Source organism: Salmo salar, chromosome 01, assembly GCF_965601325.2.
Source record: "Salmo salar chromosome 01, fSalSal1, whole genome shotgun sequence".
Lineage (NCBI taxonomy): Eukaryota > Metazoa > Chordata > Actinopteri > Salmoniformes > Salmonidae > Salmo > Salmo salar.
Genome location: NC_138291.1, coordinates 30303143 through 30544462, shown reverse-complemented (window position 1 = coordinate 30544462; position 241320 = coordinate 30303143). Strand labels below are relative to the sequence as shown.

Here is a 241320-nt window from a genome sequence, read left to right as displayed (position 1 = left end):
AGTCCAGGTTGCAGGCAATGTTCCTTCTAAACTGTGCAGTGTGTGGGCACGCAGCTCCCCCGGGACTGCTGTGCAGAAGAAATATCAGCCCACGCAGGGAAGCACGAGGTTGAACTTCACTCAACTTTCTAGTTTTCCCCTTTAGTTAACACTATCAACGTTTCCCTTTACTGTGTGAATTGTGGTTGAATTAACGCAATAGCCATTTTCAATGCAACATACCGAAACAAAAAGAACTATGCAATAGATTTTCTTGTAGGCAGAGCGCATTGGAGTAGGATTCTATTGCATTGACAGGCACGAGTCAGGCCCGTACTCTACACAGACCGGTGCACCTTAACCAATCAGAGCTGCAGTATCCCTATATGCAAATAGACCATCGCCATATTTGGATCTGTGCCATTCAATCTGAACTGGACTGTGTTTACAGCATGAGTGGTGGCGAGTAGATGCACTTGTTTTGAGATCAAAGCAAGAGCTGCATGTAGCCAGGTGTGTACATTTGTTCATATTCTTTGCTAGTGAGTTATTGGCCCAGTTATAGCTCATTTCTAGTCAGCAATGGGGGAGTGGTTGCTTCCTACAAGAGCAAAAAACGTATGCATTTCAAACCATCTTTGAAAAACAATCGCTTTTTTTTCCTGTCTTAAAGGGGCAGTGTTATATTTTATAAATTGTGTTTTGGAAAGTGGTTTCTTGCAACAAAAAAACTTTTTCAGTCACCTCCTTGTCTGAAGGACAAGTGGATAAACAGGTTAATGTCAAGCCCTGCATGTTTTTTTCTAAAGTCTCATGGAATGTAGGCCTAGCTTGAACACCACACATTGGCTGCTACTGTAGGCTGAACGATAGAACAGCTATTTCCATGTTAAAATGTTATAGGATGCATTTTCTCCATAGTTTTGGGGTTCTTTTACCCCTTTTTCGTGATATCCAATTGGTAGTTACAGTCTTGTCCCATCGTAGCAACTCCCCTACGGACTCGGGAGAGGCTAAGGTCGCCTCATGGGTCTCCCAGTCACGGCCGGCTGTGATGCAGCCTGGGATCGAACTTGGGTCTGTCATAATGCCTCTGGCACTGCAATGGAGTGCCTTAGACCGCTGCGCCACTCGGGAGGCTTTTCCCCATTGTTTTTGATGGTAGGCCTACATCATGATCAAATAGCCACAGTAGCCTACTTGGTACAGGTACAGCCTCAGTGTTACTGAGTAAATGCGCGTCAGACGTTGCACAGAAGTTTCACAATATTCAAGTTTGCGCTCAGTAGACCTGAAATTTTGTCAGTGCCGAAAAAATTTGATGGAATATTGGAACCAGGATCTCACTACCAAGGAAGTGTTGGAGTCCTCCACCCAGACTGGTGCCACACCGAGGGGCAGCCTAGGACATGAGGGGCAGCAGAGCCATGGGAATGGGAATTTGTGGAGAGGGAGGGAGGGATGGTGAATACCACAAGAGAGGAGATACTGTATACACAAATTTACAGGTGATATTATTGGGTTTCCATATTAAGTGCACATGCGAACACTTCAGCAACACTGTTTCAAGTCTCTCTGACCTCACTAATGAGTCCTGCACTGCCTCCTACCTATGCTTCCTGCCTCACTGCACCCGCTAGTCTCTGCTATACCCACACTCATGTTACAGTATGGATGACTGCATTTCTGCTGTCTTTCATCATGTTTAAGCATCTAATACGAGAATGATAATGATCATTCAATAATAATTACAACGGTTGAATGAAAACAAAAGCAAGAGCCGGGTGAGAGCAGGCATAAGCCTGAAACGAGAGGGCTGGGGGTCAAGAGAGAGGAGAGGGTTTTGTTTATGTTTAATGAGAAAGCCCAGGATCCCCCTCTCTCTCTCGTTCCTACATCCTCTGGTAACGAGTACAGGGGGCTGGGTTGACCCAGCTAATAAGAGGCAAATCCATTGGTGCATTATCGGCCGTGGCATCATCTAATCAGCAGGATGAACTGAGATGGCTTAGGCTGCTTTTAATTCGGCGCTGGAGGAGCATTACTGCCCCAATCTCTCATTATGTGCAGATCAAATCAGGGAGACTGACTGGGAGTTTGATCCTTGTTTTTGGTAGTTGCTGTTTGGTTGTTGTTTTTCTGTCCGCTGTTTGATTTCAAGTTGCATTGCAGTTGACATGATATGGCCTGTTATTTGTGCTTTTAGAGGAATGAGGCCTTTGTGGCTTTTTAGGTCAATCTCATAAAGGACATGGAGATAACTGTATCTTCTACTGCAGACCACTGCAGATAAGACAAAGCTCTTGCCAAGCAAGTGATACACAAAGGCAGTACCATAATATACAGTACCATCTGTATATTTCTGGGTCAATACGCTCTCACCTGGGACCCTGTGCAAAAGTAGCTCAGCCCTGGTCCTCTCCTCCAGGGTGACCATCACTTCATCCAGAACTTTCAGCCTGGAGAGGTGTTATACCACCGCCGGCCTATCGAGGGTTTGCCTTGCCCCCTGGGACAACAGAAAACATTTGCTCATGTAGGAACTCCAAGTGAAGGCTGCAAGGCTGTCCTGAGAGGGCTAAACTGGCATGGGGCTGTTTGTGAGTCCAACACAGTTCTCTGAATTCACCACCCTCAGAGACCACACTTCTATCATCTCCAATGTTCCAGCTGATAGCCCCCCTGCCCTCCCCTTCTCCCTGGTCCAGCTGATGGTACCCTCTGCTCCCCCTTGGCTAGGGGACAAAGCCATCCTCTCCGGTCAGAGCCTTGTCTGTCCCAGCAGGAGGGAAGGCTGAGGGAAGGACAAGGAGAGGAGAGGAGAGATGGTCTTGCCAGGGCACATGGGTGCAGCAGTGATCTCATGCTGCTGACAGCAGGAGGTATTGTTTCTGGAGCGGCTGTTGGCTCTCCACCCTAGCAGGATTAAGCTCCCTGGGGGAAGGGACAGGACAGGGGGATGGGTGCTGTGGGGTAAACAGGCTGGCACAGCTGAGCAGGCCTCCATAGATGGCAAGCCCTCTGCACTGATCCATGGGCTTCAGATGGGTGCTGAACCGAGGCCAATAGTGTCTGATAACGGCCCTACCATTTGGTCAGCGGATTTGTCTCTGATGCTGGCCAGTTTGAGGCACAGCAGACGGCCCATCATGTAATCGCTTAATTTAGAACTACAGAGTTGCATTGAGTGTGTGTTTTGGTGAAAGTGAATCTGTGAGCTTGCGTGTGAGAATTTGTGTGTGGATGTAAGTGAGGTGGAGTGTGTGTGTGTGTCTGTCTCAGTACACATATTTGTAGGTTAGGTTTGGTCTCTTGGATTTCCAATGCCCACAGAACTCAGGGGCTTTCCAGTGAAAATGAACACATACTGAAATACAGGTGAAGGAGACCCATAAGGGGAATCCTTTTACCATTTTCATTATGTTAAGGGGGTAAAACAATTCACTGAGTCATTGCTTGATTGTAGTAATTGTAGCTTACAGTAGACATACAAGGTTGTAACCATTGGTAACAAAATGTAACTCAAAGGATTCCCTACAACTGACAGCTCAATCAGGGAGGGTAGGCGTCTTGCTTTATACTGTATGTCCACTACCATTTCATGCTTTTCCATTTTTCCTTCCCTACTCACTTCATACCAGAAGAATCTACCCATCAGAAGCATACATTTCCCCCCACATTTCTGTTAGCATGTTGTGCAATAACCATGGAGATATATCCATTAGGGCCAAACCTCGTCATTTTGGAGCCATGAGGGAGGCAGCTGATGGGAGAGATTATACATATGATCTCTCATTAATCTCATGAGAGTTTGGGCACGCAAAAGGGGAGCGGGGGCGTCTCGCTCCCCCACGGTTCGTGACTGAGCCCTGATGTGACTCACACAGACCCCCATTGTGAAGGGTGGTGTGTTGGGTTTGATTGCTGCATTTTCATGTCTTAATTGAAGACATGAAAAGATTAAGAAAGAAAAAGAAGGGAAGTGGAAAAAAACGAGCGACAAAGTGCAAATCACCCGCCTGGGGTGAGAATGAGATGTAGGCTGAGACCCTGATTACACGTTGGCTTGATTGTTCCTCATAACCCTGACCTTCAATCAATGTCGATTCTCCTTAATACTAGCTACCCCACACACGCCACAGTAGGGTGGTAACGATCTATCATTATGGCACTATATTTTCACCCCTTAGTTTGCAAACACTGCAGATCAAAATAAAACAGTTTAGATGCCAAATGTACTTTGCACATGATGAGTGCGTCACCATAATTCAATAACTGCAGTACAGACTGAACTTAGTGGACATTCACACACTGAATTAATTCCTCATTACAGTATTCACTAAGTATACAAAACATTAAGAACACCTGCTCTTTCCATGACATAGACTGACCAGGTGAGTCCAGGTGAAAGCTATGAACCCTTGATATCACTTGTTTTTTTCCCCACTTGTTTTTAAGCCTTGAGACATGGATTGTGCATGCGTGCCATTCAGAGGGTAAATGGGCAAGACAAAATATTTAAGTGCCTTTAAACAAGGTATGGTAGTAGGTACCAGGCACATGGGTTTGTGTCAACAGCAACAGCAACGCTGCTGGTTTTTTCACGCTAAACCGTTTCCTGCGTGTATCAAGAATGGTCCACCATCCAAAGGACATCCAGGCAACTTGACACAACTTGTGGGGAGCATCGGAGTCAACATGGGCCAGCATCCCTGTGCAACTCAATATTAGAAAGGTATATGAGTGCAACGGAATGGCTCAGTACTGCCAGAAAGGGCTGCTGATGGAGAGGTACCTGTAGTTTGTTCATACCCAGGAACAGTCTCCTCATTTTTGGTAACGGGTTGGAGGTGGTTCTCTGCCAGGTGCAGCTCCAGCAGGAAAGCCTGACCAAAGAAGTAGTTCTCCCCCAGGGTCTTGATCCGGTTCGGGTCCAAGACCAGCTCCCGCAACCAGTGCAGCCCCTCCCAGCCCTCCACCTGTCTGATCTCATTACCTGAGAGGAGAAGGTGGGATATGAAATCAGTAGGTAATTACATGTCTACAGCTACCCCTCTTACCCATATGATTTGACCGGCATCATTGCAAATTACAACACAGAATTTCATAAACTCTGCGATTGTATTTTTTATTTAACTAGGCAAGTCAGTTAAGAACAAATTCTTATTTTCAATGACGGCTTAGGAACAGTGGGTTAACTGCCTTGTTCAGGGGCAGAACGACAGATTTTTACCTTGTCAGCTCAGGGTTTTGATCTTGCAACCTTTCGGTTACTAGTCCAACGCTCTAACCACTAGGCTACCTGCCGCCCCATTCAGTTACTGTGTCTGTGGAACTGGAAGGTGAGTGTGGTCTGTATAAAGATGTCTCAACAGGTTAAAAAAAAAACATATCAAATGCAAACAATGGCAGACAGAAAAAGGTACTGTGTTCCTGTGACCCATCGGCATGCCCATTTAGTTTCTATTCTTGTTGCCTCATCTCCCACCTGGACAGGTCTGAGAAAGCCTCTCCGTTGACTGAGCAATACGTTTCATGGGCTTTAAAACCTGAAGGAAGTTGTTACTGTACCTTGGAGGAAGAGTGCTTTGAGTTTGGTGAGCCTGCTGAGCTGCAGATTGGCAATAATTGGATATGCCATTGTTGCTCAAATGCAGCACCTCCAGGCTGCCCATCAGTGGCTCCAGGCTGCCCATCAGTGGCTCCAGGCTGTCCGCAGGGTCCACTTCCCTGAAAGAGAGGGACAGAGTGGGCACTCAGAGTTAGCTGCCTCTAACTGAATGCACTGCACTTTCTCTCCCCACTGCCCCATTTAGAAGGCCAGACCTCACAGGTGCACAGCAACTCAAGGCAATCACAGCACAGGCAGACCACACAAAAGCCTGACCCCCCAACCCCCTTCCCAATTGAAACCTCTTTTATGTGCTGTTTACTTTATGTGTAAACTCTCCTCTTGTCTTTTTCAATAGTACCAGTGAAAAGGGAGATTGTGCTTTTCTGAAAACAGCTAGCAGAAGCCTGAGCTTTGTCAGTGCAACAGGTTAGTGCTCCCCCCAAGTGGCTGAAAGTAGAAAATACTATATTACAACAGAGAAAATAAATAAGTGCTATACCAACCATGAGACAGTGGTGGTTTTACCATGTAAATCTTGGTCTGCCAAACTCATCCAAAAATGTTTTAGATGCATGCCAGCAAAGCCACTACACAACACTAAATAATACATTAATTGCACTATAACGGTGACAAACGGGGTACACAAATGGTTAGGGCCTACATAAAGCTGTCCCTACAGCAGAGTCCCAACAGCAGTCCCATCACCTTACCACTGCTACACCTGGCTATCAGTGGAGCCTTGTCTGACAGCGAAACAGTTCATTCAGCCTCATTTACTTCCTTTAAAAAGAAAACATATTTGATATGGCTGACTTGCTTAAACATATGTGTTTTTTACTGACAATTGAGATTATGGTGTAAGGGGACGACGAGTTTATAAGAGGCAATCCGTAATTTAGATTAAGACATTAATGAGCAAGTTAGGACGGACGTAGTCAATATAACTATTTGTTCAGCACTTTTGAAATGTACAGTGACAGAATTCAGAACATGGGCCGTTCTTACAGTATTCTCCCTGTACACCAAGTCAGAACTATAGGATAAATAAAGGGGGCGTACAAGCAGACAATGAAAGCTCTTACAATATTTAATGATTACATTTCTCTAAAAGAGGCTATAGGCTACATGTGCACCAACAAGTCAGAACAGTAGGCTAAATTATGAGGTGAAAAGGGACCAAATTATTAGGGTGAGGAACATGGGCTACTAACAGCTTACCACACAACATACACTTAGTATTACTTTCTTAGCTACAGTATACATATCTCCCTGGCACATTACATAATTTGTGCAGCAGCATACAATACATTTTTGGACTCACCTTGTTGTGCTGTGCTCAGTTGAACAGAAAGGTGGCGTGGCGGTCCTTCGTGGGCAAATTTTGTCATCAAAGTCGGGCATTCTCTGGATTTATGGTTCTTTCAGACAACTGGGAACACAGAAAAAAACAAGGTCGAATCATGATGACATCAGTGATCTTCAGGTCAGAGCTCTAGAAAGAGGTACGAGTTCCCAACTTGCAATTCCAAGTTGGATAAGTGTTCAAAATGTATTTTCCCAGTCGGAGCTTGTTTTATTCTGAGTTCCCAGTTGTCTTGAACTCACTGAAGCAGATTCCCCAGTTCTGAGTTTCCAGTTGTTTTGAGTGTGGCAGAAGGCATGCTGGATTGACAGCATGGCCAATGTTGAATGTTTATCCTTTTAATCTTGGAAAAAAAATACCCTTAAATCCAGACTTGGACCACACACCCACTCCACTGAATAGCAGGCTAGTGATTGCTTTGTGATGCTTGCAGTTAGCCACTGATTCCTTCCAAACCACTCATTGTTAAATTTGCGATTTCCAACTGGTTGTGTAATGTTTATGTCCAATGGCCGATGAGCACCAATACGTTCATCTATAATTTATCTTCATATGACAAGGATTGAAAAGCATTTGCCAGTAGATTGTTGACTTGATAAATAATGATGACTGCTAGCTTGCTAGCTAAGATTTTGAAAGTATGATGTTGATATGATCAGTCCAATCAAAGCTACGGTAGAAATAACTTGATGTAATTTTATCTGTGGCCAATGACCTTGAACCTTCTTGGATGGACACTTTTAAAGTAACCATGGCAGCACCCAAGGGGCTTGAATTCTTGAGCTCTACCCATAGATTTTGCAGCTACGAAGTGTCCCCATGAGTGACAGAACACCGAGCCAATCACGGCACATCTAGAGAACATTACCAACCCCTACGCTCTGTATTTTCTGCTGGCTGCCCCACCACCACAGAAAGCACTGAGCTTGGCTGAAACACCTGCATTTTGGAGCTGCCTTACTCAAGAAAGCAAAAAGGAGACCAAGTTTGTATGCGGCTTTATTAATGTTTATTTAAAAAAAAATGTACATTGTTTGCAAACTGATATGTGACATTTATTAATGTCAAAATAACATGCAAAACAGGCTAAATCTTTTTCGTTTTTGTAGCAAATCCCTGAATGATGGGTCGCCACTGAACTGAGAAAACATAAATGGTTAAAGCTTTTCATGAATTGTTCATTTCCAGATCACAAACTGTGTTTAAAAAGTAATACATTTACGGGGGACCAGTATGGGAAAAAAAATGTATGAAATGTATGCATTCACTACTGTAAGTCGCTCTGGATAAGAGCGTCTGCTAAATGACTAAAATGTAAATGTACATGTAAATGTTATGTTCAAATAATAGACTTTCATCTGTAGTGCTGGTACCTACTGCCTTTGAGGAGCCCTGCTAGCCGTAACCAATGGAATTCACCTTGTGGGAGAGAATCTGTCTGTTAGTCAGGTGGGCCTGTACCTTCTGCCTTGGCAGATGGACTCTACGTGGTTATTGTCTAAACACAGTGCCTACATGGAAGAAAAACTTTTTTTTGTTAATTGTTTAATCCAACTGTGCAACTGACAAAGTGAGAATCAAAATATTTGACAAATATCATAGATAGAAGAGTCAGACAAGCTTGTGGGAGTAAGCAAAACATCACATTGGTTAGTCTGGCCCGGTTGGCTACACCTTGATGTTGGTCAGGTAGACAAGGCCACTGAAGGAGGTGAGGTTGTTGTGCTCCAGGTTGACACTGTGCAGGTTGTAGAACAGGTCTGCTGGGGCCAGATCCACCATCCTGGGGAGAGAGGGAACACTTTATACACGCTCACTCTGTTTTACTCTCTCTTCTACTCATCTAAAGGTGACAAATACTGTGATGTAGTACTACACAGTACAGTATGCTCAGTAACCTGATTGCACAGGATTGCAGGTTGAGATCAGCGATGTCAGAATAGTTACAGGGTCCCAGTTTCTCTGCCACCATTTCAGGGGTCAGGCGTCCACCAAACACATCCTTGGCATTCTCACACGCCGTCATTTCTATAGATCTCAATGACATCATCACTTCTGTTTCTCTCAATTCAACAAACAGATTGAAAGCTGTTTAGATTATGATGTAAACATATCACTGCAGTTCAGTCCAGCGCCTTTAGAGGGTAAGTGAAACACCACATATTTCCCATAGTTTTCCAGTTTCTCCACTGAAGGATTCCTATACAGATCCAGAATGATTACGTTTCCCAAAGCCTAGAAAAAACAAAGAATAAAAAAAATAAGTTGTGGTCTCGAAATACGAAAGAACCAGAATATACAAACATGATATCATGCTTGGCTGTGTGAGGCTCTGCTCATTTTCAGGTGGTAGATGTCTCGTGTTATGATGATGATGTTGCCGATGTACAGCTTGAAGAGGGAGCGGGCCCTCTGCACCCCGTACAGGGGGCCAATGCAGTTGTTCTCCACACACAGCAAGTGCGGGTTGGACAGCCAGTCCAGGATGGTGCCGTCCAGTGCCGCCCAGACAGGACAGCTTATTCCCATTCACACTGAACTTAGAGAGCTGGTGCAGTTTGGACACACCTGACAGGACAAAGATAGGGTGGGGAAACCACATTCATCTGTGATGGATATGATTCCTTTGTCATTAACACATTTTCTCTTTTGTGAATTATTTCTCTCTTTTTTGTGGGGACCAATGAGATTATGACTGACCGTCTAGCCTAGAGATGAAGCTGTCTTTTAGAGACAGCTCCTCTAGATGCTGGCAGTTGTCCAGACCCTCCACTTTAGAGATGTCATTGAAGGAGTCCCAGCGCAGTTTGACCAGTTTGCCCAGGTTGATGAGCCTGGAGAGCCTCTGGCTGTCAAGGTTAAGGGCTGTGATCTTCTCAGGGTTCAGAGGTCACTGTTAAATAAAAAGGCTGCACTTGTACTGCAGATGAAGAACCTGGAAAGAACCCTCTGTCACAAGCACGTCATCCAGGTGTGTGAGGGTCATCAGACGTCCCAGAAGAGTCATCCTCACTGCCTCGGGCTGGAACAAACACATCACTTTCATACCCACAGTGTCTGGTTGGTCTTAATGTGCGGATCATGGGCACTCTAAACCTCACGTTAGAGCGGGTGTTAGTGTGTGCTGTAGTATTACCCTGTGCCAGGGATAGTAACGGGTGCTCAGTCGAGTCGCAGCTGTGCGGGGGCGTGTTTCCGGAGCACAGCCGTCTCCTCCCTGGCTCGGGTCAGCTGGTTCCAGCTGCTTGAGCCGCCCCAGTCCCTTCAGCCCCTCTCGGGACAGCAGGTGGTTGTAACTGGTGTCCACAAAGTCTAGGTTGGGCTGAAGGAACACAGGGAACATAATGTATGTAGGACTCTCAATGGAGAATTGTTTGATGTAGGTTGGTTGACCAGTAAACGCCCCAAACATCAGACACACCGTGTGGGAGATGTCGTCTAGTTGTGCGAACTAATTGATGCTGATGGTCAGACGAGAGATCTCCTTCAGCTTACTCAAGACTGTTGCCATGGAGATTCAACACCTTTGCCCAGGGAAGAAAGAGCAAAGTGCGGCTCCGTCACAGTACAGACGGGATATCAGTGCTAAACCTAGTGGGTCTATGGTACTGTACTGTAGTTCCTCAACCCTTACTGTAATCTGACTGAGGACATTGTTGGCCCTGGCTACATTGATTAAAGTCTTCTCATCCAGGTTCAGCATCTTGGGCCACGGTTTGACCATGGGCTCCATGTTCAGTATTTCCTCATCCAGGTTGATATCATTGGGAGGGGGGTCTTCTGTGCCTCTGCTGCTGGAACATCAAAAGACAAACATGGTATACTTTTTCCAACCTGGGAGTTATACTCAAAGTCGATGAGGTACTCCAGTAGGACAAGCTCATGGTCAAATAGACTGCAGTCCCAGCCGCGGTGGATCTTGGAGCAGTAAGGCCTCCCTATATGGATAACAGTCTCAGGTTGGTCAACAGGAGGATGGAACTGTAGGATGTTGACTTTTGCTGGTTGTTTTCATTAAGAGACTAGTGTCACCAGTAAAAATAATTGTTGTTCTGAAAAGTAACAGCTGTGATATTTCAAATGACATTACCTCCATTTGTCTTATGGCCCTGCTCTGGGCTCACATTGTGGTAAACAGAATGAGCTTTAGGGTAGTTGAGGGGGTCCACTGAATCCCCCACTCTGATAGGTATGCTGCGGCCCAGGAACACATTGGACACAATGATCTGACCTGGAAACAGGAGGACAGTTAGAGCCATTTCATTTATGTTTCTCTGATGCATCAAATTCTAAATCAAAATAAATATCATTAACACATTTACAGTTTATTCTGATTTATATCCTCTAGATTTCATTAGCAATACAAAGTCATTGAATTGTGTGAAAAATGAACTAGGAGCATACAGATCGTGTCTGAAAAGGAGAGGATCTATGCTCTGCTTGGCGGTACCTTCGTTGGCCTGTCACTGTGTGTTCTCCTAGGCCTGTCACTGTGTGTTCTCCTAGGCCTGTCACTGTGTGTACTCCTAGGCCTGTCACTGTGTGTACTCCTAGGCCTGTCACTGTGTGTACTCCTAGGCCTGTCACTGTGTGTACTCCTAGGCCTGTCACTGTGTGTACTCCTAGGCCTGTCACTGTGTGTTCTCCTAGGCCTGTCACTGTGTGTACTCCTAGGCCTGTCACTGTGTGTACTCCTAGGCCTGTCACTGTGTGTACTCCTAGGCCTGTCACTGTGTGTTCTCCTAGGCCTGTCACTGTGTGCTCTCCTAGGCCTGTCACTGTGTGTACTCCTAGGCCTGTCACTGTGTGTACTCCTAGGCCTGTCACTGTGTGTACTCCTAGGCCTGTCACTGTGTGTACTCCTAGGCCTGTCACTGTGTGTTCTCCTAGGCCTGTCACTGTGTGTTCTCCTAGGCCTGTCACTGTGTGTACTCCTAGGCCTGTCACTGTGTGTACTCCTAGGCCTGTCACTGTGTGTTCTCCTAGGCCTGTCACTGTGTGTTCTCCTAGGCCTGTCACTGTGTGCTCTCCTAGGCCTGTCACTGTGTGCTCTCCTAGGCCTGTCACTGTGTGTACTCCTAGGCCTGTCACTGTGTGTACTCCTAGGCCTGTCACTGTGTGTACTCCTAGGCCTGTCACTGTGTGTTCTCCTAGGCCTGTCACTGTGTGCTCTCCTAGGCCTGTCACTGTGTGTACTCCTAGGCCTGTCACTGTGTGTACTCCTAGGCCTGTCACTGTGTGTTCTCCTAGGCCTGTCACTGTGTGTTCTCCTAGGCCTGTCACTGTGTGTTCTCCTAGGCCTGTCACTGTGTGTACTCCTAGGCCTGTCACTGTGTGTACTCCTAGGCCTGTCACTGTGTGTACTCCTAGGCCTGTCACTGTGTGTTCTCCTAGGCCTGTCACTGTGTGCTCTCCTAGGCCTGTCACTGTGTGCTCTCCTAGGCCTGTCACTGTGTGTACTCCTAGGCCTGTCACTGTGTGTACTCCTAGGCCTGTCCGTCACACTCCGGCTGTTAGAAAAAAGTACAACCCTCTCTCTGCCCAGGGCCTAACACAGACACAAGATACAATCTCAGGAACTAAAACAAAGGCACAATCACAGGAACTAAAACAAAGGCCCAATCTCAGGAACTAAAACAAAGGCACAATCTCAGGAACTAAAACAAAGGCCCAATCTCAGGAACTAAAACAAAGGCACAATCTCAGGAACTAAAACAAAGGCCCAATCTCAGGAACTAAAACAAAGGCCCAACCTCAGGAACTAAAACAAAGGCCCAATCTCAGGAACTAAAACAAAAGCCCAATCACAGGCACTAAAACAAAAGCCCAATCACAGGCACTAAAACAAAAGCCCAATCACAGGCACTAAAACAAAAGCCCAATCACAGGCACTAAAACAAAAGCCCAATCACAGGCATAGCGTACAATCTAAATAATACCTTATAAATATCTGCTGTTTTAAAGCCGTCCTCTGGAATGTGCAACATCTCATTTTTCTTACTGGTTCTTTCAGGATCAGACACATAGAACAGATACTCCAGCCAGCGTTTGTAATTACTGCACAAACATTAGGAGTAAAGAAAGCATAAGGATCCGTCTCAAACAGAGCTACTGACAGGTGTAATATTGCAGTTTATGTAGTCTGTTCTTCAACTATTTCTGTATAATTGTAGACATAGATAGCCAATATGACGAACTGCGCTCCGGCTAGATTGATGGGTAGCTGGTGCGTAAGAAAAAGTACTGGACTCCAACCTTTAATGGAAAAAAAACAAGGAGGCTGAGATGCAAAATTATACTTAATTTTGCTAGAAAGAATACAAAAGGTGAAAGTGCAAAGTGTATAAAAAAGTGCTTAAAACCCCTTTCGTATTCTTTTGACTTTGAGTAATTAAGTATATTTTTGCGTCTGGGCCTACTTGTTTTTTTCCATGTTCTAATTTTAAACAGACACAGAACACTGAGGACCTGAGGTGAATATCACAGAGTAAAGGAGAAAGGTGCCATTTTAAGATTTCCCAGTCTCATCATGGGCACTCACTGTGAGAACATTGTCGACTCCTCGCTGGCCAACAAGGGTATAAAGCTTGTCCTCGAAGCAAAGCCTCAGGGAGCGGTTATGGATGTGGATGATACTGTTGATCTTGATGCCAGTAATGCCAAAAGCCTTGTAGTCCTACACACAGAACCGGAAGGAAGTAAACCTGTTGGGAGCGAGAAAACAGTGGACTCAGTAGCTAAATGCTGCACGCAAATCACATAGACATATAACCTACAAAACAAGGTAAACTCATAATGCCACAATTATGTAAAAGGAGTTCATTTGTACCAGGGGTCTGTAGAGTAGCCTTCTTCAAACCAAATATTCCCCTGTCTCAAGCTCCATCAGCAGAAAGTGGATCATCAGCTCGTTCCTGTTGGTGGCTTGGGTCAAGTCCCGCAGGTACCAGGACTCATACCTGCAAAACAAGGCAAAATAACTCTACTTTTTACACTTGATTATCTACGTGCCAATAGAAAGCTTACATGTAAACAACAATGCAAAATCAGACTGTGTTCAGACCCTCTTACTCAAAGATCTCTCTTGGAGGTCTAATCCATTATTCATGTACGCTGAGTGTACAAACATTAGGAATACTTCCTAATATTGAGTTGCACCCCCTTTTGCCCTCAGAAAAGCCTCAATTCATCAGGTCATGGACTACAGGGAGTCTAGCTTGGAGAGGATCTTGTGTTCCAGGCCGGGGTCGTGGGTAATATTAGCAGGTGTGTCACTGCGGTCCAGAGCCCTCACTCAGCAAGGACAGTCCATTCTCCCAGGTACGGGCTGACTTCCGGCACAGGGCCTGCACCTCAGACAGCTCACACTCCAGCTGCTCAAGACACCAACACAACAATCATATTAAGCACCACTGTAAATGAATGACAAACGTATCAAAAGTCTATTTTTGAAGGCATAGTGTTGTATTGACATTTCTGAGGGCATAATTGAGATTCCTCTTGTTCTACAGCAGAATTGCCTGGTTCTTGCCAGGTTCCTCTGGGCTGTCCTCTGGCAGCTGTAAGAGATTCCTCTTGTTCTACAGCAGATTGGCCTGGTTCTCTGCCAGGTTCCTCTGGGCTGTCCTCTGGTAGCTGTAAGAGATTCCTCTTGTTCTACAGCAGATTGGCCTGGTTTTCACCAGGTTCCTCTGGGCTGTCCTCTGGCAGCTGTAAGAGATTCCTCTTGTTCTATAGCATATTGGCCTGGTTCTCTGCCAGGTTCCTCTGGGCTGTCCGCACATGCATGTTGTAGTACATCATTTCTTCTTCATCATCATGGACTGAAAGGAACAGATGTTACTACAGTTGAAGTCAGAAGTTTACATACACTTAGTTTGGAGTCATTAAAACTCATTTTTCAACCACTCCACCAATTTCTTGTAAACAAACTATAGTTTTGGCAAGTTGGTTAGGACATCTACTTTGTGCATGACACAATAAATCTTTCCAACAATTGTTTACAGACAGATTATTTCACTTATAATTCACTGTATCACAATTCCAGTGGGTCAGAAATGTACGTACACTAAGTTGACTGTGCCTTTAAACAGCTTGGAAAATTCCAGAAAATGATGTCATGGCTTTAGAAGGTTCTGATAGGCTAATTGACATCATTTGAGTTAATTGGAGTTGCACTTGTGGATGTATTTCAAGGCCTACCTTCAAACTCAGTGCCTCTTTGCATGTCATGGGAAAATCAAAAGATATCAGCCAAGACTTCAGGAAAAAAGAATTGTAGACCTCCACGAGTCTGGTTCATCCTTGGGAGCAATTTCCAAATGCCTGAAGGTACCACGTTCATCTGTACAAACAATAGTACGCAAGTATAAACACCATGGGACCACGCAGCCATCATACCGCTCAGGAAGGAAACGCGTTCTGTCTCCTAGAGATGAACGTACTTTGGCGCGAAAAGTGCAAATCAATCCCAGAACAACAGCAAAGGACCTTGTGAAGATGCTGGAGGAAACGGGTACAAAAGTATCTATATCCACAGTAAAACGAGTCCTATATCGACATATCCTGAAAGGTCGCTCAGCAAGGAAGAAGCCACTGCTCCAAAACCGCTATAAAAATAGCCAGACTACGGTTTACAACTGCACATGGGGACAAAGATCGTACTTTTTTCAGAAATGTCCTCTGGTCTGATGAAACTAAAATAGAACTGTTTGGCCATAATGACCATCATTATGTTTGGAGGAAAAAGGGGGAGGCTTGCAAGCTGAAGAACACCATCCCAAACGTGAATGCCCGGGGTGGTAGCATCATGTTGTGGGGGTGCTTTGCTGCAGGAGGGACTGGTGCACTTCACAAAATAGATGGCATCATGAGGAAGGGAAATTATGTGGCTATATTGAAGCAACATCTCAAGACATCAGTCAGGAATTTAAAGCTTGGTTGCAAATGGGTCTTCCAAATGGACAATGACCCCAAGCATACTTCCAAAGTTGTGGCAAAATGGCTTAAGGACAACAAAGTCAAGGTATTGGAGTGGCCATCACAAAGCCCTGACCTCAATCCCATAGAAAATATGTGGGCAGAACTGAAAAAGTGTGTGTGAGCAAGGAGGCCTTCAAACCTGACTCGGTTACACCAGCTCTGTCAGGAGGAATGGGCCAAAATTCACCCAACTTATTGTGGTAAGCTTGTGGAAGGCTACTCTAAACATTTGACCCAAGTTAAACAATTTAAAGGCAATGCTACCAAATACTAATTGAGTGTATGTAAACTTCTGACCCACTGGGAATGTGATGAAAGAAATAAAAGCTGAAATAAATCATTCTCTCTACTATTATTCTGGCATTTCACATTCTTAAAATAAAGTGGTGATCCTAATTGACCTAAAACAGGGATTTTTTACTAGGATTAAATGTCAGGAATTGTGAAAAACTGAGTTTAAATGTATTTGGCTAAGGTGTATGTGAACTTCCGACTTCAACTGTATGTACTGTGTGCAATGGAACACCTTTATTCATAGCATACATGTTTAGTTCATTGGACTGTAATTACACTAAAAGATGAGAAGAAATGCAACTCCTGAAAAATACACCAATCATTAGAGTTCAGGGACAACTCATGAAACAAATGCTGTAATCTCTCAGGAGTAGAGAGTATCAGAGCCCTGGAGACCACAGTCACAGAAGTTGTGAAAGGTTTTTTGCACATTTATTAAAAATAAAAAATGGAAATATCACATTTACATAAGTATTGTTAGCAGTTGATGTCATTCTTTAATAACACAGACCCCAAAGCAAATCAGGGGGAGGAAAATAGGTTAATTCGAAGAGGACAAATCATATGGGGTGGTAGATGGTCATTCTCCCCTGTCCTCAGAGATTCTCTCTCAGTGATTCTCTCTCCAGAATAAAAGGGACAGGATGTAGTTTATAACCCAGCCCTAGCCTGTGGTTGACCAATTAGAATTCCTTGCAATAAAACTGGGCCAATGGCCAAATAACAAGTACCCTATTTCAGGCTCAATATATAGACAAATTCCATGTCTCTAACCCATTGCTAATTAATTCCCTATTACAGAAAAAATATATATATTTCCATTGATCGTTAATTATAGTCCTCTCGTCCTCTGTCTCTCTGTTGTGTATTTATCTTCCATATATTCTTATTGCATTCAGACCCTTTACTCAGTACTTTGTTCAAGCACCTTTGGCAGTGATTACAGCCTTGAGTCTTCTTGAGTATGACACTACAAGTGTGGTGCACCTTTATTTTGGGAGTTTTTCCCATTCTTCTCTGTAGATCCTCTCAAGCTCTGTCAGGTTGCATGGGGAGCGTCGCTGCACAGCCATTTTCAAGTCTCTCCAGAGATGTTCAATCAGGTTAAAGTCTGAATTCTGGCTGGGCCACTCAAGGACATTCAGAAACTTGTCCCAAAGTTACTCCTGCATTGTCTTGGCTGTGTGCTTAGGGTCGTTGTCCTGTTGGAAGGTGAACCTTCACCCCAGTCTGAGGTCCTGAGCGCTCTGGAGCAGATTTTCATCAAGGATCTCCCTGTACTTTACACCATTCATATTTGCCTCGATCCTGACTAGTCTCCCAGTCCCTTCAGCTGAAAAACATCCCCACAGCATGATGCTGCCACCAGTACGGGATGGTGCCAGGTTTCCTCCAGGTGTGACGCTTGGCTTTCAGGCCAAAGAGTTCAATCTTGGTTTCATCAGACCGGAGAATCTTGAGTCCTTTAGGTGCCTTTTGGCAATCTCCATGTGGGCTGTCATGTGCCTTTTACTGAGGAGTGACTTCCATCTGGCCACTCTACCATGAAAGCCTGATTGGTGGAGCGCTGCAGAGATGGTTGTCCTTCTAGAAGGTTCTCCCATCTCCACAGAAAAACTCTGGAGCTCAGTCAGAGTGACCATTGGGTTCTTGGTCACCTCCCTGACCAAGGCCCTTCTCCCCCAATTGCGCAGTTTGGCCGGGAGGTGGTTTTGGTGGTCCCAGACTTCTTCCATTTAAGAATGATGGAAGCTACTGTGTTATTGGGGACCTTCAATGCTGCAGAAATGTGTTTGTACCCATCCCTAGATCTGAGCCTCGACACCATCCTGTCTCGGAGCTCTACAGTCAATTCTTTCGACCTCATGGCTTGGTTTCTGCTCTGACATGCACTGTCAACTGTGGGATCTTATATAGACAGGTTTTGTGCCTTTCCAAATCATGTCCAATCAATTGAATTTACCACAGGTGGACTCCAATCAAGTTGTAGAAACATCTCAAAGATGATCAATGGAAACAGGATGAACCTGAGCTCAATTTCAAGTCTCATAGTAAAGGATCAGAATACTTATGTAAATAAGGCCTTTTTGTTTTTAAAACCCAGTTTTCGCTTTGTCATTATGGGGTATTGTGTGTAGATTGATGAAACATTTGAATCAATTTTAGAATAAGGTTGTAACGTAACAAAATGTGGAAAAAGTGAAGGGGTTTGAATACGTTCCGAATGCACTGTAAATCTGAGAGGAAGGCATCTCCTTAATGGATGCAATGGACATTAACATAATTAATGAGATGATATGATTCCCACTTGTTTGTTAGTAGGGGGTTTATCTGAGGTTTCATGAGAGAGGACCAACTGTTCCTTCACCTAAAAGCCATACTTGACTTGAAATACGTTGTAAGAAAATAGTAAAAAATGATGGATGAGACAAACAATTTCATGCACCATTTCGTGGAACCCCTCCTTCAACCCTACCTTGTTGATTACACAGTAAAAAAAGAAAACATGCAAATTTGACATAGACAATTCATGCAGCTCAATGAAATGAGTGTCTGAGTGAATGAAATAAGTGTTTCTATTATTTGAAAGGGCAAGACTTATTTTACTTTCTTATTTTTCTTTCTTTTTTAAACCATACTTACAACTCAGGCTACTAAAGGATAAATGCCACATTAAAATGACAAAGATGGAAAGCTTCAGATGAATTGTCCAACAGGTAAAATCAGCAGATCTTTTCTGAACTGCCTTAATAATACGGCTTCAATAGACAAAATGCATGGCCACTCTACCGTACAGATCTTTTAAAATCAATCCGAGACTGGGAAAATAGGAAACTATCCAGACTGACGGCCAATCAAACATAATAACCAATCCTTTGTTGGGTGACTGATTTCTACATTGTCGACTAGGATAAAGGTTTCAAGGAAAATTCATTATATGGACAAACTGACAGCACAGTTGCAGTCACCAACGCTCTGAATATCATAACAGCCCAACCAGCTCTGCTAGGGCGAGTAATGTTCAGTGAGCTGTTATCTCATTTGTGTCTGGAATTAGCTAGCAAGTTAGCTTGGGTGCATGACTGCTGTTAGTACAGAACGCTCGGATCATCCATACATTTGATTGATTGATTGATTGATTGATTGATTGATGGGTGGGGATAAAGCTTTAGAGGGTGTGAACGAAGACGCTGAATGGGTGTAGACAAAGAAGGGCTCTCCAGTAGTAGTACCAAAACATTCAGAGGACATTTTCTCAAAAGGGAGTTTACAAGTTTATCAACTTTCATAACAGAATTATCTTCCCATTGTTCATCAACTGTAGTGTGTGATATACCATTTTGTAGCTCTGAGCCTCTACTTTTATCCAATGTAAAAAACACTATTTCAAATTTTACTACATAAGACTGATTTGAGCCGGTCGGTCACATATATATAAATGTACTATAGATTTGGCAATCAATATATTTGACTGAGGAGCAAGCCTGTAATTGACCATATGCAAAGGCCGTAGTCAAATATTAGATTGAGAAAGTGCAAAATTACTACTTTGCATTATTGAAAATAAGTGAATGTTTTTCTTCTTAACTTAAAGGAGCTAATCTTGTTCCCAGATAAATTCAGATTTTCAATGGCTGATATTAGGATCAGGATTTTCATGGCTGATATTAGGATCCTGTGAAAAAGTTAACAGATAATTGAACAATTATTATTATAAAGTATATCAAAAATGGAATCTGTAAAGTTTACATTGGCGAGGACCCTTCAACCTACCCATCTTTTCAATGTTATTGTCAGCTAGGTTCAGCTCTCATCTTTTGAAGCGTGTTCAATCCCTTTAAACAGTTATGAAGAAAGGATGAGACATCAACAAAATGGGTGATTTCAACAAAACCAATCTATACAGATTATTAGGTACTTTACAAACACCACATGACACAGAAAAGCATCCATGCCTCTCAGTAAGTTATTCTTAAACCACAGCACCTATAGATTGACAAGTGACTCCAAATTCTCAATATCACTGATCTGATTGTGGTAGAGGTACAGCTTCTGTAGCTGATGGCAATTCTTAAATCCAGAAATGCCTTGCAATAATGAAAATAAATACCCCCAAAAATTGTTGGTATTAAAGATAATAATGCAAATCATAGCTAGATTAGTTATTTTGCAGACATTTTGAAGTCTTTTCTGAATCGAGAAATCAAAGAGGGACAATATAATTCTGTTCTATATAGATAGTCTTTAGATTAAACTCTACACACACATCTCCAAGATGTCATCATGAAGGAATGAAGAGAAACCTGGATCTTATTGTCAGCTGCCATTCCACCAACCAGAGCTCCTGAAACAGGGGACAAGACTCAAGGCCCTGGATGTGGCTGATATTCTGGCCTACCACTGTCAGCTGGCACAGCCTGGGGAAAAGGGAGAGTCCAACCATACCATACCAACCATACCTGAGAAGAACATCTCCAGGGATGTGATACTGTTACCATCCATTAGTGAATTCTCATAAGATGCCCTGTTTGCAATGAGTTACAAAAAAGGGTGTCTTCGATAGCCAAACTCTGAAAATTATACACAATACATTTTGTGACAAAATTACACTCACCAGTTCTTAGATTTTTAGTTAATTTTTTAACCCCTTTTTCGTGATATCCAATTGGTAGTTAAAGTCTTGTCCCATCGCTGCAACTGTATGGACTTGGGAGAGGCGAAGGTTGCGTCCTGCAACACAGCCTGGGATCGAACCCGGGTCTGTAGTGACGCCTCTAGCACGGCAATGCAGTGCAGTGTCTTAGACCGCTGCGCCACTCGGGAGGCCCCATACCTGTTCTTTGATAACCTCTTCCTCACCATTATGTCTTTGCTTTTCACTCTTCATCATGTTTTTCTGTGATGAAATATAAGCAACTGTTGACCAAGTCAAGTAGCTCAAGTAAGGAACATTGCTAAACTTAGCTTGTATTGGGGACTGGGGGGGTTGTCTGAGGGTTTCAATTCAACAACTAGCGTCATACTAGTGTCAGACATCTGTTATTGCTGCTATTATATTTATGAAAACAAATTATAATTTGTGTGTTTATATTATAAACAGTATGCACATGTAGCTACTGTAGTATGCTCAAGCATGGTTTTGTCATCAACCCGAATCCAGGCAAGTGCGTCCCCTTTGCTCAGGTGCCATCTTAACTTTTTTGTTGTACTTTTGATAAACCCCACAAGAGGGCGCTACACGGCTAGTAATTTGAGAACAAACTTGCATGAAGAACAAATGAAATGGTCCCCCTGGGTATTTGCATAAGACTGAAATGATTTGCATCCATAGGCTACTAACGTGTAAGCGTTAAACTAAAATAAAAATACAACAGTGTTGTATGTTCAAAAATTTTACAATTTGCGTTAATAATTTAATGATCTCAGAGCAAACCTGACAAATATGCTTCAATAAGCTTCAAGGTCTAAAGTGTATTTTATGTATGCGTTACTCATGTAAATATACTGTGTTGGCTTCCATGGTATATTCACACACTTTTATAATAGTCACGCTTACTGCCCCAAATAAGTGCCAACCATAAGCTACACAGACATGACGTCAGCATGGAAGCGCTGAACTAAAACAAACCAACCTCACTCACTTGTGCTCTCGGACTGGACCGCGCAGTCATAAGAATTTTGCAATATCAATTTAAGCATACATTTGTAAATCCAGTCAGCTTTCAAAGCATAATTTCCTGTTTATTACTTAGATCAACCCAATATCCATTGTGTAGCCCGCGTTACAGCTTGTGCCTCAGTGCCTGTTATCTCTCGCGCAACCTGAACCTCTCCCTAAAAGCATGTCTTCGAAGCCCGGTGACGAACTAGGTTCGGAAGGGAAATGGTTTGGGGACGATTGTGAAAGAAATGGCCTATTTGGAAGTACACCACCTCTGTTTGATGAGCTACGTGAAGATTTAAAACCGAAAAGCAGGGAAGAGACGAGCGACCTGGATCAACAATTCCACAAATTTGAGGACGATGGGAAAAGGCCTCCCGTTGCTATGGAAACTGCATCTACAGGTAAGACGGTTTAGCAATAACATTTATCAATAACATTAATATTATCATGCATAGCCTATACTTACATTTCTATAGATATACGTAGTGTGTAATTTGCATTTGGCTGTTTACACATCTCATAGCGGAACATGCTCACCCAGGCAGCCTTTTGGGGTGTAGTATGAGGCAGTCTGAGATGGAACCTTCGTCATCGCAGAGTACCAGGCGTTCTGTACCTTCTCACGAAGTCTGAAGTTTAGGAGGTCGAATCATGGTTTGGCTGGGAAATGTGCTTGAAAGTGCAAATCTGGTAATGGAGTCGGATTCCTATTAGTGGGTACAAAATAGAAGAGATTTGTATAAAATGCAATTCATAACTGTGTTTATTTTCGACTATGAAATCTAGGTCTACATAAAATTGAAATGAGTCTCTCAGAGAAACAGATCAACAGAACATTGGCCTATTTATTAGGCTACAAACATTGGTAGGGTACAGTCCTTTTAGTTTAAGTTTTACATTATCAAAGCTTGGAACAACATACTGGGAAAAATAGTTGCATAGCTATATCACAAATGTTAAACTGAACGTTTCTGGATATTCTAACAGTAATACCTTTCAGGTGACTCCATAACAGTCTTTTAACTGAAAATGTTAGCTCTCCCCTGAAGATAAACAGGTCCTGGTATAGGCCTAAATTTCAAAAATAGCCCTAATTGTTTGTTTATAAAGGCAGCCTGGCTGGGATACAATGTGTCACTCACAGCCTAATCTTATCACTGCCTAAGCTTGTTTAGTTTATTAGGATCCCCCATTTGCTACTACACCTGCAGCAGCTACTCTTCCTGGGGTCCACATTTTTTTTTTTACAAATACATGAAAAAGTACAGAACAGTTATAGACAAGAACATCATAAGATTCAATTTACACGCTATTCATATGAATATTGTTATACAGTACAGTTACATTAGATGATCTTTAGAAAGAGGAGAGGCGCTCTGATACAATATGTTTTTGAAATCTATTTTTTAAAGCTAAACTTGCTTTTTGCCAGAGTAACCTCTGGTGGCAGAGCATTCCACAATGACATAACTGAGCAATGTATTACATCTGGTTTTGGTTTGGGTACCGTGAAGATAGCCATAGTGGCGTGTCTGGTGGGTTATGTATGCATTTCTGTTTGACGTTTATGCCAATAGATTATACAAGTGGTTAGACATTTTCAACATACACATGTTTCTTAAAAAGACTAAAAGAGAAGAAGTCAATTTCTCCTCAACCGAGAGACTTTCATGCATGTTGTTAGTTCCATGTGTGCAGTTAAGGACAAGGCATGCTGCTTTGTTTTGAGCCAGCTGCAGCTTTGCTGGGTCTTTCTTTGATGCACCTGACTATTTTACAGGACAGTAATCAAGGTGCAACAAGATCAGAGCCTGAACAACTAGTACAGTTGATCTTTCTGTAAAAAACACTCAAGAAAAAGCTTAAAACTGTAACCAGGGTAGTTACAGGCAGCACAGTAATGAAATCATCAACATTTATTGATCACATCTTTACTAATGCTGCAGACATTTTCTTTAAAGCAGTATCCAGACCCATCGAATGTAGTGATCCCAATATAGTAGCCATATCTAGGAAAACCAAAGTTCCGAAGGCTGTGCCTAATATAGTGAATAAGAGGTCATACAATAAGTTTTATAGTGATTCCTATGTTGTTGATTTAAAGAATATTCGTTGGTCCATGATGTGTAATGAGGAGCAACCAGATGCTGCACTTGACACATTCATGAAATGGCTTATTCCAGTTACTAATAAGCATGCACCCATTTAAGAAAATGACGGTAAAAACTATTAAATCCCCGTGGATTGATGAGGAATTGAAAAACTGTATGGTTGGGAGGGATGAGGCAAACGGAATGGCAAATAAGTCTGTCTGCACATCCGATTGGCAAACGAATTGCAAATTGAGAAATCATGTGACTAAACTAAATAAAAAGAAGAAACTACACCATGAAACAAAGATAAATAACCTTAAGAATGATAGTAAAAAGCTTTGGAGCACCTTAAAGGAAACCTTTAGAAAAAAAAGGCAAACTCAGCTCTATCATTCATTGAAGCAGATGGCTCGTTCATCACAAAACCAACTGATATTGCCAACTACTTTAATAAAATTTTCATTGGCAAGATTAGCAAATTTAGGCATGACATGCCAGCAAAAAACGCTGACACTACACATCCAAGTATATCTGACCAAATTATTAAAGACAAGCATTGTAATTTTGAATTCTGTAAAAAGTGAGTGTGGAAGAGGTGAGAACAATTGTTGTCTATCAAAAATGACAAGCCAATGGGGTCTGACAACTTGGATGGAAAATTACTGAGGATAATGGCGGATGATATTGCCACTCCTATTTGCCATATTTTCAATTTAAGCCTACTAGAAAGTGTGTGCCCCTAGGCCTAGAGGGAAGCAAAAGTAATTCCGCTACCTAAGAATATAGTACAGCCCCCTTTACTGGCTCAAATAACTGACCAATCAACCTGTTACCAACCCTTAGTAAACTTTAGGAAAAAAATTGTGTTTGACCAGATACAATGCTATTTTACAGTAAACAAATTGACAGACTTTCAGCACGCTTATAGGAAGGACAAGCACAGCACTTACACAAATGACTGATTGGCTGAGCGAAATTGATGATAAAAAGATTGTGGGGGCTGTTTTGTTAGACTTCAGTGCAGCTTTTGACATTATCGATCATAGTCTGAAGCTGGAAAAACGTATGTGTAATGGCTTTACACATCCTGCTATATTGTAAATAAAAAGTTACCTGTCTAACAGAACACAGAGGGTGTACTTTAATGGAAGCCTCTCCAACATAATCCAGGTAGAATCAGGAATTCCCCAGGGCAGCTGTCTATGCCCCTTACTTCTTTCAATCTTTACTAACAACATGCCACTGGCTTTAAGTAAAGCAAGGAATAAGTTAGTCCTAAATATTTCTAAAACTAAAAGCATTGTATTTGGGACAAATCATTCACTAAATCCTAAACCTCAACTAAATCTTGTAATAAATAATGTGGAAATTCAGTGACTAAACTGCTTGGAGAACCCCTGGATTGTAAACTGTCATGGTCAAAACATATTGATACAACAGTAGCTAAGATGGGGAGAGGTCTGTCCATAATAAAGCACTGCTCTACCTTCTTAACAGCACTATTAACAAGGAAGGTCCCACAGGCCCTAGTTTTGTCGCACCTGGACTATTGTTCAGTCAGTCGTGTGGTCAGGTGCCACAAAATTGCAATTGACTCAGAACAGGGCAGCACGGCTGGCCCTTGGATGTACACAGAGCGTTAACATTAATAATATGCATGTCAATCTCTCCTGGCTCAAAGTGGAGGAGCGATTGACTTCATCACTACTTGTATTTATGAGAGGTATTGACATGATGAATGCACCGAGCTGTCTGTTTGAACTACTGGTGCACAGCTTGGACACCCATGCATACCCCACAAGACATCTCTTCACAATCCCGAAGTCCAGATCAGACTATGGGAGGCGTACAGTACTACATAGAGCCATGACTACATGGAATTCTATTCCACATCAAGTAACTGATGCAAGCAGTAAAATTGTATTTACAAAACAGGTCCTGCCTTGGCAGCAGCAAATGGGGATCGATAATTAATACAAATGCAAAGAGCATATACAGTTGACCGGTGCAGCTCAACAGTGCAGAAATTTGACGAAATGTGGCTGTGACTGTGCCACGTTGAAAGTCGCTGAGATTTTCAGTAAGGCCATTCTCCTACCAGTGTTTGTCTATGGAGATTGCAAGGCTTTGAGCTCAGTTTTATACACCTGTCAGCAACGGGTGTGACTGAAATAGCCGATTCCACTAATTTGATTCCGATTCCACATACTTTTCTATATATATAAAGTTGAAGTTGGAAGTTTACATACACCTTAGCCAAATACATTTAAACTCAGTTTTTCACAATTCCTGACATTTAATCCTTGTAAAAATTCCCTGTTTTAGGCCAGTTAGGATCACCACTTTATTTTAAGAATGTGAATTGTCAGAATAATAGTAGAGAGAATTATTTATTTCAGCTTTTATTTCTTTCATCACATTCCCAGTGGGTCAGAAGTTTACATACACTCAATTAGTATTTTGAAGCATTGCCTTTAAAATTGTTTAACTTGGGTCAAACGTTTTGGGTAGATTTCCACAAGCTTCCCACAATAAGTTGGGTGAATTTTAGCCCATTCCTCCTAACAGAGCTGGTGTAACGGATTCAGGTTTGTAGGCCTCCTTGCTCGCACACGCTTTTTCAGTTCTGCTCACAAATGTTCTATAGGATTGAGGTCAGGGCTTTGTGATGGCCACTCCAATACCTTGACTTTGTTGTCCTTAAGCCATTTTGCCACAACTTTGGAAGTATGCTTGGGGTCATTGTCCATTTGGAAGACCCATTTGCGACCAAGCTTTAACTTCCTGACTGATGTCTTGAGATGTTGCTTCAATATATCCACATAATTTTCCTTCCTCATGATGCCATCTATTTTGTGAAGTGCACCAGTCCCTCCTGCAACAAAGCACCCCCACAACATGATGCTGCCACCCCGTGCTTCACGGTTGGGATGGTGTTCTTCGGCTTGCAAGCCTCCCCCTTTTTCCTCCAAACATAATGATAGGCATTATGGCCAAACAGTTCTATTTTTGTTTCATCAGACCAGAGGACATTTCTCCAAAAAGTACAATCTTTGACCCCATATGCAGTTGCAAACCGTAGTCTTGGCTTTTTTAATGGCGGTTTTGGAGAAGTGGCTTCTTCCTTGCTGAGCGACCTTTCAGGTTATGTCGATTATAAGACTCGTTTTACTATGGATATAGATACTTTTGTCCCTGTTTCCTCCGGCATCTTCACAAGGTCCTTTGCTGTTGTTCTGCGATCGATTTGCACTTTTCGCACCAAAGTACGTTCATCTCTAGGAGACAGAATGCATCTCCTTCCTGAGAGGTATGAGGGCTGCGTGGTCCAATGGTGTTTATACTTGCATACTATTGTTTGTACAGATGAACATGGTACCTTCAGGCGTTAGTAAATTTCTCCCAAGGATGAACTAGACTTGTGGAGGTCTACAATTCTTTTTTCCTGAGGTCTTGGCTGATTTCTTTTGATTTTCCCATGATATCATGCAAAGAGGCACTGAGTTTGAAGGTAGGCCTTGAAATACATCCACAAGTGCAACTCCAATTAACTCAAATTATGTCAATTAGCCTATCAGATGCTTCTAAAGCCATGGCATCATTTTCTGGAATGTTCCAAGCTGTTTAAAGGCACAGTCAACGTAGTGTATATAAACATCTGACCCACTGGAATTGTGATGCAGTGAATTATAAGTTTAATAATCTGTCTGAAAACAATTGTTGGAAAAATGACTTGTCATGCACAAAGTAGATGTCCTAAACGTCTTGCCCCAAAAAATGTTGTTAACAAGAAATTTGTGGAGTGGTTGAAAAACGAGTTTTAATGACTCCAACCTAAGTGTATGTAAACTTCCGACTTCAACTGTAGTGTACCTCTCCCCATCTTCACAACAACTTGACTATGATAACTGACCATCCAATGTTTCTCCTAGGGGTTCAGCTTCTTCAACTTGTTCAATGTTCACACACTTTATGCACAACTCCAGTTGAGGTTTAGGTCTAAGATAATGCTTTGTGCCAAATACAATGCTTTTGGTTTTAGATGTAATTAAGACCAGTTTGTTAATTATCACTTAATCTTTACATATCTGGAATTACTCATCTCATATGTATATACTGTTTTCTGTACTATTCTACGGTATCTCATTCACTTAATGTTTACATATCTTGCATTACTCATCTCATATGTTTATACTGTATTCTATACTATTCTACTGTATCTTAGTCCGTTCCGCTCTGACATCGCTCGTCCATATGTATATAGTCTTAATTCATTCCTACTTAGATTTGTGTGTATATGTTGGGTAATTTGTTAGATATTACTTGTTAGATATTACTGCACTGTCGGCGCTAGAAGCACAGGAATTTCGCTACACCCGCAATAACATCTGCTAATCACGTGTATGTGACCAATAAAATTTGATTTGACTGTAACTCCTGGCTAAGAGTCTCAGTGAGCTCACTGGCTTTAGGTGCTGATGTGTAGAGTGTGCATAGTCATTTTAGCTTATTGTAAGACAAGTGGCAAATCATTTGTAAAAATAGAGAAGAGTAACTGCCCGAGGCAACTGCCCTGAGGGATATCGCACTGTACATATCTGTTAGAGAAGCTTCCATTGAAGAATACTCTGAATTCTATTGGATAAGTAACTCTCCAACCATGTTATGTTAGATGGTGTAAAGCCATAGCAAGTGAGTTTTTTTTCAATAACAAATTATGATCAATAACATCAAAGGCTGCACTGAAATCTAACAATACAGCTTTAACTATCATCTTATTATCCCTTTATTTGAGTCAATCATCAGTCATCTGAGTGCAGAGTGCAGTACAAGTTGAGTGCTCTTCCCTATATGCATGCTGAAAGTCAGTTGTGAACTTGTTCTTCGAAAAATAGTATTGTATTTGTTCAACCACAATTTTCTCTGTCATTTTACTAAGAAGAGGCAGCAAACTGATTGGGCAGCTGTTAGAGCCAGCAAAGGGTGCTTGACTATTTTTAGGTAGAGGAATTTCTTTAGCTTCCTTCCATGCCTGTCGACACACGCTCATTTAGGCTTTGATTCAAGACATAGCAAATAGGGGTGGCAATACAGTCTGCTACCTTTCTCAATAGTTTCTCATCTAGGTCACTGGCATAACGCAGTTTCTCTGGACCCCCGCAAGGTCAGAGTGATACTGGGCAGGATAGATTGCCAGAGCTGATTTCTATGAGAAAAGAGATTTCCTCTTTCTCATCCGGGTTGTGGATCAATCTAACATTTGCATAACATAGGCCTAGTCCCTAAACATAAACTTAATTGTGAGTTTATTTAAAGTTGAGGCTATTTGTAGCCATGGAATCTCACATGTAAGCCAATGAATTTAGTAAGGTTTGCTAGCGCTGATTAAGCAGGGTGCTGTAGAACCTCAAAGCAGTGTTTTTGTGGGAGCATCATTCACGCTTCATCTCTAAGTCCGTCACCCTCTTCAGCAGAGCTCAGCTCATACTGCTATTTTTAATCCTGGAAAAACAGGGCTCACCATCCTCTTGTAGAGGAGGGAACTGGAGTCCTGCACTTGCATTTTCATTCACGGTCCCTCTGAAATATTCATAAGATGGTGTTTAAAATCCATGACTAGCTTGCTCTCTTCTTAACCCAGGCCTTTTCTTTAGCTCTTTCAGCCCTGTCAGTCTTTTAAGATGAATGTTTTTTGCTACATTAACAGAGGCATCTAGGCTATTTTAATCCTGTAATCTGATTTTAATGCAGTCTTTTAGTACATGTGGTATTGAATATCAGTGTTTACAAAAACATTGGTGTTTTTATTGTTCAGAAGCTGAAGTTGTCTTCTAAACATGGCTACAGTTCAGACAGCCTGCCAGATTATTTTCCCTTGTGGCAAGATAAAAGGTGTGTGTTAATAGTTTACTGACTGTGGCTTCACAGCTCGAGACAGAGGATTGACCTGTTCCCAAACACACACGCACACACGGACACACGCAAACACACAGCAGCCATTTCAGAAAATCATCAAAAGGCAAACATAACGGCCTTTTAGCTCTGCTTGCTGGGCCCTGTCTACAGTATAGAAGTAATCTGTTGTGACACTTGTGGTCTTGGTGGGCACAATGTGGATCTTGACAGAGGTAGACTGCTTTCAACTAACCAGACACTGACCAGCCAGATCTAGGATAGTTTTTGGAGAAGAAAAGCCCTAGCCGGTTCTGACCTGTCTAGGACCTTGCCGGTTCAAACCTGTCTAGGACCGTGCAACAATGTACTCACACAATCTCACGCTCGCCTGTGGATATCATGCTCCAGGAAATTAAACTACATACTTATTGGACAACATCATTTCCTGTAACTCACAGAACCTCAGAGTAATGTGTGTACTAATGTGTGTACATTGTGTGTGTACATTAGTCCTCTCCCATTCAGGCCATAGATAGTGCTGTTCTTCTCTAGGCTAAGTGATGCCCAATCATCCCCATCCTCCGCACATAAAGATGTTGCACCCAACGATGTCTTAGAAAGATGACAAAACAATGTGTTAATGATGAGCAGGACATGCAGAATTCTGACCAGATCGGACCACGCTGTGAAATGCACGAGGACATCGCTTCACTTGTTCATTATATTCACAGCAGATTGTGCATCTAATGGGTTCCCCATGCCGAAAGTTAGAGAATTTGGGCATTTCTTCTGTCTGTTTTTGTGAATATTTTATGTTTTGAAGTCAGTGTTTGATATTCCGAGAGCCAATGGATTTAAGGCAATAGGACTGTTTCACGGTATGCACATTTCACATCAATAGTCCCTGTTGTAGAGCTTCTGTAGCGTTCCCACCTTCCTATGTAATGCTCCTGATTTGTCCGTGAAATACAAATTTTACTCGCTGAAGATATTATAAAATACTTAGCCTACTCCAGATATTACATATGTCAGAAAAACATAAAACAAACTGATTTAAGATGGTACATAACCAGTCTACCCTATACTCCAAAATTAAACAAATTCAAGTAATTTACTTTGAGTGTGGACTGTATTATTATGCATACTGGATGGACTGGTTACCTTATGGTATGCTCCAAAATGTATATCCACTAGTCTGGGAGATAACGTACTGTATAGCCCTAGCCGATGCACTTGGTTAATTGGTTGTGCAGGGCGATTTTGAATAGCCTAGTAATAATTGGGTGACACATTACCTTTCTTCCTTACTTGTGCGCGCAGAGGGGCTGTCAACAGTTAAATGACATGTTTTGTTGTGAAAACATGTTACTATCGATGTTGGTTTCCCAGATTAAGCACTGGGTAGATGCAGGAACAAGGTTGGAGAGCCCATGGCATACAGAGTTTGGGAAGAATATCACCTGTCGCGGAGCAAGAGCATGCTCCTCAAACAGTGGTTAATGGGTGGAGTGAAATAAGTGTTGTTATATTTATTTCTCAGTTGCTCATATTAAGCGCATGCTCCGATATACAACCGAAGTGGCCTCCCTGTCGTCATTGAAAAACTGACCGGCAGGAAAGCGCGCGGCCTCCATTTGCCATTCAAGTGCTTTAATTAAGATTACGTATTTTTTATTACCCAGCCCATTTGATAATGTGCCATTCTAATTTGACATATTAGTAATGACAATAATAAATTGAGAATTGTCTGATGGGTGAAAATATGATGACTTGATGAGAGAACAGCTGTGCAGCCTGAGGCAAGGAACAGATTCAATCTTTTTTGCTACTTTCTCAAATCATCAATGGCCTTGCAGGCACGTCATACATTTTTTACAAATCTTTTTTACCGTTATTTTACCAGGTAAGTTGACTGAGAACACATTCTCATTTACAGCAACAACCTGGGGAATAGTTACAGGGGAGAGGAGGGGGATGAATGAGCCAATTGTAAGCTGGGGATGATTAGGTGGCCATGATGGTATGAGAGCCAGATTGGGAATTTAGCCAGGACACTGAAGTTAACACCCCTACGATAAGTGCAATGGGATCTTCAATGACCTCAGAGAGTCAAGACACCCATTTAAAGTCCCATCTGAAAGACAGCACCCTCCACAGGACAGTGTCCCCAATCACTGCCCTGGGGTATTGGGATGTATTTTAGACCAGAGGAAAGAGTGCCTCCTACTGGCCCTCCAACACCACTTCCAGCAGCATCTGGTCTCCCATCCAGGGACTGACCAGGACCAACCCTGCTTAGCTTCAGAAGCAAGCCAGCAGTGGGCTGCAGGGTGGTATGCTGCTGGCAACTAACACTGCCAAATGACTCTAAATCTAGCATATGAAACCTGTTTCAAATGATCACTTTTATGCTCAACATAGCCACTTCATATGCACACTCGCTCCGGAATGGGAAAGATATCCTTTATATTTTATTCAGTTAAGTTATATTCTTCTTACTATAAAATCATATAATATAAAATAATGCCGTTGGACGATAAGCCGATCTGGTCAGCTAAACAAACAAGCCTCCAGCCTCTGCCATGGAGCATAGCCAGATAACATACAGACCGGCGGTCTTTTGCATGACAAAATGTCATGACCGCCAAAGCCTTACTTAGGTCTACAGTAACAGTACAGTACATGTTCATCAACCTGGGAGATCTCTGCTCTGCTGTTATTCCCAGAGCCCCAGCAGTCCTGGGCTGTTGCTGGGAGGAAGGATGATGAAGATGGAGACTGTGCTGCTAGTGTCTCTGTCTGTGCTGCTCACAGAATTACTTGGGCCCCTCTGCTTGTCCTGTTTCTTGCCAGCCTGCCTTCAAATCTCGTTCGTCTTCTTCAGCTTCCAGAGCCAATTAGCTAATGCTGTGGGAAGGACACAGATAAAGCAATGAAGGACAGGGTCAGGAAAGCTCCACCCCAGGGGACAACACAGTATGTCAGCTGTCGTGAACTGTGGGCCTAAATAGATTATTCTCCAAATCTTTTTCAATCCCCCGACAGACAACTCTGCACCATCTTTGAATCTAGCCTAATACTTCTCAAACCTTCCACCTGTTGGTCTGTTTGAATGGCTTTATAAAAAAAAGCTATGCAGATAGGCTAGGATTTTACTTGCTGAATTGCTAAATAGTGCTAGGTAGGCTTCTCTAAAGACTCAACTCTGTCCACATCTCTTGGTAGTTTGATGCAGAGGGCTGTTGGCAGTCAGTTGCCACTGTCCTCAGCATTTGGTCCAAATACTGTAGACAAAAGAAAGGCATTCTATCCTGTGTGTGTGTGCTCGTGTGTGTCCTTGAGTGAGTGTGTGTGTCTTGGCTATAGCTAACAATGGAAGTGAAGTAAGACAATAGAAACAGTTAATTGACAGCTGGGCTCCGAAGCTGACAGCTTGTAGACACTCAGTCTGGATCTTCAGATAATCTATCCTCACCATTCCACTCAGGTAAATACTTTGCTTGGATGGATGAATGACAGGCAACCAAAGCTTCCACTGACTTCACAACTTCAGTGCATTAAGACTTCTTGTGTGTAGGCTGACTGTTTTTATAGCATTTTCTCATCCCAGTTGACAATAACAATGTCCGGCCATCATGGGAGTTTAAGAAGATGGTGGATACTAATAGCTCATGAGCAACTGTATCCTCTGACCTCTCAGCTGCCTACCTACCTATCGACCTCCTTCGGTATTCATATCCCCGTTGTCATTTTTGAGCCACTTATATTTGTGTGTTTGTGATAGCCGCTTGCTTACTTCCCTCAATTCAACACCTTTTTGTTTTCTTTCTTCCCCCTTCTCATTGTCACCCCTAGTTTGCTGCCTAAAGCCTACCCTCTTCTCTTAAGTTTCAATTTGAAGAGGTAACAACACAGTAGCCTATATGTTCTTGTAAGGCCCCTCTCGCCCTCTGTTTGGCTGGTTTGCTGTAGCATGCAGCAGAAATGGGAGAGGACTCTTGAAAAGAGACATCACACAGGTCGAACATAGATAAACATTGTACACTATATACACTACAGTGTAGGCGAATCATTCTCACAAAACTGTAAAAACAAATTCTCACGAGTCATTTTTCACAAAGTTTCTTCTTGAATTCCTTATATTAGGATCTGTACTTATCTATTTCATAATTTAAAAAAATTATAATATAATATGCATTTCACCAACAGTCTCACAATGTTCATTACAGTAATAGTTTTTGAAGTCCAAAAAAGTAATAATCAAATCAATATTTGTAATATTTTTGGCATGCTCCCCTAATGAAAAAGCCTGAGTTAAAACAACACTGAAAATAAAAATATTTCAAATGAAAATATACAACTGTTATAAAATTAAATCAGACTTTTCCCCAATTTGAGCTCTTTAGCCATTTCGGTAATGAGATGGCCAAGTGGGGTAAAGGGGGTGTTTGAGAATAAGAACCTCATTCTGAAGGCATATAATGTAATAATATATGCCATTTAGCAGGCGCTTTTATCCAAAGCAACTTAAGGTCATGCATGCATAAATTTTACATATGGATAGTCCCGGCAATCGAACACACTACCCTGGGTCTACCAACCTGAGCTATAAATTAACTTAACTTGTGCCCATCTAAGGACTACTCCTCAAGATCAGTCGTCACCAACCTTATCTGAGTCAAGATCACTTTCGCAGTCAAAAACCAAGCCGAGATCTACCGCTCAGAATTTTTTTTAAACATGATTTTTTTTTTTTACATTAACCTAGTAAAAACGATTCTGTAGGAATGAGGTTTGGGCCATAGGCTTAATAAATTATCATAGCATATTGGCTATATGCCTGGCCTGCCAATATTTTGATTCTCAGATCATATTATATATAAAAACTCGAGCTTTGATAACAAAATAGATCAGTTGGTGTAGAGCAAATTGAAATAATGAGATTTTTTAAATTTTACTGGACTGATGTTACCTGCATCTGATGGTCATGGTGCTTTCAAGACAACTGGGAACGCGGGGGTCAAATCATCACGTCGGGAAGTCGGAGCTCTTGGAATTCCGAGATGGATGACCGTTCCAAACAGCACTGAAATGCAGACCGCTGCACCACTCGGGAGCCCATTGCAGCTGCAGTGCGAGTGGAAGTACGGGGAAGCATATTTTATGTTTTGTAATAGTGTTTAATAAAGACAGTGATGAATAAAAACTTAAATGAACTCACTCATAAAAACAGCAGCTCTTTGCTGTGTTCTATGACAGTCTCTCTGTGGTCATGGTTTTAAAAGTTATTCAATCTTAAGTAGACTAGTATCAAACGTTTGCTGTGGCCGGGGTTGTGGAATCTCTGTAGGCACGGTGATTTGAGCTATCCAATTAGCGAGTTTAGTAGGCGCACTTCATTTAGCCACATCTCTCCCAGTCCACTTTGCTTACCCGGGCGCAGGGCTTCTGAATCAAGTGCACCTACCGGCAACAGCGCAACACAAATAAAAAAAAATAAAAAAAGGAGCGCAAGCCTTTATTTTTCTACAGAAATGTTTGGTGATTGACTAGGAATGCCTGGAAGATCGACCGGTTGGCGACCAATGCTCTAGACCCCTCAAACTCAACTCTGAACCTTGAAGTGAGTTCCACTGCATTTTTTCATACTCAGGGACTGATTTAGAGCTGGGACAACAGGTGTGTGCAATTCATTATCAGGTAGAACAGAAAACCAGCAGGCTCTGGACCTCATAGGGTAAAAGTTGAGTACCCCTGCTCTAGATGATCCATCATGGGTGAATAAAACATGTTTTTAAAACTGCTTGGATTTTTTACAGGAACTTGAAAAAGTGTTACAGACACTGTGTTTGTGTGTAATAAATATTATAGTTTACTTTAAACTTCAACTAGTATACAATTTTAATGATTTATGGACAAATTACAGCAACAGATTTTGTTATTCAAATAAGTTTTTTTCTAAAGAAAATTGTATAAAATGACCTGAGAATTTCACCTGGCTCAACAAAATTCAGGCGAACATGTAAAATCTATTTAAAATAAGACACTTTCCCAAAAACTAGACATCTTAGTCCTCAGAATGATAGTTGATTTTTGCAGATGCATCATGGTTTTGCTACAGACATTTTAAAACTGGTTCCATTAGAATCACCCAGGCATACATTCACTTTTCAGTTGCTTTCATTTAAAGAGACATGTCAATCTAGTAATTATAGCATTGTACAGTAAAGATGAACTACAGTGTCTGGAAAACACAAGTTGTTTTGAACGTCAATACAATAAAATGTATTTGTCAGGTCCTTCGTAAACAACAGGTGTAGACTAACAGTGAAACACTTACATGCCCTTCCCAACAATGCAGGGAGAATTTTTTTATTATAACAAGAGGAATAAATACACAATGAGTAAAGATTACTTGGCTATATTCAGTGGTAAGAAAAAGTATGTGAACCCTTTAGAAATACTTGGATTTCTTCATACATTTTTCATAAAATTTGATCATCTAGGTCACAACAATAGACAAACACAGTCTGCTTAAACTAATAACACACAAGCAATTATATGTTTTCATGTCTTTATTGAACACACCGTGTAAACATTCACCGTGCAGGGTGGAAAAAGTACGTGAACCCTTGGATTTAATAACTGGTTGACCCTCCTTTGGCAGCAAAAACCTCAACCAAACATGTTCTGTAGTTGTGGATCATACCTGCACAACGGTCAGGAGGAATTTTGGACCATTCCTCTTCACAAAACTGTCTCAGTTCAGCAATATTCTTGGGATGTCTGGTGTGAACTGCTCTCTTGAGGTCATGCCACAACATCTCAATCGGGTTGTGGTCAGGACTCTGGCTGGGCCACTCCTGAAGGCGTATTTTCTGCTGTTGAAGCCATTCGGTTGTTGATTTACTTCTGTGTTTTGGGTCGTTGTCCTGTTGCATCACCCAACTTCTGTTGAGCTTCAATTGGCGGACAGATAGCCTAACATTCTCCTGCACAATGTCTTGATAAACTTGGGAATTCATTTTTCCGTCGATGATAGCAAGCTATCCAGGCCCTGAGGCAGCAATGCAGCCCCAAACCATGAGGCTTTGATATTGGTGTACTGTGCCTTTTTTTCTCCACATAAAATGTGTGTTTCTTCCAAACAACTCAACTGTAGTTTCATCTGTCCACAGAATATTTTGCCAGTAGCGCCGTGGAACATCCAGGTGCACTTTTGCAAACTTCAGACGTGCAGCAATGTTTTTTTTGGACAGCAGTGGCTTCTTCCGTGGTGTCCTCCCATGATCACCATTCTTGTTTTACGTATCGTGGACTTGTCAACAGAGATGTTGGCATGTTCTTGAGATTTCTGTAAGTCCTTAGCTGACACTCTAGGATTCTTCTTAACCTCATTGAGCATTCTGCGCTGTGCTCTTGCAGTCATCTTTGCAGGACGGCCACTCCTAGGGAGAGTAGCAACAGCGCTGAACTTTCTCCATTTATAGACAATTTGTCTTACTATGGACTGATGAGCTTCAAGGCTTTTAGAGATACTTTTGTAACCCTTTCCAGCTTTATGCAAGTCAACAAATTCTTAATCTTAGGTCTTCTGAGATCTCTTTTGTTCGAGGCATGGTTCACATCAGGCAATGCTTCTTGTGAATAGAGAACTCACATTTTGTGAGTGTTTTTTATAGGGCAAGGCAGCTCTAACCAACATCTCCAATCTCGTCTCATTGATTGGACTCCAGGTTAGCTGACTCCTGACTCCTATTCGCTTTTGGAGAAGTCATTAGTCTAGGGGTTCGCATACTTTTTCCAACCTACACTGTGAATGTTTAAATGATCTATTCAATATAGACAAGGAAAATACAATAATTTGTGTGTTATTAGTTTAAGCACACAATGTTTGTCTATTGTTGTGACTTAGATGAAGATCAGATCAAATTTGATGACCAATTTATGCAGAAATCCAGGTAATTCCAAAGGGTTCGCATACTTTTTCTTGCCATTGTACATAGGGTACCAGTACCGAGTCGATGTGCAGAGGTACGAGGTAATGGAGGTAGATGCATTATGTACATATAGGTAGAGGTAAAGTGACTAGGCAACAGGATAGATCATCAACAGTAGCAGCAGCGTATGTGATGGGTTAGTGCAAAAAGGGTCAATGCAGATTAGGGCTGACCCCAATTAGTCGATTGTTTGGTTGTTAGGCTGTTGGTCGACCCAGACTGTTTTAGTCGAGCTGTAACAAATATCTCTGTACCGCATCGCCAGGCGTCTCCCAAATTCTGTAACAATGCGGAAGGCTATGTATAGCTCCGAATTGACATGATTAGTTGACAGTAGGTGGGGTGGTACATCCTGTATAAACACAAACTCACTTCCTTGACAACAGTGCTGCACTGCTCCATAAAGCGCAAGAAGTATGAATGCCCTGACTGAATGCAGACATCTGATTGACCATGCGCCCAGATGCACAATGCACTTCTTTCTCCAGAATGCGCTCTTTCCCGACAATTAGTGCACATTCATTGTTTCATAACTTCATTGTGTGAATTGTTTGCATTTGATTGTTAGTGTCTATTAATTCCCCATTACATATATCACCAGTAGTACATTTAACGTTAATTCCTATAATTTCTAATCTACAATGTTTGTTACTTTGGTTATGGTCATTTCTTTTAATGCATTCAATATTATTATTCCAGTCTTTCTGTAATTCTGGCAGGGGGGAGACCTAAGTTAATACTTGATACAATGTTTCAAGTTCCTTGCAGACAGGCCATGCGTAGCCAATGTGATTTTTATAGGATATTTATTTTTATCAGGATATTTTCTTCCTGCAGGCTGCAATGTTTTCATTTGTTGGCTTTATGTAGGCTATTTTTACATAGTTGGCAATGGCAATAGAAGTTACTTTTTAGGTTTGTGTCATTTTTCATTGAGATTTGGATAGAATGTTGATTAACCACATGACAATGATTTTGAAAAATGAAGACGTTATTATAAGTTAAATGAAACTGTTTCACGAAGATGTGCATATGAAAACCATAACAGGCACGCAGATCGGTAGAAAAGGTAAGATAAAAATGGTCATTCCACATGAGAAAGGTTGCCGACTCCTCGTGTAGGTATTACCGGCAACTTCAGGAGAGTGATGGCAGAATCTGCAAAAGCCAGCAGGAGCGGGAGGAGAATAGTTGGGTCAGGTTACATTTCTTTTTCTCCTTCTGGTTATCTAGATCTGGCCCATCTTCATGCATCAAACCGTAAGCTTAAAGCATCAGACAAGCTCAATGGATATAGTTGATTTTATTAAAACACATGGCATGGCACATGGTTTATGAACTGGTACAAAAAACAACACTTGATTCAACGCTTCGAGTTTTTCAATTCAATTTAAATTATTATACAAAATTCTTGCCACCAACAAAATGCTATATATATGGGGCATATGATAATCTCGACAATCTCAGCTGCGAAGAGACAGAATCACTAGGTCCCTTATTCTGGTAGCTTGTTTCTGGTCACAGGTTCAGGAATGTATAAAAATCACAACATTCACTTAAAGTTAAATAAACAAATAGCAGTGTTGGGCGATTTGGAAAACCATAGTCAGTCAATAAATAATATAATAATACTCGTAGGAAAGGTTTTCAACTTTAGCTCACAATCTGTGGATAGTATACGATTAGAAAGGTTCAACCTATGGGCCTCCCGGGTGGCGCAGTGGTCTAAGGCACTGCCACCAGAGATTCTGGGTTCGAGCCCAGGCTCTGCCGCAGCCGGCTGTGACCGGGAGGCCCATGGGGCGGCGCAGAACTGGCCCAGCGTCGTCCGGGTTAGGGAGGGTTTGACCGGCAGGGATATCCTTGTCTCATCGCGCACTAGCGACTCCTGTGGCGGGCCGGGCGCAGTGCACGCTGACCAGGTCGCTTGGTGTCCGGTGTTTCCTCCGACATATTGGTGAGGCTGGCTTCCGGGTTGGATATGCGTTGTGTCAAGAAGCAGTGCGGCTTGGTTGGGTTGTGTTTCGGAGGACGCATGGCTCTCGACCTTCGCCTCTCCCAAGTCCATACGGGAGTTGCAGCGATGAGACAAGCCAGTAGACACTACTGGATACTGGATACCATGAAATTGGGGAGAAAAAGGGGTAAAAGATTTTTTTAAAAAGGTTCAACATTAATGTAAAACATCACAGCGCAATTAAAATATATTGCACATGGAAACCAAACAAGGGTTGCAGCGATGTTGTTGGGATGGGCTGAGAGTGGCTGAGGGGTGGGATTAAAGAGCTTATGTTTGGTAATGTATTATTGTTATGTCATTGCTTTATATAAAAGTACCATGAATGCAACATGTGTATGTAAAATGTATGTACAGTACCAGTCAAAAGTGAAGCTGATTGAGACAATGCCAAGAGTGTGCAAAGCTGTCATCAAGGCAAAGGGTGGCTATTTGAAGAATCAAATATAAAATATATTTTGATTTGTTTAACACTTTTTTGGTTACTACATGATTCCATATATGTTATTTCATACTTTTGATGTCTTCATTATTCTACAAAGTAGAAAATAGTAGAAATAAAGAAAAACCCTTGAATGAGTAGGTGTGTCCAAACTTTTGACTGGTATTGTGTATGTAGCAGAAAATATGTAAAAAAAAAAATATATATATATATTTGTCCTCCGGAGAGGACAAAATGGATGTGTTTAATAAAAAATAAAAACCATGTCTATATATGGAAAAATACACGTTTAAAATGTTCTAGCAATCAATTGATCGAAAGAACAGACAACTTTCGGTCAACCGGAAAAAAATGTTTTTAGTTGGGGACAGCCCTAATGCATATAGTCCAGGCAGCTATTTGATTAACTATTTAGCAGTCTTAGTTGGTCCCCAACTTGGTCCATCGGTAGTGCTTGCTGTGCGGTAGCAGAGAGAACAGTCCATGAGTTGGGTGGCTGGAGTCTCTGACAATCTTTAGGGCCTTCCCCTGACACTGCCAGGTATAGAGGTCCTGGATGGCAGGGAGCTTGGCCCCAGTGATGTACTGGGCCATACGCACTACCCTCTGTAGCGCCTTGCGGTCTGATTCCAAGCAATTGCCATACTGGTGATGCATCCAGTCAAGATGCTATCAGTGGTGCAGCTGTAGCACTTTTTGAGGATCTAAGGGCCCATGTTGAATCTTTTCAGCCTCCCGAGGGAGAATAATTGTTATCGTGCCTTCTTCACGACTGTGGTGGTGTGTGTGTGGACCATATTAATTTCTTAGTGATGTGGACACCGAGAAACTTGAATCTCTCAACCCGCTCCACTACAGCCCCATCGATGTGGGTGTGCTCGGCCCTCAGCTTCCTGTAGTCCACGATCTGCTCCTTTGTCTTGCTGACGTTGAGGGAGAGGTTGTTGTCCTGGCAACACACTGCCAGGTCACAGACCTCCCTATAGGCTGTCTCTCTTCTCATCGGAAGAGGCTAGATGGAAGTAGTGGAGGTTTATTAAAGGCCTTCGTGCTCCAGAGCTCTGCTGATACAGCACGGCATCTCCTATGTCCCCCTCAGGGCCAGAGGCTGTATGGAGGTGGGAGTGGAGAGGTTGTGGGAGTGGAGAGGTTGAGGGAGTGGAGAGGTTGAGGGAGTGGAGAGGTTGAGTGAGTGGAGAGGTTGAGGAAGTGGAGAGGTTGAGGGAGTGGAGAGGTTGAGGGAGTGGAGCTCTCGAAAGCTAGAGGAGAACTGACAGTTTTGTATGCAACTGCAAGGCATTAGGAAAACAAACCAAGACTACATGACCCTCTTGGATTTAAAATCAACTTGATTGTTGTTCAGGTTTGCCTTTCATTTTATAAATATCAAATTAGCGAGCAGCCAAACACAATAGAGAAAAAGATTGTTGACATTGAAGATCACTGTCATTATCATGAGTTCAATGGCTTAGTCTTATGGAGTGAATGCATCAGGCTGCAGCCGCCTACATGCAGTTCATTGAACCTCTGCTTCCAGGCCTATACATAATAGCCAATACTTTTGATGTCATCTGTTATCACGTTTTTGTCTCCAGCCATATAATTAGAGATGCCTGGGCCTAGCGTAGCAACAATTGTCAGGGTGCATTAGGTTAATGACTGTGTTGCTTGAGTGTAGGATTAACAATGTGACTGCCCCTTCACAACACATCCACCAGAAATGATTTATTTAACTGTGTTATCCACTCAGAAGCATGATTATGTTGTAGCAAATTCTGAAACGAGAGTTTCTGTGCTGTCACGTCTGATCCTGTCTGAATGAGTTGAAGCGCTTGCTTGGCCTTGTGGGGTTTTTCCTGTGTCTGACTGTCTGGGTACTGCTGCTGCGCCACAATGGCCGCTGCTGTATGTTGATGTGGATCAGTAGACAGCTCTCCTGTCTGTCTGAGCAGCCTCTTACAGCCGCTGCTGCCCTGATGTCTGTCTGCTGAACACTTAACCCGTCTATTCCCATCGTTCTGCTGCTTCGATGCCTCCAGGAGTGGTTAGCAAGCAACCGCTCAGCGCTACGTCACTGTCATTCTCTAAAGCAGCCAGCGGTGTGGAGAGAGAATATGGGGGGTGCGTGTGACCCACTGCCAGGAATCAACTGCAACCAGTACCAGAGGTCACCTCTCTTCACAGTATGTTATATTTATGAGTCCAGAGTCCTGCCGTCTTCTGTGTAGTTAAGGTGACTCAGTCAATGGTAGATTATGCTGCTGGTATTGTCAGGGGGATGGCAGAATGGGGCGAAAGGAGAGCCATAAGAGGATTATAGAGTAGTAGGCTGGCTGTCAGTAGATCTATGGCTTCATGAACCCCACTGAACTCCAGACACCACATCCACAGCTGTTCCCATCTGCTTTAGGAACAGCCTGATGATGCTCAGACATGTCATATGCTGCCCTGACTACATTCTACCTAACAGAGAATAGCCTGCTGCCATGTTGCTCTCCTTAGGATCATTTAGAGTGTTTGTGTTTTCTCTGGATCGTGGTTGTAGCCTAGTGTTTAGGACATTGTGTTTTGTATGATTTATTGACAAGGACATTGTAGACGTTGCACAATAGCATGAGGAAAGGGAGCAGGACCTGCAGGGAGAACAGAACGGAGGATGGGAAGGGACGTCCTGAACGGTAGGGTACTCAGCCTACATTCTCTGTGAGAGCCTGAAAGTTCCTATTTAAATCCTTTATCCTTATCCCACCCCCTCGCCCTCATCCTCACCCACCCCAGCAGCTGGACCCGGCCTATTTATAGAGACACCGCTGCCCAGTGAGAGTTGAAGACTGTAGAGCAGCTCTGGAGAGGGAGGCGCTCCCAGCACGGTTAGTGGGGGAGTAAACTAGGCTTTGCACTCAGCTGTGCAACACAGAACACATTCCAGCCATGGGTCTCACTGTCTGTGCAACTTGTGTCTAATCACTTTGCACAAAAATGTTGGCTGGCTGCACTGTAAATCTGATCTATCAAGTTCACGGAAACCAAATATTTATTTTCAAGTTAAGCTTTGGATTTTTGGCAGTAGACGTCACATGGATGTAAACAAAAGATTACAGTAATTTCCAATGAAAAAGACCCATGAGCACCAACATATGAAGTCATAGGAGCATATCTAATTGGGTGTCAAATTAAATCTGAAATGAAGGTATAGATAAAACATATATTTTTTTCCCATTTTCCATCTGATTTCTTGATAGGTATCAGAAATACATTAAAACATAATAATGTTGACGTTAAGACCCCTGCCAACAAATATCAACACGTATATTTAGTTTTGGAGAAATTGTTTACCTTCTGTAAGTTTAGGAAATATTGCCTTGTGCCTTGTAATTCCGTTACCAAAAACCCAGATATCTTTAAGATATTTTCTAATTTCTCTCCCTCATGAGGAGGGAGTATACTGAAAGTTCACAGAAGTATAAAGTAATGGTAAATCTACCAATTTAGTTATAGTGATTTAACTGATATCAATTTTGTTTATCAATTATGAAGTGATTAGTAACAGAATTACCCAAAAATCAGTAACGTTATTACTGCAAATGAATTGGCTATAATGCGAAATCATAATAGTACCAAACCAGTTGGGTCACCTGCTACTGTCCTCCCTTCCACCTGCATACAGTTATGTTCTGCTCATAACTGTTTTCTTTGTCTTTCTGTTGTCTAGGGGTCAAACCAAGAGTGTTAAAATAGTCTGTCTGGACACTCACTCACTCACTCACTCACTCACTCACTCACTCACTCACTCACTCACTCACTCACTCACTCACTCACTCACTCACTCACTCACTCACTCACTCACTCACTCACTCACTCACTCACTCACTCACTCACTCACTCACTCACTCACTCACTCTCCAGTTAATGTCACCTCTCCCAGTTCTTACTGTCACCTCTCCCAGTTCTTACTGACACCTCTCCCATGAGCCCCCTCTCTTTCCATTTACTGTATCCAGCATCCTCACCCACTGAGAACCGACCAACAGCGGATGTCCATGGATGTTGAAAAGTTTACATTTGGTCAGTCCACCAATGCCTGTTAACATCCACAGATTGACCAGACTGGACCAAATCTGAACCTATCATATACAGTGCATTCAGAATTTAAAAAAAAATGTTAGCAAATTTATTACAAATAAAACACAGAAATACCTTATTTACATAAGTATTCAGCCCCTTTGCTATGACTCGAAAATTGAGTTCAGGTGCATCCTGTTTCCATTGATCATCCTTGAGATGTTTCTACAATTTGATTGGAGTCCACCTGTGTTAAATTCAATTGGTTGGACATGATTTGAAAAGGCACACACCTGTCTATATATGGTCCCACAGTTGACAGTGCATGTCAGAGGAAAAACTTAGCCATAAGGGCGAAGAAATTCTCCGAGACAGAATTGTGTTGAGGCACAGATCTGGGGAAGGGTACCAAAAAATGTCTGTAGCATTGAAGGTCCCCAAGAACACAGCTGCCTCCATCATTCTTAAATGGAAGAAGTTTAGAACCACCAAGACTCTTCCTAGAGCAGGCCGCCCGGCCAAACAGCAATCGGCGGAGAAGGGCCCTTGGTCAGGGAGGTGACCAAGAACCCGATGGTCACTCTGACAGAGCTCCAGAGTTCCTTTGTGGAGATGGGAGAACCTTCCAGAAGGACAACCATCTCTGCAGTCCTCCACCAATCAGGCTTTTATGGTAGAGTGGCTAGACGGAAGCGGAGATTCTCTGGTCTGATGAAACCAAGATTGAACTCTTTGGTCTGAAAGCCAAGCGTCACGTCTGGAGGAAACCTGGCACCATCCCTACAGTGAAGCATGGTGGTGGCAGCATTATGCTTTTGGGATGTTTTTCAGTGGCAGGGACTGGGAAACTAGTCAGGATTGAGGGAAAGATGAACGGAGTAAAGTATAGAGAGATCCTTGAAGAAAACCAGCTCCAGAGCGCTCAGAACCTCAGACTGGGTGAAGGTTCACCTTCCAACAGAACAACGACCCTAAGCACACGGCCAAGACAACGCAAGAGTGGCTTCGGGACAAGTCTCTGAATGTTCTTGAGTGGCCCAGCCAGAGCCCGGACTTGAACCTGATCGAACATCTCTGGAGAAACCTGAAAATAGCTGTGCAGCGACGCTCTCCTCCAACCTGACAGCGATTGAGAGGATCTTTTTAATTGAATTTGAACCTTTATTTAAATAGGCAAGTTAGTTAAGAACAAATGAGAGCCTACCCCAGCCAAACCCTAACAGCGCTGGGCCATACTATGGGACTCCCAATTACGGCCAGTTGTGATACAGCCTGGAATCGAACCAGGGTCTGTAGTGACACCTCTAGCACTGAGATGCAGTGCCTTAGACTGCTGCACCACTCGGGAGACCCTGCAGAAAATAATGGGAGAAACTCCCCAAATACATGTGTGCCAAGCTTGTAGCGTCATGCCCAAGACTCAAGGCTGTAATCGCTGACAAAGTACTGAGTAAAGGGTCTGAATACTTGTGTAAATGTAATATTTCATTATTTCATATTTTTTTTATACATTTGCAATAATGTATTAAAGTCTGTTTTTGCTTTGTCATTATGGAGTTTGTGTGTAGATTGATGAGGCTGTAATGTAACAAAATTTGGAAAAAGTGAAGGGGTCTTAATACTTTCCTAATGCACTGTATGTATGTTTCACAAGTTTGGATAGCACAGTACAGTACAGTGAGTAGAGGACAGTACAGTACAGTGAGTAGAGCACAGTACAATACAGTACAGTACTGAGCAGGTGTTGGAAACAAAATCAGTGTCCAATTGCTTCATTCTGAACACAAGCACTATTTTTTTCGTTCCGTTCCACAATTCCGACCAGCTAAATAAAGTTCTGAACCAGTTCGAAACTCCCAAAAAGTACTGATTTATATCGTTCCTTTCTGTTCCTTTTTTTACCTGTGAAATCAATATTTTTTACATTTAGCTCATTCAATTACTTCACCAATCAGTGCAGCTATAGCAGGCAAGCTAGTTGTTTACATGCCAGAATGACAGACAAAGGTGTAGCCTATGGCGCAAGATGTGACAGACATTTTACAGGTGGGGAGAGAGCGAGAGGATGTATTATCTGAATTAGGTCCACAGAATTATACCTAGGAGAAGTGGCTTCTATGAAGGAACTTTTAATGTTCTTTGAGCTAGCTAGCGAGTTACCACAAGCTAGAGCTAGCGAGCTAACAAGCTTGTGAGTGCAGAGAGGCACCAGAATGAAAAACACATCTTACCTTTTTGTAGTTAATAAATCTAATGTGGAACTTGATAACTAGGCCTATAGTATCCTTAACTAGCATTGAAAAAGTTAATCCATTATTCTCTAGCTTATTAAAAATCTCCTCATGCTTCTAACGTCAGTACAGTAGTCTATGCTTTGCTTCAGAGGGGGAAGGGGCAGGTAGCCTACACACACACACACACACACACACACACACAGTGGTAAAGATTTTCAGCTTCCTGGCAGATGCTGGAATAAGTTTCTGAATGAAAGAGAGGGCTTTCTTGCATGTTTTTGTGAGACTAGAGAAAATGCCTGGAACATAAAATAACTTTATTAACCGGTTTCCATGCTTTTAAAATAATGATTCTGTTCCGGAACAGTATGGATCACTTTTGTTCCCGGTTCCGTTTCTGTTCCTTGAAAAATGTCATTCTTTTACAGTTTTTGGTTCTGTTCCCTGAACCGGTTCCAATCCCTGGTACTGAGTACAGCACAGTACTGTACAGTGAATAGAGTACAGTGAGTAGAGCACAGAAGAGTACAGTCCAATAAGTAGTACTGTAAAGAAAAGTAGAGTATAATATAGTACAGACTAGAGTGCAGTATATACAGTTTAAGTACACTTTGGTTGGAGTCATTAAAACTCGTTTTTCAACCACTCCACCAATTTCTTGTTAACAAACTATAGTTTTGGCAAGTCGGTTAGGACATCTACTTTATGCATGACACAATACATTTTTCCAACAATTGTTTACAGAGATCATTTCACTTATAACCCACTGTATTACAATTCCAGTGGGTCAGAAGTTTACATACACTAAGTTGACTGTGCCTTTAAACAGCTTGTAAAATTCCAGAAAATGATGTCATGGCTTTAGAAGCTTCTGATAGGCTAGTTGACATCATTTGAGTCAATTGGAGGTGTATCTGTCGATGTATTTCAAGGCCTACCTTCAAACTCAGTGCCTCGTTGCTTGACATCATGGGAAAATCAAAAGAAATCAGCCAAGACCTCAGCCAAAAAAAGTCTGGTTCATCCCTGGGAGCAAGTATAAACATCATGGGACCACGCAGCTGTCATACCGCTCAGGAAGGAGACGCGTTCTGTCTCCTAGAGATGAACGTACTTTGGTGTGAAAAGTGCAAATCAATCCCAGAACAACAGCAAAGAACCTTGTGAAGATGCTGGAGGAAACAGGTACAAAAGTATCTATATCTACAGTACAGTAAAACGAGTCCTATATCGACGTAACCTGAAAGGCCGCTCAGCAAGGAAGATGCCACTGCTCCAAAACCGCCATAAAAAAGCCAGACTACGGTTTGCAGCTGCACATGGAGACAAATATCGTACTTTTTTGAGAAATGTCCTCTGGTCTGATGAAACAAAAATAGAACTGTTTGGCCATAATTGTGCGGCAGGTAGCCTAGTGGTTAGAGTGTTGGACTAGTAACCGAAAGGTTGCAAGTTTGAATCCCCGAGCTGACAAGGTTAAAATCTGTCGTTCTGCCCCTGAACAAGGCAGTTAACCCAACGTTCCTAGGACGTCATTGAAAATAAGAATTTGTTCTTAACTTACTTGCCTAGTTAAATAAAGATAAAATAAAAACACCATCCCAACTGTGAAGTATGGGGGTGGCAGCATTGTGTTGTGGGGGTGCTTTGCTGCAGGAGGGACTGGTGCACTTCACAAACTAGATGGCATCATGAGGGAGGAAAATGATGTGGATCTATTGAAGCAACATCTCAAGACATCAGTCAGGAAGTTAAAGCTTGGTCACAAATAGGTCTTTCAAATGGACAATGACCCCAAGCATACTTCCAAAGTTGTGGCAAAATGGCTTAAGCCCTGACCTCAATCCTATAGAAAATTTGTGAGCAGAACTGAAAAAGCGTGTGTGAGCAAGGAGGCCTACAAACCTGACTCAGTTACACCAGCTCTGTCAGGAGGAATGGGCCAAAATTCACCCAACTTATTGTGGGAAGCTTGTGGAAGGCTACCTGAAACGTTTGACCCAAGTTAAACAATTTAAAGCCAATGCTACCAAATACTAATTGAGTGTATGTAAACTTCTGATCCACTGGGAATGTGATGAAAGAAATAAAAGCTGAAATAAATCATTATCTTTACTATTATTCTGACATTTCACATTCTTAAAATAAAGTGGTGATCCTAACTGACCTAAGACAGGGAATTTTTACTTGGATACATTTTCAGGAATTGTGAAAAACTGAGTTTAAATGTATTTTGCTAAGGTGTATGTAAACGTCCGACTTCAACTTTATATTGTACTGTTCTGAACTCTACTCTGCTCAGCTGTGCTGCGGTGTATTGTACTGTTCTGAACTCTACTCTGCTCAGCTGTGCTGCGGTGTATTGTACTGTTCTGAACTCTACTCTGCTCACCTGTGCTGCATTGTATTGTACTGCACTGTGCTCTGCTATACTGTGATGTCCAAACTTGTGAAACATGAGGAGAATGACATTCATATCCAGAACTATGCATTTCTGTGTAGTTCAGATCAGGGACCCATGATGTAATTCCGTTACCACTATTCCGTTACCAGGTGTAAATCCACCTCGCTTACTGTAGTTCAATAACCAATATATATCTTTTTACAAACTCAAGGTGCCATGTCATAGCTTAGACCCCATTCTTTCTGCGCACATCTTTGAATCTTAAAACGGAGCGAATATTTAAGCGTTTTTGGAAAACGTGGTCGCATAAAAACCTGAGGGAGATTTTACCTTAATTCCGTTACCAAAGTTTGCATCTGTACAGTTCTTCCACTAAATTAGTTTTTGTACATTTTTCAGTAGAAATAGTTAAGTCGTCATTGTGCATAATTGTATGGTTTGTTAAACTTGAAATCAATGTTTTTTGTTTGGCATACATTTTCAAGTGAAAAAACTGAGTCAAAGTGTAATTCAATTGCTGTGGAATTGCACCGTATTGTTGGGATGCCTTTGCAATGCTCTCATGCTGTGGTAGCCTACATTACATGCCGTACTGGACATGCTTTACTCTAGGTGGCAAGTCACACAGAAAAGGACAGGGTACAGTTGTGTGTGTGTGTGTGTGTGCCTCAGTGACACAATCGGCCATCTTGTCAGAGGAGATTTACGAATACAAACGAGAGATGTGAATGAATACAGAGCCCTTCCCCCGCACCTCACTGTCTGAGGATTAAGAGCTGGCAGGATGAGTTTTGGGGTTTGAACAATCCGCCTTTGTTCCGCTCAGGGCACAAGTGCCCTCTGTTAGTGCTGCATCACTGATCTGCACCACCATCTCCCAACTGATTCCCTTACTCTCCCCACAATCCCACACGTCTCCACTATCAGGCCTGGCGTGCACAAATGTAACAATCTTGTTATTGCCAATTTAACAGTTTATTGTAACTGTTCCACAGTTGATTGTAGAACTTGTTTTTAGTAATTTCAGCTCTGACGCAGCAGTTTCCTTATTTGCACCAGTTCACTATTGACAGAATTATCAATGACAGGTTATGTTGCCTGTGACACTATCTTCTGCCTATTTCATCTATCCATTTTTCTATACTTTTAAGTTTGCCTAATCAAATTGTCTCTGAGGTCTGTGAGTTAAATCCAATGTCCATCTTCTCTTTTTTTCTGCTTCTAGGTGATGCCATGTCTGACCTTTTCAGGAAGCCCATGAGTGATGATGGTGAACTGTACACCTCACTCCTGTCCAATCAGAGCTACCCCTCAGGCCAGGATGCCTCTTACCTGTCTGATGATCTGAAGCGTTCCTCTGACCACTCCTCCCAGGACACCTTCGACTCCTACGGCATCTTTGGTTCCCCCCACACCAAGATGACTACTGACCTGGTTGATGAGATGCCTAAGTCCCTGCTGGGTAGCTCTGAGTTGAAGACGGAGGCCTACAACTACATGGATATCAGCCATGGTGATGACGTCCACAACCTGAGCTGTCCACAACCAGCACCCCTGCATAGTCTGGTGGACACCGGGCTGTCTGGCCTGGACTCCCTGGGAGGCTACATGGATAAGAGCCCTGCAGGACACGAGGAGGAAGAGGAGGAGAACCTGGGTCCGGCGCTGGACTCCCACTCCTTCCCTTACGTTGAGGAGCCTTCTGAGGATGAGGAGCTGTCTGACTACCGCTCCTACCGCAACCTGGGCACCCCTCAGACCGCTAGCCCTGTGAAGATCATCCTGACCGAGTCCCACCCACCTGCTGCCCCCAAACCCATCCTCCCACAGGCCAACGTGTCTGACAACATCCTCAGCCTGGGCTTGCAGGGCGTCCCCACGGTTACGCTCTCTGAGCCAGAGGACGACAGCCCCAACTCATCCCCCAATGCATCCCCAACAGGTAGCTATCGCCCACACCCTCCCACTGTGTCCTTGTAAGTTAGAGTTCACCATAACCATGGTCTATGGTCTTGGACTATGGTTTAATTTCAATTTATGTACAGTATTTCAAGTTGGTAAAAAACAAATCTAGATTTAAGTATTTTTTTTGTATCTTATTCAGATCCCCATTAGCTCTTGCTGAAGCAGCAGCTACTTTTCCTGGTGTCCACATAAAACATGACATAATACAGAACATCAATAGACAAGAACAGCTCAAGGACTGAACTACATACATTTAAAATAAGAACCAAAAAAAGTTATATTGACAGCTGCACACATTGCTGACAGCTACCAACACATCAGTACATATACATATGCCAAACATGCTGACAACACCGTTTGCGTTGCATAGTAAATGTACACATACATGTAATTCAATCATTTAATCTAAACAGCTCGTGCAGGTCAATGAGTGTCTGCGTTGCCAGGGGCTAAAATAGAACTTTGTTTTATTTTATATGCTTGACGGGCTGCAAGTCCAGCCTCTCCCATCTCCTCGTTGGTCTTTTAAGAGCATATACAGTTGAAGTCGGAAGTTTACATACACTTAGGTTGGAGTCATTAAAACTCGTTTTTCAAACACTCCACACATTTCTTGTTAACAAACTATAGTTTTGGCAAGAGGGTTAGGACATCTACTTTGTGCATGACACAAGTCATTTTTCCAACAATTGTTTACAGACAGATTATTTCACTTATAATTCACTGTATCACAATTCCAGTGGGTCAGAGTTTACATACACTAAGTTGACTGTGCCTTTAAATAGCCTGGAAAATTCCAGAAAATGATGTCATGGCTTTAGAAGCTTCTGATAGGCTAATTGACATCATTTGAGTCAATTGGAGGTGTACCTGTGGATGTATTTGAAGGCCTACCTTCAAACTCAGTGCCTCTTTGCTTGACATCATGGGAAAATCAAAAGAAATCAGCCAAGACCTCAGACAAAGAATTGTAGACCTCCACAAGTCTGGTTCATCCTTTGGAGCAATTTCCAAACGCCTGAAGGTACCACGTTCATCTGTACAAACAATAGTACACAAGCATAAACATGATGGGACCACAAAGCTGTCATACCGCTCAGGAAGGAGACGCGTTCTGTCTCCTAAAGATGAACGTACTTTGGTGCGAAAAGTGCAAATCAATCCCAGAACAACAGCAAAGGACCTTGTGAAGATGCTGGAGGAAACAGGTACAAAAGTATCTATATCCACAGTAAAACAAGTCCTATATCGACATAACCTGAAAGGCCTCTCAGCAAGGAAGAAGCCACTGCTGCAAAACCACCATAAAAAAAGCCAGACTACGGTTTGAAACTGCACATGGGGACAAAGATTGTACTTTTTGGAGAAATGTCCTCTGGTCTGATGAAACAAAAATAGAACTGTTTGGTCATAATGACCATTGTTATGTTTGGAGGAAAAAGGGGGATGCTTGCTAGCCGAAGAACACCATCCCAACCGTGAAGCACGAGGTTGGCAGCATCATGTTGTGGGTGTGCTTTACTGCAGGAGGGACTAGTGCACTTCACAAAATAGATGGCATCATGAGGGAGGAAAATGATGTGGATATATTGAAGCAACATCTCAAGACATCAGTCAGGAAGTTAAAGCTTGGTCTCAAATGGGTCTTCCAAATGGACAATGACCCCAAGCATACTTCCAAAGTTGTGGCAAAATGGCTTAAGGACAACAAAGTCAAGGTATTGGAGTGGCCATCACAAAGCCCTGACCTCAATCCTATAGAACATGAAAAAGCGTGTGTGAGCAAGGAGGCCTACAAACCTGACTCGGTTACACCAGCTCTGTCAGGATGAATGGGCCAAAATTCACTCAACTTATTGTGGGAAGCTTGTGGAAGGCTACCCTAAACGTTTGACCCAAGTTACACAATTTAAAGGCAATGCTACCAAATACTAATTGAGTGTATGTACATTTCTGACCCACTGGGAATGTGATGAAAGAAATAAAAGCTGAAATAAATCATTCTCTCTACTATTATTCTGACATTTCACATTCTTAAAATAAAGTGGTGATCCTAACTGACCTAAGACAGGGAATTTTTACTTGGATAAAATGTCAGGAATTGTGGAAAAACTGAGTTTAAATGTATTTGCCTAAGGTGTATGTAAACTTCTGACTTCAACTGTACCCACGTGGGTTATCGACCCAATGTTTATTTTCCTGGACAAATTAGCTAGCAACAGTAAGCTAGCTCAATGTCCATGCATGTTTCATGTGTGTTTCAACCTGTCCACAAATTAATATAGTTGGTTCATAGTTGGTTTTGATATTTTAACCTGCGTATCATGAGCGTGTCTGGTGGGGACAGACAAAAGCAGCACTTTGACGATGGCACACGGAGACGCATACGCAGTGCCGGTTGGTCAACATGTTCGAATTATTTAGGTGAGATAGGGGAGAGACGTTATGTTTTTATTTATGTTTTTAAGCAACTTTTGCTGTTTGCTTGAGTAATTTGAGATCATGGCTCTATTAATACTCTTGCCTTGTATTCATTCTGGATTTGGGGACTGTGAAGAGACGTCTGGTGGGGTAAGTATGTCGGTCAGAGTTATATGTTAGTTGATCATACAGACAATTTAGAATTTTGAACACTAATATTTCTCACAACAACAAGAATTGATGCAGTCAGTATCTCCTCTACTTTGAGCCAAGAGAGACTGACATGCATACTCGTGAGACTAAACCCCTGTGTAAATTGAAGGGCAAAATGTGCTGCTGTGTTCTGGGCCAGTTGCAGCTTTTCTAGGTCCTTCTTTGCAGCCCTTGACCATATCACCTTGCAATAGTCAAGATTAGATCAAGCTAAAGCCCGCAGGACTTGTTCGGTCAACGGTAGTGTTAAAAATGCTGAGAATCTCTTTATCACAGACAGCCCTCTCATCTTTACAACAATTTAATCAATATGCCTTGACAATTTACAGTCTAAGGTGACACCAAGAAGTTTAGTCTCCTCAACTTGCTCAAGAGCCACATCATTCATTACCAGATTCAGCTGAGGTCTTGAACTTAGGGAATGGTTTGTACCAAATTCAATGCTTTTATGTTTTGACTATCCACACATTCCAAAACGGAATGCAAGCTTTGTTTAGGGTTGCAGTGATTTCACTAGCTGTGGTTGCTGACATGAATAAGGTTGAATCATCAGCGTACATAAACACACAGGCTTTGTTTAATGCTAGTGGTAGATCATTTGTAAAAATAGAGAACAGTAAAGTGCTTTATGTTTTACATTAGAGAAGTTTCCATTAAAGAAAACCCTCTCTATTGGATAGATATCAATTAGTATATTTGAGTTTAATCACAATATTTGTTGTATTATTTGTGCTGTCTTTTCTGGTGGATTAAACTGAAATTGCAACCAACTTTCTATGGCTTGTTTAAAAATAAACTCGATTTTGGAGATTTTGTTTTTCAAATAACCGAAAGTGAGCGGTTATATCCTTTGCGTCAGACTCATTAAAGAAAAAATCTTAGTCCAGTTCGAGGTGAATAATCGCTGTTCTGATATCCAGAAGCTATTTTCGGTCATAAGAGACGGTATCATCAACATTATGTACAAAATAAGTAACAAACAATGTGAAAAAACACACAAAATAGGTAACGTTGGTAGCAATACAACGGAGTTAAAGCTAGGTCAGGTGGCAGGAAAACGGCAGCAGGGAAAACAGTCACAAGACTGGGAAACGAAGCTGGTAGCTAGCTACACCAAACAACTTCAGACTTGTTGGTTTGGTAGGATCCCGGGACAGATAGCAGCGCTCACAGAAAGTGAGGCTAACCGCATCGCGGGATCCAAAATCATTAAGTATATAAACCAAACTTTCTGAGGAAACACTGTCACAACTTTACAAAAACAACAAACCGAGCTCTCTCGTTTAGTGTTCAGCAAGCATCGCTCTCTAATTTATAGGTTTACAACAAATCATAAAAGGACATAAAAACATGTTAAAGATGCATTCAATGTCTCATATTAGTACTCTAATTCGGCTCTGTTTTGTTTTTTTCTCTATCTCTGCAGAAAAAGAATCCCCTTCCAGAGACCTGTTCACGGCTGTCCCCAGCAGCAAGCCGACCCCGGGCTCCACCAAGGCCAGTGAGCAGGACGGCAGCAGTGCAGAGTCTGGGGACTCTGAGATAGAGCTGGTCTCTGAGGAGCCCCCCCTGCGGAGCCCCCCCAGCACCAAGTCCAGTAACAACCCCTTCGAGCAGTCTCCCAGCAGCAAGGGAGGTTTCAGCCAGGCTGGCAACCCCTTCGACACCCCTCCCAGCGCCAAGGGACCCACATCCTACAGCATCCTGAGGGAGGAGAGGGAGGCTGAGCTGGACAGTGAGCTCTTCATTGAGTCTGCCAATGAGGAGAGCCCCAAGAGAGAGGGGTCCGGCCCCAAACAGGGGGTCAACACCCCTTCACCTCTGATCCTCACCGCCGCGTCCCCTGCCAGCCCTGCCCCAGAACTGGTCCCAGCAGAGCCTGTGACAAGCTCCATGATTAAATCATCCAATGAAAAGAGCAAGAGCCCCATGAAGATGGAGGAGGATCGCCCAACTAAGCCCAAGCCCCCCATGGCCACCGTGCCCCCAGAGGTGAGGTCCGAGAAGCCCCTCCTGGACGACAAGCACATCACTGAGGGGAAAGGAGACCTGGCTAAACCTGCTGCGCCTGTCTTTATGGAGGGCTTTGACAAACAGAAAAGTAAGTCCTGTAATTAATTAACTCATCTGCTGATTCAGAATTTGTATGTTATTTCTGGAATCGTGCTGCCCATGATGAACCCTGCATTCCAACATACAATCTGTAGTGATAAACCTACCTACTGTAGTTACACTATTATCCCTCCTTGAAGCCATGCTATCTTCATAACTTATCTTTCCTTGTTGCAGTTGTGTTGCATCTGCATTATATCATCACAACACTACAGAAATTGCTCAACCAGCTTATGGAACAGGTAGTATGGTATCTGTTGGTGCATTTGTTTGTCAGTGGAGGATCCAGTGGCTGTTCGGTTGCCGTGTTTTAACACTAGTAACTGCACGTTTTTTTACCAGGCTGTTGGTATGGCAATGGAATCCCTCTAATACAGCAGGTTGTTCACATACTGTTTTTACTGCCCTGAGTGTGTGATGCACCAGGAGAGATAACATGGAGGGTCATGGTGTGTTGTTATAGTCCTTTTGTTGACAAGGTCAGGAAATGAAAGTGTTGCTGTGAGACGGCTGATTCCGTTGAGAACTGTGATGGGTGTGAGCATCTTGGATTATGAGCTGCTGCATGATTTCAAGATCTGCTTCCCTCTGGTGGTAGACTACAGTTACAAAACATGTCTGAGAACAGCATTTTTACCATGATAAATCAACAAAGGATGAGCCTCTATCCATTCTACGTCATTGAAGGTATCATAACTAATCCCTCACTCTCATATAGGATTTTTAGACACAGCCTTGACTTTCTCTTCTAAATCCCCAACAGACCATCTGTTTCCTAACACCCAGTACCATCATCATGTCAGGAAGTAACTCAGACAGACATATCATCCCAGATCATGCCAGAGATCACGCCAGCCAATTTGCACCACATCGAGTCAGAGTTCTTTGTGTGTGTTAAGCCGGACATTTTGTGTTGGCACTTTATTATTTGTGTTTCTTCTATTTGCTTCTTTTTCATCCTTCTTGTAAACAGTGGGTTTATGTAACCCTGTGATGTACAATCTGGAACACAAGCATCGACTTAGGCTTAGGAGGTTTCACTTTATGTATGGCTAGATGCAGTGATAGAAATATCACATTTCAGTTATTCTATGGTTCTTCAGCTGTCACGGCACAATATCCACCTGTGGTATATAAGTGCCGCTCTTTTATTCCGTTGGGGAGAGTAAAGAGGAATGAAAGCATTAAGGATGTGCTTGAGTAAAAGCCGAAGCTCCCCTCCTCTCCTGGTGTTTACAAACAGACACACACAGAAGGTTCTCGAATTCCTAAAAGCAGGTCAACCCATTTGCTGAAGTTTATATTCCTCCACCACTAGGTGGTGCAGTGCACCATAGACTATAACAGAGGTCCGTATGTATGCTGAGAGAAGACAAGCAGAGCAGACATAATGTACCACAGCCTGTGCAGCTCCACAGCAGTTGCCATGGCAACACCTTCCTAGAGGGGAGCACCCAGCACAGGATCATATATTTTTTAAGGTTGCAGTGAGCAGAAGGTGTGACGGGGACGTCGACAGGGCTGTCTGTGCACAGACTGACTGTACCAATGTCACTGAAATAGAGGGGGTCAATGTTTATAACATTATAAATCATGAGGATATGGTTATTCTCTATCCAAGCCCACAGACAATGTTTAGACATGATACTGTCCATTGCACACAGCTCGTTACATGCCTCCATGCATCACTGTGAGTCCATGAATTATTGAAAAGACCAGCACTTAGGCTGTTCAATATTTAGTGAGACTATTGAAAATAGCTACAGTGTTTGCGTGATATTGACTGCAAACTTAAACATTCTTTTGTACCAAGCATACAAAGGGTTTGAGGAGTTGACTATTTGCCAGATTATTCCTTGGCAACGCTAGGTCCATACCCCAGCAGTAGCCTATAGAATCCTCAGTCCTAACACAAAACTCTGTTTATAATGATGAATGTACACACATGCTGTGAGCCGTCTGTTGTGAGTCTGTGTTCTGTGTGTGTTTCATAGGTGTGTTAATGTGAAAGGGTAGGTTGGACCAGGGTGTGCCATTGTTATCCCTCTCCCAGTCTGAGGGCTCTGCGGGAGAGCTGTTTTCATTCAGTCTTTAGTCTCAGTGCTGTGAAAGATGACGTCAGATTTTTTTTACATTGTAATTTCAACATGGCGCTTTATCTGTAAATGATCTTATATACAATATGGATCATGATAAACCTAGCCTGGGGGCGGGCTAGGATATATGCCTATTTCCGACTGAGCTTCATCAAAGGGCATGTTGGTTAACTCTTTCACTGCCAATCCCCCCCTGCCCACCGCCCTAGTCTGCTTTGAGAATCAGGATCAGCACGGGAACTTTTATTGTGAAATAGTGCTTACCTCCCCTTTCAAGAAAAGACTACCCCCTCTCCCCTCCCCAGGCACTAAATCATTGCATGGATGATTTGCTGCAGTAGCAACTGTGGTGTTGTATTTACAATTTGATCACTCCCCACACTCCCTCTCCTCCTTCTGTTCTCGCCAACACTGCTCCACAGCATCAGTCTGTGTGCTCTGCGAGCCAACCAGTACCTTGAAAACCTTGCCTCCCTCCCTCTCGTCTCCGCATCTCTCCCTCATCTCATCCTTCCAACCATTCATGCCATTGTGGGATGACTGAGTGAGTCAGTGGCACAAGAAGAGGAAGAGCTAGAAGAAAACAGAGAACTGAAAGAAAGGGAAATCAGGGAGATAACTGATCATCAGCATGCAGTCCACTGCAGACGGTACCAAGAAGGAGTGCTCCTGGAGCAGCTGGAAAGGCCAGGGTACTGATGCGTTTGCTGTGTTTATTGTGTGTGTCTAGGCTGTGAGTGGTGAAATGATGTATGTATGAGGAGCATGTGTATTTATGCTGCTAGTGCAGCTGTAGTTTGTGTGTGTGTATGAAAGGGGGATGTTGCATGTATGGTTGTGTGGGGTATCCATGGTGTGTATTAGTCGGGGCCTGGGTGATCAGGCTGAGCTGTTTACCTTCACCAGGGGGGTGACAGCAGACACGCCCTGATCACGCTCTCTCTCTGCCGTGTGAGACAAAGGGCAAAGGTAGGTGTGAGGCGTAATGGTGAATGTACACACACATGCTGTGAGCCGTCTGTGTTGTGTGTCTGTGTTCTGTGTGTGTTTTTATATGTGTGTTAATGTGAAACCAGGGTGTGTCATTGTTATCACTCTCCCGGTCTGAGGGCTCTGCGGGGAAGCTGTTTTCGGAGTCTTTCAGTTTTTTATTGTGTGCGAGGCTGTCGGAGCATCCGGACAGCACTGACAGACTGTCTCCATGGCAACCAGGGCGCACCCATCCTGATTACATCAGTCTCATCCATCGGCTGCCAGGGCACTTTGCAGCTACTGGGAGAGAAAGGCACAGCCTCCGTCTGTCTCTTTCTCCATCATGGTGTGCATTAGTATCACCTCTGGGTTAGGAAGAGGGACGGGGAGTGAAAATGGTTTCCCTTCCTCCTCCCTGCCTTTCCAACTGGCTGTAATTTTCTATGGCAGCCATGTTTATTATACTGTATTGTGTGTAAGATGGAGATGCAGTTGGTTGGTCTGCCTTTTTTTCCCTTCCCTGTGAATGACATCAAAACTATGAAATAACCCATATGGAATCATGTAGTAACCAAAAAAGTGTTAAACAAATCAAAATATATTTGATATTTGAGATTATTCAAAGTAGCCACCCTTTGCCTTGATGACAGCTTTGCACACTCTTGGCATTCTCTCAACCACCTTCATGAGGAATGCTTTTCCAACAGACTTTAAGGAGTTCCCACATATGCTGAGCAGTTGTTGGCTGCTTTTCTTTCACTCTGCGGTCCAACTCATCCCAAACCATCTCAATTTGGTTGTGGTCGGGTGACTGTGGAAGCCAGGTCATCTGATGCAGCACTCCATTACTCTCCTTGGTCAAATATCCCTTACACAGCCTGGAGGTGTGTTTTGGTCATTGTTCTGTAGAAAAACAAATTATAGTCCCACTAAACCCAAACCAGATGGAATGGTTTATCGCTGCAGAATGCTGTGGTAGTCATTCTGGTTAAGTGTGCCTTGAATTCTAAATAAATCACTGACAGTATCACCAGAAAAGCATCCCCACACCATCACACCTCCTCTTCCATGCTTCACGTTGGGAACCACACATGCAGAGATAATTCGTTCACCTTCTCTGCGTCTCACAAAGACACGGCTGTTGGAACCAAAAATTGCAAATTTGGACTCATCAGACCAAAGGACAGATGTCGATTGCTCGTGTTTCTTGGCCCAAGTAAGTCTCTTCTTAGTGGTTTCTTTGGAGCAATTCGACCATGAAGACCTGATTCACGCAGTTTCCTCTGAACAGTTGATGTTGAGATGTGTCTGTTACTTCATCTGAGGTGCAGTTAACTCTAATGAACTTATCCACTGCAGCAGAGGTAACTTTGGGTCTTCCTTTCCTGTTGCAGTCCTCATGAGAGCCAGTTTCATCATAGCGCTTGATAGTTTTTGCGACTGCAATTGAAGAAACTTTCAAAGTTCTTGAAATGTTCCGTATTGACTGGCCTTCATGTCTTAAAGTAATGATGGACTGTCGTTTCTCTTTGCTTATTTGAGCTGTTCTTGCCATAATATGGACTTGGTCTTTTACCAAATAGGACTAGCTTCTGCATACCACCCCTACCTTGTCACAACACAACTGATTGGCTCAAACGCAAGAAGGAAAAGAAAGAAGGAATGAAATTCCACAAATGAACTTTTAACAAAAGTTGGGGCTCCTGAATGGCGCAGCGGTCTAACGCACTCCATCTCAGGGCAAGAGCCATCACTACAGACCCTGGTTCGATCCTGGGCTGTATCACAACCGGCCGTGATTGGGAGTCCCATAGGGCGGCGCACAATTGGCCCAGCGTCGTCCGGGTTAGGGGAGGGTTTGGCCAGGATAGGCCGTCATTGTCAAATAAGAATTTGTTCTTAACTGACTTGTCTAGTTAAATAAAGGTTAAATAAAAAAACAAGGCACACCTGTTAATTGAAATGCATTCCAGGTGACTACCTCACGAAGCTGGTTCAGTGAATGCCAAGAGTGTGCAAAGTTGTCGTCAACTTTTGGCTACTTTGAAGAATCTCAAATATAAAATATTTTTAGATTAGTTTAACTCTTTTGGTTACTATATGATTCCATATGTTATTTCATAGTTTTGATGTCTTCACTATTACTCCACATTGTAGAAAATAGTACAAATAAAGAAAAACCCACAAATGAGAAGGTTTGTCCAAACTTTTGACTGGTACGGTATATGAAAACAATATTGAAAGAAATCCACACTCTCTCTCTCAAACATACACCCCTAAAGTACATGCAGTATTTGCATTTTACGTTTTCTCTCTCTAAACATGTTCAGATCTTAATTATGTTTGGTATATAGATTGTCTGGACCAATATATAAAATCCACACACTCCCTCCTCTCTCACACACACACACCTAGACTATATGCAGTATCAGCACATTTACGGAGTCATTTTATCAGCGTTTTTTTCTCTGTCAGATCTTAAACATCTGGACCGCTGAGTGTACAAAACATTAGGAACACCTTCCTAATATTAAGTTGCACCCCCTTTTGCTCTAAGAACAGCCTCACTTCATCGGGGCATGGACTCTACAAGGTGTCGAAAACATTCAACAGGGATGCTGGCCCATGTTGACTCCAATGCTTCCCACAGTTGTGCCAAGTTGGCTGGATGTGCTTTGGGTGGTGGACCATTCTTGATACGCACATGGGAAACTGTTGAGTGTGAAAAACCCAGCAGCGTTGCAGTTCTTGACACATCCGGTGCGCCTGGCACCTACTACCATACCCCGTTCAAAGGCACTTAAATATTTTGTCTTGCCCATTCACCCTCTGAATGACACACATACACAATCCATGTTTCAAGGCTTAAAAATCATTTTTTAACCTGTCTCCTCCCCTTCATCTACCCTGATTTGAAGTGGATTTAACAAGTGACATCAATAAGGGATCATAGCTGTCACCTGGATTCGTATGGTCAGTCTGTCACGGAAAGAGCACGTATTCATAATGTTTTGTACACTCAGTGTATATAAAAACAATATCTAAAGCAATCCACACGCACTCACACGGCGGGTGTGCATTGATGTCTGTGGTATGTGTGTACACAGGTGTGCTTGTGAGAGAGGGAGAGAAAGAGGGAGAATGCTGTAGCAGGCCTCACTCGCCATTGACTTGCATTCAATTTGCTTATGCTGTATAATATACTCTAGGAGTGAGTGTGTGTGTGTGGATTTATTTATATATTGGTCCTGACTATCTATATACCAAACATTAAGATCTGAACATGTTTAAAGATCTGAGAAATAGGGAACATACTGTAAAATGACTCACTCTTCAGTCTCCATTGACTTGCGTTGGATTTGCTTACACTGCATGTACTCTAGCGGTGTGTGTGGATTTCTTTAGATATTGTTTTCATATATATATATATTATTCTGATCTGATCACTTTAACATGTATTCACTGGACTTGGTTCATGAAATGCATAAAAACAGTCACCCCATGTGTCCAAAGACTAAATGTAGTACAATATCAAAAACCCACATTGTAGACAAACGCTTTGGCCGATTTCTATTATTATTATTTTTCTTCAGATTTGTCCATTAGTAAGCTCAGAGAACGCATTTACTAAAGGAAATGATCCGTTATGGACATGAATGGGTTAATAAAAGGGCATTTAACAAATGATTTGAAGCGGTCTCGTTCACCAGTAGCTTAGGTTTTGTTTAAAAATAAATGTTGATAAGTAGATCATTTCTCAGATGGAGGTATTTTGTCAGTGAATAAAAAAAACACATTGTCGCTAGTTCCAGACTTTTGCATGATTCCTAATGTGAGTCATGATCTGCCATTTTTAAACCTAATTCAGCCATCAGACTCCATTTACCCTTTTTATAGTGGGATTTAAACCTAATTCAGCCATCAGACTCCATTTACCCTTTTTATAGTAGGATTTAAACCTAATTCAGCCATCAGACTCCATTTACCCTTTTTATGGTGGGATTTAAACCTAATTCAGCCATCAGACTCCATTTACCCTTTTTATAGTGGGATTTAAACCTAATTCAGCCATCAGACTCCATTTACCCTTTTTATGGTGGGATTTAAACCTAATTCAGCCATCAGACTCCATTTACCCTTTTTATGGTGGGATTTAAACCTAATTCAGCCATCAGACTCCATTTACCCTTTTTATGGTGGGATTTAAACCTAATTCAGCCATCAGACTCCATTTACCCTTTTTATAGTGGGATTTAAACCTAATTCAGCCATCAGACTCCATTTACCCTTTTTATAGTAGGATTTAAACCTAATTCAGCCATCAGACTCCATTTACCCTTTTTATGGTGGGATTTAAACCTAATTCAGCCATCAGACTCCATTTACCCTTTTTATAGTGGGATTTAAACCTAATTCAGCCATCAGACTCCATTTACCCTTTTTATGGTGGGATTTAAACCTAATTCAGCCATCAGACTCCATTTACCCTTTTTATAGTGGGATTTAAACCTAATTCAGCCATCAGACTCCATTTACCCTTTTTATGGTGGGATTTAAACCTAATTCAGCCATCAGACTCCATTTACCCTTTTTATAGTGGGATTTAAACCTAATTCAGCCATCAGACTCCCTTTACCCTTTTTATAGTGGGATTTAAACCTAATTCAGCCATCAGACTCCATTTACCCTTTTTATGGTGGGATTTAAACCTAATTCAGCCATCAGACTCCATTTACCCTTTTTATGGTGGGATTTAAACCTAATTCAGCCATCAGACTCCCTTTACCCTTTTTATAGTGGGATTTAAACCTAATTCAGCCATCAGACTCCATTTACCCTTTTTATAGTGGGATTTAAACCTAATTCAGCCATCAGACTCCCTTTACCCTTTTTATAGTGGGATTTAAACCTTGTCAGTATTCTATCAGCTACGTTTAGAAACCCATTCACACCATGACCATGACGTACAGTCTGTTGTTTTGACTAATGCCTGCCTCCATGTTTAAACGGCCCTTTGTCCTTTTGTGCTGAACTATAAAGGGAGTGGCTGGGTGTGTGTTGGTGAAGAGTTCGTGTCCCTCATTCCCCAGATTCAGACAAAGCAAGTGAATCTGATTCTGTTTTCCAGGAAGTGCTTTCGCTCCCGCCCGCCCGCCCTCCCTCCATCTCTCTCTTTCCTTGCTTCCCCCTTCCTCTCTCTCTCTCTCTCTCTCTCTGTGAGTGGAGGGGGAGAAAATGGAGCACCGTAGCTATGGTAACTGCATCAGGCAGGCGCTCACCAGATCCTCACAGAGCTGAAGCATTTTAATAGAGCAGTATATTTCAGGCAGCATCTTTCATCCTCAGTATACAGTCCTATAACACCTTCACAGACCTTGCAGATCTGCTGCGATGCCCACTCACAAGATGCTATACTGCCAATGAAGTCACATGCTGCGGGCTATTGATAAGATAATAAGTAAATGATCGGAAAGAACTCCATCTTCTTGTCTGGTGGAGAGAGATACCCATCCACCATTTTGATTCAGATACAGTCTCCTTATTTTGGTCCTTGCTTGGCAGTCTTTGTCATTTGTCAGTGGGGCTGTGCTTTATAACCAGGGTATGAAAGAGCTCACTGAGAGAGAGAGGTGTGGTGTGTGTGTGTGGGTGTGTGGTGTGTGTGTGTGTGTGTGTGTGTGTGTGTGTGTGTGTGTGTGTGTGTGTGTGTGTGTGTTGGATCGCAGCTCGGCTCTCTGGCAACCGCTCCCCTTAACGCCCACCCTCCGGTCCTCCTGCCTAGACCAAGGATGATTAGCCTGCGTGCTTGTGGCCCCTCCCCTCCCCGGCTGAGAGGAGGAGGGGGGGGTAGTCCCCCTTCAGTGCTCTCCTTTTGTCTGTGGATAAAGCAGCTGCCTCTTTCCCTGTTCAGCCATGGGAGCCGCAGGTCAGTACACACACTTCTACCGCACTAGCTAAAGCTTTTCTCTCTTTGTGCAATCTGTAGATCAGATCACAAGGCACATGAGGCACATTTGCTGCTGTTTGTCAAGTCTCTCCGGCGTTGCTGTCCTGCCTGTCTGTCTTACAGCTGCTTTGCTTGGTGCGTGTGTGAATGTGTGTGTGTTTTTCTTGTTGAGCATCTCCATTACAAGCAATACTGTAGATAAATGGAAAATCATAGAGAGTGGGTTAGTGACTAGTGATATTGGTACTTGGTTTAAAGGGAGTGGCACTCAGTCAGATATATAGAGGTAATCCAGCCTGATTGATTAGAGTTATTGATTACAGGGACAGAGGTCAGTCAGTATTGGTTATTGAGGGCAGCTCAGTCTTGCTGACTTGGGCAGATGATTATGGGGAAATGGCAGAATGTGCCTAGCATTGCACCTGTCACCCACAGAGAGGCGGTAAAACGAGTGTCTTTCAGCACCCTGTTTTAGAACGCCTTTTTTTCATCCATAGATGCCTATGGTAGAAAATAAAGATGGCCGTCATTTCTGTGCTGTTCACAGCTCCACGGCTAAAATTAGTGCATGCGGGCAAGCAGGCAGGAGGGCTTAGGGAGGAAGACACCCAGGGGACCCAGCAGTGTTTTACTCCTCTCTAGAACAGGAGCACAAACACTCTGGAACGGACTTTTTCTCCTGGTAAAACAGAGGGCTTGCAGGTGTCACATCAACAGCTGGCTGCTGGATTTACACTGAGCCACAGTCACTGGATGTGGAGGAGACAGCTCACTAATGTGGGTGAACCAGCCACTGTTCTCATGGAAACAAGCCTGTGTTAACAGCCAACATAGGTGACCCATACAGCCCTCTCCTGAGTTGAGCTGGAATGGTGCACTGACTCGGCCTAATCCAGGGGTGATAAACCTGTGTCGTCTTTGTTGGGGGCTGAAAACGGATGCCCTGAAAAACAGAGATAGCAGCACATGGCACCAGTCTTTTAAGACATAATTCAATTGGATGTATGAAATAGTATAGATTTAAAGAAAGCTTATTTAGGTTGCCAACTAGGCTGTATCCCCTTATTTAACTAGGCTGTATCTCCTTATTTAACTAGGCTGTATCTCCTTATTTAACTAGGCTGTATCCCCTTATTTAACTAGGCTGTATCCCCTCATTTAACTAGGCTGTATCTCCTTATTTAACTAGGCTGTATCTCCTTATTTAACTAGGCTGTATCCCCTTATTTAACTAGGCTGTATCCCCTCATTTAACTAGGCTGTATCCCCTTATTTAACTAGGCTGTATCCCCTCATTTAACTAGGCTGTATCCCCTCATTTAACTAGGCTGTATCCCCTCATTTAACTAGGCTGTATCTCCTTATTTAACTAGGCTGTATCCCCTCATTTAACTAGGCTGTATCCCCTCATTTAAGTAGACTGTATCTCCTTATTTAACTAGGCTGTATCCCCTCATTTAACTAGGCTGTATCCCCTCATTTAACTAGGCTGTATCTCCTTATTTTACTAGGCTGTATCCCCTTATTTAAGTAGACTGTATCTCCTCATTTAACTAGGCTGTATCCCCTCATTTAAGTAGACTGTATCTCCTTATTTAACTAGGCTGTATCCCCTCATTTAACTAGGCTGTATCCCCTTATTTAAGTAGACTGTATCTCCTCATTTAACTAGGCTGTATCCCCTCATTTAACTAGGCTGTATCCCCTCATTTAAGTAGACTGTATCTCCTTATTTAACTAGGCTGTATCCCCTTATTTAAGTAGACTGTATCTCCTCATTTAACTAGGCTGTATCCCCTTATTTAAGTAGACTGTATCTCCTTATTTAACTAGGCTGTATCCCCTCATTTAAGTAGACTGTATCTCCTTTGGGTGTTTACTAGTGTGGCTTATGATGTAGCCTAGTTTGTTCATTCTTATGGTCCCAAATGGGCCTCTCATCTGTTACTGTGCTCTAATTCCTCTGGCCGTAGAGCTGTAGAATGACCAGGTCACTTTAAGCTCTTATCTCTGGACACTATCTGGATCTATTTATGCCACTGGCTCCACAGGCCCCCAGGTCAATGATTAACCCAGCTCTGTGAATGGCTAATACAGTTGTACAACTGGGGAACCAGGTTGTGTTTGGGTACTGCAGGGTCGCTTGTGTGTGTGACCAGGCCGAGTGCTGACCACTACTACTGATAAAATCACACGTCACTGGCAGATAGAGTGCCACCACCGGTGTGGCAACATAAATTGAGTGACATTTGTTCAACAAGTAATAGTCAGCTCGCTATTATCGTTGGCAAAGGTCACTCTATATATAGGAGAAAAGAAGCCGGATAGAAAAGTTTTCACTTAGACGCATTCACACCTACGTTTATGAATCCACAGCCGAATCAAACGCAATAAAAAATATAGGTTAGAGCAAAATCCCACACGTCAGGGGTCTCTGAGGACTTCTGGCTGCTATGGGCTTCCAGTTATTTGACCTAAATGCCTGGGACACACGGGATTACGGCACTGTAAGTGATATCACAACGTAGACAGGAACACTGTAAATTGAGCACTGTGAAGTCATTCTATCACTGTAATGCTGAGGTGACCGATGGTTGGGTTATACCGTGTCATGCTGGGGTGACCTTACGGTTAGGTCATCATACTGTCACTGTGTAATACTGGGCCTAACTCTGAATCCTAACCTTGCTCTCCTGTCTCTCTCCTCCCCCCAGCCATTGACCTGCTCTACTGGAGGAACGTGAAGCAGTCTGGAGCTGTGTTCGGTAGCGTGCTCCTGCTGCTCTTCTCTCTGACCCAGTTCAGTGTGGTCAGTGTGGGAGCCTACTTAGCCCTGGCCGCCCTCTCTGCCAGCATCAGCTTCAGGATCTACAAGTCTGTGCTTCAGGCTGTGCAGAAGACCGATGAAGGACACCCGTTCAAGTGAGTGAGAGATGATAGAAGATGATAGAGGTTTTCTCGGCACATTAAAAAATCTGCCATTTACATTCACAAATCAGTTTTACAAAGTCACTTTAGCCTAGACACCAACAGTCTCCTGTACTTTTTCCCCAACAGATCCTATCTGGAAGTGGAGATCTCTCTGTCCCAGGATCAGATTGGTAATTATGCTGACAAGGCTCTGCTCTACGCCAACACCTGTATGAAGGAGCTCCGTAGGCTTTTCCTGGTCCAGGACCTCATCGACTCACTGAAGGTCAGCCTCTCTCTCATCTCTAGGCTTTTACAAGAATGATATGGACACCAACACTCCACTTTTTAGTGTCTGTAATCTCACTACTATTTCTACTGTCAAACATCATCAATGGACACGTTAAAACCTCAAATATTTCATTATTTTAGTATTTTATACCTTCTGTCAAACATCAAATACACATACCATAAATTGTGGGGGTGGGCTTGTTTGGTGAAGCAGTGCCAAGAGTTAAGTGTTTTTACACTGTGTTGCAGTTTGCTGTGCTGATGTGGCTGCTGACCTATGTGGGCGCTCTCTTCAATGGCCTGACTCTGCTTATTCTAGGTGAGGATCCTCCAGTGCCTAGCTACTGTTCTACTCAGCTCTGCACCCCATGTTGAGCCTGACATACAGCTCATATTTTATCTCTTCTGTCTAACATCATTTTATAACAAAACGGAATATAAAGCATCCTATTGGAACCTCTCCATCTACAAGATCACAAAGCCAGTCGGTATGAGTTGTTACTATAATCAGGGGAGTGGGCTGTAATAAGCACGCATCACAGTACCCCATTGTCAGTAAATGATTAACCCAACACAGAGAGAACACACGCTGTGGAGCACATGACCTCCTGACAAGATCACAACATATGGTTCTTCATGGAACCAGGTTTACTGCAATCTGTATCAATTAAGTTCTGTATCAAAGTGGATTATTCCCTTCTGCCCTTTTTAGCAAAAACAATAGATTTTAATCTTAGATTAAAGTTCAGTCGGCTTCACTTCCCAAAAAGATCCATGTGATGAAAATCCAAAATGTTATTTATGAAGGGCTTTGTTCAAAGGTTTCATTCACAACTGAAGACAAAGTATCTCATATTTGTGTTATTTTTCTATTAACCTAGTGTAGATAAGTCTCTGAGCTGGAGTGGGGCTCTGTGGACACAATGTGTGCATATGAGTATATTCCCAGGGGGTGACGAGGTCAAACTGCTTTAACATGCCGTCTCTCCCTCTCTCTTCCCCTACAGCCGTGGTGTCCATGTTTAGCATGCCCATTGTCTATGAGAAACACCAGGTAAGAATTTACCCTCACTCTCTAGAATACATTTTTGTTTACTCACAAAATCATTTTCTATTTAATCTAAATTGTTTTCTGTCTCAGGCACAGATTGACCAATATGTTGGACTAATACGGACCCAAGTGAACTCTGTAGTGGGGAAGTAAGTGGTTATGACCTTTTCTACTCAAGAATGAACATGGTAGTTTCTGGAACATCCACCGAAGAAATAGATTGTAATGATCATCTTGATACAAACTAGAAAAGGTTCATGACTACACTGAAATAAATCAGTACTGTATCCGAGTTGACCTCATGTTTTGTCGCAACAGGATCCAGGCGAAGATCCCCGGGGCCAAGCGAAAGGAAGAGTAGACGCGAGTCTAGCTAACAGCGAGGTCCAGCTCAGACAGCTTGATCATTGTTGGAGAGCCTTGTCATTATCTGTGGGGTAGTACCATTTCATCTAGGTGTTCTCTAAAACCAACCACTGAAGAAGCCCTTACCCCAAAACTGTCTAGTACGGTTAACACAAAGTAAATCACTCATGTTCAAGATCTTATGTCTAGGTAGACAAGTACACAATTCTGAACAAAAAGAACCAGCCTTTTTTTCTTTTGTGTTGCTTGTTAAAAGTGCATGACGTCAAGCCTTGAGTAAATATTTGATATATTTTGTGCAGTTTTTCATGCTACGTTTTTTTGCTGCGCTTACAACAAACTAAGATTTGGCACAAAAAAGAGAGATGCCTACAGAAATGCTCTGCTGCCAATGTTAAATACCGCTTCATGTTCGAGTTTGCTGGTGGGGCTTCTCTCAGTATATGACAATATATATAAAATGATTTCCTTTTGGTGTTTTCAAGCACAAAATAATTTGACAATATGTGTTTTAGATGTGGTAATTGTAGGGTTTTTGCTTTTGTATAACTATAAGGAACTATACACAAGCTGGTGTTTTAGGTACCGTTGTTTGACTACTATGAAGACAAGGAATATCTGATGATATTTAATTTGTTTGAATTAACTGTCCAACTATACTCAATGTAGTTCTTAGACCCTGGACTAACTCTTTGCACTTACAGTATGTATTTCATTACAGAATAAGAAAAATAAATGTTCCTTGATGTATTATGTTATAGTTTTTCAGACGCTTTACTGAAAATGGGGTCCAAGACAAAACTGTTTCATTTGACTAGGACAGTCTAGTCTTGTGTTAGAAATAAGAGGACATATGAGGGGTTCATGTTTCATAGGGTACACAGTGCATACAACACTTGGAAAATCTCCAAAGGGATTTGAAATGACATTCTATAAATACACGTTGATTCCTTCTGGCACAGAAGACCCTTTCATGTCAGTATGCTGAGGTGACAAATTTCACTTGGCTGTTAGGTTACTCTGACGGACTATTCCTGAGTTTGAATGGACAGTGACAGACAAGTCTCATCTGTTGTAAGCACTCAAATGTGTATTTTTGTAAGTACAGTACCAAACTGAAACCAGCACCATACCTTCAGACTAATTTATAAAAATAAAAAAAGGTAATGCCATTTATTGTTTTAAACATCACTAATTATCAAAATAGAAAAGGATAAGTGTTTGGAAAGTATAATTACACTAGCTGAACAACATAACACAGGACAGAGAAGCATGGCAGGACCTTAAGTAAAATGAGTCATAACAATTGCAACAACAACAAAATATTTAAATAAGAATTATCAAAAGAGATTGTCCCTCCTGAGGGTTACCATAAGCAAGAATCTTGTAAAACATAAGAGTGGAGGTGAAAACAGGACAGCATGCTGCTTTAGAATGGTCTCATATGTTGAGCAGTGTGACGGGGTGTAGCTGAAACAGGACCCCTTTGCTCTTTCCATCTTCCTTTTGGACAATCTCCATCTTCTGACTGGGATCCACCTGTACACAACATGGTCACACCATACAAGCTCAACATCAATTGTTTTAACACTAGAAATGATTAAGTATGGACCTTACGCTCTGTAAAAGTGGGGAAAACTAACATTACACCATGAATTCAAGCCATACCTGGTTCCATTGCTTTGGTTCCTCATGGTACACAGGAACAAGGTCTTCTCGAGGGGGTGACTTTATAAACAGACTGACGAGGCGTTCGCGGCAGTCCTCCTGCAGGGTGTTGATCCTGTCAGGCCCCAGGTGCAGAGGACCGTTGGGCCCCTCACAAACCAGACGGTTAATGGCACCACGCAACGCATTGATCTGATCCAACACAAAACACACTGATTATATCTGGAAAGTTGAAGAAAGTTTTAAAACACGATACATATGGATATGAAGGGTCTATGTGGAACTATATGGGTGTTAGCTACCTCGGTGATGTCCTCTACATCGAATTTGACATCAAAGGCGAGCTCCATGTCATGTTCAGGCAGGGCAGCTGCCTGAGACTGGACGTTCCACCCCAGACCACAGAGGGCACCAGTGTAGCTGGTCCTCTCCTCGTTGGTGCTGCAGAGAACAGGCAAAGTTACATTAACAGACCTTTATGACTAAATGCATGATTTGAGGTGAATATGACAAATGATTTATGTTAACATTTAATAAGAACCGCCCATCATTTTACATTCCCTATAAGATCTCACATTCCCTTTGACATTCCCTAAAATACATTCCCTATAAAAGGTACGGTAGGTAATTTGATTAAATGTGATGAGTGTACCATCACCAAGCAGACTGACCGTAGCTCTATGGCAGGGGTGAAGAGCATGGTGATGAGTGCAGGCAGGCCGTGGATGTGAGGCATCAATGTGGTCTCCTTCAGTAGAATCTGTGCACCTAGATCAGCACACACATATATGCATCTTACTGTTATGACAAAGACAAATGTACATTTCTGGTAGGGTCTAAACTAACAGCGAGCCCGTGGGTGGTTCAAAAAATTGGATGGGAAAACTATCGCAATCGACATGGAAATGACTAAAATCAAATCGGTGTAGAAATTATGGACAAAACATTAAGAACACCTGCTCTTGCCATGATCCCTTTAGGCCTGACCCCAATTAGTCGACCGGTCGATTGTTTGGTCGTTAGGCTGTTGGTTGATCGAGATTGTGTTATTGCTCGACTAAAACACACACACACACACACACACACACACACACACACACACACACACACACACCTAGTCAAAGGTTTGGACACACCTACTCATTCAAGGGGTTTTCTTTATTTTTTACAAATTTTCTACATTGTAGAATAATAGTGAAGACATCAAAAATATGAAATAACACATATGGAATCATGTAGTAACCAAAAAAAGTGTTAAACAAATCAAAATATATTTTATATTTGAGATTCTTTAAAGTAGCCACCCTTTGCCTTGATGACAGCTTTGCACACTCTTGGCATGAGTCAACTTCTCACCACATTTTATGCACTGCAATGCTAGCTAGGTGTAGCTTATGCTTTCAGTACTAGATTCATTCTCGGATCCTTCGATTGGGTGAACAACATGTCAGTTCATGCTGCAAGAGCTCTGATATGATAACTTCAGAGGATGTCCTCCATCCTAATTACTGTGTAAGTCTACGGAATGATGGGTGAGAACAAAGAGCCTCCTAGGTTTTGCATTGAAGTCAATGTACCAAGAGGAAGACGGAAGCCAGCTGTCCTTCGGCTATGCTATGGTGCTACCCTACAGAGTGCTGTTGAGGATACTATAGACCATTGCAAAACAGTGTTTTAATCAATTATTTGGTGACATGTGAATATGTTTATTTTAGCTTTATCTAAAAAGGACAACTTTATCATATTTTTCTTTAATGAAATTCACTGAGGTTGGTCCTCCCCTTTCTCCCCTGAGGAGCCTCCACTGATATATACATATACAGTGCCTTCAGAGAGTATTTAGACGCCTTGACTTTATCCTCATTTTGTTACATTACAGCCTTACTGTAAAATGGATTAAATAAAGCAAAATTCTCAGCAATCTACACATAATACATAATAATGACAGGTTTTGCAAATGTATTAAAAATAAAAAAACGGAAATATCTTATTTACATAAGTATTCAGACCCTTTACTATGAGACTTGAAATTGAGCTCGGGTGCATCCTGTTTCCATTGATCATCCTTGAGATGTTTCTACAACTTGATTGGAATCCACCTGTGGTAAATTCAATTGATTGGACATGATTTGGAAAGGCACAAACCTGTCTATATAAAAAGGTCCCACAGTTGACAGTGCATGTCAGAGCAAACACCAAGCCATGAGGTCGAAGGAATTGTCCGTAGAGCTCCGAGACAGGATTGTGTGGAGGCACAGATCTGGGGAAGGGTACCAAAACATTTCTGCAGCATTGAATGTCCAAGAACACAGTGGCCTCCATCATTCTTAAATGGAAGAAGTTTGGAACCAACAAGACTCTTACTAGAGCTGGCCGCCTGGCCAAACTGAGCAATCGGGGGAGAAGGGCCCTTGGTCAGGGAGGTGACCAAGAACCCAATGGTCACTCTGACAAAGCTCCTCTTTGGAGATGGGAGAACCTTCCAGAAGGACAACCAACTCTGCAGCCCTCCACCAATCAGGCCTTTATGGTAGAGTGGCCAGATGGAAGCCACTCTGTAAAAGGCACATGACAGCCCGCTTGGAGTTTGCCAAAAGGCACCTAAAGACTCCCAGACCATGAGAAACAAGATTATCTGGTCTGATGAAACCAAGATTGAACTCTTTGGACTGAATGCCAAGCGTCACATCTGGAGGAAACCTCGCACCATCCCTTCGGTGAAGCAGCATGGTGGCAGCATCATGCTGTGGGGATGTTTTTCAGCGGCAGAGACTGGGTGACTAGTCAGGATCGAGGCAAAGATGAACGGAGCAAAGTACAGAGAGATCCTCAATGAAAACCTTTTCCAGAGCGCTCAGGACCTCAGACTGGGGCGAAGGTTCACCTTCCAACAGGACAACGCAGGAGTGGCTTCGGGACCTTGAGTGGCCCAGCCAGAACCCGGACTTGAATCAGATCGAACATCTCTGGAGAGACCTGAACATTTCTGTGCAGCAACGCTACCCATCCAACCCGACAGAGCTTGAGAGGATCTGCAGGAAAGAATGGGAGAAGCGCCCCAAATACAGGTGTGCCAAGCTTGAAGACTCAAGGCTATAATCGCTGCCTAAGGTGCTTCAACAAAGTACTGAGTAAAGGGTTTTTTGTAATTGTATTTTTCTTTGTAATTTTTACCCCCCTTTTCTCCCCAATGTTGTGATTACGATCTTGTCTCATCGCTGCAACTCCCCAATGGGCTTGGGAGAGGCGAAGGTTGAGTCATGCGTCCTCCGAAGCTAGACCCGCCAAACAGAGCTTCTTAACACCCGCTTGCTTAACCCGGAAGCCAGCTGCACCAATGTGTCTGAGGAAACTGATGACCAATGTCAGCCTGCAGTCGCCCGGCCCGCCACAATGAGTTGCTAGAGCGCGATGAGCCAAATAAAGCCGCCGTGGCCAAACTCTTCCCTAACACGGACTATGCTGGGCCAATTGTGCGCCGCCCTACGGGACTCCCAGTCACGGCCGGTAATGAGGATATATATATATTTTTTAAATCAGGATATACCTGCAGGCTGCAATGTTTTTATTTGTTGCCAATAAAGTAACTTTTTAGGTTAGTATCATTTTCATTTGGATAGACATTTGATTTATCAAATTACAATGATTTTGAGATAAAGACGTTATTATAAAATGAAACTGTTTCACGAAGATGTGCATATGAAAACCATAACTGGAACGCAGATCGGTAGAAAAGGTTAGATAAATTGGCATTGCACATGAGTAAGGTTGCCGACTCCTCGTGTAGCCTATTACCAGAAATTTCAGGAGCATGATGGTAGAATCAGCTGGGTCAGGTTACATTTTTTCCCCTTCTGGTTATCTAGAACTCTGGCGACATCTTGAGGCATCAAACCGTAAGCTTAAAGCATCAGACAAGCTCATTGCATATAGTTGATTTTATTAAAAACACAGTGTGTCTATATATGGAAAAATACACATTTAAAAATGTCGAGCAATTGATTGGTCAAAAGAACAGATGACTTTGTCGACTAAGATTTTTTATCCGTTGGGGACAGCCCTAGATCCCTTATTGATGTCACTTTTTAAATCCACTTCAAATCAGTGTAGATCAGTGGTTCCCAAACTTTTTATAGTCCCGTACCCCTTCAAACATTCAACCTCCAGCTGCGTACCCCATTTAGCACCAGGGTCAGCGCACTCTCAAATGTAGTTTTTTGCCATCACTGTAAGCCTGCCACACACACACTATAAGATACATTTATTAAACATAAGAATGAGTGGGAAGTGACAAAGAGCTCTTATTGGACCAGGGCACAAATAATAAATAATTTTCCTCTTTATTTAACCATCTTACATATAAAACCTTATTTGTTTATTAAATTGTGAATAACTCACCACAGGTTAATGAGAAGGGTGTGCTTGAAAGGATGCACACAACTCTGCAGTGTTGGGTTGTATTGGAGAGAGTTTCAGTCTTAAATAATTTTCCACAGTCTGTGCCTGTATTTAGTTTTCATGCTAGTGAGGGCTGAGAATCCACTCTCACATAGGTACGTGGTTGCAAAGGGCATCGTGGTCTTAACAGCGCGATTTGCCAAGGCAGGATACTCTGAGCGCAGCACAATCCAGAAATCTGGCAGTGGCTTCTGATTAAATTACATTTTCACAGAACTGTTTGTTGCAATTTCGATGGGGCTCTCTTGTTCAGATATCGGTAAGTGGACTGGAGGCAGGGCATGAAAGGGATAACGAATCCAGTTGTTTGTGTCGTCCGTTTCAGGAAAGTAATTGCGCACCCAGCTCACTCAGGTGCTTCGCTATATCACATTTGACATTGTCCGTAAGCTTGAGTTCATTTGCACACAAAAAAAACATACAATGACGGAAAGACCTGTGTGTTGTCCTTGTTAATGCAGACAGAGAAGAGCTCCAACTTCTTAATCATAGCGTCAATTTTGTCCAGCACATTGAATATAGTTGTGGAGAGTCCCTGTAATCCTAGATTCAGATCATTCAGGCCAGAAAAAACATCACCCAGATAGGCCAGTCGTGTGAGAAACGTGTCATCATGCAAGTGGTCAGACAAGTGAAAATGATGGTCAGTAAAGAAAACTTTACGCTCGTCTCTCAAAAAAAAATAAAAAAGTGTCAATACTTTGCACCTTGATAACCAGCACACTTCTTTCTGTATGTTGTAAAAGCGTTACATGGTCGCTGCCCATATCATTGCATAGTGCAGAAAATACACGAGAGTTCAGGATCCTTGCTTTAACAAAGTTAACCATTTTCACTGTAGTGTCAAATCATCTTTCAAGCTGTCAGGCATTCCCTTGGCAGAAAGAGCCTCCCGGTGGATGCTGCAGTGTACCAAGTGGTGTTGGGAGCAACTGCTTGCATGCATGTTACCACTCCACTATGTCTCCCTGTCATGGCTTTTGCGCCATCAGTACAGATACCAACATGAGCAGCAGCTACGTTTGGCTACATACGGACCGTTAGGGGAATTCCCGCGAGAGAGTAACGGTTAATGTGAGTGGATGTTAATTATTTGACTAGTACCTGTATTTGACATTGTGTTGTTATTTCGCTGAACACTAGATGGTTAAAACAAAAAAATTCTCAAACAGGCTACTCAGGTGAGAAAAAAGCCTAAAATGTATAGCCCTGTTGGAAAATATAAATGGACTGTTTGAAAATGTGAGAAAAAAAAAAAGGTCTAAAAAATAATATTAATAAATAAATATATATTTTTAAATGTGAATCACATGTATTTGGTGTACCCCTGGGGGTATACCTGGTGTAGTTTGGGAATACCTGGTATAGATGAAGGGGAAGAGACAGGTTAAATATTTATTTTTAAGCCTTGAGTCAATTGAGACATGGATTGTGTATGTGTACCATTCAGAGGGTGCCTTTGAATGGAGTAAGGTAGTAGGTGCCAGGTGCACCGGTTTGTGTCAAGAACTGCAACGCTGCTGGGTTTTTCACACTCAACAGTCTCCCTGTGTGGCAAGACTTATCCACCACCAAAAGGACATCCAGCCAACTTGACAACTGTGGGAAGCATTGAAGTCAACATGGGCCAGCATCACTGTGGAACGCTTTCAACACCTTGTAGAGTCCATGCCCTGACGAATTGATCCTGTTCGTAGAGCAAAGGGGGGGATCTGCAACTCAATATTAGGAAGGTGTTCCTAATGTTTGCTATAGTCAAGTGTATTTCACTCTGTCCAGCTTGCCAACAGTTATCGAAACCTAGACAGTCCGGGAGCATTGAAAATTCCAAAAGTGCTGGATAGAGGACTATTTTTTGAAAATGTTGAAGGCGAGTGTGGCCCTCCAGACCTCGGTGAAGACCGAATGCAGTCCGCAGGGCAAAATTAGTTGGACACCCATAGTCTAACCCTTATTCTAATGTCCCAGATCATATCCCATTCCCAGTACTGTACCTGTTGCACTGACAGACACGGAGCCAGCCACCAGCATCCGCTGATGGCCGTCCTGAGGACTGTCATTCAACGCAACAGAGTTGATGCTGTCCTTCTCTATGAACACCGACCTGTAAGGAGTTAACACATTCATTAGCACTGGTATATAGTGTCACCAGCACTGGGCCAAACTCTAACCTGATCTGGGTGACACTGACTAACCTGTAGTCGCTGACGTTGCTAAAGCTGTGGAAGTTGACTTTGTGAGGACTGGATGGGCCATGCACACGAACCTGTGGGAAACAGCATCAGCAACACTTTACTTACAGTGAGCCGTAAGACACAATGGGCATCCTGTAGCCACTAACATTCATACACAATTATTTAATACATGTTGTTAACAGTAAAAACATCCCCGGAAACAAATTGTGTTCCACGAATTCCTGAGAGGAATGTGTGGCCCTGGCCCACAGCCACTAATACACCGTAGAACAAAATGTACACCAGCTCACGTACTACCAAAATGTCTCCACCCTCTGGACAGGAGGCAGGCAAAAGGCAGAAAGACAATGACACCCTCTTGTGGTGAACAACTACCAGCACCTCCTGGTTTAACCAGACAGGCAGTCTATTGAACACAGTAGCAGTCTATGAAATGTGAGTCAGCCACTTGGCTAGTGTTCTCGCCTTGCTCTTCAGAGAGGACTGGCTGGTCTTGGCAAAGGACTGGAGCAGGCTGTCAATTAGCTGCTTCTCCTCCTCCTTGCTAGTCTTCCAGGAGCTGCTGGTAGCGTTGGGAGTGAAGGTGCCGTCCTGCAGGTCTTTGTACAGAGACACCAGCACGTCGTGGATCTGCTGCAAGACACACAACCACACAGCACTGTCAGGGTCACAGCCTTTGTTTCTACTGCTGGACAGCTAGGAAACACTAAATGATTTATGTTTATAGCCAAGCCTGACAGGAATACTATAACTGAACAATTATTCCCCATGAGCACAACATCCTAGAAGCTGCAGTGAAGACAGACAGAAAGCTGGCCTGTGTTTGAGGTACCTTGGACTCAAAGCTCTCCTCGGCCTTGATGGCGTGTCCCTCCTGCATCATGATGTCAGCCACGCTGGAGGTGACCGTGTCGGTGTTGATGAGCAGCTCCACGCGCATGACGCCGTGTAGGATGGAGAACAGGGAGACTATGAGCGGGTGGCCGTTCACCAACGTGATGAAGCGGTTGCGGGCGCGGCTGCTCCACTGGTCCCCAAGGATCATGGACTGGGCCGATGGACGCATCCCAGAGATCTGGAACTCCTGGGCCTGAGGAGACAGGGCAGAGCACAATCCTAACAGAATACAGGACAAAGTCATACCAGAATATAGGGATACTAGATCAACTTTCCTGATTAGGAAGTGGCCCAAAGATGTTTACCATTTTGCCTAAATAAAACGCTGTAGCTGTACCTGGAATGGGTGGGCCATGATATCAGCAGGTAGCTTCCTCAGGCAGCTACACGACACCAGAGTGGTGTTTCCAAAGTCCAGAAAGAAAACCTTGAACGTTCAGAACGCACATATACTTTACATGGTTCATCCACTAAAACTGCAACTGTAATCAACCTGGGAGTGATTGTGTGTACTAGTGAGCTTAGTGAGCATGTGCTTGTACCTCCACAGAGCTGCCGCAGACATGCAGGATCTTGGCACGGTAGTAGAGGCCCTGCTCGTCGCCCTCTGAGAAAGGTGCCAGGCACAGCAGGTTTGGGTAGAGGGAGACAGGAAGTGGACACAGCTCATGAGAATTAATCTCCGCTGTCAGATGGCGCTGCTTCTCCATGCTGGCATCGTCCGCCTGGAAGCCCCAGAAGTGGCCCACCTCCACCACCTAGGGAGCCAAGATGAAGGAGGCATGCTTGGTTACCCCCTCCACTACAGACTGTGCAGTCTATCAGTTCCTCTAGATAGAATCGTCACCAGATTACTTATTAACACAAAAACAAGTCCCAGAAAGTTGACTGAAAGAGGAGTCTCAATCTGACTAACCTCTGTGATGTTGACCATGAAGATGGGGTTAGAGGGCAGCTTGTCTGGGTCGATGGTGCTGCTCAGCAACCCCACTGGGTAGACCGAGTTGTTCTGGAAGTCCACATTCACACTGAAAACCACAGGACAGAATGAATTATGCTTAAAAAGCCTGGAGGATCCCTCAAAGGGGGAACACAGTGCTAGTGTAACAGTCAAAGTCACTGAGCTGCATCATTGTATTAGGGAGTCTATGGGACTGACCTAACTGACTGTAACTCACTCATGATAGCACTGTCTGTAAATGTGTGTGAGGAGGAGGGAGAGGGTCTGACTCGGCCTAAATCTACCCTCTCAGAGGCTGTGTGATGGCTGTAAAGGGTCAGCCAGAGTGCAAGCATGTCAGGTTACATCAAGGCCCAGTGTGGAGGGGTGCAGACCTGCAGGGTTACGGACAAAGCCCACTCCCCCCAAACCCAGATGACCACTAACAGGACCTCCACCTTCCTGAAGAGGCATTTGGCCCTGAGCCAGAGCTGGCATTACCTATACATCAACTGTCTGAATGACTTTCACTCCGCTAAATGCATTCCTCTTGCGAAGTTGAGGTTAGATGATGTTACCCCCATGCAGCAAACTGTATTTTGTAGCAAACGAGGATTAAAAGCCCAGCTGAGTGGATTAGTAGTGTGAGAAGGATGTATAGGCTCCCTACCGAGCGTACCAGCTGAGTGGATTAGTAGTGTGAGAAGGATGTATAGGCTCCCTACCGAGCGTACCAGCTGAGTGGATTAGTAGTGTGAGAAGGATGTATAGGCTCCCTACCGAGCGTACCAGCTGAGTGGATTAGTAGTGTGAGAAGGATGTATAGGCTCCCTACCGAGCGTACCAGCTGAGTGGATTAGTAGTGTGAGAAGGATGTATAGGCTCCCTACCGAGCGTACCAGCTGAGTGGATTAGTAGTGTGAGAAGGATGTATAGGCTCCCTACCGAGCGTATCGCATGTGGCAGATGGTCCTGTTCCCCGCAAAGTTCTCCACCTCGTCACTGGGATGCACAAACAGGTCCAGAGGATGCCTCTGGTGGGCCAGGAGGAGGGCCAGTAACACCTCAGGGAGCACCCCCGACCCCCGGGTTGTCGTCCGGTAGAACTCTACATGCCCTCTGAAGGAACACACAACAAATGTTTATCTGTCTTACCAATGGACTATGGGCATTCTATAAGCTATGGAAGACCATTTAGGTCAAAACATCTATGAAGTATCTATCTATGAAACAGGTAACATGATGAGTTATTCTAAGTCGAGCGGAGGTTTGATCTGTTTGTTACCTGGATCCATCGAAGGCTATGGACTTGACCTGGCCACACTGGCGGAACAGGGACTGCAGCTGCTTGTAGTACAGGAAACTGTAGGGGGGCAGGTTCCTCACCTGAGACGAGACAATCAAAGAGCATGGCAGTGGTCTAGCATTCACGACATACAAACACTGTTCATGAAAGTATAGGAATTTGATAAATCAGGGATAGGGGGTAATGGCATCATACCAGCACAGTTTTTTTGGGATCATGGCCTGACAGGTCTTTGGAGGCCAGCTCTTCATCCATTTCCCCTTGAGAAAAGTAGTTAGGGTAGTAGGCACCAGCGATAACCACCTGAAAGATGGAGTGCCTTCAGAAAGTATCCATACCCCTCGACTTATTCTACATTTTCTTGTGTTACAGCCTGGATTCAAATATATGTTTTCACCAATCTACAAACAATAGCCCATAATGACAAAATGAAAACATGTTTTTTTATTTACATTTTTGCAAATGTATTTAAAATTAAATAACATATTCACATAAGTATTCACACCCGAGTCAATACTTTTTAGAAGCCCCTTTGGTGGCGATTACAGCTTTGAGTGGTCTTGGGTATGTCTATATCAGCTTTGAGTGGTCTTGGGTATGTCTATATCAGCTTTGAGTGGTCTTGGGTATGTCTATATCAGCTTTGAGTGGTCTTGGGTATGTCTATATCAGCTTTGAGTGGTCTTGGGTATGTCTATATCAGCTTTGAGTGGTCTTGGGTATGTCTATATCAGCTTTGAGTGGTCTTGGGTATGTCTATATCAGCTTTGCACATCTGGATTTTGTCATTTCCCCCCATTCTTCCCTGCAGATATGCTTTCAGTCTTTCACATGCCGTTTTTCAAACTCCAGGCGTGCTGTCATGTGCCTTTTCTCAGGAGTGGATTCCGTCTGGCCACTCTCCCATAAAGCCCAGATTGGTGAAGTGCTGTAGAGACCTTCTGTCAGGTTCTCCCATCTCAGCCAAGGAACTCTGTAGTTCTGTCAGAGTGGTCTTTGGATTCTTGGTGACTTCCCTGACCAAGGTCTTTCTTGCTCGATTGCTCAGTTTGGTCAGACGGCCAGCTCTAGGCAGATAATGGAGACCACTGTTGGAAACTTTCAACACTCTAGAAATGTTATACCCTTCCCCAGATATATGCCTCATCACAATTCTATCTCGGCGTTCTAGACAGTTCCTTAGACTTCATGGTATAGTTTCTGCTCTGACATGCACTGTCAACTTTGGGACCTTATATAGACAGATGTGTTTCTTTCTAAATCATGTCCAAACTATTTAATTGGCCACCGGTGGACTCAAATCAAGTAGTGACATCTCAAGGACGATCAAAGGAAATTGGATGCACCGGAGCTCAATTTGGAGTGTCATAGCAAAGGGGTGTGAATACTTACCTAAATGAGACATTTCCGGATTTTATTTTCAATAAATTAGCTAACATTTCTAAAACCATGTTAGCCTTTTATCATTATGGGTATTGTGTGTAGATGGCTGAAAAAAAAAATCTATTTAATCAATTTCCAATTCAGGCTGTAACACAAAATGTGGAATAAGTCAAGGGGTATGAATACTTTCTGAAGGCACTGTATAAAGAGAAGAGGAAATTCAATCAAATAGACAGGGGCTACAGTGTTTGCACTTCCGAATGATATTCTGAATAGCAGGGATAGGTACAACAGATAATATTATAGTGTCATAATAATAACCATATAGCTTTACGTTGGAAGTAAGGTGTAGAGCTCCAGAATACTGGCATGTGCCTCAGTCTCACCTGCAGGATGAACCTCTGCTTGTGAAGGCTGGAGTAGTCCATTGGCGCTGGGTTCTCAATCACATGCATGTTGAACTGGGACACTCTCTCCTTCAGGTCCTCATAGAGCTCGGCCACCTGGGGGTCACAGAGAGGCAGGGTCAGGTCAGAGACTGGGGTCACCTGGTGTGTGTTTCGTGAAATGCTGGTCTCTATACCTCTCTGATCCTCTTGATCTGGATGCAGTTCTCCTTGCCCCACTCCAGCTCGGACTGGCAGGAAGAAAAAAAACACACACACACACACACACACACCTTACTCAGCAAGATATTGGACCTTTGTCTAATGTCTTTAGGAACCTCCTTTATTACATACACGTCTATGTATTATCCATGTTTAAAGTTAATTGATGTAACATAACGATCTACAGTTCAAGTCGTAAGTTTACATACACCTTAGCCAAATACATTTAAACTCAGTTTCACAATTCCTGACATTTAATCCTAGTAACAATTCCCTGTCTTAGGTCAGTTAGGATCACCACTTTATTTTAAGAATGTGAAATGTCAGAATAATAGTAGAGAGAATTATTTATTTCAGCTTTTATTTCTTTCATCACATTCCCAGTGGGTCAGAAGTTCACAAACTCAATTCGTATTTGGTAGCATTGCCTTTGAGTTGTTTAACTTGGGTTAAACATTTCTGGAAGCCTTCCACAAGCTTCCCACAATAAGTTGGGTGAATTTTGACCCATTCCTCCTGACAAAGCTGGTGTAACGGAGTCAGGTTTGTAGGCCTCCTTGCTCGCACACACTTTTTCAGTTCTGCCGACAAATTTTCTATTGGATTGAGGTCAGGGCTTTGAGATGGCCACTCCAATACATTGACTTTTATGTCCTTAAGCCATTTTGCCACAACTTTGGAAGTATGCTTGGAGTCATTGTCCATTTGGAAGACCCATTCGCGACCAATCTTTAACTTCCTGACTGATGTCTTGAGATGTTGCTTCAATATATCCACATCATTTTCCTCCCTCATGATGCCATCTATTTGTGAAGTGCACCAGTCCCTCCTGCAGCAAAGCACCCCTACAACATGATGCTGCCACCCCCGTGCTTCACGGTTGGGATGATGTTCTTCGGCTTGCAAGCCTCCCCCTTTTTCCTCCAAACATAATGATGGTTATTATGGCCAAACAGTTCTATTTTTGTTTCATCAGACCAGAGGACATTTCTCCAAAAAGTACAATCTTTGTCCCCATGTGCAGTTGCAAACTGTAGTCTGTTTTTTTTTTATGGCGGGTTTGAAGCAGTGGCTTCTTCCTTGCTAAGCGGCCTTTCAGGTTATGTTGATATAGGACTCGTTTTACTGTGGCTATATATAATTTTGTACCCGTTTCCTCCAGCATCTTCACAAGGTCCTTTGCTGTTGTTTTGGGATTGATTTGCACTTTTCGCACCAAAGTACATTCATCTCTAAGAGACAGAACGCGTCTCCTTCCTGAGCGGTATGATGGCTGCGCGGTCCCATGGTGTTTATACTTGCATACTATTGTTTGAACAGATGAACGTGGTACCTTCAGGCATTTGGAAATTGCTCCCAAGGATGAACCAGACTTGTGGAGGTCTACAATTGTTTTTCTGAGGTCTTGGTTGATTTATTTTGATTTTCCCATGATGTCAAGCAAAGAGGCACTGAGTTCAAGGTAGGCCTTGAAATACATCCACAGGTAAACCTCCAATTGACTCAAATGATGTCAATTAGCCTATCAGAAGCTTCTAAAGCCATGACATCATTTTCTGGAATTTTCCAAGCTGTTTAAAGGCACAGTCAACTTAGTGTATGTAAACTTCTGACCCACTGGAATTGTGATACAGTGAATTATAAGTGAAATAATCTGTCTGTAAACAATTGTTGGAAAAATTACTTGTGTCATGCACAAAGTAGATGTCCTAACCCTCTTGCCAAAACTACAGTTTGTTAACAAGAAATTTGGGGAATGGTTGAAAAACGAGTTTTAATGACTCCAACCTAAGTGCATGTAAACTTCCGACTTCAACTGTAAATGTTCTCACCTTTGGGTGCCTCAACTCTCCTTTGCTTCTGGACGTGTGCCAAGCCTTGAATGCGTTGACAAAAGCAATGGAATCACTCTGCACACCGTGTGCGAACGACAGCTTGCTCCTGAATATTCAAACATTTAAGAGAGGACAGGGATGACAGTCTTACAGCAGACAATAACTCAAATGGCAGTGACGAGGTAGATATTGTAGAAGTGTAATTATATATTTTTTGCTGTATGAGAGAAAATACATTTTCAAGTGCTGACTCACCTGTACCCTGCCAGCTGCTGCAGGGAGGGCATGGCAAAGAAGCTCTTCAGAGACAGAGAGGCGGCTAAGGGAGAGAGACAGGTTGAGGAGTCGTGGCCTGAACACACACCTACAGACAAAACAGAAACCACAGACCCCACTGACCTATGATGAGGCACTCCTCCAGACAGCCAAAGACGTGGCCGAGCACGATCATCTTCCCTAGGTGCAGGTCCACAGGCAGGTGAGCCAGGATCCGACCCAGAAACGTCAGTTCTCCATCAAAACGCTTCTGGCTTTGACCATCGTTCCCCACAGACAGTGCACCCATCTACACCTCACACACACACACACACACACACACACACACACACACACACACACACGTCATGACAATTATCATTACTTCAATAATAACAACTGACTACAAGAATACTTAACCATCACACACACAGTCAAAAATAGTCATAAAAAATACAAAAATGGCTCTGTCCATCAATCCTTCCAGCTAAAGAGCCCATCCACAGCACATACACAGACTTAATCAAAACACTTTACGCCCCGCTAAATCAAGCTGACAAACACACACACAAACACCCCTGACAGAGCTAATGCTAGCTTTACGCCCCGCTAAGTCACAGCTGACAAACACACACACAAACACCCCTGACAGAGCTAATGCTAGCTTTACGCCCCGCTAAGTCACAGCTGACAAACACACACACAAACACCCCTGACAGAGCTAATGCTAGCTGACGTAGAGGTCCTGACACAGCAGAACCAATGTTAGGAAACCACTGCAACATCACAAACACACAGTGACAGATTTGGGTGTTCAGCAACGTGGTATCTACGATTCTTATTGGAAACCTCTCCACAAATACAGGAATCCAATGACTTCAATGGTTGTTTGTGATAAGGTCCACAGTGAAGTACCTCTTTGAGCTGGAGTATGGTCCTCTCAATGTCATTGAGGTGGGGGGGTGAGAGAGCAGTGGAGAGGAGGGAGCGGGGGTCCCCCATGTCCAGAAGCTTCACCTTCAGCATGATGTTGGCCAGGGGGGCACGCTGGGAATAGTCAGAATAAAATATAAGTTTCATACACTGAGTGTACAAAACTTTAGGAACACCTTCCTAATATTGAGTTGCACCCCATTTTGCCCTCAGAACAGCCTCAATTTGTCAGGGCATGGACTCTACAAGGTGTCGAAAGCATTAAACAGGGATGCTGGCCCATGTTGATTCCAATGCTTCCCACAGTTGTGTCAAGTTGGCTGGATGTGCTTTGGGTGGTGGGACCATTCTTGATACACACGGGAAACTGTTGAGCGTGAAAAATCCAGCAGCGTTGCAGTTCTTGACACAAACCGGTGCGCCTGGCACCTACTACCATAGCCTGTTCAAAGGTACCCTCTGAATGGCACACATACACAATCCATGTCTCAAGTGTCTCCTCCCCTTCATCTACACTGATTGAAGTGGATTTAACAAGTGACATTAATAAGGAATCATAACTTTCACCTGGTCAGTCATGGAAAAAGCAGGTGTTCCTAATGTTTTGTACACTCAATGTAGGTCTAGTAGAGTAGCATGCCTAGTCTTTCAGTAATCACATACAGTGCATCAATACATCAACAAATAAATCCATCAAGTTTGCAGTTGTTAAACATCATACTGTCGATCATAGTTATGAGCTTGGTTCTTTGCCATCATGGCTGACCTAATGTTCGACTCTCTTACCACCATCTCAGGAACCACATAGTCTGGGATCTCATTCCTCCAGAACTCCTTGGTCACCAGCCGGTAACAGTAGCCCTTAGACACTCGCCCAGCCCTGCCTGAGAGGGACAGAAGAGACGTGAGTCACAAATCCTCAGTGGCAATTCTAATTCTACCCTGGGTGCAGGGTTTGGTTTTTGCCCTAGCACTACACAGCAGATTCAAATAACCAATTCATCATCAAGCTTTGATTATTTGAATCAGCTGTGTAGTGCTAGGGCAAAAAACTAAATGTGCACCCAGGGGGGAGGGGCCCCAGAAACCCTGCTGTACTGTACCTCTACGCTGGTTGCAGTTGGTCTTGGAGGCCCAGGTGAGGCGGAGGGACTGGTAACGGGTCTCTTTGTCACAGACCATGTGTCGTGCCAGACAGAAATCAATCACTGTCAACAGGAATACGTCACAAACTCAGACATGTGGAGTGAATACAGTACGGACATATAGCAAGGAAGGTCTGTAAACATTATGAAAACACACACCATATTTGACATCTGGGACCGTAACAGAGCTCTCTGCTATGTTGGTGGAGAGGATGATCTGTTGAGACAGAGACAAAACATCAAAAACACTTTGCGTTCTAGAAGTCCTATTCAGTAGACTGGGTTGTGGTGTGATAGTTACCTTCCTGTATCCTGGGACAGGCACCAGAAACACCCCATTCTGCTCCTCCAGAGTGACAGAGGAGTGGAGAGGGTACACCTGCAGCCTGAAACATACACCATAACAGCCCCATCAAGTTTCTACTATGCACCGGACACTCTACCATAGTCACGCTCCAGAGACGCCACCACTGAAAGTGCACATGTACACACACAGCACCCACCTCTTGCGCACCAGCTTGGACAAAGCCTCCTGCATGTAGTGGATCTCACCCAGACCAGGGAGGAACACCAGCACACTGCCCCGGTCTGGCAGAGACAGGCCTCCCTCCCTCGCAGTCCTACTGCTGAGATACACAAACACACCAGGACAACTAAGTCAACGGTAATTAATAAATAGTGAACGAGTGGTTTATTTATCAAGCGAGCTAAGATGAAGAGTAAAGCGGTTGACCCCTCACCTCTGATCTTTGGCCTCTAGCTCGTCAAAGCTCTGGATAAGGCTGACAGCCACGTTGTACATCTCCACAGTGATGTAAGGGTCATCTGGACGACGGGTATCCACCTGATAGTTAATAGACAGTGTTAGGTTAGTCTAAACCATGAGTACCAGCTACACCCCCAGACTAGGCTTGGCGCTCCCCCTCTCACTCTGTAGGGAATCAGGCTGCAGAGGTCATCCAGGTAGAACTCCTCGATGGCGTAGGGAGCCCCCTCCACCTCAAACACATAGGCTGGGTTCATCTGGCTGCGGATAGGGGTGCCAAAGTACTCTGCAAACTCCCTGCAGTTGATGGTGGCTGACATGAGGATGACCTGCATAAAGGGGGAAGGGAGGCGGTGTGTGTCTGTTCAGTCAGTACGGTTTAGGATCACATGGTGGTGAGTGCTGAGATGAGAAGCGTGGGATGAGAAGCGTGGGCTCACCTTGATGAAACGAGAGTTGGAATGGAGGAGCTTCCTCACAACCAACAGAAGGAAGTCCAGCTCCTCTGTCCGCTCATGGACCTGAAACATACAGAACCACCCTGCTTACTGACTGGCTCATCCTCTGCCATGGTAAAAAGATGTTACTCACCTTCAGCTAGAATGATGTTACTGGGTACTAAGAGACAATGTACGCCAGATAGGACATCATCATTACCAGTCAAGTCATATCTGTAGACTACTTTGAAATAGTGTCTAGAATTGTTGTTACTTTCGGTACTTCTGTCAAATGTGTCTCACAAACTCTGTCTATCAGCGTAGCCGATGTCCACTTACTCATTACTAGTAGCCTGCACTGGGAGTCGGGGTTCACCTCATGTTAGCTCCCCACTCATGCTGCACAGAACACTTTACAATGCAGTAAGATACCGGTAGCTCCTCTTCTCTTTATACAGTGCACTCGGAAAGTATTCACTCCCCTTGACTTTTTCCACATTTTGTTGTGTTACAGCCTGAATTTCAAATGGATTACATTTAGAATGTTTGCCACTGGCCTCCACACAATAACCCATGTGTAAGTAGAAATGTTAGTTTTTTTTGAGAATTTTACATATTAATAAAAGATGAAAAGCTGAAATGTGTTGAGTCAATAAGTATTCAACCCCTTTGTTATGGCAAGTCTAAATAAATGAAGGAGTAAAAATATGCTTAACAAGTCACATAAGTTGCATGGACTCTGTATGCAATAATAGTGTTTAACATGATTTTTAAATTACTACCCCATCTCTGTACCCCACATACAGATAATTGTAAGGTCCCTCAGTCCAGGAGTGAATTTCAAGCACGGATTCAACCACAAAGACCAGGGAGTTTTCCAATGCCTCGCAAAGAAGGGTACCAATTGGTAGATGGGTAAAAACAAAAGAGCAGACATTGAATATCCCTTTGAGGATGGTGAAGGTATTAATTACACTTTGGATGGTGTATCAATACAACCAGTCACTACAAAAGATACAGGTGCCCTTCCTAACTCCGTTGCCCAGCGGAGGAAGGAAACCGATTAGGGTTTCACCATGAGGCCAATGGTGAATTTAAAACAATTAGAGTTTAATGGCTGTGATAGGAGAATACTGAGGATGGATCAACAACATTATACTTACTCCACAATACTAACCTAAATGACAGAGTGAAAAGAAGGAAGCCAGTACAGAATAAAAATATTCCAAAACCTGTATCCTGTTTACAATAAGGCACTGAAGTAATACTGCAAAACATTTGGAGAAGACACATTTTTGTCCTGAATACAAAGCGTTATGTTTGGGGCAAATCCAACAACACATTACTCTTCCTTTTTTCAAGCATGACGGTGGCTGCATCATGTTATGGGTATGCTTGTCATCGTCAAGGACTAGGGAGTTATTTGGGGGATAAAAGGAAATGGAATAGAGCTAAACACAGGCAAATCCCAGAGGAAAACATGGTTCAGCCTGCTTTCCAACAGACACTGGGAGACAAATTCATATTTCAGCAGGACAATTGCCTAAAACAAGGCCAAATATATATTGCTTACCAAGTTTCTTACTAAGACAACATTGAATGTTCCTGAGTGGCCTAGTTACAGTTTTTACTTAAATTGTCTTAAAAATCTATGGTAAGACTTTCATTGCTAGCTTACAGCTGAGGCTAACATCAATTCATTACCCTTGTACTTTGTTAATAATATGCAAACCATAAAGCTAAATATGCTGATTTCAAAGCTGATTGCCACCAAAAACGTTATTAATTCACTTAAATTGGTCTCTCCGTCACATCTCTCCATCAGCCAAAGATGATCTATTGCCTAAGCGTGTGTGAATAGGGCTGACAGTTCTATGCAAATGTTGTTGATCAGTACAATAAAATGAGTCCAAAATGGAAGTGAAACAGATTGTCACCTGTACCCCCATGAAATCAGCCAAACAAGCTCAAAAACTCAATGCATGCACACAGTCCTATTGAATATGCATTCACCTGTATTGTGAATAGGCCTAGGATACATCTTGATTTACCCAGTTTATCATTAGAGATTTACCATTGAAATAACTGATTACCATTAAGTTGTTAAGTAGTTAGATTGTTTTTACCAAAGTCAAATTGATTGTATGATTGTTTAACTAACTAATACATGGCCATCTCTGAAAAATGTTGACATACATTTTTTTGAATGAAATTGAACTCAAAAGATGACCAATGATTGAACAGAGCAGTAGATTAGTTTATCTGTCTGGATCAAGTGCCATTTTGTGACTTTGGCTAATATACCTTTTTTTTGGTATCGTTTTAGTATCGTGATACTAAACCTGGTATCAAATTCAAAATGACTACTTTGAAATGATGACCAGTCTGAGTGTCAGTTACCTCATCTATGAAGATGTGGGAGTACTCAGTCAGACTCTTTGCTCCGACCAGTTTCTGCAGCAGCACCCCAGTGGTCATGTAGATGAGTCTTGTGTGTTCAGTGACCATCTTCTCCAGGCCCACCTGAAACAAACAGAGAAGTACATTTTCACACACAAGCACAGAAATACACAGACCATTAAAGCCTAAAGGCAGACGTGAGGATTCTAAATCTACTGTAGCTGTAGGTATTTATCTATCTATCTAGCTATGTGATGTCAAACATTCTGTTGAACAACTCACCTCCACAACAAATTCAGCACACAAACTCTCAGAGATCAGACAAATTGCCCGTCCTAACATTTCTTCTCCCTGAGGAGTTCGCTCTCATGTCCTGCTACTCAAATCCAAGTACAAACTCAGGCAAGACTTTCACAAAACTCTCAGGAAGAAACGAAAGACAGAGATAGAAAGCACTGTAAACATCCATCACACTACCCTTAGGACAGTCAGACAAAGCCGATGCTCAGAGGAATGTACAAAAACAGCCCTCCCTCATGGCAGGAGTGTCATGGGAAGGTCACTGTGAAAGTGGATAATGCTCTGTTACTCTCCATACATCCTCAAGGCCCGGATTCAAGCACTTAGGTGTTCATCAGGTCAGCCCATCAGTCTCACTCCTCACTCACTGTCTGCCTAACAGTGACATCACCGCTTCTGCAAACCGCAGCAGAGCAGACAGAGGAGGACCAGGGAGTTATAACTAGACTGTGTCTCCTGTTTCAGAGCTGGAAACAGAGCAACTAGGCAGCCTGGAAACAGTCCAGCATGGAAGTGTCCACCCCACTCCTCCCTCTGCAAGAGAAACTTCAAATGGCCTTTTTGTACGGAGCTTCATCAAGGGGTAATAATATCGCTGGAGATGCAAGACTCAATACACTGCCCCTTGTTATGAAACATGAACACTCAATTCTGTTTTCTGCAACCTTTTTCTCCATCTTCTTTCCACGAAGGGATGTGCACGCAAATCAGACTTTGTAACATACTACGCATGGTCATGTGTTTTTTGGGTATATATATATATATATATATATATATATCAAAATGGTATCATCAACAAGGTGTCTGTGTCACTAACCTGGTATCCAACCAGACTACCCAGGGTGCACTTGCGCTCTCTGGCGACCCATCGGGCGATGCTGCTGGCGCCTATTTTGCGAGGCTGGGTGACCACGAGGTTACAAGGGGCATTCTTCTCGCTGTAGTAGTCCAGGATGAACTGGGGCAGCATGGTAGTCTTCCCACTGCCTGTGGCTCCACGGATGATCACCACTGAGTTGTTTTCAATCAGAGAGATGAGCTGGAAATACACAAACACAGAACTGCACATCGAACTCAATAGAGGGAATGAAAGAACATATTGTAGCCATTTAAAGATGAACACAATATATGATTCAACAATCTAAATTATAGTATATAATAAATCTGTTTTTTTATATTCACAAAATCACAATAACATTAAAACATTCAGATTTTGCTCTTGTAGACTTTTACATGAGAATCTGAATATGAAATGAAAGTCTGAAACACACATCTCTTCACTAATGGCCCTACTTGTGTGCACATGAAGACATTCAGTGGGCTATTCCCCCTCTCGTGGCGCTCATGGCTCCATCAGATAGAATCAGAGCTCATCTGAAGCACACTGTAAAACCTTGAGTAGTGTTATGACCTGAGGAACTGTTGCTCATGACCAAGTCTATGACCTGAAAATATCCTGGCATGGCAGGAGGAACAAAAGCATGCATGTGTGTGTCAGTTTGAATGTGTGCGTGAGGCTACTAAACTATTTTACCTCCTGTCTATTTTTTGTGATGGGCAAGCTGGGGTACTCATAAGTGGCCAATGGAGGTGGAGGTACACCTAGAGTTGGAGAGATTGAGGTAACACAGAAAGGTTTGCTCAATGGCTTTCTTCATTGTTGAGGAACAAAAGGCATCCAATTGGAAGCCAAATTAATTAGAAGATTATATAAATGTGTAACTCACTCGCCAAAAAGTCAGGCTTTCCTGTCTTGTTCCTCAGTCCCCCATCTGAGTCATCCCTGTTTGGACTGCCCTGCTGTTGGGGAGCTTTTGCAGGGCTATAAAGAAGAATTTTTTTTAATTAAATTAAATTAAAATTAAAAATATATATATGTCAAATCGAAAGCCTGACATTTCTGTGTAAACACACACACACAAGCAATTAAGCATCAAAGGGAAAAAAGGTAGGTCAAACAAAGCGCCCCCCATTGGTCTACTATTAAACAGCAACAGGCTCTTCACATTCGGCTCATATTCAAATACACAAACCAAAGCCATCTCCAGGGCAACAGACGTGTGAAGAATCCAGTCTGAAAATGGCTTGGAAAAAACACGCATGTTTTGTCTCAGCAAGCACACTAGTAGTGAGTGGTGATAATGTGGCTTTGTCACTGTGAATAAGTAACGCTATGTGAATAATGCTAATTAGTCTTCGTCAAGTCAAATAGTTCTCCCCCTTGCTCTTTCTGAACTACCTTCTCCCCTCACATCACCCTCCCTCTCCACTGAAATCCCCCTTTCACTACTTGCTCGGTTTCTAACATTCCTCTGTCTCTTGCTCGCCCTCCCCTTCATCTCTCCCACTCCTCTCATTCCGTGGCTGGGCCAGTCAGGCCTGGGGCAGTGTGGCAGGGAGAGCAGTCCCAGTCATCTCAGCTTCTCTCTGGGCAAGAGGAGGACTTTATCTACACAGCAGGCAGACACACTGTCAGAGCTGGGAGCAGCTCACACACACATTTATATGCACACGCGTTGACTGACTTACACACGCACTTCAGCATCTAACCACAAAGCAGCTGACCTTACAACAAAGCAGCACAAAGGAGAGTGAGGTGAAAGGAGAGGAGACAGCACTGAGTCAGAGGAGAACAGTGAGTAACTCTGCTGGAAACAGTTCAGAGGGCAGGAGAACAGGGACGAGTGAAGAGGACAAATACGCAGTATAGAGAGGAGAAAGAGGACCATTTCTTTGCTTACAGACGGATAGCAGAGTCCAGTCAGAACCAGAGAATGAAGACCTCACGGGCAGACCCAAGGAGACAGAGTCCTGGAGATGGTACTCTGTGAGACGCCTGCGTTGATCTCTCTAGATCACTCTGTCTACATCTGGCTCATCATTGCAGCATTCAACAGTAAGTATCAACCACGCAATGGCTTTTTTTCCTCTTTTCTCATTACATAGGCTATTTGCAATGATCAGAAAGTTCCAACAATAAAAAAAGCACTCATCTAGACAATAGGCACGAATCAGGAATCTCAATTGCATTATTTGAAGAAATTAGCTAGGACAGGCAGGTTTAATAACAAAACAAACTATTTTTCTTGTGCTTTAAGACATTGCTGCCAAGTATACAGCACTGCGTGCTCTGTTCACGTAGCATGACCTGTGACCCCAGGCTGTCAAATCTGTGTGTAGCTCAGGTGTGAGGTACAGAGAGAACAATCAGTCTGAGGAGATTACTACACACCCACACCTGGGCATCCTCACCTGAGTGAGAATGCCACTGAAGGCAAATCAAACACTGATGATGACAGAGAGTCAGGGACCAGGGATCAGCTTGTGTGGAGGTGATCCATTTCTCACTTTCAAAAAAGGTGAGTCTTCAACGAGTGCAGATCAGTCAATAGTACAATTGCAATCCTTTGAATTGTTCTGTTAAAACAGACTTCGGGAGAACAGGGGGTTATTCCTTGTCACTCGTGGCAGCAGTGTCAATACTTTTGCTTCAGATGTAAAATACTTTTTTTCTCTTCTCATTGCAGTAACCACAGCACTCCTCCGCCATGCCCCTGTTCAGCTGGATGAAATGGTCGCGTGCTGAAAGAGAAAAGGCGCAGGATGAGGGGGCGTCCACAGGGGTGTCACCCAGCTGCACACTGATCAGGGAGCTGCTGTGGCACGTTGAGGAGAGGGAGTGCATGGCGCGGGAGGTGGAGCAGGAACACAAGCTGGCCCACAACACCACGGGATACCCCCACTGGCTCCAGAGCTACCCCAGGTTACGCACACTGATCCCCGCATCGGAGCACCGCCAGCTGGAGCACTTGTGTGCCCAGATCCACCCTATGCACACCGCTACGGTGCTCTCCAGGTACATCGTACACCACTCTTCATTCAGTACCCTTTTCATATTAGCAAAATGTGTCCAAAATAGCCACTGCCCCCACACCAGGATGACAATAGGCAAAAGAGACAAGACTCTCAAAGAGAGGGGGGTAGAGCAAAGCTGCCAGGGAAGCCACTTTGTGTTATTGTCACAGAAGTAGGTTACATGGGGTGTGATCATGCAAAGGTGAAGGGGACCCTATGGGGCTGAGCACAGCAAAAACAACCCACAGGGAAAGAGCTTTCCATTAGCAGTATCATATCCCTATTAAAATAAAAACACAAACCCCAACATTTTACAGTGATGGTGAGATTTGTATGAACAGACTGAATTTGGTATTTCTGAGGGGCTAACTGAGGAATCATACTTTAAATAACCTTTAAATCCACCATGGGTCTAGTAAAAATGAATGTAAATTATACTGAACAAAAATGAAAATGCAACAATTTCAAAGATTTTATTGAGGTACAGTTCATATAAAGAAATCAGTCAATTGAAATATATTAATTAGGCCCTACTCTATGGATTTCACAGATAACCTTGTTTTTAAAGGTACAGGCGTGGGTCAGAAAACCAGTCAGTATCTGTTGTGACCACCATTTGCCTCATGCAGAGTAACATCTCCTTCACATAGAGTTGATCAGGCTGATGATTGTGGCCTGTGGAATGTTGTTCCACTCCTCTTCAGGGGTGGCTGTTTGCATAATCACATCACAACAGTAACAAGATCGCCCGATTATTCCGGAAATATTATTTGGTGTGACTCTTTCACTGCATTTATTTTGTCTTCTTTGCAAAATGTCCTCCTGACAACTAGAGATTGGAGCGGACGCATAAATACGACCTCAGCCTTATCACCTCACACAATACATGATACTTTGATGAAATAGTTTCAGCATCATTTGGTCAGCTAGGCCTAATGGATAATTGAAAGCCCAAACAGTTTCATTATTATGGATAATAGTTAAATAGTTTATTAACCCACTATCTCATTCTCAGGTTCCGTGACGTGCTGGCCAGCAACAAGATCCTGCCCTGGGAACTGGTGTACGTCTTCAAGCAGGTGCTGAGAGACTTCCTCAACAAAGAGGAAGGGGAAGAAGAGGAGGATCACATGCCGCAGCCAGAACTGCTTGGGCCAATGGAGGCCTGGACCAACCGATACCAAATGAAGCAGGGATTTGTCACACCTACTGTGCCCAACTGTGGTGAGCCCCAGAGAGAAGAGATCCCAACCATCTCTGGCTATGTGGACCGTACCATGAGAGGCTCTTATCCTTTCACTGCCCATAGGGTCTGGGACCTTCCCTACTACTACCCAGTGCCACACAACTCCACAGAGGCCTACAGCACCCCACTGTGAGAGCGGGTGGGCTGGTAAAGTAGTACCCAACTCATGACCTTACTAGCTTCTATCCTTGTTAGGTCATGACTGAAAGAGTTGTCATCTTAAAAAAATATGTTACAGATTCATTTTAATTAATGGGACTGCAACAAAATCTAGCCCTGGACCAGCACTTGCATGGGGGCAGATTCATACATACAACAATAGATACTGCTAGCTAACTGGACTAGGGGTGCATCTCAATAGACTACTCAGTTACTCTAGCTACTACTGTAATTTAGAAAGCTACTTAATTTGCACTGATTTAATAAATCAACCCGTTCCTAGGAATTTTGGCACCTGGCTAGTTAGCTACTTTACTGTGTTAGTATTACTGTAGTAGCTAAATAATGCTAATATTTACTGAAAAATATGTAGCTAGCTATGTACCTAACTAAAGCAAAGTTCCTTTCATATGTTAGCTAGCCAGCCAACAAGTGTGAAAGTTTCTAGGTTCCATCCAATTGGCAACAGATTCCCAACAGATTGTTCTACCAAACGGTACTGTTGCCGCTAAAAGCCTGTGCGTAATGACGTAGTGCACATAGAAATACATTGTGTGGTTCAATTCCCAAGTACCGAATAAAAAAATACAAGTGAAATGTGTTTGCATCGCATTTAACTCTACTGATGGTTCTCAAAAGAATGTGGGTTATATAGCTTGTGTGTTCTAGACAACAGCACGTACATAACGCTCTAGAGCGCATGTATAGCCTACATTATGAGATTATGGACAAGCGCGGCAGCCAATCATCGATGATCATGTCACCTGAATAAGACCCTCGATATTTATTAAAATGTGCATTAAACTCATCACCTTGCACTTTCACCACTCTGTAAAATTAAATGTATTTAATATGTAGCCTGAAACTGCATGCTTTTCCCGATACATCTAGTGAGAGGACCACGCGTCCTCACGTGACTCCAAATTTACTTCGATATGGTTATTCTATCAATATTTGCTAAAAAAAATAAAAAATAGAATTTTTTCCCCCACCTACATTTCTATCATAATTCTATTTAGAGACAACAATATCCCACCTTGTCTAGCAAATTTTCTTTTTTCGAGATTTGAAGTTTCCCGAAAATGTTTGTTTCCATCTGGCCTGTCAATGCATTTTTTTATCTGACGTACTTTAATAGCATAAAAACGGTTGGAGGGAAACCTGGTTACTACAGGCAGACTGTACCGTCTATGGTGCAAGGGGACATGTGTAAGCTAGCTAACGTTAGCTAGCAATTCCATCTACATTTTGCTAGCTAACGTTAGCTAGCTAGCCAACTGAACTCACCTCTGTATTGATGACTCCTCTAACTTTACTTCTTTTGGAACTTCATCCGTGATTAGAATGTTAGCAAACTGGGTCCCTAATGTAAACCATTCTGTTATCTGTTCTGCAGTTATTGCTTTCTTCATGTTTCATATGTTGTTCACGCCAGAGACTGCTGATACGTTTTCAAAGGTGGATGTTGCTGTAGAATTCTAAATGAGTTAGTCTTTGGTTCAAAGACACGTGACAGTAGTACACCTGCTGACTCTAGGTCTGAATCAAACATCCCATCTGGAAGCTAGGGGTACTGTCCTTTCATACACCTAATGTAAACAAGAAAGTAAAATATATAAAATATATCGATTATATAATTAACATAAACCATATTACAAAGACATCACTAGGGTAATGAAGAGTAGACAGAACCCATACAAAAGCAGTAGACCCAATAACAGGGAATTATCTCCGCCCGACCTATTCTACGAATTTAGAGGACAAAGGTGAGACTAAATATTAACATTAAAACTAAAATCACATTTTATTGGTCACACAACTATACAAATAGACAAGATACAGATGTTAGCAAAAACAAAATAGATATGTTGCTAGGGCAGAATCAATTAGGAAAACATCCAGAATTTGCCTTTATGAATGATGATCTGATTAAATGTATATGTAACCGATGTGAAATGGCTAGTTAGTTAGCGGTGGTGCGCGCTAATAGCGTTTCAATCGGTGACGTCACTCGCTCTGAGACTTGAAGTAGGGTTTCCCTTTGCGTTGCAAGGGCCGCGGCTTTTGTGGCGCGATGGGTAACGATGCTTCGTGGGGTGTCAGTTGATGATGTTCGAGCCCGGGTTGGGGCGAAGAGAGGGACGGAACCTACACTGTTACATATACACAGTCAATTTACAGTTCTAAAATATATTTCATCCAGCATAACAGTTGTTCAATCATGTCACAATCTACCCTAAATATGGTATCTGTGATTGAAAGCCCCTGTGGTAAATACTAGGGCTGGGCGATATATGGACCACCAAAATTCATATAATACAATATGAAGGATGATGATATAACCATAATTATTAACTGGGTGGTTCGAGCCCTGAATGCTGATTGGCTGAGGTATATCAGACCATAAACCACAGGTATGACAAAACATCTATTTTCACTCAATTATGTTGGCAACCAATTTATAATAGCAATAAGGCACCTCAGGGGTTTAGCCGTGGTATATTGGCCATATACCACACCACCTTGGGCCTTATTGCTGAAATGAACATCTGATATGACGATGCAGCTGAGCCTGTGGCACAGCCTCCCTTTGAATGTGACCCAGGGAGGCCTTCCCTGTTGCTTCCCTGCGGCTTCCCTGTGGCTCAGTTGGTAGAGCATGGTGTGTGCAACGCCAGGGTTGTGGGTTCGATTCCCACGGGGGGCCAGTACAAAAAAAAATGCATGAAATGTAGGTATTCACTACTGTAAGTCGCTCTGGATAAGAGCGTCTGCTAAATGACTTAAATGTAAATGAGGCTACAGTTGCTGCAGAGAGGTAGTGAAATACTAAGATCCAATGATATGAATACCGCAATTATACATATCACAATATAAACAATGAATTGCCCAGCCCTAGTAGAAATATATTCATACAGAAATATGAAAAAACATGAAGACATTTTTCTTAGAGAATTACAGTACTTCAAACAGGTAATGTACTGTACTGACCAGTTTATCCTATTATGTGATGCAATAACACGGTTATTAGTCAACTTAAAAAAGGGTGAAAAGGCTTTCTGTTTGGGGGACATGTTCACAGTCAACAAGAAATGTTGAGCAGCCAATGAGAATCTCTCCAAGCATTTTCTCAGATACTCATTTCAGATCTGAGGTTTTTATTTCCCTTGAAAAATTGTGTTTGTTACTTATTGTCTATAAATGCAGTGAAATGCCCCCTCAGTATTTCACTGCTGAGGCCAAGTCTCTTGATGGTAACTATAACACTTACAAAAAGTAAACATGCAGCCAGGTGATGAAATGTTAAATATGATTATTACAACTTGAGGTTTGGTGTTCTTCTTTGAGCTTGTCCAGGTACTCAATCCTCTGCTTATGGTTCTTATGGTCCACAAGCTTGCAGTTATCCTCAGACCGGTAGGGGGCAGGTTTGCCGACATTCAGACATCTCACTAAAATCACCATACATTAGCTAGATTCACAACAAAGGGACCCTCTTAAAACAAATCATGGACTAAGCATGATATCATTGCCACAACTGGAGCAACATGGAGATTGATGCCTCCCATAAAATTATCCAGCCTGTCAACTAGAGCAAGTTGCCATTTTCTGCATTCCATTTGATAATTTAATTTATGTAAAATGACATACAATTACAATAACCCCAGCAGATCCTGATGCCCTTCTCACCTGAAGCAGTCACTCCTGGTCTCGCTCCTTCCGGCTCACCTCTAGGCAGTGGTTCCTCAGCTCCTGGACACTGGTCTGAGACTGGGCCAACAGGGATTTCTGACTCGTCAGTCTAATCAACACCAAAAAAATAAATACTGAAAAAAAAACATTTGCATACACACTACACAAGTATATTCCACATAGAATCTGTGTGATAAGAGAACAAAGTGTTATTTGCATACCTTTCCTGAGCCTCAGTATGACTATTCTCTACAAATGAAAGGAAATGAATAAATATGAAAAAGCACCTATTACAAACAATGGTATGTTCAAATTATTAAAACTACATTTTCAGGTGAACAGGGGAGTTGAGTGATTGATACACAGACCATTGCACTCCTCTCCTCCTGCAGCTCTCTCAAGACGTTCTGATGAATGGCCTCATTTAAAACATCCCTGTCAATTAAAATATATACATCAGACACTTCACAAAGCAACAGTCTGATAACACTTGGGTTGCAAAAATCCATCGGTAAAAATTTGATTTGAATGGACTAACCCATTTGTGTTCCCATTCTGAGCCAGTTGGTTCTGCTTGGCGTAGAACTCGTTAAGAACAGCTTGAATCTCCATTCGCACCATTTCCTTCTCATTCAGCTGACCCTGTGGGAAATCATCACAGACTAGTTAAACACCATATGTGTTATATCAATGTGTTAATTAAGTGTCTCAAGATTGGAAGTTTAGCATTCATCATGACATGCAGTAAACAAACCACACCTTGAGCTTCTGGATCTCCTCGTTCTTGGCGGCCCTTTCTGTCACGGGATACTAGGAGTGGTGGTAGAGTCAGGCGCAGAGAGCAGAGGTGAAGTATAACGACCTTTATTCTTCCCGGCACAAAACGGTCAACACCAAAACCAACGGGCGCGTAAAACAAATTACCAACCCAGTACAACGGGCAAAACAGTCCGGAGAGAGAATACAAGGCGTAAGCCAGCACATCCAAAAATACACACAACAGTAAACGTAATCCCGCACAAACCTGGGCGGGCTAAGCAGGCTTAAATAAACACAAATCAAGAACACAATAGGGAAAAGGTGCAACCAATAAGACTAAACAAACAGAAAAGGAAAAAGGGATCAGCGGTGGCTAGTAGGCCGGCGACGACGACCGTCGAGCGCCGCTCGAGCAGGCAGGGTAGCCACCTTCGGTGGGATTCGTGACACTTTCATAGTTAAACTCAGTGAGGGGCACCTCCATAGTCATCATGGAGGAGCGTCGGCTCTCCAGCTCCTTCTCCTGGCTCTCCACCACCAGAGTCAGGTCAGGGTTGAAGCTTCAGGGGGTGTGAGGTGTCCGACAGATAAAATCAACCAGATAAGCGATTAAACCCTCTCTTGATCAGACAGAGTTCCCTAGTAAAGCATACAGGAAGGAAAACCATCAGACACAGCATCCATTACCTGAAGCACTTTAGGGATGACGGATGACTGTGGAACATGATTGGCACTCTCACCTCTGACAGTCCTCTGAACCGCCTCTTGCTGTTGTTTTAACTGGTGAAAAGCAGGTAGGGAAATCACATAAGTAGAGATAATTGTACGATCTATTTTGTTTGGTCTAAAATCTGACATTTTCCATGCTACTGTAGCCCTTGATTTGTTTTCAGTGGCTCTTGTATGTGCATAGAAAAAAAATGGCCTGGTACCTTCCCCTGGAGAGTGGTAGCCACCTTCTGGGCAGTCTGATCCTGTGAAGCTTGGAGAAGACCTGCCTGCTCATCTAACACCTTGGTGAGTCGCTCCACCTCCTCAGTGGCATAGACCAACTCCTCCTGTAACACCTCCACCTGAGGACAAAACATCCATCCAGACGTTGTCATAATGGTGGAATTCAGGCATGCAAAAAGTCTGGTTGGCCATTTGATTAATTGTTCAGCAGTCTTATGGCTTGGGGGTAGAAGATTTTTAGGAGCCTCTTGGACCTATACTTGGCACTCCGGTACCGCTTGCCATGCGGTAGCAGAGAGACCAGTCTATGACTTGGGGTTGAGGTTGAAAATGTCAGTGAAGACACTTTTCAGTTGGTCCGCACATGCTCCGAGTACATGTCCTGGTAATCCATCTGGCCCCGCGGCCTTGTGAATGTTGACCTGTTTAAAGGTTTTGCTCACATCGGCTAAGGAGAGCATGGTCACACCGTCGTCCGGAACAGCTGGTACTCTCATGCATGCTTCAGTGTTGCTTGGCTCGAAGCGAGCATAAAAAGACATTTAGCCCGTCTGGTAGGCTCACGTCACTGGGCAACTCGCATCAAAGCTCAAGATGCCGCTAGTTGTTATGCTTAAAATTAACTCCAAATCTCACCTCTCTGATTAGAAGCTACCTTCCTTTCTGCTGCTTCTCTCAGGTCCTGGAGCTCTGCTTGCATCCTGGAGTTGTGTTCCTTGAGCTCCTCTCTCTCGGCGCAAGGAGCATTGTACATATCCTATAAGAACAAACCAGGTAAAACATAAATACATTGGTGAACTACAGTAAAAAAATGTAAGTATAAAAGTTAAAAATGATAATGAATTAAGAGGTAAACAAATGACTTGAGTCAGTACCGTAAGGTCCTTGACACCTGCAAACAGCATAGCAAGGCCCTGATCCTTCTGGCCCAGCTTACTGCAGAGGTCCCTGGCCTGGTTGATCAGCTCCAGGACAAACAACACAAAACAAGAGACTTCTGAGATTAGATGTATCAAATACATGCAAACTGAATTATATCCCCAAATAATAGTAATTAATGGCAGGTAATTTAAGTGAGCAGACTTACTTTTTCTTGTTCAATCTTTTTTTCAAGGCTGGATATGGTCCCATTGGCAGTTGTCAGATTTGGTTCAAGGCTTGCCATATTAGAAGTCTTTCAAAGTAAATATACAAACGAAGACCGGGCCAATTACAGTTGATTGGAGATTAAGATCCAATTATGTCAAATAGTTTAACTGTATTTGACAAAACTAAAAACAATACTAGTGATAACAATTTCTAAGAAATATAAATAAAACACTACATTAACCACCATGTACACAATAACAATGAATGAAGGACAGGTCTGTTTTTTGGTTTTGTGTTGTCCAGTCAGACACTTGCTTCTTTAGCACTACATTCTGCTCCATATTCTGAACAAGCTCTCTGGGGAGAAACAAATCAAACATGTCAACAAAACATTTAAAATACACTTCAAAAAGGTCTCATCATGCACAAACAGAAAATACGCCTTTATACAACTCACTCTAAAGTGCTCTCTCTAGCCTCTCTCAACTGGGAGGTCATATTGGTTTGTGTGTTCTTTCAGACTGAAGAGCTTTTGTCAATCCCTACAATTCAACCAACATATTCATCAATAAAAAACGAATCACACTCAATCCTCCATAGAGGTTAAACTGTAATTTCATACAAATGAGACAGGTAGGCTCTGAATGTCCTTAACAGAGAAGCGGGCTTGGTTGGTTTAAAAAGGAGCTGACTGACAGTGATTTGGGCCTGCTGAGCTATGATGTCCTGCTGGTTGTCCTCTAGCTGCTGCCTGGACTGGTCTGCCTCAAACTTGGCCTCGGCCTGGATCTGGTCAAAGGCATCCTGCAGGGACCACTGCTGCTCCAGGGGCTGCTCCCACTCCCGCCTAAAGGAGAGCGAGAGAGAAAATGTGAGGGGGTGAGACGAGTCTGCAGACTACTATGGTGAAAGTACAATTGTGTCTGGGTAGAGAGAGCCAGAACTAGCTGCTCCTTCAGCTTCTTCACCTCAGCCTGTAGCTGCCTCATGTTCCCATGCATGTCTTCGTTGATCAGGGCCTGATAAAGCACAAGGAATCACATGAGGAGATGCTCACTAAACTACCACAGATACAATATCTATTACAATCAGTATCATAGTATCATGGTGACAGATAGCCTAGCGGTTAAGAACATTGGGACAGTAACCGAAAGGTTGCTGGTTCAAATCCCAGAGACGGCAAGGTGGAAAAATCTGTCGGTCTGCCCTTGAGCAACGCAGTTAACCCCCAACAATGACTGCTCACGGGTGCCAATTAAGTAGATTAAGGCAGCCTCCCGCACCTCTCTGATTCAGAGGGGTTGGGTTAAATGCGGAGGACACATTTCAGTTGAATTCATTCAGTTGTGCAACTGACTAGGTTTCCCCTTTCCCCTCCTGTATGGAGAAAAGTTTTAGTAGCATATTTAATAACTATTGCGATAAACCCAACTTTGCATACTAACCTCGTTTTTGATCAACTTGGTTCTCTGGGCGATTTGAAAGGTGGATACAGTTTCCCCAAAGCACTTGGGTGCACATTGGCTATAATCTAGGACTTAACATTACCTCCGAGAGAGTTCTGCAGGAAAATAGTTGTTATGTTAGGAAAAACAAGGTTCATTAAATCATCAACCTGAGAGAACCGATAAAACAAAATCACTGGCACTTCTCATATTTCAATGTCAGTTACATTCTGCTCACATTTTCTACCTCCTTGCTGATGAGGAACAACAGGTACTCAAAACATAGAGGGATAACCCCCCCGTTGGTCATCAGTGAAGTTGTCGAAATCAGACAGAATTCAGGAAAGAACACACGCAACCTTTAGTACTGAGTCACTTCAAAGAAATGAAGGTGTCTTTAAAAATAAAACAGTTTGCCCACTGTGAAAAAAATCTATTTACAGCACTGAAAAATCTGTGAGATATTACAGCACTTAATAAAACATGAATGAACTCTAAAACAACAAGAACACCACTCACTAGGCAAAAACGGTGCCATTGTATCCATTCATACATGACACAACGATATTCTTGGCCACACAGGAGAATACAGAATCCTGTTGCACACAGAGAGAGGAGACAGAATAAATGAATCAATTAAAATGTAGCTTGGTTTGACTTAAACCTCTATCCACTGATGTGTGAATTACTCCAGGTTACAGCAACTGTAACAGTCTGTCCACCAACACAGACCTGAGTGACGTCGATGTCAGCAACATGGTTATATTGATGTGCAGGCAGATGGTGTTCGGAGAGGTGACAGAGACCTTGGTATCCATCAGTGGTTAGGCTGGTCCCATGGATCAGAGGTCTCACCCGCACAAACACTTTAATCGAGTCAGTGTCACCACTACATTACAGAACACAAACATTAAAGTGTTAATACAATTTACTATCAGCCTGGGTGCCAGTTTCTACTTTCTTGCCAACTTCTTCTAGAATTGTCATGACAAACATGAGCCACTGGCAGTATACGTTTCCAAATGAGGCAGGGCAACTCATGTCAGTATGTGTAGAGTGAGTCAAGTTATTATTAAATTGAAGACAATGGCCAGCTCGTGAGAAATTAGCAATAACATTAAGCCACATTACCTGTTGGTTACTTGGTCATGCTGCATTGAGCAACTGCCAGATTTTGAATCTGATAACAGAATACAGTGAGCTCCAAAAGTACTGGGACAGTGACACTTCTTGTTGTTTTGGCTTTGTACTCCAGCACCTTGGATTTGAAATGATACAATGACTGAGGTTAAAGTGCAGTGGATGCTACCATGATTACAGATAATCCTTAATGAATCGTGAATAATGATGAGTAAGAACTTTACAGGCATAATATCATACCACCCCAAAAATGACAGAACTTTGCAGGCTAACTCCTCCCCCTTTGACAGTTCTATCTTGACGGAAAATGTTGTAGTTGGGGATGGAAATCTCTGAATTTTAGGTGGCCTTACTAAGCCAGGATTCAGACACGGCAAGGACATCAGGGTTGGCGGAGTGTGCTAAAGCAGTGAGTAAAACAAACTTAGGGAGGAGGCTTCTGATGTTAACATGCATGAAACCAAGGCTTTTACGGTTACAGAAGTTAACAAATGAGAGCGCCTGGGGACACACAGGGCCTGGGTTAAACTCCACATCACCCGAGGAACAGAGGATGAGTCGGATGAGGGTACGGCTAAAGGCTATCAAAACTGGTTGTCTAGTGCGTTGGGGACAGAGAATAAAAGGAGCAGATTTCTGGGCGTGGTAGAATAGATTCAGGGTATAATGTACTGACGGGTATGGTAGGGTGCGGGTACAGTGGAGGTAAACCCAGGCATTGAGTGACGATGAGAGAGGTTGCATCTCTGGAGGCACTCGTTATGCTAGGTGAGGTCCGCATGTGTGGGAGGTGGGACAAAAGAGGTATCTGAGGCATGTTGAGTGGGGCTAGGGGCTCCGCAGTAAAATAAAACAATGATAACTACCCTAAACAACAGTATACAAGGCATATTAACATTAGAGAGAGGCATAAAGCAATCACAGGTGTTGATTGGGAGAGCTAGCTAAGACAACAGCAGGTAAGACAACAACAGCTAATCAGCTAAGACAACAACAACAGGTAAAATGGCGATGAATGGGCAGAGAGGGTCAGTTAACTACACACAGGGCCTGAGTTCGAGGCTGGGCCGACAGATAAACAAAATGGAGTACCGTGATCAATGAACAGTCCAGCAGGCATCAGCTATGTAGCCAGGTGACCATAGGGTCCAGTGAACATCAATAGATGAAACAGGGAATCCGTTAGGTAGTTGTTATTACGCTAGCAAGCAGGAGACATGGCGTACATAAAGATAGCAGGCCGGGACTAGCAGAAGCGTCTTCACCAACGTCCGGCAAAGGCCGGTTGAGGGCACAACGGACGGAATTACATCGGCAGACCAGTCGTGATGGATCGGTGAGGCTCCGTGTCGACAAAGGGTCCACGCCAATTGGCAAAAGTAATTTTGTTTGCTAGCCGGGAGATGTGCCTGGCTCAAGGCTAACTGGTGCTAGCTTCGGGACAAGGGCGTTAGCCACTATAGCCACTGTAGCAGATAACTAGCTGCGATGATCCGATGCAAAGGTCCAGAGCTTACGGCAGGAATCCGGAGATGCAGTGACTTCTAGTCGTGTTAGTGAAGAGTCCGGGAGGCAGGCCGGGAGATGGGCCTGGCTCAAGGCTAGCTTCGAGGCTGGGCCACTCGGTAGCAGCTAGCTAGCTGCGATGATATGGAGTAATGGTCCAGAGCTTACGACAGGAATCTGGTGACTGCTATGGTGTGTGGTCATCCACACCCACTCCCAAAATGGCTGCTGTGCCATTTCTTCCCCTTGCATTACTTGACATAGATCCAGAAAAACTAGATGTGTAAATCTAGTAAGTCCAGAACTGGCATAGTCCTTTAATGGGTCCTTTAAGACAACGGGGCAGATATTGTATATTACCAGTGAGCTACAGTGGGCTCCAGGCCAGATTGAACTGGAAATGGACCGAAACACATCTGAGCCCTGTAGAAAAGTCCTGTGTCTGCAAAACTCGGCCTTGTGTGTAGTTAACTGACCCTCTCTTCCCATTCATCGCCATTTTACTTGTTGTTGTTGTCTTAGCTGATTAGCTGTTGTTGTCTTACCCGTTGTTGTCTTAGCTAGCTCTCCCAATCAACACCTGTGATTGCTTTATGCCTCTCTTTATGTCACTCTCTAATGTCAATATGCCTTGTATACGGTTGTTTAGGATAGTTACCATTGTTTTAGTTCACTGCGTAGCCCCTAGTCCCACTCAATATACCTTAGATACCTCGTTTGTCCCACCTCCCACACATGCGGTTGCCTCACCCAGCATAACTAGTGCGTCCAGAGATGCAACCTCTCTTATCATCACTCAATGCCTAGGTTTACCTCCACTGTACCCGCACCCTACCATTCCCGTCAGTAGAGGATGCCTGGTCATTCTTTAAAAGTAATTTCCTCACCATCTTAAATAAGTATGCCCCTTTCAAAAAATGCAGAACTAAGAACAGATATAGCCGTTGGTTCACTCCAGATCTGACTGTCCTCGACCAGCACAAAAACATCCTGTGGCGGACTGCACTAGCATCGAATAGTCCCCGCGATATGCAACTTTTCAGGGAAGTCAGGAACCAATACACACAGTCAGTTAGGAAAGCAAAGGCTAGCTTTTTCAAACAGAAATTTGCATCCTGTAGCTCTAACTCCAAAAAGTTATGGGACACTAGAGTCCATGGAGAATAAGAGCACCTCCTCCCAGCTGCCCACTGCACCGAGGCTAGGAAACACTGTAACCACCGATAAATCCATGATAATTGAGAATTTCAATAAGCATTTCTCTACGGCTGGCCATGCTTTCCTCCTGGCCACCCCAACCCCGGCCAACAACTCTGCACCCCCCGCAGCTACTTGCCCAAGCCTCCCCAGCCTCTCCTTCACCCAAATCCAGATAGCAGATGTTCTGAAAGAGCTGCAAAACCTGGACCCTTACAAATCAGCTGGGCTAGACAATCTGGACCCTATCTTTCTAAAATTATCCGCCGCCATTGTTGCAACACTTATTACCAGGTTGTCCGGACCTCTGGCAGTTTCTATTGGGGTACCACAGGGTTCAATTCTCGGTCCGACTCTTTTCTCTGTATATATCAACGATGTCGCTCTTGCTGCGGGTGATTCACCGATCCACCTCTACGCAGACGACATCATTCTGTATACATCTGGCCCTTCTTTGGGCACTGTTAACTAACCTCCAAATGAGCTTCAATGCCATACAACAATCCTTCCATGGCCTCCAACTGCTCTTAAATGCTAGTAAAACTAAATGCATGCTTTTCAACTGATAGCTGCCCGCACCTGCCCGCCCGACTAGCATCACTACTCTGGACGGTTCTGACTTAGAATGTGTGTACAACTACAAGTACCTAGGTGTCTGGCTAGACTGTAAACTCTCCTTCCAGACTCATATTAAACATCTCCAATCCAAAATTAAATCTAGAATTGGCTTCCTATTTTGCAACAAATCCTATTTCACTCACGCTGCCAAACATACCCTCGTAAAACTGACTATCCTACTGATCCTCGACTTCGCGATGTCATTTACAAAATAGACTCCAACACTCTACCCAGCAAACTGGATGCAGCCTATCACAGTGCCATCCGTTTTGTCACCAAAGCCCCATATACCACCCACCACTGCAACCTGAATGCTCTCGTCGGCTGGCCCTCCCTACATATTCGTCGCCAGACCCACTGGCTCCAAGTCATCTATAAGTCTTTGATAGGTAAAGCTCCGCCTTATCTCAGCTCACTGGTCACCATAACAACAGCCACGGGTAGCATGCGCTCCAGCAGGTATATCTCGCTGGTCATCCCCAAAGCCAACACCACCTTTGGCTGCCTTTCCTTCCAGTTCTCTGCTGCCAATGACTGGAATGAATTGCAAAAATCGCTGAAGTTGGAGACTTATATCTCTCTCACTAACTTTAAGCATCAGCTATCTGAGCAGCTTACCGATCGCTGCAGCTGTACACAGCCCATCTATAAATAGCCCATCCAATCTACCTACCTCATCCCCATATTGTTTTTATTTACTTTTTTGATCTTTTGCACACCAGTATTTCTACTTGCACATCATCATCTGTACATCTATCACTCCAGTGTTAATTTGCTAAATTGTAATTACTTCGCTACTATGGCCTATTTATTTCCTTACCTCCTCACGCCATTTGCACACACTGTATATAGACATTTTCTATTGTGTTATTGACTGTATGTTTGTTTATTCCATGTGTAACTCTGTTGTTGTTTGTGTCCCACTGCTTTGCTTTATCTTGGCCAGGTCGCAGCTGTAAATAAGAACTTGTTCTCAACTAGCCTACCTGGTTAAATAAAGGTGAAATTAAGAAATAAAATAAACGGCCTACCCCGGCCAAATCCTAACCCGGACGATTGTGCGCCACCCTATGGGACTCCCAATCACAGCCGTTTGTGATACAAGCTGGAATCGAACCAGGGTCTGTAGTGATGCCTCTAGCACTAAGATGCAGTGCCTTAAACCGCTGTGCCATGTCAGGAGCCAATGTAACTCCTCCGCTGAGAAATCTTTCAGCTCCAGGAACTGCTTCGCCGCATCCACTATGATTTCTATCTTCCTGGACCGTCTCCCCACCTTGGCAGTGCCATTAATTACCATAGCTCTAAAGGCCACAAAGTCCACCTTCTTAACCTTTAAAATGTCAGGATCCTGCTGGTGAAAGGCAACCCCTGCAGCCTGCAGTGTAGGCCTATCCACCACAATAGACTCTTCTGGTGCACCATTCAAACCCTCAACCCTTTTCACAGCTGCTGCATATGAAATGCTCTGTACAACCCTGACTTTGGCCACCTCATTCTCTTTCACCCATGTGGGGCATTCAAAAGACGTGGCTTCATGGTTCCCACCGCAATTTCTCTGAAGCAGGTTTTCATGAAGGATCTCTTTATACTTTGCTCCATTCATTTTTCCCTCGATCCTGACTAGTCTCCCAGTCCCTGCCGCTGATGCTGCAGCATGATGCTGCCACCACCATGCTTCACCACAGGGATGGTGCCAGGTTTCCTCCAGATGTGACACTTGGCATTCAGGCCAAAGAGTTCAATCTTGGTTTCATCATACCAGAGAACCATACCAGAGTTTTGTTTCTCATGGTCTGAGAGTCCTTTAGGTGCCTTTTGCCAAACTCCAAGTGGGCTGTCATGTGCCTTTTACTGAGGAGTTGCTTCTGTCTGGCCACTCTACCATAAAGGCCTGATTGGTGGGGGGCTGCCAAGATGGTTGTCCTTCTGGAAGTTTCTTCCATCTCCACAGTTGGAACTCTGTCAGAGTGACCATCGGGTTCTTGGTCACCTCCCTGACCAAAGTCCTTCTCCCCCGATTGCTCAGTTTGGCCGTGTCTCAGTGGTTCCAAACTTCTTCCATTTAAGAATGATGAAGGCCACTGTATTCTTGGGGACCTTTAATGTTGCAGAAATGTTTTGGTACCCTTCCCCAGATCTGTGTCTCGACACAACCCTATCTCGGAGCTCTACGGACAATTATTTTGACCTCATGGCTTGGTTTCTGCTCTGACATGCACTGTCAACTGTGGGACCTTATATAGACAGATGTGTGCCTTTCCAAATCATGTCCAATCAATTGAATTTACCACAGGTGGACTCCAATGAAGTTGTAGAAACATCTTAAGGATGATCCAATGGAAACAGGATGCACCCAAGCTCCATTTCGAGTCTCATAGCAAAGGGTCTGAATACTGTAAATCAGGTATTTGTTATTTTATTTTTTTGAAATTTGCTAAAATTTCTAAGACCCTGTTTTTGCTTTGTCATTGTGGGGTATTGTGTGTAGATTGATGAGTCTTTAAAAAAATCAATTTTAGAACAAGGCTGTAATGTAACAAAATGTGGAAAAAGCGAAGGGGTCTGAATACTTTCCGAATGCACTCTCATTTCATTTTCTCCCTCTGCTGGAGCAGAGGCTGCAAAGTATATCCATTTTCATCACTGAACAGACAGCATAAAGACTCTTGCCTCCGTCGTGTTGTAAAATGTACACTCTCTTATCATAAAAATTGGCATCAAACGCGAGCCTAGAAATAGTGTTTTAAATCGTCTTTGTCTCGACTTTGGCGCAAGTTCACTGGTCGGTTCAAAGTCACGCAACGCTATTGGCTAATTCGTATGAAGCTCCGCCCCATGTTTTGGGTTTCTGTCTATTTAATTGGTCCAAATCGAGTCGTTTAAATTCGAAATCTACTGACTACTTGCATTGCAAGGCGATTTCGAAAAGTAAACTGTGGGTTGAGTTATTTGCGTCAAGAGAAGTTATTTTATGATTATCCGACTCCTTGTTTCAGGTATGTAGATACTTGGCTGCTTTTTAATTGTTTATTTGACTTGGTCTATCGCTCAAAATGTCTTCGTTAATTTGACGCATCTCTTGTAGCCCGACGCTAGCGATTTACTTAACGTTGGCTAGCAAACTAAATTACTTAACGTTAGTAACTGACGTTAACCAGCTAACTGACTTTAGTTAACTCGTAGCGCATTCTTAGACGCTAACGTTCCCTCCAATGTCTACTGTTATCTATACAGTATATAAACTGGTCATTTATGTTAGGATAAACTTCTTATTTAAGTAATTGTGTTAACTAAGCAATATGACGTTATCTATGGTTGGTGTCAATCTAACAAGCAGCTAACGTCCGCTAGTTTTCTACTGTTAATTTGTATTGGCCAACGTGCTGAATTAATAGCTAACTAGTGTTACTAGGTAACGTACCTAACGTGAATAAGCTTTTTATTTGGAATTGTTCCTTGTTAGCCTATGCGATTGCAATTATTACTGCGCTGGCCACATTATTTCAGACATTATTGCACTTGAAGTAAGAGTAAAACTCGTGGCATTGCTCCAACCCTTTATATACTAGTCAAATGTCAAGCCGGACCATCCACAAAAAAGCTGCAGTTACGGTAGCTTAGTTTAATTGGCTATGCACCAAGGGAAATTCATTTAGGCAAACTCAGAATGATTCCAAATGGGCTTTGCCGATTTGGTGTGCTCTTTGGCAGGCCTGGCAGATCCAGCCAGTGTAGGGAAAACTGACAAGCCCTGGAACTACAGGCCACATTATGGTGTGAGGACGTCGTGGGTAAATTGCTTATAGACATTGTCACCAACTCAGGACCACACCATTCTTGGCATGCTAACAAGTTATGTCTACAATTCAGAATCTGGTAATATAAATGTAGCCTTGGCTATCAATTGAAATGTCAGTTAACGAACTTGTTTGAATGACAACTCTTTGTGGCCTGATGAATAGTTATTTCTCCCCACTGGTAGCACATGAACCTTTCACCTTTTATTTCCAAATAAATTGCACATTTAGACTTCTACAGGTTGGTGACGTTTACATGTATCCATTGTCAACAAGGATCCAACTACACAAACCGAGTGTACAAAACGTTAGGAACACATGGTCTTTTCATGAGACTGACGAGGTGAAAGCTATTATCCATTATTGATGTCGCCTGTAAAATCAACTTCAATCGGTGTAGATGGGGGGGGGGGGGGGGGACAGGTCAAAGGATTTTTTTAATCCTTGAGACATGGTCTGCGGTACAAACACTTCAGACACCTTATCCCTTCAGTCCTCAAATTAAGTGGACACTTCTGATGACGTATCATGACGTCTGACGAGTATACGCTTGCAGTGCGAGGGAGGAAGGAATTATTTTTAAAATGGACCATCCTTGGCTTGAAATTCGTCACTCATTCATCCCGCAAGGATTGTTTTTTTTTTTCAGCCACCTGTAGCTTGTGGGTGCTTTATATGAGCTACGTTCAATTATGAGTGCATGTCTACTTATATTAAATATATAATTATTAATACACCTACTGTATGATAGCTAGCAAATTAATTAGCTAACTAACATTAGCCTGCCTAGCTGGAACTTATGAAGAAAGAAAAGGTTTTTCTACAATTTCCAAAAGATAACCAAACATTTACTTTTTACGAGACGTGTTTGTGCTGTCATGTGCATTAGTAGCACAATTTCTAACTTATTTGCATTCGTTTTTACTTACACTTGTATGTTGACTTCTCCATTGATGTTTAAGTTTTCGCAGACTTAGCGCACGAATTGTCGCAAATTGAGTTATGGGGAGTTTCAGGCCCCGGAGTGAACGTAATTGTACACTCGCAAAGCTGACTAAAAACGAGGGCTGAGGGGCTTAGGTTGTAAACTTCCCTTGCTTGGCTAATCATTTGAACCGCCCTCCAAGATGGTGACGGGGATTCCCCTAAGGCATAAGGTGAGGGTAAGTGGACGAGGGTGTCTTCAGTGTTTGGACCGAGCCCATGGGTTGTGTGTGTGTGTGTGTGTGTGTGCCATTCAGAGGGTGAATGGGCAAGACAAAATATTGATGTGCCTTTGAACAGGCTATGGTAGTAGGTGCCAGGCACACAGTTTGAGTCAAGAACTGCAACACTGCTGGCTTTTTCACGCTTAACAATTCCCATGTATCAAGAATGTTTCAGCACCCAAAGGACATCAGCCAACTTGAGACAACTGTGGGAAGCATTGCGGTCAACATGGGCCAGCATCCAGCACGCTTTTGACACCTTGTAGAGTTTATGCCTAAATGAATTGAAGCTGTTCTGTGCACAAAAGGGGTGCAACTCAATATTAGGAAGGTGTTCCTAATGTTTCGTACAATTTGTATATAGCTGATACACACCCCCTCAATGTTCAATCTAATCAATTGGATTGAATGGGCTTCTTCAAATAGATTGACGCCTGTGAAGTGCTTTGCTCAGTCTTATCAGTGTGCCCAGCTGTCTACTGGGTGTGGCCTACTTTTGCTTCAGCTCCCTCACGTCTGTGTGCCCCTCTTCATAGGATGAGTTCTACTGCTGTGAACGATGAGAATCGTGGGATCTGCCCTGGAAGAAAGCACAGCAATTCGGAGACAAGTTGTGACATCTTTTCCTTGGATCAGCCGACTGGGAGGCCATCCATCCTTCGCCAGTCTCAGGCAGAGAACCTGTCCAACAAAACTATAGTAAAGGGAGGGAAGGTACGGTGTATATATGTTGTCAAGAAGCCTAGTCTTCTAGTAGTTTAAAATGTTCCAGACTAATTCTCTCTAAAAATAATCTTGTTATTTAGGATTTATGCATGACTGTTTGAATAGTCTAGCAAAAAGCATGAGCTGACGCACACCCAACATTTTTTGAAGAGGTGTTTTCTCAGAGTAAACTATATAAAAATAATTGTTCACACGATGTGCACGTGACAATTTAACCAGGTTAGGTTTACCCATTACATATTTCTTTATTTGACTGTTTGAAAGAACATTTGTTTTCAGATAACCTCTTGGTTTCTGCGTTCAGGTTTGTTTTCAGACTCCAAGAAGAGACCCTCACACTAAGAGAATAGAATCACCAACAAAGTCCCTCAAGATGGCAAGCATAGATCACTGTACAAAAGCCCTAGAGTCTTTGCAGCTTACAACACCTGAAGAGTAAGCATGTACTTTTCTTTTACGCTGTAGCTGTACGTCACATTGGCAGAATGATTATTCATAATCTGGTATCAAGTTGAGAAATTTGAAACTAATTTATCGTCTTGTATTTTTACAGGGTGTTGCTGCAGAAAATCGATGTGCCAAAATCAGGTAAATGCATTTTAATAAAGGTTCGAGATTCATTGTGACACCGCTTTGTCATTCATTATTTCAACCATAAAATGTTCACTTGATTTTTACTTATTTTACTGCGGACTTTTCAGATGTGTCATCCTATCCTGATGATGACATGCCAATTCAGAGTAAAGGAGGTTATCAGCTGGATTTTGATAACCTTGATGTCATCAATCCCTTCCAAGGGTCTGGTAAAATGGTCCTCTCTCCAGCAAGGCCCAGTGAACTAGTTGAAACCTCCAAGGCTATTGATCTGAGCGAACCTAATGTAATTGAGGCAGTTTCTCATGAGAAGATGTTAAAGGATTTTGACAAGATTGAAACAGCACTGGATGAGACCCTCCCGTTCATGCCATCACTGGAAAATTCTCTTGCTGACATCTCAGCTGATGTGCGTTCAACAGATAGCAGTGTGATCACCATGACGAAGGATCCAGCCATCGAGTTATCCAAAGCTGATGAGGACGAGACTGTACAGTCATCAGTTAACCTTAACCCAGATCAAGCTGTCGCCATCTCTAGAGATGAGGAGACTCCTCTGCTGCCCAAAGGTTCTTACAAATTTGATTTTGACGACCTTGATTCAGTCAACCCTTTCCAAACAGGAGCCTCCAAAATTCAGAATTCCCCTGTACTTGGAAGAAAGCTGCCATGCAATGACCCTCCAGAGGTGGAAGTTGAAGAGACTGCCCCTGTTGGTAAGGAAATGGGACCTGCAGCCATGGTTCAGGTGTCTCAGCCAGTTGTGTTGGCACCTGTCCAGCCAGAGATGAGAGCAATTGCACCATTGTCACCTGCTCCCAAGGAGACGAGCCAGCCCGCTGAAGACTCCATGCCTCAGCCGGGTGAAGCTGCTCCCAATGCCGGGCCAGTGAAACTTGAGTTCAATTTCGATGATGGCGGGGAGATCAAACGTAAGCCTCTTCTCAAGCGGTTTGTCAAGAGGCCTCCTGGTCTTAAGCCGACAGAGAAAAAGGCAGTACCTGAAGAAAAGAAACAACCTCTATCTAAGGAATCTCCAGTAATGCCAGCGGTCGGTACTGATTCTGATATTCCTGTTCCAAAAGGCGCGTACAACTTTGACAAGTTTGATGACCCAGACTTCAATCCATTTGGTACAAATGCAAGAATGAGTGACTCTATAGTCTGTAAGGTGAAATCCAGTTTAGAGGCCAAGGGATCAAACTCAGTCAGGGTGGCTGCCTCCCCTGATAAAGTGACAGAGCATGTTCAGAAAGAAACCGCACCATGGCCACTGTAAGTTCATGTTCATTGCAACTTTAATATTCTTAAATTAATGTATTAAAGGTAGTCTTGATTTATATTTGACGCATAATCAGTGCTGTATAAAGAGAAGCTTAATGTAGCTGCACCACTCCATTAACTGGTAGTGATTATGTTTTCAGTCTTCCTAGTGCTGGAGACAAAATCTCAAGGACTGAACCTGATCTTTCTGCCACAAGAGAAGGAATTGTAAGCTTTTTAAAAACTTGATCAGGTTATATATTGGAAAAATATTTTGGCTAGCTAAAGCTGTATATTGATTGTGTGCTTACTTGGGTGCCATTCTTTCTGCAATTGTAGGACAACATTCCACAAGATCAGCAGCTTCAGATGGAATCTTGTGAAGTTCAGGATCCTTTGTCTGGCCAAGAGCAGAAACCTCCAACTGAACCTGACCAACCTTCACTGAGCACCCTAGAAACCTTTGAACTCTGCCAATTTGAGCAGAACCCACAAAATGGCATGTCAGAATTTAATGAGGAGTTTGTTCCTGGAACCACATGTAAGTCAAGTAACTTGAGGAATTCATGTTAGTTGCTGTAATGTTGACTTGACTAGCTTTTTGACTAACACTTGTCCCCCATTCTCTCCAGTCATGGCGAATGACTTTGATGGACAGATGGACTACCTGGAGCAGTTTGGGTCCAGCAATGTAAGTGATTATTTAACAAATATACATGTGTATACACACACTCAGCAAAAAAAGAAACTTCCCTTTTTCAGGACCCTGTTATTCAAAGATAATTCGTAAAAATCCAAGTAACTTCACAGATCTTCATTGTAAAGGGTTTAAACACCATTTCCCATGCTTGTTCAATGAACCATAAACAATTAATGAACATGCACCTGTGGAATGGTCGTTAAGACACTAACAGCTTATAGACGGTAGGCAATTAAAGTCAGTTATGAGAACTTAGGACACTAGAGGCCTTTCTACTTACTCTGAAAAACACCAAAAGAAAGATGCCCAGGGTCCCTGCTCATCTGTGTGAATGTGCTTTGGGCATGCTGCAAGGAGGCCTGAGGACTGCAGATGTGGCCAGGGCAATAAATTGCAATGTTCGTACCGTGAGACGCCTAAGACGGGGAGATGGGACGGGCAGCTGATCGTCCTCGCAGTGGCAAACCACGTGTAACAACACCTGCACAGGATACATCACACCTGCGGGACAGGTACAGGATGGCAACAACAACTGCCCGAGTTACACCAGGAACGCACAATCCCTCCATCAGTGCTCAGACTGTCCGCAATAGCCTGAGAGAGGCTGGACTGAGGGCTTGTAGGCCTGTTGTAAGGCGGGTCCTCACCAGACATCACCAGGGATTTTGTCTCACCAGGGGTGATGGTCGGAATTGCGTTTATCATCGAAGGAATGAGCGTTACACTGAGGCCTGTACTCTGGAGCGGGATCAAGGTAGAGAGTCCGTCATGGTCTGGGGCGGTGTCACAGTATCATCGGACTGAGCTTGTTGTCATTGCAGGCAATCTCAACGCTGTGTGTTACAGGGAAGACATCCTCCTCCCTCATGTGGTACCCTTCCTGCAGGCTCATCCTGACATGACCCTCCAGCATGACAATGCCACCAGCCATACTGCTCGTTCTGTGCGTGATTTCCTGCAAGACAGTAATGTCAGTGTTCTGCCATGGCCAGCGATGAGCCTGGATCTCAATACCATTGAGCACGTCTGGGACCTGTTGGATCAGAGGGTGAGAGCTAGGGCCATTCCCCCCCCCCCCCCCCAGAAATGTCCGGGAACTTGCAGGTGCCTTGGTGGAAGAGTGGGGTAACATCTCACAGCAAGAACTGGCAAATCTGGTGCAGTCCATGAGGAGGAGATGCACTGTAGTACTTAATGCAGCTGGTGGCCACACCAGATACTGTTACTTTGATTTTGACCCCCCCCCCCCTTGTTCAGGGACACATTATCCCATTTCTGTTAGTCACATGTCTGTGGAACTTGTTCAGTTTGTCTCAGTTGTTGAATCTTGTTTATGTTCATACAAATGTTAAATTTGCTGAAAATAAACGCAGTTGACAGTGAGGTCTTTTTTTGCTGAGTTTACATACTTTCATAACTGGTTTATTTACATTTTGGGCTTCCTCTAATTACGTAGCCTTTATATTCAGTTCAAGGAGTCAGCACTGAGGAAACAATCTCTCTACCTCAAATTTGACCCCCTCATGAGAGAGAGCCCCAAGAAGTCTGGAGGCCCCACAGGGCTCAACCTCCCTCAACCTGATGCCTCTGCTTCACGGTGCGTTACTGTTTTGGTCATAATCACATGGTTTTGTTTTACCCATCTAACTGGTTGGGGAAAATGACTTGCGTGTTCATCTTAAAATGTTCTAGTTGCAAATAAGTATTTAATTAGCCTAGAATTGAGAGCATTCTTAATCTAGTTGTGGATCTAAAATGAGTTTGCAATTCAAAGGTGAATATCAAGGTGTTTTCTCCAAATCTGAGCGAGGTTTCTGTCAATGTGGTTTTAGTGTGGATACCCAGAAGACTGGTGCCAAGGAGGAGGTGAATGGACTGAAATCTCTCAACCCCAGACTTCTTGATGTTCCACCACCTGTAAGTTTCCTCAGTCCTCAAAGATCCTATAATATAGTAAAGCTAAGTAATGTGGGTAAACTGTTAAATGGATGTCTTATGTCCCTTGAGGTTCAGGTTGTTGGTCCTATGACTCCTCTCGTGCAAAATTCCCCTATGAATCTGGCCTCAACTTTCCCCCAACCAGCCAACATGGAGGATAACATCGTAGAGGTGCTTAAATACAGTCAGCAAGATATGGATGCTGCCATTGCCAAGATCCAGAAAGAAGTAGGTGTTTGTTTTCCTCATCCCTTTCAATCCAGTAATGATCATTTTAATTTATAATGGTTTCTTTTTATAGGTAAAGGAACAGGAAGATCAATGGAAGGCAAAGCATGACAAGCTATCTTGGGATAATCATGAAATGGGGTAAGCAATAAGCATTGGTGCTAGTATTTGGTCACTTATTCTCATTTCAGACCTCCAACTAACTGTTGGTTTCTCTGCTTTTTGTTTTTGCAGGAAAATCATGTCTGAATTTGAAGCCACAATTGCGCAGATATTGGGTATGTTGTAGTAAAGGCAATTTTGCAATGTTAATATCCTTTTAATGTAAAATGTACAACTTGTTGTGATTGTCATTGTTTCCTGCAGCTGATAAACAAAAGGAGAAGGAGATGGCCCAGGCTGAGTTCACTAAAGTCTTACAGGAGAAGGAGCAGGTATCACAGGACCTGAACACCATGGAGAGGTCCTTCTCTGAGCTTTTCAAGAGACTGGACAAGTACAAAGAGGCCATCGAGGGTTACAAAAAGGTCGGCATTAAAAAGATGCATAGGTCATGACATTAGGGCCCTGTGTTTTGTGCAACCATGTGGCATGCCTAAATTTGAACCTTTTTTAAAGCTTTTTCATCAAACTGTCCTTATGGTCCAGCACCTCTCAGGCAATTGAGTTCCTTTTTTTAATGTAATTATCATTTCTGGAGAAGGCTTAAAATGCATGATAGAATCTTGCTGACACATTATTGCGCAAAACACCATGCTTTGGTGCAGGTAAGTAACATTGCTGTGAAGGATGATACTGAATTGATGTAGGTCCATGACTTTGCTTTGCCAACCTCATGACCTTTGGTTATAAATGTGTGTGCCACTAAGAATGAAGAGATGCTGAAGAAATGTGCTCAAGATTACCTGGCCAGGATCAAGAAGGAGGAGCAGCGCTACCAGACCCTGAAAGTCCATGCAGAGCAGAAAATTGGCCTGTAAGACATTCAAACGACTTTTTTTGTGCAAAATACAGCTGGTTACATAATTGCGTATTGTTGCCGGGCTTTGTATGGTCTCACTTGGCTGACTATTACTTTTTCCAGGGCGAATGAAGAGATTGCAGAGGTTCGCTCCAAATTAAAGTCGGAGGTCTCTGCACTTCAGGCCCAGCTGCGCAGAGAGCAGCTAAAGGCCCAGTCACTGGAGAATAGCCTTGACCAGAAAGTAAGTCTACCTCAGTCTGAAGTCCATGAGGCTGTCTTTATCAGTGTTTTTGGCCTAATTTGTTCATGGAAGTTTTGCTCTTGCTCTTATCAGATTTTTTTTCCCTTGCTTTTTTTTCCTGGTCCCCTCAGGTAAAAGAGACTGAAGAACTCACCAATCTTTGCGATGAGCTAATCGCTAAAGTCCAGAAGGGCTGAGTTCAACTGCATGTTTGTTTATGTCCTTGCCTTTAATGCTGTAGTTTAGATTTTTTACAAATCTAAATATGTGCTCTTTCTGATGAACATGTGTGAATATTGCTTTGTAAATGTTTTGCTGCTCTTGATTGGAGATCAAGAAATGTAATAGTACTTCACTGGCTCCTCTACTGATCCATATTTTGTCAATGTTGGTCTTGTTCATGTCTGTCTTTATTACTGTAATAAAAAAAAACATTTTACTAATCAAGATCTGTTGTAGCTCCTTGCAAGTTTATTTGAAGTTCATTGTAGCCCTCAACTCCATTTTGAGCCACAAGGAGATGCTGTTTACCATAAGTAATATTTTGTAGTGTAGTCTTTGCAAAGGCGATTTAGAGTTTTTGGTTTCATGCGTTCATTGCATGTTCTGATGAGCATAGCAGTGACATTTGTACAAGTTATTCCAAACAGTAGCTAAAAGTGTACTTCATAGGTTTTCTAGTGATGTGCTGTTAAAACATTTCAATAGCTCTTGTCTCCAGAACCAAAGCTCATCCCGTTCCACAATGCTTACAACAAAACGAGCTACCCTGATACAATGCTCCCCTTCTTCCCTGAGCAATCACAGGGTCCTGTCACATCACTCCCGGACCAGGACAATGCACTTCCTAAATGGTGAAAGGAAATCCTACCTAGATTGGAGTTGAATGAGGTGGTAGTGTGGGGCAGAGGGGAGGAGAAGGGCTAGATTCACTCTTAAATGGGAGCGATGCTAGTCAGTTGGTGTACTCTTGCAGGGGCCATCACTCTCCTGTGAGAGCACTTTCTATCTCTGCCTGTATCTATTCCAGCACCACTGGCCCTTTGCTGGCTGCCCTCTGAATCACCCTGTGTAGACTAGGCTCTTCCAGCCATGTCGGGATGAAAGCTGACCTGCCTTTTGTAGGGGCCTCCTGATGGTCCTTACATAGCAGGGCAGGTAACTGTCACTGAACCCATCCCTTCATTCCCAGTGGAAGCCTATGGGGGTTTTAAGCCGATGGGCTGCCCGGAGGCTTTTACAAACATCCTTGCAATTCTCATTTTCAGAGGTCATTCATAGTATAGATTGATTTTGTAATTGAGGCATCAACCAAGTTCCTGTAAAGAATTGAGGCCATGAACCAAAGAATCTCTATTTGCCTGTCCTTTTATCAAAACGTATTTTAATGGGGTATATCATACAAGATTGTCAAACAACCAATTGTGTATAAGTACTTGCATAAACTATGATTATCCTGATTGGCATTGTCTTTCATATTACATTGCAACTACAACCTTATTAAATGTGTTTCTTTTTATCAAAATGCCTGACTTTTAAAAATAAATTGTCTCCATGACTACATCTAAAATGTGGTTGAATTAGACTGCGGTCTATTTGCAAGGATTCTACAAAACACAAGGCTAGTGGTGGTAACGTTTGGATTCTGGCAATGATATTGAGCGAGTCCAGTCAACATTGGAACAATATTCTATTTGTAGTCTTTATGGACATGATTCAAATACCAAATAAATGCTAACAATGTATTTTCATATTGCCTTTGTGATTGAAAAACAGGATTATTGATGGCACATCAATAGTGGTCAGGGTTAAATGGATGTGCATTTGAACAATAAAGAAACATTTACAAAAATCAAAGGGGCTACCTGAGTATGAGCGTAATACCAGCCCTTTTGTATTGTATTCCATACCGCCTTCAACATCACCTAGCAGAGCTTAAGTACTGTATCTTGTACCCAACATGAGAGGTAAAGGTCAAAACGGACCCTAATCCTTGTTGGTTAGTTGATATGGGTTAACACAAGTTAATGATGGATTATTTCTGTATTTACTGATGGATATGTACTCTCAGTAAGTCTGAATAGCTGCCTTTAACGCATTGCAGAATCTTTTGGTGATTTAAGTGCACATCAGGGTTCAGTGGTTTTGATATGAAAAAAAGTAGCACCAAGGACCAGGCAGGTTTGCAGGTACAGTAAAAACCATACATTGTCATTGGAAGATGTTATTTTAGTTGAGAAATCACTAGGGCAGCCATTTATGCACTAAAACTGCTCATGTACCATCACCTTAATTTCACTGTTGTACAGTACCGAATGATGATTATAAAGCTCCAGTAATGTCCAGTTAGATCAAGATCCAGCACTGGCAAGGTGACAGTTCAAAGAGCAGCCCCAGATGTGTTTAACCAGAGAGCTGTTCTCTGAGGTTCAGTCCAAAGCTCAAACCTTCGCTTTACGATGCAATCCTTCAGAGGCGCAGAGAGGGGGACAACATTTGACACATGGCTAACACTGAAAGTGAATGTGCTGGTGCACCTTCCCGTCCACGTGGGAGTGTGTGTGAGTGTGGATGTCATTGGAGATTTTGGGGTAGATTTTGGGGGGGGGGGCAGAGAACCCTTGAGTGAGGAGAAGCTGCTGCTGAGCCAGATACTCCTCATAGTTTATGGAGCCCAGGCAGTCCTTCTCTGGGCTGGAGGAAGGGACCACAAAGCTCCTGTCCCTCTCCCGGTAGGGCAGCCGGTGGGAGGCCTGCAGGACCTGGGCAGACGCAGTGCTGGTTGGGGAACAGTGCTTTTTACTCTGGCAGAACCACAGCAGCACTGTACCAAAGATGAACACCATGCCAGCAGGGATGCCAATGATGACAGGCCAGGGGAGGGGGCTGGAGGCTGGGGTGAACATCGGGGTGATGGGTGGCTTGGTGTCTGCAGGAGGAGAGGGCCCCAAAAAAAGAAGGATCAGTCAACATGGAGTCAATCATTCTAAACAATAAAGTTGAACAAAGAAGTAGCTACACATGCTGAGAGAGTCTTGGTAGAGAAATGAATAGTGCTGAGCGATTAACCAATATTTTGGTCGGTTCAATTATGTGAATTAAATTTTTTATTTTTTTGGTGAGCTCAATGCTCAGTTTCTGTAGAGATAAATCAGATAAGCAGTAAATGGGCAGTCACTACCATCATGGGACTTTTATTAATTGTTTTATTCTGTGTTGTTACAGCATTCAACCCACATAATGCATAGTGCAATTAACGTTAAAAAAAAACATTTGCTAAACCGAAATCAAAAAACATGATTATCTTTTTAATAATCGAACTGAAACTGAACCGACCTCAAAAAGTACTTATCGCTCAGCACTCGAAATCACTGCATACAAAGCTCACAAGAACCTGTGGAAGAAGAAAACTGGAAACAGAGGAGTTTGTGTGTACAATGGGAAATATTTTGAAAGTTGGATTGTTGGGAGGCCAGGTAAGAGTTTATGGGGGGTATGATGTACTAGAGGGCAGGCAGCCTGGCACTGGTGTTACCTGGCAGAACGGTGAGGAAGGCGCTGCGGAAGCTGTAGCCCATGGTGTTGGCGCCCAGGCAGATGTACATGCCAGAGTCCTCCTCCTTGGCACGGGTGATGAGCAGCTTGTTGAGGTAGGAGCCATCAGGGCGTGACCACACCTCTCCCGTGGGCAGCACCACGAAGTGATGGTCGCCCACCTCAATGGTGGAGTTGTACCGACTCTCCTCGTTGGACTCCACACGCTTGAGCCACTGGATGACGGGTTTGACATCGCTCCTCACTTTGCACTGGAATGAGGTAGTCCCACCGTAGTCCACTGTGGTGTTGACCGGGTGAGTGCCTGTCAGGATGGGCTTGGAGTTGGTCCGCTCTGCAGAGAGACATAATGGACAAACTGTCACAGCCATCCCACATTTCCCACATGGCTGACTCTTTGCCTGAACCAGCGCAGATGTCCATACAGTTATTAGAGAGGGAGAGAGAAATAGCACGTGATTAGTTTCCTCTCTCTCTGCTCCTGGTTGTACAGCACACATGTCTGGGGGGGGGCAGGCAGGCAGGCAGGCAGGCAGCTGGACCCTAATCAGCTCCAGATTGGAGGGGCTTGGGGTTTAGCAACCACCTCCTCACCCCACACACCAGAACACAACACTCATTCTCAGACCTGTCTTCAATATGCTTCTCATCTACATGATTAGATGAGCACATTCATCCATGGAGCAGGGATACGAGTAACATTCATCCATGGAACAGGGATACGAGTAACATTCATCCATGGAGCAGGGATACGAGTAACATTCATCCATGGAGCAGGGATACGAGTAACATTCATCCATGGAGCAGGGATACGAGTAACATTCATCCATGGAGCAGGTATACGAGTAACATTCATCCATGGAGCAGGGATACGAGTAACATTCATCCATGGAGCAGGGATACGAGTAACATTCATCCATGGAGCAGGGATACGAGTAACATTCATCCATGGAACATGGATACGAGTAACATTCATCCATGGAACATGGATACGAGTAACATTCATCCATGGAACATGGATACGAGTAACATTCATCCATGGAGCAGGGATACGAGTAACATTCATCCATGGAGCAGGGATACGAATAACATTCATCCATGGAACATGGATACGAGTAACATTCATCCATGGAGCAGGGATACGAGTAACATTCATCCATGGAGCAGGGATACGAGTAACATTCATCCATGGAGCAGGGATACGAGTAACATTCATCCATGGAACATGGATACGAGTAACATTCATCCATGGAACAGGGATACGAGTAACATTCATCCATGGAGCAGGGATACGAGTAACATTCATCCATGGAGCAGGGATACGAGTAACATTCATCCATGGAACATGGATACGAGTAACATTCATCCATGGAACATGGATACGAGTAACATTCATCCATGGAGCAGGGATACGAGTAACATTCATCCATGGAGCAGGGATACGAGTAACATTCATCCATGGAACATGGATACGAGTAACATTCATCCATGGAGCAGGGATACGAGTAACATTCATCCATGGAGCAGGGATACGAGTAACATTCATCCATGGAGCAGGGATACGAGTAACATTCATCCATGGAGCAGGGATACGAGTAACATTCATCCATGGAGCAGGGATACGAGTAACATTCATCCATGGAGCAGGGATACGAGTAACATTCATCCATGGAGCAGGGATACGAGTAACATTCATCCATGGAACATGGATACGAGTAACATTCATCCATGGAGCAGGGATACGAGTAACATTCATCCATGGAGCAGGGATACGAGTAACATTCATCCATGGAGCAGGGATGCGAGTAACATTCATCCATGGAGCAGGGATAAGAGTAACATTCATCCATGGAACATGGATGCGAGTAACATTCATCCATGGAGCAGGGATGTGAGTAACATTCATCCATGGAACATGGATGCGAGTAACATTCATCCATGGAGCAGGGATGTGAGTAACATTCATCCATGGAGCAGGGATACGAGTAACATTCATCCATGGAGCAGGGATACGAGTAACATTCATCCATGGAGCAGGGATACGAGTAACATTCATCCATGGAGCAGGGATACGAGTAACATTCATCCATGGAGCAGGGATACGAGTAACATTCATCCATGGAGCAGGGATAGGAGTAACATTCATCCATGGAACAGGGATGTGAGTTAAGACTTACTGATCAAACTCAGCAGTCTGACTAAGTTAGAGCAGAGAGTAAGGATCTCCAAAAGGTTGTGGTTCCACCTCAAATCCAGACCCAACATTACTACGATTACATGGCAATTGTATCAATGTTGACCAGATTGATTTCCATCCATGATAGCCAAAAATGGTCATTATCACAACATCCATAGAACTCGGTCTGGAGGACTGTGATATATACTACATTATTATCTGGTTCCTTCCCCTGGGGAGTCCACCACATACATTAGTTATGAGATCTTTCCAGGTGAACTGGCTCGTTAAGTGTATTTATGACTCTGACCTCTGTGACTCTCTGATACTTACGTATGACCTCCACTTTGTAGGTGGCATTGATCTCTCCGGCTCGGTTGGAGACCCTGCAGGTGTACCTGCCGCTGTTCTCCGGGGTCAGGTTCCTCAGGCTCAGGGTCCACTTCTTCTGGCGCCCCTCGCCCACCTCACTCTCTGTCAGTGGTCTGTCGTCCTTCAGCCACACAATGTCTGGCCGAGGGTTACCGCTGGCCGTACACTTCAGCCGCACAGAACTCCCGACGGGCCGGGCGATCACACGCTTCCTCATTTTAGCAGGCTGGGTGAAACGGGGACGAACTTTGGGAAAAGGAGGAAGGAGAGTTTGGGGTTTAATACCTTGCAGAGATGGATACAAAAATCATGAAATAAGACTCAATCTAATGCAATTAACTGTAGTAATGTTACTTTTTTATGATCCTACCTAGTTTTCCTGATAGGCCGTCAGGGCCATACTCTGAGTCCACCCCACCAGGGACCCCTGGCCCAGTCTTATCAGCGCCAGAGTAATCTGTAAGGGAAAGGGAACAGAACATATCACTGTGAGAGAAAATAACGTTTTATCATTGCGGGCAAAAGATGCAGACTTTTCAACATAGAATTTAACATGGTATAATCGTTATGCCCAACAGGCACACAGAAAAGGCCTTAGAGGTCTTAACAGAGGGTGATGACAGAGATTATGAGGTAAGCCTATTAGGGTTTCACTAGTGGTGAAGGCTTCTGTGGCCATTTGGGCTAATATCAACTAGAGTTACCGTCTAGTTCTGATCTCAGATGGGTGTTTTTCTTGATTATTTCAAAGTTTGTAAACGATTTATATAATCGATTCACATTCAAAAACAGCATCTGAACACTATCAATGAAGTTGTTATTATGGAGTAGACACTGGTTGTTAGTGAGAGTCTCTGTTTTACTGCTCCTCTAACTCAGGACACAAGTATGAGGCAGAGTGTTCAACAAACAGTGGGGGGAAAAATTCAGTTGAATTCAATGCTATTTGTTTCACACTTTTTACAATGTCATTGACACGGCCCACTTGACAAAGACAAAGCGCCCCCAGCCAAAGAGGCACAGTAAAACACTCTTGACTCCATCTGAGTAAATTTAGCATTTATAGATAGGATACACTGAGGGGGTGCATGCTAAGGTCACATGCTGTAACATTTGGGAGTAATATGATCAGTTTTCATAAGCGCCGCTCTGGGAGACAGCTGTTGAATTGATGTCATTGACTGACTGACTTCATGTGGTGGAGCTGAGACATGGCTTAGTGAAAATATAATCAGTGAAACATAATAGATTGTTTGTAATGCATATCTACTTTGTGAGGTAGACATTGATTCATTTATGGTGCATATTAAGTTCCATGCCAATTGCTACCATTTGGAATACCAAACATTATGACTGATTTTAGAAGATCAACCAAAGCAGAGCGTCAGATAGATTACACATGATACTACTGCACTTCATGGTATCAGTCATTCACAAACATTCAAATCTTTTCCAATATAGCAGCGCTGAGTTTGTCATTCTTTTCGTAGCCTACTTTCTGAGGCTTCAGACTCAAATGTTTCCGCTATTCATTTGTAATATTGACGTCAAACACATTTCATAAGTATAGTGAATGTGTTATACAGTACTTAGAACAAATGTTTCATAAGGCATATTTCATAAATATGAAGGTGCACAGTACATATATGAGCAAAGCCATGCATCTTGTACTGAACTTGAGCTCAGTGTAGCCACCAGTAAAATGTCTCCAAATGCAGTTTGGAACACTTGATTCCCACTCCGCGTTTGAATAGGGCAGGTAGAGACCAGATGTGGCTTCTAACCCCCCACTCTAGCCGCCCTCCGACTCTCCCCAAACCCCCCAAAGCTCTCTAGAGTTCTTCGGGCACAAACCCTCCATTGTCTCTCCCATCCAGCACCAGCCCCAGCCATGATGTCATGGCTATTTAAGGGCTTTAACTGGCCAACTATAATAACCCATTCCTTTTAAAAAAACAGCCTCCACTGGAAGAAATATTTCTCTGTTGCTCACTTGGGCTCTCCACATTCCTCCGGGTTCCTGAACCTCCAAATCTAAATAGAACACAGTCCCGCACTGCCGGGATTTTCTTTTCACATTTTCTTTGTTCCTGAATCTACTTCCTCTCTATTTTTTGGAGGTCTTAGAAACAATGGCGCCCTTTATGAGTCTAGGCCTATACTACTATTCCCGGCTGCTATTGTCTTTACACAATGTTGGCTCACCGGACACAGAGACTGGGGGGAGGCAGGACATCTCAGTGCTACCACATAGTTGTTATTGTTGGAATACTGAAAAATACAATTATCATTAAAAGGACAGGACTTGGATGACTCCCTGTCAGTCCTTTTTGTGTCCCCTCTCGCTTCTTGAGAGGGGCCCCATCCTCCCTGATCACAGAGCAACTAAGAGCAGCAATCCACTAGGCCTTTGCAGGGCACAACATTTAAGGGATAACATTTGTATTCTAATTGTATCCTCAGAATGGAATATAAATTCTTAATACAGTACAATTGTACATTTAGAGATGGGAGAGAAAGGCAAATACCCACGCACCCAGACATATTCAGTTACAGAGATACTGTTGGGAAAGCAGGCAAAGTAAATGGCTAACAACAACTGAAGTGAATTGAATCCATTCAAACTGTCTCTGTAGTCTACTGTATCACTGGGTCTGGTGCGCTCCCCCTTTTGTCTCCTCTTCATTCACAAATCCAGCCAGAGGAAATAGATCACTCTCACTCCCCTGGCCTTGAGCTTCAACTGAATCAAAGGAAAAGGCCCCACCATTCTGTGTGTCACAATGAGTTCCAGATGTTGTTGGGGACATTCTCATGTCCAGAGAAAGTAAGGAGTAAGTGGCCTTACATCATCACACTCTGGAAACCTCCAAACAACCACCATATGTTATCAGCCAGACATAATGCAGTGTATCTGAACAGACAACAAAGTCTGTACTATCACTACTACTACAGCACTACTACTATCGCTACCACTGTACTATAGAGATTTAAAGTGTCCATAGAAATGAAGGCTACCATGATCCCCTCTTTGTTTACATGGTTTGTGCAAACACTGTGTTAGAATATAAACTTTACACTGTGCAACTTGTAAAATGTATCTATCTGGCTGTTTTTCAGTGTGGCAGTCATGTCCAAGTCTAGCAGCAGGAGGGGTGGAGCTGGGGGTGTATGGGATGGATGAGGGGGGGTCAGTTGTCAGGAGACCACCCCAAACAGGGCCCAAACAGCCAGCTGGGGGGATTGGGGAGGCGCCATGTTGCACTGGTTGACCAGATTCTCGGGATACCCAGCTAACAATACTATGGAGAGAAAACGTTTTTGTAATGTTAACCTAATGTTCCCTTAATGTTTGAGTGTCCAATTTTCCGTTAGGGAAACATTCTCTCTTTTAGCAAAAACCTTCTGAGAACCCTTTTAGCATGTTTTGGTGTTAAAGTTAGAACACTCTCTTCATGTCAGGCAGAACGTATCTAGAATGTGGTTACAATGTTCTCTATATTCATGTTCTAAATGCGTTTTATGGGACGTTGCAAGAACATTCATGTGTCCAGTTTTCTGAGGATTAGAAAAATATTCCATCAACGTTCTGCCAAACATACACAGAACATGGTTGTCATGTTCTCAGAATATCAGTGGTGTAAAGTAAAGTAAAACATTTTTGGGGGGGTATCTGTAATTGACTTTATTATTTATATTTTTAACAACTTTCACTTCACAACATTCTTAAAGAAATGCTGTACTTTTTACTCCATACATTTTCCCTGACACTGAAAAGTACTCGTAGCAGGACAGGAAAATTGACTAATTCACACAATTATCACTGCCTCACTAAACACGAGTCGTTTGTAAATTATGTCTGAGTGTTGGAGTGTGCCCCTGGCTATCTGTAAATTTAAAAAACAAGAAAATGGTGCCGTCTGGTTTGAGTAATATAAGTAATTTGAAATGATTTATACTTTTACATTTGATACTTAAGTATATGTTAGCAGTTACATTTACTTTTGATACTTAAGTATATTTAAAACCAAATACTTTGACTTTTACTCAAGCAGGATTTTACTGGGTGACTCACATTAACTTGAGTCATTTTCTATTAAGGTATCTTTACTTTTACTCATGTATGACAATTGGGTACTTTTTCCACCACTGCAGAATATACAATATGAATGTTCTAGACACACTTCATGGGACGTTGCAAGAACATTCATGTGTCCAGTTTTCTGAGAGTTGCAATTTTCTCAGAATGTAAGATATTCATGTTGTAGACACATTTCATGGGTTTCATTTCTGTGTATCAGTTGTCAGGATGTCACCTGATTGTAATTACACATCACACTTTATTACTGTTGCCAAGCCCATCAAGGCCCTGATTTGTAAAATCACTTGATCGATCCATTCACCTCTATTTTTGTATTCAAATAAAATCAAAAATAAAATGTAGTTGTATTAGTCACATGCGCCGAATACAACAGGTGTAGACCTTACAGTGAAATGCTTACTTACGAGTCCCTAACCAACAATGCAGTTAAAAAAAATACAGATAAGAATAAGAGATCAAAGTAACAAGTAATTAAAGAGCAGCAGTGAAATAACAATAGCGAGACTATATACGGGGGGGGGGGGGTACCGATACAGAGTCAATGTGCGGGGGCACCGGTTATATGAGGTAATATGTACATGTAGGTAGAGTTATTAAAGTGACTATGCATAGATGACAACCGAGCGTAGCAGTGGTGTAAAGAGGGGGCGGGCACTGCAAATAGTCTGGGTAGCCATTTGACTAGATGTTCTGGAGTCTTATGGCTTGGGGGTAGAAGCTGTTTAGAAGCCTCTTGGACCTAGACTTGGCGCTCTGGTACCGCTTGTCGTGCGGTAGCAGAGAGAACAGTCTATGACTAGGGTGGCTGGAGTCTGACAATATTTAGGGCCTTCCTCTGACACCACCTGGTATAGAGGTCCTGGATGGCAGGAAGCTTGGCCCCAGTGATGTACTGGGCCGTTCGCACTACCCTCTGTAGTGCCTTGCGGTCAGAGGCCCGTCAGCATGCTCTTTATGGTGCAGCTGTAGAACCTTGAGGATCTGAGGACCCATGCCAAATCTTTTCAGTCTCCTGAGGGGGAATAGGTTTTGTTGTGTCCTCTTCACGGCTGTCTTAGTGTACTTGGACCATGTTAGTTTGTTGGTGATGTGGACAGCAAGGAACTTGAAGCTCTCAACCTGCTCCACTGGAGCCCCTGTCAATGAGAATGGGGGGGGTGCTCGGTCCTCTTTTTCCTGTAGTCCACAATCATCTCCTTTGTCTTGTTGGCAAGGCTAGGAACTCACACAGTGCTTTTAACATAGTGTTTTCAACTTACATATTAGAAATACATGATTACATGTGCATGTTCATTTATACAGTCATTATTATTCTACATGTCCTCACCTGGGATTTGAACTCACAAACTCTTGGTTCACGGTATTCAGATCATCCTGTCTGTTTCAGTTAGACTATTGTCTCATCACTGATTTTATTTACTTATTTATTGTTTTCTGATGTTCGTGGGGCATATTAACCTGTTTTAATGATACTCCTGAATCACTATGATCAATAAAGGTTTTTCTTGAGTGTACTTTTAACAGAGCTGATCCCTATTGCTTACACCTATCAAGTTGTTTCTGGGGTTTATGGTTTTTTCTTTTGGACATGGCCTAACTGTACTGTCCCAGGACAGTGGTTAGGGTATTCGTCATTAGTGCTGTTGGCCTGGGTGTAACCCGACGCTCACATTCTTAGCAATACACAGTATGTTAATGTAATTATTTGGAAACAGTTACAACACACCTATCTGATCTAATTAAAATGTGTTTCTCATTGAAAAATGGGAATCGGTAGAATTCTAGATAGCTGAGCATCTCAAAGCATACTCTATGATCTTTTTGTTCTATTTCGCTTGAGGGACTATGCTAGTCACTCAAATGGTTATCCTTCCGCCTGGCGGAAGGATGAGTTGAGATATTAATTTCAAAGTAATTCTGTACCACGTATGTGATGCGAGTAGCATCACTTTCTCTTATCTTCCCTCCGCTACGCAAGTGAGCGAGAAGTGGATGTAGAAGACTCCGTAGGTGAGTTTTTCATTGAGTGTGTAGAGTATATTCCACTTTGGGTGAAGCTTGCTCCTCTTAGGAGTGCTCTGCAGTGTTTTTTTGTTGGTCTTAACTGTTTCTTACAGGTCGACACCGTGCTACGAAGCAGGGTGAACCGTTTGGGCCAACCTGTTCACGGCGCGAGGCTAAACGTTGGTTGTCTCACTGCGAATTGCGTTGTTTGTTAGCTTCAGCTGGACGTTAGCCTCTTCTCTCTGGAGATTGAGGCTGGGTACCGAGCCTACCCAAACTAGGTGAGATTGGGTGTTCTCTAGCTAAACACCGTTGCTCTTCGCATCCTAGTTAGCCTTCTCTCATACTGGCTAGAGCTGCAGCTGTTTCCGGAGTGAGATTCAAAACTCGCGCCTCACTAATCTCGCGAGAGTTGGCCGCGCAGTTCTCAGGAGCTCTTCTCACACGGTCTATTACTGTGGCAGTTGAGTTTGGCTTCTCACATCCATACCTTTTGGGGATTGTGAGTGGAATTTCCCGAAATATATTCTGATATCCCTAGAATAAATTATTACTTAATTCACATATTGCCCTGAGAACACAACTACTTTATACGGAAGTGATCGGACCTTGCATGCACGACAGTGCGTGTGCTTGGCCGGTGAGCGCGTTCCTGTAAGACGTTGAGTCGCAAGCTAGCGCGAGGACGCGCTCTTTGAAAGGAGGGAGTAGTGTAACGACCCTGGGTTTAAAAGCGCGGAAATCGACTCTGCCGCTCGAGCATGCTTTTGCGGCACAGTCGATAGCGCGCCGGACTTTGGGCTTGAAGGTCGAGGGTTCGAGACCTGCTCCCTGCCTGCTGTTTCATTACAATACACCTGATATAGTATTAAAGGGGTGTTATACAGATGATCTGTTCTATAGACATACACTACATGTCCAAAAGTATGTGGACACCTGCTCGTCAAACATCTCATTCCAAAATCATGGGCATTAATATGGAGTTTGTCCCTCTTTTGCGGTTATAATAGCCTCTACTCTTCTGGGAAGGCTTTCCAATAGATGGTGGAACATTGCTGCAGGGACTTGCTTCCATTCAGCCACGAGCATCAGTGAGGTTGGGCACTGATGTTGGGCGATTAGGCTTGGCTCGCAGTTGGTGTTCCAATTCATCCCAAAGGTGTTTAATGGGGTTGAGGTCAGTGCTCTGTGCAGGAGCTCTAGGATTCTGAAAGATGTAGATATTAAACCAGACCCTAACAGCAGCCTGGGCAGAGTGTACAGTGTATTCGGAAAGTATTCAGACCCCTAACACTTTTTCCACATTCTGTTACGTTACAGCCTTATTAAATTTTTTTTTTTACAGAAATACCTTATTTACATAAGTATTCCGACCCTTTGCTATAAGACTCGAAATTGAGTTTGGGTGCATCCTGTTTCCAAACTGAGCAATCGGGGAGAAGGGCCTTGGTCAGGGATGTGATCAAGAGCCGATGGTCACTCTGACAGAGCTCCAGAGTTCCTCTGTGGAGATGGGAGACCCTGCCAGAAGGACAACCATCTCTGCATCACTCCACTAATCAGGCCTTTATGGTAGAGTGGCCAGACGGAAGCCACACCTCAATTAAAAGAACATGACAGCCCACTTGAAGTTTGCCAAAAGGCACCTAAAGGACTCTCAGACCATGAGAAACAAGACTCTCTGGTCTGATGAAACCAAGATTGAACTCTTTGGCCTGAATGCCAAGTGTCACGTCTGGAGAAAACCTGGCACCATCCCTACGGTGAAGCATGGTGCTGGTAGCATCATGCCGTGGGGATGTTTTTCAGTGGCAGGGACTGGGAGACTAGTCAGGATCAAGGGAAAGATGAACAGAGCAAAGTACAGAGAGATCTTTGATGAAAACCTGCTCCAGAGCACTCAGAACCTAAGACTGGGGTGACAGTTCTCCTTCCAACAGGACAATGACTAAGCACACAGCCAAGTCAATGCAGGAGTGGCCTTGTGACAAGTCTCAATGTCCTTGAGTGGCTCAGCCAGAGCCCAGACTGATCTAACATCTCTGGAGAGACCTGAAAATAGCTCACCAAATACAGGTGTGCCGAGCATGTAGCATCATACCCAATAAGACACGAGGCTGTAATCGCTGCCAAAGGTGCTTCAACAAAGTACTGAGTAAAGGGTCTGAAAACGTATGTAAATGTGATACGTTTTTGTTATAAATTTGCAAACATTTCTTAAAACCCTGTTTTTGCTTTGTCATTATGGGGTATTGTGTGTAGATTGATGAGTTAAAAAGCGATTTAATCAATTTTTGAATAAGGCTGTAATGTAACAATGTGGAAAAAGTGAAGGGGTCTGAATACTTTCCGAATGCACTGTACATTCATCAGTGCTCCAAGTTCTCCAATGAACTGCGTCAACTTGGGCTAAGTTGAACTCAAGGTTCCATGTCTCAAGCCAGTGAAAGCATTGGACCTTCATGTCTTCGGCTGAGGACCCTATCATGGACCCCATTGCTGCGGCCATTATTCTCCCAGACAAGGAGATCATTGGTAGATCTCACCAGTGTCCCCAGGGGGCATGGAGGTGGATAAGGCTGTTAGCATCATTTCCCTGTTCACGTGACCTGGGAGCAGGACCGTTGGTAGGAAGGCAGGATTAGGCAGCAGAGTAGAGCTCACTTTACCCGGGACATCGACGATAACACTCATTACTTACAGGTGAAGCTTGAAGCTCGCCAGCTCTCTTGGTAGAGGTGAGGGCCACCAGAAACGCTCTCCTAAGAGCAAATGTTTAAAGTCTATAGCGTCTAACAGTTCGAAGGGAGGTATGGATAGTACTCCAAGAACCAGATCCAAATCCTATTTGGGAACTGAGGGAGCTCGAGGGGCGTAATCAACGGACTCCTTTAAGAAACCTTGCCATGAGCAGATGGCTGTCAAGCGACCCATCCTGCTCTTCATCCTGACATGCTGAAATGGCTGCTGCGCATACCTTAGGTGTGGCTGCAGCCCTGTCAACATCAAACAAAGACCTCAAGAACTGGAGCGCAGTTCTTATGCCGCAAGATTCTGGAGCAACACCCTGCTCCCCACACCACTGGCAGAACACGCACCACCTCGTGTCATAGGTTGATGGAGGGGGCCCTGGCTGTTAGATGTTAACAACAGAGGGCTCAAGATCTAAACCAGACCATTTTCAAGGGCCAGCAGCCAGGCCTACAGCTGCAGGTGGGAGGGATTAGGATGCCACAATGTGCCCTCCGCCTGTGACAATAGGTCTGGCCTCCGAGGTAGTTCCCATGCTGTCCCCACTAGGAGTGACAGTATTGTGCTAAACCAGTGGCGTCTCGGCCATCTCGGGGCAATCAGAAGGACCTGGTGGCCCGCTTCCCTGATTCTGTCTAGAGTCGCTGGAATCGGCGGGATCAGGGGGAAGGCGTATAGCCTCTCATCTGTCACTCATGGGCCAGGGCATCTAGGCCAAGTGGCCCAGGGGGGTTGGTTATCAGATCGAGTGGTGAAGCGGTCTAAGGCACTGCATCTCAGTGGTAGAGGTGTCTCTATAGACCCTAGTTTGTTTCCAGGCTGTATCACAACCAGCCATGATTGGGAGTCTCATAGGGTGGCACACAATTGGCTCAGCATCGTCCGGGTTAGGCCGTCATTGTAAATAAGAATTTGTTCTTAACTGACTTGCCTAGTCAAATAAAGGTTAAATAAAATATAAAACCTTTGACAACTATACAGAAAGTCTTTCAATTGCTGAAATAAGCATACTGAACAAAAATATAAACGCAACATGCAATAATTTCAACGATTTTACTGAGTTATAGTTCATACAAGAAATCAGTCATTTGAAATAAATTCATTAGGCCATAATCTAAAGATTTCACATGACTGGGCAGGGGTGCAGCCATGGGAGGGCATAGGCCCACCCAATTGGGAGCCAGGCCCAGCCAATCAAAATGAGTGTTACCCCACAAAAGAGCTTTATTACAGAGAAAAATACTCCTCAGTTTCATCAGCTGTCCGGGTGACTGGTCGCAGACGATCTTGGAGGTGAAGAAGACGGATGTGGAGGTCCTGGGCTGGCGTGGTTACACGTGGTCTGCGGTTGAGGCGAGTTAGACATACTGACAAATTCTCAAAAACAACGTTGGATGCGGCTTATGGTAGAGAAATTAACATTAAATGCTCTGGGAGACATTCCTGCAGTCAGCATGCCAATTGCACGCTCCCTCAACTTGAGACATTTGTGGTATTGTGTTGTGTGACAAAACTGCACATTTTAGAGTAGCCTTTTATTGTCCCAAGCAGAAGGTGGACCTGTGTAATGATCATGATATTTAATCAGCTTCTTGATATGCCACACCTTTTTTATATTTTTTACATTTTATTTCACCATTATTTAACCAGGTAGGCCAGTTGAGAACAAGTTCTCATTTACAACTGCGACCTGGCCAAGATAAAGCAAAGCAGTGTGACAAAAACAACAACACAGAGTTACACATGGGATAAACAGACGTACAGTCAATAAGACAATAGAAACATATATGTACAGTGTGTGCAAATGTAGTCAGGTTAGGGAGGTAAGGTAATAAATAGGCCATAGGGGCGAAATAATTACAATTTAGCATTAACATTGGAGTGATTGATGTGCAAGTAGAGATACTGGGGTGCAAAAGAGCAAAAAAATAAATAACAATATGGGGATGAGGTAGTTGGGTGTGCTATTTACAGATGGGCAGTGTAAAGGTACAGTGAGCTGCTCTGACAGCTGATGCTTAAAGTTCAAGAGGGAGATATAAGACTCCAGCTTCAGTGATTTAAAAAAAATTAGTTCCAGTCATTGGCAGCAGAGAACTGGAAGGAAAGGTGGCCAAAGGAAGTGTTTGGCTTTGGGGATGACCTGTGAAATATACCTGCTGGAGCCTGTGCTACGGGTGGGTGTTGCTATGGTGACCAGTGAGCTGAGATAAGGCGGGGCTTTACCTAGCAAAGACTTATAGATGACCTGGAGCCAGTGGGTTTGGCAACAAATATGTAGTGATGGCCAGCCAACGAGAGCATACAGGTCGCGGTGGTGGGTAGTACAGTTGGTGTCGGAAGTTTACATACACCTTACCCAAATACATTTAAACTCAGTTTTTCACAATTCCTGACATTTAATCCTAGTACAAATTCCCTGTCTTAGGTCAGTTAGGATCACCACTTTATTTTAAGAATGTGAAATGTCAGAATAATAGTAAAGAGTGATTTATTTCAGCTTTTATTTATTTCATCACATTCCCAGTGGGTCAGAAGTTTACATACATACCCAACTAAATTGTTTAACTTGGGTCAAACGTTTTGGGTAGCCTTCCACAAGCTTCCCACAATACAGTGAGGGAAAAAAGTATTTGATCCCCTGCTGATTTTGTACGTTTGCCCACTGACAAAGAAATGATCAGTCTATAATTTTAATGGTAGGTTTATTTGAACAGTGAGAGACAGAATAACAACAACAAAAAATCCAGAAAAAAACGCATGTCAAAAATGTTAGAAATTGATTTGCATTTTAATGAGGGAAATAAGTATTTGACCCCCTCTCAATCAGAAAGATTTCTAGCTCCCAGGTGTCTTTTATACAGGTAACGAGCTGAGATTAAGAGCACACTCTTAAAGGGAGTGCTCCTAATCTCAGTTTGTTACCTGTATAAAAGACACCTGTCCACAGAAGCAATCAATCAATCAGATTCCAAACGGCCAAGACCAAAGAGCTCTCCAAGGATGTCAGGGACAAGATTGTAGGCCTACACAAGGCTGGAATGGGCTACAAGACCATCGCCAAGCAGCTTGGTGAGAAGGTGACAACAGTTGGTGCGATTATTCGCAAATGGAAGAAACACAAAAGAACTGTCAATCTCCCTCGGCCTGGAGCTCCATGCAAGATCTCACCTCGTGGAGTTGCAATGATCATGAGAACGGTGAGGGCCTTTGTTACTTCTAGGTTGGACTACTGCAATGCTCTACTTTCCGGCTACCCGGATAAAGCACTAAATAAACTTCAGTTAGTGCTAAATACGGCTGCTAGAATCCTGACTAGAACCCCAAAATTTGATCATATTACTCCAGTGCTAGCCTCCCTACACTGGCTTCCTGTTAAGGCAAGGGCTGATTTCAAGGTTTTACTGCTAACCTACAAAGCATTACATGGGCTTGCTCCTACCTATCTTTCCGATTTGGTCCTGCCGTACATACCTACACGTACGCTACGGTCACAAGACGCGGGCCTCCTAATTGTTCCTAGAATTTCTAAGCAAACAGCTGGAGGCAGGGCTTTCTCCTATAGAGCTCAATTTTTATGGAATAGTCTGCCTACCCATGTGAGAGACGCAGACTCAGTCTCAACCTTTAAGTCTTTACTGAAGACTTATCTCTTCAGTAGGTCCTATGATTAAGTGTAGTTTGGCCCAGGGGTGTGAAGGTGAACGGAAAGGCTGGAGCAACGAACCGCCCTTGCTGTCTCTGCCTGGCCGGTTTCCCTTCTTTCCACTGGGATTCTCTGCCTCTACCCCTATTACGGGGGCTGAGTCACTGGCTTGCTGGTGTTCTTCCATGCCATCCCTGGGAGGGGTGCGTCACTTGAGTGGGTTGAGTCACTGACGTGGTCTTCCTGTCTGGGTTGGCGCCCCCCCTTGGGCTGTGCCGTGGCGGAGATCTTTGTGGGCTATACTCGGCCTTGTCCCGGGATGGTATGTTGGTGGTTGGAGATATCCCTCCAGTGGTGTGGAGGCTGTGCTTTGGCAAAGTGGGTGGGGTTATATACTACCTGTTTGGCCCTGTCCGGGGGTTTCATCGGATGGGGCCACAGTGTCTCCTGACCCCTCCTGTCTCAGCCTCCAGTATTTATGCTGCAGTAGTTTGTGTCGGGGGGCTAGGGTCAGTCTGTCACATCTGGAGTATTTCTCTTGTCTTTTCCGGTGTCCAGTGTGAATTTAAATATTCGCTCTCTCTCTCTCTCTCTCTCTCTCTCTCTCAGGACCTGAGCCCTAGGACCATGCCTCAGGACTACCTGGCTTGATGACTCCTTGCTGTCCCCAGTTCACCTGGCCGTGCTGCTGCTCCAGTTCCAACTGTTCTGCCCGCAGCTATGGAACCCTGACCTGTTCACCGGACGTGCTACCTGTCCCAGACCTGCTGGAACCCTGACCTATTCACCGGACGTGCTACCTGTCCCAGACCTGCTGTTTTCAACTCTCTAGAGACAGCAGGAGCGGTAGAGATACTCTCAAAGATCGGCTATGAAAAAGCCAACTGACACTTGTGTTACTGACTTGTTGCACCCTCGACAACTACTATGATTATTATTATTTGACAATGCTGGTAATTTATGAACATTTGAACATCTAGGCCATGTGCTGTTATAATCTCCACCCGGCACAGCCAGAAAAGGACTGGCCACCCCTCATAGCCTGGTTCCTCTCTAGGTTTCTTCCTAGGTTTTGGCCTTTCTAGGGAGTTTTTCCTAGCCACCGTGCTTCTACACCTGCATTGCTTGCTGTTTGGGGTTTTAGGCTGGGTTTCTGTACAGCACTTTGAGATATCAGCTGATGTAAGAAGGGCTATATAAATAAATTTGATTTGAATCAGCCCAGAACTACACGGGAGGATCTTGTCAATGATCTCAAGGCAGCTGGGACCATAGTCACCAAGAAAACAATTGGTAACACACTACGCCGTGAAGGACTAAAATCTTGCAGCGCCCGCAAGGTCCCCCTGCTCAAGAAAGCACATATACATGCCCGTCTGAAGTTTGCCAATGAACATCTGAATGATTCAGAGGACAACTGGGTGAAAGTGTTGTGGTCAGATGAGACCAAAATGGAGCTCTTTGGCATCAACTCAACTCATCGTGTTTGGAGGAGGAGGAATGCTGCCTATGACCCCAAGAACACCATCCCCACCGTCAAACATGGAGGTGGAAACATGCTTTGGGGGTGGCTCAAGAAGAAGCACATTAAGGTCCTGGAGTGGCCTAGCCAGTCTCCAGACCTTAATCCCATAGAAAATCTGTGGAGGGAGCTGAAGGTTCGAGTTGCCAAGCGTCAGCCTCAAAACCTTAATGACTTGGAGAAGATCTGCAAAGAGGAGTAGGACAAAATCCCTCCTGAGATGTGTGCAAACCTGGTGGCCAACTACAAGAAACGTCTGACCTCTGTGATTGCCAACAACGGTTTTGCCGCCAAGTACTAAGTCATGTTTTGCAGAGGGGTCAAATACTTATTTCCCTAATTAAAATGTAAATCATTTTATAACATTTCTTTGTTGTTATTCTTTCTCTCACTGTTCAAATAAACCTACCATTAAAATTAGACTGATCATTTCTTTGTCAGTGGGAAAACGTACAAAATCAGCAGGGGATCAAATACTTTTTTCTCTCACTGTAAGTTGGGTGAATTTTGTCCCATTCCTCCTGACAGAGCTAGTGTAACTGAGTCAGGTTTGTAGGCCTCCTTGCTCACACACGCGTTTTCAGTTCTGCTCACACATTTTCTATGGGATTGAGGTCAGGGCTTTGTGATGGCCACTCCAATACCTTGACTTTGTTGTCCTTAACCTCTCTTGGGTAGGGGGCAGTATTTTCACGGCCGGATGAAAAACATACCCAAATTAAACGGCCTACTACTCGGGCCCAGGAACTAGAATATGCATATTAGATTTGGATAGAAAACACTCTGAAGTTTCTAAAACTGTTTGAATGATGTCTGTGAGTATAACAGAACTCATATGGCAGGCAAAAACCTGAGAAAAATCCAACCAGGAAGTGGGAAATCTGGTTCTTGTAGTCTTTTCAAGTCATTGCCTATCTAACACACAGTGACTTAGGGTTCATTTTGCACTTCCTAAGGCTTCCACTAGATGTCAACAGTCTTTAGAACCTAGTTTCAGACTTTTGCAGTGAACAGAGAGCGAACAAGAAGGCCAGGAAGTTGGTGACTCAGAAAATGACATGAGTTTTGTGGCGCGCATTCACGTGATGAGGTATCTGTGTTCCAAAACGTTTTTTCAAGACATTGGAATCGTCCGGTTGGAATATTATTGAAGTTTTATGTTAAAAAGGCCCTAAAGATTGATGCTATACAACGTTTGACATGTTTCAACGAACGTAAATATAACTTTTTTTAAACTTTTCGTTGTGAAATTTTGGGCGCGCTTCCTACATTTGGAGTAGCTTACTGAACGCGCAAACAACAAGGAGGTATTTGGACATTAAATTATGGACTTTATCGAACAAAACAACATTTATTGTGGACCTGGGATTCCTGAAAATGCCTTCTGATGAAGATCATCAAAGGTAAGTGAATATTTATAATGCTATTTATGATTTTAGATGACTGCCTGGTGTATGTTTCTGAGCGCCATAGTCAGATTATTGCAAAGTGTGCTTTCCCCGTGAAGCTTTTTTGAAATCTGTCACAGCGGTTGCATAAAGGAGATGGTTATCTATAATTATTTGAATAACAGTTTAATATTTTATCAACGTTTATGATGAGTATTTTTGTAAATTGTTGTGCTGATCCACCGGCAGTATTGGAGGCAAAATATTTTCTGAACATCACGCGCCAATGTAAAATGCTGTTTTTGGATATAAATATTAACTTTATCGAATAAAACATACATGTATTGTCTAACATTGAGTCCTAGGAGTGTCATCTGATGAAGATCGTCAAAGGTTAGTGCTTAATTTTAGCTGAATTTCTGGTATTTGTGACCCCTCTTCTGCTTGGAAAATGGCTATGTAGTTTTTCTTGTGTTGTACCTGTCCTAACATAATCTAACTTTATGCTTTCGCCGTAAAGCCTTTTTGAAATCGGACAATGTGGTTACATTAAGGAGAAGTGTACCTTTAAAATGGTGTAAAATAGTCGTATGTTTGAGAACTTTGAATTATGACATTTTGTTGTTTCGAATTTGGCGCTCTGCGTCCCACCTGCCCAAGAGAGGTTAAGCCATTTTGCCACAACTTTGGAAGTATGCTTGGGGTCATTGTCCATTTGGAAGACCCATTTGCGACCAAGCTTTAACTTCCTGACTGATGTCTTGATGTTGCTTCAATATATCCACATAATTTTCCTCCCTCATGATGCCATCTATTTTGTGAAGTGCACCAGTCCCTCCTGCATCAAAGCACCCCCACAACATGATGCTGCCACCCCCGTGCTCCACGGTTGGTATGGTGTTCTTCGGCTTGCAAGCGTCCCCCTTTTTCCTCCAAACATAACGATGGTTATTATGGCCAAACAGTTCTATTTTTGTTTCATTAAACCAGAGTACATTTCTCCAAAAAGTACGATATTTGTCTCCTTAAGCAGTTGCAAACCGTAGTCTGGCTTTTTTATGGCGGTTTTGGAGCAGTGGCTTCTTCCTTGCTGAGCGGCCTTTCAGGTTATGTCGATATAGGACTCATTTTACTCTGGATATAGATACTTTTGTACCTGTTTCCTCCAGCATCTTTAAAAAAAGAAGTTTTATTTCAACTTTATTTAACCAGGTATGCTAGTTGAGAACAAGTTCTCATTTACAACTGCGACCTGGCCAAGATAAAGCAAAGCAGTTCAACACAAACAGAAACACAGAGTTACACATGGAATAAACAAACATACAGTCAATAATACAGTAGAAAAAAGTATATATACAGTGGGTGCAAGTGAGGTAAGATAAGGGAGGTAAGGCAATAAAATAGGCCATAGTGGCGAGGTAATTACGATATGGCAATTAAACACTGGAGTGATAGATGTGCAGAAGATGAATGTGCAAGTAGAGATACTGGGGTGCAAAGGAGCAAAATAAATAAATAAATACAGTGTGGGGATGAGGTAGTTGGATGGGCAATTTACAGATGGGCTATGTACAGGTGCAATGATCTGCGAGCTGCTCTGACAGCTGGTGCTTGAAGTTAGTGAGGGAGATAAGAGTCTCCAGCTTCAGTGATTTTTGCAGTTCGTTCCAGTCGTTGGCAGCAGAGAACTGGAAGGAAAGGCGGCCAAAGCAAGAATTGGCTTTGGGGGTGACCAGTGAAATATACCTGCTGGAGCGCGTGCTGTGGGTGGGTGCTGCTATGGTTACCAGTGAACTGAGATAAGGTGGGGCTTTACCTAGCAAAGACTTATATATGACCTGGAGCCAGTGGGTTTGGCGACGAGTATGAAGCGAGGGCCAGCGAACGAGAGCGTACAGGTCGCAGTGGTGGGTAGTATATGGGGCTTTGGTGACAAAACGGATGGCACTGTGATAGACTGCATCCAATTTGTTGAGTAGAGTGTTGGAGGCTATTTTGTAAATGACATCGCCGAAGTCGAGGATCGGTAGGATAGTCAGTTTTACGAGGGTATGTTTGGCAGCATGAGTGAAGGATGCTTTGTTGTGAAATAGGAAGCCGATTCTAGATTTAATTTTGGATTGGAGATGCTTTATGTGGATCTGGAAGGAGAGTTTACAGTCTAACCAGACACCTAAGTATTTGTAGTTGTCCACATATTCAAGGTAAGAACCGTCCAGCGTAGTGATGCTGGACGGGCGGGTGCGGGCAGCGATCGGTTGAAGAACATGCATTTAGTTTTACTTGCATTTAAGAGCAGTTGGAGGCAACGGAAGGAGAGTTGTATGGGATTGAAGCTCGTCTGGAGGTTAGCTAGCACAGTGTCCAAAGAAGGGCCAGAAGTATACAGAGTGCTGTCGTCTGCGTAGAGGTGGATTAGAGAATCACCAGCAGCAAGAGCGACATCATTGATGTATACAGAGAAGAGAGTCAGCCCGAGAATTGAGCCCTGTGGCACCCCCACAGAGACTGCCAGAGGTCCGGACAACAGGCCCTCCAATTTGACACACTAAACTCTATCAGAGTAGTTTGTGAACCAGGCGAGTCAGTCATTTGAGAAACCAAGGCTGTTGAGTTTGCCGATAAGAATGTGGTGATTGACAGAGTCGAAAGCCTTGGCCAGGTCGATGAATACGGCTGCACAGTATTGTCTCTTATCGATGGCAGTTATGATATCATTTTGGACCTTGAGCGTGGCTGAGGTGCACCCATGACCAGCTCGGAAGCCAGATTGCATAGCGGAGAAGGTACGGTGGGATTCGAAATGGTTGGTGATCTGTTTGTTAACTTGGCTTTCGAACACCTTAGAAAGGCAGGGTAGGATAGATATAGGTCTGTAGCAGTTTGGGTCTAGAGTGTCTCCCCCTTTGAAGAGGGGGATGACCCCGGCAGCTTTCCAATCTTTTGACCCCGGCAGCTTTCCAATCTTTGGGGATCTCAGACGATATGAAAGAGAGGTTGAACAGGCTAGTAATAGTGGTTGCAACACTTTCGGCAGATAATTTTAGAAAGAGAGGGTCCAGATTGTCTAGCCTGGCTGATTTGTAGGGATCCAGATTTTGCAGCTCTTTCAGAACATCAGCTGTCTGGATTTGGGCGAAGGAGCAATGGGGGAGGCTTAGGCGAGTTGCTTTATGGGGTGCAGGGCAGTTGACCGGGGTAGGGGCAGCCAGGTGGAAAGCATTGCCAGCTGTAGAAAAATGCTTATTGAAATTCTCAATTATCGTGGATTTATCGGTGGTGACAGTGGTTCCTAGCCTCAGTGCAGTGGGCAGCTGGGAGGAGGTGCTTATATTCTCCATGGACTTTACAGTGTCCCAGAACTTTTTTGAGTTAGTGCTACAGGATGCAAATTTCTGTTTGAAAAAGCTAGCCTAACTGCTTGTGTATATTGGTTCCTGACTTCCCTGAAAAGTTGCATATCACGGGGGCTATTTGATGCTAATGCAGTACGCCACAGGATGTTTTGTGCTGGTCAAGGGCAGTCAGGTCTGGAGTGAACCAAGGGCTATATCTGTTCCTGGTTCTACACTTTTTGAATGGGCATGCTTATTGAAGATGGTGAGGAAGGTACTTTTGAAGAATAACCAGGCATCCTCTACTGACGGGATGAGGTCAATATCCTTCCAGGATACCCCGGCCAGGTCGATTAGAAAGGCCTGCTCACTGAAGTGTTTTAGGGAGCGTTTGACAGTGATGAGGGGTGGTCGTTTGACCGCGGACCCATCACGCATGCAGGCAATGAGGCAGTGATTGCTGAGATCCTGGTTGAAGACAGCAGAGGTGTATTTAGAGGTCAAATTGGTCAGGATGATATCTAAGAGGGTGCCCATGGTTACGGATTTAGGTTTGTACCTGGTAGGTTCCTTAATAATTTGTGTGAGATTGAGGGCATCTAGCTTAGATTGTAGGACGGCCGGGGTGTTAAGCATATCCCAGTTTAGGTCCCCTAACAGTGTGAACTCTGAAGATAGATGGGGGGCAATCTATTCACATATGGTGTCCAGGGCACAGCTGGGGTCTATAACAAGCGGCAACGGTGAGAGACTTGTTTCTGGAAAGGTGGATTTTTAAAAGTAGATGCTCGAATTGTTTGGGCACAGACCTGGAAAGTATGACATAACTCTGCAGGCTATCTCTGCAGTAGATTGCAACTCCACCCTCTTCAGCATTTCTATCTTGTCGGAAGATGTTATAGTTAGGGATGGAAATTTCAGGATTTTTGGTGGCCTTCCTAAGCCATGATTCAGACATGGCTAGGACATCAGGGTTGGCAGAGTGTGCTAAAGTAGTGAATAAAACAAACTTAGGGAGGAGGCTTCTAATGTTAACATGCATGAAACCAAGGCTTTTACAGTTACAGAAGTCAACCAATGAGAGTGCCTGGGGAATGGGAGTGGTGCTGGGGGCTGCAGGGCCTGGGTTAACCTCTACATCACCAGAGGAACAGAGGAGGAGGAGGAGCAGGATCAGGGTACGGCTAAAGTCTATAAGAACTGGTCGTCTAGTGCGTTCGCAACAGAGTAAAAGGAGCAGATTTCTTGGCGCGGAAGAATAGATTCAAGGCATAATGTACAGACAAGGGTATGGTAGGATGTGAGTACAGTGGAGATAAACCTAGGCATTGAGTGACGATGAGAGAGGTTTTGTCTCTAGAGGCACCATTTAAGCCAGGTGAGGTCACCGCATGTGTGGGGGGTGTAACAAAAGCGCTATCTAAGGCATTTTGGGCAAGGCTAGGCTCTACAGTGAAATAAGACAATAATCACTAACCAAAACTGCAATAGAGAAGGCGTATTGACATTAGGGAGAGGCATGTGTAGCTGAGTGATCATAGGGTCCAATGAGTAGCACTAGATGAGTCAGGGAGCCAATTCCGTAGTCGCTGCTACGCTAGGCAAGCTGGAGACACAGCGATTCAGACAGCTAGTGGGCCGGGGCTAGCAGATGGGCATTCGGCGACATCGCAACGGAAGAGCTTGTTGAAACCACCTCGGACGGTTATGCCGGCAGACCAGTCGTGATGGATCGGCGGATCGCCAGGCCAATTGGCAAAAGAGGTATTGTAGCCCAAGAATTGGCTGGTGGACCTCTTTGGCTAGCTGGGAGATGGGCCTAGCTCGAGGCTAGCTCCAGGCTAACTGGTGCTTGCTTCGGGACAGAGACGTTAGCCAGGAGTAGCCACTCGGATAGCAGCTAGCTAGCTGTGATGATCCGGTGTAAAGGTTCAGCGCTTGCGGTAGGAATCCGGAGATGTGGTAGAGAAAAAGCAGTCCTATATGCTCTGGGTTGATATCGCGCTGTGCAGACTGGCAGGAATTGACCGGGTTGAGGCTGGCTGATGTCAGAGTTAACGGTGAGGATCGCTAGCACTGGCTAACTGACAAAATATATACGAAGAAAATGATATATACATGGGACATCAAGCCAGCTAAAGGTGAAGACCGCTAGCCGTGGCTAACAGTGACAACATGGTAGTAGCTAGTTAGCTGGCTAGCTTCTGATGGTGGTTCCAGTTAACGTATACAAATATCAGATCCATACCACATTGGGTGAGGCGGGTTGCAGGAAAGTATATTTAGATTGTAGGTGGAAAGTGAGATTAAAATATATACGAAAAAAACTATGAAAACCGACTATTTACATGGGACAAGACAAACACACGTCCGACTGCTACGCCATCTTGGCAACCACCTGTCAGGTGGATGGATTATCTTGGCAAAGGAGAAATGCTTACTTGGATGAAAACAAATTTGTGCACAACAGAGAGAAGCTGTTTGTGCATATCGAACATTTCTGGGACATTTTATTTCAGTTCATGAAACATGGGACCAACACTTTACATGTTGTGTTTATCTATTTTTTCAGCATAAATCAAATCCATGATGAGAATAATCAGATGAACTGATACCAGACACGGACCTGGTGGCGTAGCAGGAAGATTGGAGTACCATGAACCAAGAGGTTGAGTTCAAATCCCAGGTGAGGACATGTTGAATAATAATGACCGTATAAATGAATATGTACAATCTAATCATACATTTTAAATGCACTGTTTGTGACTATTCCTAATCTTGCCAACAGACAAAGAGCTATGAATGGATTAGTGGTTCACTAATCATGGCCTTGATTGGCTAGACAACAATAACAAGACGCGATGTATAATATATTTTTCTTTGGCCACAAATGTTCCTGCAAAGTTCCCATGAATCATTTCTAGAACATTAATATCTTATGTTCTGAGAACAAGGCAACCATGTTCTGTGTGTGTTTGGTGGGACATTGATGGAATATTCTCCTAACCCACAGAAAACTGGACACATTAATGTTCTTGCAATGTTCCCATGAAACGTATCTAGAACATTCATATCTTAAGTTCTGAGAACATAGTAACCATATTCAGGGTAAGTTCTATTTCACATTAAAGGGATACTTCGTAATTTTGGCAATGAGGCCCTTTATGAACTTGTGGATACCATTTTTATGTCTCTGCGTGCAGTTTGAAGGAAGTTGCTAACCAGCACTAGCACAATTGCTAACTATTGTTAGCGCCATGACTGGAAGTCACTACAGTCCTTAAGCTTGAAAGCAGGCCAGGATATTGTCGCCACTGTTCTCCTGAACAGCACTTGAACTCACTGCAGTTGTTTCTTAATCTTTTTCTTTCTGAGCTCAAGTAAAAACAAACTCAAATGATGGATACTGTTCGCAGAGCTACGTTGGAAGCTGGCCAGTATTACACCTCCCATTTACAACACACAAATAAATCTCCTCTCTGAAGAAACTACCAGCCTTCCCCACCAGGCATTGAACTACATACAAAGCACAGTAGAAAAAAAGAAGGAAGTGAAGCGCTGCTAAGGTACACAACAGTAGATTTTGGTAGACAGAAGGGGCTCTTTGGTAAAATGGGTCAATTGGTCATCAAAAAGAAAGGAGGACCAAGGCACTCTTCATATAAAAACTCAGACTTGTTTCGGCTGCATGCCCTTCATCAGGGAGTTTTTAAACTTTGTTTCCATTTAACATGCCATACAAATAAAGGAATTTTAATTAATTATATGAAGAGTACATACAAAACACAATTAAGATGTTTAAGCACATCAAGAGGTACAATAATTTCACCATTGATTGGAAAGTGTCGCTCACAATAAGTATGGACCATTCTACCTTTTTTTGGCTGTCAGTTCTCTCAATGTATGACTTCAGTCCTGTAAATGTTTTAAAATGAGGCTCCCCTAATCTCCCTAGCCCAAAAAGCCTCTGACTGCACTGCACCCCTGATGGGACAATTACCTATAAAAACAAACAAACTGGTGGTGTGTGCCAGTCCCAGACTAGGATGATGGATGAGAGAATGGAGAGAAGAGAGCGAGGGGGAGGTCTCTGTGGTCTTACAAAACAGAGATGTACAATGACTGCTGAGAGGCTAGTGCTGGGTTGTCACGCATTCACCACAAACGGTGGGAAAGGAAAACAGAACCAACTCCAAACAGTTTGTGGTGGAGATCAGAGAGGGTGAAAATAATTTTGTTCAGTCTAATAAAATACACATAAGAAAACAGTATGCCTCAAGAAAAAAAAACATCTCTTTCCTGTGTGGGAGTAGGTATCTAGTAATACAGGCAGGCAGGTTGAAGTTATCTTATACAATCTCGCCCTGCTTCAGCACTACTGAAGGCTAGAATACTTTTCATTACATAGTACAGGGCTCCCGAGTGGCACAAGACACTGTATCTCAGTGCAAGAGGTGTCACTGCAGTACCTGGTTCGAATCCAGGCTGCATCACATCCGGCCGTGATTGGGAGTCCCATAGGGCGGTGTACAATTGGCCCAGCGTCGTCCGGGTTTGGGCGGGGTAGACCATCATTGTAAATAAGAATTTGTTCTTAACTGACTTGCCTAGTTAAATAAAAAACAGGAAGGCCAAGCTAGATAAATCAGTTGTGAGTTACACTCAATACTGTGTAAGGAGAGATATGCTATCTATCATTTGGATAAATTGACTGACTCGATTTATACACTGTGCTGCACTGTGCAATCATAGAGATATTTCTGAACTGAGCATGGTCCAATGTAAATCATGTAGGCAACCTGACACTGCAGGTTATTACAGCAATGTACAGTAAAATAATGTATTTTAAGTACAGCAGACAGCCATGACATTGATGAAATACACTCGTGTGAACTTTGACATTCCTCCTCATGGTGTGTCTACAGTGTATATCTAACCAGGAATAATCAACAGCTTTGCCCTCTTGTTGACATCTCAGTCAACTTCATATTGAACAGGAGCCAAAATAACTTTGTTAGAATCACATTTCCCCAGATCCGCATCCCGGCCCTATGATACTCGCTACACAATGGACATCATTCTCTTTCCCCACTGTTATCCTGATCTGATCTATGTGATTAGGGTTCTACCCCAAAACAAGGCCAGTGTGAGAAACCATCACAAGACCAGGAAGCAGCTCCTCTGGTCGGCCCCTGCTCTCCCCTCTCCTCCCCTGCAGTAGGCTCTGGACCTAATTAGGCATCTTAGAGTAATTAAACTAAACAGAGCTTTCACGCTCCACTCCTCTCATTCATCACACTCTACTCAAGCACAGAGCCATCCAACTGTACTGTATGTACACAGGCAGAGAGAGCAGCACTATGGCCTTAAAGTGGAGGAAGTAGACCAGTGACCAGTAACTTGACTTGACTTACTGAGAGTTTAAATACTTGTCTCTTGCACACCACATCATGTCCTCTTATATGCTTTACGGGGCTTCATAGGTTAATGTTAAGGTGAACATGTGTCTTGTTGGACTATTCCGAATTAAAGAGCCTCTGCTTTAACAAACCAGAGTTTAGCCTTGGGACAGGGAAGAAGCTAAGATCTGCTTGAGTCACCGAGGATGATGCAATATGAAACAACATCCCATGCTGCTGTTGATATTGGGATTGAGCAGTATAGGATATAAGAGAGGAGGGGACTAACTTCAATCCCCCTTCCTAAATCCCCTTATTTCAGAGCCATGAATCCATGGTGCATGGTATTGTCTTTTAACATCTGCATATCGACATGATCTTGACCTGAGCGGAAGAGTTAAGTGACTGACTTTAAATCACTTTCTCAAAAGATGGCAAGTTTTGAGTCATGTACATGGTTTCTGGGTAGTGTCATCGTAAAGGTGATTTCACTGTGAATGGTGTTATTTGGCAAACAGTAATATACTGTAATGTAGAGCAGACTGCAAGACACCTTTCTACTTACCGATGACAATGAGGGTATAGTTGATGTTAACACTGCCGAAGCCATTGGTGGCTTTGCAGACGTAGGTTCCAGCATCCTCGGCCTCCACCTCCTTGATCTTCAGGCCCAGGCGGAGGATGCGGAAGCGGATCCAGCCGCTGTGGATGTTGCGGCCGTCCTTGGTCCACATGATGAGGGGTGGAGGGTCTCCCTCCACAGGGCATGGTAGCTTGATGGAACTCCCCAGGCGTACTGGCTGTCTGTGGGCCACCCTCTCAGACACCCACGGAGGACCTGGAGCAACACACACAAATTGAGTTGAACCATATGTATGTTCAACAACAGTCTTCATTTAATCTAGACATATAATACAGACTACATTGATATACATCAATAAACCACATATTACTATAACTCATCTCTAATTTGAACTGATTTGATACCAATTGATCTCTGACTTGGGCTGTATTGAATTAAGCAAAAACCCTTGAATGCTTTTTGGGAAGACGTGGGGGCTTATTCATTACCCCTTCTTTCGTCTGATTACCGAGAGATGTTGAAACCAGATTGTAATAATTGGACTAGCCTTGTCATCCATTACAGACAGAGTTGGAGGCTCTGGCTCTGGTTGTGTGTAGCGTGCGGGAGATCAAAGCACAACGGAGAGGGCAGGGCCACTGTGGGGTGGACAGCAGCCCCGCTCCCTGCTCCTAATTGGCTCGGGTTGGCCTCCTCTGATCTGGTGAAGTGGAGCTGGCTCAGACAACCTGTGATAGTAAAGTTACTTAGGAAGCCTGCACAATTCACTGAGACAGCTTAAAGCAGCAGTAGTGCTGAACCGGACCACAACATAACAGAGAGAAACTGAGCACAGTGAAACAACAGAAATTACCAGATGAGTAGAGTAAAAAATGTGGAGAATGCAACGTAATTTAACAAAACAGTTACTGCTCTTAAAATTAGCACTTGGCGTAGTCTGTCTTTCAATACAAATGGTCAGTCTGGTAGCAGTAAAACCTTTGGGAAGGCAGAATAAACAAGACCTCTCTCAACACACACTCAGTCACATTCCAACAGTGCATTTCAAACATATGGTAAACAAGCAGTTCATTATAGAGATGGGGGTGTATAGGGAAGGGGGCTGCAGATAACTCCATCTGGGCCTTTATTGGTCACGTTGCTAACAGATGTGGCTCAACTCAACAGCAGGTAAAGGATCTGGAACCCTGGGCTGCCTGGGGGTAGTAACCCTTCGGGGAGGTGGACTTCAGGGTCTGTTCATTGTAATGGTAACAGACCACTCACAAGTTGTGTGTACCATTTTTATTAAACTGCATTATCAACACACTAATCTACTAGACTGCATAAAGTGGACAGTCAAAGGGTGAGTGTACGTTATCCTTTCACTCCACTCTGACTGCTCCATGAGAGAAGGTGAACCCTATGCTATGTTAAATCAGTCTTACACACACACACACACACACACACACACAGACGTACTCCGAGATACGCACGTGGAGTGCACAGGCTCTGTCGTCCTCTCTGGTCTTCCTGTTCTGCAGCATGCACAGGAAATTGTAAGTGTCACTGTTTACGTCTGTGGGGAGAACGTGACCACAATCTTTTTCGGGTTTTCAGCCGGCCCATATCTCACTCCTCTGCTACCATGAGAGTAGAACAGAGGGACTCAGTGTTCACTCCTCCTCAACAGCCTATCTGCTCAGAACCACAGAGAGAGCGAGAGAGAGGTCACAGCACATGGAGGAAATACCCACTGCCTAGTCTGAGTCTCAGCTTCACTAATTCATAAAGCTAATGAGTGTTTATCTAATGCAATCAACTGCTTCTAAATGTACAATGACAACAGAGAAGCGACCTTCTACCACAGATTAAATAAACTACTAATTTCTATCAACTAACCAGGCCTATAGCAAACTGTCAAAATGCACTACTTCAGCATTATCAGAACAAAGCCTTAGGGGTCAAGTTTTTCTAACCCCACATTCTCTTTCTTCAGTATCATGAGAATGATCTTTTGGAGAAATGTTATTTTCAAAGAGCGCATTGTTTATGCAAGAAGAAGAACAAAGTATTTCTTTAGTGTTGTTGAAGAACTGAAAGCACTCACAAACACTTTTTTTCCCCGCGAAAAAACACTTTGGCTTAATAAACTAGAAGAGGGCTTGGCAGCCACACCAAGTGCGTGGAATGTTTAAAAGCCTTTTGATGTGCTTTGAAAAACAAGACATGAAGAGGTGCTGAAAGTCAAGGCCACCGTCTGTATAACGTAATAAGTGTTTGTGCTGTATGAATGACCACCATCCTCTCCTCAACAGAAATACTTCTCCTCCTCTATCTCAAGGACAGGTTCTTTTAAAAGTGTAGCTGAAATGAAGCCTCAGATGAAATGCTTAGAGACAGAGACCCTCCCTGTGAAGTAAATACTCAATAGGTCCATTGCAGTGACATTAGTTTGTAACTCTGTTACACACTTAGATTCAGTTTGTTCTTCTACATGATCTATGACACACCGCATACTTCAATCTACTCTAAGAAAGTCTGTTCATGTCAGTGGAGGAACCCTGTTACTAAACAGTGGGATGACAAATGGAACTCTGGAAGATTTACATCAAACGGGTCAGCACTTGAGTGTTTACACAACTGGTTTGCGTTATTAGCATCCCTGTAAATGGAAAGCGATACATATGACCGCGTGCATGAGCTTTCCCGTGTTTCCGTAATGGTGAAGGGCCTTATTTTAGCCGAGCTCTGCATTTAAATGGAATCTTTCATGGTGAGGAAGAGGAGGTCTGGCGACTCACAGAATTAGCTCTGTTTTTCTTTGCTCAATTTGGTGATGGATTATTTTAAGAGAAAGGGGCACATTAAACAAGAGGCATTCTTGTGATTCAGGCTAAATATATCTCTGGTTTCATTAACTGTTTGGAGGGGTTAAGCAACTGTTGATTCAACATGAGGACAGAGCTAGAGAGAAACAGAGCAGGGAATCAGAGAATGAGAAAGAAAGAGGGGAACACACAAGCAGACTGTATTAGTCTGCCAGGCTTCAGTGATGTTCAGATGGGCTGGCAGCTCTTCCCTCCTTTCTGCTTTCTACTTCAAAACACCTGTGGATTTGTAATGATGTGTACATGCATTTTTTCCTCTCTACGAGTGCTTTGGTCTTTCTAGTCATCGCAAACAGGTCAATAAAGGAATGACTCCATTGCTGACAGACATTAGAATAGAGAACACCTGGGTCTCAAGAAACCGCACTGGGTGATGCATGCAATACAGTAAACAACACACTTACAGAGCATTCAGAAAGTATTCTAACCCCTTTTCCCACATTTTGTTACATTACAGCCTTATTCTAAAATCTATAAAAAAAAAAAAATGTCCTTCATCAATCTACACACAATACCCCATAACGACAAAGCAAAAATATATATATATATTTTTTGTTGCTAATTTATAATAAAAAAATGAAATATCACATTTACTTAAGTATTCAGACCCTTTACTCAGTACTTTGTTGAAGCTCCTTTGGCAGCGATTACAGCCTCGAGTCTTCTTGGGTATGACACTACAAGCTTGGCACACTTGTATTTGGGGAGTTTCTCCCATTCTTCTCTGCAGATCCTCTCAAGCTCTATCAGGTTGGATGGGGAGCAATGCTGCACAGGTCTCTCCAGAGATGTTTGATTGGGTTCAAGTCCGGGCTCTGGCTGGGCCACTCAAGGACATTCAGAAACTTGTCCCGAAGCCACTCCTGCGTTATCTTAGCTGTGTGAAACAACAGACCCTAAGGTCATTGTCCTGTTGGAAGGTGAACCTTAGCCACAGTCTGAGGTCCTGAGTGCACTTGAGCAGGTTTTCATCAAGGATCTCTCTGTACTTTGCTCCGTTCATCTTTGCCTTGATCCTGACTAGTCTCCCAGTCCCTGCCACTGAAAAACATCCCCACAGCATGATGCTGCCACCACCATGCTTCACCGTAGGGACGGTGCCAGGTTTCCTCCAGACTTGACACTTGGCATTCAGGCCAAAGAGTTCAATCTTGGATTCATCAGACCAGAGAATCTTGTTTCTCATGGTCTGAGAGTTCTTTTAGTGCCTTTTGGCAAACTCCAAGAGGGCTGTCATGTGCCTTTTACTGAGGAATGGCTTCTGTCTGGCCACTCTATCCCAAAGGCCTGATTAGTAGAGTGCTGCAGAGATGGTTGTCCTTCTGGAAGGTTCTCCCATCTCCACAGAGGAACTCTACAGCTCTGTCAGAGTGACCATCGGGTTCTTGGTTACCTCCCTGTCCAATGCCCTTCTCTCCTGATTGCTCAGTTTGGCCGAGTGGCCAGCTCTAGGAAGAATCTTGGTGATTACAAACTTCTTTCATTTATGAATGAGGGACGCCACTGTGTTCTGGGGGACCTTCAATGCTGCAAAAAATGTTGGTACCCTTCCCCAGATCTGTGCCTGGAAACAATTCTCTCTGAGCTCTACGGACATTTCCTTCAACCTCATGGCTTGGTTTTTGCTCTGGTATGCACTGTCAACTGTGGGACCTTATATAGACAGGTTTGTGCCTTTCCAAATCATGTCCAATCAATTTAATTTACTACAGGTGGACTCCAATCAAATTGTATAAACATCTCAAGGATGATCAATGGAAACAGGATGCACCTGAGCTAAATTTCAAGTCTCATAGCAAAGGGTCTGAATACTTATATAAATAAGGTATAAATTAGTTATTTTATACATTTGCAAACATTTCTAAAAAACAGTTTTTGCTTTGTCATTATAGGGTATTGTGTGTAAATTGCTGAGGAAAATGTTTTATTTAATCCATTTTAGAATAAGGCAGTAACGTAACAAAATGTGGAAAAAGTCAAGGGGTCTGAATACTTTCTGAAGGCAATGTAGTTGTACCACACTAACACCATGGCTACACAGGTCACGCGTGTGCATGCGCCATCGTGCGCATGTTGATTTTGTCTATCCCCATCATAGACTTAGACATCGCATCAGTGTATCTGTCCCATTATGGTGTCTGTGAGAGCATGGGCAGCACAATTGAGGCCATCTCCATTTTGAAGTAGTCCATTTTCTTCTTCTATTAGAAGGAAATTGTTGGCAAACAAATTGAAAGGGTGCATATAATATGGTGATTTTTATCAAAATAAGTAGTGAGTCACAAACAAAAGAGGTGTTGTGCAAATACAGAATGCAACTTCCAAATAAAAATCAGTCTGTAAATATGCCATTATAGTTTAACAAACTATATGTCATGATCCAAAAGCAAATTAGTCACAAATGATGATTTGCAAATTAACGCAATACAGTTTTTTTTCTGGTTAATGCAGCATATTTTACAAACATATTTTCTACTTTGCAAACACAACAGTGGTCAAATATGTTTTCGTGAATATGACTGATTAACTCTTGTGACCTGCATCTTACATATTTATGACTTGTATTACATTTGTGAGTTGACTCGCATTTTTGAGTTGCTCCACATATTTGTGAGTTGCGTTTTACAGATCAGTTGTGCAAATGTAATATACAGAATCTAGACTAGGACATCTTCAGTTCTCATAAAAATAAGATAAAAATGAATATATTACAATAACTTTTGAAAATGCATTTGTTTTGGTATCCTAGCTTCCTTTCTTCTTTTCATATCTTAATTCCCTCCTTTCCTAGCTTGCTTTCCTTGATCCCTTTTGCTTCCTTTCCTCCCCTTCTTTGCTTTCCTAGCTCTCTTTCCTCCTATCCTTTCTTAACTCAATTTTCTTTCCTCCTAGCCTAGCTTCCTTTCCTCCATTCCTTGCGCCCTTTCATTCCTAGCTTCCTTTCCTCTCATCCTTTCCTTGCTCCCTTTCTTTCCATGACTTTCTCTTCTCTATTCTTTCCTTTCTCCCTTTCCTTCCCCGGCTTCCTCTCCTCCTTTCCTATTTCCCTTTCTTTTCCACCTTTCCTAGCTCCCTTTCATCCTATCCATTTCTAGCTCCCTTCCCTAGATTCCTTTCCTTGGTGTTTCCTAACTTCTATTCATTATTTCCTAGCTGTCTTTCCTCCTCTTCTTTCCTAACTATGTTTTCATTCCTCCTATCCTAACTTCCTTTCCTCCTCTAGCTTCCTTTCATCTCCTTTTCTCATTTTCTAGCTTTGTTTCCTAATTTCATTATTCCCTTTCTTTCCCTAACTTCCTTTCCTAGTTTTCTTTCCTTTCCTCCTTTCCTACATTCCTGTCCTTTCTCTTGTTCCTTCCTTTTCTCCCCTTATTTTCTTTCCTAGCTCCCTTTCCTCCAATCCTTTCCTAGCTACATTTAATTTCCTCCTTTCTTAGCTTCCTTTCCTTGGTATTTCCCCATCTTCCATTCCTCTTTTCCTAGCTTCCTATCTTCCTTTCCTTGATCCCTTTCCTTCCCTCCTTTGCTATGCTAGCTCCTATTCTAACTCTCTTTCCTTTCTTCCTTCATAGCTTCCTATCCTTCTTTCCTTGCTCCCTTTCCTCTCCTCCTTTCCTATATACCTTTCATCCTTTCCTAGCTTCCTTTCCTCCTTTCCTTATGCTATTTCCTTCCCTAACTTCCTTTCCTTGATCCCTTTCCTTCTTTCCCAGCTTCCTTTCCTCCTACTACAGTAGTGACTTTGGGAATTCTATACTACTACTATTACAGTCAACATAACAGTAGCAGCAAATCAGGGGCCCTATGGTAGTGTCTACCCTAGGATTGGAAGGGTGGGGGTTCGATCCCTGGTCGAGTCATACCAACCAAAGACTTTTGATCTGATGCCTGGCTTTTTGGCACTCAGTATTAAAGGGGAAGTTCACCAATTTGTACATGTAGATTTGTTTTCACTCTTTCTGTGATTGTAGTTGATCCCCAAAACCTTTTTTTTATATATTTTGTTTAATTATAGGGAAAATTGGTAGACACATTTTGCTGAGTGATCACTTGCCATTGTCTACAATGCATTATGAAAATGTGTTTAAAGCATGTAAAAAAAAAATGCTCCAAAACTCTCCAAACCAACTCATACCATCCCATTCTGAATTATTATTTTTATTTTCCACTGAAGTTAGGGAAAGAAAGTAAACAAGGAAATGAAGACAGCTAGGAAATGAGGAAAGGAAAGGAAACTAGGAAATTAAAAGAAGTTAAGGAAAGAAAGGGACGAAGGAAATGTTGAAATAAAGCTAGAAAGGGACCTAGAAAAGTAGAGGTAAGATAGTTAGGAAAGGTTAGGAGGAAAGAGAGCTAGAAAAGCAAAGGAGGAGAGGAAAAGAAGGAAAATTATCAAGGAAGGGAAGCTAGGAAAGAAGGAATGGAAGATAGGATGGACCAATGAATGGAAGCTAGGAACGGGAGATTGGAGGAAAGTGTGCTATGAAAGAAGGAAAGGAGGAAAGGGAAGCAATGATGATATAGATGTTCTTCTTCTTTGTTTTTATGTTTTATTATCTCGCTGCGATAGTGTGTTCAACCATTTTGGATCTTGCCTAGCCATCTTGTCTCAAGAGGACCACAATGGAAATAAGTCCCAGACTTTATTGTGTGTTATCCTTGATGATTTTACTCAGTTGTTATTGAATATGGTCAAATTAATAAACTAAACAACAACAAAAATAGGAAAGGAATAGAAGAGAGGAAGCCAGGGAAGGAAAGGGAGCAAGAAATGGATTAGAGGAAAGGAAGCTAGGAAGGAAAGGGAGTAAGGAATGGATGAAAGGAAGCTAGGCTAGAAGGAAAGATAAGGGAGTTAGAAAAGGCGGGAGGAAAGGAAGCAAAAGGGATCAAGGAAACCAAGCTAGGAAAGGAGGGAATTAAGACAGGATACCAAACCAGATGCATTTCTCAAAGTTATTGTAATATATTCATTTATATCTTATTTTTATGAGAACTGAGTATGTCCTAATCTAGATTATGTATATTAAATCTGCACAAACTGATCTGTAAAATGCAACTCACAAAATACGCGAGACAGGGACAACGTGACCGGGAAGATTTTAATTTACTGGTCATTTAAGAAATCTACTGGACACATATGCATTGGTGGTAACACTTTACTTGACACCCAGTCATAACCATTTCATAATATGTTATAACAGTTGACATAACATGTCGTAACCAGTTATAATATGGTCATTACACTGTCATGACATTGAGTTATTTTATGGCTGGTAATGACACCTACATAAGAGTGTTAAAAAGAAAACTACCACAGTAGTTATTTTATGGCTGGTTATGACACAGCCTACATAAGTGTCGAAACCCACAAAACCTACCACAGAAGGCATGTACCTGATAGGCCTATCTGGCCTATGATGGTCATAATGCTTCTTGACAGTGCCATAAAGTGTATATTCTACAAGTTATTAATAAATGGGGTAAAAAAAATAACATGATTGTAAAGAATTCATTACAACAATGAACCAAGGATTAAAGAAACACATTTTCAAATAAAAGGAAACTTCTCCGCATGGAAACAAAACAAATTTGAATAAAAGTGGGTTTTGACACTCTTATGTAGGTGTCATAACCAGCCATAAACTGATGCAAAACATGTGGTGTACACAGGTGTAAATATATGACAGTGTTATGACCATATTATGACAGGTTATGAGAAGTTATGTCAGCTGTATGACCATGTCATAATGTGTTATGACACTGGGTGTCAAGTAAAGTGTTACGCATTAGGTGTGTAACTCATTAGGGCGTCCTCCCGCGGTGCTCAGAATGACAGAAAACACATTTAGATTATGGTAATTAATCTTAACAAAACATGCAACTCCTGTAATGAAGCAGTCAATAAAATGTCATTTTCAAACATTTGCCAAAATGAAATTCGCGGGAAAAAGGGAAAACACCATTCTACACAGCGCACCTGATGCAAGCAGTATATGAAAGAGATGAAAATATCCTTTAGAAACTTAGAAAGAGGGTGAATCTAAAGATGCAACAACTAGGATGGGTTGCAAATATGACTAGGATTGTGCATTTGGCTTCTGGACAACGAAAGAAAGTTGATATGAAAACCAGTAGAACAGAAGAAAAATGGTATATGAGAAAGTCTTTCATAGGCAGCGCGCGTGGCAAAAGCCCTAGCTAATTATTGAGTTGCGACTGTCAGTGAAAAACATCTAAAATATGTGTGAAGGTAATGTGTCTTGAGTATCATTTAAAATGTTGAGACAATTAGAAGGGAGGTGTGTGTAGCGAAGACAGGGGCGAAAATCTGATATCAACTTTGGAGGGGACAATTACATGAAATTTTCTCAAGAGCAATTCCTGAGGGGGACACCAAAAGTAGTGCTGTAACACATAGCCTACATTGTAATATGGTAAATGTATATTGAGGAACCAAAGAAACAAGGTGTTTGCCGTACTCCTAACTACCGGTACCCAAAACTACACAACTAATCACAACAGCAATACCATTGCCTTTAACAAATCTTAGTTCAGTCACCAGTTTAAGTTGAGAGTGGGGGTATCCATGGCATTTTCCAATTATGTTCCTATTTTACAAGTAAAAAAAATTGAGAACCTTTCATAATGTTGCCAAACAAAGACTCAACAAACTTACCTGAGACTTAATAGAAGTAGCCATAGCCGCGGGCAGAAACCGTCTAAAAAAGCAGAATAAAAAATAAATAAATCATAAAACAAAATATATTCTTTTGTTGAAAGAAATATTTTTCCACAAAAGTAGTGCACTGTGCCGTTAATAGTATTATCAGAGTGATATAGACGTCTGTAGCACGAGCAAAATAAATCATCCAGTATCTTGCTTTGGCGAAAAAGGTAGTTGTATAATTAAGAACAGCACAGTATCTTGCAGGATTCAATAGTAGGGATTGTAAGGGTTGTTGCCCTGTCCCTTTCTCTGCAATTGTCATTCTAATGAATCCAGAAAGAACAAAACCCTGTCTTCAAACATTTACATCAGAAGGTGAAAAGTTATGAGCAAAGACACAAAACATCCACATCAAATTAAATATGTTTCATGACCAAGCAACCACTTTTTGTGCAGTATTCATTTACCATCCTTACAAACAACTTCATGGAAATGTACATTACTGTATTGTACATAGGCTGGTCATCTAGGTTTGTACCTGTAGACTTTCTATCAGCATAAAAAAAAAACACACAATACAGTAATTTAGTACATTGAGACATCAAGTGGTTTGTGATGATTTGATGTGTCTCAGTTGGCACAGCATGGAGCTTGTAAAGCTAGGCTTGTGGGTTCGATTCCCACGGGGGACCAGTGCAGAAAAAGTATGAACATGTAAGTTGCTCTGGATAAGACAGGAAACTCTGAGGGCCTGGAATAGGCTAGTTGATACAATGTTACAAGTTCGCTAGAGACAGCTTCATGTCAGATCCAGTTGATTGATTACATACAATGTTGCATTTCACAAGTGATAGCTTAAGTCAAGACAGATAGAAAGAGAGGCAGACAGGCAGTGTAGAGAGATGCATATGATTGAAAGAACCAGCATTTTCATCAGTATCATTGTGTTTACTTGATATCTACCTACACAAATAGCTAGCGAGAACAAAATGTTAATAAGATAAAAATTCATTAAAAAGATTTAAAAGCAATACAAATAAAAGTTGTCCAGTAGGCATCTATTTTAATTAGTTGACAATGGTAGTTTTCTAGGCCAATGGCTGCATTGGCCAATGATCATGGTGTATCACTGTGTCCATATGGCAGAGGCTGGTGCTCTCACATTAGTTGAATTTTAACTTTGATATTTTTATCATTTTAATTCAGATTTTTATGATTAACCACGTGACAATGATTTTGAGAAATGAAAACGTTATTATTTAAATGAAAGTGTTCCACAAAAATGCACATATGAAAATCAAAGGCTAGGATACATTGTATGCTTCCCCAAACTTGAAACTCATGTGCTGCCTATTTAGTTTTATAAAATAATTGCCTCCAACTTTCTATGGTCTTATTTTCAAGCAAGGTAAGACATGCTTCATAATATGAAGTAAAACATTCAGGCTTCAAACAATCAAGTATGTTTTGAAATGACATACTGCCTCCAGCACACATTGTAAAGTGGTGGGTGATGGCTGGTAGCACAGGTTTTTCTCACAGTCAATTTGGCCAGCAACAATTTTATTTATCTGCTTTTCATTTTATGGGTAACACTGACCAAGGCCACTCACAAACATGTGGAGCAACTCACAAATGTAAAGCAAGTCACAAATATGTAAAATGCAGGTCACAAACGTAATCTGAGGAGTCACAAATGTTGTTATATTCACAAAAACATATTTGACCACTGTTGTGTTTCCAAAGTAGGAAATATGTTTGTAAAATGTGCTGTGTTAACCAGAAAAAAACTATTGCATTTATTTGCTAATCATTTGTTTTTGTTAAAGATTACTCATTTGTTTTTGGATCATGACGTATGTTTGTGAAACTATATGAGCAACAAAACCGATGTGTGCAGAACTATGGGGCAAAACAGATTGGTTAAGTTAGATTTTTGAAAACATGTAAACTATATTTAGTCTCTGAATGTTTATTGAAAACATAAATACAGTTGCACAATGAGCTCTTGTTGTCTCTCAAATACGTCATTACAGTTGTTGGTTCACTAGATAACGAATTGTAGACATATTAGCATAGACATGACATGAGTCAAAACCCCTCAAAACAAGACATGGTATCAATAACATTATAAACTGGGGGGATCGAGCCGTCAATGCTGATTGGCTGACAGCCGTGCTATATCAGACCATATACCACAGGTATGACAGAACATTTGTTTTTACTGCTCTAATTATGTTGGTAACCAGTTTATAATAGCAATAAGGCACCTCGGGGGTTTGGGATATGTGGCCAATAAACCACGGCTAAGGTCTGTGTCCAGGCACTCCGAGTTGCGCATAAGAACAGCCCTTAGCCGTGGTATATTGACCATATACCACACCCCCTCGGGCCTTATTGCTTAAATATACAACTAGCTGAAATGAGACACCTATGATTCCCTCTTGTCATTGTTGCTAGCTATTTGACTTTCGTATAATTGTCATGACGTTGTCAGCCAACCCGTCTATAGGAAGTCCCACCCAGTTGACTTCTTGAAAATGGTGAAAGTCCTCAACGGCGCAGCCCATGCTAAAACCTGGCTTTTGAAACTAGAGTCCGACTAGAGTCCTCCGTCTATCTCTATGATCCCCACCAGACTCGATCATGACACCCAGGTTAAAATACAAAAAAACTGTGAGCCAACTATATTCATTTGGGGACAGCTCTAAACACACATGAAACATTCATGAATTAAGCTAGATAGCTGTTGCTAGCAGTTTGCCCTGGGAGATTAACATTGATTGGGTTGTTATTTTACCTGATCACGCATATATATCAACATATATACATGCGTATATATGACATATATATATATATATATATATATATATATATATATAGATATATATATTATATATTACATATATATCACGCATATATATCCACCTTTTTAGCTGGTTCTTTGTAGAATTTTGACCCGGATCATATAAATATCATGTGTTTCTCTACTTCTGACGATTAATTCACAGATAAAAAGGGAAACCTAGTTAGTTATCCTTATATCTCTCTTCATTTTTCAAACAACCACGTGAGTTTGTATCTTCCTGATATGCAATAGGGGACTTGTGGAGCTTCTCAAATTGAACCAAGTTCTATTTTAGCGCTTGGCTATGCAGATGTTAGTTCACGCACGCTAGCAGTGTGGGGGAAATTATTGAATAACATCTATGTGTACATTTATTTTGAAGACTCGCGTGGCCGGTGGCCGGTGTGGTTTGCATGTAACTCACCCACTCATAAAAGTATTTGCTCTCAATCTCACCAGAGAACCCATGTTTTCTCTCATTTCTAACAGTCCCATGCCAAAACCATGAACCATTGACAGATTTGGATGAGATCAAATATTTTGGCTCTAGCAAGACATTGTTCAGTAACACTGATCCAGCTTTACTCTCACCAATCCTAGCTTTAACCATTTGAAAGTAGCAAACCACTCTTGTTCTGGATCAGTGCAACTTCTTGTCCCACCAGTGAGAGGGAAGTCCTCAGTACTGCTTGTCTGTTTCCTTAGTGAAGCGTACCAGTCTCCAGACAGACGCAGGCATAAGTCTTTTATGAGTGGGTGAGTTACAGAAGGAAATCAGTGTTTAATGGAACCTGTAGTTCCAGGGAAACATCATCCTCCTGTCCATCTCTTAAAACCTTAGGCAAACTTTAATATTTAAACAAACAGAATGGATGGCAAAAGAGAACCAGTGGGATAGTATGTTACCCACAAATAGTCTGTCAAAGCCAGCCAAAACAGGAGGAGAAAGAAAGGTGGATGTGAAAGAAAAAAATACATGAAAACAAGAAACCGAACCCAGGACCAGAGACTTTACTTGAGACTTGAGAGGTTGAGTAGAGAGGGAAGGTGAGGCAGTCAACATGGCATGGGGAGTGTGTGAAAGGCCATAGCTTCTGTTCTGAGACCACTGCTGCGCCGGGCTATACATTTCACAAGCACAGATAACAATCACTCTGAGAAAGAGCCATCCTGGCGACTCAAGAATAGAGGCGGGGGAGGGGGACAGCGATAGGGTAAAAGTGGGAGGACAGAGGGAGAGAGGGTGCTCTGACAGCAGTTGGGCAGCGGAGGGTAAAGAATGCTGTCTTTTCTTACCACCTCAGACGTCCTGCCCAACAACTTCACCTCGTCTGGTAATCAATACCTTTTATTTTCTCCTCTTGCCTTTCCAATCAATAGATAAGAGCAGGGTAAGACCAGACCAGACCAGGGGGGACAATGAGGCTTTCTTTGGCACCATCTGATGTGGGCTGAATAGCCATGGCTACAGTGGTGGGAATGGCAAGAGAGTAAGAGCTATTGGGTGACATGAGACCATGGAGAGAAAGCGCAAAAGAGAGAAAGAGGGAGGCAGTGAACAAGAGGGATGGAGAAAGAATGAGATGCTCCTGCCAATCTATGTTTCCAATGTTAATTAATTGAAATATAACTGCTGCCACTTCAAAGCAGAGAGGAAGCTGGTTTTGACAGTGATTACGACAAACACCAGTGGATCTGCCTCCGCTTCCTCTCCTAATGGCCCCATGCAGAACAATGAGCTCCTGCAGGCTCCATCAAATGAACAGGAAGAAAGGCAGAAATTACTCATAAAGTGTCATAAAGCTTCTGGAAACGTCTCCATCACGCGGTCTACCCCTAACAGCCCCTACTGTGGAGCCTTTGAACTCTGAGCTGCTATATTTCATTAGGCTTGAATACCTTCTACCAGCCCAGCTCCTGCTGAGGGAAGAGAGTGTGTGTGTATGTATGCTGGAGTCTGTGCTGCAACAACCACAGGACCAAGAACATCATAATCGCATATCCACTATGTCATCCTCTCTGAGTCTGTAGAAATTCAGGAGAACTGTATATCAATACAAATAATTGGTGCTATATAGCATTTAACTGGTTCATTTGAATAAAGCATGCTTTGAGTGCCGGAACAAATTTAAATGCCAACCCCTTTGCACATTACCATACGTTGCTGTTGTACTGAAGATCTGTAATGTAACATAGAGCACATTTGTTCATGGACATTGGTTTGCTGCTCCTCTGAGTGTGTGTAAAGGCCTCGTCTGTCATGCAGCCTTATCTCACTCCATTAGGCCACGGCATGGTGCACACACAGGAGCAGAGAGCGCTTAGGGGCACTAATCAGGAGAGAGGGAAGGAGGGAGCGGAAGGGAGGGGGATAAGGACAAGAGATGGGTAAAGATAGGAAGAGAATGGAGGGCAGTGATATATAGGGTCACAGTTAAAGAGGGAGAAAGGAAGAGAAAGTTAGAAAGAGAGGAGCAGGGTGAAGGTTAAAGCAAGAGAGAGAGGTTGATTTAGAGGGTGGCAGAGAGTAGAGGCAAAGACTACAGTGAGGCCTCCTTTAACACACAGCTTGTAGGGACTCGGTAGAGGAGATTTGGAGGGAGTGAAGGGGATTAGGAGGGTCCAGGCGGCAGTAACCAGGAATCTCAACAATCTCACACCCTGCTCCCCGCACCCTACCCTGATCTGGGCTCAGCCTGGATTGGTCTGGGCATATGACACAACAAAACCTAAAAACCTTTTCTCTCTCTCTGCTCTTGCTTGTATGGGGGGACAGTAGAGGGAATATGTGCACCTGTTTCTTGCTATCCTTATCATACGATTGGAGAGAAGTGAAGCGCATACAGTAGAATGAATGTGGACACGCACACACAGTTTTGGAGGCAATATAGAGTCATTCATTTGCACGTCAGTCTGTCTACTTCACATACTGTACCACAGTGGGTTAAAGATTAAACCACTCACTAGATTAGGGTTTAACTAATACTCCTTCCTCCTCAGAAATCAGTCTGCCTGGTTTCTTCCCTTCGCTAGCTACAGGGGTCTGTATTCTCTGGTGCTTCATGGGCCCTGACAGTCAACAGTGAGGGTGTCTCCGTCTGTGTACTCTACCACTCCTTGCACCCCCCTCCTCCTCCTCTCCTCTGCTGCATTCCAACGTGGATCTCAAGCATGTCCAACACTATTTAATCTGCAGTCAACTGATTGGGCCTGTTGGTTAGGTCATAGTCCTCCTGCTTTATCATCAAGTCAACTTCCCGAGAGCCATATAGAGATAAAGATCTGTATACATGACTCTGTGCTTCGCTAACTACTAGAAGACTACAAGTTCACTGACCACTAAGCATTAGGCCTGTCTAGTAAACAAGACATGCTGTCAACAGCAGCACCAGCAGTGTGTATCTGAGTCTGTATCTGAGGTCAGAGGGGGCCCAGAGAGGATCTGTACCCTGTCTCTGTCTGTGTGCCCCTCCATTACCCATACTGTACCCTGTCTCTGTCTGTGTGCCCCTCCATTACCCATACTGTACCCTGTCTCTGTCTGTGTGCCCCTCCATTACCCATACTGTACCCTGTCTCTGTCTGTGTGCCCCTCCATTACCCATACTGTACCCTGTCTCTGTCTGTATGCCCCTCCATTACCCATACTGTATCCTGTCTCTGTCTGTGTGCCCCTCCATTACCCATACTGTACCCTGTCTGTGTGCCCCTCCATTACCCATACTGTACCCTGTCTGTATGCCCCTCCATTACCCATACTGTACCCTGTCTGTGTGCCCCTCCATTACCCATACTGTACCCCGTCTCTGTCTGTGTGCCCGTCCATTACCCATACTGTACCCTGTCTCTCTCTGTGTGCCCCTCCATTACCCATACTGTATCCTGTCTCTATCTGTGTGCCCCTCCATTACCCATACTGTGCCCCGTCTCTGTCTGTGTGCCCGTTTATTACCCATACTGTTCCCTGTCTCTGTCTGTGTGCCCCTCCATTACCCATACTGTACCCCGTCTCTGTCTGTGTGCCCGTCCATTACCCAACTGTACCCTGTCTCTGTCTGTGTGCCCCTCCATTACCCATACTGTACCCTGTCTGTGTGCCCCTCCATTACCCATACTGTACCCTGTCTGTGTGCCCCTCCATTACCCATACTGTACCCTGTCTCTGTCTGTGTGCCCCTCCATTAACCATACTGTACCCTGTCTCTGTCTGTGTGCCCCTCCATTACCCATACTGTACCCTGTCTCTGTCTGTGTGCCCCTCCATTACCCATACTGTACCCTGTCTGTGTGCCCCTCCATTACCCATACTGTACCCTGTCTGTATGCCCCTCCATTACCCATACTGTACCCTGTCTGTGTGCCCCTCCATTACCCATACTGTGCCCTGTCTCTGTCTTTGTGCCCCTCCATTACCCATACTCTACCCTGTCTGTGTGCCCCTCCATTACCCATACTGTACCCTGTCTCTCTCTGTGTGCCCCTCCATTACCCATACTGTACCCCGTCTCTGTCTGTATGCCCCTCCATTACCCATACTGTATCCTGTCTCTGTCTGTGTGCCCCTCCATTACCCATACTGTACCCTGTCTGTGTGCCCCTCCATTACCCATACTGTACCCTGTCTCTGTCTGTGTGCCCCTTCATTACCCATACTGTACCCTGTGTCTGTCTGTGTGCCCCTCCATTACCCATACTGTACCCTGTCTCTGTCTGTGTGCCCCTTCATTACCCATACTGTACCCTGTGTCTGTCTGTGTGCCCCTCCATTACCCATACTGTACCCCGTCTCTGTCTGTATGCCCCTCCATTACCCATACTGTATCCTGTCTCTGTCTGTGTGCCCCTCCATTACCCATACTGTACCCTGTCTGTGTGCCCCTCCATTACCCATACTGTGCCCTGTCTCTGTCTGTGTGCCCCTCCATTATCCATACTGTACCCTGTCTCTGTCTGTGTGCCCCTCCATTACACAGACTGTACCCTGTCTCTGTCTGTGTGCCCCTCCGTTACCCATACTGTACCCTGTCTGTGTGCCCCTCCATTACCCATACTGTACCCTGTCTGTGTGCCCCTCCATTACCCATACTGTACCCTGTCTGTGTGCCCCTCTATTACCCATACTGTACCCTGTCTCTGTCTGTGTGCCCCTCCATTACCCATACTGTACCCTGTCTCTGTCTGTGTGCCCCTCCATTACCCATACTGTACCCTGTGTCTGTCTGTGTGCCCCTCCATTACCCATACTGTACCCTGTCTGTGTGCCCCTCCATTACCCATACTGTACCTGTCTGTGTGCCCCTCCATTACCCATACTGTACCCTGTCTGTGTGCCCTTCCATTACCCATACTGTACCCGTCTGTGTGCCCCTCCATTACCCATACTGTACCCTGTCTGTGTGCCCCTCCATTACCCATACTGTACCCTGTCTGTGTGCCCCTCCATTACCCATACTGTACCCTGTCTGTATGCCCCTCCATTACCCATACTGTACCCTGTCTGTGTGCCCCTCCATTACCCATACTGTACCCTGTCTGTGTGCCCCTCCATTACCCATACTGTACCCTGTCTGTATGCCCCTCCATTACCCATACTGTACCCTGTCTCTGTCTGTGTGCCCCTCCGTTACCCATACTGTACCCTGTCTCTGTGCCCCTCCATTACCCTTACTGTACCCTGTCTCTGTCTGTGTGCCCCTCCATTACCCATACTGTACCCTGTCTCTGTCTGTGTGCCCCTTCATTACCCATACTGTACCCTGTCTCTGTCTGTGTGCCCCTCCATTACCCATACTGTACCCTGTCTGTGTGCCCCTCCATTACCCATACTGTACCCTGTCTGTGTGCCCCTCCATTACCCATACTGCCCCCTGTCTGTGTGTCCCTCCATTACCCATACTGTACCCTGTCTGTGTCTGTGTGCCCCTCCATTACCCATACTGTACCCTGACTGTGTCTGTGTGCCCCTCCATTACCCATGCTGTACCCTGTCTGTGTGCTCCTCCATTACCCATACTGTACCCTGTCTCTGTCTGTGTGCCCCTCCATTACCCATACTGTACCCTGTCTCTGTCTGTGTGCCCGTTTATTACCCATACTGTTCCCTGTCTCTGTCTGTGTGCCCCTCCATTACCCATACTGTACCCCGTCTCTGTCTGTGTGCCCGTCCATTACCCAACTGTACCCTGTCTCTGTCTGTGTGCCCCTCCATTACCCATACTGTACCCTGTCTGTGTGCCCCTCCATTACCCATACTGTACCCTGTCTGTGTGCCCCTCCATTACCCATACTGTACCCTGTCTCTGTCTGTGTGCCCCTCCATTAACCATACTGTACCCTGTCTCTGTCTGTGTGCCCCTCCATTACCCATACTGTACCCTGTCTCTGTCTGTGTGCCCCTCCATTACCCATACTGTACCCTGTCTGTGTGCCCCTCCATTACCCATACTGTACCCTGTCTGTATGCCCCTCCATTACCCATACTGTACCCTGTCTGTGTGCCCCTCCATTACCCATACTGTGCCCTGTCTCTGTCTTTGTGCCCCTCCATTACCCATACTCTACCCTGTCTGTGTGCCCCTCCATTACCCATACTGTACCCTGTCTCTCTCTGTGTGCCCCTCCATTACCCATACTGTACCCCGTCTCTGTCTGTATGCCCCTCCATTACCCATACTGTATCCTGTCTCTGTCTGTGTGCCCCTCCATTACCCATACTGTACCCTGTCTGTGTGCCCCTCCATTACCCATACTGTACCCTGTCTCTGTCTGTGTGCCCCTTCATTACCCATACTGTACCCTGTGTCTGTCTGTGTGCCCCTCCATTACCCATACTGTACCCTGTCTCTGTCTGTGTGCCCCTTCATTACCCATACTGTACCCTGTGTCTGTCTGTGTGCCCCTCCATTACCCATACTGTACCCCGTCTCTGTCTGTATGCCCCTCCATTACCCATACTGTATCCTGTCTCTGTCTGTGTGCCCCTCCATTACCCATACTGTACCCTGTCTGTGTGCCCCTCCATTACCCATACTGTGCCCTGTCTCTGTCTGTGTGCCCCTCCATTATCCATACTGTACCCTGTCTCTGTCTGTGTGCCCCTCCATTACACAGACTGTACCCTGTCTCTGTCTGTGTGCCCCTCCGTTACCCATACTGTACCCTGTCTGTGTGCCCCTCCATTACCCATACTGTACCCTGTCTGTGTGCCCCTCCATTACCCATACTGTACCCTGTCTGTGTGCCCCTCTATTACCCATACTGTACCCTGTCTCTGTCTGTGTGCCCCTCCATTACCCATACTGTACCCTGTCTCTGTCTGTGTGCCCCTCCATTACCCATACTGTACCCTGTGTCTGTCTGTGTGCCCCTCCATTACCCATACTGTACCCTGTCTGTGTGCCCCTCCATTACCCATACTGTACCTGTCTGTGTGCCCCTCCATTACCCATACTGTACCCTGTCTGTGTGCCCTTCCATTACCCATACTGTACCCGTCTGTGTGCCCCTCCATTACCCATACTGTACCCTGTCTGTGTGCCCCTCCATTACCCATACTGTACCCTGTCTGTGTGCCCCTCCATTACCCATACTGTACCCTGTCTGTATGCCCCTCCATTACCCATACTGTACCCTGTCTGTGTGCCCCTCCATTACCCATACTGTACCCTGTCTGTGTGCCCCTCCATTACCCATACTGTACCCTGTCTGTATGCCCCTCCATTACCCATACTGTACCCTGTCTCTGTCTGTGTGCCCCTCCGTTACCCATACTGTACCCTGTCTCTGTGCCCCTCCATTACCCTTACTGTACCCTGTCTCTGTCTGTGTGCCCCTCCATTACCCATACTGTACCCTGTCTCTGTCTGTGTGCCCCTTCATTACCCATACTGTACCCTGTCTCTGTCTGTGTGCCCCTCCATTACCCATACTGTACCCTGTCTGTGTGCCCCTCCATTACCCATACTGTACCCTGTCTGTGTGCCCCTCCATTACCCATACTGCCCCCTGTCTGTGTGTCCCTCCATTACCCATACTGTACCCTGTCTGTGTCTGTGTGCCCCTCCATTACCCATACTGTACCCTGACTGTGTCTGTGTGCCCCTCCATTACCCATGCTGTACCCTGTCTGTGTGCTCCTCCATTACCCATACTGTACCCTGTCTCTGTCTGTGTGCCCCTCCATTACACAGACTGTACCCTGTCTCTGTCTGTGTGCCCCTCCGTTACCCATACTGTACCCTGTCTGTGTGCCCCTCCATTACCCATACTGTACCCTGTCTGTGTGCCCCTCCATTACCCATACTGTACCCTGACTCTGTCTGTGTGCCCCTCCGTTACCCATACTGTACCCTGTCTCTGTGCCCCTCCATTACCCATACTGTCCCCGGTCTCTGTCTGTGTGCCCCTCCATTACCCATACTGTATCCTGTCTCTGTCTGTGTGCCCCTCCATTACCCATACTGTACCCTGTCTCTGTCTGTGTGCGTCTCCATTACCCATACTGTACCCTGTCTCTGTCTGTGTGCATCTCCATTACCCATACTGTACCCTGTCTCTGTCTGTGTGCGTCTCCATTACCCATACTGTACCCTGTCTCTGTCTGTGTGCCCCTCCATTACCCATACTGTACCCTGTCTGTGTCTGTGTGCCCCTCCATTACCCATACTGTACCCTGTCTGTGTCTGTGTGCCCCTCCATTACCCATGCTGTACCCTGTCTGTGTGCTCCTCCATTACCCATACTGTACCCTGTCTCTGTCTGTGTGCGCCTCCATTACCCATGCTGTACCCTGTCTCTCTCTGTGTGCCCCTCCGTTACCCATACTGTACCCTGTCTCTGTCTGTGTGCCCCTCCATTACCCATACTGTACCCTGTCTCTGACTGCGTGCCTCTCCATTACCCATACTGTACCCTGTCTCTGTCTGTGTGCCCCTCCATTACCCATGCTGTACCCTGTCTGTGTGCCCCTCCATTACCCATACTGTACCCTGTCTCTGTATGCGTGCTCCTCCATTACCCATACTGTACCCTGTCTCTGTCTGTGTGCCCCTCCGTTACCCATACTGTACCCTGTCTCTGTCTGTGTGCCCCTCTATTACCCATACTGTACCCTGTCTGTGTGCCCCTCCATTACCCATACTGTACCCTGTCTGTATGCCCCTCCATTACCCATACTGTACCCTGTCTGTGTGCCCCTCCATTAGCTGGCCCAGCAGGAACCCTACACCACTGTTACTGTACGCTCTGAGCATCACCAAATCCTCCACATGACACACTAATGCGTTTTACACCAGCTCCTTTGTCAACCAGACCTTTTCACAGAGAGAGCCAATGACAGAATGAGATGTAGCAGCAGTGCCTGGGTAGAAAGAGACGAAACAGAGGGAGATGCTGAAGGGGAGAGAGACAGACAGACGGGGTGGGGGTGTTGGCAAAGCTCCTACTGACAGCCATGGGGCCTCTTGACAATTCAGGAATATTGTCTGAAATCAATCTGTCATTGTGGAGTTGCTGTGCCTGTCATTACCAGGAGGTACCCGGCCTTTCACAGGGACAGTGTTCCCCGCTTTACCGGTTCACCTTACAAGTCCAACCACAAAGGTCACTCCGCTCTATACATCTCTGTTTGCCAGTCTGTTTGTCTCTATCTCTCTCTTTATTCCTTCATTCACCAACCTCACACATGGAGTCACACAGTCCCTTTACCAAAGTGACCTGCAGACATACATTTGCAAAGTGAACATGCTACGCAAAACAGTAGCTATCTTAGATATACTGTACTGACGGACACAGAAAACACACACCAGCACAACAAAGTCAGCTATAGGTACATTTAAGCCTGGAAGGAATCCTCCAAAACATCCTTGAATCTCCATGTGTATGCTAGTCCCCCTTCCCCCACCCCAAGTGCATCCTGGCCCAAAGCTGGAGCCCAAACTCACATCCCTGTGCATGAGGAAATCAAATCAGTTTCACTACATGGTGCAGAAATTCCAGTCTGGGACAGCAGTAGCCCAACTATAAAATATGACAGATCATACTTTCAGCTTCTGAAGCATTTTTACTCTCCTGTCCCCAGCCTCCTTAAGTCTTCAAGTTAAAAGTGGGGAATATTTTTCCATTCGTTGTAAACCATTAATCTATGGGCCAGTGGATCTGGGGCTCCCTTATGTATATAAAGTTCACGAAAAAAAAGTTCCTTACTTTTGGATCCTGAAAGTGATGATCGACATTGAAAATAAAGAATATCAACCCAATTACAGTAGTAGGGTGATCTTTGGCATTGTTTCAAATTCCACTCCCACAGTCTCCACCATCAGAACTCAATTTCTGACATAATACAACAACATTCCACAATTCCCAAAGGCTATCCTAAGCAATGCCTATTCCGTTTGACAGAAATAGTGCATACAGAATAGAACTTACAAATTCTATAAAATAACTCCCAAAGAAAAACAGTGAGAATTCTGAGTGAAAAGGCAGAAAGTAATGTGGGGTCTCATTGATGCCCATCGCAGAGGGGGATGTTGATCAGAGCGGTGGGTTATGGTGGAGGCTGTGGAGGCCTTATTCAGCCCTCGTTATCCCAGCTATCCCTTGGCTATGCTTTCTTCAGACCCAGCCAGGCAGCGCTGTTGCCACCATAACTTTCAATCAACCTTTTAACTGCAGAACAAAAAGCATTGAAGGGGAGGCAGGGGAGAGGTTGGAGGGAAGGAGTCAGTACTGCTGGTGATTTCCAATGACTACCTCAGAGAGGAGAGAAACATTTGCAACAGATATGCCAGTGATTTGAAATTCTGTTAATTAATGATAGGAGAAAATAAAACGTCAACTAAAGACGATTGTGGCAAGTTCAACATACAAGTGTACAAAATGAGCAAGATACTGTTTAAAACATCCCCTTATTCTATCATAGAGCGCCACGTGTACTTTACTTGTCTAAAGAAAGAGAGAAAGGAAATGGGCATGGAAAGGGGGAAAGAGAGGGAGGGAGACCCAAGGCCTCGTCATAAATCTACACGCTAACATCTACAGGAAAACAAGACTGACAGTCTCCTGTTGAGGGGTGAGAGGAGTGGGCTTCAGATTCTCAACGTTTCGTTTGTTAAGTGACTGAGAGAACAGCTGTGAAACACGAAGGGGAGTGGGGGCTCTCGGCTGCTCTCCGCTGCTCAAAAGAAAATAGAAAATATAAGGGAGAGGAGTGAGCTGTGGAGGAGGGGAGGGGGCCAGAGAGGCTGAAAAAGAAGAGGTTGCGCAAGACAAACACTTCCCACTGCGTAGCTGAAATGTTATTGTAAGGTCACTTGTAAGGGTCCAACAGGGCGGCCCCTAACCCCCACCTCCGCGCTCCGTCCCAACGACTACAGCCCATCTTAAATAAAGGTTAAATAAAGGTGAAATATAAAAAATAAAAATCTCTCTGTCCAAGAGTGTAATACAGCAGCCCTGTGCTCCAGAGCTACAGGGAAATATGCAGCTGGAGCTTGGACCTCTTATTGTTTGTTATAGTGACACTATGACATACATAACAGCTTGGAGACAGGTGGGTGCAGGATTTAAAGGTGCAATATGCAGAAATCGCTCTGCCATTTCTTGGATGATAAAATTCTAATAGTTTGTCTAATTTCCGTTTATGTAACAAAAAATAAGAAATATATTTTCCAATACCAAAAACTTTAAAAACGGGAGGCATAGAAATAAAGCACATAGAACAAATCTACCACTTCATAGACTTGCTTTCAATGAGAATGACAGATCTATAACTCACATATCTATGTGAATTTGGTCAGGTTACCCAAAAAGTTACATACGGCAGCTTTAAGATAAATCCCTCAATAGTTTGAATATTTATTGTTCGTCTCAAACAATTAAATCAACAACACATGCAGGTGATTACCATTTGAATGATGACACGTCAATCAGACCAGCTCTCTGGCCCATTGTAAAGGATTCTATGAGATCCTTGTGGGTTAAGTAGGGCACCATGAATCCATGTGTCTGTCTATCACCCCATTTACTCAGAGGGGACAGAGTGTGTGGCTTAAAGACACAGTCACCCGGAGCCAAGCGGCCAAACAAACTCATGATCGCTGTAGGCCTACAGAGACAAATCCTCATGACTGGCAGATTATAAACAATCCTATTCACACTTCATTCTCCCCCTTTCCATACAGCTGAGCATGACAACAGTGAATGGGAGCAGACAACGTGTAAATAGTTGAGATTCCATCAGAATGCTAATTAGAGTGCCCATTAGGCTCAGTCAAAGCTGGCAGTGTTGCTCACACAGATTATGGCCCACTAAAGTAAACAACAATTGACCTCCATTATGGCTACTTATCACAGCTTCCCTCATCACCATGTACAGCCCTCTCCTCCCCTTGGGGTGAAGTCTAACACCTTCCTCTTCCAGGTCCCCTCCTAGACTTCCTCTCCCTTCCATAGATTTGCCAGGAGTTGCAGTGTGACGGTAGTAATGATAGATGCAGCTGTATTTGTTATCATAGTAAACGTAGACGCAGTGGTACCTACTAGTGGTGGAACTTTTGGAGAGGGAATAAGTGTTGCTGTATCTGGTAACTCATACTTCTAGGGTTTCTGAATCGGCTTCTGCTCCTTGGGTATCTCATTATCATGACTTCTCACAGAGCAATTGCCCCATGCTTAATAAAACACTTCTACACAAAACCCTGAGTGTAGCTCCCTCTCATAACTCTTCCTCACGCACCTCTAAATCGCAGCCCCTCAGTAAAACAATTCCCTGGTTTGCAGTACACGTACACACTAATAGACGGCAAATCACCACAGTCTACAGGGATGTAGAGTGTTTAAAATGAATTACTGCTGCCATGTCCAACCAGGGGACGAGTGCATGTAATAATCCACCCATTGTTCTCTGCAAATGGACCCAGACTCAGTAAATAGGGGCTATTGGTGAGCTGAGAGAGGGTGGGTGGGAGTAAAGGTCAGCTCCATGCCTTGTTTTAACGACAGCACATTAACTTAATTCACTTCCTCTGGCTTTACACTGGTAATAAACGGGAGGAAATGCAGAGAGAAGGACTGGGAGAGAGAGAAGGGAGACATGTGTAAGGGGGATGGCGAGAGAGCAGTGGTTGTTGTTTGGTCATAAATTGGCTTGGGGAAGCGTAGCAGCCCGCAGAGTTCAGAGGTGGCATGTCAATCGGTCGGACAGCACTGAGTTGTGTGTGTCTGTGGGTGTTGGTGGGTTTATGATGAATCCACTCTTTTTCAGTGCTGGTACCTCATTGGCGAATCTGATAGTACGATAACACTGATTTTGTTTGTAATTTCTAAATCAAGTGTTTTCAGAGAGGACTACTCAAACACATGGCAAAGATTTTACAGTACTGCCTAGACCTCCCCCTCTCTCTCTTTCATTCTCTCACCTCTGTCCACTCTCCCTCTGTTTCTCCAGCTGGGCTCATGTGCCAGAACACCACAGTGTCATTATCTTCTGACTATTTGGGCCATATTTTTAAAAAAATAAGAGGACTTTGGAGTATTTGTTTACTGGGAAACTAGCCTCATTACAGAAATCTGTCTGGGAGCCAAATGCTCTTGTGATTTTAAAGGCCCATGGCATACAATTTATCTCATAGTACCTTCTTGTTATAAAACCATGTAACTCTCCTATAAAATGTATATTTTCCAAAACAGTTGCAGAGCAGTTTGTATGCTGTAAATTTATCCAGATGGCTCAGGAGGTGTACATGAGTTAACATTTGTCTGAAGTTAAAAACGTTCATGTCAAGCTAATATACTGCCTGTGACATGTCGATACAGTATACTGACTCAAAAATCACAGGCCTCTCCTACAAACAAAGTGCACACTTTGTATGGATGTCACCGCAATTCTGTTTCCAAAAGGAGACCGGTAATCATTTCAGAGTGTGTGTGTGTGTTGGTAAGTACTAGGGACACCTTGTATCCTCTCATTCTCACCAAGGATACAGGACACACAGCAGGTCCATATGTTCCTGCTGCTGCATTCCACAGTTACTATACCACAGTGGTCCCCAGCCCTGTCACCACATTAGAAGCTCTGCCGGGACACATTACGGAGCACCTTCTACAGCTGCTGGGGGGGATACTGGGGGAGGGGGGGGGGGGTTGTCCAATGGGGTTCAAGGAATCAGTCCTGAGCAAGTTTCATGAATCAGAGCACAAGGGAGGACTGGTCCTGGCTTGCTTAGTGAGATAAATGATCAGACTGACAGCAGCAAGCTCATTATCAATCTGTCCTTTAAGTTGGACTTAACCCAAGTTTAAAATGTAAAAGTACAGAAGGTGATCATATAACCACCAAATGACTAAACACTTCCAATATGTTATTTTGAATTTATACGTAACTCAAAGGATTATCTCCTGCATAATTTAATTTGCATTTGTCAATGATGTTATCATAGCCTGTTAACTTTTACAGGGCACAGTTTTACAGCCACGACAGTCTCTACTCCTCTACAAAACCAAGTGTCTGTAATCAAAACCATTTATTTTACAGGATATCAAACGTTGACGTTGTTACTCTGGGATCACATTGTGTCATACCTGGGAGCTTGCTGCCACATCATTCCCTCTGAGGGATTATACAGTAGACTATGGCCTCTTTTCTATCAACTTCTGGAGACTTAATTTCACCCTGTAGTCCTGTATACGTGACAATTAAAACCATCCTATAAAAGCCAAATAAATTATTTAACTTAACTAAATTACATATTAAAACTTGGCCACTTAAACCTGAGCATATGATGTCAGAGAGGAGCATTACTAAATATTTTTGGGGGGACTGTTCGCCAACAGTAAATATTTGTATCTGTTCTGGACCTATCTAAAATCACTTTCAGAAAGAAAGTATGAAAAACAGACTACATATTCCTATTTTTTTCTGTGATAAAATCAGTGCAGGCCACCGTGCATACAGATTAGGATGTCTCGTTTTTCTCTCTGCAGTCTGTTTCCCTGTTGGTTTTCTCCTTCCTTTGACATCTGTAAACAGATATAATTGCCTGTCTAATCTTATTTAGCCTCCATGTCTTGTTTACTTTTGCTTTAGCCGTGTCGTGAAGGCTTGTCTGTCCTGCTGTGAATAAGGCATTGTCTGCAGGCCCACAGATGTAATCTGCCCACATCCAAACCACCTAGCGGCCCCCACTGGCCCCCACCTGCCCCATATTGCAATGCCTTGTTAGACACATGCATGTAGTGCTTTTGAGACGCCACTTCCATTTGCTGCCATTCTGAGTTTAACAATGAGGAGAGAGGTGTAGAATAGGATGTCTGGTTTCCCACTGCGAGAGGCTGTAGAATACACAAAGTTTGTGTGAAAGTTTCAAAGCTGTCAAATTGAAAAGGTGACTTTCAAGCTCTACTGAGCTGTTCTGGATATTTTCAGCCGTTGATGACAGGTGATATTGTGGAAACCATACGCATAATTATACTATGCGTCTGCATTTGTCTAACATCCTCAATCAATGCAGGCAGTTTTCTGACCCTGAATCAAAGCAATAACACACTACACTGGTCATGGTCGTACACACACACATAGAGACGTGATGCTGAGAAAGTACGGTCCCTGGACCAACCCCGGGAGAGCTGGACTCTTACACTGACTTGTGTTCTTTCACCCTGGGAAGCTGATGGATGTGTTTGTTTGGCTTAGCTGTGGCGAATGTACACACAGTCACACACACATGGCCATGACTGAAAAGATCACACACGGGGGGGGGGGGGGGGGGGGGGGGGGGGGTGAAGGGTTGGCTTTCTCTCTATTTCCCCACTGTTGATTTTGGGTTCTGTTTATAGAGTTTTTTTCTACTTTTTCCCCTCTCTTACTTCTCAGTGTGAAGAAGTTAGAGCCAACTGAGATTTTCTTCATGTAAACAAAAAGCACCAGCAGTCAACCAATTTATCTGCTAATATTCAACTAAAACGATTGGACACTACTGTGTAGGCAAGAAAGCAAGAATGAAACCCACTGGGCAGCGGCGTCAATTCAACATCTATTCCACGTTGGGTCCACGGAATTTCATTGAAATGTGGAAACAATGTTGATTTAACCAGTGTGTGCCCAGTGTGAAGTTAAGTTACGTTAAGGAAAAAACATTTCTAATGATGTATTACTCACCCCTTGCACAGTCAGACAACAGAACGGACTCAAAGATGAGCAGCATGATCTTGAGGACTCCCATCCTGACTGAAGACAACTTAATGTTCCCCCAACTCTAAAAGACATATGGTAAAAAAAACAAAAAAAAACTCAGGCCTTCCAGATTCTGTAACTGCAGAACTCGCATCCACCCCCAGGGAAAAGCAGTTTGCCTCATTAGATGATATGGAAAATCTACAGTAAATGCTCTGCTTTGAATTTCCATATGTCCTTCAAGTCAGACACACAGTTGTGTCAAGGCTGTTGTCTTTTGCCATAGTGGAACTGAAATGCATGGGGATGAATCTTATACATTAAACGCATAGAGGAGACACACACATTTCTAAACATTTTTTAAGTCATAGGATTGATCGATAAAATAACATATCTAGCCTGTGTTAGTATATTTATCTATTATTTTCAATAAATATCTGTGGTCAATATGGTGCACACTCATTTAAGTAGTGCTGCTCTCACAGATTGCCCCCTCTGATAAATGAATATACAAGTAAAATTAATATTTTTTTATCTGATACACAGCTGTATTATATTGTATAATTGTCACCATTTGCATTCATGAATTACTGCATAACATGTTACCATAGTCCATACATAGCCTATCTAAAAATTCACATCATGGTAAATTAAATAGTAATTATTCATATAACTGTAAGCAATCAATTGTTAATAATACGTAGCCATTCATGTCTTAAATTGAAATATATATATTTTTATGAACTATTGCGAACAATATAATCGTATGAACAAGGTCATATGCAGTGCATATTATGCACAATGTTAACTCTGAATTACATACCTGACGTTTACAGTAAAGTAAGTTAACCTCGTATCAGCCTCTTCATTAAAAACGGGCAACTCATTCTCATAGATGTCCGCACGGTCTCCATTATTTATTAGAGGCCGATTTCATCGACCGCTCTCGAACACAACTATAATGATCGCTGACAGCCTGTAGATCGGTCTATGGAATGGAAAAGCTGAAATCAGTCGAAGCATACAATCAAATGCGTCCATTCATCACAGATGGGTATCCATTAAAATGTTGCATTAACTTCGACAAATTGGAAACAAATAGATCGTTTTTAAAGTCTGTTTCCAACTGGTGTTTACAGTGGACTCCACTTCACATCCACTACAATAATTACGGAGTGCAGAGATAGTTGCCATCCCAGTTCTCAACTTTTGACCAATCACATACAAGGGCTGGATAAATCTATCAAAATGAACTCTTTCTTTCTCACTATCATAATCCAATCGCCTAGATCACACGAGTAATATATACAAATTGTATATGCCTCAATTTAAATTGCCGAGGGTCACCCCTGTAAAAGATCTAAGATAAGTTTAATACCCAAATCCTGACCTTGACCATCACGAGAAAACAATACCGATCTTTAGATCGCTATTTAAAAAGGAAACTTTAATCCTACCCTCAGAACAAACAGACAGGAGACCCACCATACCAGTCATAGTGAGTCTAACAAGATCCACATATGTTTTCAGCAATGCTTATCACATCCCCTGAGGAATAATTGGAAACATTTAATTGTTAGGGGTGAGTTACATTAATGTACTATGGATAACAGAGCTACATGTATCAGTCAGATAGCAGCCAATGCTGCATCTAATGAATAGGTGCTGCCACCCAGTGGGACTGGGCTGTATCTCACCTGAGAACGTGACAAGAGGCCAAGAGCAGGGAAGCGTTTGCCTGACTACCCAGCCACATCGCTCCGGCCAAATGGCGTTTATAGGGTGTGCACTAGTTTCCAGTCATATATCACAGAAATTCGTCAAACAAAAAGTAACTTTTTTGGTTTTAATTTAAGGTTAGGCATAAGGTTAAAGTTAAATTTGAGATTAGGTTTAAGAATAGAAATGGTAGAAATAGGCAGAGTTTATGACTTTGGTAACTAGTGACGACCCGTTTGTAGTGATCGATAGAACAGCTGAAATACATTCAGGGTCTTCAGGCAAAAGAAGCATGCTCAAATGACATTAAATCCCTTTGGATCAAGTTGTGTGTGATTGATGCTGTGCACACAAGAGTCAAGACCATATCAATGACGAGTTGACATAAATGTCACAACTGCCTGAGAGAATGAGATGAACATGAATGGATAGTGGTATAAACACAGAAATTAGGATAAACACTTATTCAAAGGAAAAAGTAATTTAATTTACATGACATTTAAAACTAAAATAACATTATTTCAGTTTTCCCAAATGTTTCACATGGCTCTTATTACTGAAATATGCTAGCCTTTACAAAATAACAAGCTCTGAAGTAATAGGATACGCAGTCATTGAATTACTGCACCATACTGAAAAAGTAGTAATAGATTTATAGAGATTTACAATTTCATGTTGTTTATAAAACAATTACATAATCTTAAGGTCTTTAAATTTTCCTCAATACAAATAAACCGTGTAGAAGTATAAAGCGATCTAGACAAGATAAAGCCTGAGAATTAGCTTATAAATCAGGGCAGATTTGATATAACTGGTGCGGACTTGAAGCGTAGAAGGCCATGGTTGTTTGAGCCAGTTATGTCAGATTGAACATTCCTCTATCAACATCAACTCAAACGCATTCTCCATTGTAACCTAGATGGTGAAGCTTCCCCTCCATATCAGAAATGACTAGAGGGAGCAGGAGGAAATCATGATGTAAGAGTAGAGGAAGTGGTTACCTACTGGGAATAGTAGTATTTTGTGCAGAGAGGTCTGGGGATAATGTATAACCAGGTAAGGATGAACAAAACAGTCTGGTTTAAATTGAACTTACTATCTGTAACATATTCTAACTGATTTCCCTACAGATCACATATGTTTCTGCAACAGCAGCAGGCATGTAACCTAGATCATGACAATGTATATCAATGCTTAGTGTAGTAGGAGAGGTTAGTCTCGGTTTTAGTGAATCCTGTCTAGAAAAGTGTGCTGTCAGTGTGACCACTGGGAGAGTTGAAATATACTTAAGATAAATGTGTTTGGCAACAACATACACAGAGGGAAAAACTATATTGCACAATCAGGAGGAAACAAAGCTGCCTTGACCAACTGATGGGAGACAGGCATCATACACTCCATGATTCTAACAATCCCATAATATAGGTGCTGAAAAAGTCTCTCCACCAGAGGGCGTTAAATGCCTGAGAGAGTGACTGATGTGACCATGTCAACCTCAGAGGTTGAGGGGTTGCATGTTAAAGATGGGATGGGTAGGGAATGAGATAAAGCACTTAAAAAAAAACACATTGTATGTTGTGACTGTAAAAGCAATAGGCACAGCCCACATTGTTATAAAAGGCCAGCTAATCTTTTGTGTCCTTTGAGACACAGTCGATAAAATAAAAATCCCATATGAAATTATATCACAAATTAAATTGCCGTTAAAAACATTGCCAAATAAGCCACATCTCCGTGGTAGGAATCAATTCATAAAATCTCTTTTTCTGTAGCTTCGCTATTAGGTAGCCTGATGAGGATTGCTTTCCCCTCCTCATCCTCACAGCATCAGGAATTACATGACAAACTAAAATTAAAACCTTTGCGGCCAAACAAGCGAGATCAGTTGTGCGGAGATCATCATCACTATCAACATAATTATCCTTATTTACATGTTTATTATGACTTCCGTTCTTTAAAGTAATCGGAGCCCTGTCAGAGCTCTGGCACAAGTGTGGGAAGCCCGCTAAAGCATAGTACATGTCAGAAGGCCTTTGTTATACACAAGCAATAAAACACAAAAGGCTTTCTCTCCCTCTTCAGCTGCAAACATTCCCAGAAGCTGTTCTTAAAGCACTGGACCGGTCCAGAGTAGCCTGTTCAAAACCTTATTTCCAGTTTTTTCTTTATCTGCCTCTACAGGCAGGCAGGCATCAGTGAGTCAGGAGGACAGCATAGCATTAGGCCCTTTGGTTCCCTTTCAGGCAGCAGCAGCATCGCAAAAACAAAAGAAAGGGTCTAATCATAGTTTATGCGCCTCCACATCCGACCTCGTTCCATCTCTCTGCCCTCTCATCCATGTCCTTATTCCAAAGCCTTGCCTTGCTGTGCAGTGTGATGAAGATGATCGATAAGGTTTCTCTGTGTAGTTGGGGATGTACTTTGAATATAGCCTCATATCCCCTGGATATGCTCCTGTAGATGCAGCGAGGTGGGGGGGGGATCAGTTGGTAGAGCAGGGGTCAGATGCCAGTCTTGTCGCTGTAGAACGGTGTGACGTGGAACATGTAGCAGTGTGTACACACCCTGACGGCCTTCACCTGGCCGTACCGCGGTAACGGGGCTGAGTGGGAGGAGCAGCGAGAGCAGAAGATCTAAAATGACACAGAACAAACAAGGTACATTTGATTGTTCTTCATTTATTTGATGTAATATAGACAATTCTAAAGGAGATCTGTTCAGGTGTTTTGGGTTACCTTGCCACAGCTCCTACAGTGGTGCTTCCTGCGAATGACGGTGAAGGGGGCCTTACAGGTGATGCAGGAGTCACATTCCTCATCGGGAACCCAGTCTGGGGGATCTACATGGGAAAAGCAGGGGCACATTAATAGTGGTGCTTGTTTATTTGTGTGTCACACTGTGTGCATGCATGTCGTGTGTGTATGTGTTTTAAGGAGAAAAGGGAGGTGCTGACCTTCAAACTGTCCCTCCAGGGCCTTGGCTGCCAGCTCCGAGGAGGAGATGGTCTCCTGACAGAGAGAACAGTCCTCCAGCACAGCACTGCGCAGCCCTGGACATGCTGCACCACCACACAGAGCACAGCCGTGTCATTACCATCACAGACAAACACACTGGAAGAACTACACTAACACACCTGACATTACTGCATGTTAACCCTGATGTAAAGATTAAAAAACCTAAACAGAAGCATCTGTTCCTCACCCTTCTCCTTGTCATTGTCCCCCTGCTCAGAGGTAGCCATGACTTCAAACAGTGTCTTCAGAATGCTTCGAAGGTCTGCGGCATAGTTTGTCTGCAGCTGGTCAGCAACACCTGGAGGTCAAGGGGTCAAGAGGAACCAATGACATTATTATTAATTGTTTTTATTAGGATCACCATTAGCCGACGCCAATGGCGAAAGCTAGTCTTACTGGGGTGCAACACATAACGAAAAATACATTAATGACAAAAGACTTTACAATTCACATACATTTAAAAACATTAACATGTAGTGTGTGTGTGTTTGTGCATCCATCAGTTACAAATACATGTCAGTACATACACACAAATAGGTCACATGGGGGAGAGGCGTTGCTTTATTTGTTTTTTTAAACCAGGTTTGCTGTTCACTTGCGCTATATGAGATGAAATCATGGCTCTGTATAATACTGTACGTTTCCTTGAATTTGACCTGGGGACTGTGAAAAGACCCTTGGTGGCATGTCTGGTGGGGTAAGTGTGTGTATCAGTGCTGTGTGTAAGTTAATATACAAACAATTTGGAATTTCCAACACATTGTTTCTTATAAAAACAAGAAGCGATGCAGTCAATCGTTTCTCAACTCTTAGCCAAGAGAAACTGGATATTAGCCCTCTGATTAGAATGAAGAGCAAAACGTGCCACTCTGTTCTGAGCCAGCTGCAGCTTAACTAGGTCTTTCTAGTATGACTGGACAATAATCAAGATAAGATAAAACTAGAGCCTGCAGGACTTGCTTTGTGGAGTGCGGTGTCAAAAAAGCAGATAATCTCTTTATTACGGACAGACCTCTCCCCATCTTTACAACCACTGAATCAATATGTTTTGACCATGACAGTTTACAATCTAAGGTAACGCCAAGTAATTTAATGTCCTAAACTTGCGCAACAGTCACACCATTCATTACCAGATTCAGCTGAGGTCTAGAATTTAGGGAATAATTTGTACCATATACAATAATCTTAATTTTAGAGATGTTCAGGACCAGTTTCTTACTGGCCAGCCATTCTAACTGACTGCAACTCTTTGTTTAGGCTTGCAGTGATTTCACAAGCTGTGGTTACTGATTTGTATAGGGTTGAACCATCATCATACATGGACATATAGGCTTTGTTAAATGCCAGTGGCAGGTCATTGGTAAAAATAGAAAAGAGTAGAAGGGAGCTGCCTTGCGATACACCACACAATGAACAATGGTGTTGGAGGAGATGGCTGCCGTTTTACAGGCTTCTAACTAATTGTGCTATTGTGTGTGTTTTTTTGCGTTATTTATAACTTATTTTGTACATAATGTTTCTGCCACTGTCTCTTATGACCAAAAATACCTTCTGGATATCAGTACAGCGATTACTCACCTCGTACTGGACAAAGATCTTTTCTTTAACGAGTCGGACGCAAAGGATTTACTTCAGACACCCAACAAGGCCTAAATCCCCATGATTCACACGAGAAAGAGAAGGAGATATCGGGGACGTAGGTTGGGGTGTCTTGTAAGGATCCGACGGCGAGTGGGTAATCCAACTCTACCATCTGTCCTATTAGCCAACGTGCAATCATTGGAGAATAAACTGGATGAACTCAGATCAAGACTATCCTACCAACGGGACATTAAAAACGGTAATATCTCATGTTTCACCGAGTCGTGGCTGAACGACGACATGGATAACAGCTGGCTGGGTTTTCCGTTCATCGGCAAGATAGAACAACTGCCTCCGGTAAGACAAGGGGTGGCGTTCTGTGTCTAATTGTCAATAACAGCTGGTGCACAAAATCTAATATTAAGGAATGCTCAAGGTTTTGCTTGCCTGAAGTAGAGAATCTCATGATAAGCTGTAGACCACACTATTTATCAAGAGAGTTATCTATATTTTTCGTAGCTGTCTATTTACCACCACAAACCGATGCTGGCACTAAGACCGCACTCACCGAGCGCTATAGGGCCATAAGCAAACAAGAAAACGCTCATCCAGAGGCGGCGCTCCAAGTGGCCGGGGACTTTAATGAAAGGAAACTTAAATCCGTTTGACCTAATTTCTACCAGCATGTTACATGTGCAACCCCCCAAAAAAGACAAAAAAAATACCTCTAGACCACCTTTACTCCATACACAGAGGGACGTACCAAGCTCTCCCTCCCCCTCCATTTTGGCAAATCTGACCATAACTATATCCTCCTAATTCCTGCTTACAAACAAAAACTATAGCAGGAAGTACCAGTGACTCATTCAATACGGAAGTGGTCAGATGACGCAGATGCTAAGCTACAGGACTGTTCTGCTAGCACAAACTGGAATATGTTCTGGGATTCTTCCGATGGCATTGAGGACTACACCACATCAGTCACTGGGTTCATCAATAAGTGCATTGATGTCCCCACAGTGACCGTACATACATACCCCAACCAGAAGCCATGGATTACAGGCAACATCTGCACTGAGCTAAAGGGTAGAGCTGCCGCTTTCAAGGAGCGGGACTCTAACCCGGAAGCTAATAAGAAATCCCGCTATGCCCTCCAACGAACCACAGGCAAAGCGTCAATACAGGACTAAGATTGAATCCTACTACACCGGCTCCAACACTCGTCGGATGTGGCAGGGCTTGCAAACTATTACGGACTACAAAGGGAAGCACAACCGCGAGCTCCCCAGTGACACGAGCCTACCAGACGAGCTAAATTACTTATATGCTCGCGTCGAGGCAAGCAACACTGAAGCATGGATGAGAGCACCAGCTGTTCCGGATGACAGTGTGATAACGCTTTCTGTAGCCGATGTGAGTAAGACCTTAAAACAGGTCAACATTCACAAGGCCAGATGGATTACCAGGACGTGTCTCTGAGCATGCGTTGACCAACTGGCAAGTGTCTTCACTGACATTTTCAGCCTGTCCCTGACCGAGTCTGTAATACCAACATGTTTCAAGCAGACCACCATGTTCCTTTGTCAAAGAAAACCTGCCTAAATGACTACCGACCCGTAGCACTCACGTCTGTAGCCATGCAGCGCTTTGAAAGGCTGGTCATGGCTCACAACACCATTATCCCAGAAACCCTAGACCAACTACAATTTGCATACCGCCCCAACAGATTCACAATGAATCAATCTCTATTGCACTCCACACTGCCCTTTCCCACCTGGACAAAAGGAACACCTACGTGAGAAAGCTATTCATTGACTATAGCTCAGTGTTCAACACCATAGTGCCCTCAAAGCTCATCACTAAGCTAAGGACCCTGGGACTAAACACCTCTCTCTGCAACTGGATCCTGGACTTCCTGACAGGTCACCCCCCAGGTGGTAAGGGTAGGTAACAACACATCTGCCACGCTGATCCTCAACATGGGGGCCGCTCAGGGGTGTGTGCCCTCCTGTACTCCCTGTTCACCCATGACTGCATGGCCAAGCACGACTCCAACACCACCATTAATTTTGCCGATGACAAAAATAGTGGTAGGCTTGATCACCGACAACGATGAGACAGCCTATAGGGAGATCAGAGACCTGGCCGTGTGGTGCCAGGATAAAAACCTCTCCTCTCCTCAACCTAACCTCTCCCTCAATGTGATAAAGACAAAGAAGATGACTGGACTACAGGAAAAGGAGGACAGAGCACGCCCCCATTCTCATTGATGGGGCTGTAGTGGAGCAGGTTGAGTGCAGGTTCCTTGGTGTCCACATCACCAACGAACTATCATGGTCCAAAAACACACCACGACAGTCGTGAAGAGGGCACGACAAAACCTATTCCCCCTCAGGAGACTGAAAAGATTTGGAATGGGTCCTCAGATCCTCAAAAGGTTCTACAGCTGCACTATCGAGAGCATCCTGACTGGTTGCATCACTGCCTGGTATGGCAACTGCTCGGCCTCCGACCACAAGGCACTACAAAGGGTAGTGTGAACGGACCAGTACATCACTGGAGCCAAGCTTCCTGCCATCCAGGACCTCTATACCAGGCGATGTCAGAGGAAGGCCCAAAAAATTCCCAATGACTCTAGCCACCCTAGTCATAGACTGTTCTCTCTGCTACTGCACAGAAAGCGGTACCGGAGCACCAAGTCTAGGTCCAAAAGGCTTCTTAACAGCTTCTACCCCCAAGCCATAAGACTCCTGAACAGCTAATCAAATGGCTACCCAGACTATTTGCATTGAGTCCCCCCACCCCAAGTTTTACACTGCTGCCACTCTGTTTTTTATCTATGCATTGTCACTTTACCTACATATTACCTTAATTACCTCTAACCTGTACACCCTGTATATAGCCTCATTACTATTATTTTATTGTTGCTCTTTATTATTTGTTGTTGTTCTATTTCTTTTTTTCAGTTTTAGTAAATACTTTAACACTTATTTTTCTTAAAACTGCATTGTTGGTTAAGGGCTTGTAAGTAAGCATTTCACTGTAAGGTCTGTTGTATTCAGCACATGTGACAAATACAATTTGATTCGATTTTTGACTTCACATGTTTAACATTAGAGAAGCTTCCATTAAAGAAAACCCTCTTCTATTAGATAGATAGCTCTGAATCCACGATATGGCAGGGGTTAAAAAGCCATAACACATACGTTTTGTCAACAGGTTATGGTCAATAATAAAGGCTGCACTGATATATACTAGTACAGCTCCCACAATTTTCCCAACAGTTTGCTAAGAGCCGGCAGCAAGCTGATTGGTTCTAACAGCCAACCTTTCTTGGGTAGCGAAATGACTTTTGCTTCCCTCCAGGCCTGAGGACAAACACTTTCCTCTAGGCTCAGATTAAAGTTAAGACATAATATACTGTAGGAGTGGCTATAGAGTCAGCTACCATCCTCAGTAGCTTTCCATCTAAGTTGTCAATGTCAGGAGGTTTGTCATTATTGAGCTATACTTTTTCCACCTCTCCCACACTAACTTCACAAAATTCAAACTTACAATGCTTTTTTTTCATTATTATAATTTTTTTTTATACATGAATAGGATGCCACACTGTTTGTTGTTGGCATTTCCTGCCTAAGTTTGCCCACTTTGCCAATAAAATAATCATAAAATTGTTTTTTTGCCAACATCAAATGGTTTTGTGATGAATAAGCTCTGATTTGATGACAGATGGAGTTGAATTTGTCTTACTGCCCATAATTTCATTAAAAGCACTTTCCCCCCATCATTCTTTATATCATTGACCTTGCCTTCATAATACAGTTACTTCTTCTTTTCGTTGAATTTAGTCACATAAGTCAGCCAGTCAGATGTGCAGCCAGACTTATTAGCCACTCCTTTTTCCCCCATCTCTTCCAACCATACAGTTTTTCAATTCCTCATCAATCCATGGAGCCTTAACAGTTCTAACAGTCACTTTAACATGTACATGTTAATCAATAATTAGAAGAAGCAATTTCATAAATTAATCACGTGCAGTCTGGATGCTCCTTATCAATCACAGACCAACAAAAATATATAAACTCAGCAAAAAAAATAAAACATCCCCTCAACTGCGTTTATTTTCAGCAAACGTAACGTGTAAATATTTGTATGAACATAAAAAGATTCAACAACTGAGACATAAACTGAACAAGTTCCACAGACATGTGACTAACAGAAATTAAATAATGTGTCCCTGAACAAAGAGGGGGGTCAAAATCAAAAGAAACAGTATTTGGTGTGGCCACCAGCTGCATTAAGTACTGCAGTGCATCTCCTCTTCATGGACTGCACCAGATTTGCCAGTTTTTGATGTGAGATGTTGCCCCACTATTCCACCAAGGCACCTGCAAGTTCCCGGACATTTCTGGGGGGAATGGCCCTAGCCCTCACCCTCCGATCCAACAGGTCCCAGACGTGCTCAATGGGATTGAGATCTGGGCTCTTCGCTGGCCATGGCAGAACACTGACATTCCTGTCTTGCAGGCCATGACCATGATGGACCTCCCACCTCTAAATCGATTTCGCTCCAGAGTACAGGCCTCTAACGCTTATTCCTTCGACGATAAACGCAAATCCGACCATCACCCCTGGTGAGACAAAACCGCGACTCGTCAGTGAAGAGCACTTTGTGCCAGTCCTGTCTGGTCCAGCGACGGTGGGTTTGTGCCCATAGGCGACGTTGTTGCTGGTGATATCTGGTGAGGACCTGCCTTACAACAGGCCTACAAGCCCTCAGTCCAGCCTCTCTCAGCCGATTGCGGACAGTCTGAGCACTGATGGAGGGATTGTGCGTTCCTGGTGTAACTCGGGCAGTTGTTGTTGCCATCCTGTAGCTGTCCCGCAGGTGTGATGTTCAGATGTACCGATCCTGTGCAGGTGTTGTTACACGTGGTCTGCCACTGCGAGGACGATCAGCTGTCTGTCCCGTCTCTCTGTAGCGCTGTCTTAGGCATCTCACAGTACAGACATTGCAATTTATTGCCCTGGACACATCTGCAGTCCTCATGCCTCCTTGTAGCATGCCTAAGGCACGTTCACGCAGATGAGCAGGGACCCTGGGCATCTTTCTTTTGGTGTTTTTCAGAGTCAGTAGAAAGGCCTCTTTAGTGGCCTAAGTTTTCAGAACTGTGACCTCAATTGCCTACCGTCTGTAAGCTGTTAGTGTCTTAACCTGTTAGGGCTAGGGGGCAGTATTGACACAGCCGGATAAAAAACGTACCCGATTTAATCTGGTTACTACTCCTGCCCAGTAACTAGAATATGCATATAATTATTGGCTTTGGATAGAAAACACCCTAAAGTTTCTAAAACTGTTTGAATGGTGTCTGAGTATAACAGAACTCATATGGCAGGCCAAAACCTGAGAAGATTCTGTACAGGAAGTGGCCTGTCTGACAAGATGTGTTTCATCTAGGCTGTTTTTATTGAAGATTTAGGATCTTTGCTCTAACGTGACACTTCCTACGGCTCCCATAGGCTCTCAGAGCCCGGGAAAAAGCTGAACGATATCGAGGCAGGCTCTGGCTGAAACACTTTATCGCGTTTGGCAAGTGGCCGCTCAGAGTACTGTGGGCTTAGGTGGTGCCCGAGTCGACCGAATGCTTTATTTTTTTTCGTCTGTTTACCTAAATGCAGATTCCCGGTCGGAATATTATCGCTTTTTTACGAGAAAAATGGCATAAAAATTGATTTTAAACAGTGGTTGACATGCTTCGAAGTACGGTAATGGAATATTTAGAATTTTTTTGTCACGAATTGCGCCATGCTCGTAACCCTTATTTACCCTTTCGGATAGTGTCTTGAACGCACGAACAAAATGCCGCTGTTTGGATATAACGATGGATTATTTTGGACCAAACCAACATTTGTTATTGAAGTAGAAGTCCTGGGAGTGCATTCTGACGAAGACAGCAAAGGTAATAACATTTTTCTTATAGTAAATCTGACTTTGATGAGTGCTAAACTTGCTGGGTGTCTAAATAGCTAGCCCTGTGATGCCGGGCTATCTACTGAGAATATTGCAAAATGTGCTTTCACCGAAAAGCTATTTTAAAATCGGACATATCGAGTGCATAGAGGAGTTCTGTATCTATAATTCTTAAAATAATTGTTATGCTTTTTGTGAACGTTTATCGTGAGTAATTTAGTAAATTCACCGGCAGTGTTCGGTGGAAATGCTAGTCACATGCTAATGTAAAAAGCTGTTTTTTGATATAAATATGAACTTGATTGAACAAAACATGCATGTATTGTATAACATAATGTCCTAGGGTTGTCATCTGATGAAGATCATCAAAGGTTAGTGCTACATTTAGCTGTGGTTTGGGTTTATGTGACATTATATGCTAGCTTGAAAAATGGGTGTCTGATTATTTCTGGCTGGGTACTCTGATGACATAATCTAATGTTTCGCTTTCGTTGTAAAGCCTTTTTGAAATCGGACAGTGTGGTTAGATTAACGAGAGTCTTATCTTTAAAATGGTGTAAAATAGTCATATGTTTGAAAAATTGAAGGTTTTGCATTTCTAAGGTTTTTGAATAACGCGCCACGGGATTGCACTGGCTGTTACGTAGGTGGGACGATTTGGTGCCACCTAGCCCAGAGGGGTTAACGACCGTTCCACAGGTGCATGTTCATTAATTGTTTATGGTTCATTGAACAAGCATGGGAAACAGTGTTTAAACCCTTTACAATGAAGATCTGTAAAGTTATTTGGATTTTTATGAATTATCTTTGAATGACAGGGTCCTGAAAAAGGGACGTTTAATTTTTTGCTGAGTTTATAATCCACATAGCTAAATATTTTATATGATCTCTTACACAGTATTTTAGGCCCATCTTTAAGAACCTGGGCTTTCCTGGATACAACCACTATATTATGATCACTGCATCCACTGGGTACAGATACAGCTTTAGAACAAAGTTCTACAGTATTAATACAAATATGATCAATACATGTGGATGATATAACTCAAGTAGGGTTTGTAAACACCCTGATAGGTTGATTAATAACCTGAACCAGATTAGTAATCTTGAGCGGCCAGCTTGATGAGCGGCCATCTTGATGAAAACCAGTCAATATTCAGGTCCCCAAGAAAGTAGATATCGCAATTTACATCATATACACTATTAAGCATTGATCACACAGACATTATCTAGATACTGACTGTTAGCACTTGGTGGCCTATAGCAACATTGTAAAATAACAGGCTTTAGATGAGACTGGTGAACCTGCAACCACAACGCTCTAATAACACTTGACATGAGATCTTGTCTAAGCATTACAGGGATATGACTCTGAATATATACAGCAACACCTCCCCCATAGGCATTCCTGTCTCTTCTGTAGATGTTATATCCTTGAATTGCTACTGCTGTATCATGAAATGAATTATCCAAGTGAGTCTCAGAGGTGGCTAATATATGAATGTTATCTGATGTTATCAAGTTATTGATTTCATGAACCTTATTTCTAAAGCTACACATACGCTGAGTGTACAAAACATTAGGAACACCTTCCTAATATTGATTTTCACCCCCTTTTGCCCTCAGAACAGCTTCAAATCGTCAGGGCATGGACTCTACAAGGTGTCGAAAGCACTCCACAGGGATGCTGGCCCATGTTGATTCCAATGCTTCGAACAGTTGTGTCAAGTTGGCTGGATGTCCTTTGGGTGGTGGACCATTTTTAGCCCTTTCCTGAGTAGTTCATCAGAAATGGAAATAAAAAATGAAGAAGAACAAACAAAGCAAAAGATTAAACAGCATTCCATCAATCACTTTGTGTGTGTAATTGTGTGTGTGCTGGGGGGGTTGAAGCTACGAAACGACATGCTTGGCTCTCATCCCTTCCAAGCTTTTGGGAGGGAGGGTGGACAATGAGACTGTCACAGTGGATGTAAGCAATGTACCCACGCGCTTTGGCAGCTTTCATGGCTGGGATAAGTTCTTTCCTCTTCTGGCGCACAGCTTCAGGATAGTCCTCAAACTCCGTCCAGGTCTCGTGTGGACAACTGATATCCTCTCTCAATGCCTTACAGATTGCGTTCATCTTGCCGTTCTCCTCTTTAAACTCATCGATCTGACACTGGGAGAACTGCTAACTGTTCTTCAGGTCCTGGAACTCTCTGGTCAAATAGTCCCTTGTTTTATTAGTTGACTCCACCAGTATTTGGACAAAACTTCAAGCCATTTTCTTGTTGTTTTAAGAACTACTTGTAGAACAATTTTTGTCCTCAACGGTCTTTGTCATGGTAGTAACGTGGACTACTCTGTTACTCCTCTCAGTTCCAGACAGGGCAGGTCGCAAGGCCGATGAAAACAGCAGGGATTCAAAACAGTCACACTACCGGGACAATCCGTAATCCTAGCTGAATGGGCTGTGGGGTGTGTACAAGCTGCTAAGAAAACCTGGCTAGCTTGATAGCTAGCTAACTAACGTTTCTTAGATGCTAGGCTAGTGTCTACGCCAACAAGGGAACAATGAGCTACTTCTCTGGAGCAAAATAGACCTGCTATTCTTCCATGTAATACATTAAACGCCTTACACCTTAATGTGATGGTGAATAAATAAGTACATTAATTCATAGTTATTTTGCAAAAGAAAGCAACAAGAAAGATACATGTTTCAATTGCATGCCACCGGAACTGGAGGCGTGCAAACTAGGCATAAACAGGATACCGGCTGCCGCTGTGGTGCATATGATAAGAGAAAAGCCAAGTAGGCTAGTGCATTGTGGAATACAGTGTAAAGTCGTTGGAGGGTGTTTGGTAAAGTAATAAAAGTACATTTTCATTTTATTTCGAAGTCAAAGTATTAATAACAAAATCATGAGCAACATATAGACTGATTTACCCCATCAAACTACAGCTATACCCTTGGAGCGAGAGACCACTATCCATTCTAGGATCCCTATTGTTTTCTCTATATATGCAACCTCTTGGTGATGTCATTCAGAAACACAATGTCAACTTTCACTGTTATGCAGACGACACACAAGCTGTACATTTAGATGAAACATAGTGAAACCCCAAAATTGCCTACCCTGGAAGTGTGTGTTTCAGACAAGAAGAAGTGAATGGCGGCAAATATTTAACTTTTTAACTCGGACAAAACAGAGATGCTAGTTCTAGGGACCAAGAAACAAAGAGATCTGCTGTCAGATCTGACAATGAATCTCGAGGGTTGTACAGTCGTCTCAAATAAAACTGAAGGACCTCAGTGTTACTCTGGACCCTGATCTCTACTTCAACGAACATATACAAAATATTGAATGACCAGCTTCGTATGTCATCTTCGTAACATTTGAAAATTCTGAAACTTTGTCCAACCTTGATGCAGAAACGCTAATCAATGCTTTTGTAAGTTCAAGATTAGACTACTGCAATGTTCTACTCTCCGGCTACCCGGATAAGGCACTAAATAACCTTCAGCTAGTTCTAAATACGGCTGCTAGAATCTTGACCAGAACCCCCAAAAATATCATATTACCCCAGTGCTAGCCTCCTTACACTGGCTTCCGCCGATTTGGTTCTGCAGTACATACCTACACGCACGCTAGTCACAAGATGCAGGGCTCCTTCTAATCAAACAGCTGGTCTCAACCTTTAAATCTTTACTGATACTCATCTCTTCAGTAGGTCCTATGATTGAGTGTAGTCTGGCCCAGGAGAGTGAAGGCGGTTGGCAAGGCACTGGAGTGACGAACCACCCTTGCTGTCTCTGCCTTGCCAGATCCCTTATCTCCACTGGGATTCTCTGCCTCTGACCCTATTACGGGGCCGAGTCACTGGCTTGCTCACGCTCTTCCATCCTTCCTGTCCTCGGGCTTGTGCGGTGGGGAGATCTTTGTGGGCTATACTCGGCCTTGTCCCAGAGTAGTAAGTTAGTGGCCTGCTGATATCCCTAGTTGTGTGGGGGCTGTGCTTTGCCAAAGTGGGTGGGGTTATCCTTGTCCGGGGGTAACTTTGGACAGGGCCACAGTGTCCCCTGACCCACCCGGTCTGTCTCCTGTATCTATGCTGCAATAGCTTGTGTCGGGGGACTAGAGTCAGTCTGTTATATATGGTGTAATTCTCCTGTTTTATCAGGTGTCCTGTGTGATCTTAGATATGTTTGCTCTAATTCTCCCATCGCTCTCTCCCCCTGGAGAACCTGAGGCATGGTCCTAGGCCTGATGACTCCTGCCTGTCCCCAGTCCACCTGGTCATGTTGTTCTGTCTGTGGCCACGGAACCCCCAACTAACATTAACTCCGAGGTGCTGACCTCTTGCACCCTGTACAACCACTGATTATTATTTGACCCTGCTGGTCTTCTATGAACATCTTGAAGAACGACCTGGCCTTACTGGCCACGTACTCGAATAATCTCCACCGGGCACAGCCAGAAGAGCAAGCCTGGTTCCCATCTAGGTTTCTTCATAGGTTCTTGACTTTGTAGGGAGTTTTTCCTAGCCACCCTGTCTCTACATCTGCATTAGTTGCTCTCTGGGGTTTTAGGCTCGGTTTCTGTACAAGCACTTTGTGACAACTGCTGTTGTAAAAAGGGCTCTATAAATACATTTGATTGATTGAGAGAGAGACATACCCGATATGCAGACGAAGAGGCGGTGGATGAGGTCACTGCTGCTGTGGAAGCGCGAGCGGATCTTGTTCCTGGCGGCCATCTTAGCAGCCTGCAGGGCCAGCTGGATATCATGGTGGTCCAGATCCTCTGACGTCTCCGAGCTCGTGGTCAGACTGCTGACAGGGCTGGAGCAGACAGGGGGAGCGCACATGCCAGAGAGAGGGAGAGATGGAGACATACAGTGAAGGGAGATGGAGACAGAATGGAGAGATAAGAGGCAGGGGGAGGGACAGCCACATTCATTGTCATTCTTAACACACAACACTGCTCACCAACATATTGTGTACTGTACTGAATATGCATTGTACAATAGGGGTTGTGTTTGATTTCAATCTCAAAGTGAGTAATGGGTGAAATAGAGACGTTGATGGGAAAGGTTTATATGACCATAAGCTGTAACATAGGGATGTATGAAACAGACCACACACACACACACACACACACACACACAGTACAGATACAGCCGCTCACAAATGGGTCAGCGGTTACCTGGCTGTGTAAGCACTGCTGGACAGACTACATGTGGTGACAGACACACTCTCACAGTCACTACTGGAGACTGAGCTGAGAGGAGAGTCCTGAAAAAAACTGGGAATAACAAAAAAAGAGGAAAAGCTACATAATTAAATAAAAAATATAAACTGATAACAGATGGGCAATATAAAATAGGATCTGTGAATGTTACGCTACAAAAGTAGCATAAAGCAAAGTGCAAATGGCAAACAGAACATAAAACTGGATGACAAGACGTGGATTAAATTAGCCAGAGACCAGACGTGGAGGAAGTTTGCTTTCTAAAGAGATGTAAATGACTGTTGTTAAGGCCTACCTGCTTTGAAGTGGAGCCCTGATAACACATCACCCAAACACCACATGTATAGTGCATTCTGAAAGTATTCAGACCCCTTGACTTTGTCCAGAATTTGTTACGTTACAGCCTTATTCTAAAATGGATTCAATTGTTTTCCCCCCTTATCAATCTACACACAATACCCCATAATGACAAAGCAAAACCAGATGTAAACATTTTGCAAATGTATTAAAAATAATTAATAATTCACATACAATTCCAGTCAAAAGTTGACACACCTATTCATTCCAGGGTCTTTATTTGTACTATTTTCTACATTGTAGAATAACAGTGAAGACATCGAAACTATGAAATAACACATATGGAATCATGTAGTAACCAAAAAAGTGTAAAACAAATCAAAATATATTTTAGATACTTCAAAGTAGCCTTGATGACAGCTTTGCACACTCATGAGAAACAAGATTCTCTGGTCTGATGAAACCAAGATTGAACTCTTTGGCCTGAATGCCAAGCGTCACGTCTGGAGGAAACCTGGCATCATCCCTACGGTGAAGCATGGTGGTGGCAGCATCATGCTGTGGGGATGTTTTTCAGCGGAAGGGACCGGGAGACTAGTCAGGATCGAGGAAAAGATGAACAGAGCAAAGTTCCCGAAATCCTTGATGAAAACATGCTCAAGAGCACTCAGGACCTCAGACTGGGGCGAAGGTTCACCTTCCAACAGGACAATGACCTTAAGCACACAGCCAAGACAACGCAGGAGTGGCTTCGGGACAAGTCTCTGAATGTCCTTGAGTGGCCCAGCCAGAGCCCGGAATCGAACATCTCTGGAGAGACCTGAAAATAGCTGTGCTGCGAAGCTCCCCATCCAACCTGACAGAGCTGGAGAGGATCTGCAGAGAAAAATGGGAGAAACTCCCCAAATACAGGTGTGCCAAGATGGTAGCGTCATACCCGAGAAGACTCGAGGCTGTAATCTCTGCCAAAGGTGCTTCAATAAAGTACTGATTAAAGGATCTGAAAACTTATGCAAATGTGATATTTAAGTCTAAAAACCAGTGTTTTCTTTGTCATTATGGGGTATTGTGTGTAGATTGAGGGGGGAAAAAAACGATTTAATCCATTTTAGAATAAGGCTGTAACGTAACAAAATGTGGAAAAAGTCAAGGGGTCTGAATACTTTCCGAATGCTCTGTATATTCATACCTAGTGTTCTTCTTGATCTCTTCCTTGGACTCACTGTCTGCCTCTCTGGTCCCCGTCCTGTCACTTCCCCCGCTGGCCTGAGGCCTCCTCACTGTCCTGCACTGGTGGGAACAAGATTCTGGGGTTCCCCTTACCCCAATGGGGCTCCTGTTCTGCTGAGGCCCTGGGGCCACCACCACCAGGCACTTGTCACAGCGCTGGTCCCCTTCCTCCTCCCCTGGAGGTGGCTCTGAAGAGCAGCGAGAGGGGGGCGTCAGCTGGGGGGGAGAGTCCCCATTTCCATGTAGGTCGTGTCCTGAGGAAGCTAGGCGGCAGGCAGAGGACTGGATAACAGAGTTGTGGGGCTTGCAGTGTTTGTCCAACCCCAGGCCCATTCCCAGCCCTGTGGTGTCCATGGCGAGGGTGTCATCATGGCCGACCTCACAGCTGCCGCAGCAGACACAGGAGTTGAGCAGGCAGTTTGTGGCCACCAGGGGGGTGCACGGCTCTGTCTCTGAGGAGGAGAGGGGTCGGGGCAAGAGCAGCTTGTCCACAGCCAGCTCAGTCAGGCTGGGGGAGTGGGGGTTGAAAATGACTGTGGCCGATAGCTTCATCCCTCCCATGCGGTGTGCAATGACCTCAGCAGTTTCCGCCCCCTCCAGGCCCACCTCCCAGCCGTTAGTGTAGGACAGGGGCTCCCGGCCAGGGCTGGGTCGCTTGGTGCTGGGGCACTGTGAGGGCTGGCCGTGGGGCTGCTGGGACAGATCTGACTGGGCTTCAGTGGGCCAGCCATTCCTGGATGAGTCTGTCAGGGGGCCAGGCCTGCTGGACTGAGGAGAAGAGAGCTGAGGGGCTTTGGAAGGCGAGGTTAGACGACTGCTGGTCACAAGGTCCCCTCCTGCGTCCAGGTCCTCCATGAAGAAGACTCTGTCCTCCTCCTCGTGGTAGAGACCTGTCCTGCCCTGGCCCACCAGCACTCGGATGGGGGAGGCCTCGGTGCTGGAGCCACCGATAGAACCCCCTCTGTTGGGGCGGTGGGCTGGGGACTGGCCCTGGCTGGGAGGGGACAGCAGCGTGAACATCTCGTCCCCCACGCGGTGCACCATCATGTTGAGCTGTTCAATCTCCTCCTCATCATATTGCATGGAGCAGGCCTGGTCTGCCTCCTCTGCCTCCTCACACAGACTACCCCGCTCCTCCTCTCCCCCCCTCTCCACCTCCTCCCACTCCCTGTCCTCCTCATCCTGGATGTGGGAGATGCACAGAGACAGCACCTCCTGCTGCTGCTCCCTCTCCTGCTCCTTCTCAGTCAGCTCCTGTGGGATGTCACCGGTGGGGCTGCTGGATGAGAGGGGGTCTGTGGCGATGGTGGGGGCTAGGGTGGGGGGAACCTCTGGGACTAAGGGGAACCCGTCCTGAGAGATACAGAGGCTCCGCTCCAGCGTCAACAACTCCTCCTCTGACAGGGTCTGCAGCAGGTCCCTATGGGAACAAGACAACCTTAATAAGAAAAAGGTCCAGCCTAAAATAATCACGCAATGAGGATGATAGTGGCCCATGATTTTTAGACTGTTCGGCAAAGTCGAATTATGTCCACAAGATTGTAGCGATGGTTCAGAGCTATTTCCTACCTATGATTAAATACAGAGGACAATCTACATGTGCATCCTCTTAACAGTACCTGATCTTCTTCAGTAAAGTGCGGAAGGGCCGGAAGAGTTCAGACATGTCCCCTGGTTTCCTATCCAGGTTGAGTGGACCTTCACCGTACACCACCAGACCACTGAGGGAGAGACAGGGGGATTATGCTACGTTATTAGTATCAGAGAGTTCTAGAAGATGAACAAGAGGAGACAGAGAAAACAACACTTACCACACAATGGCTAGTCTGGGGATTGTAAACATCAGAGCGGGTTCATAGTCATCGATCATATCTTGGCTGAGATAGCCCAGCTTGAGTGCCCTGAGACAAACACAACAAAGACGTGAGGCTGTGAAATAATATTGGACAACCACTTGACATTTTTTATAAACCCTGCGTGCATGTAGTACCATGTCTGAAACTTGCTAATCCACTCGACATCTGAGTACCAACTCCAACGTTACAAACCTAAACATTCAAACCTAGCCTTCACACAGTCCCATGGCTTTTCCCCGTGACATGGTTCGTCTCTCTTTCTCTGTCCCCCACCCCAACTCACCTCTCCACAGTCTCACAGAAGAGCACAATCACATCCTGCTGAACATAGTATTCTTTGGGAGACTTCACAGGCACCATGGCTGATACATAGCTGACAGAGAGGGAATCATGTAAAAATACATTAAAATACATACAGCCAAATATGTTGTTGATGATGATGTCCAATAGTGTAAGATGTTGATGTCCTGTAGCTACCTGAGCTCAAACTCAGCAAAGAGGCTGTCGAAGTGACGCAGCGTGTCCCTCATGCGGTCTGTGTAGAAGTTGAGGTCTCTGAGGGCCTGGTCTCGCGTGATGTTGCGGACCTCCTCCAGACTACTGGTCAGGTCCTTGGCTAGAGGCCTCATGGCCATGCTCTCTATCTCCCTGTTCATAATGATAGAGCCTGCAGCCAGACACTTCACGCAAAGATGGCGAGAGAAGGGAATGACTTGTGTTATTTAGCCCTTCTTTATCCAGGGTAGTCTCATTCAAACATTGTATATTTTTCTTCAAGACAAACTTGTCTATGCACAAGTGGCTAACACACAGAATAATGAGTTATACAATGATCCAGTTGACCATTACATTGTGAAAACATGACTGTAAATGATGAAAGCCTATAGAGTGAAGCAGACTAACATTCATGCAGAGTATGTATTGTTAACGTGGTGGGAGGTGATACTGGAGGGCATACAGTACAGTACCTCAGCACCAAACCATAGCTGTCCAGCCAGGTTGTCATGGCGAATCTCCTCTGGGAACTTGACACAGAAGTCTCTGTTGGCTCTGTCGCCAGGGATACATTCATCCATGATCTGGTTGATAATGTTCAACACATTGTCCTGCAGACACAGGGAAAGGGACAGAGATTGAATAAATGAGTGAATAAACGTACTGAAAAAAATAAATTTTTTAAAAAGGGTGTCAAGATAAAATGTACTGAATGAAAAGTGTCAATGTTTCACTACCACTGTAAAACCTTCCACTCAACAGCCCCTCTACAGGTAGAGCATTTTACTGCAGTGTCTGGAGAACTCTGAACAGGCTGAATACAATTAAACAGTCCAATGCACAGAATGGTCCCATTACAGTCCTCAATCACAACGCAATAAAAAAAAACTCAACTAAATCCCATAATTCCAGCGGTGCAAACAAACTGTCACGCACAGTGAGAGCTAATCAAGAGCTTGTGTGCCGCTGGCATGTACAACAGTTCGAACAATGAGCCTTTTATCTCCCCCTCTCTCTCCAGGAACAGCACTACGTCTCTGCTGCTAGCCCCGAGGAGCGAGATTAAAAAGCTTAACCACCGACTTTATTGCAGTGCTGTACTACCTACGCCTTGGCCTGTTCCCAGTGCCCCCACCAGCCCAATGTTCATCTGGCCATAGTCCTGTGTGCTACACTACAGCTAGGCCTAATCATGAACACCGTCAGCCTCTCATCACACCACATGACATTGAGATGATACCTACAGTAGCAGAAGATATAGCTTGCTCGCGCTACACTCCTAAGTTGATGCTTTTCCAGGAAAAGAGAAAAGAAGAACGAGCAAATCTCTTCCACTGGTGCAGTCCATGCTGTGAGAGCAACTACGCCAACATAACTTGTGTAGATTGGCACCTCAGTGAGGCCCATGGCCATCAATAAGATCTCATGACAGAAACGTTAGGGTCGAGCGGACAACTCTACACCGTCACACCACTTGGCTTCCATTCTGGGGGTCTCATGTATACGTGGGATTATTAAAGCATGCTAGTAACACAGTGTTCCTTGTCTCGACGAGGTAACCTACATCAAAATCATTTTCTAACCATGGGATTTAAAAGCCTACCTGACAAGTATCCCATGTATTACGCGTTTCATATTTATGTGAAACAAAATGCAGTTTGTGTGTAAGCAAAACACTAGCTGAGAGAATAAGAGGCCGCGTTGCGTCCCTGAAGCACTTCTTTTCTTTCAGGGGGAGACACAGAAAGAGCCAAACCAAGATGGATGATTCTCAGTTGCTGAAAATGTCCTGCAGTCAGCTAAAAGCCTTTGGGTTTACGAAGCACAACATGACGCAAAGCTAACACACAGTACTTCCCAGCGTGGTCAATTTAAGGTGATAATGACGCCAATATAAAAACTCAGCAGAGAGAGAGAGATGGTGGGAGAAGGGACAATGAGAGCATGGAATGGAGAAAGAGAGCGAGTGGGTGGGTGGGGGAGGATGGAGAGACAGGGAGGAGGGAATAAGAGGGAAAGCAGTTGGGGATCAAGCAGTGACCTTATTAGGAACATCCCCCTCTGGGCCCTGGGTGCACGAGGCTCAGGCACATTGGTGGGCCTGTTAACGACCTCCTCTCTGTCTGCCCCCCCCCCCCCGAACATCAACCTAGCAGGCAGCAGCATGGCAGCCATCACTCACAAAGTCCAGACCCCACATATCTGGAGAAAGACCAGTTTAGAAGCCCCCCAACTCCAAATAGACACAAGTCTTCCATCTGTCATGTGACAGGTCTCAAACAGAGACAAATGCGTCTGTGAGGCGAAAAAGTGTAATCTCCGGTCAAGCAGACTAATATCCTATAGTGGATCTACATAACACTGACATAAGTGATAGAAAACAACCTGACAGTCAAACCTTTACTCTGACCCCATAGTGCCTGAAAACATCAATCGAGGTGTCATGATATCTATATAGAAAAGTTGAGACTTCAAGACCCAATCTCTAATAGCTCCACTTCATTGATCTTTCCAGAGTCACTCATCCAAATCTTCATTCCTGACCTGGATAACCTGATAAAGGCTTTCAAAACAGCAACAAAACCTGATTGAATCAACTGCTTGCACTCAGAGGGACTCCTTATCTCTCCTTACCACTGTGAACCGGCTTGATTTAACGGCCTGTCCAATCAATGCTTACTGGGACAATCGCACAACCCCTAACATATCAGCCAACTAATCTCAGGCTTTTTGCAGTTCAAACTCCCCTGTTGTAGAGTTTGTCGTCATCGTTTTAAACATTTGAGGTCAAACTTCAATACCTCAACTCACTCACTTTGATTGGCATGGTGGACTTCAAGTGCTCTCTGCCAAACTGGGTTACAGCATTAACTCTCAAATAAAATGTCTGTGATGGATTTTTATTAACTTATGGAGATGGAAGTCAAAAGGAAATTAGAAACATGGTGAAACTAAATGATTGGAGACCAGCTCCAGAATTGTGTCCGTATTCCGAGGGTACTGAAATGAACCAGTGTCAGCCCCTTTAGATTCTTACCTGACAGGATCTGAACTGGTTGACCAGCAGCGTACACCTCTGAGGGTCCTTCCTCCCATCTAGGCTGTCCAGTTCTGTGGCCACCTGGTTGAGCTCCTCATCAGCATAGTAGAACTGGGCCAGGAGCTGAGGGTCCGTCCTCTGTACAGACAGAGATGGAGAGGTTAAATAAAGCCCTTTTAATCGTAGTAGATCAGCTGAACATTGACATAAGAGGGCATTGCACATGGGGAAAGGGTTTTAAATAAGGCACTCCCATCTCCTCTATATCCCAGTTACAACAATAGGTCGTGTGGGGCCTTCGACTTTATTGACAACAAAGACATAATACCATGAAAACAGGATTACGGAGGTGTACATGTATGAGCACCAGGACGGTGAAATGGATGGAAACAGGCTGGGTTCTAGAGGGTGGGACATTAACAGATGGTTAATATGGTCTGTTCTCTCCCCAGAAGAGCAGGGGTAATTAGAGAGCTTGGCCCTGGTAAAGGATTTGTGTCATTATCTCACACCGTGTGCTGTTCCGTAGGGAAGAGCACAGCATAGCAGATCATTCCATTGCTAAGCACATGCACAGCCACGCCACTCAAAAGGGTTGGAGAGAGAGCGAGAGAGAGCGGAGAAAAGAGGGAGCAGAAAGGGAGAGGGAGCAGGTGGGGACCTATCTCCGGGAAAGCTGGAGTAATAAAATGTTAATGGTTATGAAAACACAACAAAGGATTGATGCGGCAACATCACCATCCTCCTACTTAAGGGAACCTGACAACACAGACTGAGGGGAAGATTACTGTGGCTATGTTTTTAATGATATTTTCTTGAGCCCCATAAGCGGTTTCCCTTAAGTCAGTCTTGATGTACTGTTCTCACACTCCCTCTCTCAATAATAAAACAAATCAGCATGAAGAAAAACAGTTATCAACCTACAGTTGTGATATAGGAAGCATATAGGCCTACTCTATAATGTCATATAGCCCTCTATCCACTGAATAAACACAGCCATGTTGAAGGTGGTATCAGGTACTGACAAAGCACACACACACACACACACACACACACACACACACACACACACACACACACACACACACACACACACACACACACACACACACACACACACACACACACACACGTCACTGTTGAATATTAAGTAGGAAAATCTCTGCCATGGAAGGCAAATAAATGTTTCACACTTAGGGGTGGAAAATAATTTACTGGGCTCTAATATGTGAAATATTCCAAAACATGCATCCTGTTTGCAACAAGACACTAAAGTAATACAGCAAAAAATGACGCAAAGCAATTAACACTGTGTATATTCAAATTAACAAAAAGTTATGTTAGGGGCAAATCCAATACAACCCATTTTTTGAGTACGACCCTCCATATTTTCAAGCATAGCGTTGGCTGCATCGTGTAATGGGTATGCTTGTAATCTTTAAGAACTGGGGAGTTTTTCAGGATAAAAAAAAATTACTTAGAATGGAGCCATGCACAGACAAAATCCTAAAGGAATCCGTTTCAGTCCGCTTTCCACCAGACACCTTTCAGCTGGACAATAACCTAAAACCCAAGGACAAATTATATACTGAAGTTGCTTACCAAGATGAATGTTCCCGAGTGGCCTAGTTACAGTTTTGACTTAAATATACTTGAACATCTATGGCAAGACTTGAAAATGGCTGTCTAGCAATGATCAACAAACAACCTGACAGAGCTTGAAGAATTTAAAAAATAATATTGTGCAAATATTGTACAATCCAGGTGTGCAAATCTCTTAGACTTACCCAGAAAGATTCACAGCTCTAATCACTGCCAAACAGGATTCTAACATGTATTGACTCAGGGGTGTGAATACTTATGTAAATTTGATTTTACAGTATTTAATTTTCAATAAAATGTAGAAAATATTCTAAAAATAGTGCCCACACACACACACACACACACATTTCCCTAACCAGAAACCATGGATTGATGGCAGCATTCATGCAAAACTAAAAGCGCGAACCACCGATTTTAATCAAGGCGACTGGAAACATGACCGAATACAAACAGTGTAGTTATTCCCTCCACAAGGAAATCAAACAAGCTAAGTGTCAGTATAGAGACAAAGTAGAGTCGCAATGCAACGGCTCAAACACGAGACGTATGTGACACGGTCTACAGCCAATCATGGATTACAAAAAGAAAACCCACCCAGACAAATTAAATAACTTCATTGCTCGCTTTGAGGACAATACAGTGCCACTGACACAGCCCGCTACCAAAGCCTGTGGGCTCTCCTTCTCCGTGGCCAACGTGAGTAAAACATTTAAACCCGTTAACCCTCGCAAGGCTGCCGGCCCAGACGGCATCCCTAGCCTCGTCCTCAGAGCATGCGCAGACCAGCTGGCTGGTGTGTTTACGGACATATTCAATCAATCCCTATCCCAGTCTTGTCCCCACATTCTTCAAGATGGCCACAATTGTTCCTGTTCCCAAGAAAGCTAAGGTAACTGAACTAAATGACTATCGGCCCGTAGCACTCACATCTGTCATCATGAAGTGCTTTGAGAGACTAGTCAAGGATCATATCACCTCCACCTTACCTGATACCCTACATCCACTCCAATTTGCTTACCACACCAATAGGTCCACAGACAACGCAATCGCCATCACACTGTCATATCCCATCTGGCCAAAAGGAATACCTATGGAAGAATGATGTTCATTGACTACAGCATTTACCACAGTACCCTCCAAACTCGTCATTAAGCTCGAGGCTCTCGACCCCGACCTGTGCAACTGGGTCCTGGACTTTGATGGGCCGCCCCCAGGTGGTGAAGGTAGGAAACATCTCCACCCCTCCGATCCTCAACACTGGGGCCCCACAAGGGTGGGTTCTCAGCCCTCTCCTGTACTCCGTTCACCCATGACTGCGTGGCCATGCACGCCTCCAACTCAATCATCAAGTTTGCAGACAACACTAGTGGTAGGCTTGATTACCAACAATGACGAGACGGCCTACAGGGAGGTGGTGATGGCCCTCGGAGTGTGGTGTCAGGAAAATAACCTCACACTCAATGTCAACAAAACAAAGGAGATGATCGTGGACTTCAGGAAACAGCAGAGGGAGCACCCTGCCCCCATCGACAGGACAGTAGTGGGGAAGGTGGAAAGCTTAAGGTCCTCGGCGTACACATCACGGACAAACTGAAACGGTCCACCCACACAGACAGTGTGGTGAAGAAGGCGCAATAGCACCTCTTCAACCTCAGGAAGCTGAAAAAATGTTGGCTTGTCACCTAAAACACTAAAACAACTTTTACAGATGCACAATCGAGAGCATCCTGTTGGGCTGTATTACCGCGTGGTACAGCAACTGCACCGCCCACAACCGCAAGGTTCTCCAGAGGGTAGTGCAGTCTGCAAAATGCATTGCCGGGGGCAAAATACCTGCCAGAAGGCGAAGTCAGTACAGGTGCATCAAAGCTGGGACTGAGACTGGCAAACAGCTATAGAAAACTCTCTCTCTCAGCACACATGTATTTGAGGAGTTTCTACCATTCTTTTCTGCAGATCCTCTCGAGCTCTGTCAGGTTGGATGTGGGGCATCGCTGCACAGCTATTTTCAGGCCTCTCCAGAGATGTTTGATTGGGTTCAAGTCCGGGCTCTGGCTGGGCCACTCAAGGACATTCAGAGACTTGTCCCGAAGCCACTCCTGCATTGTCTTGACTGTGTGCTTAGGGTTGCTATCCTGTTGAAAGGTGAACCTTCACCCCAGTCGGAGGTCCTGACTCATCTCCCAGTCCCTGCCGAACATCTCATTCCAGTTGACCAGGGAAGCTCTAGCAGGGCAGAAATTTAACTGACTTGTTGGAAAGGTGGCATCCTATGACGGTGCCACGTTGAAAGTCACTGAGCTCGTCAGTTAGGCCATTCTACTGCCAATGTTTTGTCTATGGAGATCGCATGGCGGTGTGCTCAATTTTACACACCTGTCAGCAACGGGTGTAGCTGAAAAAGCCAAATCCACTAATTTGAAGGAGTGTCCACATACTGTGTGCGTGTATGTATGTATGTATGTATGTATTCCATAACCAAATATATTGTATTTGCAGCTGGTATGCATAACCAAAAGTAAAAAAGACCCCAAAAAACTTAGCACGAAATAGTGCACATAGAACAGATCTACCACATCTTAGACTTACTTTCAATGAGAATGACAGATCTATAACTCACATTTCTATGTGAATTAGGTCAGGTCGCTGAAAAAGTTACATATTGCAGCTTTAAAGTCAACAGCATCATGAACTTTACCAAGTACCAGGACATTTTAGCTAAAAACCTGGTTGCCTTTGCCAGGAGGCCGTAAGTGGATCTTCTAGGAAGAAAATAACGCCATGTACAAATCAAAACTCACCCCACATTTTTTTTACTGACCACAAAAATCTAAATTTTGCAATGGCCATGTCAGTCTCCGGACTTGAACCCCATTGAAAACCTGTGGTTTGAATTGAAGAGGGCAGTCCATAAGTGCAGACGAAAGAGATCAAGGATATGGAAAGATTTTGTATGGAGGAATGGTCTAAGATCCCTCCCAACGTGCTCTTCAATCTCCAAACATTTTAGAAAAAGGCTCAGTGTCGTTATCCTTGCAAGGGGAGGGTGCTGGAGTATTAAACAGGGGTAACAATTGTGACCCCTATCTTTTTGAGATTTTGTAAAATCTCTTTCTCTGAGCAAATATTAGCATAAAATCATTTCCCTATATTTTTTCTTGGGGGGGAAATATAATATATAACTCAATATTTGTATTATTTATTTTACACAGTTCTTTGCTCATCTTTACCAAGGGTGCTAATAATTTTAGACCTGACTGTACATACTCCATCTCTATAAATCCATAACTTGTGAAGGATGGGAAGAGGCTGCAGTGCCCAGCTGCTAAGATTGGGAGAAAGGCAGCAAGGATTTAAAGATTTACAAAATGCAAAAAACAGTTTGTTCTACTACTGGGAAGGATCAATGGCCTGCCTCTCAACACAATACATCTCAACCAGCCATAAGGCACTGAACTACCAGAACATCCATCATACACATTAATGGAGGGGAGAGGAATGTCTGTACTTTGAGAGAAATGGGCGTTACATTGCTGATATATAGAGAGTGTGAGTGCTCCTTAAAGAGGTTGATAGAGAGGAGAAAAGGCAGTCTGAGTGTGTGCGCGCTCACGGTACTAAATGAAAAGCATTAGAGCAGAGAGACAAGCAGCTGAGGAAACAGAGGGCCTGTGTGGTTTCCTAAGAACGACAGTAGCCCGGTCAGAGACAGTTAAAGCATAAACACACAGTCTTCACACCACAGGCCATCCCATCTTCAGCTTGGTCAGTGAGCACAGGTCACAGACCACCGGTTAATAAGTGCCTGCTGCTGTAAACACCACCACCACTGAGCCAGGAGGGTAGCTGAGACGATGGTGCATAATAGATGACAAATTCAGACTGAAACAATAGGTTGTTCGTGCTCAAACAACTGGAGTAGAATTTAAAGACAGGATTTTCCATGTAAAAGGAACCATGAGCACCAAGATGTGAAGTTCATAGGTGCATGTTAAATCTGTTGTGAAATGAAAGATACGTCTATATTTTGGAGAAATTAAAGGCATACAGTGCATATGGAAAGTATTCAGACCCTTTGACTTTTTCCACATTTCGTTACAGCCTTAATCTAAAATGGATTAAAGAAAAAATGTTCCTCAATCAATCTACACACAATACCCCATAACGACAAAGCGACCATATTTTCTTATATACCGGTATTGACGCACGGACCGGTTTGGGTTTTTACTTTACCTTGTATAACAGCATTTCAATGTTTGGTTTGTTAAATGTGTTAGGCCACGTGTAATGTCAGTTTTATAGTTTACTCCGTTAGCTACTTGAGTCGTCTCTCTCCCTCTACACACACCCAGCCCTGTCCCTTCCCTCAAGGAGAGCAGCCACTTGCAGTCTGCATGGTCAATGCTGTAGACAACAAGATGTTGGTGACAACAATGCTGCTTTCCACCTTTTCTTTAGGGGGTAGATCAGCTTTAATATTGCAGATAGATTGTAGCTTCCATCAATGTAATTCTCTGCGTCATTTCCCAGCCACCATATATTTTTTGGTGTCCACACACTTTTTAAAATATATTTTCCTTTATTATTTCCCATCTATTTCAGATGTCCATTCAGTTTCTATTTGCCATATATTTTTTCCATTTTGCTTGTTAATATAAATCCACATGCGTTCAATACACTATTAGTTTGTGTATCTTACTGTCTGCAAACAGCTAGTTTGTCTTTTTCTTTGCAATTTCTATCTAAAATAAAGTGTTAACTAGCTAGCTAAATGTACTTAGTTGGGAAGTCAAACTGAATGGCCTGCTGCAGTCACTTTGGAGAGCTCTTTCTAGTGCACCTGGTTAAATTGTGCATATGGGTATTTTTTAAATCTCAAAATGGTTAAAACTGCCTAAGGTCGATGTCAGCATAAAAAGCTATCAGTTGAAGCTAGAGATTTGTTTTTTTGCATTGGATCCGTCTCAATCCACCGCATCCGCCTATGTTGCACTTCTGCATCTGCGGTGAAAGGTGACAGAGCTAGAACGGTGTTTATCAGACCATAATACATCCCAAAAATCATTCTCACAAAAATTGCCTGTAGCGTCTGAACGGTTAGGCCTAAAACTTCTCTCGAAAACCTAAAACTACTTCCCTCTATGGAAAGATGACTCATGATCACAATGGTGTTGTCCGTTTCGCTCTACGACCCCCACAAGCGTCTGAAGTCGGTACAGCTGATCTGCCAACTTCTTTCTGTAGCGTCTGAACAGTTTGGGCTACACACTAATATGACCCCTTTGTGGAAAGGTGAGATTCTCACAAACATATCAGCTGTTTAGCTCTAGGACGCCCACAAACCTCACTCGTCTGAAAGTCCCCCGGTACCAGCCAAAAAAAAGTATATATATATATATATATGACTGTTTAGTGACAAAAATAAAAGGGTTAAAAATCTCTCAGATATAGGATAGACACTTCAGAACAAACTTCCCTTAGATTTCTTTTGAAGGGACTGTTGTTCCATGTAGTGAATCTGTTATTCAAAGCGTTTGTATGTTAGATTGGCATAGGCTAGTGATTTTGCTGTTCATTACTCGTCTTGTAGGCTGAGGAAAAGTAAATGTGGCAGTTATTCTAACATCTTCAAAGTGCTCATCCTCAAGTTGCATTTTCTGTTAAGATTAATAACAATCATCTAAATGTGATTTCTGTCATTCTGAGCACCACGGGTGGACGCCCTAATCAGGTTACACACCCAACTCATGTGTCTGCTAAATTTCTCAGCATTTTCCTAACAGAAACCCTGTTATGCCTAGACAATATCTTGATTTACCCAGTTTATCAATAGAGATTTACCACTCAAATAAATAACATTGTTATGTAGTTAGATTAGTAAAAATAAAGTCAAATTGATTGCATCATCGATTCATTAAATGCATACATGGCTACAATTGGGCATCAATTATAGAGTAGTAGCTGAGTTTCTGTCTGGATAAAGACACATTCTGTAACTTTTGCTATTATGCCTTATTTTCTTTCCGTGGTATCATTTTGGTATCGAGTATTGTGATACTAAACCTGGTATCGAAGTAAAAATGATGGTATCCTAACACTACAATAGAGAACACTAGAGTTTAGGGCTGGGCAGTATACCGTATTTTATGATATACCGGTATTGATGCAGGGACCGGTTTGGGTTGTTACTTTCTATACTGGTATTTGAATGTTAGGTTGTTAAATGTGATACGCCATGTGTAATGTCCATTTTTATTGTTTACTTCTCTACTTGAGTCATCTCTCTCTCTCTCGGTGCCACTTTCCACACAGACCTAGCCACGCCCCCTGTCACTCTAGGAGCGCATTTGTTGTTCATCAACGAGACGCTTACGTTCAGTCTGCCTGGTCAATGCAGCACATGCAACAATGCTGATGACAATGCTGTTTTCACTTTGCTTCTTAAAATAAATCCACTAGCGTTCTATAATTACACTATTAGTTTGTGTTTCTTACATCAGCAAACAGCTAGTTTGTCTTTTCTTAGCAAGTTGCCCTAAATCTTGTGAGACGCTAATTGTTAGCCGCTAATGCTAATAGCTAGCTAGTAAAATGTACTGAGTAAGAGCAAACGTTGCTAGCTAATACAGCCTGATAATACCAGTGATGGTGTAGACCTATATTAGCATGTTGTATGTGCAACAGTATCTAAATCAAAGAGGAATATGCAAAGCAAGAATATGTTAGCTACATGAAGCAGCTAAGAGAAAACATGCAATGTAGCCAAAACTTATAAGGTGCTCTAGGAAACACTTATCAGCACTTTAGTTCCTACCCTGTCACAATAACTCCTCCCTGGCATTTTAATTCGTTGCCATCTCAAACAAAACGGTATTCAAAGTGCCCACTATTATATGCTAACTAAAGAATTAGAACAGTCATTATATTTCCATGATTCCAACAGTTTTGCTCTAATTCGCAAGTCAAATCACAATTGCAACATTTGATTAAAAATAAATCCTAGATTTGCTCATATTGTGCAGCCTTACATGGCAATATGAAAATTCTCTCAATTGAGCAGCGGTGTAAAGTACTTAAGTAAAAATACTTTGAAGTACAACTAACGTAGGTTTTATTTGGTATCTGTACTTTACTATTTTTGACAACTTTTACTTTACTATATTCCTAAAGATAATACTGTATGTTTTACTTCATACATTTTCTCTGACACCTAAAAGTACTCATTACATTTTGAAACCTTAGCAGGACAAGAAAATGGTCCAATTCACGCACTTGTCAAGAGAACATCCCTGGTCATCTACTGCCTCTGATCTGGAGGACTCAAACACAAATGCTTTGTTTGTAAATAATGTCTGAGTTTGAGTGTGCCCCTGGCTATCTGTAAAAAAAAAAAATTTATGGTGCCATCTGGTTTGTTTAATATAAGGAATTTGAAATTATTTATACTTTCTTTTGATACTGAAGTATATTTTAAACAAAATACTTTTACTCAAGTAGAATTTTACTGATTGACTTGTACTTGAGTCATTTTCTATTAAAAAGGTATCTTTACTTTTACTCAAGTATGACAATTGGGTACTTTTTCCACCACTGCAATTGAGTGCAGGAAAAGCAGAAATGATAAAAGTGCTGACACTTGTTTTGGTTATAGTTGAATTGAACAGTATAAAACAAACAAAAGAAAGAAAGACTCATTGAAATCCCTTAGAATGTATGTGTTGCCACCCTCAGATCACTCGCTACTCAAAGCAAATCTATTATTCAAAACTAAAAATACCGTCAAATACCATGATATCATATTTTAAAATACTGTGATATAATATTTTGTCCATATCACCCAGCCCTACTAGAGTTGAGCACACTATAATGTACTGTACTCCTCTTCTGCGCTGTACTCTACTGTGCTGTTCTTTGATGTCCAAACTTTTTAAAAACAGACGTTTAAGATTGGCTAAGATGTGGTCCATTCCAGATCAACCAAATCTTGTTTAAAATAAATACCCAAATATGCAAAGCAGGGCATTGCATATTTTATTTTACTTCGAGCACCTATTTACCTGAGAATGACATTCATATCCATAATTAGGCATTTCGGTGTAGTACAGATCAGGGACCCATGATGTAATTCCGTTACCAGGTGTAAGTCCACTTCACTTACTGTAAGTTCAATAACCGAAAGAGATTTTTTCAAAGTCAAGGTGTCATGTCATAGCTCAGCTCATTGTTTCTGCAGACATCTTTGAATCTTAATTCGGAACAGATATTTAAACGTTTTTGGAAAACATGAAGGAGATAAACGGGAGATTTTGCATCTGCACAGTTCTTCCAGTAAAAGCATTTTTTTGTAAAATGTTCAGTGTAAATGGATAAAAGTCGTCCTTGTGCAGAGTAGTATGGTTTGTTAAACTTTGAAATCAATGGTTTTTGTTTGGCATACATTTTAAAGTTAAACATTTTAGTCTCAGCACAATTCTGTTACTGTGGAATTGCACATCTAGCAGTCTGCTGTCATGTTCTGTTGTCATACAAACAAGAATGGCATGACAACAAATGTCAGTGGAGTTCGCTGAAGCACTAAACAGACCTAGCTACTGAGCTACCTTCCTTTGCATGTTAGTCAAATGATTGTCTGAAGGATGACATGTAGGACATACAAGCAGCTGGATAGGAAGCTGTACCAGGCCAGGGGCTGGCGTTTAGGGACACAACCTAGCTCATACAGAGGAATGGCATTCCTCTGGGAGTTTCTGGAGGACACAAGCGAGGCCCACCAGACTCAGAGGAAGACAAGAAGCTATTGAGATAGCAGTGGCCCTATGGCCTACTCTTGCGGCATGCCACATTCAAGAGGGAACATTCCAACAACATTGCATCATGGGCCGAAGTTGAGAGTGGGCGATATGCTGGCCCATCTTTCATATGAGGGTAGAATCTGGAACGGTCATTCTCATCAAACTTCCCTGATCAGTCATATTGAAACACTCCCTTCCCATATTTTGATATTTGGTATGATACTTAGGCTTACAGTAAAAATACGATTGGGTCGACAATAGCTTCTCCCTTTTCCTCCTGGCTACCCCAACCCTGGCCAACAGCTCCGCACACCACGCAGCTACTTGCCCAAGCCTCCCCAGCTTCTCCTTCACCCAAATCCAGAAAGAAGATGAGCTGCAAATCTTGGACCCGTACAAATCAGCTGGGCTAGACAATCTGGACCCTCTTTCTAAAATTATCCGCTGCCATTGTTGCAACCCCTATTACCAGTCTGCTGAACCTCTTTCATATCATCCGAAATTCCTAAAGATTGGAAAGCTGCCGCGGTCATCCCCCTCTTCAAAGGGGGTGACACTCTAGACCAATACTGTTACAGACCTATATCATCCTGCCCTGCCTTCCTAAAGTCTTCGAAAGCCAAGTTAATAAACAGATCACTGACCATTTCGAATCCCACAGTACCGTCTCCGCTGTGCAATCCAGTTTCCGAGCTGGTCACGGGTGCACCTCAGCCACGCTCAAGGTAATGAACAATATAACCGCCATCGATAAAAGACAGTACTGTGCAGCCGTCTTCATAGACCTGGCCAAGGCTTTCGACTGTCAATTACCGTATTCTTAACGGCAGAGTCAAAAGCCTTGGTTTCTCAAATGACTGCCTCGCCTGGTTCACCAACTACTTCTCAAACAGTTCAGTGTGTCAAATCGGAGGGCCTGTTGTCCAGACCTTTGGCAGTTTCTATGGGGGTGCCACAGGGTTCAATTCTCGGGCTGACTCTTTTCTCTGTATATATCAACGATCTCGCTCTTGCTGCGGGTGATTCCCTGATCCACCTATACGCAGATGACACCATTCTGTATACATCTGGCCCTTCTTTGGACACGGTGTTAACAAACCTCCAAACGAGCTTCAATGCCACAACATTCCTTCCGTGGCCTCCAACTACTCTTAAACGCTAGTAAAACTAAATGCATGCTTTTAAACCGATTTCTGCCCGCACCCGCCCGTCCAGCATCACTACTCTGGACCGTTCTGACTTAGAATATGTGGACAACTACAAATACCTAGGTGTCTGGCTAGACTGTAAACTCTCCTTCCAGACTAAGATTAAACATCTCCAATCCAAAATTAACAACATTCGAACACACACACGAAGTCGGAAGTTTACATACACTTAGGTTGGAGTCATTAAAACATGTTTTTCAACCACTCCAGAAATGTTCCAACAATTGTTTACAGACATACTATTTCACTGTATCACAATTCCAGTGGGTCAGAAGTTTACATACACTAAGTTGACTGTGCCTTTAAACAGCTTGGAAAACTCCATGGCTTTAGAAGCTTCTGATAGGCTAATTTACATAATTTGAGCCAATTGGAGGTGTAACTGTGGATGTATTTCAAGGCCGACCTTCAAACTCAGTGCCTCTTTGCTTGACATCATGGGAAAATCAAAAAAAAAAAAAAAAAAAATCAGCCAAGACCTCCACAAGTCTGGTTCATCCTTGGGCGCAATTTCCAAATGCCTGAAGGTACCACGCTCATCTGTACAAACAATAGTACGCAAGTATAAACACCATGGGACCACGCAGCCGTCATGACACTCAGGAAGGAGACGCGTTCTGTCTCCTAGAGATGAACGTACTTTGGTGCGAAAAAGAAGCCACTGCTCCAAAACCGCCATAAAAACGCCAGACTACGGTTTGCAACTGCACATGGGTACATAGATCGTACTTTTTGGAGAAATGTCCTCTGGTCTGATTTAACAAAAATATAACTGTTTGGCCATAATAACCATCGTTATGTTTGGAGGAAAAAGGGGGAGGCTTGCAAGCCAAAGAACATCATCCCGACCGCGAAGCACGGTGGTGGCAACATCATGTTGTGGGGGTGCTTTGCTGCATGAGGGACTGGTGCACTTCACAAAATAGATGGCATCATGAGGGAGGAAAATTATGTAGATATATTGAAGCAACATCTCAAGACATCAGTCAGGAAGTTAAAGCTTGGTCGCAAATGGGTCTTCCAAATGGACAATGACTCCAAGCATACTTCCAAAATTGTGGCAAAATGGCTTTAGGACAACAAAGTCAAGGTATTGGAGTGGCCATCACAAAGCCCTGACCTCAATCCCATAGAACATTTGTGGGCAGAACTGAAAAAGTGTGTGCAAGCAAGAAGGCCAACAAAAAAATTCACCCAACTTATTGTGGGAAGCTTGTGGAAGGCTACCCAAAACGTTCGACCCAAGTGAAACTATTTAAAGGCAATGCTACCAAATACTAATTGGAATGTAGAGGTCGATCGATTGATCGGAATGGCCGATTAATTAGGGCCGATTTCAAGTTTATAACAATCGGTAATCGGTATTTTTGCCGTCGATTTGCCAATTAAAAAAAATTACATGTTTTACACCTTTATTTAACTAGGCAAGTAAGATTAAGAACACATTCTTATTTTCAATGACAGCCTAGGAATGGGGGTTAACTGCCTTGTTCAGGGGGGATTCGGGGATTCGTTTTTGCAACCTTCCGGTTACTAGTCCAACGCTCTAACCACCTGCCTTACATTGCACTCCACGAGGAGCCTGCATGGCAGGCTGACTACCTGTTACGCGAGGGCAGCAAGAAGCCAAGGTAAGTTGCTAGCTAGGATTAAACTTATCTTTTAAAAAACTATCAATCTTAACATAATCACTAGTTAACTACACACGGTTGATGATATTACTAGTTTATCTAACGTGTCCTGCGTTGCATATAATCGATGCGGTGCCTGTTCATTTCTCATCGAATCACAGCCTACTTCGACAAACGGGTGATGATTTAACAAGCGCATTTGCGAAAAAAGCACTGTCGTTGCACCAATGTACCTAACCATAAACATCAATGCCTTTCTTAAAATCAATACACAAGTATATATTTTTAAACCTGCATATTTAGTTAATATTGCCTGCTAACATGAATTTGTGTCACTTCTCTTGCGTTCCGTGCAAGCAGTCAGGGTATATACAGCAGTTTGGGCAGCCTGGTTCAGTGCGAACTGTGTGAAGTCCATTTATTCCCAACAAAGGCTGTAATTAATTTGCCAGAATTGTACATAACATTGAAGGTTGTGCACTGTAACTGGAATATTTAGACTTAGGGATGCCACCCGTTAGATAAAATACGGAACGGTTCCGTATTTCACTGAAATAATAAATGTTTTGTTTTCGAAATGATAGTTTCCGGATTCGACCATATTAAAGACCAAAGGCTCATATTTCTGTGTGTTATTATGTTATCATTAAGTCTATGATTTGATAGAGCAGTCTGACTGAGCGATGGTAGGCAGCAGCAGGCTCGTAAGCATTCATTCAAACAGCATCTTCGTGCGTTTTGCCAGCAGCTCTTCGCAATTCTTCAAGCATTAGGCTTTAAGTCATAAACAGCACATCAACCCCCGAGATTAGGCAAGTGTTACCCATGTGAAATGGCTAGCTAGTTAGCGGGTGCGCGCTAATAGCGTTTCAAACGTCACTTGCTCTGAGACTTGGCGTAGTAGTTCCCCTTGCTCTGCATGGGTAACGCTGCCTCGAGGGTGGCTGTTGTCGATGTGTTCCTGGTTCGAGCCCAGGTAGGAGCGAGAAGAGGGACGGAAGCTATACTGTTACACTGGTAATACTAAAGTGCCTATAAGAACATCCAATAGTCAAAGGTATATGAAATACAAATCGTATAGAGAGAAATAGTCCTATAACTACAACCTAAAACTTCTTACCTGGGAATATTGAAGACTGATGTTAAAAGGAACCACCAGCTTTCATATGTTCTCATGTTCTGAGCAAGGAACTTAAACGTTAGCTTTTTTACATGGCACATATTGTACTTTTACTTTCTTCTCCAACACTTTGTTTTTACATTATTTAAACCAAATTGAACATGTTTCATTATTTATTTGAGGCTAAATTGATAGTATTTATGTATTATATTACGTTAAAATAAGTGTTCATTCAGTATTGTTGTAATTGTCATTATTACAAATAAATAAATAAAGTAAAAATCGGCATCTGCTTTTTTTTGGTCCTCAAATAATCTGTATCGGTATTGAAAAATCATAATCGGTCGACCTCTAATTGAGTGCATGTAAACTTCTGACCCACTGGGAATGTGATGAAAGAAATAAAAGCTGAAATAAATCACTCAACTATTATTCTGACATTTCACATTAAAATATAGTGGTGATCCTAACTGACCTAAGACAGGGAATTAAATGTCGGGTATTGTGGAAAAACTGAGTTTAAATGCATTTGGCTAAGGTGTATGTAAACTTCCGACTTCAACTGTACACACACACAAAAGTTTGGACACACCTACTCATTCAAGGGTTTTTCTTTATTTTTACTATTTTCTACATTGTATAATAAGAGAAGACATCAAATCTATCAAATAACACATATGGAATCATATAGTAAACACAAAAGTGTTAAATCAAAATAATTTACATTTGAGATTCTACAAAGTAGCCACCCTTTGCCTTGATGCTTAGCATTCTCTCAACCAGCTTGTGTGTGTGCGCGCGATATAGATAGATATACTTCCAGTGTGTGTGTCTTCACACACCTTGACTTTTCCACATTGGTACGTTACAGCCTTATTCTAAAATGGATGAAAAAAAGGATACGATCTACACACAATAACCCATAAATGGGAAAACTGTTGTTTTTTTTTTGGGGGGGGGGGATAATGTACAAACTAAACTAATTTATTCAGACCCTTTGCAATGAGACTCAAAATGTAGCTCCGGTGCATCCTGTTTCCATTGATCATCCTTGAGATGTTTCTACAACTTGATTGGAGTCCACCTGTGGTAAATTCAATTGATTGGACATGATTTGGAAAGGCACACACACACACGTCTATGGCCTTTTTTGCCTTTACCTCCCTTATCTCAGCTCATTTGCTCACATTGTAAATAGACTTATTTTTCTACTGTATGTTTCATGTGTAACTCTGTGTTGTTGTATGTGTCGAACTGCTTTGCTTTATCTTGGCCAGGTTGCAATTGTAAATGAGAACTTGTTCTCAACTTGCCTACCTGGTTAAATAAAGGTGAAATTAAAAAAAGTCTAGATAAGGTCCCACAGTTGACAGAGCAAAAACCAAGCCATGAGGTCAAAGGAATTGTCCGCAGAGCTCCGAGACAGGATTGTGTCGAGGCACAGATCTGGAAAAGGGTACAAAAGAAAACAATTTCTGCAGCATTGAATGTCCCCAAGAACACAGTGTCCTCCATCATCCTTAAAAATGGTAGAAGTTTGAAACCACCAAGACTCTTCCTGAAGCTGGTCGGCCAAACTGAGAAATCAGGGGAAAAGGGCCTTGGTCAGGGAAGTGACCAAAAACCCAATGGTCACTGTGACAGAGCTCCAGAGTTCCTCTGTGGAGATGGTTGTCCTTCTGGAAAGTTCTCCCATCTCTGCAGCACTCCACCAATCAGGCCTTTATGGTAGAGTGCCAGACGGAAGCCACTCCTCGGTAAAAGGCACATGACAGCCCTCTTGGAGTTTGCCAAAAGGCACCTAAAGGACTCTGACCATGAGAAACAAGATTTTCTGGTCTGATGAAACCAAGATTGAACTCTTTGACCTGAATGCCAAGCGTCACATCTGGAGGAAACCTGGCACCATCCCTAGAGTGAAGCATGGTGGTGGCAGCATCATGCTGTGGGGATGTTTTTCAGTGGCAGGGACTGGGAGACTAGTCAGGATCGAGGGAAAGATGAACAGAGCAAAGTACAGAGATCCTTGATTAAAACCTGCTCCAGAGCACTCAGGACCTCAGACTGGGGCGGCGGTACACCATCCAACAGGACAACGACCCTAAGCACTCAGCCAAGACAACGCAGCAGTGGCTTCGGGATAAGTCCCTGAATGTCCTTGAGTAGCCCAACCAGAGCCCAGACTTGAACATCTCTGGAGAGACATGAAAAATAACTGTGCAGCGACACTCCCCATCCAACGTGACAGAGCTTGAGAGGATCTGCAGAGAACAATGGGACAAACTCCCCCAATACAGGTGTACCAAGCTTGTAGCGTCATACCCAAGAATACTCGAGGCTGTAATCGCTGCCTAAGGTGCGGCAACAAAGTACTGAGTAAAGGGTCTGAATACTTATGTAAATGTGACATTTCAGTAAAAAAAATGTATACATCTGCTAAAATAAAAATACTGTTTTTGCTTTGTTATTATGGAGGTTGTGTGTAGATTGAGGGGGAAAAACTATTTAATCAATTTTATAATAGGGCTGTAACACAACAAAATGTGGAAAAAGTCAAGGGGTCTGAATACTTTCCGAATGCTCTGCATATACGAAATCCCCTGTTGTTCCGGGTGACTGATCTCGTTCTCCGTGGCCGATGCGAGTAAAACTTTTAAAACAAGTTAACACTCGCAAGGTCGCCGTGCCAGACGGAATACCACGGCACATTCTCAAAGCATGCACAGACCAGCTGGTAAGTTTCTTCACAGAAATGTTCAATCTCTACTTCTCCCAGTCCGCAGTCCCAACATTTTTCAAGTTGACCACCATTGTCCCCAAGAACTCCAAGATAACTACCACCTTGTAGCATTCACATCTGGAATTATGAAGTGCTTTGAAAAGCTGGTCACGACACATCAACAATATCATCTCAGATACAAATTGGAGTTGCTCCAGTGTATACCACCCAACAGACCCACAGACGACGCAATCGGAATTGCATTTCACACTGCCCTCTCCCACCTGGACAAGAGGGGAAATAACTATGTGAGAATGTCGTTCAGTGTTCAACACCATAGTCCCCTCCAAGCTCAAGACCCTGAACACTTCCCTCTAACTGGATCCTGGACTTCCTGACAGGACGCCCCAGGTGGTGAAGGTAGGCAACAACATTTGCCACACTGACCATTAACACGGGTGCCCATCTAGGCTGTGTGCATATTCCCCTCCTGTACTCCCTGTTCACCCACGACTGCGTGGCCACGCCCGACTCCAACACCAAGTTTGCTGACGACATGACGGTGGTAGGCCTGATCACCAATGGCGATGAGACAGCCTACAAGGATCAGAGACTTAGCAGTGTGGTGCCATGGCAACCTCTCCAACATCAGTAAGACCAAGGAGCTGATCATGGACTACAGGAGATAGAGGGGAGAGCACTGCCCCCTCCACATCGACGTGGCTGTAGTGGAGTGGGTCAAGAGCATAAAAGTTCCTTGACGACCACATCACTAAGGACTTAACATGGTCCACAAACACCAGCAGTTGCGAAGAGGGCCCGAAATGGCCTCTTCCCCCTCAGGAGCCTGAAAAGATTTGGCATGGGCCCTCAGATTCTCAAAAAGATATATTGCTGCACCATCGAAAGCATCTTGACTGGCTGCATCACCGCTTGGTATGGTAGATGCACCACCCTAGACCGCAAAACGCTACAGAGGGTGGTGCGGACAGCCCAGTACATCACTGGGGCCAAGTTCCCAGCCATCCAGGACTTCTATATCAGGTGGTGTCAAAGGCACGAAAAATTGCCAAAGACTCCAGCCACCCAAGCCATAGACCGTTAACTCTGCTACCATCCGGCAAATGGTACCGGAGCATCTGCTCTCTGTGCATCTGCACATCTACCTCAAAAATACCTCATACCCCCCTGCACATTGATCTGGTACTCCCTGTATATAGCTCAATTGCGTATTTTATTCCTCCATTTTTTTCATCGCAGCATCGTTGGGAAGGGTTCGTATGCAATCATTTCACGGTTAAGTCCCCACCCATTGTATTCGGTGCATGTGACAAATACAATTTGATCTATGGGAACCCAGTCGGCATGCCTAAAGTGTCCCGGTCAATTCTCGTACCTGCATGACCACTAATGTGTTAGTAAAACGCATGTCATTCCTGAAGACGTAACACAACATGTCAATTTGCAGCTCAGCGAAAGCTATAGTTCAGATGGTGAATAAATAGGGTCATACAAGTCATTAGTGAGAGCAACCCTTTCTACCCCACAGGAAAACATTGTTAGACACAAATAACTCAAGATAACAGATGAATTAATGATTAGTCGGTCACGGTGACAGATTTGCAACCTTGTTATGAGTGACAACTAAATGCAGTACTGTTGAACAAGGGGCAGAGGCAAAAATAAGATGTCAAAAGAGAAAAGAGCAAACAGTGGTAAAATAATGACAAAGTGTAGCTATGATTCAGTGAAAAAAATGTAGTCAATAACAACAGATGGTGGGATTGAAGGGAGCAAGACTAGTGAGAACACTAATCTCCCAACAACCTACAATCTGGCATATATGCATTGTCTGTAACTAATCAATTGAATTTAAACTAAGTTGCTTGGCTTGTTGTGACAAAAACAAAAAAAAATCAGTCTCGAGAGGGTGTGAAGTTTTAGGAATCAACTGTAAAAACTGCAACTCATGTCCCCTTCCTTTAGGACAACCAACCATTACCTTGCACGATAAAATGATTCAGCAGATTCAGTGACTGACCAGCCTCTGTGTCAAGACACTGTCCTTGATCCTCTCTTTCAGAGGACTCAAATCTGTTCATTCTCTGTTCAAAAACCTGTCATTACAGATGATTAAGCACTCATAACCTAACCATGGATGGATTAGTGATACATATTCAAGGCTGTTCTCTTCAACCGCACCAATAATTAGGCTACACTTAAAAACATACTTTCTGGCTGGTTTAACTTTAAAGGATCATCCCCTTTTTTTCCAATTTTCGCCTAAAATGACAATCTAACTGCCTGTAGTTCAGGCCCTGAAGCAAGGCTATGCAGTTTCTTGGTACCATTTGAAAGTTTGTGGAAATGTGAAAGGAATGTAGGAGAATAACACAATAGAGCCGACAAAAGATAATTAATACATTTAAAAAAAGGTTTTGTATTCCCCCCCCCCCCCAAAATCATCTTTGAAATGCAAGAGTAAGGCCATAATGTATTATTCCAGCACAGGTGCAACTTAGATTTTGGCCACTAGATGGCATCAGTGGGCACCGTTTTAGACTGATCCAATGAACCATTGTATTCCTGTTCAAAATGTATCAAGACTGCCCAAATGAGACTAATTTGTTAATTAATAACTTTGTTCAAAACTGTGCACTCTCCTCAAACAAAAGCATGGTATTCTTTCACTGTAATAGCTACTATAAATTGGACAGTGCAGTTAGATTAACAAAAATGTAAGCTTTCTGCCAATATCAGATATGTCTGTCCTGGGAAATATTGTTACTTACAACCTCATGCTAATCGCATTAGCCTATGTTAACTCAACCGTCCCTCAGGGGACCCACCAATCCTGAAGAAGTTTTAAGGATATCAGTGTAATTGAACAAGGTGTGCTGCTGTCATTCGTGGTGCGTTGTCTTGCCAGCCTGTATAATCGTATTAAAACGCTCTTTTTGTGTCAAGCAGCAGTCTCCTTCAGCCATGTCCCTGTGGTGGTGCCGAACCTGGATTTCTATTTAAACAGTGGGGGTGGCTAATGCTTCTCCATAATCCTACATCACCATCATCAGTAACTGTACATACACACTCCACTTCAGGGAGTTCACAACAAGCCTTCCTCTGCCCTCCATTCTCCAGGCTCATTCTCCTGCCAAGCATAGGCTACCAGGCTACCACACACACGTTGGATGAAAATCTGTCTCGCACTATCTGCAACAGCACATTCTGTGTCATCCAGTTACTGGCAAATGAGCAGCTGTATACAGCGTTAAAGCTCAAAAACCTCTGCTACCCTGAGTAAACAACTTTTAGGTCTTTGGTCAATTATGTCAGTTATGGCCTAACTATGAAGACTTATCGTCATGATCATCTCCGTAAGGTCTTCTGGAGGTTTCTGTTACGCCAAGTCATTATTTTCTGTTCGGTCTGCATTGCACTGTGAAATTATTTCAACAGTGTTGCTGTGAAATTCTTTTAACAATGTTGCAAAGAGTCTTTTTTCTCGAGCCATCTTGTCCTCGAAAGTCTTTCAGCCTTGTTATTCTAATCCTCTGGAACTTCCGTTTACATATGACAACAGAGTAGTAGTCCTTCAGTGTAACCCCAGGATGAACTTGTAAATAAAATATTGCTCACATTAACGGTTTCAATACAACAGGAGTACAGCGGCTTCTCTCTCCACGACTCTAGAGCAGCCAATTTAACCCCTTATCCTATAATGTTTCTTGGTAAATCTATAGGCCTGAATCTTTTAAGTGTTTGTGCGCATTAGAATTTATTAAAGGATCGCCTTTAGCACATCTATTGTCAACTAGTTAAACATCTAATTGCTACTGTGTTGCATGTGTAAAACAAACCTGCCAATGTCATAGCATTTAGCCACGTTCACACAGGCTGACAAACAGGCCATCCCTCTTCTTTGCCCCGGGCAAAGCGCTCAACCCAGAGCAAGTTCATTGACTCAGCAGATTTGAAAATAGGCTTTGTATCTGGATTGAGGCTGTCATCATGTGACTGTGTATGTCTGAATGGCCACTGGTGTAATCTGATGTTTGATCTGAAAGATGGAGCTGTGTAGAGCACGTCCCTGGCACATGGGTTGGCCGTAGCACAGAGTGGGGGCTAAAAGGATTTGGGCTGCTGCAAGCAGCCCCCCCCCACACACACACACACACTTCCTTAGGACCCGTGACCAATTATACAATCCTGTGCTGGCTAACTGCTTTGGTGGTTACAGATGGAGGGGAGATTTCAAATTCCCAAAACAATAACACAAAAGCGCAAATGAGGCTGAAGGGGGGGGGGGGGGGTGGGGGGTGAAAGAAGGTTGTTTCTTCTAAGATGCAGCATAGCATTGTGTTTCTTCTAAGATGCAGCATAGCATTGTGTTTCTTCTAAGATGCAGCATAGCATTGTGTTTCTTCTAAGATGCAGCATAGCATTGTGTTTCTTCTAAGATGCAGCATAGCATTGTGTTTCTTCTAAGATGCAGCATAGCATTGTGTTTCTTCTAAGATGCAGCATAGCATTGTGTTTCTTCTAAGATGCAGCATAGCATTGTGTTTCTTCTAAGATGCAGCATAGCATTGTGTTTCTTCTAAGATGCAGCATAGCATTGTGTTTCTTCTAAGATGCAGCATAGCATTGTGTTTCTTCTAAGATGCAGCATAGCATTGTGTTGGTCTTCATTCTGTAACATGATTCTTTTTTATAATAGTGTCTTTAAAAATCAAACCCGGTAGGGACCAATATCATGGGTGCTCCTTGCAGGACAAAATACAAGATAACAAACCTAGTTATCGTCACAATTCTTCTAGTCAAATTACTTTGACAGAACTGAAATGAAAGAAATGTACTACTATAATAAACTAAACTCTGCATTTATAAGCCTCTCTACTCTTGTGGAACATGACTCACAGTCAGCCTCGGCTCAGTCTGTCTACGCAGAAACAGACCATTGTCATGGATGGACAAAGACCCAGGCAGACATTACTGCAGAGTTTGACCATGGAGATTAAAGCCGTAATGACAGGCGTGGATGAACACTTGGTGACTGCAGGGACCGCACACACAAAACTTGCAGGTTTTCTTCATCCACATACACTGTCCAGTTTCCATGGAGCAGACTTTGGTCCTCTCTTCTATGGTGCCGCCCTCTGCATAGAAGATATTTATAAACAAAGCCCACATGCCATGCTCAACTGCGGGCAAATTTACAGTGGAATTTATTTTTTTATATCACTCAGTTGACGTCAATCCAATTGTGAAGTTGTTGAGGGTTCTGAGCTTGTCTTTACATTTAAGCTATATCAACTTGCAAAACATTCATTCCCAAAAGCCAACAAATAGTTTAAAAACAATTTTTTTGCTGCAAATTTAAAATCACAATAGCGTAGTGCACAGTAACTTTCAATAGTAAGGCTCATGGTTGTACAGTATTGGCTGTTCAGTCTGCCCGTTCAGAGACTGTTCTGAAAAACTCCCCTGGTGTGACACTGTGAATATAGTCAGGAGAAACAAAAGGAAGAAATACCAGTGTGTGAAAGAGACGCATCCTTTTATTTTATCTGCTGCCAACTGTAACCAAGGCCAAGAAAGAACTAGGCCTAATCCCAAAAATATAGGCCTACTGTTCTCGCTCCCTGGCTCCCCCACCTTCCCTTTCTTTCCTGCTGTAGAGATGGCAGCCAGAGAAGGAGGGGTGTTGTGCATTTTATAGTGTGCTGCTGCAGACAGCCTCATACCACTCACTGAAAGCAAAAGGGCACCTTGAGTGTGCCGTACTGCCTCTATAAAGTGGAATCAAAAGAACTTGTCCCAATTGAATGGAGTGTCCAGATTGTTATCAATGTCGTAATGTGAAAAGAAATCCATGAAACTCCTGTCATTAAAACCCCCTTACTAGAGTCTCTCTGGTGGCGTTCAATCCCCATCGCTCCATAACTTCACCCCACACCTAGGACCCAGTGGCCAGTATACCAATCCTGCAATGAATTTCAAAAGGCCTTCAAATTGGCTGGCCTGTCTAGATGTGCACCAGGGGTCAGGTCAGCTTTCTAAATCCAGCAGCTGACAACAAATCAATTATGGCTTGGCTGTTGGGTAAGCAGAACTGAGACATCCATAAAGGGCTGGAGAAACCAGGCTAAATATTCAGGCATGTTGGTTGCTGCCCAGCACGCTGCTGCTCCCTCTCTGCCTCTTGGTGACAACTGTGCAGAACCACTCTGGACCAGACAAGTTGCATAATTACTTTAGTTTCTTCAGCTTTTTCTGTCTGTCTTTTACAGAAATATTTCCCTGGCAGCTAAGGGATGCTGAATAACGAAAAGGAGATGACTTTGGTTAGAGTCTTAAGAATTTAGGCAAAATGATATTATTAAAACAGTATGGAAAATGGATGACTGGAAGGATGACTGGAGACGGATGGATTTGAATGATCGATGTCTGCACTTTAAGCTGCAATCTGACATTTCTGTCTCACAAACAGTATTTGTATTATCCTGTAACTGTATAAATGGATGGGGGAGGGATGTGGTTGTTTATAATTGCAAGTACTAATATGCTTGGCTAGTGTGTAGAGTGGCAAGCGTGGATTTTAGAGCATCCCATCTCTGTTCCCATCTGCTCAGGCTATACAGGCAGATGGATACGAGCTGAGAGCGACTGGCCGGCACGTCGCTGGTTGTGGGCCTGTCACACTGACAGATGAGGTGGAGTGTGGCTGAAGGTCAATCACTGAATGCCTGATAGAATAACCCTGGGGAAGGAGAGGGAAAGGGAGGAAATATGCAGATTTAGCCTCATGACATCTCTCCCGCTCTCTGTGAGTCTTTCTCTGATGAATGAGAGGTAGTAATAGAGAGGCCATTTTGGCTCAGTGGAAACCTTAGCCAGGTCTTCGTCTCTCTGCTGCCAGTCAAGCATGTCTCCATGTACAATGGCCCCAATCTTCTACCTTCCCTTTATTCTAACTTTTCATATAGAATTTTTGGTCGAGGGAAAAAAGCAGTCTATTATAAGTATATTAGGTTCATTATTCAATGCGTTTCCTCCCATAACTCAATAATGGTAGAGGATGTGCACCTGTACAGGAAGCAAACATTTGCCAAATACTATAATACAGAACAGGCCCGGTCTTTCTTAACTGCCTTTTAGAGAGAGGATTTAGACCAAAACAGCAAGACAAGTTTACAGAGCAAGAAGGAATGTCAGCCATCTCATCTTACAATATTGTGAATGTGGGTCAACCTAATCCTACCTTTGCCCTATAGCCATAGCCCTTCCTCCAACAGTCCAAGGGTACAGTGCTCTGGAAGGAATATCAGTGGGTCTTATTTTCAGGTAGTTTGAAGTGCACTTTGATACCAGAGTTCTTCAGAGCACTGAATAGAGATTATATAGCTGGAAAGAGAGAAACAAATCCCTTCCCTATGTGACTAATCTAGGGTAGTACAGCTCTGAAAATATCAATAGCCTTACTCCATTCTAGGGGAACATGCTGATTCAACACCTTTCTATCTCCAGGAGTACATAGTTCAATAATAAAACTACTTACTGTTGATGTGAAGATGACAAGGCTATGCAGTGTTCAACAATAAAGTATGTCAGAGCGGAATGCTACAGACTTATTGGCCTATAAAATAACATTCTGTGTTTCCCTCAGCACACTTAGAAAAGGCAATTAAAGGGCTGGAGAAACCAGGCTAAATATTCAGATTGTGTTGGTAGCTGCCCAGCACTTAGCTGCTCCCTCTCTCCCTCTTGTTGACAACTGTGCAGAAAGAACCACTCTGGACCAGACAAGGTGATAATTACTTTAGTTTCTTCAGCTTTTTCTGTATTTTATAGAAATATTTCCATTCCAGGTGATGCTGAATAAACGAAAAGGAGATGACTTTGGTTAGGGTCTTAAGAATTTAGGCTAAATTATATAGAGTAGTATTAACAAGAGCGGAATGCTACAGACTTAGTGGCCGGTAAAATAAATAACATTGTTGCCTTCAGCACACTTGGAAAAGGCAACGCAGAGTGCTCCTCTTGGCAAAAGTACTGAGAATTAATTATGTTAGTCAATGACTGTTTTAACCTCCTGTTATTCTGGTTGCAAAAAATACTTCCCCCAATATCTTGATGAAATCACTGAATTGAAGGACAATCTTATCAAGAGGGTGTTGAGCTAGCCAGTGTTTTCTGAGCTGCAGGAGCATAATAGGACATTGAGAAATGTCCCCATCAGCAACTCACATTTACTCTGTAGGAAAGAGGGAACGAAACCTTGTAACATAATCAGTCCTCGCCACATGGTTGTTTTCTTAATGCCCATTTCATTCTTTAGACACAGTGAATGACAAGTTTTGCGATTTCTCATTAGAAGGTTCAGCTTTGTCATTACCCTGATGAACACCTTGGCAACCTTAACACCATTGTAGGGTGGTTGTTATTAAAAGGAAAAAGGCAGAGTCATAGTAATGGACAATACATTTGCTGGAAGAGCAAACAGAGATGTGGTATGTTAGTAAATAGGCCTTAGCTGGAACACAGTGTGTGCACAAATGCAGATATTTTCCAAGTTGTCTTCATGGCTGTCAAGTCCAACTAGGCCTAAAACATGAGCTACAGTACTCTAAAAAGACAGATCATCCTGAACTGCATATTGTGGTTTTAGTCATGGTATGACAATGCCACATTCACCAGCCCTTCAAATTAAAATGGTACCCTGTGACATTGCAAAACTGTCCCAACAACAACAAATCAGTTATTGATCCTGAGGACATTCAATGTGAATTCTAATGTTAGGCCGTCTGGCACAACAACAAATCAGTTATTGATCCTGAGGACATTCAATGTGAATTCTAATGTTAGGCCGTCTGGCACAGTTGTCAAAAGATTTTTTTCAAAAATCAAGTGGGATGTGAAGTTCTCTGTTAAATGGATACTGTTCAATCTCAAAATGTTTTATTCACACATGGTTCAGCACCCTCCACATCTTAGGGGCAGATCGAAATGTACTGGGGGGGGGGGGGGGGGGAGAAATGACCCAACGTTACAAATATTTTCACGACCCTCCCCTTGTACTGTAAAACAAAATGAACACCCTCCGCCCTCATCGAATTAACTCAAAATAAATGTTTACGACAACAAATAACAGTAACTGTAGCGACCCTGTGTTAATAAACGTGGATATCGACTATGCCACTTTAGCACGCTTTTATTGCACGGTCGATGATACGCAGGGCTACAGGCCAGAAGGTTGAGGGTTCGCCGACCACCACAGACGAGTTCACTCTCCATGCAGGTTTCATTACACTACGATCAGAGCCTGCTGCAGCTGGGAGGGAAAATCATATTTTTCAACATTTTGATGCCATATTTACAATTATATAAATTAGTGCCATGAAAAAGTATTTCCTTAATCAAGGCACTGTATAGGCAAAGAATTTTCCACCAACAGGTTTCTGTGCCAATGCACCTCACAACCAATAAACAAAGCATACTGACTTTGGGCACTTTGTGTCAGGATGGTTTGCGTTAAACACCACAATAAATAGACTGCCAAGCTAGACAAACAGAAAATACATCCCTTCCCATCTGTAGGCTTACCCAGTATCGAAGGCTTTAAAATGTTTAGTGTTTTGTAACAGATGTCTCTTTCCATTCATCAATTTGCCGCTGCAGTCAGGAGTGATTTGTTTTAATTTGTCAGTAAAAATAAATAAACCATTTTTTGTTGATTGCACAATAAAGTTGGGGACGGGCCTCTCGAGTGGCGCGGTGGTCTAAGGCGCTGCATCGCAGAGCTAGCTGTGCCACTAGAGATTCTGGGTTCGAGTCCAGGCTCTGTCGCAGCCGGCCGCGACCGGGAGACCCATGGGGCGGTGTACAATTGGCCCAGTGTCGTCCGGGTTAGGGGAGGGTTTGGCCGGCAGGGATGTCCTTGTCCCATCGCGCACTAGCGACTCCTGTGGCAGGCCAGGCACAGTGCACGCTGACACGGTCACCAGGTGCACTGTGTTTCCTCTGACACATTGGTGTGGCTGGCTTCCGGGTTAAGAGGGCATTGTGTCAAAAAGCAGTGCGGCTTGGTTGGGTTTCGGAGGAAGCACGGCTCTCGACCTTTGCCATTCCCGAGTCCGTACGGGAGTTGCAGCGATGAGCCAATTTTTTTTTACATAAATACATATACAATTACATAGATATGGAGATAAGAGACAAAAAAATGCTCAACCTCCAGATCAGTACGAGGGGGGAAGTTTGAGTACAATTCTTACAAGGTTTTTTGTCTGGTAGGTTTATCTTTAGATGTTTGGGGCTGCTGGTGAACCATGATGTGCAGGCATAATCAAAGTGACACTGGACTAGCGCACTTGCCAGAGTCTTTAGTGTGTCTATAGCGAGGTTTCCATCCAATTGGTGACAGATTTTCATGTGAATTGTCCACTTCACGTTTAAGCTGTCAGAGATTTGACCACTAAATGTATCAGGGCATTGCATGCATAGGCCTTTAGACTTAGGTGTCCACTGTATGACTTTAATGTAAAATATCTATTATACACACTACATGACGAAAAGTATGAGGACACCTGCTCGTCTAACATCTCATTCCAACATCATGGGCATTAATATGGAGTCTCCCCTTTGCTGCTATAATAGCTTCTACTCTTCTGGGAAGGCTTTCTACTAGATGTTGGAACATTGCTGCGGGGACATGTGTCCATTCAGCCACTAGAGCATTTGTGATGTTGGGAGATTAGGCCTGGCTCGCAGTCACCGTTCCAATTTATCCCAATGTTCAATGGGGTTGAGGTCAGGGCTTTGTGCAGGCCAGTCAAGTTCTTCCACACCGACCTTGACAAACTATTTCAGTATGGACCTCACTTTGTGCACGGGGGCATGCTGAAACTGGAAAGGGCCTTCCCCAAACTATTGCCACAAAGTTGGAAGCACAGAATCGTCTAGAATGTCATTGTATGCTGTAGCGTTAAGATTTCCCTTCACTGGAACAAAGGGGCCTATCCGAACCATGAAAAACAGCTGCAGATAATTATTCCTCCTCCACCAAACTTTACAGTTGTCATATGCATTGGGGCAGGTAGTGTTCTCCTTGCATCTGCCAAACCCAGATTAGTCCGTCAGACTGCCAGATGGTGAAGCGTGATTCATCACGCCAGAGAACGTATTTCCAATGCCGGTGAGCTTTACACCACTCCAGCCGACGACTGGGATTGCACATGGTGATCTTAAGCTTGTGTGCCGCTGCTCAGCCATGGAAACCCATCTCACGAACAGTTATTGTGCTGACGTTGCCTTCAGATGCAGTTTGGAACTCGGTAGTGAGTGTTGCCAAACATGGACAGATGATTCTAACGCGCTACACCACTCCACACCCCCATTCTGTGAGCTTGTGTGGCCTACCACTTTGTGGCTGAGCCATTGTTGCTCTTAGACGTTTCCACTTCACAATAACAGCACTTAGAGTTGACTGGGGCAGTTCTAGCAGGGTACACATTTTACAAACTGACTTGTTGGAAAGGTGGCATCCAATGGCAGTGACATGTTGAAAGTCACTGAGCTCTTCAGTAGGTTTGTCTGCCAATGTTTGTCTATGGAGATTGCATGGCTGTGTGCTCGATTTTATACACCCGTCATAGCCGAAACCACTAATTTAAGGGGTGTCCACATACATGCATACAAAAGTATGCATGCATGTATGTATGCATGTTGAACAAAAATATAAAAATGCAACATGTAAAGTGTTGGTCCATTGTGTCATGAGCTGAAATAAAAGATCCGAGACACTTTCCATACACACAAAAAGCTAATTTCTAACGTTTCGTGCTCAAATTTGTTTACATCCCTTTTAGTGAGCATTTTTCCTTTGCCAAGATAATCCATCCACCTGACAGGTGTAGCATATCAAGAAGTTGATTAAACAGCATGATAATTACACAGGTGCACCATGTGCTGGGGACAATAAAAGGCCACTAAAATGTGCAGTTTTGTCACAACACAAGTTGAGGGAGACCGCAGGAATCTCCACCAGAGCTTTCGCCCAAGAATTGAATGTTAATTTCTCTACCATAAGCCGCTCCAACACCATTTTAGAGAATTTAACAGGATGTCTAACCGGCCCCACAACTGCAGCCCACGTGTAACCACACCAGCCCAGGACTCTACATCCTGCTTCTTCAACTGCGGGATCGTCAGACCAGCCACCGGGACAGCTGATGAAACTGAGGAGTATTTGTCTATTGCGCCTCTGCCCAATCATGTAAAATCGATAGATTAGGGCCTAATTTGTTTATTTCAAATGGACTAAATTTCCTTATAGGAACAGTAACTCAGTAAAATCACAAATTGTTGAGTTTATATTTTTGTTCAGTATATATACAGTTGAAGTCATAAGTTTACATACACCTTAGCCAAATACATTTAAACTCAGTTTCACAATTCCTGACATTTAATCCTAGTAAAAATTCCATGTCTTAGGTCAGTTAGGATCACCACTTTATTTTAAGAATTTGAAATGTCAGAATAATAGTAGAGAAAATTATTTATTTCAGGTTTTATTTCTTTCATCACATTCCCAGTGGGTCAGAAGTTTACATACACTCAATTAGTATTTGGTAGCATTGCCTTTAAAAATTGTTTAGCTTGGGTCACATGTTCAGGGTAGCCTTCCACAAGCTTCCCACAAAAAGTTGGTGAATTTTGGCCCATTCCTCCAGACAGAGCTGGTGTAACCGAGTCAGGTTTGTAGGTCTCCTTGCTCGCACACGCTTTTTCAGTTCTGCCCTAAAATGTTCTATAGGATTGAGGTCAGGGCTTTGTGATGGCCACTCCAATACCATGACTTCGTTGTCCTTAACCTGTTATGGCTAGGGGGCAGTATTTTCACAGCCGGATAAAAAACGTACCCGATTTAATCTGATTATTACTCCTGCCCAGAAACTAGAATATGCATATCATTATTAGCTTTGGATAGAAAACACTCCAAAGTTTCTAAAACTGTTTGAATAGTGTCTGGAGTATAACAGAACTCATTTGGCAGGCCAAACCCTGAGAAGATTCCATGCAGGAAGTGCCCTGTCTGACAATTTCTTGCCCTTCTTGATTATCTCTATCCATTACAGAGGATCTCTGCTGTTACGTGACACTTCCTACGGCTCCCATGGGCTCTCAGAAGGCGGCAAAAAGCTGAATCGTGGCTTTGCAGGCTCTGGCTGAAAAAAAGTAGCGCGTTTGGGTAGTAGCTGGTTACAGTACTGTGAGACTCAGGCGCGTGCCCGCGTCGACCCCATGCCTTGTTTTCTTTCGTCTGTTTACCTAAACGCAGATTCCCGGTCGGAATATTATCGCTTTTTTATGAGAAAAATGGCATAAAAATTGATTTTAAACAGCGGTTGACATGCTTCGAAGTACGGTAATGGAATATTTAGAAATCTTTTGTCACGCATTGCGCCATGCTCGTGACCCTTATTTACACTTCGGATAGTGTCTTGAACGCACGAACAAAACGCCGCTATTTGGATATAATGATGGATTATTTTGAACCAAACCAACATTTGTTATTGAAGTAGCAGTCCTGGGAGTGCATTCTGACGAAGACCACCAAAGGTAATCAAACTTTTGTAATAGTAAATCGGAGTTTGGTCAGGGCTAAACTTGGTCGGTGTCTAAATGGCTAGCCGTGATGGCTGGGCTATCTACTGAGAATATTGCAAAATGTGCTTTCACCGAAAAGCTATTTTAAAATCGGACATATCGAGTGCATAGAGGAGTTCTGTATCTATAATTCTTAAAATAATTATGTTTTTTTGTGAACGTTTATCGTGAGTAATTTAGTAAATTCACGGATGTTTGCGGGGGGGGGTATGCTAGTTCTGAACGTCACATGCTAATGTAAAAAAGCTGGTTTTTGATATAAATATGAACTTCATTGAACAAAACATGCATGCTTTGTATAACATAATGTCCTAGGGTTGTCATCTGATGAAGATCAAAGGTTAGTGCTGCATTTAGCTGTGGTTTTGGTGACATATGCTAGCTTGAAAAATGGGTGTCTGATTATTTCTGGCTGGGTACTCTGCTGACATAATCTAATGTTTTGCTTTCGCTGTAAAGCCTTTTTGAAATCGGACAGTGTGATTAGATTAACGAGAGTCTTGTCTTTAAAATGGTGTAAAATAGTCATATGTTTGAAAAATGGAAGGTTTCGGATTTTAGAGGAATTTGTATTTCGCGCCACGCCCATCATTGGATATCGGAGAAGGTGTTCCGCTAGCGGAACGTCTAGATGTAAGAGGTTAAGCCATTTTACCACAACTTTGGAAGTATGCTTGGGGTCACTGTCCATTTGGAAGACCCATTTGCGACCAAGCTTTAACTTTGACTGATGTCTTGAGATGTTGCTTCAATATAGCCACTTCATTTTCCTGCCTCATGATGCCATCTATTTTGTGAAGTGCACCAGACCCTCCTGCAGCAAAGCACTCACACTTTTGGGATGGTGTTCTTTGGCTTGCAAGCCTCCCCCTTTTTCCTCCAAACATAACAATGGTCATTATGACCAAACAGTTCTATTTTTGTTTCATCAGACCAGAGGACATTTCTCCAAAAAGTACAATCTTTGTCCCCATGTGCAGTTGCAAACCGTAGTCTGGCTTTTTTATGGCGGTTTTGGAGCAGTGGCTTCTTCCTTGCTGAGAGGCCTTTCAGGTTATGTCGATATAGGACTCGTTTTACTGTGGATATAGATACTTTTGTACCTGTTTCCTCCAGCATCTTCATAAGGTCCTTTGCTGTTGTTCTGGGTTGATTTGCACTTTTCGCACCAAAGTACGTTCATTTCTAGGAGACAGAACGCATCTCCTTCCTGAGCAGTATGACGGCTGCGTGTTCCCATGGTGTTTATACTTGCGTACTATTGTTTGTACAGATGAATGTGGTACCTTCAAGCGTTTGAAAATTGCTCCCCAGGATGAACCAGACTTGTGGAGATCTACAATTTTTTTGTCTGAGGTCTTGGCCGATTTAGATTTTCCCATGATGTCAAGCAAAGAGGCACTGAGTTTGAAGGTCGGCCTTGAAATACATCCACAGGTAAACCTCCAATTGACTCAAATGATATCAATTAGCCTATCAGAAGCTTCTAAAGCCATGACATCATTTTCTGGAATTTTCCAAGCTGTTTAACCTCTATGGGCTAGGTGGGACGCTTGCGTCCCACCTACTCAACAGCCAGTTGAATCCTGTGGCGCGTTATTCAAATACCTTAGATATGACATTACTTCAATTTTTCTAAAATATGACTATTTTACACCATTTTAAAGATAAGACTCTCGTTAATCTAACCACACTGTCCGATTTCAAAAAGGCTTTACAACGAAAGCAAAACATTAGATTATGTCAGCAGAGTACCGAGCCAGAAATAATCAGACACCCATTTTTCAAGCTAGCATATAATGTCACATAAACCCAAACCACAGCTAAATGTAGCACTAACCTTTGATGATCTTCATCAGATGACAACCCTAGGACATTATGTTATACAATACATGCATGTTTTGATCAATCAAGTTCATATTTATATCAAAAACCAGCTTTTTACATTAGCATGTGACTAGCATTCCCACCGAACACTGCCGGTGAATTTACTAAATTACTCACGATAAACGTTCACAAAAAGCATAACAATTATTTTAAGAATTATAGATACAGAACTCCTCTATGCACTCGATATGTCCGATTTTAAAATAGCTTTTCGGTGAAAGCACATTTTGCAATATTCTCAGTAGATAGCCCGGCATCACAGGGCTAGCTATTTAGACACCCAGCAGGTTTAGCACTCAAAGTCAGATTTACTATAAGAAAAATGTTATTACCTTTGTTGTCTTCGTCAGAATGCACTCCCAGGACTTCTACTTCAATAACAAATGTTGGTTTGGTCCAAAATAATCCATCGTTATATCCAAACAGCGGCGTTTTGTTCGTGCTTTCTAGACACTATCCTAAAGGGTAAATAAGGGTGACGAGCATGGCGCAATTCGTGACAAAAGAATTCTAAATATTCCATTACCGTATTTCGAAGCATGTCAACCGCTGTTTAAAATCAATTTTTATGCCATTTCTCTCATAAAAAAAGCGATAATATTCCGACCGGGAATCTGCGTTTAGATAAACAGACAAAGGAAAAGAAAGCATTCGGTCGAAGCGGGCACGCGCCTAAGCCCATAGTACTCTGAGTGGCCACTTGCCAAAAGCGATAAAGTGTTTCAGCCAGAGCCTGCCTCGATATCGTTCAACTTTTTCCCGGGCTCTGAGACCCTATGGAAGTGTCACGTTATTGCACAGATCCTGAGTCTTCAATAAAAAGAGCCAAGATGAAACACTACTTCTCAGACAGGCCACTTCCTGCTTGAAATCTTCTCAGGTTTTGGCCTGCCATAGGAGTTCTGTTATACTCACAGACACCATTCAAACAGTTTTAGAAACTTTAGGGTGTTTTCTATCCAAAGCCAATAATTATATGCATATTCTAGTTACTGGGCAGGAGTAGTAACCAGATTAAATCGGGTACGTTTTTTATCCAGCCGTGTCAATACTGCCCCCTAGCCCTAACAGGTTAAAGGCACAGTCAACTTACAGTATGTAAACTTCTGACCCACTGGAATTGTGATACAGTGAATTATAAGTGAAATAATCTTTCTGTAAACAATTGTTGGAAAAATTACTTGTGTCATGCACAAAGTATATGTCCTAACCGACTTGCCAAAACTATAGTTTGTTAACAAGAAACTTGTGGAGTGGTTGAAAAACAAGTTTTAATGACTCCAACCTAAGTGTATGCAAACTTATGTACAGTTGAAGTCGTAAGTTTACATACACTTAGGTTGGAGTCATTAAAACTCGTTTTTCAACCACTCCACACATTTCTTGTTAACAAACTATAGTTTTGGGAAGTCGGTTAGGACATCTACTTTGTGCATGACACAAGTCATTTTTCCAACAATTGTTGGAAACATCCGACTACACCATGGTGCTATCCTACAGAGTGCTGCTGAGGTTACTGTAGACCTTCCTTGCAAAACAGTGTGTTTTAATCAATTACTTGGTGACGTGAATATATTTAGAATAGTTTTAATATTTCACTATTTTTAGGAAATTCACTGAGGACGGTCCTCCCCTCCCTCCTCTGAGGAGCCTCCACACAGACAGACAGACGCTACAACACCGACATGGATTTCTTTATGTCAGATGGGTACTGCTGTACTGATATAGATGTACAGGAGGGTAATTTGTTCATTTTCAACCCAAATATTTTCTATAAAGATAAGCAATTGTATTGATAGATCATAGTTACTCCTATAATCTATCAATATAATCTACCAATTGTGCGCGCCCGGGTTAGGGTCGACATTTACTGGGGGAGAGGGGTGTCAAACTAATTCTTACAGTAAATAAGAATTTGTTCTTAACTGGCTTTCCTAGTTAAATAAAGGTTAAATAAAATGTTAAAAAAGTACAACTAAAAACTCTGGTAGGCCTGAAAGTCTTCCCTACCTCAAGTTCAACTGTCCAAGTCAGTTGGAGAGCCGGGCTGCACTGCCTTCGTATTTACTTTATTTAACCAGGTAGGCTAGTTGAGAACAAGTTCTCATTTACAACTGCGACCTGGCCAAGATAAAGCAAAGCAGTTCGACACATAAAACAACAGAGTTACAAATGGAATAAACAAAACATACAGTCAATAATACAGTAGAACAAAAGAAAACAAAAAGTCTACATACAGTGAGTGCAAATGAGGTTAAGTTAAGGCAATAAATAGGCCATGGTGGCGAAGTAATTACAATATAGCAATTAAACACTGGAATGGTAGATGTGCAGAAGATGAATGTGCAAGTAGAGATACTGGGGTGCAAAGAAGCAAGATAAATAAATATGGGGATTTATGGGGATGAGGTAGGTAGATAGCCCATCTGTAAACAGCCCATCTATGTACAGGTGCAGTGATCTGTGAGCTGCTCTGACAGCTGGTGCTTAAAGTTAGTGAGGGAGATATGAGTCTCCAGTTTCAGAGATTTTTGCAGTTCGTTCCAGTCATTGGCAGCAGAGAACTGGAAGGAATGACGACCAAAGGAGGAATTGGCTTTGGGGATGACCAGTGAGTATAATAGGTCTGCAGTAGCTAAAGCTTAATAATAGCCACACCATACCAAACCTTCAAACATTTTTAAACTTTATTAGGGTCATATAAAAAGTTCAGCTATTGTTTATAGTGAAAATACAACCAAAAGAGCAAATGTAAACCAGGGGGAAAATGCACTACCCTCCCCTGTGCCCAATAAAACATTTAAAAAAAATGTAAACCCTCCCAAAGCTAAAAAATAGTTTGCCACCCCTCTCCCCCAGTAAATGTCGATCTGTCCCTTAGCAGACAGAATAGTATTACCACAGACTAAATTCGTAGTTCCCAACCAGGGGTACTAGGACCCCAGGGGGTACCTCGCCTATCCACAGCAGGTACTTGAGAAGACTCATGAAACCATTGGCTTACTGGTAAAATGCACACGAGGGGGGTACTCCAAGCATAGCAAAATTCAGTTTGTGATAAAGTAGCCAAAAAAGGTTGGGAACCACTGGACTAAAGCTATGTAGAATGAGTAACTATCATAGGCGTTGATAGCCTCGGAATGCACTCGCTCTTCTTGGCGGATGCATTCTCTCAGTTACTGTATCGGATTAACAGCAATTAAATTAATTCTGAGTCAGAGTGATGACCGTTTGTACTATAACGTTAGGTTGGGTAGCTAGAGAGCTAACAAAAGCTGTAGTGTACAAGTTCGAGACTGCAATGCAAGTTAGGCTAGCTAGCTACATTATTTATTTCTGTATTGACCAATCTCAGCAATGCGGTCGATGACAATTTGCTTCGAGAAGCAGCCATTCGTATTGCATACCTTCAGTTACCTAAAACCCAGACTGAAAGAAACAACTTTATGGAAGATAACGTTAACAGTGACTAGCTAGCATGTACATGCGTAACTCAATATGTACTAAGGAGTGTAATACATGCATTGCAGCAAAATACTGTATGGGGGGAAAAAATAGCAAACTATTGATTGCTATTTTCGAAAATATATTAGCTAATAACAGATTACTGGCAGTAACTGGAGAATAGAATCGCAAACTTACCTTAGGCTTGTAAAGCCACTTTCGAAATCGATTCATCGTTAAGTTACCTCGCCACTTTACCCCTCCTTTGTCACCGACCCCTCTTCTACCTGTGAGACAGACCAGCAAATGCTAGCTAGCTAACTACGTTGCTAAAAAGGTGGGAAATATTTAATCCAATACGACATCCGAAATTGTAAGGTAAAGAGTTGAAGTGTTAAGTAATTTCTTTAAAAACGACGTTGTGTTTTCATGCCTGCAGAATCCACGGTAGGCTGGTGATTCACTGACACTTTTCAAGTCCGACGGGATAAAGCAAGCAATCCTTTTTTATATAAAGCAAGCAATCCTCCACGGATGGTTTCGTTCGCTCTTCCCCTCCGTCTGCTTGATGACAGCCACGTTGATATCGCCACCCACTTTCCCAGGCTTGCACCATACGTCACTATGGTGTAGCTACCGTAGACATCCTATTAAATGAATAATTCCTAATTATTAGTATTCTAATTACTAATTTATGAATTTAAAATTAATTATTCATTTCTAATTCCTAATTCTATGGTACATACGTCATAATTATTGTTGATTATATGGCAAGCGAAAAGGGATATTTGGTAGTTCTACAATTTTGGTACATTATTTTCAGAAAGTGGTTGTAACACAATGTTATTATGACACAAATAGAAACATGAACATTAGCGGTGCGTGGGTTAAACACGGGGAAGAAGACAGGAACGGGAACTGAACGGGACCCCCCCCCCCCCCCCACAGATTACAATCTGCACTGTATGTTAGTGTTTCTGACATTGTCAGACCATGAAACAATTATTGATTTACAACCACAGAGTTACATTACATTACATTTAAGTCATTTAGCAGACGCTCTTATCCAGAGCGACTTACAAAATGGTGCATTCACCTTATGATATCCAGTGGAACAACCACTTTACAATAGTGCATCTAAATCTTTTAAGGGGGGGGGGGGGGGGGGGGGGTTAGAAGGATTACT

General features: G+C 43.3%; 6 protein-coding genes, 1 long non-coding RNA gene and 1 pseudogene across 12 annotated transcripts; 3 read left to right on the top strand and 5 right to left on the bottom strand.

The window, feature by feature from the left end:
• Positions 1-2904: 2904 nt before the first annotated feature.
• Positions 2905-14759, bottom strand: LOC106586126 (leucine-rich repeat-containing protein 9-like; annotated as a pseudogene).
• Positions 14760-21834: 7075 nt separating this feature from the next.
• On the top strand, positions 21835-70141 carry LOC106598511 (reticulon-1-A). 3 transcript variants are annotated; one of them, XM_014189566.3, is made up of 9 exons: positions 21835-22298; positions 50270-50986; positions 55070-55744; positions 67485-67692; positions 67828-67966; positions 68221-68290; positions 68979-69025; positions 69113-69171; positions 69341-70141. In XM_014189566.3, the coding sequence occupies exons 1-9, from the start codon at positions 22076-22078 to the stop codon at positions 69381-69383; spliced, it is 2181 nt and encodes a 726-aa protein (XP_014045041.1). In that variant the 5' UTR covers positions 21835-22075; the 3' UTR covers positions 69384-70141. The 3 variants fall into 3 exon arrangements, with proteins under 3 accessions (XP_014045041.1, XP_014045067.1, XP_014045094.1); XM_014189592.3 differs by lacking the exons at positions 21835-22298; positions 50270-50986; positions 55070-55744 and adding an exon at positions 58190-58543; XM_014189619.3 differs by lacking the exons at positions 21835-22298; positions 50270-50986; positions 55070-55744 and adding an exon at positions 64643-64749.
• A 30-nt stretch (positions 70142-70171) lies between these two features.
• LOC106598466 (ATP-dependent RNA helicase TDRD9) lies at positions 70172-97706 on the bottom strand. Its single transcript, XM_045716409.2, has 33 exons — positions 97462-97706; positions 92642-92736; positions 92449-92516; positions 91732-91953; positions 90615-90737; positions 88218-88298; positions 87942-88106; positions 87752-87855; positions 87515-87637; positions 87313-87397; positions 87171-87228; positions 86970-87074; positions 86653-86750; positions 85849-85980; positions 85078-85243; positions 84934-84997; positions 84676-84784; positions 82819-82872; positions 82622-82738; positions 81048-81155; positions 80832-80932; positions 80492-80665; positions 79523-79634; positions 79149-79364; positions 78944-79033; positions 78542-78799; positions 78175-78342; positions 77710-77780; positions 77509-77618; positions 71728-71824; positions 71359-71497; positions 71057-71248; positions 70172-70927 (listed from the first exon to the last, which is right to left on the bottom strand). The coding sequence occupies exons 1-33, from the start codon at positions 97584-97586 to the stop codon at positions 70829-70831; spliced, it is 4029 nt and encodes a 1342-aa protein (XP_045572365.1). The 5' UTR covers positions 97587-97706; the 3' UTR covers positions 70172-70828.
• Positions 93279-96771, top strand: rd3l (RD3 like). The gene is made up of 3 exons (XM_014189649.3): positions 93279-93810; positions 94442-94770; positions 95785-96771. The coding sequence occupies exons 2-3, from the start codon at positions 94463-94465 to the stop codon at positions 96146-96148; spliced, it is 672 nt and encodes a 223-aa protein (XP_014045124.1). The 5' UTR covers positions 93279-93810; positions 94442-94462; the 3' UTR covers positions 96149-96771.
• A 247-nt stretch (positions 97707-97953) lies between the features above and the next one.
• On the bottom strand, positions 97954-113481 carry LOC106598432 (kinesin-like protein KIF15). 2 transcript variants are annotated; one of them, XR_001327191.3, is made up of 17 exons: positions 113305-113481; positions 105246-105372; positions 104847-105003; positions 104634-104710; positions 104115-104230; positions 103638-103688; positions 102668-103516; positions 102456-102545; positions 102217-102337; positions 101559-101699; positions 101367-101406; positions 100627-101265; positions 100406-100509; positions 100236-100302; positions 100089-100116; positions 99865-99976; positions 97954-99626 (listed from the first exon to the last, which is right to left on the bottom strand). It is a non-coding gene; the product is annotated as a kinesin-like protein KIF15 (long non-coding RNA). The 2 variants fall into 2 exon arrangements; XR_006769549.2 differs by having other exon boundaries at positions 97954-99646; positions 102456-103516.
• Positions 111424-120684, top strand: LOC100195680 (transforming acidic coiled-coil-containing protein 3). 2 transcript variants are annotated; one of them, XM_014189264.3, is made up of 17 exons: positions 111424-111574; positions 114120-114297; positions 114614-114744; positions 114863-114897; positions 115011-116178; positions 116328-116394; positions 116506-116707; positions 116799-116857; positions 118336-118463; positions 118699-118783; positions 118880-119032; positions 119106-119173; positions 119267-119310; positions 119399-119559; positions 119902-120008; positions 120117-120237; positions 120369-120684. In XM_014189264.3, the coding sequence occupies exons 2-17, from the start codon at positions 114121-114123 to the stop codon at positions 120432-120434; spliced, it is 2772 nt and encodes a 923-aa protein (XP_014044739.2). In that variant the 5' UTR covers positions 111424-111574; position 114120; the 3' UTR covers positions 120435-120684. The 2 variants fall into 2 exon arrangements, with proteins under 2 accessions (XP_014044739.2, XP_014044714.2); XM_014189239.3 differs by having other exon boundaries at positions 118874-119032.
• Positions 120685-121589: 905 nt separating this feature from the next.
• Positions 121590-180820, bottom strand: LOC106598245 (fibroblast growth factor receptor-like 1). Its single transcript, XM_014189338.3, has 7 exons — positions 180450-180820; positions 179612-179708; positions 151053-151325; positions 126711-126797; positions 126302-126586; positions 123773-124126; positions 121590-123166 (listed from the first exon to the last, which is right to left on the bottom strand). Exons 2-7 carry the CDS (start codon positions 179673-179675, stop codon positions 122745-122747), a joined length of 1485 nt encoding a protein of 494 aa, XP_014044813.3. The 5' UTR covers positions 179676-179708; positions 180450-180820; the 3' UTR covers positions 121590-122744.
• Positions 180821-181807: 987 nt separating this feature from the next.
• On the bottom strand, positions 181808-240728 carry LOC106598081 (lateral signaling target protein 2 homolog). 2 transcript variants are annotated; one of them, XM_014189170.3, is made up of 14 exons: positions 240333-240728; positions 204061-204201; positions 201497-201634; positions 201006-201208; positions 200812-200901; positions 200484-200573; positions 200292-200393; positions 198632-200092; positions 197101-197199; positions 196573-196736; positions 184547-184657; positions 184299-184403; positions 184081-184184; positions 181808-183978 (listed from the first exon to the last, which is right to left on the bottom strand). In XM_014189170.3, the coding sequence occupies exons 1-14, from the start codon at positions 240366-240368 to the stop codon at positions 183847-183849; spliced, it is 2976 nt and encodes a 991-aa protein (XP_014044645.3). In that variant the 5' UTR covers positions 240369-240728; the 3' UTR covers positions 181808-183846. The 2 variants fall into 2 exon arrangements, with proteins under 2 accessions (XP_014044645.3, XP_014044676.3); XM_014189201.3 differs by lacking the exon at positions 197101-197199 and having other exon boundaries at positions 240333-240727.
• Between the last annotated feature and the right edge of the window lie 592 nt (positions 240729-241320).

What these genes read in the sequence shown, in the direction of transcription:
- LOC106598511 (XM_014189566.3), top strand. Translation starts at nt 22,076, where the DNA reads ATGTCTTCGAAGCCCGGTGACGAACTAGGTTCGGAAGGGAAATGGTTT. An exon ending in TTGTCTATGAGAAACACCAG is followed by an intron (nt 69,026 to 69,112) that starts GTAAGAATTTAC and finishes TTTCTGTCTCAG; the next exon opens with GCACAGATTGACCAATATGT. An exon ending in GTGAACTCTGTAGTGGGGAA is followed by an intron (nt 69,172 to 69,340) that starts GTAAGTGGTTAT and finishes TTGTCGCAACAG; the next exon opens with GATCCAGGCGAAGATCCCCG.
- rd3l (XM_014189649.3), top strand. Translation starts at nt 94,463, where the DNA reads ATGCCCCTGTTCAGCTGGATGAAATGGTCGCGTGCTGAAAGAGAAAAG. An exon ending in ACCGCTACGGTGCTCTCCAG is followed by an intron (nt 94,771 to 95,784) that starts GTACATCGTACA and finishes TCTCATTCTCAG; the next exon opens with GTTCCGTGACGTGCTGGCCA.
- LOC106598466 (XM_045716409.2), bottom strand. Translation starts at nt 97,586, where the DNA reads ATGAAGAAAGCAATAACTGCAGAACAGATAACAGAATGGTTTACATTA. An exon ending in GAGAGTTGAGGCACCCAAAG is followed by an intron (nt 82,873 to 84,675) that starts GTGAGAACATTT and finishes TCTTCCTGCCAG; the next exon opens with TCCGAGCTGGAGTGGGGCAA. An exon ending in AGTCCTCTCTGAAGAGCAAG is followed by an intron (nt 77,781 to 78,174) that starts GCGAGAACACTA and finishes TGTTTCCCACAG; the next exon opens with GTTCGTGTGCATGGCCCATC.
- LOC100195680 (XM_014189239.3), top strand. Translation starts at nt 114,121, where the DNA reads ATGAGTTCTACTGCTGTGAACGATGAGAATCGTGGGATCTGCCCTGGA. An exon ending in CTATAGTAAAGGGAGGGAAG is followed by an intron (nt 114,298 to 114,613) that starts GTACGGTGTATA and finishes TTCTGCGTTCAG; the next exon opens with GTTTGTTTTCAGACTCCAAG. An exon ending in GCAGAGCAGAAAATTGGCCT is followed by an intron (nt 120,009 to 120,116) that starts GTAAGACATTCA and finishes TACTTTTTCCAG; the next exon opens with GGCGAATGAAGAGATTGCAG.
- LOC106598245 (XM_014189338.3), bottom strand. Translation starts at nt 179,675, where the DNA reads ATGGGAGTCCTCAAGATCATGCTGCTCATCTTTGAGTCCGTTCTGTTG. An exon ending in GTTGTCTGACTGTGCAAGGG is followed by an intron (nt 151,326 to 179,611) that starts GTGAGTAATACA and finishes GTGTTGCTCCAG; the next exon opens with GTCCTCCGTGGGTGTCTGAG. An exon ending in CGGCCTATCAGGAAAACTAG is followed by an intron (nt 126,587 to 126,710) that starts GTAGGATCATAA and finishes CTTTTCCCAAAG; the next exon opens with TTCGTCCCCGTTTCACCCAG.
- LOC106598081 (XM_014189170.3), bottom strand. Translation starts at nt 240,368, where the DNA reads ATGAATCGATTTCGAAAGTGGCTTTACAAGCCTAAG. An exon ending in AGCTATGGTTTGGTGCTGAG is followed by an intron (nt 201,209 to 201,496) that starts GTACTGTACTGT and finishes CTTTGCGTGAAG; the next exon opens with TGTCTGGCTGCAGGCTCTAT. An exon ending in TTCTGTGAGACTGTGGAGAG is followed by an intron (nt 200,574 to 200,811) that starts GTGAGTTGGGGT and finishes TGTTTGTCTCAG; the next exon opens with GGCACTCAAGCTGGGCTATC.